This window comes from Mustela erminea, chromosome 21 (assembly GCF_009829155.1).
Source record: "Mustela erminea isolate mMusErm1 chromosome 21, mMusErm1.Pri, whole genome shotgun sequence".
In the NCBI taxonomy this organism is placed as follows: domain Eukaryota; kingdom Metazoa; phylum Chordata; class Mammalia; order Carnivora; family Mustelidae; genus Mustela; species Mustela erminea.
This window is the reverse complement of record NC_045634.1, coordinates 32,854,721-33,098,513: the sequence shown is the minus strand read 5'-3', so window position 1 is coordinate 33,098,513 and position 243,793 is coordinate 32,854,721. Positions and strand designations below refer to the sequence as shown.

Below are 243,793 nucleotides of genomic sequence, written 5' to 3'. Positions count from 1 at the left end.
ACCTACTAGGCCTCCTGACCTAAATGCTGTCAATGTAACAGCAAACAATTTAGGCAAAGTCCCTGCGTTTTTCTAGTGGAAACAATGACGGAGAGAGAAAGAGAGAAAAATGAAGAGATGTCGGGTGTGGCTGACGGTGTCGAGAGGACTGAAGCAGGCTAAGGATAAGAGAAAGTAGCCAGAAAAGAGTTGGTATTTGTGCAGTGTGACCAGGAAGGGCTCTGACAGTATTTAATCAGCGCTCTGAAGTAAGCAAAGGAGAGACACATGGACATCTGGGACAAGGGTATGTCAGATGCAGAGACCAGGACTTAGACTCGGTTTTACATTGACTCTCTAGTTATAGATTTTTTTTTAAAGATTTTATTTCTTTATCAGAGAGAGAGAGAGAGAGAGAGAAAGCACAAGCAGGGGGAGCAGTAGGTGGGAGAGAGAAGCAGGCTCCCTGCTGAGTAGGAAGCCCGATGGGGACTCCATCCCAGGACCCGGGATCATGACCTGAACTGAAGGCAGACACTTAACCGAATGAGCCACCCAGGCGCCCCCTCTACTTACAGATTTCATGCAAAGCAGATTCTTCCTGCGAGTACCTGGGAGAAGGTGCGTACCAATCAATGGCAGCAGGGAGCACAGTCATCCCCTCTGTGTGATTCTGTGGCACGGACACAGCCTGAGAAAGGACATCTATGGCATAATCACAGAGTGCTTCCTCCATGTGTCTAATATCAAAGGAGAAATTTAATGCAGAGTAGATTTCATTCCCAAATCGACTTTCAATTTGTTGTAGTTAAAAGCAGTCTCCACCAGAGGTCAGCAGAACACCAAGAATGAATTGGTGATTTTCAAAGTTACCCAGTCTTGATTCTTGACTAAGCTTCATCTCAGTGGAATTGTTACTTCTCTTTCTTTCTTTCCTGTTTTTCAAAAGCTTAATTTAAATGCCAAGTCTTTGCAAACATTTTGTTGTTTTTGTTATATAGTTAGATCTTGGTAATAAATTCTGTTTTTTATTTTTCAGTGTTCCAAGATTCATTGTTTATGCACCACACCCAGTGCTCCATGCAATACGTGCCCTCCTTAATACCCACCATCGGACTTTTTAGGGTGACTCACCACCCAGGTTGGCGTGGGCCTAGGGCAGGTGTCAGAACACAGGACATGGGACGTCCCATGCCAGAATCAGAAAAGTCCTAAGCAAAGTGGGAGTGAGCGGTCACCTACTGCAGTGACTCCTAATGTTTATGTTTAGCAAGCCCTTTTGTTCTTTTTTCTTTTTTTAATTTAGAAGTCCAGGCAACAGAGCATTCTGATTCAGAAGGCCTAGAAAGCTGAATTTTTAACAAGCTCCTTGACAGTTTGGCTATAAGAAGACCTAGGTTTTAGAAACACCAGTTTTAAGATTTTTATTTATATTCTTTGGAAAGGGGGGTATGCGATATTAGTTTAAGAATATAAACTCACTGTGATTGAGAACCATATAGTATAATGATCAAAATAGTTTTTACTAGGCAATAAGTAATTTATCTTTATTTACATTGATTTATATGTAAAAATAAGTATTTTTCCACCCATTAGAGATTAAAAACCAGTAATTTAGAACTCACACTACTGTCTAAATTATAATCATAATAGCGATGATGTATTGATTGGCTGCTATATGCTTAAAATATAATCCTGATGTGGGGCTTGATTCCAGGACTGCAGGGTAATGACCGGAGCCAAAGGCAGATGCTTAACTGACTGAGCCACCCAGGCACCCCTGTGTTTTATACTTAGAGATTAGGATACTATAGCTCAAAGATGTTGAATAAGTTTCCTGCACAAAACAACTAGAAAATGGCAACCTGGTATTTAACCATAAGTCTAGGACTAAAAAACTCATTTTCTTTTTGTTAAAATAACCATGCAGTCTCCAAATTTTAACTTTTAGGATTTTTCAGTGCGACTTCTCCAGGCATTGGTGGAAAAATGAAAGAGACCATATTTAGGGGAGTCTGGGTGGCTCAGTCAGTTCTGTGTTTGACTCTTGATTTCAGCTCACGGCCATGATCTCAGGGTCGTGGGATCAAGCCTGGTGCTCATAGGAGGGTTTGTGTGAGATTTTCTCCTTCTGCCCCTCCTCACCACTCCTCTCTAAAATAAATAAATTCTTTAAAAAATAAAAATTGAAAAAACCAAAAAGGCTATAGTTATTACTCATAAAGTGAACCTCTGAAGTACTTTTCCCTCAGAAATAATTAATGCATGTCTTAGGTATCCATTCAAGACCCCAGAAAAAAGCAGGAGTCATCTTTCTGAAATATCAGTTAGAGTTGATAGTAAATGTTTAATTTAAAAGTATTTTGTATTAAAAATATGGATATATTTTATGGCATCAAATGTGAAATTCTCATAAATTCCTAATATTGTTAGAAACTTCCAAAAAATGTTACAGTCACAGAATGCTCTCATTCACGCCCCCTCCATTTTTAGGGAAAAACTTGGAAAACACTGATATAATTGATACTCTTATTTCAAAGCTCTTTTAGGTTTGTAAACTATATTTTGTATGTATATATACAAACAAAATATATGTGTGTGTGTGTGTGTGTGTGTGTGTGTGTGTGTGTGTGTGTTTGTTTCAATGCAAAAGACATTGGTACCAGTCGGATGAAATCTAGAAGGAGAAGAGGGTCAAAGCCGGGGTCTAAGGGATGGTCAGCCCTAACAATGGCTGAAATGTTTGCACGGCAACGATGCTGAGGCATCAACCAATTATGTCAAAGCATGTCTTGAAAACTGAGAGAGGTCCATTTTGAAGGAATGGGGGGAGGAAGATGAAGAAGAAGAACCAAGGTACAAATGTACAATGTCGGCACTGATTCTATTGATGTGAGAGAACCTTCTAACTAAGGGGACAGTTGGAAAAACCTTCTTTACTCCTTATCAGCTTAGATCAGATTTGGCAAAACCGCATCCCTGCCGTGGCCAAGCCAGTACTGTAACTAGTATAGGGGGGGCGGGGCGTAAGAGGAAAGACAGGAGCAGCCGCTGGTGGAGAGGAAAGTCTACCTCCTCTGGTCCTCCGGGAGAAGGGCCCCATGCTGCCAATGCTCTGATTTGTGTAGGAAAGCTGGAACGATGGAGTTTTACAGTAAAATCTCCTGCTTCTGGCTTCCAACTAGGAGTGCATCGAGCGAGGGGGGCCATGCCCAGGGGACCCACAATGCAGTGGCAAGTGGTGGGAGAACTGGAAGACAGGCAGCGTGGCAGGGTCCGAGGTAGGACGGAATGCTCTGCAAAGATGCAGAGGAAGTGCTTGGGTTTCATTGGCTCAGCTCCAAATAGCTAAGAAGAATCACAGCTTTCAGGGTTGGACTGTAACATTGCTGGCTTGAGTAGATTTTTAGGAGTGAGCAGTCAAATGAGGCGGCTAGGGATCAAGTCTGGCCACCAAGTCGGATGCGACTTCCGTTTCCTTCAGGGCAGCCAACAGAACTCACATTTACTAAGGATGCAATAGTGCCATCTAATGGCAACTCAAAATCATCACTTAAAAATCCCTAGAAAAGTGGCTCAGTGGGTTAATAACGCCTCTGCCTTCAGCTCAGGTCATGATCCCAGGGTCCTGGGATCCAGCCCTGCATCAGGCTCTCTGCTCAGTGGGAAGCCTGCTTCTCCCTTTCTCTGCGTGCCTCTCTGCCTACTTGTGATCTGTATCAAATAAATTTTAAAAAGCTTAAAAAAAATCCCTAGAAAAGACATGGACAGACACTTCTCCTAAGAAGACATATGAATGGCTAACAGACACATGAAAAAAATGTTCAACGGCATTAGCCATCAGGGAAATGCAAATCAAACCACAATGAGATACCACCTTACACCAGTTAGAATGGCCAAAATTAACAAGACAGGAAACAACAAATGCTGGCGAGGAGGTGGAGAAAGGGGAACCCTCTTACACTGTTGGTGACTATACAAACTGTTACAGCCACTCTGGAAAACAGTATGGAGGTTCCTCAAGACATTAAAAATAGAACTGTCCTATGACCTTACAATTGCATTACTTGATATTTACCCCCAAGCTACGGATATAGTAAAAAGAAGGGGTACATATACCCCAATGTTCATAGCAGCTTATGTCCACGATAGCCAAACTGTGGAAAGAGCTGAGGTGTCCATCGACAGGTGAATGGATAAAGAAGATGTGGTCCATGTATACATTGGACTATCACTCAGCCATCAGAAAGGATGAATACCCACCAATTGCACCAACATGGGTGGAACTGGAGGGGATTATGTTAAGTGAAATAAGTCACGCAGAGAAAAACAATCATCATATGGTTTCACTCATATGTGGATCATAAGGAATAGCACAAAGGACCACAGGGGAAGGGAGGGAAAACTGAAAGTGAAGAAATCGGAGAGGGGGACAAATCATGATAGGCTCTGGACTCTGGGAACCAAACTGAGGTTATAGAAGGGAGGGGGTGAGGCGCTGGGGGGGTGGGGTAACCAGGTGATGGGCATTTAGGAGCACACATGAGGTGAGCACTGGGTGTTATATGCAACTAATGAATCATTGAACACTACATCAAAAACTGATGAGGTACTATATGCTGGCTAATTGAACATAATAAAAAAATTAAAAATTAAAAAATTAAAATTAGAAATTAAAAACATAAAAATTTAAAATTTAAAAAATCACTAGAAAAATGATGATTGTCCTGACAACGTATCACTGTTTCAGATAATGTTAGAGACCTTATTTTTAAATTCCATACCTTAATCAAACTAGGAATCAACCAGGATTTTTTTAAATTATTATTAAAAGATTAATATGTTTCCCACTATATATAACTATAACATACTCCACTTGTTCCCTCACCAAAAAATCTCAAGTATGAATCACTGTCAGTCTGACAATAAAGATTTTGGAATAGTGGTGGTGACTAAATTTTCTTTTAATGCTTTGATAGCTACTAGATGATTCTAGTTTACAGTCATACCAATGAGCATAAGCTCATAAGCTCAGTCTTAAAAATTATTTCAGCCCTCTGATGCCCTGAGATTTTCTTTGTTACCCTAGAGAAACCGCATGGGATGTTTGTTAGGAATCAATGAAGTCAATTAAAGTCTACGTATTTGTCACCTCTATGAGTATAAATGTGTGCCCAAATGTCACCAACACAAGCTGTTGAAAAGACAATAAAAATCTATACATTGACTATAGCCCATCCTCCTGGATGGCTAATTCTAACCCAATTCATTGTTTTTGAGCTGTTTTGCACTTCTTTCTAAATTGTAGGTAACTGATAGGTATCTAAGGTATGTCCTCTCTGGTAAGGATGGAACTGACTTCCTTTTCCTCCCAAAACACATTGTTGGCCTCCGTTGGAAATTCATTTCAATATTTTTTTGCACTATATAAATTTTTGATGTTCTGAATTTTCCTTTAAACTGTTTATAACATTTACCTACCTCTTTCCTTTATGAGTAAAATTCTTAAAACTGGGGAGGTGGTACATAATTCAATAACAAATTTCCCAACATTAACCATGTTTTCAAGAAGTGAAGGGGAAAGTCCTTTTGTATACTAAGAACAACTATTCTAAAGTGCTCTGGCAATTAAAGGGTTACAGACAGCTTATAAATTAATCCCTAAGGATCTTGCCTCATGACCACTAAGTTTCAACTTAAAAATGAGGCATTTTTCAGTGCACGGGTTTGAAAAGCTAAAAACAACCATCCTGTCAAGTTTTAACTTAACAAATATAAATTAAAAATTTTTAAACATTAATTCAACAAAGCAACTTATGTAAGTGGCAAATATTACACATTCACTTACTTGTTTGTTAAGCATTCAGGAAAAATTTGCTTATTTACTTTGCCCACACTTTACTTTGAGGGAAAAAAAATTCAATATTAACTTCTCTAGAAGAGGATTTGAATCGGTTGCTTTCTTATTTCTTTTTGATCTTTAAAAAAGCCAAGACTGTGATATAGCTGTGGAATCAGGATGACATAGTGAAAAGGGAGTGTGGAAAAACAATATGCAAAAAAAATGGACATACTTTTTATTAATTTAACCTGTTGTGCATTGTTTTCCTACTTAATGGAGTGTGTATTCAGAGCATTTTCTCTCTCTCTCTCTCTCTCTCTGTGTGTGTGGTTTTGGTTTGGTTTGGTTTTTAGGTTTTTTGTTTTGTTTTGTTTTTTGGCAGGATGGCTATGATTGGGAATACAGTAACACAGAAGAAATCCTCTGAGGTATAATTTTAAAATCGCTCTCCAAAAGCATAGCTAAAGGAAATTCGGCCATGAGCTGAACAAGCTTTCTGGATGCTAGATTTTTTATTATTGTTTATGATCTTAAGCATTTTTAAAACAGGTAAAAAGTTATCAAGAGCCCTTCAACCCAGTGTAACTAAAGATTAAAATTGTGGCTTAAAAATGTTGACAGTCCTCTCTAGAGTCAGAAAGCTTTGTCTTAGGGGCCAAAGTCTTCTGAGATATTTTCAGCGAATTGCTTCATCCGGGACTCCCGTTCATAGCAACATCTTGACTTGTTTTCATAGGGAAATGGTCTAACATATTTTCCAGAACCAGAAATCTGAACTTTGCTGGATTTTGCCTGGGCTTAGTCTGTCACACTGCATCAGGGCATTATATATACTTCTTTAATGCTATTTATAAAGCTTTGATAAATTTCATTAAATACATAGAGAGTAAAATACATATTACACACACACATGAATTGAGTGCCCATTTTGGGAGTTTTTAGATTTAGGGAGTCAGAGTATTTATCTCAGATAAAAATTTCCTGTACGGGGGCACCTGGGTGGCTCAGTGGGTTAAGCTTCTGCCCTTCGTTCAGGTCATGGTCCCAGGGTCCTGGGATCCAGCCTGGTCTCAGGCTCCCTGCTCAGTGGGGAGCCTGCTTCTCCCACTGCCCTCCCTTCCTTCATGCTCTATCTCTCTCAAATAAATAATTAGAACCTTTTAAAAAGTTTCCTTTATCTTCTACCAAAGAATATTTCCAATATAAGCTGAAAATATATTATTATTTAAAAGGAACATGGCAAAATGAAGGGCATAAACTCAGGTGACTATCCAAGAAAAGAATGATTTTTATTCATGTTTCTATCAACTCCCAATATTCTTTTTTTTTCTTTTAAAGATTTTATTCATTCGTTTGACAGAGAGAGAGGGAGAGAGAGAGATTAAAAGTAGGCAGAGAGGCAGGCAGAGAGAGAGGGGGAAGCAGTCTCCCTGCCAGGCAGAGAGCCGGATGTGGGGCTCGATCCCAGGACCCTGAGATCATGACCTGAGCTGAAGGCAGAGGCTTAACCTACTGAGCCACTCAGCAACTCCCCACTCCCAATATTCAATGCAAATATATGTTCAAACAGTATCTCCCATTTTCCTAAAGAAATTTATTCACATAATTTTTCTTCAGTCTGATGGGTCAACTGTATAGTACTGGGACAGTTCAATATTAACTATGGACAGTTAGCTATCTACCAAGGTCAAGTAATCATAATTGAGATAAAATTTACTCACGGTGAAGTATATCTTTGGCATAGTGGTAATAGATTCAGAGCATAGTGGGGCATTTTGCCGTGGGGTTCTCTCCCCTTGACATTCCCCAGACCTTGAGCTGAGCCGCGCACATTTTCAAGGTCATGCTAGAAAAAATGATAGATAGGAAGACAGATGGATACATAGACAGATGACTTTAGATACACCAAGAATCATCATGCATTGTTGAGTCACAGTTTTAGACATATAACGACTTGCCAGTGGGGTACTAATAATCATTTAACAACTAGCTTTCTGGGAAAAAGAAAAACAATGTGTACATAGACACATGTACATAATTTTACTTTGGGTGTGATGCATGTAACTTACACACAGCACAATATGCAATAGTCTGAATTTTATAGTCCATGTAGCCAATTGATTTTCACAGAATTCTTTCATTAATTCTCACCAAATTCTTCTCATCATAGTCAGGTTATGGTTGCAACTGAAAAATGAACACAGTGACTTACAGTTGACTTTAATGCTGATTAATATTTTTTATGCTAATGAGTAAGTCAAAAGCAAAACAATGGAGGCTTGTTCATCATTGCCCTAAGCAGCTTCTTGGCAGCACTGGATAATAGTTTTTGAATACTGGAAGCCGAGTTCCTCAATTTTTGTGCTATGTGCTGTGTAACAACTATATCCTACTTTATTGTTTTAAGATTTTATTTATTTATTTATTTGACAGAGAGAGAGAGAGAGAGAGAAAGCACAAGCAGGGGGAGTGGCAGGCAGATGGTGAGGGAGAAGCAGGCTTCCCGCTGAGCAGGGAGCCCCATGTGGGGCCGATCCCAGGACCCTGAGATCATGACCTGAGCCGAAGGCAAATGCTTAACCTACTGAGCCACCCAGGTGCCCCAATGCATCCCACTTTACAGTTGGATTGCATTGTTGATATCGTCCCCATTGCTTTCTTAAGTTTATGCCAGAGATGGGCAGAGAGCCTGTATGTCAAATCCAGCAGCCTCCTGTTCTTGTAAATAACGTTTTCTGGAGGGGCGCCTGGGTGGCTCAGTGGGTTAAGCCCTGCCTTCAGCTCAGGTCAGGATCTCAAGGTCCTAGGATCAAGCCCTGCATTAGGTTCTCTGCTCAGCAGGGAGCCTGCTTCCCCTTCTCTCTCTGCCTGCCTATCTGCCTACTTGTGATCTCTCTGTTAAATAAATAAAAATCTTTTTTTAAAAAAAATAACGTTTCCTGGAGACACGGTCACATCCATTCCTTTATGCATTATCTGACTGCTTCTGAGCTACAGCAGCAGAACTGAGTAGTTGAGATAGAGGTTGTACGACTTGCAAAGCCTTAAACATCTATTCTCTGGCTCTTTACAGGATCAGTTTTCTGACTCCCAAAATAAACCACCAGTTAGCGAGAGAACTTTCTGTGATAATCAAACTGTCTTTATCTGTGCTGCTTAATACAGCGGCCACCCAAGCACAAGTGACTACTGAGCACTTGAAATGGGGCCATGGTGACTGAGGAGCTAAGGTAAATTTCTATTGAAATTAATTTAAATTTATATAACTGTATTTTGCTGGTATACACTATGTTACATGGCGTAGGTGACCACACCCTGATTTGTAGCATTTGCTCATTTCTGGAGTATAAATACATCCCCTGGGGCCAGTTTCAAGCCACCAGTGTGATATCATTGAATGACAGGTTGAAAAGAAATACACAATATCGTACTGTATTTCTACCACACAGACCTGACATAAATAGACATAAATAATGTCAAGAGCATAGACAAAAGTAAAATATTAAGAAAAAATTAGGAACTGCTAAGTTTTGAGTATTACTTTGTTTTTGTTAAAATTTTTAAATTATAAGTTTGTATCATTTAATTTTAATAGTAGTTGTGCTTAACAACGGATGGCAAAATTCCTGAAAAATATTAGCAGTTGTCTCTCCGGAGCCAGAACAATCTGGCTTCAGCAGCCTCCTGAGGGAATGTACCCCATGCTTTACTACTATATGCAAATTAAATTGAACCGAAAAAAGATATTAAGGACTTAAGGTGAGTGAAAGAGAACGCTGAAAATGTGTGTTCGTCTGACACTCATCTGTGATAGTGGATATACAGCCAAAGGCAAGGCATTTTCAGTTGTGCAAAGAACAGTGTGTTACGGGAGAGCGGAAGCGACAGAATACGGCTTTATAACCTGGGATTTCGGATCCTTGAAAGGGCTTCAGATGAACCCTCTGAAATTGCAGGCAAATCTTACCTGAATATACAGAAAACATTTTGCTAGAAATAAGTCAACATTTCTGGGTGCTGGGGAATCATGATTTTGAGAATTTTAAAACTGAAGGGGTTAGCCTCACTGAAAAGCACACTGGAGAATTAAATTAAATATAATGAGTTGGGGCTGAAAACATAAGCCTTGTGGATTTCCAGACTGAAGCAGGTAAAAGCCAATGAGAGTTGGGTCTACCTGAGAAACTGAGTCTAGGGTGCTCCTATGAGCCTGGGGCAGAAGCCAGACTCACCACTTTGAAACTGCTTGCAATAAAGAATTTATCAATCCAAACGTGTACTGAAGGATTTGTATAAAATTCAGTACAGAGGGACAATAGGAAAAAATAGGAAAAGAAAAAGTGATAAAGATATATGCCAGGTAGATTTGACAACTCTAATGTAGGTCCACTTGAAATTTTAGAGGAGGGAGATAGGATAAACATTGAAATGAATTATAACTGAGAATTCTTCACAATTAAGATTTGGAGACATATTTGCAATGGGTATATCAAACAAAAATTAACATCCCATTGTATTTAAACAATGACAAATCAATAAGTAAAAGTTAAACAAATAAAGAAAAAATAATCAAAGGAAATGGATAATTTGTAAACAAGAAAAGATGTTCCATTTCAACAAATTTAGGAAATATATACTTAAATGATAAGAAGATGCCATTTTGTATTTACTAGATTAAAAATACTGGAAATGTAAACTTGGTGAGGATATGGGGCAGGAAAAACATTTATATACTGCTGGTTATGGCAAAAATGGGGGAGGTACACACATATCATGACCCAGCAAACCCACTTCGTGGTCTGAGAAACTCATAGACAAGCACACATACAAGGAGTTTCGCTGCATTTTGCAATACAGAAAAGTTCACGCAACTTAAACTCTCAATAGATAAATACATTGTGACCATATATTTGTACACTGAGATCCAGGTCAATCAAAATGAACAAATTATAATCACACATACCAATACATATAAAATTAAAAAAATAATGACAGGAAACAAATTAGAATGTATGTTAATCTGTTAGATTAGTTACATCTAACTAGATGCAACATAATCCATTGATAAGAGAAAAAAGGTATGATTTTACTTTATCCAGTTCATGTTTTTTTTTAAGACTTGGTACAAATATGACAGAAGCCTACCTTTTGCTAAGTACAAATGTTTATTGTAGTGTTCTCTGTATTTCCTTCTTTAAAAACTTTATAATTTAAAAATTTTAAAAGATTCAATCAATATTACTCTAGAGATAAAATCTCAAATTTTATGAAATTATTGGTTAATTAATTTTAAGACATTTTGGTATCTCATAAAGTCCAGAGTGATGTAAGATAGGTAATACATTTCATAGTAACAGAAATGTTCATTTCATATACGTTATATATATATATTTTATATATGTTATGTATATGTATATATACACACATTAATAGCAAAATTATAGAAGTATATTTTTTTAAGTAATTTTTTTTTAAGATTTTATTTATTTATCAGAGAGAGAGAGGGAGAGAGAGTGAGCACAGGCAGACAGAATGGCAGGCAGAGGCAGAGGGAGAAGCAGGCTCCCTGCTGAGCAAGGAGCCCGATGTGGGACTCGATCCCAGGACGCTGGGATCATGACCTGAGCTGAAGGCAGCTGCTTAACCAACTGAGCCACCCAGGCGTCCCTAGAAGTATATTTTTTAAAAGCCATTTCAAGTTTTAAAAGTGTGTTTGCATATAGTAAGCTTTTAAGTATTCAGTTCTCTACATCGTTAATATACAGTTGGATCAGCTTTTTTTTGTCATGCTTGTTTCTGTTCTCTTACCATTTTTACATTAAAACTGGTGTGAGGGGCTCCTGGGTGGCTCAGTCAGTTAAGTGTCTGACTCTTGATTTTGGTTCAGGTCATGATCTGAGGATTGTAGACTGAGCCCCACATCGGGCTCTACGTTCAGAATGGATTGTGTTTGAGATTCTCTCTCTCCCTTTCCTTCCGCCCCTCCCCCTGTGCTCTCTTTCTCTCTAATCATCTTTTTTAAAAATTAAAAAAAAAATAGCGTGAAAGGGCTTTTTATTAAAAAGTGAATCTAAAGCATTTTGGCTTACTTTTCTAAAAATTTAAGTGTAAAAAGTCTTTCCTGGTTGGTTTTTTATTTAGAATATCCATTAAAGGAGCACCAGGGTGGCTCAGTTGTTGAGCATCTGCTTTGGCTCAGGTCATGATCCCAGTGTCCTGGGATCAGGCCCCACATCAGGCTCTCTGGTTAGGAGGCTGCTTCTCCCTCTCCAGCTCCCTCTGCTCGTGCTCCCTCTCTCGCTGTCTCTGTCATAAATAAATAAAATCTTAAAAAAAAAAAACCACACCCACTCAGAAGACACTTGCCACATTAAATAGCACTGACTACCTTTTCAAAGCCACTGCCCTCAAAGACCACACCTCACCTTGAAAATGAATTGACCGGACTTATTAGAGTCCCCTAATTATTGTGCTTTAAATTTCATCCTGAAGAACTCTGTGTACTCTAAGTGTTAAATGAACTAAGGATTGCCCTGAAACTACCAGTCAGCCAGAATGACTGACAACTTTTTTCACTGTGTGATGAGAACATCACATTAAATATTTGTTGAATAAAGAATGAAAATCAGAGTAAAGAGATCTTTCCCTTAGGAATTAGGTTATATTGTTTCTCTGGGTTCTCGATCTAACTATATTTGTGATTGTTTAAAGTACCCTTTTATTTTATCTATTTTTTAGAAGATTTTTATTTATTTGTGACAGAGAAAGCGAGACACAGAGCAGGAACAGGTAGAGGGACAGAGGGAGAAGCAGACTCCCCACTGAGCAGGGAGCCTACAGAGGGGCTCGATCCCAGGACTCTGGGATCCTGACCTGAGCAAAAGGCAGATGCTTAACTGACTGAGCCACCCAGGAGCCCCTGAATTTCCCTTTTAAAACCAATGAACCAAGTCACATAAAAGGGAGAAGCGAACTCAGCTGGGAATCGGGGCTCATGACATCAGTTCTGCTACTAACATAGCTGTCTGGGCTTGACAACTTCTATGGCTTTCCAGGCCTCAGCACCTTCATCTTTAAACTGTGAATTCATAACCAGATACTTTTTAATGTTTCATTTACTTTCATGATTCCTAACTGGAGGGCTGGAGCAATTTTGAATAAATGAGACGTAAAAGACTTTTCTATCCAACTAAAGGGCCAAGCTAGACATTTTGTCTTGACAACTCTTTCTCTTCATGTGTATTACCGACTATTTAGCACTGTGCCCGGCAAATATCAGTGGTAAATGAAAATGTTAGTCTATTCTCCCCAAAATGTTCCTTACAATTTCCCTCTTCCTCATTCTTATTTTTGTTGTCCTAATTCAGGCCATTAGCATCTTTTTCATGAACTACTGCATTTTCTCCTAATCCACCATGCTTTTCATTTCTCTGTACCCCTTTCACCTCCAACATTTCCAGGGTATCCTTCCTCAAGCCCTGATTTTAGGGGTTAAAGTCTAACCTAAACAGGAAGTCCAATATCTTCCTCAATCTGGTTTTCTTATTTTTCCAGTTTAATCTTTTTACCAACTTCGTTCTTCCCTCCTATCTTTAGACATCCAGTCTCCCCTCCTCCAGACAAGGCAAAGAAGTTGCCTTGTTAAATCGGTCATGTGTTTCCCCCATTTTGTGCTTTGGGCCACACTGTCTCTGCTCCACATGTCTGCTCCCCTTCTCCTTCAAGTGAAACCTATTTATTTTTTCATTCCTGTTCAAATATCACTTTTTTAAAGATTTTATTTACTTATTTGAGAGAGAGAGAGAGAGCAAGCATGAACAAGGAAGAGAGGGAGAAGGACAAGCAGCCGTCCTCACACATCACCCTTATTGAAAGTGTCTCTGAATACACTGGGAGAAAATTTCTCCCTCCCTCACCTGGAATCCTCTCCTAGGACTTTTACACAACTGTATTTCAGAACCTACCTTGACTCATACTTAGTGCTGCCCTCTCTACTTTCACTGTTATGTCATGTGCTAATTTATTTATCCATCCATCCACTCATCGGTTATTAAAGATCTGCTACTCACCAAGCACGTTGTTAGAATGCAGGCGTGAGGGGCGCCTGGGTGGCTTAGTGGGTTAAGCCTCTGCCTTCAGCTCTGGTCATGATCCCAGGGTCCTGGAATGGAACCCAGCATTGGGCTCTCTGCTTGGTGGGGAGCCTGCTTCCTCCTGTCTGCTGGCTGCTCTGCCTACTTCTGATCTGTCAAATAAATAGGATACAAAAAAAAAAAAAGAATGTAGGCATGAGCTGTGAAAATGGATTCCAGTTTTCAAGCAAGTGTACTGTCTATGTGGAGAGGCAACTTTAAATAAATTTTAATCTGCAAAATAGAATATTAAGTGCTGTGGTAGGGTATGGTCTGCAGAGGATACTCTGGAAGAAAAGAGGAGAAAAATCTTATGGCACAGGTGGGTAGAGATTATGCCCAGAGAATTTCCCTGGCCGGAGGAATTAATTTATTAACAATCCAGAGTCTAACCTAGCATTAAAGCTCAGTGAATGTTCTTAAATACACTTTGTCCCGGAATGCACGAAGGCTTGTTGTCGCCAGTGTGTTTGATAAGGGCTGTGAGCAGTGAAGATACTTCAGAGATCTGAAGAAATTATGAACACAGTACCCAGCATTTCCACCGCACCAGACTTCCCCAAGGAAAATGTTCTGCACACACTGAAGGCAGGTATATTAACTGCACATAACTCCTCTAATAAAGACAAATGGTTGCCTCCAAGGGGTCCCCCCGCGAGCTGAGCCCACTCAGACAAACAGCCCCGGGCACTCATAGCGGTTCAGGGGGTGACAGCCCCAGAGCCGGGCAGCCTGGCCTCCTCGGAGGCTCGCCGCCCTCTGCGCGCCGCTCCAGGAGACGCCCCGAGTTACTGCGGGCTTGACTCCCTCTCCTCGGAAGTGCAGACGCAGGATGTGGCAACCGTCCGGTTCCGGGAACGCTGGGGGTTCGCCGCTTTCCTTCACTTTGGGCCTCCCGGTAAACTCCGCAGCAGCCCCGCCCAATGCCCGGGAACCGCGTCCTCCGCGCAGACTCCCCGTTGCTAGGTAACCAAGCTCCCGCACACACGTCTCCGCGGGTCGGGAGTCGCCACCGCCTCCCAGCCGGGCGCTCCAATCAGGGACCGGCATGTCTGTCACGTGGCCCGCGGGGGCGGGCCCAGGAGAGTCGGGCGCTAGGTCCGGCGCTAGGAGCCGCCTCCCCGCCCCACGGAACCCGCGGTCCCGCCGCCCCGCCCCCGGAGCCCGAGGCACGCCGCGGGGGAGGCTGGGGAGCGCTCGGGCCGTGCTCGCGCCGCCGCCGCGCCCGCATCAGCACCTCCCGCTGTTCGCAGCTGCGGTCGCCGCCTTTTCCAGGTAAGGGGCCGCGGGGCGCCGGGGGAAAGGGGGGCTGGCGCAGGCGTGAAGAGGGGTCTTGGAGGCGGCGTGGCGTCGCGGGAGCGGGCGTGTCACCGCGCCCGTGAGGATAGCAGAGCGCGTGCTGCACGCCCTCCCGGGCTTTGCGCACGACAGCCCGATGCGTGACTCCCCGGAGTTTTAGGGTCACGCACCTGATGATCACGAGGCACAAGCAGCAGCCAGCGTGTGTCTGGACACCTGAGCTGCCCCTGCACTGTGAACTGACCATTATTCTGATTTTTAAGGTAATTAAGTATATGCATGTCCGGAGTCCGGACTGTATGCCCGCCGGGCACCTGTGTGTAGATTTCCCACCCTCTGGGAGATGGTCTTACTAGGTTGTACCGAGAAGGCTTTGAGTGAGACGGAAGTGGGTACCAGAAAAGGACAGTATTGAAGGTGAGAGCAATAGTGTTTGGTAAATCATAAAAAATACAGTCTTTCCTGTTTTTCCACACCCTCCCAGATTTTTGTCTGCAAATATTAAAAGGAGCCAAACTTAAGATGACTTTTACTCTTTTAAAAGCAATGGATGTGAATGAAATGTAGTGACCACTTTGTGTACCACTTGTGTTTGTAACTTCTCCTGGCTGATTGACTGATGGCAGTCTTGAACGAGGGCTTGAAGAGAGAGTGACCGTTTCTGAATCTTGCACTGAGCATTTCGGGAACACCCCTGAGAGGAACGCGTTTTCCCTCCCAGGTTTTATAACCAAAGTTAGAAGTCCTTCTTGAATAGTTTAAGTAACCTCAGGTTACTTTAAAAACCTTTAGGTTTTCTCTACAGAGTAAATTCTGTAGAAAATTTAAATTTAAAGTTTAAAATTCGGTGAATTTATAAAATTCTCTTTAGGTATCCCTATCTCTCTCTCACAGATGTGTCTCCAGGAATGGTCTCATCAGTAGTGAGAGAATAATCTCCCCGTGATTATCATACAACACAACAGGTTTGGGATATTCTCACTACCCTGCTTGGGGGGAGCTGATGCTGGGCTTATGGTGATTACAACCACTATGGAAAAAGCACTTTTTTTTTTTTAAGATTTTACTTATTTATTTGACAGACGGAGATCACAAGTAGGCAGAGAGGCAGGCAGAGAGAGGGGAAAGGAGGCTCCCTGCTGAGCAGAGAGCCTGATGCGGGACTTGATCCCAGGACCCCGAGATCTTGACCTGAGCTGAACGCAGCGGCTTAACCCACTGAGCCACTCAGGCGCCCGAAAAAACACTTTTTAATGTCCTTTTGAGATTCTGTCTCACTGGCTTAAGTATGCAAGAAAATGGGCATAGTTATGTCTTATCTGTATGAAGGCAGGAATCTGAGCCAAGTGGTCTGACAGTCTTTACTGTTCTGTGATCTAAAATTAAAGTAGAAATTAAGTGACTATGAAAAATTGTCAGTTAACTCAAAATTTTGGGAAATAGTAAATACTTTACTGTATTGTTTATAGTTTGATGGCACAAATGCTAGTTTTAAGTCATCATTAAGAGCTCTTGAGATGTCTTCTCAATTGGAATAAACCAATGGTCTGTTTCAAAGGGCACACAAGGAAAGAAAAATCCTCATTCATTCATTCATTCATTCGTTCCCTCTGAACAGCCCAAAATATAATGGGCACTGTATTTATTTCTTATATGCAACATAAAAAACATGTATTTTAAGTGAGCTCCGTTAACTTTATACTAAAATGGCTCTTTGAATGTTATTATATAGATTTGATTTTTTCTCCTGTGCTAGTATTTATAAAAATATGTAAAGAACTGTGGGTATCTGTGGAGAAAAAAAATCAAGTATATTTACTCGAAAGTTTAAAAGTTCTTCATTCGTTATTACTAAATATTGGTGTGCTAAAATTTTCTGTTACTCATTCATTACATAATAATTCCATATATTAGAAAGTCACAAATTAATTTAGCTTAGGAAAAAAATGTTGTTAAATCCCCTGCCCCCAGTAGAGGGACTATGAAGGCTAGAATGTTTTTGTTATTTTCTCTAGTCTCTACCTCTAGCCCTCAGCTTGGGCACAGAGGAGCCAGTGGTGGTTTTTAAATCACTCAGAGACAATTAGGAATAGTTGTATTTTTCTTTGTTTTACCCTGGTAGTTAATAGAAGTCCAACATAAGTGATTAGGTTATCACGATCAATAACATTTGTTCAAATTCTCTAGACTACCTAATTTTTTTTTGCCTAACCTCTGAAATGAAGACCAAAATGAAATTCAAACAGTTTTGAAGGATTCACATTTCCTTCCTATATTCCAGAATTTATTGAAATCTGGTATATTCCAGAAAGGTGACAGTTTATCAGATTACTGAATCACCAGTTTACTCACCCATTCGTGGCAATGCCGTATATACAAACTTTACTACTACTGATGAAGTTCTAGAACCTAGGTGAGGTTCGGTGGGCTGAGGTCTGGAGCCGATGACCAAGAAAGAATTCTTGCTTATTGTTCATGGCAGTCAGGGCTGCCTGAGGGATGCTACACATAGGACTGAGGGGGAGCAGATGGAGAGGGGGGTACAAGGCGCCAGCTTTTGCTTTGTCCTCAGCCAGCCTCGTGCTCCCTCATCACTGCTGTATACAATCGACTAATTTTCTTTTATATTTTGTATATCTACTCTGAAATATTTGAGTGAAGTCATACAGCTTTTAGTGTGTTTTCAGGAACTGAACTTTTTTCAGGAACTGAAAATTTTTTTTAATTTTTAAATAAAATACAATGTATTATTAGCCCCAGGGGTACAGGTCTGTGAATTGTCAGGTTTACACACTTCACGGCACTCACCCTAGCACATACCCTCCCCAATGTCCTCATCCCAGCCACCCTCTCCCTCCCCCGCTTCCCCAGGCAACCCGAAGTTTGTTTTGTGAGATTAAGAGTCTCTTATGGTTTGTCTAGGAATTGAGTATTTTAATCCATAAGAATCATGTTAGGAATTTGGGAGGGGTTTCTTTATTAACTCTGATGCTTTCTTTTCTTTTGTATCAGAAACATATTAAACTAAGAATTGGTTGGCACTTTTCAACATTCAAGACTTGCTGTGTTCTGTGATGATCACATGGAGATTCTCTCACTGTTGATGAGAACTTTCCTGGAGATTATGAGAAAGAAATGAGATGTGGGGGCCCCTGGGTGGCCCAGTGGGTTAAAGCCTCTGCCTTCCGCTCAGGTCATGATCCCAGGGTTCTGGGATCGAGCCCCACATTGGGCTTCTCTGCTCAGCAAGGAGCCTGCTTCCCCGCCCCCCCAACCTCTGCCAGCCTATGGGCCTACTTGTGATCTCTGTCTGTCAAATAAATAAAATCTTTAAAAAGAAAAAAAAGAAAGAAAGAAAGAACTGAGATGTGGATGCCTGAAGAGAATTTGAGAAATTCCCCAAAGAATTTATTCTATAGAGAAATGAAACCTAAAGGAAAATCTTTTTTCTTACCTGGGGTTGCTTAAAATGTTCAAGAAGAACATGTAACTTTGGTTACAAATATTGATAGGGACATATTATAAAATGACCAGCTTTGACCAATGCCTTTGTGTATCAAGAAAATATCTCATCATGATTGATTAGAAAGATTTCAAAAGTTGTAATAGTAAAACGTGAGCTGTCACATTTGGAGAGAAGGTTCAGGTTGTTTTTACCTGACTTCAATGACTAGGAAAAACTAGATCTGTAACTGAAGAGAAATTCAAACATTTGAAATAGGCTAGACGTTGTAGAAAAGGCAGCCTGCCTTGAAGCCATAGGAGACACTTGTCATGCAGGTGTCTACTGGAGTGAGAGAATTTAAAAAACAATAATGACGGAAGTCTTGCTTTTTATTACTCTACAGGTGGGACCTGCTGTGATTTTCTAGCCTAATTACTCCTAAAACTCTGCAATTCTGCATTTTAATTACATATATATTAACAATAGATAGTAATAAAAATTTTCTACAGTAAGACCATACAGCAGATAATTTATCAGTTATTTGCTATTAATAGGGATTATTGATAATGGTCACATTCAGGAAAACTCTATGAAGAGATATAAGAAATAATTTTTCATGCTTTGGTAAGGATGTTACTACCTTCAGTCCTTAATTTAGAGATTCGAATGCTCAGCCATTGAGAACTCACAATAGAGGAGTTCAGTTGTCTTCCTTATTCTTAGGTTCATTTTCTTCCAGGTTGCTGACACAGTAGGTTGTGAGCAAGGACCAATATCCCAGGCAGCCTCATTTGCAATTATATATAATAAATTCAATTTCTTATCTTACACACAAAAACTTTCAAATTGGAAAGGAGAAAATAATTCTCATTACAGAGAGCACTCATGTTTGATGTGCTGTAGGAAAACCTGCCCTTTACTATGTAAAACACCTCCATATGGAGTCTTGAAAATTAAACAGTTGGTTAATATGAAGCAGGTAATATTTAATTAAATTTGGTCCTTTAAGATAAAACAGTACGGATGAATTTTCATCAAGAGTTAACATTTTATTTTGAAGGTAAGTATGGTAAATAGGCTTATTAGAGTCATTTCAGAATGTTTGCTGGAAGGCTCCTTAGAGACCAGTTAATCTAACACCCTTATTTTGTAGATGAGGTCACTAAACACGTAATGATATGTTGCTCAAAATGAGTCAGTGGGAAAGCTGATATAGAACTTGGGGTTCTGATATTCTGCATTATGCTGCTCCCTAAAGAAGTATAGAATATGTCACCAGCATCATTTTCTTTTTTTGGGGGGGGGGAAGGATATTTATCTATTTATTTTAGAGGGAGACAGAGAGAGCCCATGAGTGGATAGGGGAGGTGGAGGGGGCAGGGGAGAGGGAGAGAGAATCTCAAGCAGACTCTGTGCTGATGGGGGGAGCCTGCTGTGGGGCCCGATCCCACAACCCTGAGACCAAGGCCTGAGATGAAATCAAGAGTCAGTCACTCAACCCACTGTGCCACCCAGGTGCCCCATCATTTTCTCTTTCATTACATTTTTTTGAATACCTAATTCAAAACTTGGAGTAGTTAGGAATTACATCACTTTTATGTTTATTCTATATTGTTAAAATAATTACTGTACAAAGTGAACACTGTACATGTGTTTGGTTTCATCATATGGAAGGGTTACTTAAAATATTGCTTAGAAAGTGTTTTCCCACAATTTGTATCATTCATTGATTTGTTCATTAATACAAGTTAAGTTTTGCTTCAAAGTCTTATGTGATTTTCTTGGGGATTCAGTTATTTTAAAAATTCTTTATCCCAATACATCTCCGTGGTACCTTAGTGCTCTTAGCCATCACATCTCCAGTTAAATACTAAATACAGTTGAATACTAAAAATAAGAAACTTTTGGAAGTTGTAACCATCTAGATGATGGTTACTATTAGGTATCACTTTGAAGTTAGATGTTTATTTTCTAGACTTTGTGCCACTCTGGTACCAGATGCCATCTAGAGCAGTATTACTCGAAGTACCTTAGACCAGCAGCTTTCCTATGAGCTTGTTAGAAATGCAGATTCTCATATCAGGCCCTGAACTGATCAGAATCTCTAAGGGAGAGATCAGAATCTGTTTTAATAAGCCTCGAGTAATTCTTAAACAAGGTAGGGTTTGGAAAGTACTGATATAAGGTACATTATGCTGTTGGACCCCAACACCTCATGAGCTGGTAATGGCCATTGTATAATTCCACTTTTGAAACTTGGGAGCACCATGAACTGCCAAATAAATGAATTAATTCCTGAAAACATAATAGTGGGTACATTTCATAAACATCTGATAGTAGCTTTTTGGACATAATGTTTAATCTTCATTATTAACTACATTAATTCATCTTTGAGGGGAATTTTATGTTGCCTAAGAGCATAATTTTTGACAGATGGGCTATCAAGTAAATAAGCAACCTATCTGATCTGCATTTGTCCTGACTTAGCCCACGCAACCCTTCACTTATCAAACTTTAGGATTTATCTCAGGCCTTCTATCAATGTATGGATGCATACATTGAAGACATTTTTGGATTTAGTGACTTATGTGGGCTATTTCTGTTCATTTTAAAGCTTTCCAGCTTTAACACCATTGGATTTCCTTTGCTGGTTTTTCTAAATTGACTTATCAAAATAATTTTTAATACCACTTGCCAAGAATGAGAAAATGCCAGTCCAAGTAATAGTTTCTTCCAAATTGGAATCCTTATTTTCAAACAGATAAGCATAAAGGCCCACCCTTGCTTAAAAACTCATATAAAAAAGGTATGACCCACAAAAGAAACTAATAGAAGGGGGAGGGGGTCCTGGTTTACAAAATGATTCATGGCATAGCTTCTCAAGTTTTCATTCAGGAGTAATGATCCTGTTTATAAAAATAAGGCTACAGGGGCACCTGGGTAGCTCAGTGGATTAAAGCTTCTGCCTTCGGGGTCAGGTCATGGTCCCAGGGTCCTGGAATTGAGCCCCACATTGGGCTCTCTGCTCAGCCGGGAGCCTGCTTCCTCCTCTCTCTCTGCTTGCCTCTCTGCCTACTTGTGATCTCTGTCTGTGAAATAAATAAATAAAATCTTTAAAAAATAATAAAATAGGGCACCTGGGTGGCTCAGTGGGTTAAGCCGCTGCCTTCGGCTCAGGTCATGATCTCAGGGTCCTGGGATCAAGTCCCGCGTTGGGCTCTCTGCTCAGCAGAGAGCCTGCTTCCCTCTCTCTCTGTCTCTGCCTACTTGTGATCTCTGTCTGTCAAATAAATAAATAAAATCTTAAAAAAAAAAAATAAAATAAAAAAATAAGGCTACATATTTTTCCATACCCTAATATAGAAATAATCCTATATCTTTTTATGACAAGTACATACTTATATTAAAATGTTTCTGTCAAAAGAATATTTTCCTCTAACTTACTAGTTTATGGGTGAAAATTTATATGATTTCACCCCTCCTCTGCTTTTCTTTAGCTGACTCAGAATGGTCACACTGAGGTATATACATGATCCTTTTGTTCAAGAAAAGTGGATTACTTCTTCAGTCAAATTAAGAGTTATCCCCACATTGCAGCTCGAGATTCTAAAACCCTCCAACCACCTAAGAAAACTAATTCCATAATTTAAATCCACATAATTTTCATTTGGGGGGTTAAAGTGTAGGAAAGTGTAAAAATAAATGTGCAGATGGATGAAAGAGTCTGTGTAGGTGGATGATGAAATCTTTAAATCAGTGTCTTGGGCTTATAACGAGTGTGTTTTCTTGATCAAATTGAATTTGTGCTGGCGTGAGTGATCGCTCTGTGAGTCCAAACTAGCACTACCATAATGACCTTAATCTTTTCTGTTTGCTAACTAATCCAGGATTTTAACGTACGTTAATACCATGTGCTTGTTGTGACCTATTTTACCATGTAAGCTTTTAAGAACATCATGATTTGACATATGCTGGGCATGCTGACAGAAACTGCCCGGCCAAGCTCAGGAAAGGTAAATTTAGGAATGGTAGAAATTTAAGAGTTGAATCTTGGTCAGTACAAGATTCTAGAGGCAGTTTTTCAGCTAAATTATCTTTACTGTCCTTAAACTATCTAAGTAGTTCTCCAACTTTACTGTGCATATAAATCATCCAGGGGTAATGTTAAAAAGCAGATTTCCATGAAACAGCTGAACATAAGGGAAGGAAAAAAAAGAGGGAGGCAAACCATAAGAGATGCTTAGCTCTCGAGAACAAACTGAGGGTTCCTGGAGAGAGCTGGGTGGGGAATGAGCTCAGTGAGTGATGGCTGTTAAGGAGGGCAGTTGTGGTTAGCACACTGTGTTGGATGTACGTGATGAATCAGTAAATTCTCCTGAAACCAATATTGCATGATATGTTAACTAATTAGAATTTTAATAAAAACTTAAGGGAAAAAAAAAAAAGCAGGTTTCCAGGCTCTACTATAAGATTCAGATCCACTAGCTTTGGGGTATGATCCAGGAACCTGCAACTTTAGCAAGTTTCTCGGTTAATTCTGATGCAAGAGAAGTAAGACCCACACTTTGAAATGCATTGATATAAAGGTTTTTAAAAGTTTCGTTCATCTTTGTATCAGTGAGAATAGTGGTCCTGTAGAATTAACGGATGCTAGACAGAGGAAGAAGATCTCAAGTTAGTGAGCCCATGGCTTATTAAAAAACACATTTTGGGAGGCAGTTTCCAGATATTTTCTAATGAGCACATGTTGATTATATAATTACAAAAAAATTTTTTTGCATAGCTCTGAACATAGATTTAATCGAATTTTAAACACTGATTTTTTAGCAAGAAGTTTTTAGGGTTTTGTTGTTTTTTGTTAATATAATCAGTATAGTTCTATTAAGAAAATTTGCAGAATTCCGGAGATTATAAAGGTGAGTTAAACAAAACTACCTTGACTCTCCGCATCCTGATATGTCTCTGATGTTTGAATACATTTTTATATCCTTTTATTGATTTTCCTCAGTGTTTCTCAAACCGGCCACAAGCTTCGGTTTCCACCTTTGCTTTGGCTCAGCATGCTTTCCGCACTGGACACCAGATGCCTGTATATTTTGCCTTTCTCATCTCCTTCCAGTCTTTGCTTAGTGTCCCCTCAGTATCACCCATACCCCCATCTTTTAAGATTGACATGTGAGGGGTGTCTGAGTGGCTCAAGTCGGTTAAGTGTCTGCCATTAGCTTGGGTCATGTTCCCAGGGTCCTGGGATCCAGCCCCGTGTTGGACATTGGGCTCCTTACTTAATGGGGGAGTCTACTTGTCCCTCTGCCTGCTGCTCCCCCTGCTTGTGCTCTCTCTCTAACAAATACATACACACACACACACACACACAGAGTCTTTTAAAAAAATTGCCACGCCAGCTCAGTCTCCAGAACTCCTTGTCCTCTTTTCCTCCATTCTCTTCTCTGTGCCACAAATTCTCTTCTTATAGATGCCATTGCCTTGTTTGCTTAGTTCATTCTCTCTTTCCTTTCCTCAAGAAGAAGAACTGTGGAAGGGCAGGATTTTTGTGTTTTGCAGAGTGTTTTTTCATGAGTGCCTGACTGGCACATAGTTGGGGCTTAATAACTACTTGTTGAATGAATGAATGAAATTGAGAAAGGATTATTAAAATTTTAGAAAACATAAACAAGTCAAAGGAATAATAAATTTCCAGCTATGAAATAGCTAACACTTTACCCTGTGGTGTGTATTCCTTTAGTTTTTAAAATGTGTATATGTGGGGCACCTGGGTGGATCAGTGGGTTAGGCCTCTGCCTTCGGCTCAGGTCATGATCTCAGGGTCCTGGGATGGAGCCTCCCATCAGGTTCTCTGCTCAGCAGGGAGCCTGCTTCCTCCCTCTCTCTGCCTGCCTCTCTGCCTACTTGTGATCTCTGTCTGTCAAGTAAATAAATAAAATCTTTAAAAAAAAATGTGTGTATGTGTCTGTGTGTATATGTTTATACATATATATAAATTGTATGTAGATTCTTGAATATTGGGACATAACCATAACATGCCTATTAAGTTAACTTCAGAAAACTTTTTCAAATCATTGATTCATTATCACTTTTTGCATTTTTTTTTAAAAGATTTTATTTATTTATTTGACAGGCAGAGATCACAGGTAGGCAGAGACGCAGGTAGAGAGAGAGGAGGAGAAGCAGGTTCCCCGCTGAGCAGAGAACCTGATGCAGGGCTTGATCCCAGGACCCTGAGATTATAACCTGAGCCGAAGGCCAGAGGCTTAATCCACTGAGCCACCCAGGTGCCCCGATTATTTTTTAATTATAAAAATACTTCGAGTCAATTTCTCTCTAAATATCAAGAAATAAATTGTGTCTATTGATTACTTTTGTAAAATGAGAAATTTAGCGTACCTTTGTTTTCTTCTTTCCCTTAATTTCAGTACTTGGGAAAACCAGGATTTTTAAATTTTTTTTTATAACTTTTATATTATTGGTCTTCTCTTTCAATAATTCCTTTGGAATTTTTTTTCCCTTTTGAATTATTTTTTAATAACTTTTTAACCATATAACTTAGATATTCAGGTTTCTTTGCTTAATATATTTTTAAATTACATGAACTTCTATATTTGAATTGTTCTGGTTCATTTTTTCAAAAGCCTGTATTTTTTTATTCAAATGATTTTTAAAAGGAATATTACATGAGTAAATGCCTTCTAAATTCTTGTGTCTATGACAGTGTTTTTCTCTTTGTTTTCCCTTCACACATAAATTACATTTTGGTCATTTATAGAATAGTGAAGTCATCATAGTTGAATTTAACATAGTTATTGTACCTCTGATACGTGTTCAGCAGTGGTGAGAGATGACATCAGTCTGAATTCTCTGCGTTTGTACAAAACATTTTTAAGAATTCTACTTAGATACTCATAGGGTTGTAAAAAACTAAATTAATCCCTGAATTTGCCTTATACCTATGTATGGATCTTTTTGAAAAATGTATTTTGCTTGAAATAAGACTACTTTCAGGGTCCTAATCAGGATTCCTCTCTAATCAGGGTCTTTTTCAGTTCAAGTAGTGTTGTTTTGGCTACTTACTGGGTTGTTGCTTTTATTTCTGTTATTTTACTTGTGCTTGAGTCATCTCTAAACGTGTTTATAATATGTAGTTTGGGTTTTCATCTCCTGTATACTGGTATGTTTCCTTTACTCTCTAATTAAAAAAAATCTTTCTGTTGCCCATAATGTTGTTTTTTTTTTTTTAAGAATTTATTAATATGTCAGACAGAGAGAGAGGAAAGCACAAGCAGGGGGAGCAGCAGGCAGAGGGAGAAGCAGACTCCCTGCTGAGCAAGGAGCCTGGTGTGGGACTCGATCCTAGGACCCTGGGGTCATGACCTGAGCTGAAGGCAGATGCTTAGCCCACTGAGCCACCCAGGCATCACTTCCCATAATGCTTTTGAGGTTTTTTACTTGTTTTCTGAAATCACTAATACAAGTTTTGTTTTGTTTTGTTTCGAATTCTGCCTTTTAGGGCTCTTTGATGTGGATCTCTCTTCTGCTCTTGCCTTTTAGTTTCTTCACGATCGTTGTTTTGACTCTCATCCCAGAGCCTTTTTATCTTAGCTGATAGTATCCTCATTCTTTTTTTTTTTTTTTAAAGATTTTATTTATTTATTTGACAGAGAGAAACCACAAGTAGACGGAGAGGCAGGCAGAGAGAGAGGGGGAAGCAGGACCCTGCTGAGCAGAGAGCCCGATGCGGGACTTGATCCCAGGACCCTGAGATCATGACCTGAGCCGAAGGCAGCGGCTTAACCCACTGAGCCACCCAGGCGCCCCAGTATCCTCATTCTTATTCTTGAATGAGAGGATGCCCGTAAAGGAGACTCAAAAGACAATATGCAGATTGCTGCGAGCCCAGTCTCTGTCTTCTTGAACGGTGGATCAATTATATCACTATTTGATCAATATAAAAATCTCAACAAAACCAAAACTTAGGTCAATATCCTGACCTAATTGCCATCATCTAGCATGCTTTTCATTTCCTAGTGTGGTTCTTTTGTCCTGAGATGGACTTTTTTCCTCTCCACCCTGACTAAATGGATGGAGGAAATACATTAAAAAATACAAATACTTTTGTGCTTTTTCCTTCCATTTGTAATATATAATTAAAGAGTTACACTTCCCGGAGTATAATGGTACTCTCTTATGTCCAATATTTCTTTTCTAGTAGCTGGGTTTTGTGGGGGGTTTTTTGTTTGTTGTTTTTGTAGTTGCTGAGTAGGAATAGTAGAGGTCATAGATGGAGTGGAGTGCACACGAAGAAGTGCGTGAAGGGAGTGACAGGCAGCGTTCCGGCTCCCATGACACGGGATCGTCTGAGCGACGCAGATCTTGTTTCTCTGAATGGGGGACAGCTAGTGAGGCAGCAGTAGTGTTCATTTAGACATACTTTGGGGAGAAAGACGTTTTAACTTTCTAACAGTACTGTGGATGACCTACTAGGACACTAGTACCTAAGACAGAATTAGAGAACTTTGGTATATACTGGGATTTCCCCTTGGAATGTTGCGAGACGTTGTTTTGAGCACTGCTGTGAAGGCTTTTTGGTGTGTGTGTTTTCTATGATCTTATAAGAGCCAGTTAGAATTCTTTCCATTTCAGCAACAGAAAATGCCACAGGTATTGCTATTCATGTAACTAAAAGTCTAAAGTTAGGTAGCGTGCGCGTGTCATTTACTGTCCTTGTGACTCAGTCCCCCTGTCTCCTGTGCTGGCTTTTCTCACACTCTAGGTAGTAGCCTGCAGCGGTTCTAGATCGCTTCTCTTGAGAGCCCGATGGTTGCCTTGGCTTTCATTTCAGGCTCACTGTGGCTCTCATGTCGACAGAGGATGGAGTAGTGCTTACAAAAGCCCTGTTTCATGCTTAGACACAGTTAAGCTGTGTTCCTGTCACTGAACCATCACCACGGCCCAGGAAGTGGTTAGTGTAAATTGGAACCACCTGCTCGAGTTCAGACGGGGCTTCCACTTAAACCTGGACCAAAGCAGATGTTTGGGGATCGCCAGACAAAACTGCAGAGCTATTTCTGAAAGAAAGGAAGGAAGACGATGGGGAGGCAGACAACAGATGTTCACTGCCGTGTTTAAAGGGAAGTCACGAGACACTGATGGAAGCCACGAGAAATGCTGGAACACCTCTTATGCTTCTAAAACACGGAGACTTCGGGCAGACTGAGCTGTGAACAAAATAGGGCTTTGAACCTTGAAGCCTGGGAGGACAACACTCCTCAGTTGGAATTTGAAAGTATAACGAGTTTTAATTAAACTTATATTTAGCTATTTGTCTCTCTAGCTATGCTTACATTTTAATCGTTGTGGACTTTATAATATGTAGGTAATGAAATGCAGATTAATTAAGTAATGCATTAGTATCAGAAGAATAGAGCCTAGGAATGAATTATCAGTAATGTAAGTATTCTCTATGCCTGCCTGTAGCTGGTTTTCATTATTTGGTTCCTGATCTTTATTCTTTTATTGGAGGCCTAGCTACCCACATGTCCTGCACACACTCAGAGTCAGTATATCTCAGTAGAGCTTTACCCGGGGCCTGTCCCCCTCCTAACAGCCTCTGTCCTTTGGCCAGCCAGCTGAGAAACAGTCTTCCCGGGGTCCTCCCTGGCGCTCACTTCCCACAGGCTAACAGTTCAGCCTCATCCTTTGTCACCTACTTCTGTATGTTTTGCTGCCCTGTTGCCCACGAGTCTTCTACTCTGAGTGCCAGGGTAATATTTGTAAATCGGGAAATCTGATGTCATTATCACCCCGCTTAAACTGCTTCAAGGACTCCCTGTCCCGTGGAAAATAAAATCCACAGTCCTCACCCCGATCTACATGATTTTCCATCATTTTATCTTTGCCTTCTTGTCTGGCAGACAAGTCACTGTTTTCCTCAGGTACCATGATTCTTTAGGCATAGAAAAATAATTTTTGCATGAAAGTTCACATCTCTCTCGCCCCTTCTCTCTCTTTTTTTGGACAGCCTTATTAAGCACTTAAAGCAGATTTGTCTTTTCACTCCTATAAACCCTTGCTCATTCTCTATTAAAGCAGCTACTGGGGCATCTGTGTGGCGGAGTCATTAAATGTCTGCCTTTGCTCAGGTCATGATCCCCAGGGTCCTGGGATCCAGCCCCGCGTGGGGCTCCCTGCTCTGCAGGAGCCCTGTTTCTCCCTCTTCCATTCCCTCGGCTTGTGTTCCCTCTTTTGCTGTGTCTCTCTCTGTCAAATAAATAAATAAAATTTATTTTTAAAAAGAGCAGCTACTGAAAATTGTCTCATACATTGATTTGTGTCTCTCAGAAAAGAAGTAAAATGTAAATAACAGAAAACCAGTGACTTCAAGAGAGATTTAAAAAAATGTAGAACAAGTGACTGAAGATGGTGCATCACAGTGTTAGCATTGCAACATTTCTGGAGTTTTCTTGGCCTTTATGTCATGGATTCAAGATAGCTCTTGCAGCCACAGCAGCACGCCAGTGTCCAGGTCCAAAGTGGCAGAGGGAGAGGGACATCAGAGAACGCTACTTACATTTCATCCGCTGAAATTGAGTCACATGCCCACACTTAGTGCAGTGATTATCCCGGGGGATGATATTAGTACGGCTGGTTTAGACCAGCATCATTCACCTCCTAGCAATAGGAGAAGCCTGGTCCTCACCTGCACGTGAGTATTCTGGGTTTCTGTGGGTAGGGGAGGAGAGAGGAGGAAATGTTGTTGGTTAGACAACAAGCAGTCATGGGCTGTATCTGGCTCTCCTGATGCTGTAGCTTCTTGAAGCAGGGCTTTCTTGTCCCTGTTTGTTTCTTGTCATCTTTGCATCTTTCGTAACCAGCATTAGTGCCTAGTTATGATAAACACCCACTCAATATTTGCTGAAATGAATGGAATAACGTGATACAGCAGATACACATGGATAGAGTTGCTTTTCGTTGAGTATGAGGTGGTTGCCCAGAGATACATTCGGGACAGGAAAATAGGGAAACCCCAGCTCTGCCTGTTGTAGTAGGGTGGACAGTAGTGACTGAATTTTAATCATAGTACCTGCCTGTGCTGATGAAAGCCTGGGAGTTACTTCTACTTAAAGACGATTAAGAAGGTGATAAACAATGGACATTATTGATGAATTCTGCTTTCTAAAATATGACTTTGGAATGATGCAGGCTAAGAGCCTACCCAAGGTTTGTTCAAACGTAATAAAGAAATGCAAAATCATGGGGGCTTAAGCAAGATAGAAGTCTGTTTCTCTCACACAGGAAAAAGAAAAAAGGCTGGAGGTATGAAGTCCAAGAAGCTTTCAGAGGTCTAGCTCTCGTTTTCAGAGGTCTGCTGTTGTGCTGTTCCTTGAGGGGAACCCCCATCTGATGATGGAGGGTATCTCCTGGAGCTTCTGCCTTCATCATTCAGATACAGGTGGGGGCATCATTCACCCCTGCTGCAGACGGCACACCCCTGCTCTTCAGGTAGACAGTGCATACCGGGTGCATTTCACCGTCCAGAATCTGGGCAAATAGAGTTTAGTAATACACTTTCTTCTCTTTTTCAAAAAATTTTCTCTAATAGCGGTTCATCTGCATTTTATGAGATGTTTTTCCAAGGACATTTTGAATTCATTTATTTTTTGTTCTAGGTGTTATGAAATAGCAAAGGCAAAGATGACGTATATACAGAGAAATGCAGTCTTATCTAAAAATATAGATATTTTGAACAGTTGATAATAATCTTCCTGCTGTGTCCACTTTCATAAAAAGAATCACTTTCATAAAAACGGGAAATGTTTTTCTTTGAATTTTGACAGAGACCACATTTATGTATCTTAGAAATATAGTATATTTAAGAAACTGCTCAAAATAGGTTTTCTTAGAAAATCAAATTAGTATATAGCAGTTAACCTGGAATTCCATTAGGTAGTCTAAAAAAACTAAAATATTTTATTTACGATACACCGTAACATGTACTGGACATTTTAGACCTCTTAAATTGCTGTAGTGCAAGTCATTTTTTATTTTTAGACTAGATCAATTTAGAGATTCCAGTTAGGAACCTTGGTCAAACTTTCAGGATACGAGGATTCATTAAAAAGAACTTTCTGGCTGTGATAACTAGGATTCAAAGAAACCTATCATCCAGAGACAATTCTTCTCTGAATTTTTTTTAGATTATAGATTTTCGTAAGGATAAACAGAGTGTTACCATCATTCACAACCTCCACCAAGGTTAACCTCTGTCCTGACTTCTTGCAGAATAGGTGAATATTGTCTGTTTTTGTGCTTTATGTAAACGGAGTAATATGATCATAATATTATCTTTGTGTCTAGCTCATTTCAATCAGCATTGTGTTTGTGAGACTCGTCTCTACAGGTTGCCTGGAGCTGTTGTCATTTATTCTCATTATTGCAACCCCTTCCATTGTACGAACACACCAGTTATTTATCCATTCTGCTGTTACCATAGACCTGAGCCGTTTCCACTTTGGTCCTGTGATAGAGGTGCTCTGAACATTATAATACAGGTCTTTGGTGACCATAGATACCCATATTACCCATTGCTGTTGGCTAACACTTAGGAGTGAAAGGCTGGGTCATATGGTGTATATTTGTTCACAGCCTTAGAGGATCCTGCCAATGAGTTGTTCAGATTGTTTGTTTCAATTTACATTCCCAGGAGCAGCATATGAGTTTCAATTATTCCGCAGCCTTGCCAGCCTGTGCTATTGTGCATTTTAGCCCTTCTGTTGGAAATGTAGCAGTATCTCTTTGTGGTTTTAACCTGCAGTAATAATGGACAATTTTCATATGTTCATTGCCCTCTTTTTGTGATTATGAAGTTCTTTTGTCTTTTGTCCAAAGTCTTATGTTCATTTTTCTATTGGCTTGCCAGTCTTTTTTTGTTTTTGTTTTTTAGTGGTAGATGAGTTTTTTAAAAATATATGTATTGTTAATATTTTCTCCCACTCTCTGGCTAACTTTTACTTTTTTATTTTTTTAAAGATTTTATTTATTTATTTGATAGAGAGATCACAAGTAGGCAGAGAGGCAGGCAGAGAGAGAGGGGGAAGCAGGCTCCCCGCCGAGCAGAGAACCCCATGCGGGGCTTAATTATGATAGCTTTATAAGAAGTGTTGTTAGCTAATAGTGTAAACCTTCAGCCTTATTCAACACTGCCTTGACTTTTCTTGGCCATTTACATATCCATGTAAATTTTAGAATTATCTTGTTAATTTAAACAACACTCATGGAAAACAAAACATGCTGGGATTTTTTTTTTTTTTTAAGATTTTATTTATTTATTTGACAGAGATTGCAAGTAGGCAGAGAGGCTGGGGTGAGGGGTGGAGCATGGAAGCAGGCTTCCCACTGAGCAGAGCCTGATGCAGGGCTCTATCCCAGGACCCTGAGATCCTGACCTGAGCTGAAGGCAGAGGCTTAACCCACTGAGCCACTCAGGCACCCCACATGCTGGAATTTTGATTGTGACTGTATTGAATCTGTAGATTAATTTTGAGGCAATTTACATCTTTATAGTAGTAAATCTTATTATCCATTAACATGTTATGTTTTTACTCTTTTGTTTGGGATTTTTATATTTAATTTCTGAGAGAGATTGCTCTGTAATTCCCTCTCTTTTAAAATCTTTTTTAGGTTTTGGCAGTGTGTAAAAAATTAATAAGTGATTCCTTTTACTATATTCTCGAAGAGTTTGTGTAAAAAATCTTCTGTAAATATTTGCAAAAATTTGCCAGTGAAACCATCTGGGCCTGAGAGATAGTCTGTGGGAAAGTTTTAATTGTAGACTCATATTCCTGCTTCTTAGATTTTCTCATTCTTTCATCAACTTCGGTAATTTGTGTTTTTTGGAGAATTTATCCATTCATCCAAGTTTATCTATTATATTGCTGCACATGTGTTCATAATAGTCTCTTACTCTTTTTTGGTTGTCAGTATTTCCTACAGTGATATCTTTTTTTATTCCTGATATTGATATTTTTACTTACTGATATTTTTACTTTTTCTGTTTTTTTTTTCTTGATAAGTCTTTTAAAAGTTGACCTAAGGGAACCAGCATTTGTTTTAGAAGATTTTCTCGACTATATGTTTGTAAATATAAATATGCTTTCTCCTCTTTTCAGAGTTATTTCCTTTTCCTGCATTTTTAAATTTTTTCATAGCTTTTTGAGATAGTTAAATCTTTGAATTTCTCGGTAAAACTTTGAGTTACTCCTTTCCCATTTTCTGTTAGAAAAATATAATGAAGGATTTAGCCCTTCACCTCCAAGCATTGCTTTAGCTATAACACACAAATTTGTATTTGTGTGGCTTTGCTATCTAATGTTAAATATTTTCTAACTTCCATTTTTACCTCTCTGAACCAAGGATTATTTAGAAGTGCATTATTTAATTGCCAGACAGCCATGGATTATCTACTCATCTTTCTTTTATTAATCTCAGACTTCATTCCATTGTGACCAGAAAATATACTCAAAGAATCCCCATATTTAGGAGTTTGGCGAGGTTTTCCTTATGGTTCAGCACGTGGCTCATCTTTGGAAAGAATGGGGACTCTGTCATTGTTAGGTACAGTAGTCTGTATACGTCACTTGGGCCGATTTTATTGACTATGTTTGGGTCCTTCCCACTTCTACTGGATTTCCTCTTCTAGCAGATACTGAGATTTATTACTTCAAGTTTCCCATTATGATTATAGATCTGTATATTTCTCCTCCAATTCTGTCATTCTCACTTTATACGTTTGCACATCCCGTCATGCAGGAGCAGTTTCAGAACCGCCGTATCATTTAGTCAGATCCCCCTTTATTCTTCAGTAACATCCCTCTGTCTTTCTAGTAATATTTCTTGCCTTAAAATTTATTTTTTATTTATACAACTATAAGAGCTTTTATTTGGTTAATATTTTTCTAGTAAATAATTTACTGCTTTTGACTTTCAACCATCCTATAACTTGCCAGTAATGTGTGACTCCTATAAAGCGTATATGGTTGAGCTTTCTAGTGGAGATTGCCAATTTTACTTTTACTTGTAACTTTAATCCATTTCTCATTTGGTGTATAGGTGTTATAATTTGATTTACATGTACAAACTTCTGTTTTCTTCTTCACAAATTTTGTACTAATTACATTTTCCTTCGATTCACTTAATACTTCTTTTTTTTGTAGTTATACTGGAAATTCTAACATGTAACTTTAACTTTTAACCATTTAATAGAAGTGATTACTTTTACCTCTTCATGGATCCTAACTCCATTTAATCTGCTCTAACGTTTTGTGTTACTGTTTGCATATGTTAATATTACAAATATTTTAAACTTCAGAAGACATTGCAATTATTGTATAGTTAGTATCTACTTCTATTTAACGACATATTTCCTCTTTCTGATGATCTTACTTACTGCCAGCATTTTCATCTTTCTGCCTGGGACCATGTTCGTCCTGCTTGAAGAACTCCCTTTAATGTTTTTCTAGTTCCAGACTGCTGGTAATAAATTCCCTAGTTTTTGTGTGTATGAAAATACCATAATTTTTGCCTCCAGCTATATTTTCACTGGGTAGAGTAGCATTCTAGGTGTGTGGTTATTTTTTTTCCCTCCTAACTTTAAAAATGTCATTACATTATCTTTTGACTTATGTTATTTTGATTGATCTTTGACAATATTGTGACCATGTCAAAGATTTTTTTTCTTTGGCCATCGTTTTCAGCATCTTAACTGTGGTATGCCTAGATGTAGTTCTGCTTTAACTTACCTTGCTTAGGATTTGGTGATCTCTAGGAACTTGATTTTTTAAAATCGATTTTGGAAATTTCTCATTCTTTTTCTCTTTGAGTATTGGTTCTGTTATGTTTCCTCCCCCTTGGAGACTCCCATTCCATCTATGTGTAACTTTTCAGCATATCCTGTCTCTTTCTTGTTCTCTGTTTTATTCACTCTTTCTTTTCTCTATTAGTTTTGCCATGTCCTAGTTACTGATACCACTGCGTTGATACTGACTTCTGCCGTATTCAGTCTATCAATAAACTCATCCACTGAGATCTGAATTTCAGATATGGTGTCGTTTAGTCTTAGAATGTCCATTTTATTTTAATTTTGTATATATTCTCTTCTCTGATTAAAAATACTATGCTTTCATCTATTTTGTTTATAACTACACATTAAAAACACCAAGTGACCTAAGCTAAAGAGAAGTATACTATATGATTTATCACTTCATTATGAATGATTAGAATCACTAAAAGTTGGGAGTACTGTGAACAGTACTGATGTGTTCAAGGGTGAGCTTTGAGATTATTTTGAAATTTGAGTTTTCAGGTGGTTCTTTGGATGTGGTTGTTTAATGCTTTGAAGGTCTGGTGAAGCATGAAATGCTTGGGTTGGAACTCTCTGACTCTACGGATCTCTTTAGGCATGTTGGAATGTGCTTGTGGAGATCTGCTCAGGTGCACATTCCTGGTGGGATAACAGAAATTAAGGGGTGAGAGGGTGTGTCGTGGGCGTGACATTCATGGTACCACTTGGACTGTCATGGCAATCATCACATTCCCTCTTAGTATTCCTTTTGGATCGCCAAACATGCATCCTAATGTAGTCCACCTTGGTCCCCTTCAGCTTTTCAAGGTAGATCAGTTTTTCCTCATTTCTTGCTGTGAGATCATTCTTTGTGTCCATCTTCCTCATCTGCTTGTCCCTGTCACTGCTTTTGAAAATACTTTGTGGATTAAGAGGTATTAGTGCCATATCTCAAGAGAGAGACTTAAGCTAATGTGTCCTGAAATATGATGGCTGGGAATGGCAAGTGAAGCTGAAAACTCTAAGAAATAAAGTGTCCAAGTGAAATTACCAACAGAATCCAATTATAGGGTATCTGTATATGGACAAGTTCATTTTGGGTTTTTCCCCCTTTTAATTGTGTTAGTATTAGAAAACACTGCTGTGGATTTTTAGTGTGTAATTTTTAAAATTTAGATTATATACCTGACAGCAGAAATGTGCAGTTTAGTGTTTTGTACCAGCAAAATGTGCTCATTAGCATAATTAGCATAAAAGAAAGATTGTAAGCTTTCTAGAAATCCCTCTCATGGCTGCTTCCTGTCACTACTTCCTTCTGCCTGAAGAAAATTCTCTCATAACTTCTAATAGTGTAGATTAGTTTTGCTTGTGTTTAAGCTTTTTATAGATAGAATCATGCAATATGTATATTTGACTTTCATGTTTGACTTTGAATTCTTACTACATAGTTCATTTTAATTACTGTATGCCAGTGTATGACTGTATTACAATTTTTATCTCCCAGATTGGGGGAATCTGGTTCTTAGAGGAGATTTGTGTCTTTTCCTCCCCAAGCCTTTTCTGGGGCGGCCAAACTATGCTTTGTATTTATGGTGGGTGTTGAGTAGGAGACCATTTTTTTGCATCTCCTCAATCAGTGGCAGATCTGTGCTTTGTTTTGGTACAGGCTGGGAGTCTGAGACGCCTTCCTGCCCACCCCCCAGGGACAGACAGCTTTTGCTTCTTCCCTTCTCACAGAAGTACCTGGGGTCAGGAAGGAGGACTTTCTGTCTCTTCCTGGAGACAGATAAGATTTGCTTTTTCTCTTCCCCCATTGTCCCTGGCAGTGAGGGTGTTTGTTTTCTCTCTCCTAGTAGTTGAAGGATTTGTTTTGTATGAGAGGAGTCATGCACATATGTAGTGTTTCATGCCCGTCAGCTCTCTACAGCCGGTTGCTTCCTGCGTGTCTGAGCCACTGAGGGGGACCATGTCTGATTTGCCCCCAGTCTTTCTCCTAAGTACCCAGTTGAGGCCCGTGGAGAAGATCTCACAACTGAGTGCAAACCCAACTTGCATCTAGTCATTCTTAAACTGATGCTCTAGTTCACTTTGGCCTTTGGGGAATTACATTTTATCTGATTTGGTTTTCTTACCTGCTTTTGTGACAATCACATCTTTCTCCCTTGCCTTGTCGATGGTGAAACTATTAGTGTGTTCTCTCTCTTCAGAGAGGGGCCTGTTGCTCTCTGGAATTTCTTTGACTACTTTCCAGCCTGAAAATTTAATGGTATCTTACTCCAGAGAGAACATATACTTTTGATTTTAGAAAGCAGTAGGATAGGGAAGACCAACCAAATCCTGTCATTGAATTTATCTGAAGCTGAGCCTCAGTCCTTGTAAGGGACAGTCTCATTCTATTTCAGTCTTTATCTTAAAATGTAGACCCAGGTAGCTCTCACTGAAAGGACACCAATGTTACATCACTTCTTTCTTTGTCAGCATCTGAATTCCAGGTTTTTTTCCCCCTCAGGCCCCATGGAAATACTGAAGCTCTCCATAACTTTTCAGTATTTTAGCTACTACTTTCATAGGCAGATCTTATTGGGGAATAAGTAGAATTCCCTGCCCCCACCCCCCACCCTGCCACTACTGCCAAAGAAAAAGTGCCTCGGTAGACCCTTTGAACTTCTCTTGGGGTTCTTTTTTGGTTTGAGATTTTACATATTTTTATCCAGATTTTCTAGTTGTGCGTAATAGAATTAGAGAGGTGTGTATACATATGCGATATGCATGCAAGTATGTGTGTGTGTGTGTCTGTGTGTGTGTGTGTGTGTGTACATACTTTTCTGCTGTTGCTGGAAGCCAGGGTCTTGTAAGTAGCAGTCTTTTCAGTTTATAGAATCATTCTGAGGTTTCGGAGCACACCGGGTAAGCACACCAGGTAAACTTTGTGTCTGCTCTCTAACTCAGACTTCCTCTTGACATTTTTATGTAGAATTGTAATCTGGTTGGGATGGCCGGCTCCCCCAGATTGTCTGAGGTAATGCTTCTGTCATCTGCCCTTCACTGACAGATGCCTCAAGAGTATCTGTTCATAGTAAGGAGAGCAGACAGATGGTCCCCGATCACGGTCATCTTGAGGCCCTTACACGAGGCCTGTGTGCATATCCTGAGTCTTTCCAACCCCCATCCTCTCCCCTAACCTATCCTACCATGACTTTAGGCAGGGCAGATATAGGCAAATGAAAGAGAGTAATTGTGAGCAATGCCATTTATTTTATACTTCATTCTACCCTGTTGGAATAAGCAATGGTCTGTGATTATCTCACATGTTTACTTAGTTTGTTAGGAAGCTTAAACTATAATTTCTGTCTCATAAGACAGCAGAGATGGGGACTGACTAAGAGAGTGTAGGAACTGCGGATAGTACAGTAGGTAAGAGTACAGTAGGTAAGGGATGAATTCTGTACAGAAAAGATGGCTTGCAAACACAATTTCAGAGGATGAAGCCAGTATCTTGGTCTAAGATATCAGGTAAAACTGGATGGAAAAATCTAAATGTAGAATCAAAATAGACCTCACAGAGCTCAAACATTAGGATAGGCAGAACATGTCATTTTACTCTGTTTAGGATTTTAAATAGGCATGAGTAAAAGAAAACATTATCAACATAGGCAGAAGAAAGCAGAAATAAACATTTCAGGATGTGGCACAATTAGGTTCACATAAAATCACAACCAGAGAACTTACAGTACTTTCATTTTTAGACCAGGGACTACTGACATGGGTCTTGATTTTATTTTATTTATTTATTTATTTATTTATTTATTTATTATTATTTTTTAAAAATTTGACAGACAGAGATCACAAGCAGGCAGAGAGGCAGGCAGAGAGAGAGGAGGAAGCAGGCTCCCTGTCGAGCAGAGAGCCTGATGCAGGGCTCGATCCCAGGACCTTGGGATCATGACCTGAGCTGAAGGCAGAGGCTTAACCCGCTGAGCCACCCAGGTGCCCCTGCATCTTGATTTTAATCCCCATATTTATAGTAGGATGTTGATGACTGCCCGATATGACCAGCTTCTCAGAAAGAGAGCAGGCCCTACTTTACTTAAAATTGCTATATCTCCTACTTGGTCCTCACCATTCTGTCTAATTCTAAAGAATCATAAAGCACTTCTGAAAAGAGAGAGTCCTCGCAAAATGGGAACATCACATGCACATGAATGGATCATACAAAATGTGCTGATTACTTTTCTCTTATGAAAAGAAAAACTCAACTGTTTCTCAATGATTTTTAGAATTTGAAAAAGAATGTGAGATAACTCAGATTCCTTATATAAATATGTCTTGCTATATTTGATTCATTTAAAAAATCCTATCTTTTAAAACTGTTTTGCTAAGGACATAAGCATAACTCAATAAATCTTGCTTATTTCCTACAGTCAGTAGACCCCAATTTCCTCATGTAGGTAAGGAGAGAATATTGATTTCATCAACTGATCTCCCTGGAGAGTGCCTCTTGTCTTGTACTCAAGAGGTAATGTGTCAGTTTGCTATTGCCACAAATACATTTTGTTATCAACCACTCCAAAACCCAGCAAAATACAACATTAACCATTTATCATGCTCACAAGTATAATACTAGGTATATAAAATATATATACCTAGTATAAAAAATAAGTATTTTTTATAAAGTATTTTTATAAAGTATTTTTTATATAAAGTATAAAAAATATATAACAGGTTTGGCTGAGCCGAGTGGTTCTGCTTCTCACTTAGATCTGTGGCAGCTCTTCTCCTGGTGTCTCTTGTCCTTCTTGGACCAGCAGGGTAGCCCTGGAATGTTCTTGCATTGATGGCTGAGGCACAAGAGTATGAATGGAAATAAGCCCTTTAACCAGGCTTAGAACTGGAATAATCTGACTTCTGCCCACGTATCACTGAGAAAAACAAGTCACAGGGCAAGGCCAAAGGCAATAGGCGGTGGTTTATAGTCTGCCCATGACAGGGTCATGGCAAACAGATGGATACAGAGAGAGATATAAAAAAGTCAGAACTGATAATCAAACTTCAGATTCCTTGTGTGTTTGGATATGAATGCCTGCAGGAAGTTTTCTGACTATATACAATATTTACTTCATTCTCTTTATTTTCTTTAACCTGACGTGTCCCTTTGATTACTGTTTCCTTCCATCACTAGTCATAGAGGTAGCAAGAACTTTCTGACTCTGAATTAAGTTAAATTTGTGATTTTAGCAAAAATTAGTCAATTAGACCCCATGAACTAATGCCCAGATAAAAAAAATCTATGGACTAAGTGCCACTGTGACTGTCTTCTTCCTGCCTCAGTTACTGCACAGTGATCATGACATACTTCCCCTCTGAGGTCAGCTACAGGCCTTAGCTCTGCCCTCCAGACAGTCCTAACCCATCAGGCAGATGTGTGAGTTGAAAACTGTTGTTCTTACACTAAATGAACCAGATTCCATTCATTCTCAGATCCTCAAAACATCTGACTACCATCTGGAAGTATGTATCCTTATGCAAGGTAGTATTTCATCTGGGATTACATGAGATATTTTACTTTTCTTAATTCTTATAAATATGGTAAATAGTGCTCATGGAAAAATATCACAAAATAAAGCATCGAACTATTGTGTGCCCTTGGAACAGGTATTCACTTTAAATACATTGTATTTAAAATGATATAATAAATATTCTTGTGCCTGATATGATTATAAAATAATTTTACCAATTCAAGTTGGCATTTAATTTTATGCTTAAATGTCTTAAATGATTTGATTAGCCATTTCCCTATAAGGAATTGAATAGTAGTCCATTTCATTTGCTGGTGAGTATGTTGCTGTCACTTGGATACCTTTCTTTAGACCCTTTCCAGATTTCAGAAATATGTAAGTTTACTTCATGTGAACTGCCATTAGTTGGCAGACTTCTAGGGCTGTGAGTGTCAATTCACCGAACAAACATTTTGTATTTTCTATACAAAGACAAATAAGGCAAGTTTCTCTGCCTTGGGGAACTCATAGTTTGTATCTACGCAAGTAATCAGTATCTAATCCTTGCAGATATGTAAATGCAAGCAGATGAGGAATTTGGTGCATTTGAGAGTCTTCAAAGAAGGAGCATTTTTAAATTGTGTCTTAGAGGACCATAAAAGTGGCAGATCTCATTATACACAGCAAAAGGGGAAGGAGAGCTCAGGCAAAAGCATTTAGAAACTAACAGGCACAAAGTGGCGATGGTACAGAACATGTTCAGGAATAGCAGTGCAAGCAGGGGTATGAGTGAGGGAACTATTTTATTTCTTCATCCCAGACATGATGCGGGGTTTCACTAAAACATTGACATGAGAGATGGAGAGAAGGGCCTTGTGAAGAGATAGTTTAAAGATCGTTTGAGAAGACTTGGTGATGACTATAGTGGAACAGGGAGGGGAAGGTGACGGAAGAGGTGGAGATGGCCCGCTGTTACCTCAGGTCACCCTCTGAGCATAACGATAGTCACCGGAATGGGGAATGCAGGAGGAAATGAAGAGTGTTCCGAGGTGGTTGAAAGGGTCCAGAATCAGGAGTAATCAGATATAAACAAATATAACTAGAGATTATGTCAGCCCTACAACTTCCTGTGGAAGTGAGAGCCTCTTTTCAAACATTTTGACCTGAGGCTTCAAGCAGATACTGGAAACTATTTCTGGAAAAAAAGAGAGAAGAATTAGTTTGAAGAAGAGTGCCATGTTCCATCTGATGAATTTTTAGAAATAAGGCTGTTTTCAGTCAGCCATGGTGGTGCTTTCCACATCCTAGCCTAGAAGTGTACATTTGTTACACCGGAACAAATGCTATCTTAGTTTAGGGTACGAAGAATGAGACACTCAAATTACCCAAACATTTTCTTTTTCTTTTTTGTAGCCCCCCTCCCTCACTCTATCCCTTCTTTCCTTTTTTCTCCACGGAGGTGTCATGGTTTGATGTGTTTAAGGAGGGGAAGGTCAGAGCTCGCTGCTCTACGTTGGGTGAACCTTCTGAACCTTAGAGGATAATTTGAAGTCCATGTATCCTCCAGGGTACCAGGAAGTCTCTTACTTAGCGTGGCTAGTAAATAGTAGCTTCCAGCAGTGAGTAAAATGAAAAAGAAGCCAAATTCATGTGATTTTGATTCTCTGTGGAACATATTAGCCCTCTACTAAGTGATGTGGGGTCTCCAAACTTTTTGAGGCCCTTAGTTTATTAGCAATCAGCTAACCGTAAAATGATTTAACTCTCAAGTGCAGAGATGGAAGCAAACAGAAATACAGACTTGGCCTTGTCCTTGTACACCTTTAACCTAGAAGCTTTCTTCTGGTTTTATCTCCAGCTCCTAAGGTTGAAAATAGAACTACTTTCCTGCCCCCTGTTGCTTTGTGGTTTCTCTGGATTCCTTATTTGTAACTTGGTAACTTTTAGATGTAATTTGTCTATTTCTTACAACAGTTGAATCAAATATGTTTTTTTAGAATGAAAACCGAAAGCCTAATGTTTGCTAAAGCATTTGCTGGTACTATACAATGTAATGATTATTTTATTTTTCTTTCCTATTTGAGTATAGGCTTACATTTTCTGGTTTAGCATTATTTTTACAGATACTACTATTTGTAAATTATTAAAACTGTTTCAGTTGAAATGTTTGTGGGCTTCTAGCTTCATGTACTGAACAACATTTCACAAGGCAGATTTTGGTAAAGCTGTTTGGTTGAAACCCATTATTGTTACTTTAGGTGCTGACTATTCTGATGCCGACTTTCCAATTGCCTTGATTAAAGTAGAAACGTTCTATGGCTTGGATGACTTACATTTCAAATTGGTTTGAGCAAGATGATTGGTATGAAGGACTACAAAGAGTAAGATATATTTATGTTGTGATTATGATTTTCTGTGGGTTTTTCTGCTTACTGCGCATGCAGCTGTATTTCTTTATAATTTATGTTGCAGACACTTGCATTGAAATATTTTGAGGGTAAATAAAATACTTGGTAGATTCCAAAGCAGAGGTAAGAAGACAATATATAAATATAGTCATAATCGTACATTGATGAAAAGGTGGTTTTTTTTTTCTGTCCTTGTTTCATGAATTCTTAATATTTTCAGATTGCCTTCAGGCTTGAAATATAATATAGATTCTTGTTAATGAGATTAACGTATAAAAACAGCAATACTTTTAATAGTCATTTTACATAAAGAAAAACATTTAATGAAATAGAAGATGTGTATGATAATACTATATATTACATTAATATTGTAAAAGAAAGTGCAAAAATTTTCTGAAGAAAGGTGCCATGTTCTATCTGATGAATTTTTAGGCAATTAATTATGTTTCAAAAGATTTGCATTGTTACCATGGCAACTTTTATATAGTATTTTGAAAATAGCTGTTCTGATCTATTATAGCAAGAGTAGAAAACTGCTATTTAAAAGTGCATCTAATCAAAATGGATTTAGCATAAAATAATATAGTGTCGTTTTTATTATTTTCACGTTTTGAATGGAAGATTTCTTTATTATTTAAATGAAAGCACTTTGTGGATTTTTCTTTTCTTACACAGCTGGACTTTTCTTTTTATTAATGAGTGGAACCAAGAGCCAGAGTATCTTCCCGCAGCATCTCCAGCTTTCCTCCCCGTCGAGTCAGAGGGCAAACAATACCAAAGATAGGAAGCAGTGCGTTTCTCTCCTGCCTTACTTCCACGGGGTCCCTCCTCCACACGTCCATGAAAGACATTTTCTCAGTATTTTACTTCCTTTCCCCTATCTTTTTAATTGTAATTCCTCGGCAGTTTAAAGCTTCCTGCCTTTGGGCTTTTCCTAAAAAAAAAATTTTTCTCCCCAATTCTAAAACAAACTGGTAAACATCTCTGCAGCCGGTTAATAGCAAACTCCGGAGAATAATCGTCGTGTTAGGGACCCTGAAGTGTTCTCAGAGAACAGACTGAGAACCAGTGGGTAGCTTGTCATTCTGAATTTCAATCTTATCCCTCAATGATGGAAATATTCCAGCTTATGAGTTTAATAAGTCCCACTGGACCACACACACACTGCAGTGCCAGGACCCTGTGTTTCTGTTGTGTGTGTGCACTTTAAATGTAATGGTAAATGCATTTTTGATGTTGAACCAAAGGGTGTTTTTTTCAATTATAGCCCATGTATTTCTCAGTGGGAGGGCATACTAACTTGCTGAAATGCTTTTCACTAAAATTGGGTGTTCCTTTAGTGACTAAGGGTAGTTCGTAGAGATGATGGGTATTCAAAATCTTGTTTTCCATCATGACTCCAGTCTGCCCTTTAATACTACCATCGGCCTTTATAAATGAACTCCTGGCTGAGACCGATTACAGAAGCAGCTGTTACTATATATAGATACAGTTCAACCCTGAAATTACAATATTGTTGTCTTCGTGAGGTTGAGCTTCTCAAGTTTTAGTCAGTTCTTACATAGATTCAGATGAGAATGAAAGATACTATTCTAAATAATGAAAACTGGCACATGAATATGGATTTCAATTTCTTCTAAAAGTATAGCCTGTATTTTTCAGATGATGTGTATGTGCATATATGTCCCATGTAATCATCAGCATTCAGCATAGCAAATTTTTCAATAGAAATTTTTTCTCCTAATTTATTTAAAAGCAAAGTTATAACATTGAAGCATGGGATTTATAATGTCCATAGATACAACATATTTGATAATAGTACAAAGGACTGTATGGGGTGAATGAAAGTATGGTTGTGGGGTTAGTACATTTTACATGAAGTAGAGCAGTAACTCAGTGTGCCACAGATGTTGGCGAGGGTGCAGGAAAAGGGGAGCCCTCTTACACTGTTGGTGGGAATAGAGTATTCTTTTAAAGTTCACAGGAAAAGATAAGTTGGATTTTTTAGTTAAAGTTGTAATTTAGAAATGCAGTATTTGAAAAACCACATACAAGTGTGAGTTTGATCTTTAGTACAAAATTAGGATAGCATTATTTTGATATAATTAATATTTATAGCATAGGTATATATTTCTATAGATACATATGAACTTGATTTTAGCTTAGTTTTACAATTTTGCATTTGGCAGTGTTGTAACTCTAGCTGTATTTAAAAATTCATTGTGATTATTTCATATCAACATTTTCTTGCATATTCAGAAGTAAACTTTAATATTATATGAATCTAATGTAAATATACTCTTACCATTTTTTAAAAAAAGATTTTATTTATTTATTTGAGAGAGAGACAGTGAGAGAGAGCATGAGCAAGGAGAAGGTCGGAGAGAGAAGCAGACTCCCCGTGGAGCTGGGAGCCCGATGCGGGACTCGATCCCGGGACTCCGGGATCATGACCTGAGCCGAAGGCAGTTGTCCAACCAACTGAGCCACCCAGGCGTCCCTTACCATTTGTTTTTTAAAGAATTCCGTATACTTAATGTGAACAGCATCTTTACTGTAATTATAATGTATGTGTGGTGCTTTGTATGAGATTGAAACAAAAAATTGAGTTTGCAAAAAATTGTCTTTGCAAGTAGTCTGCTGCCAGGCTCCTAACACTGTCACTTATATGTGGGGTGACACAATGCTCAGACTTTTCTTCCCAAAGCTTTTGTAACTCTCCATTATTCAGTGTACGGCAGGGGCTTAGTACTTCGTCTTTAAAGTGTGCATGTTGTTTCTGGGCCAGTAAGATTATATTTTTCTGAAGCAAGAAATCCTTAGAATGGATGTGGAAATTCTTAAATCTTAAACCCAGAAGTGCAACCTATTCTAAAGTAAGGATACAAAAAAGTACATAATATTTATCTGAAATCTATAATTAACTGTTACATTCAGTTAATATATGCTTATTTACCAAATATGTGACATGTTTTTTTAGGATTTACGTTTTTAAAAAGGCATATATTTTGGAATATACCTGCAGTTGAACATTTTCCAATTTTAGTAATGCAGGATCATTAGTTATGTAACCATTCATGCTGACTACAAAAATAACAAAATGTTCCAGATGTTTCTTTTTTCTCCTTAGCAATTACAAACATCACTTAATAAAAGCTACATCATGTTACATATGATTTTAATAATACTTTTGAAAAATAATGTGGAAATTTCAAATACTGCCCATTTACTTTTTTATTTTTGTATTTTTTAAAGATTTTATTAATTTTTCCTCGAGAGAGAGAGTGAGAGCATGAACAGGGGAGAGGGACAGGGGGAGAAGCAGACTCCCCTGTGCGCAGGGGGCTCCTTGCAGGACTCAATCACAAGACCCTGGGATCATGACTTGAGCTGAAGGCAGATGCTTAATGACTGAGCTCAGGTGGCCCAGTACTGCCCTTTTAAATACCTAATTAAGATTTAGAAATGCAATAGTATTGATATATTTAATGATGTACATTTTTTTCAAATTTTATTCAAAATCATAGATCTTTACAGTAAATTGCCATTTTGTTTTATCCTGCTTATTACTTTGATGGCTGGTTTGGACAAATTATTCAACTCTGAATTTAAAAAGGAATTAAGTTGTTAGCTTGTAAGACTTGTGAAAGCTGCTTAGAAGCAAGGTCATACCAAATTATATGACAATATTGAAATTTTTATATTCTCTACACTTGGAAATTAAAAAGTAGTAAATTTAAAAAAGTAGTTAATCAAAGTATACTGATAATTAAAGTAAAAATACATTGACAAAATGGATTTTGAAGTAACTTATTTATTTTTAATACATAGCAGAGGGACTTGGAGTTTCTAGTCTGGCAGGTAAGGAGCTAAGAAGTCTTCACTCTGGCCTAAAATGATAAAAAGCTGAACAAACTGAAAAATCAACCACTCTTCTTAGATCTCTAAGAGAAGTGAGGTCATGAGGCAAATTATCACAACCTTTTAGAGCAGAGAACATTGGAATTATCAGACCAAGAATTTGAAGAAACTATGATTAATATGCTAAGGATTTTAATTTAAAAAATAGGCAACATACAAGGACAGATGGATAGTTTAAGCAGAGAGATTGAAATTCTAAGAAGAATCAAAAAGAAATGCTAGAGACCAGAAACACCAGCAAATGATGAATGCCTCTAGTGAGCTCATTAGTAGACTCGTTAGGGCTGAGGAAAGAATTTCTTAGCTTGAAGATATGACAGTAGGGATTTCCAGATCTGAAAAGAAAAGAGAAAGAGGAATGGGGAAATAAAAAGCAGAATAGAATATCCAAGAGCTGTGGGACAACTGAAAAGGTGTGTCATACACCTACTGGAAATGCCAAAACAAGAAGAAAGCAACAGAAGTGACAGTTGAAGCAGTGACTTAGGATTTCCCCAAATTAATGTCAGACAGCAAATCACAGACCCAGGAAACCCAGGAAATATGAAACATGTTAAATGCAAAAAACAAAAAACAAAACAACAAAACTATACGTAGGCAAATCATATTCACTGATTAAAAGAAGTGGGTGTAACTATGTTAAATTCAGACAGAGCAGAATTCAGACCAAGGGTAAAGAGGGATATTACATAGTGATGAAAGGGTCAGTACTCCAAAAAGACACAATAGTCCTTAATGTGTATGTGCCTTAATAGCAGAGTATTGTAATACACGAGGCAAGAATTGATAAAAGTGCAAGGAGAAATAGATGAGCACACTATTATAGTTGGAGACTTTACTGCTCTGTCAGACTGAACAGATCTGCCAGACAGAATCAGGAAGAGCGAAGCTGAACTATATAGCTTCTCCAGTCAACTATACCTGATGCACCTATAGAACCCTTCCTCCAGCAACAGCTGCTTGCACATTCTTCTCAAGCTCACATGGAACATTCACAGACCATATTTTGGGCCATAAAATCCATCTCAATGTCTTAAAAGTATAGAAATAATATAGGGTCTTCTCTCAGACATCAGCAGAATTAAACTAGAAACTGATAACAGAAATGTAACTTGAAGGTCCCCAAATACTTGGAGACTAAGCAACAGTCTTCTAAATAACACATGGATCAAAGAAAAATAGCATTTTGAACTAAATGAGATTGAAAACACGACAACATAACTTATGGGATGCAGCAAAAGCAGTGCTTAGAGGAAATTTATACTAGGAAAGAAGGAAGATCTAAATTTAATCTTCTAAGCTTCTACTTTGGAAAACTAGAAAAGGAAGAGCAAATTAAATCCTAAGTACGGAGAAGAAAAGAAATAATAAAAATTTAGATCAGAAATCAGTGAAATCAAAAATAAAAAATCAGTAGAGAAAATCAACAAAGCTAAAAGCTTTTTCTTTGAAAAGATCAATAAAATCTATAAGACTTTAGCTAGACTAAATAAGAAAGAGAGAAGGAACATAATACCAATACCAATAATGAAAGAAGGGATATTGCTATATAACCTGTGGACATTAAAAGGATGATATGGGAATGCTACATCAATTTCCTATCCCAAAATCTGGTAACCTAGATGAAATGGACCAAGTCTTAAAGATACAATTTGCCAAACTCACAGAAGAAATATGGAATCTGAATAGGCCTACATTTTAAAGAAATTGAATCAATAATAACATTTAATGATATTGTGATTTGTAAGAAATACATATTTAGTCATTCAGATGACCCCATTTCCCAAGTGTTGAGGGCCGTAAGTGTCTTTTGTTATGCTAATAAGGTGACTTTTAGAAAGCACCTGAGGAGGGGGCTGATTGCTGGTGGAGCCAGCCTATGATTAGAGGGTTATAACTTTTAGTCCTACCCCTTGACCGTAAGGTGGGAGAGGAGAGGAGTTGGATATTGAAAGATGGACAGCAGAGAGTGATTTAATCGATCATGCCTTTATAATGAAGCCTGCAGGAAAACACAAAAGGAAAGGGTGCAGAGGGCTCTCCAGTTGATGTGGTCTGAGTACAATCTCCTTGCCCCTTTCCACAGCCCTTGCCTTAATGTGTCTCTTCTATCTGACTGTTCCTGAGTTATATCCTCTTTTAATAAACAAGTAATCCAGTAAAATATTTATCTGAGTTCTTGAGCCCCTCTAGCAAATTAAAAGACTTGAACAGACCCTTCACTGAAGGTAGACGGCCTGTAAGTATATGGAAAGATGTCCGACATAGGGAATTACAGATTGAAACAATAGTAAGTTACTACTGCATCCCTATTAGAATGGCTTCTCCAAAACACTGACAACACCAAAGGCTGATGAGGATGGGAAATAGCAGGAACTCTGACTTATTTCTGGTGGGAATGCAAATGGTGCAGCCACTTTAGAAGACAGTTTGATCATTTCTTATAAAATATATTCCTACTGGGATCCAGTAATCACCTCCTTTGCCACTCCTTGTTATTTACCTAAATGAATTGAAAACTTATGTTTAAACAAAAACCTGTGCATGGATGTTTATAGCAGCTTTTTCATAACTGTTAAAACTTGAAAACAACCAAGATGTCCTTCAATAGATGAATGGATACATAAGCAGTGGTACATCTAGAAAAGGGAATATTTTTTATTGCTAAAAAGAGATGAGCTATCAGGCCATGAAAATACATAGAGGAAACTTAAATGCATATTACTAAGTTAAAGAAACCAATTTGAAAAGGTTACATACTGTATAATTACAATGATACAATATTCTGGAAAAGGCAAAACTATGGAGAGTATAACAGTATCAGTGGTTTCCAGGGGTTATTGAGAGAGGAAGAGATCAATAGGTAAACATAGAGGATTTTTAGGGCCTCGTGTCTATTTTATACATTTCAAAATGGTGGATATATGACCTTCTACATTTGTCAAAACCCATGGAATGAATAACACCAAGAGTGAACCCTAATGCAGACTGTGGACTCTGGGTGATGATGTTGGGTCAATGTAGGTTCATCATTGTAACAAATGTACTAGTCTGATGGGAGGTATTGATAGTGGGGGAGGTTGTGTGTAACTGGGGGTTAGGGAGTGAGTGGGAACTCTTAATTTCCACTCAGTTTTGCTGTGAAACTAACACTGCTCTTAAAAACAATTTATTAAGTTTTAAAAAGATTTTAAAAACAACAAAGTAAAAATTTTAAAAATGATTCCATTTTACTTGTTTGCTTAAATCTTTCTCGTATGTTTCTTTCGCAGCTATGAGCTCTAAATTTGCTTAAACATAAATCAGAAACCATTTTCACTTACACACAGACTTTACTAATAGTAATCATACACTCCAGAGATAAACTATAAAAGCCTATTCAACCCATCCTGTGGTTGAATTAATATATATTTTCAGTGAAAAGTAATGTAACATTACTAGTTAAAAAAAATACTTATATTTAAAAAATTTGTCAGGAATGCTAGTGCTTGAGGAAATGCAGGTGCTGAGGCAGGGGTGGGGGAAGGGGGCAAGAAGAGTTTTATAGTTAAGCATTCAAAGACTGAAGTACGGTTCGGTTACATGGAATTTTTCACTTCAAATAACTTTTTAGTTTATTAAAAAAAAAGATGACAATAGATTTGGGGAAGAGAGGAAAGAAGAGATCTTTTCTAGAAGGTGGAAAATGAAATAGAAAAGACACAAGAAAGTAACTTTTTAATAAATTAAGATAAATTTAATTAATAAATTAAGAGATGATGTAACTGACTAGACTAATTGCTGAGCATTAAAATAAAGGAGAAACGCAGTGTTATGGTCAGTACATGACTCCACTGATACTGAAGAGGAAGCAGATGATAAAGAGACACTGCTGTATTTTTCAATGATGGTACCAAGTATCTCTGGTTCAGAGTAGCTTGTTTTAAACAAGTACTAACCAAGTACTAACCAGGCCCGGCCCTACTTAGCTTCTGAGAGCAGACAAGATTGGGTGCGTTCAGGGTGGTATGGCTGTAAATCAAAACCTCAATGAGATACCACCTCATACCAATCAGAATGACTAACATCAACCAGTCAGGAAACGACAGGTATTGGCGAGGATGCGGAGAAAGGGGACCCCTTCTACACTGTTGGTGGGAATGCAAGCTGGTACAGCCACTCTGGAAAACAGTATGAAGTTTCCTCAAAAAGTTGAAAATAGAGCCACCCTATGACCCAGATATTGCACTACTGGTATTTACCCCAAAGATACAAATGTAATGATCCAAAGGGACACGTGCACCCAAATGTTTAGAGCAGCAATGTCCACAATAGCCAAGCTATGGAAAGAGCCCAGGTGGCCATCTACAGATGAATGGATAAAGAAGATGTGGCATATATATTCAATGGAATACTATGCAGCCATCAAAAATGAAATCTTGCCATTAGCAACAATGTGGATGGAATAAAGCGTGTTGTGCTAAGCAAAATAAGTCAATCAAAGAAAGATAATTATCATATGATTTCATAGCTCATTTGAGGAATCTGAGAAACAAGGCAAAGGATCATAGGGGAAGGGAGGGAAAAATAAGACGAAACCAGAGAGGGAGACAAACTATAAAGGGCTCTTAATCTCAGGAAACAAACTGAGGGTTGCTGGAATGGAGGGGTGTGGGAGGGCTGGGGTGTCTGGGTGATGGACCCTGGGGAGGGTCTGTGCTATGGTAAGCACTGTGAGTTGTGTAAGACTGATGAATCACTAACCTGTACCCCTAAAACAAATAATACATTATATGTTAATAAAAATAAATAAATAAATAAAAATAAACCAGGTGTGGGGCGCCTGGGTGGCTCAGTGGGTTAAGCCGCTGCCTTCGGCTCAGGTCATGATCTCAGGGTCCTGGGATCGAGTCCCGCATCGGGCTCTCTGCTCAGCAGGGAGCCTGCTTCCTTCTCTCTCTCTCTCTGCCTGCCTCTCAGTGTACTTGTAATTTCTCTCTGTCAAATAAATAAATAAAATCTTTAAAAAATAAAAAATAAAAAAAAAATAAACCAGATGGCAGGGTAGAGAGAGAAGAGGCAGGTTGAGGTGGATGGTTCCTGGGGATACATTAAATAATTAGTTACCTATTAGACTTGTGTTATAGTTCAGATTATATATATATTTATGTATTCATGTTTCATGTGTGATATTTTGCATGTTGTGTTAAAGCAATAACATTTTGCTACTAAAATAATATAAAACTTTTAAACAGTATAAACAAAGTATTGATTAAAAATTGACTTGGTATGCTAATTAGTCAGTGTGACCCAAATTTATTATATCTGCTAGGTATTTACTTAATTTTTCAAAAATATTTTAAGGTTACAATTGCTATTTATTATTTTTCTGTATTTTAATCAGATATAAATTAACAGTGAAAAATTGATAATTGCAAGGTTTAACTTTGTGGTATAAGTGAAGATTGTCTCATGTTGAGAGTCCTCATTTTTAGACCAATATTTTGACCGTATTAGAAAAGATACCAAATAATGGTCTAGATTTTGCCTTGAAAAAGGTTTTTTGGGTCAATTAATGTATTCTTGAATGCCCTTCTTTCTTTTTTTTTTTTTTTAAAGATTTTATTTATTTATTTGACAGACAGAGATTGCAAGTAGGCAGAGAGGCAGGCGGCGGGGGGGCGGGGGTGGAAGCAGGCTCCCCGCTGAGCAGAGAGCCCGACGCAGGGCTTGATCCCAGGACCCTGGGATCATGACCTGAGCTGAAGGCAGAGGCTTTAACCCACTGAGCCACCCAGGCGCCCCCTGAATGCCATTCTTGAAGTAACTACATAGGGTAATATTCAGAATATGTTTTTTGTTTTTGCTTTTGCCTTGGCGTTTCCCCTGTATCTGGGTTTTCAATAGGATCATAGACTTATAAACATCCTCACTCTTGGCTTCCTATTCTCCAGCATCCTAGAAGAACTGAGTTTACACATAGAGTCATAGAAACCCTGGAGCTGAGAGGTATGGTCGGGAAAACCTCTTTCAGAAGGTTCTTTTAGATGGAAGGAACAGAGACACGAGGTTAGATGCCTGACTCCAGCTCATGCTCTAGGCCGGCTCGGAGCTGGGTCTCCATCCCTGCTTGCTGCGTCCCAGCCGGACTGATGCTGCCTGTTTACTCCACCGTCCTCTGCTGGCCACATCAACATCTTGCAACCAGTAGTTTCCATCTTCCTTCTGTCCCATCTTCACAGTGAGCAGTATTGTTAACACAGCTTGTCTACCTGCCCTGTGTACCGCAAATACTTTGTGCAAAGACACTGAGTCACTATAAACACAGTGATGTTCCCTGGCAGAGGCCACAGTCCTCCCAATATTGTTTTACCCTTGAATTTGCTGCTTTGAATGAATTACCAGTATTTAAAAATTGGTAGCTTTTACGCAGAACTCTGGATGCTTCCATTTCTCTGGAAGTTTCATAAATCTGGCAACAGTGGAGGAGCCCTTTACGTAGAATCTGCCCCTTCTGTTTCACCGTGGTCCCCATCACTCCTCTAGGATCCCCAGTCCTCGGCCCTGTGTTCTTTGTCATTGATCATTTTCTAATCTCTTGCTTTTCACATTTGAATTACATGCCTTGATGTCTCTAGACATTTGGGGATTTCAACTCTCGTTCTCTGAAAGTATACCCTGAGATCAATAGTCCTAGTAGAAATTTTTTTTCAGGGCATAAAGATAAGGATTGATAAAGATAGCTATAAATAAGTTTTTTGAATAATGAAAATGACTGATATTTCTCCAAATTTGGTTTTCAAGGCAAACATGTCCCAGGTCAGGCAGGTGGGACTGCTGGCCGCGGGATGTCAGCCGTGGAACAAGGATGTGTGTGCTGCCGATGGAGACAGGTTTGCCTACTGCGCCACTCTGGCCATCTATATTTACCAGGTAAAATACTTCGGTTGCTTTTGGTTTCTCATTTTATTAGGTAAAATTAACATTTAATACATACTTTAAAATCCCTGTTACATAAAAGTTTTAAAAGTACTATAATGTAATTGATAATTATATTTTGTTGCTGTTTATACTCTATTGGCTTTGTAATTCAAGCTTTTAGAAAATGCCTATATCATAGTTTCAAGTTACTAAAAATCTTAATTGGCTTCATCAACCTTTATGTGCTGTTTGTCAGAAATTTCCTCAAGAATTAAAAGCTTCCAGTTTATGAGTGATGAGCAGTAGAACTTAATGCTTTTAAAATGTATCTCCATATAAATAATTGGAATTCATTTATTCATTTGTTTCAGACTTTGCTCAATAGCATTTCATATGAGAAAAAAAATCAGTTAGAGAATATGGGTTATCCATTAGAGGTCATTTTATTAAAAACCGTGCAGATATAAAATATTTTGAGATATTCTTGAGATACAAACCTTTATAATTCCTTTTTTTCATGTCTGAACTCTATCCAGACATCGCTATTCAGTTTCCAGTCTGAAGAGCCAATGGCCTTCCGAATTGCCCCAGATCGAGGTGCTATAAACATCTTAAATTCAGGACAAACTTTCTTAAACCTGGAGTCAGCATTTCTATGTGAGCAGCCAACCACTCGTCTGAACCACGGACGTGAGGGTTAGCTCTGTTTGGCTCCTGCTTCTCACTCCTGTATTTTAGGTTAACCCGGAGCCATGCTAGGGTTTGCAGCCTTCTCACCCGACTATTATCATAGTCTCTTACTATATCCTCTTCGCTTCTGCTTTGACTCCCTCTGATGGATCCTCCAGTGTAGTCGATCGTCTGTCATGCAGATCCGAAGTTTTCAGTCTTCAGCGGCTCCTCACCCCTTCTATTCACATCCAGACTTCCTGGTGTGACGCTGTTTTGCACTGTTTCCTCCTTTCACCTTGTGCCCCCCGGGCAGACTGTGCTAATTGTATTTTCTAAGGCATTTCAGACTCTTTTGCATCTTGCCTTTGCTTACACTGATTTTTCCATTTGCCTGTGTTGCCTGTTTGGAGAATGTTTTCTCATCTTTCAAATCTCAGCTCAAGTGTATAAACTATATTCCATATTCTGCCTTTTCCACTTTTGTGATAGCAAAGGACCTTATAAAATAGACTGTCTCTCTGCCTGCTTCCCTTTACCAGAATCTGTCTTCCTCACCTTTGAATTTCTCAAGTTACTCTGTGCTCTCTGGAATTTAAGATACTCATTAAATATTTTTTGAATGATACATTTTTTGTTGTTGTTTTGAAACAACAGTGCATTTCAGTGAAGAGTGAAAAAAATGATTCGTTATTCTGGAATAAAAATCTTTTTAATTACCAATACTGTAGTTTATTGAAAATTGAAGAAAAAATAGCATTACTCTATAAACTAGTTAAATAATAAAATACTGAGATTTTATATAGTCTATTATTCAAGACTATAGGAACACCAAGTAATCAACCTGAGTTTTAGTATAACATATCAGTCTAGGTAAAGTATTCCTTCAGCGAGTAAGGACAGAGAATAGATAAAGGCAGAACTTATTTTTTTTCGTGTTCACATTTGTCCAGTTTTATGATGACATTTTATGACTTGAATATTTAGGAAGATTGAGCTAAAATTATTAATATACAAAACCTATGAAGAAAATTTATGTGTTATTAAAGACTGAAACAAACTAAGAATCATCCTGATTTAAAAATTAAAACAAACTCAGGTGACAGTTCATTACAGAGTTCCCTGTAAAAACTTGTTTCAAAGTATGCAAATAGACAATTACATTTATATTAAATGGTGACATTAATATTCAACTTATGTTAATCAGTATTGTTTTAAATGTTATTGTCTAAATTGAAATGCTTTGAAAATTATGCTACATAAATATAAAATATTAAGGTTATTTTCAAAGGGAATATTTATTAACTCATACCTAGGGTCAATGTACAGTCAGAGTCTGATAGTTTGTCACACTCTGTATAATAATACTGACGTTTTATCACATCTGTCTGAACTATTAAATGATACTTGTAAATGCCATAAGAATTTTCCCTTTGACCATTGAATTGTGATGCGATAATATATTAACTACTCTAAAAATAATTTATGGTGCAGCTGAATGTAATGGTATAGACTCGTCATACTGAACTGTAAATATAATAGGAATGTATTAATAAATTAATCCCCATATGTATTTATATTGTGCTTAAGATACTACTTGGATAATTTGTATAGTAAAGCTTCTTCATGTACTTACTGTATTTATAGACTCTTCCACTGAATTTCTAACTTATGTAGCAGTTTTTCTGTTAGATACATTAGACACATTCACAGTATTTACCACAGATAAATCACTGAATGACTTAAAACTTACAAACCTATTCCTTACAAACCTATTCCTAAATGTACAGAAAATGTACTTAAATATATTTAAACAAGCCAACTTAAGATGATTGTAACTGCAAAACTCCACTTGTACTTCGTTCTTCTTAACAATATTTTCATCTGACATTGTTCAGGAATAGTTGAAGTTCAAGTAGTAAGAAATATAGAAATTATAGAAGGGAAACCTTAGGAAATAATTAGGTTGTTAGTCAAAATTTTATATGCAGAGATGTTCGCTACAGCATTATTTGTTATAGCAAAATTTCAAAGTGGCTTAAGTGGTAAACAATAGCAGATTTTTTTCTGCTCATCATCACTTATTAAGGAAATGCAAATCAAACTACAAAACTACAAGGACATCTCACCTCACACCTGCCAGAATAGCTAATCACAAGAAAAAAAATACAAACACAAAAATAAAAGCACAAGAAACAAAAGATGTTGGCAAGAATGTGGAGAGAAAGGGACCCTCATGCACAGTTGGTGGGAATGCAAACTGGTATAGCCACTGTGGACAACAGCATGGAGGTTCCTTAAAAAGTTAAAGATAGAACCACCCTATGATCCAGAAGTCACACCAGTAGGTATTTACCCAAAGAATACAAGCACACTAATTCAGAGGGCCGTATGCACCCCCATGATTGTAGCAGCATTATTTATAACACCCAAACTGTGGAAGCAGCCCAAGCGTCCACAGACTGACGAATGGACGAAGAAGTGGACGGCGTATAAATGGAATATTGCTCAGCCATAACAAAGAATGAAACTTGCCATTTGCAGCAACGTGGATGGAGCTGGAGAGTATGACGCTAAGTATAATAAGTCAATCAGAGAAAGACAAGCACCATAATGATCTCACTCCTATGTGGAAGTTAGAAAACAAAACAAGCAAAGGGAAAAAATAAGAGAGGGAGAGACAAATCAAGAAACAGACTTTTAATTATAGAGAATAAACTGATGGGGAAGGGTGGAGGGAAGGGGGAAATAGGTGCTGGAGGTTACAGAGGACGCTGGTGATGAGCCCTGCTAATGTGTGGAAGTGTCGGTCACTCTTGTGCACTGTATCAGCTGACTGGAACTAAAATAAAAATTTTAAGAAATGATTTCTTTCTTTTGATTAAATACGCTTAACACTTGAAAGCAAACCAAGGCTTGAAATGTGTTCATACCATGCATGTTATTAGGTATACTAATTTTCATGTATGTAGCTTTTTAAAATTAATGTGATTATTAATGAGAAGTGTGTTATCTAAAAAGAAGCACTGAAATGTCTTATTTATATATTTTTTTTAGTTGGATCACCGTTATAATGAATTCAAACTTCACGCAATTATGTCTGAACATAAAAAAACAATCACAGCTATCTCTTGGTGTCCACATAACCCTGATGTGTTTGCAAGTGGCAGTACCGATAATTTAGTGATCATTTGGAATGTTGCAGAACAAAAAGTCTTGGCTAAGCTCGACAATACAAAAGGTATATTTATAACTGGGTTTTATTTTACTAAATGAAATATTTTTATTTTAATAAGCAAAATATTTTATTTAAATTAGCTCAGGTTTTAAACTGAGCTTTTCAAACTTTCTAGTTTGAAACTGTTTAAACTGCTTTTCATACTTTCTAGTGCTAATTTATGTAAGAAATCTGTGGAAGAAATTTCATATCATGACTCATTGTACATATGTATAAAAACTGAAACAAAATTTCATGAAATATTTTATACTTAACACAATGATCCTTGAAAAATGATCAATACCAAATGATTTCATTAATATGTAAATATAACAAAAATTCCCAAAATAAATATAAAAATAATAACTGGTGAGATTTTCTTAATGGGACAATAAGTCTAGCCTCTTCATTACTGTATTCCAATCTGAAACATACAAGGACAGTGTTACACATGTAATCAGTGCCCTCCTGAGCTGGTTTCTTTCCTTTATTTTTAATTGGGTCAAGATAGAAAGTCCTAATTCACACAAGTAGGTCTTAGTGAATTGAATATTATGATATTCTTTCTAACTAACATCTTATCCCATGATAATGATGAAGTTATCATTTTTCTCTGTTAGATGTCACAATAATTCAATCACTTTTTAAACACCAAGGGTGTCTCAGTTATTTTATTTTATTTTATTTTATTTTTAAAAGATTTTATTTATTTATCAGAGAGAGAGAAGGGGAGAGAGCGAGCACAGGCAGACAGAATGGCAGGCAGAGGCAGAGGGAGAAGCAGGCTCCCAGCTGAGCAAGGAGCCCGATGTGGGACTCGATCCCAGGACGCTGGGATCATGACCTGAGCCGAAGGCAGCTGCTTAACCAACTGAGCCACCCAGGCGTCCCTGTCTCAGTTATTAATTATGATTTTGAGAGCTACTGCTGGACGTGTTTTCCATGTCCAGTTGTTTCTCTAACAATTACTGGTTATAGCTTTGAGACAGAAAACTGAGACTTGACCATCTCACTAATTTTATTTTGTTCAGTTTCTTTATAATCTTCTTTTCAGTGTGTAGCAACAATATTGAGAATTCATGGGCAATTGTATGGGAGGAACTCTTGCTTCCAAGATAATAATAATGCCTTTTGGAACCTTTGGATATGTTCAGCATACTTAGCATATTTCTTTTTCCTTGTCTTTTCAAATTTAGGTCATTAGGAATATTGAAAATACCAGTAAAATAAACCAGTTTTGTTATATAACTTCCATTAAAAAAATATTTGCCAAACAAGGTTAATTTTTCAGCTAGAAAAATGTGACTCTCATTCCCAAGCTCGTATAACCTGCTGCTTATTTTCATTTGCAACAACCCCTGAGCTTCAGTATTAGATAATGTGTAGTTTGCTCCAATCTCAGAGCAAAATTTTTTTTTAAAGATTTTATTTATTTATTTGAGAGAGAGACAGTGAGAGAGAGCATGAGTGAGGAGAAGGTCAGAGAGAGAAGCAGACTCCCTGTGGAGCTGGGAGCCCTATGCGGGACTTGATCCCGGAACCCTGGGATCTTGACCTGAGCCGAAGGCAGTCGTCCAACCAACTGAGCCACCCAGGCATCCCAGAGCAAAATTTTTTTAAAATCAACTCTATTCAGTGAGCCTCCATTAAAGGAACAGTTTTCCTTAAGATTTTCAATGCATCAATGAGAAAAAGCCATAATACTTTTAGTATAAGGCTTTGTGGTAGATAAAAACAGCAATTTATAGCCTCAGTCAGAAGTCTCAGTAGATTTTTCATGTTTTTTTGGTCAGTCCTGTTTCTCTACCAATCACAAATCCTACAGGTTTTTCCAGTATTGTTTTTATTGGGCAAGAGTGCATTTTCTCAATACTTTATATTCCACTTTATGTGAAAATAATTTTAATCTTTATGTGAAAAATACTCCTTGAATGCTACCTGATGTCATCGTTCTTACAAGGTTGTCACACAAAATCTGTACTTGGTTATAACTGCAGAATGACATTTCCTGAATGTTATGCATAGGTACAGCTTAGACAGTATAGTATTGTATTATCACCTCGTGTACCCACTGATTTGTCATAAAACGCTATGTGCATCACGTCTTTTCATGATGGAAGAGTTTTGTTATTCATTAGCTTGGTGCACCATAGCTTTTTTGCCACTGAGCATACAATTAAATAAGACTTTTCATTAGCTGAATCATTGAACATTATATAAAAAACTAATGATGTACTGTACCTTGGCTAATTGAATTTATATTTAAAAAGATAGCTAAGTCCTAAAATAAAAAGCTTTTCAATTGCATTTTTAGAATTATATCATTGTGGTAACAGTTTTGATCACTTTTATATATTTTTCCTTTCCTTATGCATATTCTCTTTTGTTCTGAAAATTTTCTTCACAATAAGTTCCTCATGCTATTTCTAAATATCTTAATTTGAAAATTGAAAGCTTTATTTGCAAAAAAATTATGAATATTTGGGTTATTTTCATTGTAAGTAATTCCCTTTGAAATGTCTTAGACTCTATCTTTTTTTCAGAATCTGGCTTAAGCAAAGTAGACATTTGCATTTAGTCAAACTTTAAAAAATCAATATTAGAATTTGAAACTGCCTCTATTTTTTACTTCATCATTCTGTTTTCCACAGTAATAAAAATTTTACTTAAAACAAGTATTAGTTTGTTTAAATGTAAAATGTTAAAATTATCATGAGGTTGAAAAATATCGCACTTGATAATATCCTTTCAGAAAAAAAAAAACAATACCGAAACCAATGGATAATAGTACTACCTAACCGTCTTAGACTATTTTGGGAAGAATTAAATGAGTTAATGTTTTACAGAGTTCTTAGAAGTACTTACAAATAATGAGCCATTATAGAAGTCTTTTCTGTTTTACCTATATCACATTGTTTCTAGTTCCTTCTCTACCTTGCTTTCTCTCTGGAAACACGCATTCAGAGAGCCCGTGTTCCAGAGGCGTTCTTCCAGTGTTCGATGGTGGTTTGACCCATTCAGAGTGTCTCATCCCTTATTGGGAAATTCGACTTCTGTTAATGTAGTCTAAAACCACATCAGCTTTTTATTGGCCTTATTCATGGACTTATCCATTCCTTCTGTAAATATTTATGGAGTTACCATTTTATGTCAGCCTGAACTAGGGGTTAGGCTTCTGGTTTCTGCCTCTTGGAACATTAAGAACATAAATTGAATTTACTGTCAATGAACAAATTAAAGCTGTCTTTTTTTTTATATCATTTCCTCTTCCTGGGAAATACTACTTATCCCATACATTAAACTCTACTGCTTCCTCAAAGTATAATCCAAATCCAGCTTCTTTCCAGGACAGTTGCCCAACAGTTCACAGACTTTTCTATACGTCACAATCATTTGGAAAACCTTGTTGTTGTTTTTTAAAATATTTTATTTATTTATTTGACAGAGAGCATGTGCACAAGCAGAGAGAGAAGAGGGAGAAGCAGGCTCCCCGCTGAATAGGGAGCCCGATGCAGGACTCGATCCCAGGAGCCCGGGATCATGACCTGAGCCAAAGGCAGAGGCTTAACCGACTGAGCCACCCAGGCACCCCTGGAAAACCTTGTTACAAATAGATTCCTGGGTCCTAATTCCATATGATCTGATGTGCTTATTCAGTTTGCTGATTCGGATGCATTTGTAAAGTATCTGTGTTGGGAGGTTCATAATCTCTGTCTTGAGTTAGAAATTTACCATAATACTTATTTTATATATGATTTATTTGATCACAGTAATAGAGAGGGGAATACAATTAACTTTTGTATTTCTTTTATAGCTTAAAAGGGTCTTTTACATGCATTATTATATTTCTCTTATTCATGTGGAATAGGTGTACAGCTATTTTTATTTATCTGCATTTTATAGATGAGAAGACAGATTTAAGAGGTAAAGTTACTTGAGTTCATCTAAGCAGTACTAAGATTTGAATCTAAACCCTGATAAGACATAGATTGCAGCATTAATTTTATTACTAAATCCCTATAGTTGCATTTAACTTTTCATTTATGTAATCCTTATCTTCCCAAGATATTATATTTGTATCTTATATTTAAGATCCTTTAAAACAGGAATTTTATCCCTTATTAACTTATATACCTAGAGTGCCTACAGCAAGTCTACACAAAAACTCAGTAAGAATTCATTGCTTTGATATGTAGTTTCTGAAAGAAAAAAACTCCATAAATGTCTATATATATGAAGCATATTATAATATGAGTAGTTTCAAACCCAACGGGAGTTTGGGTAGTTTCAAACCCAACAGGGGTTTTCCTTTCATTATGGAAACACCCTGCCTATGTTGCTTGTACTTGTTAGGATCGCTTTATAAGTCTGACTCCCAACTAAGAAGGTGGTAATATTTTTTCTTAATAACAAGCCTAGTCTTGTATTTTAAGTTGTTCTAGAAGTATACAGTAGGAATACTATTTAATGGTACACTCTTCTTCCTCATGTCTCTATGCATGTCTGTATTTCATTTCTCCTAGGGACGCCTGCCTCTCTCAGCTGGTGCTGGAACGCAGGTGATGCCGTGGCCTTTGTTTCCCACAGAGGCCCCCTGTTCATCTGGACCATCTCAGGCCCAGAGAGTGGAGTGACTGTGCACAAGGAAGCTCACAGCTTCTTGTCTGATGTCTGTGTATTCAGATGGCATACCCAGAAAAAGGGAAAGATTGTATTTGGTCATATTGATGGAAGCCTATCAATTTTTCAACCAGGTAAGAATTTAATTTAGTCAAGTTTCTTTTTCTTACCTTATGTAATTTCTTGTTTACGTAGCATACAGCCAAGGTTCAGAGTATTTTATTTTATTATTTTTAAGGTTCACAGTATTTTAATTTTAAAATAATAGTTCTACAAATAATATCCAGCACTAAGAATACACTTTTTTTTTTTTTAAAGATTTTATTTATTTATTTGACAGACAGAGATCACAAGTAGGTAGAGAGGCAGGCAGAGAGAAGGGGGAAACAGGCTCCGTGCCAAGCAGAGAGCCTGATGCAGGGCTCCATCCCAGGATCCCGGGGTCATGACCTGAGCCGAAGGCAGAGGCTTTAACCCACTGAGACACCTAGGTGCCCCACAAGAAGTCACTTCTATTGTAATATATTTAACTCAACTGTGTAGATTGTGCTTCGAGTTAACCCAAATACAGTCATTTGCCCCATTATTTTACTTTTTAAAGTCAATTGTTTATTTCTATACATTTACTAAGAAAATGGCCTGAATGAGTAAGGACATTCAACAGAATATGATGGCTTACTAATACAACTCAAAAATATTTTCCCATCTGCTTCTAAAATACCAATGTGATGCCCGTAGGTCCTTAGCAAAGACTTTGAACTTGAGGTAGAAAGGAACAATAAATCTTTCGATCCCCCCCATTAGCTAATTAATTAATCTAGCTGAATGAAGGGGTCTGAGAAGCTAATTTATGTTTATTTTTTCCAATTTAAACAATGATAAAATGTGTAGTGGGAAAATCTGAAAATTACCTGGATAGCTCTCCACTCAAAAGTAGTATGGTTACCCTTTGAGAAACATGTTTTTTGCCATCTGGCATTGCTGTTGGTGTATGGGACTCCGGACTCGCCAGATAGATGCATAAAAGTGCTTTTTAGGAATAAGATCGCTACTTTTAAAAAATGTGTTACATCTAATTTATCTGAAACTAAGAGAAGAAAAAAGAAATTAAAATTGAAAAGAAGAAACCCTGAAAATTTGAATAAATATTTCCTAAAGAAATCTTCCTGCTGTTAAAAAATGATATATAAAACATTGCTATTTGGGGGCCATTATCTCAAACACATTTCAAACGGGATCTGCTGTTTTACCTCTTAAAGCAAGATGACAATAAATATGCATGTCTGTCTTCACCAGCTCCCCTCTGCTCTTTGTGCATATCCTCGTGTTCCTTCTGGTCATACTAATGTAACTTGGGGAGGCTTTTATCTGTTTTCAGTTGGAGGGGGGACAGGTCTGTGCTTGTTTTTTGCTACATTTGGATTTGTTGTCTCAGACACCTCCACGCTATCTGTTCTGTCCTCTGCGTTGGGAGAAAATTCTGTTTGAGAGTTGGTCATTAGGCTCAGGGTTCAGTGACCTCATTCACAGACTTTCTCTGTTTGGATCTGGTGCACGCCACTTCTTTTCCCTCCTGGGCTCTTGATTTCCCGCGGTCTTCTTCGGTCCCAGGGAGGTAATTTAGGGACAGTCAGGATGGCCGTGTGCTGTGTGGTTCCTCCTCGTGATTGCGTTCTGGGGGTGTAACCAGATCTCAGTAGGAACTCCCCACCACTCCCCCAGTGAGCCCGTACCCAGAGACTTCATGAGGATGGCAGTACTTTGTTTTTGAGGAACCTGGTGCTGTTGAGCTCTAGAGAGGATAATGAGGAGTGTGCACGCACTTTGGCCCAAATTTCATTCTACATATTATTCACATTTTGTAACTTGTCATTTTGACCATCTCTTTTTCACTGACTTAAGGCTTTCTTTTCTTGCTTTATTATTATTAATATATCATTAGGTACTTTTTAAAATTAGGTATTTTTGAACGTATTAAGTCCTAAGACATTCTGAGACATTGTATTGTATCTCTAAGATATAAAACATTGAGACACTGTATGCTTATTCTGCAGTTGAAAGGATAGGGAGGCATAAAGACGTCCTTTGCACTTTGTGTCTCCCTTTTGTGGGTTTAAGTCAGGGTGGAATGTATAATATTTCAACATCTGACCCATGACTTCCGGAAGAGGCCATCATTTTGCCAAAACTCACCTTCAGTTATTAAATGAAGTAATTTGTGCATTTGTACCCATATCTCCCATATCATCAAGTATTATTTTTGTGGATCTACCCATGGATTCATGTGCTAGGGCTTACCCTAACAGAGTCCCACACTCTGGGTGGCTTAGATCAACAAATGCATTGTCTTGCAGTTGTAGAGCCCCAAGATAGGAGGTCAAGGTGTCAGCAAGGCAAGGCCCTGTAGAGACACCGGGGAAGCCTTCGTTCCAGGGCTCTGTCTTAGCTTCTGGTCGTCCTTAGCTTGTAGCAGCCCGGCATCAGGCTTCACATGGCGTTCTCCCTGTGTGCATGCAGTGCTGTGTCCAAATTTCTCCTCTTTAAAAGGACACAGTCACGTTGGATAATGGTTCACCCCAGTGACTCATCTCAATTTATCATCTGCAAATACCCTGTTTCCAAATAAAGTCGCATTCACAGATCCTTGGAGGTTGCGACCTCTACATCTTTTGGGGGGGGACACAAATTCAACCCATAACAACCCCATACAGAGTTGTTGACCTCATTTATTCCATAGGATGTTTAGCAGTGGATATGTACAAAACATTAGGGAAGGTATAATCTTCTGTGTATTTTCCTTTTGTGTGTACATGAGCTAATGGGTCATGAAGGAAATACTACTTTTTATTCTGATGCTCAATTCTGTATTGCGGCTTGAAGCTTTGAGACTATTAGCATTATACCGATAATTGTTACGCTTTTTATTTTTCCTAAAGAGTGGTCACCTTTACATTCTTAAGGACTTACTGGCACAACAGATTGTTCTATCTCTAATAACAAGGAAGAATTTATGTCCTCCAGCTTCTTGCAGGAGACTAAGACCTCAAGGTCTCTACTGTCGGGTCTTTATCTCTTTTGGAAGGAAAAGGAAATATTCATGGAGCTAGCTTTTATGCCTCCTCCCTTTCAGTCTGAAAACCACTTTATTCTGTATTTATGTATTGGATTTTCATGTAAAACTTCACAGTAAACAGAGTACTCTAGAGCCAAAATCATTAGAAAACTGCTCTAGCTATTTTAATTTTTTTTTTTAAGATTTTATTTATTTATTTGACAGACAGAGATTACAAGTAAGCAGAGAGGCAGGCAGAGAGAGAGGAGGAAGCAGGCTCCCTGCTGAGCAGAGAGCCTGATGTGGGGCTCGATCCCAGGACGCTGGGATCATGACCTGAGCCGAAGGCAGAGGCTTTAACCCACTGAGCCACCCAGGCGCCCATGCTCTAGCTATTTTAAATTATAGTTTTGGACAAGGCTAGGTCATCAGAATTTTTTTTTTATCTTCATAAATAGAAATGTTTTCATTGAATTGACTTTGGTGTTATTCCAAGGATGTGCATTAATCTAATTTGCATGGTTTTATTTTAGAAATGTTGATGACATATTCCCTGTGTAATAATACTGTGTTCCCTTTCTGAAAACACACAGGTTTTCTGGTCTCAGTTCTGGGAAAAGTTGTGCTTCTCCTGAACACATCTTTTATTTTTATTTTTTGGTCTTTTTATTTTATTATTATCCTATGGACGCCATGAGTTATGTAACCTTTTAAGACTTTTTCCTCTTTGCTTTGGCCACCAATTTCAAAATAAAAATTTGAACAGCTATGCGGATTATACACTACTTTATTATCTCATTTTTAAACTCCAATTTTCCCTTGTCCTGGTTTTTGTTTTTATAAGATTTTATTTATTTGACAGAGAGCACAAGCAGGGGGAGAGGCAGGCAGAGGGAGAGGAAGAAGCAGGCTTCCCACTGAGCAGGAGCCCAACATGGGGTTCGATCCCAGGACTGTGGGATCATGACCTGAGCCGAAGGCAGACCTTAACTGACTGAAGACACACATGGTTTTTGTTTTTTATACCAAAATTATGTACTTACCTTCTTATTGACTTACTCTTCTCAAATGCTTCGTCCTTATCTGACAACACAAGTTGCCTGATATTTGTATAATAAAATAGAACCTAAATAAAAATAAACAAAGTATATTAAATAATGAAAGTATTATCAGCTGTTTTAATGGCTGGCTGTAAAATTTTATAGACTTAGTTTTCTATTTTTTATAATAAAAATGTTGGTACTAGACAGAAGAGAAAACAGTGACAGTAATTTATAATCATTTTTACCAAGCACGGGCTTTCAAGCAACATGATTTAGATACCATAGCATTTGCATTGCAGATTTTCCCATGTTTGTGTTACTGTTATTTTGATTTTTTTCACATTCTGGAATATTTTTCATAAACCATTCATATTAACTGAAAATTACTTTAGAGACAGCTTTAGTATAGCTTAGGTTAATCATTTTTCTATCTCACTCTGACTTGTAATGATTATATTAATATTCATTATTTGTCAGACCAAATAGCAATTTAGCAGATGCTGATTTTGGGAAATAAGTAACAAACTTTTCTTGATGATGATTGCAAAAATTTGTTAAAGCCAAATAAAGGAAATATCACACATAGTTTCTATGGTCTTATATGCAAAAATTCTTTTTTTTTTTTTTAAAGATTTTATTTATTTTTTTGACAGACAGAGATCACAAGTAGGCAGAGAGGAGGGGGGAAGCAGGTTCCCTGCTGAGCAGAGAGATCATGACCTAAGCCAAAGGCAGAGGCTTTAACCCACTGAGCCACCCAGGTGCCCTTATATGCAAAAATTGTAAATAAAATGTGAGCGTAACATCATAAAGAATAATGTATTCTGAGAAATTTAATCCCAACACAGAAACTGTAAGGTTTTCAGTTCATTTTACAAATAGCTTATATGGCCAAGGAAATTGACTTTTTTTTCTGCTTTTATTCTCTGACATGTTGAAAAACACTATGTAATGGTGATACTGCAGAACGAGCTGTCAGTTGGGTTTTTGTTTAGTAAACACGTCTGGCCGCGTCTATAATACTCAGGGGGAGCTGGTTCTGCGAAGACCGTGGTCTCTGAACGCCGTTGGTTCGCCGCCTTTCCTCTGGGAACGGGAGGCGGCTCTCGGGAGCCCGCGTGCTGCACCAGCAGAGGCCTTTCTCTCCCCGTTGCCAGTGGTGTCTAAATTTGGAAGGAGCAAGAGGATTGTTGGATAATCCTTTGCTTCATTTAATTCCGCATGTTTTACGTCCCTGTTCTTCTGGCTGCCTCGTTCGTACTGGTTGCCAGGAGCGAGCGGTGATTATGACAGACGTGGCGATGCATGAGGCGGGGGGGACTGGAAATACTGATACGCTGCTTCTCACGGGTCCCACTAACTGCACTTAGCCCCCGAAGTGACTAACTCCCTCTCTTACAAAACTCCACGAGCTAAGTATTGTTATGTTCTCCAGTAAACAAATAAAACACTGAGCCCACAGAGTCCATGTCTTGTCCAAGAGCACAGAGCTCGTCGGTGGTGGCACAAGACTGTGCACCCAGGCAGCCGGCGGCCAAGTCTGTGGTTCTAAACACAGCACAGGGTCCCTTTTGGTAAGTAAGTCCTTCCTGTCCCCACAGGAACTGTAGTTGATGACAGGATCATGGGCATTGTCTATCTCTTCTTTTTCTTTTGGCATTTCAGTACCAAATAGAAGAAACTTTCAGGGCACCAGAGGTGGCCAGAGCAGGGCAGTTTGGTCTGACTTTCCTCTCGTGCCCTGCACTCCCGTGTCTGTTAGGACCTCTGCACACCAAGGCCAGATCTCCGTTCCCAGTACTCTCGGAGACCAGAGCTGTTAAAGAGGAAATTAATATGATCTCAGTTGTTGATTTTCTTTTGAGCATTTTGTTTAAAATCTTTTTCTTTATATTTTAATAGGTAATAAAAGTCAGAAACATGTTCTGAGACCTGAATCTCTTGAAGGGACAGATGAAGAGGACCCAGTGACAGCTGTGGAATGGGACCCACTGTCTACCGATTATCTCCTTGTGGCTAATTTGCATTTTGGAATTCGCCTGCTAGATTCAGAATCCCTTCATTGCATAACAACATTTAATTTTCCCAGTGCAGCAGCTTCTGTGCAGTGCTTGGCCTGGGTTCCCAGTGCTCCTGGGATGTTTGTAACTGGGGGTAAGTTTACCCTGTTCCCCAAAGTTTTAAATATATGTATATTCTCTAACTGAGTCAGGGAAATTATATTCTTTTTTTTTTGGTTAATTTTGTATAAAATGTATTAATATCCTAATGTTATCATTTATTATAGTAAATGCTTACTTTACTTTTATTTATACTGTATGTCGTTAACATAAAGACAAATAAATATGAAATGAAGGCTCAGTTTTCCAGGTTTCTGGTTATAAATTGGAATGTGTTCTGTATGTGCGACATGTGCCATGTGTTTGTGTTTACATTTATCGTTGTGTTGTAGGAGTATAGTCACTGAGTCTTATGGTGACTCTGTTTAATCACTGGAGGAACTGCCAGAAAGTCTCCCAAAGTAACTTCTACGTAATAGGTGGGATTTTGGGGAAGTGAGGGAGCTTTCTAATTGGTCTTTAGTATATCAGGCAGTCTTGGTTGCAGGTGAGCAAGGGAGCAGTTTACATACATTTCAAAAGACAAAATATTATTTACTGTTAGAGGTGGAGAGTTCTTTGTAGCTGGCTTTCCTAGAGCAGGTGTGTCAGTGGGGTGCTTTTTTTGCGATCAGACTCTGATGACCTTTATAGGGGAAGCTGCCAAAACAGGCAGTCTTTCACCCTAGGGAAGGATCTGGAACAGAAAAAAGCAAAATAAGCCAAACATTAAAAGGACGAATAGCATTTCATCTGTTTCTTTGGGTTAGTGTACATTATTGTTTCAAGAATGTCTGTAAACTACAAATCTTGCAAATTTAAGTTTTTGTTACTACTGTTATTCTGGGCATTTTATGTTTCAAACAAAACTAGTTAACATAATGCTTTTTTCTTGATCTGGCTAGATTCTCAAGTGGGTGTTTTGCGCATTTGGAATGTTTCAAGAACAACACCTATTGATAATTTTAAATTAAAGAAAACAGGGTTTCACTGCTTACATGTGCTTAATTCTCCTCCAAGAAAAAAATGTAAGTAAAAATATCATCAAAATTCAGTATTTTAAGATGTTGGATTTATTGCTATTGAATAAAATGATCGATATAATGATATAAACATATCACATGAATATAATAAAAAAATAAATTTACATGGTAAGTTAACCTACTGGAAATTAGATAAAAATGTGGAAAGAAAAAAGAAAATAAACAGTACCAAATACTATATGTTACTGAGAACCAGATTTTTAAAATTAGCCTTTGACAGTATGTGTACTAAAGGAATGATCAAGGCCACACGATATCTAATATTACTGATTTGAAAATATTTAGAGCCAGGTTACATTTTTAAAATGCTAATAAATGGAGATATTAAGATAATATCTTATCCTGTAAGATAAGATAAGCCTCTCCTTTTCTACTCTACGCTGGGGTAGGGCCAGAGAAGTAATATGCTGGACGCTAGCATACTGTTAATATATCCTGTATTTTTTTAAGTTACTAGTTTCTTTGTTTAGTTGTTATCATGGGATGACTGAAATATGACATATTCTCTTCTTTCATATTTTCTTTCTTATTATAAGAGTAGCCCCGATTCATTAGAGGAAAAACCAAAAATATAAAGAAGCACATACCAATCTTGTCATTATTAAGCAAATCCTTTCAGGCTACCTATTATTAGACATCTTGGTTTTTTCCTCCCAATTTTTTAAAGTAACAGAAAGTGTGGAATAAGAAAAATGATGTGAAAATGAAAAATTTTAGATGTAGACATACTCACCAAATCCTTTAAAAAAATAAATTACAGGGGCACCTGGGTGGCTCAGTGGGTTAAGCCTCTGCCTTCGGCTCAGGTCATGGTCTCAGGGTCCTGGGATCGAGCCCCGCATTGGGCTCTCTGCTCAGCGGGAGCCTGCTTCCTCCTCTCTCTCTGCCTGCCTCTCTGCCAAATAAATAAATAAAATCTTAAAAAATGATAATAATAAATAAATAAATAAATTACAGATACATAGGTACATAAAAGGTATCAACACAACCCATTCTAAAATATTAGAAGAACTGGCCACCGAACATATTAATTTTAATGAAGCTGTCAGCAATATTTTATTGAACCAAATGCCTCTTTTGTTATTAGTAGTTTATGCTAGTTTGGACCTACTGTCATTCTCAGATTCTGAGAAATGAGTATTATCCAAATGAGTGCAGCAAAGAAGACTTTATAATATTTGGACCAAAAAGAGAATTTACTGGGAAATATTTATCTATATTCCACTATATAATTAATATAGATTAGCCTGATCATTTCCAGCAGTCTCATTATTTTGAATTATGTTTGCAAGAGAATATTCATGTTCTAAGGAAAAACTTCTTGAAAGAAGACAAAAAATGAGATAAAGAACATACAGAGAGACATTTATATAATTTAAAATTGAGACATGGAAGTGAATGAACAGCGAAAATAAACCTGAGGAAGAAGAGGGAAAAATTGAGATGCAAATGTATGTCAGACAGTCGTGATTCTTAATTTGGGTGCTAAACTACAGTGAATTATAAAGAACTTCGAAAAGAATTATTTTCACTGGATTGGAAATTAGTGGAAGAGAGTTACTAGCTTTGAAATAAAAACATTCTCATGCATGTTTGTATGTGTAGAGGGGAAGTAAGTCATTAGTCAGCATTTTGAAAAAAGATTCTAATTAAAAAATAATGATGCTGCCGTTTCATTTATGGGGCGATAAGAAATCAAATAGTCACAACATGTTGTGGTTCCTCACTCAGTAATTTCCACCCATTTTGCTGCACCTGCATTTTTATACATCTCTTCAAAATAACATCCACTTTTATGTACCCATATGTATAATTTTTGGCAGTGCTGCAGAAGCACTTCTGTGGCAGAAAATGGTTCTTGCCTCATGGTTTGCTGACATAAATTCTGGATAAAAGAAAGCAGGGGCATTTTTACAAATTAGACCCTGTGGTTTCATTCCAGTTTGTGGGAAGCTGTTGGTGTAAATATTTACTTGTCTATATTTTCTTTTTTAGTTTTAGCCCAGTCTCCAACTAAAAATCATTATATGTCCTCGACAAGCGAAGCAGTTCCACAGCCGACTTTGACACAGAATCAGGCATTTTCTCTTCCCCCCGGGCATGCAGTGTGCTGTTTCTTGGATGGTGGAGTTGGACTTTATGACTTGGGAGCCAAGAAATGGGATTTCCTTAGGGACTTGGTATGTTTGTCAACTCATTCCTACTTTTATACACCACACTTATTTTGTGTTAGCGCTTGATGTTTACTTTTACTTACATGCTGTGACTGTTTACGTTATTTTCATACAGAGTTGTATGTTAGGACTTTATCTTGGTTGGCTGAAACATTTTAGAATTACATGTAGAATGAGAGATGACAAAACTAGGACAATTCTTAAAATTTTAAGCATTAAACTTCTCTCAATATTGATGTTTATTTAGCTTATTGTGATTATTCTGCATGGTTGGTAGTGTTCCCATTCTTGTGTATGCCCCGTTGGTCCTTCATATAGTATTGGAAAATTACACTGCAGTACTATATTTTGGAAGCAAAACGAAAAATAAGTATTCTTTCAGGAGGAAGGACAAGTCCATCTGTACCAGTCACTCCAAACTTTATTGTTCCTGTCTGTGAAATGAACAAGGTTGGGTTCAGTGTTTTCTGAGATTTCTAAGACTTCTAAGAATTTTGCTGTTATCAAATCAATACAATGATTCTAGGATTCTGTGAACATTTGTTCTTGTGCTCTTTAAGCCTCCATATAAAATAAGAGTACAACCTCGCTGAGGACTCGCATTTTTGACTGGTTTTGTTCTATGTATACTTAAACTCCCTCAGTAGTGCCCAGCACATAGCAAGACTTTATTCAGTTTTGTTGAATGAATTTGTGAACGAATGAAGGCATGTAATAATGTATATTGTGTTGTAATTGCGATTTGTCAAGAATCCGCTTCTTTAAATCCCCCTATTTCATAGTGCATAAAAGTGCCGCCTTCTTTTCTACAGGTCTGCACTAGTCTCATCTAGACATTTTTTTTTTTAAGATTTTTTATTTATTTATTTGACAGAGAGAGATCACAAGTAGGCAGAGAGGCAGGCAGAGAGAGAGGAGGAAGCAGGCTCCCTGCTGAGCAGAGAGCCCAATGCGGGGCTCAATCCCAGGACCCTGAGATCATGACCTGAGCCGAAGGCAGTGGCTTTACCCAGTGAGCCACCCAGGCACCCCCTCATTTAGACATTTAAAAAACTTTTTTATGTTGGTTGTTTTTCTGGGGAAAAACTTAGAAAAGGAATCTAGAGCTATAATCACCCGTGTAAAGAAATTGAGGGAAAGAAAGTAATATTGTATCTATCACTTTAGGACAAATTTAATTTTGTCCTTGAGTGAAAAAATTGAAATATGGCCAAAAAATCTTATAACACTACGTAGCTTAGTTATTTTTAAATATTCCTTTTGCAGATATCCTCTAGATTATTCCCTTTCCATGTCATTTTTTTATGTAAACTTGTTTCCAGTATGGTCAACTCTTCCTGTTCTTCAAATTACCATTTACTTTCCCAAAAATGTATGAAAAGGAAGAGAGAAAAATATAAGAATACATTTAAATCTATAAAAACTTGTATTAGCAAAGGAGAAATCATGCAATCTAAGTTCAGTAGCATTTCTGTTGACTGTGTATCTTCATGTTAAAATATTTTATTTAGAAACCTGATTTTTTTGATAGTTCTTATTAAAAGCTAAAATATTCCTTGATTATAAGTTATTTCAGTGGCTTGTTTTCACTTTAATAATGCCTGCCAGCCAGAGGACATAGTGATTTTTTTCCCTAATAATTTTCGAAGAATAAGGGTTGTTAGAAAATTTTGAACAAGACTAATTAAAAATCAAGATTATGCTGGATCCTTTTTATTTCTGCCAAAATCATGAAGTTCTTTTGGAGTATGTCATTGGTATAAAAAAGAAAAGGTTTGCATTTAAGGATCTGTAGTTTTAATTTCATCTTAGTCTTCTATCAAACTTCCAGCAGGACATGATAACTATCACTAGTTCATTGTTTTATACATTTCTAGGACAGTATCATGTATATGATAATCAGAAAAGATATGTTTTGCAATCTTTTGTTTTTTAACACCTTTGTATTTAGTTGCAGATTGGAGGCATTATGGTTGAATAAAATCTAGGTCTGTATGAAAGAGTAAAATAACAGCATAGAGAATATTCAACCACAACAGTGATTCTAATTTTGTACTTACATATATATATGTATGTATAATATATTTTGTGTAAATATTTGAAAACTGTAGTACATATGTCAACTTGATTATACACTGTTGTTTTTAATAACACGAATTTTCCTCAGTAGTTGTGACTTCTCTATGCCACGTTCCTAGGGACATGTGGAAACGATCTTTGACTGCAAATTCAAACCTGATGATCCCAATCTTCTAGCAACAGCTTCTTTTGATGGCACTATAAAAGTCTGGGACATAAACACACTAACAGCTGTGCACACCTCCCCGGGTAATGAAGGGGTTATTTACTCCCTATCATGGGCCCCAGGTAAGAAGTCAAGAATGCAGTTAAATGACTCTCCTAACTTTTGTTTTCATTTGAATTATATCCTTCTCTCAGTGCCACCTTGCTTCAAATAATTGTAGGGACAAATTAGTACCAATATATATGTTGGTTCAGTTTTTGTGGGGGTTTTGAATAAACTGCCCCGTGCAGGCACTTTGATTTCTGGACCTTTCTTTATGACATAATCATATACAAAAGCCACAGTCAATAAGGATGATCTTGACCATCTAATTTTAGCTGCATTTGTATAGCTATGCCTTTCAAGGTGTAACAGATTTTATGTGATAAAAGTTTTCCTTAAAATTTTCATATGAATCAAATACATGAAATTAAAAAAAAATAATGTATATCTTTCCCTGATAACATCTGTTTTTATTTATTTATTTTTAAGATTTTATTTATTTATTTGACAGAAATCACAAGTAGGCAGAGAGGCAGGCAGAGAGAGAGGGGGAAGCAGACTCCCTGCTGAGAAGGGAGCCTGATGCGGGGCTTGATCCCAGGACCCTGAGATCATGACCTGAGCCGAAAGGCAGAGGCTTTAACTCACTGAGTCACCCAGGCACCCGTAACATCTGTTTTTAAATATAAATGATTCTATAAAATCACATTCAATGTTGACCATGTAATTTGATAAAAATCCCACCACTGCAACATTGAAGAACTTCTGTGCCAGAATAGGGCCTTTTGTTTGATCTCAGAAAAATGCTTCCTTTATACCTTCCTGTACATAAAGGAGAGAAAAGATGTCCTTGAAACCTGACAGTTTTTTCTCCAAAACATTATTTCCCTATCTCATTTTGCACACCCAAATGAATTTTTCACTTTATAAAATATATAGAATGCTTTTCTTACTTGTCGTAGTGGTAACATATTTAAACCCACTTATAACCAGGATATAGCTTATTTTTTAGATTATCTCCTTGTGCACAGCGATTTTTAGTCTTGAATTTATGGGCTGTCAAGGGTTTTAGATGTTTTTAGGGATGCTGGGAATCTCTTGGATTTTATGCATGAAAGTTTTAGCCTATATGTGTACGTGCCTGTGTCTGTCAAAGATTATCATAGGAGTCAGATTTTCAGAAAGGTCCATGATACAAAAAAGGTTAAGAAGCTAGTGCTGTTTTATTTATCCCTTATTTCCCCCAATGAGCAGAAGATCCCAGAAGAAGGTTTTACTTCCAACTCTTACTCTGACAGTCGTTGTTTCTGTAAGCAGAATATACTTAGTGCCATCTTGGATACAAGGCCAATTGAAAAAAAAAAAGTTACTTCACTAAGAAGTGAGGCACAAAAAGAGCTAATTAGGTTTCTTACCTGCTGCCTTCTTCATAGTCATCCCCATTTGACGTTTTGTGCTTACCAACATTTATTTAAGAGGGTCTGAGAGGCTCAGTAACTTCCCCAGCTTACGTGCCTCGTGAATGATGGCGGAAGCGAGGTCTACACAGGCAGACGGGCCTGGGCTCCCGCTCAGTGCCATATATATGTATGCTTCTGCGTGCGGGGCCCTCGGCTGGTGGCACAGAGACATGGTGCTGTGGCAGCTCCTAGCTGAACAGTTCTTCCTCCACAGTGTTAGCTCAGCCTCACACCTAAAACTTAAATAGAAATTGCAACTGTCAAAACCGTCGTTCTGATTCATAACACAGAACCCGATCTTACCTAAAGCATTAGTTCACTCTCCGGAACTCAGGACTGTTGGAAAATGAAAATTCTTTACTTTTTTGAAATGTGATTACTGATGAATCACTACTTTTAGTTAAATATGGTTAAAATTTAAAAGATTTACGAAGGTCGATAGGCTTGGAAGTGAGTAGGGTTTAGAGGATTGCGTAACTTGCTGTCCTTTTTGAGTAGCAACCACAGGAGAAGAAAAAGAAGTACAAATTAATATGGAAATTTCTCAATAATTTGAGAACCCAAGAAAAGGAGAGCAGAATGAAAATACTAGAAAAATGGTATGGACTTATCTTTTTAAGGTTTTTAATCATTTATTCCAAAGTATTTCCTCCATGTCTTACTTGTAGGTAGCACAGGACAATTGTTCCCTTCTTTTAATGCAGAAAGCCTCTTTGACTGCCTTGCAAAAAACACTTATGTATCAGAACATCTGCTAAGTTAGCAGCAGTTTGATGTTCATGGATCTTTTTGTTTCTTACAAACAAAGAGCATTGTTTAGGTTTTTGATTTAAAGAATCTGGATTTTTTCATGTGTTCTGCTTACAGAAATGCTTTCCTAACCAAAAAAAACCAATTCGTTAGATGAGTGTAAAGAAAAATGTAAATACTGACTGGATAAGTGATAGTATTGAAGAATTATTGATAATTTTTGTGTTCGTGATTATGATAATTTGGTCATGTTATTGAAAGAGTCTTTTAGGGCGCCTGGGTGGCTCAGTGGGTTAAGCCGCTGCCTTCGGCTCAGGTCATGATCTCAGGGTCCTGGGATCGAGTCCCGCATCAGGCTCTCTGCTCAGCAGGGAGCCTGCTTCCTCCTCTCTCTCTCTCTCTCTGCCTGCCTCTCTGCCTACTTGTGATCTCTCTCTGTCAAATAAATAAATAAATAAATAGTCTTTTAGACATTTGTACTGAAGTATTTATTGGTGAAATGATAGACTGTCAGAGATTTGCTCCAAAGAAACCCAAGAGAGACTATAGACAAAATGAGAGTTGACCTTATTTTGATAATTGAAGCTATGTTGATAATACATTCATTATACTATTTTCTCTTTCCATACATTTGATAATTTTCATCATTAAAAACTTAGAAAAATTTGGGACGCCTGGGTGGCTCAGTCGGTTAAGCAGCTGCCTTCGGCTCAGGTCATGATCCCAGCGTCCTGGGATCGAGTCCCACATCAGGCTCCTTGCTCCGCAGGGAGCCTGCTTCTCCCTCTGACTCTGCCTGCCTCTCTGTCTGCCTGTGCTCGCTCTCGCTCGCTCTCTGTCTGACAAATAAATAAATAAAATCTTTAATAAATAAATAAATAACTTAGAAAAATTACATTGTGAATTGCAAGTCCTTTTCAAAAATTAACATTTTGGAAAGAATTACATGTGTGGCAGACATTTCATATAATGTCTAACAAATTGTTTCCTAAGGTGACTTAAATTGTATTGCTGGAGCAACTTCCCGAAATGGTGCCTTTATTTGGGATGTTAGAAAGGGCAAAATGGTGCAACGATTTAATGAGGTAAGGTGTATTTATTGGTAGCCGAATAGTATAATGTCTTATACTGCCTCATGTTTTGTAAATGCTTTTCTCTCTTAATTTAATAATTGCCAGGTTACATTATGTTCTGTCACTTGGGAAAAAAAAAATTAGAGAACATACACATGTTGAAATGAATTCTGAAACATATAGATGGGTCTAAGATAAAAGAATTCACCTATAGTTGTATTAGACATTCAAAGGAATTCTCATTTATTCTCCACAAAATTATCTGGGCAAATATTCAATAGTTGTAAGAAAAGTAAACTCGAAACAAGTTCCAAATTACAGTCTAAATTCTGTTACAATTCACTTTTCACGTAGGGAGAACCATTTAATGTCTTGAACCTGATTCTTCACCTGTAAGATGGGAAAGTTGGATTTATACAGTTTCGTGGACTTCCTTCCACCTCCCAAATTCTGTTCCTCCAGGACAAGTGCTAAGACCCACCCCCCCACTTCCTGCTGGTAGTGGCAAACATTGTACTTGACTTCTGCCTGGAATTTAATTGTCATCCTGTGTTTTACTGAGTCCCACTAATACTTGGAAACTGCCTGTGATCTCACTGTAGTATGTTAGATATGTATCAAGGGAAATAAGAAAGGATCTCTCTTTTGAAATTTCATTCATTTCAAATGATTACTGTTGGAGTTTATTGAAGATATAATCTATTTGAAAATGACTTTAAAGCTATTTATACAAAAAACTGATCTTCCTCTGAGGATCAAGCAGCTTTGATTTTCTAGGGGACACTAAAGTAACGTGGAAAATGCAGAGTATTAGGGAAACTTTACCAACTACCAGTAAGCAGTTTTGCCCCCTAAAGAGGAGGCTTTGACAAAGGCCCGTAGAGTTCCGAGCCTCCCTTTCTCTCCAGCGCAATGCTTTCAGTTCAGCAGTGCCCCGACCTGCCCTCCGCCCTCCGGTCAAGAACAGCACTGATCCCATAATAGTCATATACAAAGAAAAGAAATAAATCTGAGAAAGAAACTTTTGACCTAAATACAAAGAAGTTATCCTTGGGGTTCATTCTGTTGAACTCTTCCTACGGCATCTTGGCCTCCTGTGACCTCAGGTGTCTGCCCATCAGCACTGTGACGGCCCCACCCTGACCCCCGACCAGCATCCTAGCATGGGGGGTGGGGGTGACCCTCACTTCCTTTCATGTCTCCCCAGAATTCTGGAGCATAGTCGTGACTGATAGAAAAAGTGCTTAAATCCGGGATTAAATCTAGGATCCTAAATCTAGGATAATAAATACGGGGTGGTGCTGGCTGTAATTAACTGAGTTACACATGTCTCACAGAAGGAAATTCCAGGTCTTAGAAGCCCTAAGTTGCACTTTTCCTGGGATAAACGAAGCTGACGTGAGGCCTCCACTCCTTCAGTTCCATGAATATAGAGACTGCCTCCATTTTATGCGCATCTTTGTACAGCTACCCCCTTGATCCACACAGAGGGAGTAAACAGCAAGCTAGAGACCACTTCAGTAATGTTGCCTTAAAACTCAAGACTTTAGTCTCTCCTTAGCAGCAGCCACAACTGAACTGCTACTTAAAGTTAAAGAAAAGTTGGAAATGGATCGATGGCAACATTTATTCTCCCATGCCCTGCTGATGAATGACATTCCCATGTGTAGTATGTTCCTTGTGGTTTTACAAATCCTCATCATACTGGTTGTGACTCTATCCCTCCCCACCACCCAGTCCAAGAAAGCAGAGGAACAGGTCAATATAGAGTGGTTTGTGACAGGAAGAACCTTAAATCCTTCTTTGTTTTTATAAAACAGAAACCTTTGGGATTTAGAACAACAACCAGTAATAACAGTTGCGGTATTTCTCCCGCTGTGGTTGTGGTGGCACCGGGTTAGGAAGCGGAGAGATCCCTGCCTTCGTCTCCATGCAGGCACTTCTGGAAAAGGCATCAAGCATGGCTTTATTCTGCAGATCTCGGCTCTCTGCCAGCGTCTGCAAAACCGAAACAGAGCCTCTTAATCGATATCTTAGCAGAGGGGGTTGGTTTTTTAAGTGTGATAGCTTCCTACATTTTTAAAGTTTATGTTCCGCTTCTGCTGTTGACAGTAATACCTCTGTTAGCATCATCTAGAGTAAGTTCCTAACAGAAGAGCAATACTAGAAGAAGTAAATAAATAAGAGAAAAAAAGGGGTGAATTATTTTTTATTGATAGGTATTTTGCATTTTTTGAAGCATGGAAAAAATGGAATATTCTGCGTTGCCTGGAGTCATAAAGATTCCAAAAGAATAGCCACCTGCAGTGGGGATGGCTTCTGGTAAGTCCTTGATATGAAGTTACACTGCTTATTACAGATGCATGTGATAGTACCAGTTGTGTCCCGTTGGCACGTACATCCGGGTCGTCCGCGAGATCCCATTGTAGGCTCCGCCAGCTGTCGTCAGTACATGGGTACAAGCCCACACGGGCAGAGACCGTGTTCCATATCGGTACCAAATAAGAGTGTGGAGAGGTTTCAAATAAATAAACCAGTCATTTCTTTTGAAATGAAAATACTTCCTGAGTGGTAACTAAAATACTGTGAATACCTCAAAGAGACTTTAAGAACTTTTCACTAAGAGTCTTATTAATCCTCATCACGTTTTTGAGGGAGTGGTATTTCAGTTTCACGGATGATTCAAGAGATATCAAGTGGTCTAGACACTTGTTCGCCTTTTGTAGATGCTATTATTTATAAAAGGATGAATAGCCTTTGCAAGAAGGAATAAGGTAACGCATGTGGGAAATGCCTAACGTCTCTGACCCTCTGTTTCAGAAGCCAGTGCTTTCTTAATTCTGCTAGATCCCAGGAGAAAGTAGGTTTCCAAGGAATATATATGTAAGGGAAGAATCGCCTTTGAGCTGAACAAATGTTTTTATCCAGATGTTGCTATTGTGCGGCTGTAGGTTTTGTCATTGTTGACAGGTGGTAGTCACACGTGGCAGCAGGCAATGTAGGAGAGATGGTCTCCTGTTGGGTTTGGCAGGGCCCAGCCCAATTTTCTCGTCCTCTCTTTAATTTCAGTGAAAAAGACAGTTGTTATGGAAACCAAAGATCTTTACCAGGAAGGGGAAATTTTCCAAAAATAGGCATATTAGTGATTTTTTTGCCTTGAAAAGAACTATTTGCTAATGGATAAATACCAAAATACAATAGATGTGCTTCAGAGTTTTTGGATAACGTGATCCACAGTTAGCTTTACCACGGACTTTCAGGACATCACTGGTTTGATAAATAACCATAGGCAGTGACTAAACATTTGCAACCACTTCCCAGTAGCCTCAGAAGTTTTCATTGGCCTATCTTTTCTAAAGACTTTTAAAACTCTGTGATACATTAATTTATACAGTTCCTGCTGCTGCTGCTGCTGCTTCTTTTTCTTTTTTTTTTTTTTAATTAACTGCCCTTTGTTATGGCAATGATATAGTTGGATTTTAGAGCCTCTTTAACTTTTGCAGCTAAAATGTATTCTTTTGGGGAGAAGAGATCCTCCAAATTTCTAGTTATGTCACTCAGAACGTGCCACAACAATGTTACAGCTTGCGTGTCTTGGACTTGGTAAAATAGTACATGCAACTTGCATTATAAATGAGCTCTTTGAAATATAAATTTTGAACTGCTAAATTTTGAAGCATATGTTGGTTATATCATTGTTTCAAAATATATTTGTTAAACTATGTTTTTTCTCAACTAAAAATATTCTATAAGAAATTCTATAAAAATATTTCTATAGGAAATAGAATATAAAAATATTCTATAAGCAATATTCTAAATCAAAATTTATCACCTTCAAATTGATTTAAGTGGATTGCCATAATTAATACTGTCTGATATAAATATACTCACTCATAATTGGTGATATCATTTACTTAATATTTTTAAATGTTCCCTGTGCTTTGAAGACAAGGTCTCTATCCTAAAAAACTTACTTTTGAATTATAAAATACTGGCTTTGTTTTTGTAAGTAATGTATTCGGAATTTTTTTTTCTATTAATCTATTATACTTAATTTCAGTATTATTCGAACAATTGATGGTAAAGTGCTGCACAAATACAAACATCCAGCTGCGGTATTTGGTTGTGATTGGAGCCAGAACAACAAGTAAGAATTTCTTTTTTCCCAAGATAAATAATAACTTCTGAGATTTTAAATAAACCTGAAATTTAATGTTATTCCCACAGGTAATACTCATCACTCTCTTTAGAGTAATGATCTCGTTGTCTGGTCTTGTAATTGATTGTTTACGTTAGCTGGTGTTTAGGAAGAAGCATAAGACTAACTAATAAAAAATGGAAATTTAGTCTGAATCTGTATGTGGCTTCTACCGTGGAAGTGTATGTGACCCTTTCCCTAAACCCTTTCAGGAGTCTCACCAGTGGTGTTATTCCACCAGAACTTTCCACTGTCCTCCCCCCTGCAATGCCCTGAAACTGGATGATTTCCCGAAATTTAGAACTTGTGCATAGTTTTGAAGGGTCATCCTTCCTTACAAGCCTAGTATTTACCATGTAAACATCAAGTCAGATTTAAAAATTAATCCAAGTCAAATCCCCTCTAAAACTGATCCTTCAAGTCACTGCACTTCCAAGAATCTTGCATTTCAAACCTCTTATTCTGTATAAAGTGTACTTAAAGATTCAAACCTCCTTTAGATATTGTGAAAATAATGTGAAATTACGTTTTTCCATATTGCAAGTGGAAAATATACATATTATAATATTAAAACCTTGTTATACTTGTGTTCTGGGTTAAATCACATAAAAAATGATGGATCTGTGTATTTCTTTCAGTAAATATAGAAGAGTTTATAAACCTTATAAACCTATAAAACCTGTCAGAGGTTTTATGCAAAGTGAGCTTGTGCCCAGCCCCTCCCCCAGGACTCCCCACCTACGTGGCCTGATAATGTTCATAACAAAGCTGCCGAAGCCAAAATTCTTGGCCTCTTCTCTTATGCCTTGTCATCTGGTCCGTTTCCATTTCCAGTCGGCCAGCAAGTCCTGTGATGCGATCCATGTAAATGCTCCTTTTCCAGCCACTCCTTTCCCCTCCCCAACCCAATACTACTTGTTTGCTTTTGGACTTCCTCAAAAGCCTTCTAAATCAATTCAGAATTCACATCCTGTGTCATCGCTTCCTTGCCTCCCTGCCCCACCTTCTTGATGTCGAAGTCAAAGTATTTAACAAGGGGGTCTCAGTACACCATTTCATTGCTTACACTGACTGTAGGTGTAAAATGCAAAATCTTAGGGCGCGACAGGGGAGCCCCCGTATAATCTGGTTCCTGTGTGTTTTAATCATGCCATTGCAAGCCTGGCTCCCCCTTGTTCTTTGCATTCAGCCGCACTGGCTTTCCATTTCTTGAACTAGTCAGCTTATTTTCATACTGAAGCTTTCTCTCATGCTGTCTCCCTATATCTAGGAATCTGTTCCCCACCCATGCACACAACCCTTCTATATTGTATTTAGGGAACATCCACCTATATTCCAGCTCTCAGCATCAAACTACTTCTACAGAAAAGTGTTTCTGGACCCCCATGTTAGGTACATTTCTTCTATGATATCCTGGGAGCACTTAATAAAAGTAATTATAACAAATAAAATTAATAAAGATTAGAGCAGAAATAAATCATAGAGAGGTACCTACTTGGCTAGTTAGTAGAGCATGCAACTCTTGATCTCAGGGTTGTGAGTTCTAGCCCCATGTTGGGTATAGAGATTAATTAAAAATAAAATCTAGATAGGAAGGAAGGAAGAAAATACAAACTAAAACAAACAAACAAAAAACCACATTAAACAAACAAACAATAGAACAGATCAACGAAACCAGGAGCTGGGTTCTTTGAAAAGACCAACAAAATTGCTAAACCTCTAGCAAGACTCATTGTAAAAAAACAAACAAACAACAAAACCAAATAAAATAAATAGTGGAAGAGGAGAAATAAGAGCCAATACCACAGAAATACAGTTATAACAGAATATCATGAAAATCTATATGCCAACAAATTGGGCAACTTAGAAGAAATGAATAAATTCCAAGAAACATATGATCTACCAAAACTAAAACAGGAAAAAATAGAAAATTTGAACAGACCAATCACCATCAATGAAATTAAATCAGTAATCAAAAAGCACCCAAGAAACAAAAGTTCGGGACCAGACAGCTTCACAGGCAAATTCTACCATTTAAAAAAGAGCTAATATCTTTTGTTCCGAAACTATTCCAAAAATACAAGAGGAAGGAAAACTTCCAAAATCATTCTGTGAAGCCAGTATCACCCTGATACCCAAACCAGATAAAGCAACCAGGGGAGAAAAAAAAAAGAGAGAGAACTACACACCAGTATCTCTCATGAATATAGATGCAAAAGTCTAACAAAATATTAGCAATCTGAATCCAGCAGTATATTTAAAAAAATCATATACCGCCATCAAGTGGGATTTATTTCTAGGACGCAAACGTGGTCCAATATTTGCAAGACAATCAGCGTGATACATCACATCAATAAGAAGGATAAAAACCCTATGATCATTTCAAACGATGCAGAAAAACCTTTGACAAAGTACAATATCCATTCGTGATAACCCTCTGCAAAGTGGGCCTACAGGGAACATATCTCAACATAATAAAGTCCTCATCTGAAACCCCACAGTCACTATCCTACTCAGAAAGCATAGAGCTTTCCTCCCAAGGTCAGGAATAAGACAAGAATGTCCACTGTCACCACTCTTAGTACCATATTACTGGAATTCCTAGCTACAGCAGTCAGACAACATAATGAAGTAAAAGGCATCCATATTGGCAAGGAAGAAGTAAAACTTTCACTATATGCAGATGGTTTAGGAAACCCTAAAGACTCCAGCAGAAAACCACTAGAACTGATAAATGAATTCAGTAAAGTTGCAGAATATAAAATCAATGTACAGAAATCTGTTGCATTTCTATACACTAATAATGAAGCATCAGAAAGTGAAATTAAGAAAACAATCCCGGTTATAATTGCACCAAAACCAATTAAAACATCTAGGAATAAACTTAACCAAAGAGTGAAAGGCCTGTACTCTGAAAATGATAGAACACTGATGAAAGAAACTGAACACAAAGAAATGGAAAGACATTCCGTGCTCAGTGGGTTGGAAGAGCAAATGTTAAAATGAATAGATAATGAAGATGTGGGGAATATATGTAGAAATACACGATGGAATACTATTCAGCTGTGAGAAAGAATGGAATCTTGCCCTTTGCAACAACATGGATGGAGCTAAACAGTATAACGCTAAGCAAACTAAGTCAGAGAAAGACAAAAACCATATGATTTCACTGATCTGTGGAATATGAGAAAGAAAACAAATGAGCAAAGGAAAACAAAAAGAGAAAGAGGCAAACCAAGAAACAGACTCCTAACTGTAGAAAACAGTCTGATGGTTTCCAGAAAGGAAGTGGGTGAAGAGATGGGGGAAATAAGGGATGCATAGTGAAGAGCACACTTACCATGATGAAAAAAATCAACTATGAATTACTTGACACAGAACTATTAGCCATATGAGTTATATATATATATACATATATACACATATAATTTTAAAAACCATAATTACTTCTTTCAAAGAACCAGCTCCTACTTTCGTTGATTTGTTACACATTTCACAGCACTCACCATAGTACATACCCTCCCCATGTCCACCACCCAGCCACCCTATCCCTACCCTCCCACCCCCCAGCAACCTTCTGTTTGTTTCATGAGATTAAGGGTCTCTTATTGTTTGTCTCCCTCCCGATCCCATCTTGTTTGATTTTTTTCCCTTCCTAGCCCCCAGGACCCCCCACCCTGACTTTCAAATTCCTTATATCAGAGAGATCATATGATAAATGTCTCCCTCTGATTGACTTATTTCACTTAGGATAATACCCTCTAGTTCCACCTACGTCATTGCTAATGGCAAAATTTCATTTCTTTTTATTGCTGCATAGTATTCCATTGTATATATATACCACATCTTCTTTATCCATTCATCTGTTGATGGACATCAAGGCTCCTTCCACTGTTTGGTTATTGTGAACATTGCTGCTATAAACTTTAAGGTGCACATGTCCCTTCGGATCACTACATTAGTATCTTTAGGGTAAATACCCAGTAGTGCAATTCCTGGGTCGTAAGGTAGCTCTATTTTCAACCTTTTGAGGAACATCCATGCTGTTTTCCAGAGTAGCTGCACCAACTTGCATTCCCACCAACAGTGTAGGAGGATTCCCCTTTCTCCACATCCTCACCGACACCTGTTGTTTCTTGACTTATTAATTTTAGCCATTCTGACTGGTGTCTGGTGGTATCTCACTGTGGTTTTGATTTGTATTTCCCTGATACCTAGTGATGTTAAGTACTTTTTCATGTGTCTGTTGTCCATTTGGATGTCTTCTTTGCAGAAATGTCTGTCATGTCTTCTGCCCACTTCTTGATTGGATTATTTGTTCTTTGGGTGTTGAGTTTGATAAGTTCTTTATAGATTTTGGATACTAGCCCTTTATCTGATATGTCATTTGCAATTATCTTCTCTCATTCTGTCAGTTGTCTTTTGGTTTTGTTGACTGTTTCCTTTGCTGTGCAAAAGCTTTTGATCTTGATGAAGTCCCAATAGTTCATTTTTGCCCTTGCTTCCCTTGCCTTTGGTGGTGTGTCTAGGAAGAAGTTGCTGGGGCTGAGGTCAAAGTGGTTGCACAGACCTGTACCCCTGGGGCAAATAATACATTATATGTTAATAAAAAATAAATTAAAAACATAATTAAATTTTAGTTGGAAATTGGCTGTCTTGTCCTCTACAATATGAGCTCTGTGAGATCAGCAACTGTGTTATCTATTTTTAGCAGTATATTCTTAGAAAACACTGTGCTCCTAACCCTCACTGTGCCTAGAGCAAAGTAGATGTTTAAAAAATATTTCGTCAATAAACAAATGGATAGAATTATCTTGTGTCTGATCAATAGAACAGTTCCACATTTTTATTTCTGTTTATTGGTTAATAAGTATTTGACCAGTTGAAATAAAAATTAGACATTAATGCAATGTTTTGTTGATTAACGTTTATGCTTACTACCAAGTATACCTAATAAATTTCAGTTTTATTCTTAAAAACCTTTTTAAAATGTTCTAATAGCAGTATCCATATTTTACATTGCCCTTTCAGTGATAAGTGAAAAATACTTTGATCTTATAAAAGTTTATTCGTAAGATATTTCTGAATTTATAATTTGGATATCTTTCTGTATGTGTATTCCTTGAATGTTTATTATTTAATTTTTAAGATATTATATTCATATGTCCATATACACATAAACAAAAACATTCTCATGTATACATGTAAATATTTTTATTATGCAAAGTGTATTTTCCCACATGTAGAGACTGGCACATTTATCAGTGGGACTTAGGCAGATGTAAAACTTACAGGTTTTAGCACATTTATAGATTGGCATGCCAGTTTGCAAACTGGTGTATTTATATATATGGGCTTAAATAAATGCAAGTATAATAACCCACGTGACAAAAATCAACAGTTTGAAGTTTGCGGAAGATCATGTTAACAGTTGGGTCCAAAATGTGTAACTTCCGTATAGAGTATGGGGGCTGTTTGTATGATTGTTAATGTTCCTCAGGGAGACTGTTCGGGCATAATTTCTATGGGTCTGCCTTAGACCTCCTGACTCCCTTTGGAATAGTGTTCCAAGTATGACAGCTAGGATGTCAATAGATATGAATGGTTGCTTAGTTACTCTCATTCTCTTGAGAATAACAAACAAAGTTCACTGAAAGATCATATCCACGTATTTTACTTACAGAGAATCCCTAGTTGGAAGAGTTAAAGCATCTCAAGCTGGTGCAGCCACCAGAGACAATTGGGAAACTAGGACTGTGACTTTCTGTTATTGGTAACAAATAATATCAATATTTTCTCATGTTTTAATGTGCCATTGATGGTGTTTCAGAGACATGATAGCCACTGGCTGTGAAGATAAAAATGTTCGTGTTTATTATGTGGCCACCAGCTCTGATCAACCACTAAAAGTATTTAGTGGACATACTGCAAAAGTGTTCCATGTTAAATGGTCTCCTCTGAGCGAGGGAATTCTTTGTAGTGGTTCTGATGATGGGTATGTATTTTTGGGTTCTAATTTTTTAGTCCTTAAACTCATAAGCTTATAATCTTCTAGAAATGTATATACTTATACAGGATCCAGCTTATGGGTGGAAATGTTTTAAACATGTGCATATAACCAGGATGTATAAGCAGTTAACAATTACCTAATTGCATTTAACCATAGTAAATTAAATTTTGCCATGCTTATGCTATCATGCTCGTGATTTCTATTTCCTTACTTGTTTTGCTTATTATGGATGCTTATTTCTATCTTATTAGCAACATAGCTAACAGAAACAAAAATTTTGGAAGAATCATTTCGGAAAGCGAAAAATCTGAAACGAACAAATCTCTGTAAAATATAGAGAAGAGTTTATTTTTAGTAGTGTCCTGATAGTTAATATGGAAAACAGCTGTACTCTGTTTTCATTAAGAATAGAAAACAAGAAGATGATCATGTATTTTTAGCATGAAGAGAATTTATTTAGAAATGAGAGTGATTTAACATTTTTTCCTGGCTTTGTGAAAAAGTTACTGAAATTTTGTCTCTATTTTATATTCAAACAGGATAGGTTTTCATAGTACAGTTTGGTCCCTATTTGAATATGAGATAAATTTAGGTAAGAAAAATCTTACTTTATGCAGATAGAAATCATAGTGTACAGTAAACACAAGTGTAATATTGAATAATTGATTTTTTTCATCTTAAAACTTTGGCATCCATCCAGATTTCCTAAGCAAATCAATTGTGAGAGTCCTGTGGGTTATCACTGGAGATGTTGCTTACAGTAAGGTTATCATGTCCCAATGAATGAGTTGACTTAGAGATTGTTCGTCTCTTTTTTTTTTTTTTTTAAAGATTTTATTTATTTATTTGACAGAGAGAAATCACAAGTAGATGGAGAGGCAGACAGAGAGAGAGAGAGAGGGAAGCAGGCTCCCTGCTGAGCAGAGAGCCCGATGCGGGACTCGATCCCAGGACCCTGAGATCATGACCTGAGCCGAAGGCAGTGGCTTAACCCACTGAGCCACCCAGGCGCCCGAGATTGTTCGTCTCTTAACACAGACCTCAGTGTCTGAATGCTACTGCTACATTTTTAAAAAGTGTAATTTTCAACCATTGTCTAATAAATATTTGTGAGAAAGATAGCAATAAGATTATTTCACTTAATTATGCTAATGAAACTTAGAAGTCTTCTGTAATTGTAGTTATGGGTCCCTTTATATGGCTATATAGGTAATAAGCTATCTAGCACCTTTAAATAATGCTTACGTACAGTGGGATGTATAAAGATTTTTCTATGTTTTCAAATTTTTTTATTATTAATTGTTTTTTAACATATAATGTATTATTTGTACCCCAGGGGTACAAAATATAATTATGATGTTAGCCTGATGTTTGCCTAATCTAAATTACGTCACAAAGCAAGAGCACCTGTTCTAATGAGTGTCCCTTATGATAAATTAAAGTATTTTGATTCACCTCACTTTAACATTGGCTTACTTATAAAAACATGCTATCAACCCAAACCAATTCAGTGCTAGCATAAGGATTTAGCACAAAATTAGGTTGTGCTATGCCTAGACACAGGTACCAGGATAAGGAGAAAAAGAAGGAAGTCTTTATAGAAAGCAGAAATAAATATGCCTTAAAGAAATGAAAAATACATATGTAATGTGTCTCCTTTATAGTGTCATATAATCTTTGGAGTATTAATATTTTGGCATTGTCAGGTTGATATAAATCTGTAACTAAAAATTATTATGAATTATCCAATTATCCAATTGTTATTGGAATTTGGAGGTCTTAAATTGATTTTTGAGTTCAGATTTTTTTCAGTACCATTGTATTTTGTACAGTTGGTAGATTCAAGTAATATTATGAATACAGTTATATTTAAATTTTGTACTTCATTTTAGTGATTCCACACCAACTAACCAACTTACTTTATTGACCAAAACATGAAGGAATGATTTACTCTTTCATAAGAGCATAGAGATGAATTGATTTTTCAAATAATACCCAATGTACATGTTATATTTTTATGATTTACAAATAATGTGAGTGTTGTTAAATTATTGTACCCATATTATTAGTAATATTTTTTGGCTTTATCTGAATATTTTACTTTAAGAAAGAAATTTTTTAGGTCTATAAACTGTGAAATGGTAGATGTAGGATCATTCGTAAAGGACCAGTTAAAGTAGGGAAAAAAATATAGCCTACTTATTTGTTTATTTTCTTCTGCTATAAATAAAAGAATTATAACATACTTTGAAACTTAAAATGCTTTTTAAATTTACTGAGAAATAATTGTGCTCCTCTAAGCATGTGTCAATACTTTAGACAAATTAGAACATGTATCATAATACATGATATTCTGTTTTCAGTTCTGTTCGAATCTGGGATTATACTCAAGATGCTTGCATAAACATTCTTAGTGGCCACACTGCGCCTGTGAGGGGATTAATGTGGAATACCGAGATTCCGTATCTCCTCATATCCGGCAGCTGGGACTACACTATAAAAGTATGGGACACCCGAGAAGGAACCTGTTTGGATACTGTTTATGATCATGGTGCAGATGTATATGGTAAAGTGTTTTCATGCACTTTTAAATTTTGCTTTATTAATGAAGTTTATGATTTCTGAGAAATACAATGTTTTTAAAGAAACCTTCACTGTTTCCTTTTATAATAACCTTTTTCTTATTAAAACTGTACTTGTTCATTATTGGAATATCAGAATACACAGAAGATAATCCAAAATGTCATGAGGAGTTATTTATGTTTCCATGTGCACGCACACACATGCACACACATAATGGCTTGGATTTTTTTCCTTCCTTTACCATCACTGCAGAAGGAAATTGTAACACAGGAAATCAGTGATAAAGTAGGTGTAACTTATCTAGCCATTCCTGTATCTCTACTCTTGGATATTTAGGACAATGTTTTGCTTTTTAATGTAATAGTAAGTCTGTAAAAACAATTAATCTGGGTATAGAAATCGGAGTTCTTGTCTTTTGCATGTCATTTTCATTTATAGGCCCAAACCTTGATGGGCATAAGTAGTGAATTAAGAAGGCAAATATGGTTCCTTAGAGAAAGTCACCCCACTCTAGCCACTTGTGTCTGTAAACTTTACCTCAGTGGCCTTTCAGTTGAGGCAGAGGGGCTGAGTGTGGAAAAGAATTGTGTTTCTGGTTGTTCTAAACTGGAAGGTCCCAGTTCTCTTTCTTCTTATATTAGAACTTCCATCCATCCTCCATTGCCTCACAGATTACCGTGACGCCATTGCTGACAGTGTGCTAGCTGCTGAGCCAGCTGAAATGGATTTCAGCATTTTCACCAGGACCGTTAGCTAATCATTATTCAATTTTGTATTCATACTTATAGAATATGCTAAATAATATATTCTTGTATCATTTCAGCCAAAATAGAAATGCTGTTTCAAAACACTTCTATATAACTTCAATTCTGTAGAAGTTTTATGAGGTACACATAAATAAATAATATTTTTCAGTGTTTACTTTTTGTTAAAATGGGTTTCTTTTTCCCATCAGGTTTAACATGTCATCCCAGCCGCCCCTTCACTATGGCCTCTTGCTCCCGTGATTCTACAGTGAGACTTTGGTCATTAACACCTTTAATCACTCCTTTACTAATAAATATTCTGGCAGACAGATCTTGGGAAGAAATTATCGGGAACACCGGTATTGAAAATATGCATGTATTAGATTTTATTTTTAAATAATATCTTAAAAGCAGTCCTTTCTCACTGAATTGTCTGTTCTTTAGATCATGCTATAGAACAAGGCAGTCCTCCTCTACTGTGTGGTAAAGTGTCAAGAGATATTAAACACGAAATAGAGAAACTAACTGGTAATCCTCGAGCAAAAAAACTAAGATGGTTTTCAGAATGTTTATCAGTGAGTATTATAGGAGTTAAGCGTGAACATTTTCCCTGTAATCAGAATGAGTCATTACAACTATTGTCGTTATCACATATTTACACTTACCATCCCAACTCAGCGGTTCCTCTGAACGTAGATGGTTCAGAATAAGAAAGCAAATGGAAACCAGGAACGATAAATGAGATATATTACTATTTTGTCAGTTTTCCAACTTAGATATATGCCTGCCTCTTTTTTTTTTTTTTAAGATTTTTATTTATTTGACAGACAGATCACAAGTAGGCAGAGAGGCAGGCAGAGAGAGAGAGAGCGGAGGAGGCAGGCTCCTTGCTGAGCAGATGTGGGACTCGATCCCAGGACCCTGGGATCATGACCTGAGCTGAAGGCAGAGGCTTTAACCACTGAGCCACCCAGGAGCCCCCTGCCTCTTATTTTTAAAGATGCTAAATTCTTTGGGGTTTCGAATGCATTATTTTCTCTTTGGTTATTCTGTATCAACCTTTCAGCCTCCAGGTGGCAGTGACAATTTGTGGAATTTAGTGGCTGTGATTAGAGGACAGGACGATAGCCTGCTTCCTCAGAACTACTGTAAAGGAATAATGCATTTGAAACATCTGATTAAGTTCCGAATGGTAAGTAAAGTATGCAAGGATCATGTCCTCAAGCAGAAATTAGTTTTGCCTTTTCATTGTTGAAATACAAAAATTATTTTGAAAAATGTATAGAATTAGAGTTAGTAGACTACAGTAAGTGAACACTGAGGAGAGATAAATGTAAAAATCAGTCATGAGAGTCTGAATTATTTGAGACCAGATTGAGGCAGCCATGGTTTATAGGTTGAATCTCATGAATTTCTTCAAAGGTCGCTTAGTACTCCTTGAAATGCTTTACCTACTACCAGATGACCCTGACATACGGACCACTCTGACCTTAGTCTCAGAGGCCCAATAGACTGTATTCTGGGATAAGTTTTATTAAAACTGGCCATATTAGAGCTCCTAATGAATTTCATTACAAAATTATCAGTTACCTTATGCGTGGAGTGATAACCAGTACCAACAAACCAGTGCAGGGACCAGAAAGTGGAAATGGGTCTTATATTTGTAAGGAAATAGCATGGTTAACTTAACCATTAGAGTATGAGAACTGGGCCAGAGATGGGGATTTGAAGGTCAGATGAAAACAGTTATTTTCATAAAGGAGGACTTTCTGTAGTCACAACTCCACTAAAAGACGGCAGTATAGGAGCCAGTTACAGTGAGCCTGTCATTTTTAATTTTTATTCCAGATATTTGTGTATTTTTTTCCAGTGATTACATTATCACTCACGACCTTTTGGGCCCTGCATTTCTGTATAACCAAAACACGTGGTGAGTTTTAAGGGACCGTGGGATTTAGCCTCTCCCTGCCCACACCAGACACATCCACTTTTTTATCCCACACCCACACCAAAATATTACAGTAGGAGAGGTATCATATTTTATAGAGAAAAAGCATTGATTTTTAAAAATATTTAGTTTCCAGTGCTACATGTTTTTAAAGTACATGCTCCTGCAATGCTTTTATGATCATCTGTTATCACCAGCTCTTGATAATTAAATTTAGAAAATTTTATTTTCTTTTTAACCAGTCTGAAGCCCAAGAATTGACAACAGTCAAGATGTCTAAATTTGGTGGTGGCATTGGGGTCCCCACTAAAGAGGAAAGGCTGAAGGAAGCTGCTGACATACATTTGAGATTAGGACAAATTCAGAGATACTGTGAACTGATGGTTGAACTTGGAGAGGTAAAGTGCTAAAATCAGTGAGTTTAACAGAGTATTCTAAGTATTGGTGAAATGCTAAATATTAAGCTTCTCTTTTTCCAGATCTGTTTGCTTCTCTGCCAGTTTGATATCAAGTGTATATCCGAGAGATACTTCTCAGAGTGAGATCCCCCAGATTAACATAAGCATTACATGGGAACATGTTAGACAAGCATGTCCCACCCCAAACCTCCAGAATCAGAAACTCTGGGGATGTGGCCCAGTGATTTGTGCTTTTATGAGCCCTCCACATTATTCACATGCATGCTGAGGGTTGAGAACCACTGCCGTAGGGTAGGATCTTTGATACCCCGTAAATATCCCCATTGGCTGAGTTACACACAGTGGACTTCCCTTGCCCCTTGCTAACACTGTTTGTCATAACGAGACCCTGCTTTGGCCAGAAGAGGGTTTTCATTGAGGATTACCTAGTGAAAGATGTTTCTAAGGCACATCTTGATTGTATTGAGGACTGATTCAAAAAAACACAATTTTCAAAAAGATTAAGATGTATCTATCCTATTAAAATTCAAGAAAGTGGTTCTTTTGAAAAGTAGATGGCAAATAAAATAGAACAAAAGGGAGAAGGAGCTTCTGTTTCTTTTTTTTATTTTTATTTTTATTTTTTTAAAATTTCTTTTCAGTGTTCCAGAATTCATTGTTTATGCACCACACCCAGTGATCCATGCAACATGTGCCTTCCTTAATACCCACCATCAGGCTTACCCAACCTCCCACCTACCCTCCCGTCCAAAACCTTCAGTGTGTTTCTCAGGGTCCACAGTCTCTCATGTTTCGTCTCCCCCTCCGATTTCCCCCAACTCCCTTCTTTCCATCTCCCATGCCCTCTGTGTTATTCCTTATGCTTCACAAGTAAGTGAAACCATAAGATAATTGACTCTCTGCTTGACTTCTTTCACTCTGCATAATCTCTTCCAGTCCTGCCCATGTTGATACAAAAGTTGGGTATTTATCCTTTCTGATAGAGGCATAATACTGCATGGTATATATGAACCACATCTTCCTTATCCATTTGTCCATTGAAAGGCATCTTGGTTCTTTCCACAGTTTTGCGATTGTGGCCATTGCTGCTATGAATGTTGCGGTACATATGGCCCTTCTTTTCACTACACTGTCTTGTTAATTTTGGCCATTCTAACTGGTGTAAGGTGATGTCTCAGTGTGGTTTTGATTTGAATCTCCCTGATGGCTGGTGATGATGAACATCTTTTCATGTGTCTGTTAGCCATTTGTATGTCGTCTTTGAAGAAGTGTCTGTTCGTGTCTTCCACCCATTTTTTGACATGATTATCTGTTTTGTGTGTGTTGAGTTTGAGGAGTTCTTTATAGATCTTGGATATCAGCCCTTTGTTTGTAAGTGTCATTTGCAAATATCTTGATCCGGGTGCTGGTTACCTGAGTGTATGCAGTTTGTGAATTTTATGAAATTTTGTGAAATTTATGAAGGTTTTCATTTTTCTGCTTGGCCACTGTAGTTCAAGAACAATTCTCCCACCCTCCCAAAAAAAGAAAATGAGAATGTCACGGACTTACTTCATAGTTGATCATTTTGAAAAGTTCTAAGTTAGTTAATTTTATAATTACAAAGCATGCTATTAAGTGTACTAATAAATAATGTAAAATAAAACTAAGCAATACATTAAAATATATCAAAATTAAATTTAACTCACCTTTTTATGACCCCATCCACACACTAGAGACAAATAATGAATTACTGCTTGACCTAAGACAAAAAATGTCACTTAAAAATGCTATTGAAAAGGAGGGGGCACCTGGGTGGCTCAGTCAGTTAAGCAGTGACTCTTGATTTTTGGCTCAGGTCATGATCTCAGGGTCATGAGATCAATCCCCGGAGTCTGGCTCTGTGCTGGGTGTGGAGCCTGCTTACGATTCTCTCTCTCCCTCTTCCTCTGCCTCACCCATCCCCATTGTACTTGGGTATGTGTTCTTTCTCTCTTATTTTAAAGAAATGAAAAAAAAATTTTTTTAAGGTATTGTAAACTATGAAGTGTTTAGGAGCAATATAAAAATTTTACTTCTGGGGCACTGGGGTGGCTCAGTTGGTAGACCTCTGTCTTTGGCTTAGTGTCATGATCTCAGGTCCTAGGATCGAGCCCCGTGTCGGGCTCCCTGCTCTGCAGGAAGCTTGCTTCTCCCTCTCCCACCCGCCCTGCTTGTGTTCTGTCTCTCACTGTCTCTTTCTGTCAAATAAATGAATAAAATCTTTTCTGAAGAAATTAAGATTTGTCTTAAAAGTTACCCTTTTAACAAAGCTGTATTAGAATATCTATCAAAAGTCAAGGACAAAAAAACAAATAAATTTTGACAGATACTAATTCTTCATCTTTCTTAGTTTTATATATGGAGATAAATATATATATATATTTAAACTATATTTAATTCAAATTTAATTAGATACTTTAATAAAATACCTACTTCTGGAGCTTAAGAATTAATGTTCTTAATGATCTAAAACACTGTGCTTACAATCCTTAAAAAATGGGAGTGTCCTTGTAATTGTTCATGGTCACCTACTTCCATAGTTTCTGTTTCTCTGAGATTAATACTGTGAGGTTAGGAAAATATTCAACCTTTTCACCTACAAGACATGTTTTTATAGAAAAATCTTGATGATTTCAAAGTTAATTTAACCTATATTTTAACTTCTGTCTTCCATTTGCCTCTACTCCAACAAAGGCAAATTTTCCCTCAAAGCATATTTTCGATTACTTTTTTTTAAAAAAAGGTAATATGACTTAAATAATGTAGTATTAAAAATTACCTATTTTGTACACCCAAAACTTATATTATACTCTATGTTAAATGAAATTTAAATAAAAACTTTAAAAAAGTTTCCTATTTAAAATTTAACCTATTATTTTCAGGCTAATTACCAATTTTCTAGCCTTAGTTTAGTAGAATTCTACTGTTTAGGAGAATCTTAATTAAAATGAAACTTGGATTCATGTTTTGATATTTCAGAATACTTTCCCTTTATTTCCCTTCTAGACTTGAGTTCAGTAAAATCTATATTTCCATATAATTGTCCACTTGTCTTAACTGAACAATGATCATATTTAATAACCTCTGATTTTTAAAATATGAAGATCAGTATTATCAACTATAAAGGAAGAAGTGACAAGAAATAAAGTTTATAAATAAACAAGGAGAGAATAAAAATAGAAATAAATGTCTTATTTGTTAAGGAGAAGTGACACTAGTAAAAATTTCCGCATGTATTATTTTGAACATAGGCTATAGACTACCATAAAACAAATTACTCTGGGGTTGTGTCAGAAGATGAATTAGTATATTTTTCAAACTGTATACTTTAGTTACTACTCTTATCCTTCCCACACTTTGCCCCCTGCTCTCTAGGTTTGGGATTCCCCCTGCTAAATAATACAATTTATATATCTTACTTTATTTTAAAATGTGGTAATATTTATACTCTGTGAAATGCATCAGGTAGAATACAAAAATATTCCTGGAAATCCAAACACTCTAAAAACACTAAAAACTCATATTATAAATGTGAGTTCATTTAAAAAAAAAAAAAGTCCATTAAAAGCACAATCAGGGTACCTGGAGGGCTCAGTCAGTTAAGCCTCTGCCTTCCACTGAGGTCAGGATCCCAGAGTCCTGGGCTCCCTGCGCAGTGGGGGGTCCGCTTCTTCCTCTGCCCCTCCCCCAGCTCTCGCTCTCAAATAAATAAATACATAAAATTTAAAATAGACAACATGTTTTTGTTCTTTTTTTCTGTTCTAGTGGGACAAAGCCTTGTCCGTCGCTCCAGGGGTGTCTGTGAAATACTGGAAGAAGTTAATGCAGAGGTAAGCCGAGAGTCTGTGTCCAGATACATGTTTTGAAATATGTTAAAGTGGAAGCAGTATATAAATATGATAGTAACATTTGAGAATTTTTACTATTATGTTGTCTTTAAAAATAGCTGAATTTTATGTCTACTATACAGTGAATTAAATGAATCAGTTACAAGTCATTTTGGTGTTCTTGTATTTGACCTGACCTCTGAAAAAACAGTGGAAGGCAGATTTTCCCCTGTCAGTGGCAGAATTGACAGATCAGTAAACATACTTACTGGTGAATATATTGCTATTGAAAAATAAGTGGTAAGATTTTCTGACAGTTACCAGAAGTTCACAGAATACTTACTCTATAAATAACTTTTATAGAGTCATATAACTCAGAACTTCTCTCTGGACACTAATCCCTGCCATGTCCCCTCCATGAATATAAAGGAGGTACTGATGACAAGACTGTTGCAGAGATGTATTCATCTCTCGTGGCTGCTACAACCAAGCACCATGAACTGGTTGGCATAGAACAACAGGTGTTTAGGCTCTCACAGCCCTGGAGGCTAGAGGTCCATCGTCAGGTTGCCGGAAGGATTGGTTCCTACTGAAGGTTCTGACAAAGACTCAGTTCCATGCTTCTCCCCAGCCTGCGGGGGTTACCGGCGATCCTTGGCAGCTGCTGACTCATGGGTGCATCACTCCAACACTAGCTTTGTGTTCTCAGGGCATTATTCCCTGTGTCTCTGTCTCCCTTTCTTTGAGGATACCAGTCATTTTAGATTTTTGGTCTCCCTTAAACCGGTACAGCTCCATCTTAACTGACTACATTGGCTAAGACTGTAATTCCAAATAAATTTCCATTTGTAGATATCATGGTGTCGTACTTCAGCATATCTTTTGCGCAGACACGTTTCAATTCACAACATAAGACTGCTTTCTGTTCTATTCTATTCTATTCATTCAGTGAATGTTTATTTAGTTAGTCTTCACTTGGTGCCAGTCACTGCTGTAAGCCCGTAGAGTACTATTTAATGAGTGATTTTCTTCCTCCTGGCATTAAAAAGTTTTGATTTTTCTTTCATGGCACATGATTTAGAAGTAAATTCAACTGCATTTCACATGTACAAATAAAAATCTGTCAGAGGCTAAGCATGAAATGCAAAAGGATTAACAAACTTACCTGTCATAGGAACATAGACTGTGCGCTAGCACCGGCTTTCCCGATGGTGAGTTCATCAGCATGCTGGCTCCAGCCCTCATATTGTAGGCTCTCCTTAAGAGAGGCTCCCCCTCTTCTTAAGGCTCCCCCTCCTCTTATGTCCTAAGAATCCCCAATAATTCTCAGTTCCTGCATCCTCACTGCATAATTATGAATGTTGTTTCCTCCCATGGAAACCTTAATAAAGCCAAGTTAGCAATGATTATTTCACAAAACCATTTTGTTTCAACCTCAGCAAAAACTATTTCATTTATTTTGGGAAACCAACACCTGATATTCTCTGCTCCTTAATTCACATGTTGGCCAGAAAGTGGTCTCCCCACAACGCCCAAGTTTGTGTTGTATAAATCCAGCCGTTCAGAGAGACTGAGTGGCAATATCTCAGCCCCGGTCCCTAGGAAGGGGATATTATTCCTCTAACAAGGAAATCAGGGTCAGGTGGTTAAAAACGTAGTTGTTGGGGAGAATGCCAGAGACCCTATGAATGGAAAACTGTTAACAAAAAAAAAAAAAGTCTGCTATACCTATCTAAAAATTGGCAGTTGAAATGTAGTTTAATGCAAATGCCAGCATAAGTTAAATAGACCAGATTAGTTTTTAACGAAACTGTAAGAGTTGAATTAATTTGGTTGGTCATTGGAAAACTACCTGGGACTTAGGAAAAGAGAAACACAGACAGGATACAGAGAGACAGAGGCGGGCGTAAGGAAAGCCTTTATCATGTCCAAGATCAGGATCCTGTCTTCCCCTCATATGTCAGGAGCATTATTTTTTCTTAACTACCTTGCTTGGGGTACTCATAATATTTTCTGTATTACCAATATTTATACTTTTATATTATCTTTTTTTAATAATTTTAAACTACTTATATTTAGAAGCTCTCCATTCACGGTTGTGCTCAGTAAAACATTTAACATTCTACGGTCTGTGATGAAGTAGACACCCCGGGATTTATTAATGCAGGTGAAAGCAGATATCCCAGCTCACATACCTAGTTGGCAACTAACTTTCAGAAACATACTGCTCATTGTAATAGATAAGCTACATTCATTTAAAGACCAAAATGTTCAGTACACTTAAAAATATGAAAATATGTAGTGTTCTAAGAGAAAGCAAGTATCTGTAGTATTTATTATTCTCAGAAAACTTTTGTCTTCCATATCTGATTTGATTATAAAATTTGAGGCTTTTAGAAAAGTGATATACAAAAGGGCTTTATGAAATCTACCACATATTTTGAATATTTGGATGTTTTAGATATTTCAGAAAATCTCTGTCCAAACTAGAACCTTGAAATTAGCATATTATAAAAGAAATTGTTCTTATTTTATTAGGAGAGCGGATCAGTTAATCCAGGAAGACAAGGATGAGGTCATTCCATACTGCATTGCCATTGGTGATGTGAAAAAATTAGTCGACTTTTTTATGTCAAGAGGTCAGCTTAAAGAAGCTCTGCTTGTTGCACAGGTACAGCCGCACAGGCTCCGTTCCCTGGTGGGTGGGCGCGTGGAAGGAAGGCTGTGTTGACTGTCCGCACTTGCCATCACGTGATCCGGTCTCGTGGATGGCTTGGCCTTCGCCCACCTCCCAGCCGGCTCTGCCCACATCAGTCTCACACAATCTGAGCACATCGAGTGTAGTTTAGACCTACCAGTATCCCTGACATCGGAACTTCTGTATGCTGATGAATGTCAGGTGTGCTTGAGCAGATTTTTCTAGTAACCATGTACTTGTTGATACAAAGGGAGTTCCTGTTTTGTTTTGTTTTTTTTTTCCCAAATTCTAAGGGTATCTTCAAATTGTATAAATTACAAACATGATTTGAGTAAGTAGTTGATCCTTGAACAACACAGAGGTAAGGGGTACTGAACCTCCACCTAGTCATAAATCCACATATACCTTTGGACTCTCCCAAAACTTACCTGCTGATAGCCTCCTGTTGACCAGAATCTTACTGATAATGTAGTTGACTAACATATGTTTTGTATATATATTGCATGCTGTATTATGATGATAAAGTCAGCTAGAGGAAAGAAATGTTATTAAAAAAATCATAAGGAAGAGGAAATACATTTACAGTGATGTACTGTATTTACTGAAAAAAAATCTGCATGAAGTGGACCCATGCAGTTCAAACCCATGTTGTTCAAGGGTCAACTGTACTTTGATCAAAATAATATTCTGAAAAAAAAAATTTTGAAATTGGTCAACTAAAAGAATTAGCTAAAAATTAATGAAAGATTTCATTAAATTCTAGGCTGCTTGTGAGGGAAACATGCAGACCTTACATGTTTCTACACCGAAAGGATCTTCATCTTCCGATGATATCTACAAGGAGGACTTTAATGAGTGAGCATTTCATCCCTTGTATGGGGTCATATTTTCATGGTTGGCTTCCCTGTAGGAGGTTTTGAGAACCATGAAGTTCTTATTTCTCTGCATACAGAAGGCTTGGCAGGGTCACCTCATTTCTCACCACAGTCACACTCTGTCTCGGCTCCTCCCGTGGAGAACAGGGCAAGGTCAGGCAGAGGGACACAGCCTATGACATTTCCTTCCAGAGAAGGAAAACACATTCAGTAGAGAGATCCCAAATAAAGCACCTAAGTACTTAAATACTTAAGAACTGATCAGACCTGTTTAGGGAAGGAGGGGCTGTGAAAATACATGTGTGCTGTTTATTAATGTTCCACTGTAAAGTCAGTGTGGATAACTGTTCATTGTTCATAATCCCAAGACCCCAGAGTTAGTGTTGGGAATAAAACTTAGGCTCTTTTTAAAGAAGAAATCCATCTATATATGCTTTTAAAAGAATTGGAGATTAGAATTCCTCAGCCTTTTGACCTTTGTAAAATCTAATAATCTACTTTCCCATGCCACATCTATTGGCTCCTTTCATTGCTCTAGAAAATTGGATATTTAAACTTTAAGGACGTTTATCAAGTAAAAAAAAGAGTCATAAAATGTTAAACAAATAGTGTTGCGACCAGCGAACTCCTTCCTTGTGCTCTGCTGCTGTTCTTTGCCATTACTAAGCTCAAAAATACACCGCCTGTACTTGGTGTCACCACTAAATTTTGAAAGTTTCCGTTCACTTTTAAGCTTACTGTCCCTATAGCTGAGTTATAAATGCCTCAGTGTAGGATGGTGAATTCTGAAAGTTAAGCTTTTCTTCTGACATTTGGCAGGGTGGTTTGTCTGCCCCGCCTGCTTTCCTGATTTTTTTTTTTTTTAACAAAAATCAGACTTTATACTCTAATCAAAGATATCAAATTAAATCCGATTTGATCCTTTAATCAGCTTGTTGTTAAAGGGTCTAAGTCCATTCTGTGGTGGAATCCTTGAGTTTATGGAGAATATATGCTTTTATCTCTTCTAGACTCCTGCACAAAGTCAGTGAAGAACTAGCGGAGTGGTATTTTCGGGACGGGCGGGCCGTACTAGCCGCGTGCTGCCAGCTAGCTGTAGATAACACCGAGGTACATTTTTCACTGTGCTGTCTGTGGATGAGACGCTCTTAAGACATGGTACGGTGTTGGGGTGGAAAAAATGCAGCACCTTCTGTGTGAGATCTGACTGTGCGTGCTTTCCAAGCCTGAGCTCCCAGGCCTTATAAGCACACATGAACTCTAGAGACTATGTGATCTTTTTTTTTTTTTTCCCCAGTTTATTTATTTTTATCACAAGACACATGTTTGTAACCACCTTACTTTAAGTGTTTCATCTTATGTGAGGAGCAATAGTGTGGTAAATGGAAGAATCTGGACTGGGACTCAGCATACCTGACCTTGGAAAGCACTTACTTTTAAGTATTCTTTGGTATATTCTGTTTTTAAGGTATTTTCTATTTGACCCACTAATCTAATAAGAAGAATGTGAAGTAAAGATGGGTTCTATTTTGCGTATATCCTTAGGTATAGTGTATTGAGGGGTAATCGATAATCTTTGCACACTACTGAAAAAGCTTTTAAGAATTCACATTGTTTTGTTATAGATTGAAAGACGTGGAGGATATGGCAGAAAGACAGTTATTAATTACAAAAATAATATTAAGGTTTTTTATTTTAAAGATTTTATTATTTGAGAATGAGAGAGAGCATGAGAGGGGAGAAAGTCCAAGGGAGAAGCAGACTCCCGTGGAGCTGGGAGCCCGATACAGGGCTTGATCCTAGGACTCCAGGATCGTGACCTGAGCCGAAGGCAGTTGCTTAACCAACCCAGACACCCAGGAGCCCAATACTGAGGATTTTAAACTTAAATTCTGACCTTATAAAAATTTCCTCTCTGACCCTTTATCATGGGCTTTTCCACCTGCAAATTGCATTTGTACTTCATAGGTATATGAGATTCAATCCTTTGTAAGAATGATTGATTATATGTTAATACTGCTTTATCTACTTTATGAGCTTGGCGGGGAATGATGAGCCAATGCCACGTCTATGAAACTGAAGCAATTATTTTGTCATTGAGCAAGCGTGCTATGGCGTACCTGATCCGCGGGAATGAGCTGGAACTGGCCGTGTGTGTGGGCACCACGCTGGGGGAGGCCGCAGCCCCTGGCACCCACTACGCCCTGGAGTTGTTGGCAAGAAAATGCATGATGATTCCCACATGGTAAGAATTTCCAAATTCAAAAAAAGATTCTACAGTAAGGGGATACGTTTTTTAAATACTGTAAGTTAGTTGCATTTGGTGTGTATTGGGAGAGCACGGCATCTCCTTTTTCTAAATTACTAGCAGAGACTATGGGAGGAAACCGGGCCATGACAGCGAAGTGACAGTGGGAACTACCCTCGTTATAGAAGGAAATCTTCCGTGACCCATTCGGACTCGGGGCAGGTGCACCTCCACGATCTTTCCAGCACACAAAACATTGTGAGAACAAATGTGCCCTTCTTAAGATAATCAGGACCACACATTCCCACATTTTAAATTCTGCATATCTACACTCATTCGTGTCAGATCTTGTGTCTTAGTTTAAGGTGTGGAAAATAAAGTCACTTTTCTAATGGAGAGTAACAGGGTGTTTAGCCGGAGACTTGGAACAGGCTGTTCCCCCAGACGTGGGCAGCGCACCAAGGCATCGACTCCGGAAGGGCCCTGTCCTAGCAGTCCTCGCTCCCTGCCACAGTGCCCTGATCTCAGGGCAGGCGGTCCTTCCTCACCGAGCCGCCCGGGAAATACACGATGCTGACAGTCAGAAAACGGTTGTTGAGGAAAGGCAACTGTAGACTTTTATCTCCTCTTTCCCCAAAGTACGTGGAAACCCAAGGAGTTTCCAAATAAACTTGCTTCTCAGGTCTTGAACCTCTTCTTGCCATACGCCCCGTGCACACACGTGCCGCTTGTACGGCGGAGCTAGACAGACCCCACTGCTGGCACCTACAGAGGACAGAAATAGTAATCATAAGGATGGCCGGCTGATCCTTCTGCGCTGCTTACTGTGGGCCAAGCACCGTTTGAAGCACTTTACGTGGAATGACCCACTAGATACTTTGCAGTCGATACTGATTCGTCGCAGGTCTCCGTCACCGCTAAAGCCAAGGTTCAAGGTTACATAAACTGGCTGCAAAGTTTGCACTTAGCTACTGTCTTAGTTCAGACAGCTGCAACGAAATGTCATGGGCTGGGTGGCTTATAACAGCAGAAACATATTTCTCACAGTTCTGGAGGCTGCAAAGCCTAAAATCAAGATGCTGGCAGATCGGGTGTCTGATGAGAGCTGACTTCCTGGGTCATCATTGGCCAACTTCTTGCTGTGCTCACTTGTGGAAGGGGCCAGCTCGTTTATAAGGGCACTAATCCCATTCATGAGGGCTCAGCTCCCAGGACCTAATTACCTCCCAAAGACCCCACTTCTAAATACCATTCTATTGGGGATTAGGTTCAGCATAGGAATTCAGGGGGCAACACAGGCATCCAGGCTGTGGCAGCTGTCACGCTGTGCCACATCCTTAATCTGTGGCTAAATCAGCAGAAGAGCAGCACTTCCCATTTTCCTCTTCTTTCTGGATCTGGGGGCTTCATAGTGAATCAGGAATCTCAGGGATTTTATAATTTTTACCAAATCTTACACGTATAAGAGCTCCCTCCCCCACCATCGGCCTTAAACTTCCCACCATCCTTTGCGAGTGCCCTGTTTTCCCTGTGGGTAGCAGTCAGTGACATACTTATTGCGACTTGCCTTGGACCCATCCCAAAGCATGAGGTTTAACTCAGGCTATTTAGTCACAAAGGTGACTGACTCCAGGCTAAAAGTCATCATCTAATCTCAATAAAATGTGATTAGTTATTATTTTTTTTTTAGATGAGGGTAAAAAATAGCAAAAAAAAAAAAAGGGCAATTAAATTTAAGTGAGGTCTAAAGAATCTTTCAACTGACTATATGTCTTAGTTGCTTTTACTACAAAACAAACTTCCATTTCCTTATAACTGCCTCACGAAGTTTCCTTTATATATCCATAGAATAGACACATGCACAAGAAACTAGATTAAAGTTCAAATTCTGAACTATGTGGCACCAATCAGGTTTATTTCTAGGGGGAATCTGTAATCCTCATGGTATTCATAGAGCTCCAGAAATTTAAGTAAAAATGGATAGCTGCGTAATTTCAAGAGAATGTTCATAATTTTGTGAACCAAGTGTGCTTTGCCTCTTTTGCATTTACTGGTAAAAGTTTCCTTCTTCCTGGTTCTCGTAGCATATTATCCATGGTATTCATATTTAAAATCATTTTCTTTCTAGCTTTCCATCTGTTGGATACAGGTATTATCTTGTTTTATAAAAACATTTAATTAAAGAACTCATATCTTATTTTAGAATATTAAATTCTAAAATATTAAAGTTTTAGAATATGAACTCTCTATTAAGAAATGATCATTACCTCTTCTTGCTTCATTGTTTCACAGAATGCTAGTTCTTTCATAGAATTTATAGCATGTAAAACCTAGCTACAAAGTAATAAGAACAGTTCCTTTAGCCCAGATACAAAAATCACTCCTGATTTTATACTCAAAACTTGTGTAATAAATAAACTGTGACTTTCTATAGTACTAAATGATAGTTAATAACAATCAAGTGAAAAACGCTTGTTCTGGCAGCAAAATTTCAGATTTTAGGTTATTAGGTAGGTCTGTATTATTACAACTATATACATTTTCCCCAATTCGTGTCCTGAATTTTCAATAAACAGTAAATTACACTAAAGAGTGAATAAAATTAACTTGCATAGCTGTAAACTTCAGTGTATGTCTATATAATTCTACTGTGAGAAAGTCAGACTTAAATGTTCATAAAAGTTTGAATAGAAGTTTAGCACAGCTATTTTTTTTTTTTTAGATTTTTATTTATTTATTTGACAGACAGAGATCGCAAGTAGGCATTGAAGCAGGCAGAGGGGAGGAGGAAGCAGGCTCTCTGCTGAGCAGAGAGCGCAATGACCCTGGGATCATGACCTGAGCCGAAGGCAGAGGCTTTAACCCACTGAGCCACCCAGGTGCCCCTAGCACAGCTATTTTATGCCCTATAAAAGCAAATGGTGGGGCGCCTGGGTGGGTCAGTTGGTTGGACGACTGCTTTCAGCTCAGGTCATGATCCCGGAGTCCCGGGATCGAGTCCCGCATCGGGCTCCCAGCTCCATGGGGAGTCTGCTTCTCCCTCTGACCTTCTCCTCGCTCATGTTCTCTCTCACTGTCTCTCTCTCAAATAAATAAATAAAATCTTAAAAAAAAAAATAAATAATTTAAAAATAAAAGCAAATGGTAATTTCCCTATCCTCATGGACATAATTGAATACTGCTATTAAATGTTGGTATCAGAAAACAGAGTCATTTAAACCTTTTAGCAAGAACAGATGAATTACCCTAATTTGAGACTTGTAAAAATACCCAAAGGTTTACCTGCTCCGTGATGGTAGAGTATTTGATACACACAAGTTATGTATTCCTTTTCCAGGCTCACAGTGTTCTCAATTAAACATCTCTTAATGTTTTAAAAATGATTGATTCATATAAATGACCAGTGTACATTTGACTGAAGGCATCACAAAGAAGGTTAAGGAGGATTTTACTCTCAGAAGTCTGACCTTCAGAAATTCACATTTGAAATATTGTCTATTCTCAGGTTATGCCGAATGTGTCAAATATCAGTTTCCTGAAAAGGAATGATAACATCTCGAACCCTTAAAAAATAGTGTTTTCTCAGTTATGATGTATGGAATCAAAAACTCTTTACCTAGTGATTTTTAAGAAGATATTATACAAAATATTTTTAATGTAAAGCTGTTAAGTCCATACAACACTTTAAAGTACCTTATTTTTTAAGTGATTTATTCCATTTATTGAATCTTTAAAAAGTAAATCCAAAAATTGCATTTCTATCTTTGATTTCCACCTAAAGTGTAGGAGAGTTGCGGAATACCCCAAATTCTAAACTTAAAACATCTAGGTGTTCTATTGGTTTTAAGGAGCTGTGGTTGACAAGCATGACCAAAGCTGATGAGAATTAGCTTTGACAAAATTTGCCGTGTAATTCACTCCAAAGAACATATCTAATTCTACTTAGCTTGGTTAGAGAATTGTCCTGTAATAATAAAGTTAATTATGAATATATAAAGATTCACTTAGATTAAAAAAAAAACTACAGAAATGTCATAATCCATTTATCCTTCTTGCTCTTCGGTTTCTGTCATCCACATTTAGAAAACTACCATAATTAGGTAGGAAATTGGTGCTGTTTATATAAGTAGAAAATCGAGGGAGGCGGTAGAATTTTCTTCCTTGGAAATAGTTCTAAATGTTATTTTTAGATTTTTTTTTTTCCCTCCGTTGAAGTTTCCCCTTTTGTTGCGTGCGTAGGAATCTGGCGGCCGATCTGCTGCTGATGACTCCTGACAACGAGCTGCAGCTGGTCAAACTCTGCGCCTTCTACCCAGGCTGCACGGAAGAGCTGAACGATCTTCGTGAGAAGGTAAGGTCAGGGCAGTCCATTCCCCAGTCGGAACGCAGTGCTGTGATTTAACTAACTCTAGGTTCGGGCACATACAGATTCAGGCAGGGAAACAGACATATCCCTTTCCAACCCTTTTATAAATGGAACAAAAATGGTAACAGTACGTGACATTTCTTGAGCTTCTACTGTATGCTTGGGACAGTTTCACATGCATTTGTGTTTTACTCAATTCTTGTGATGCCCTGAAAACCCGGGGATATTGTTGCTATTCCACGAAGAAAGGGAGTTCAGAGAAGGGAAGGAACTGCCCTCAGCGGAAGGCGGAGGGTGAATGTCAGGTTCAGCCTGTCTGCCTCCGTCCGCGTCCCAAGGCCTTCCCAATCATGCCGTTCTGCATCATAAGGGACATGTAAGCTGACTTTTTAAAAATAGGCAACTTAGGATCCATAAAAGAGTTAATGAAGTATAATGAAATTCCCATGCATTACTCTAAAGTGGTTTAAAGAATTATTCCTTTATAGAATATAGGAACTTATGTGCCAAGATTTTATATAAAAACAACAAAAATACTCCATAATCTGAAGATGGTTTATGTAAAGTATAGCACATTTTTATAGTTCAGTGCTTTTAATCCATTAAAAAGGTCATGAAGTTCTGTTTTTATTGGCACTGGTAGATGGCTGTAAAGCAGTCAGGAAAAGGCAAAATATGAAATACGCACATGCTGTGCGATTTTCATTTTGAAAACAACTGTGTACATACTTACGTTATTTATAGCATATTCAAGGAGATATGTACAGTTCTTTTAAGAAAAATGTAAGATAGAGTAAAACATTTTCTTATCTTTTTTTTTTTTTTTAAAGATTTTATTTATTTATTTGACAGAGAGAGAAATCACAAGTAGGCGGAGAGTCAGGCAGAGAGAGAGAGAGAAGCAGGCTCCCTGCTGAGCAGAGAGCCCGATGCGGGGCTCGATCCCAGGACCCTGAGATCATGACCTGAGCCGAAGGCAGCGGCTTAATCCACTGAGCCACCCAGGCGCCCCAACATTTTCTTATCTTTAACTCTGAAAATAACCATGTTTTATTACACTTATATGACCCTTGATTTGTGCCCAGTGGCTGAGTGGCCTTAATCATTCAACAATGGGATACTTATTAAGTATTGTGATAGTGCAAATATACCAGGTGTGTGTGTATGTGTGTGTGTGTGAGCTCCAGTGTGAGCAGATGTGTGGAAGTGTGTGTGAGTGAGTGTGTGATACCAGGAAAGATACCTGTGAAAGGATAAGTATGCACAGTAATCAGTGGGTTGTGAGATTTGGCGTGATTTAACTTCTTTATATACTTTGTATTTTGTGAATTATTTTTTTAAATGAGCTGCGCTTGTTTTTACAAACCTGACAAATAAAAGCTATTTCCATGTCGAAATTAAAATACAGAAGTAGGAACTTTACATTTGTTGCATAGTGCCTTTTTATAAAAAGGTTTTATAGATTGTTATGAGAAAGAGAGAGCAGGAGCAGGAGGAAGGGGAGGCAAAGGTCTAGGGAGAGGGAGAAGCCGAGTCCCCGCTGACTGTAGCGCCCTATGCCAGGCTCAGTCCCAGGACCCTGAGATCAGGACCTGCCATGTAACGCACTGGGCCACGCAGACGCCCTGCCTAGTGCTTTAAGAGTAACTCACATATCTTCCGAGGTGAGAACAGCAGGTGCTAATATTGAGGCTTAGAGTGGAAAAATATTTGTCTGTGTTTACACACTGGTCATGGCATGGGCAAGATGACATTCACACAGTCTTTTCATCACACGTTCTAAAAAAATATCAGACTTTCTGGTCAGACTTCATTAATAACTCTTTAGAAAGACTAGTCAGTTTGTGTACACATGTTACTACCTCTGGACAGTTTCACAAGTAATGCTAAAAATTGTGTTCTCAAATATTTTGTTGTTTTATATAACTTAGAATTTTAAGATGGGATAGAAGTTACAGGAATGATCATCTTACTTATATTTTATTTGAGAATAAAATTTCAATAGAAATCATTTTTCCATTTCCTTTACTCTTGGAGCATGTAACAAAGTGAAGAAACTATTTTTTTTATTCAGGCATAGTACCTAGCACATAGTAGTTGTTCAGTAAAGACTGGCATTTAGTAAATGAAGATGGGGAAACAATGTGGAAATGTTATATGTATGAAAGCCCTTTTAATGGAGTTTGTTGTAATTGTTTAAGAGGGAGATTAAGGAATCTGAAATGTTCAGTTTGCCAAATTTTTATTTATTTTTTATGTTTTCATTTAACTTCCGGGTGGTTAACATGCAGTGGGGTGTCAGGTGTACAATATAGTGACTCATCACTTCCACACATCACCCGGGGCTCCTCACAGCAAGGGCGCTCCCCAGCCCCCATCACCCCCTTCACCCATCTCCCCACCCACTTTAAGTCACAGAAGTTATGAAGCTCTTGAATAAGAGCGTTAATAATAGGTTGAATAAACCATCTTAGTCACTTGAGGGGACATAGAGGGGAAGTATGAAGGGACAAGTGTGAGGAATCTCAAAGGTGAGCGGACCCATGACCTACTGTGATTAAACTGAGGCCTGGGGTGAGGTCACACAGGAAAGCCCTCTGCCCCGGGAGCACCTTCTCCGGGGTCGCCGAAGACCAGGGAGACAAAGCCTTCAACGATTTATAGGTGTTGCTTAGAAACTGACCAGCAGACCTTTAACATTTCCTCTTCGAATGTCATGAACACATCAGATTTTAATATAAAAGATAACTTTCAATTCCTGCCTACATTCTGGAAGCGGAAGAGCTTACCTAAGGAGGAGCAGGCTCTCTGTTTCAACAGGAAAAAAATTATTTGGAAAAAAAAACGGGAGTATTGCTTTGCATTTTACAGTAATGAAATCTCATAGGCTCAAAATCTCCATTTTGTGGCATTTCAGAATGTCAGAGCTAAAAACTGTGAGAGCTTGTATATGTTTTGCCTTCCTGCTTGAAATAACGTGGCTTTGTCTCAAAGGCCGAGTGAACTTAAACTCCAGAGTGTAGAGGTCGTGGAAGAGTGTACTGTTGACATTTTCTACATTTGACATAGTTTCTGGCATTGGTCAGTGTATCTTGAAATAGCAAATCTCAACTGTTTTTTCCCTGAATTATATGCATGGATACTAATTCTGATTATCACAGTTTCCTTCCACCTCTTTTATTAGGTGTTTATGGGACGAAAAGCTATTAACTCATTAGCTAATACCCTATTTACTGTTATTAGATCCTAAAGGTGTTTTCCTAAATGTATGCTCTTAATACAAATTATTTCATTTACATCTATTTTGAACAACTTTAATAAAAAAAGCATACTAGGCATATTGGAAATGTTTATTAGTTATGCTGCTGTTTTTATCCCTATAAATTTTAGTAACATCATCAAACCAATTACTTTCAGTGCAAGCTACCCACGGTAGAGGAATGTATGCAGTTAGCGGAGACAGCCCATGCAGATGGTAATATATTTGAAACTGTGAAATACTACTTGTTAAGTCAGGAACCTGAAAAAGCCCTTCCTATTGGTATTGATTTCATTAAAGGTAAGTTTCTAGTTGTTAGTATAATCTAAAATCTACTCAGTTGATCTTTTCATTAATATTGATAAGCAACCTTAAAATCAAGTACTGGCCATCCTAAATTTAAAAAGTAAAGAGGTTGGTGATTATATAGTATGGGGACTTAAAAGACAGTAAATATGGAAATACTTGTGATCCAGAAAATAAGGGGGTAGATGGGATTGACCATAAGAGAATTAATTATATAAGTTAAAAATTGGATGAACACATTTAAAACTATTACTTAGAGAATCTCGTATTTGGTTTTATTTTGCCAGAATACATCACTAGTTCAAATTGGACATTGGATACCATTTATCCTGTTCTTGACCTGCTGAGTTATATTCGTACTGAAATATTAGTCTTGCATACGTGTACTAAGTGAGTACTTTTTCTCCAAAATATATAACTGAACCTATGTGATGTTTTAAAATGGTTATATTGTTTTTAGTGTTCAGATCATGAAAAAAGATCATCTTGGACCAGTAGATGCCCTTGTAGAAAAAATTACATTTTTATTTGCTCTTCTTTTTTTCTTTTTTTTTTTAAGATTTATATATTTATTTTAGAGGGAGCGGGGAGGAGGGGGAAGAGGAAGAGAGAGAATCTCAAGCAGACTCGGGGCTGAGCTCAGAGCCCACCCTGGGGCTCAATCTCGTGACCCTGAGAGCATGACCTGAGCTGAAACCTAGAGTTGGTCTCTTAACCTACTGAGCTACCCAGGTGTGCCTTTATTTGCTATTCTCAAGAAAAAATAAAGAGATCAATTTGAAACAAATAATCTTAGTGGTCCTATTTACCAATACCTAGAGTGTGTATGTTTATATATGTGTGTGTACACATGTGCACACGCATACACACACACACCCCTAACTGGCTCACATAGGGTAATTCAGAGCTGTGGGGTAGTCTTAGTCCTCAAGTCCTCAAGAAGCTAGTGGTCATATCTATTAAATGGCAACTGTGTGCAAATCATACTAGGCTGGGGGAAAAGTGAAGGTACTAGAAAGTGAAAAACAGACAGCATCCCTGCATTCATGTATCATTTAAGGACATTGTTGTCCATAGAGTGAAGGTCCCCAGAGACTGTGTAGTTTATAATGGAGGCTTTGGGCTATTTTTGCTTTAATGGCATGTGTGGAAATGATGACGCCACAGCCTGGGAAACTTTGACAAGCTTCCCTAGCCAGAAATGGAGTGGGTATGCTCTGTCCTTTCCCAGAGTCTACAGAGTATGCCAGGAATTCCTAAATTGAGCCTAATGAGTTATTTAGAGAAAAATGGACATAAAGAAACAGTCAAGGAATAGAGAAAAGCAAGAAGGCAAGAGTTAAACCTTACATGTGGTATAGCATAAGTGTGTGAATAGGAGTTAACTTAAGAATAAAACATCTTCAAGTCTGGAAAATTTTCTAAACATATTTTGCTATGTCAGTCATCAAAATACAGAGATGCAAATACAGTGACTACATATGTGAGTAACGTTCTAGATCTCAAGTTATGGAATTAAAGATATATATCTATATGTATATATATATTCTCTTCTAGAGCTCGAAATGAATTGCTTATATTGTGTGGTTATATTGGGGCACTATTGGCTATCAGAAGACAGTACCAAAGCATCGTTCCAGCACTTTATGAATACACAAGGTAAAACCAATTTCGCTTCTGTTTCGAACTTAGGGAAATTCCTTTCACTGAGATAGTCTCTAAGTACATCCTAGAAGGCCTCCGGTACATATTGTATGCGTCCTCTGGTTCATTAGCAGGCACTTTATAATAAAGCAGTGATAAAAATCTATGAATTAGAAGTGAATTAGGATGTAATGATAGAAATTCTAATTCTAGCTTAAACACATGGGGTTTATTGGTCTTGTGTCAAGACTCTTGGGATCAGCCTCCCAGGGCTGTTAGAGCTGTGCACGAAGTCCACCCAGGACGGAATTCTTCCCTTGTTTTGACGCTGACCTCCTCGGCTCCCCTCCCCTTGCTAGAGGAACCCACCACAACAGTTCTGCATTCTAAGCAGGAAGCAGAGGAGAGTGACAAGGCAGGGACCCTAAAGCATGAGGCCATCGGACTCGGGAAGGAGAGGCTCACTTGGGTTAGATGCCTCCCTTCGGTGAGAACCGTGGAACCCTGTTTTTAGAAGAAACAGAGAAACTGGGTATTTCAGCTTTCCGATCTCTAGAGTAAGAAAAAGCAAAGAGGATTTGTGAACAGTGGGTGACTCGCTGCTTTAGAGTCGGGCCTAGCAGTCCTGCCAGACTCCTCTATTTTCTCCCCGCTTGCTGAACTTCAGCCATTGTGCCTAAAACATGTTATCCTCAGAAAGAAAATCCAGAGCGCCTTTGCAAAAAACATCCCTTCCAGTTGACTAGTTTGCTCCATGGCAGAGTAGCTAACTCCGAAAAATGCTGAGCATCTGTGGGTAAGAGCAGTTTTTCTGAGTGCCCCTCACACGGGGCCGACTTTCCCAGAGAGCTTCCTCTTCGCTCCTTTCCCTCTCCTCCTCGAAGGCCACGTATGGGACTCGGGCTGCCGCCTGGAGCAGACTGAGGGACAGTGGGGAGTGACACTGCGGGGAAACTCGGGGAAAAACCTATTTCTGTGCAGGCGGCAGACCCAAATTTGAAAGCAGTTTTTAACAATATTTAAATACCTGATGGGAGCAATAGGATGTACCGCATGGAATGAAAGTATTTGGTGAAATGTGTTCCATTTACATGTGACTTGGGTAATGAAAGTAGAGACAGGGGACATGGTCCCTTGAAATAGAATCAGAAATAAAAGGAGGGTTTTACACATGAGGCAGGAGAGACTCGGGAGAATGCATCTGAGCCTGCCAGTGTAAAACGAGAAAGTAAGAGGGCCCTCTTGGGAAGGAACTTCTTACTACGCTGCCTATGGTGTCTGCCTGGTGTCTGCCGTCTAGGCTCAGGCCCTTGCCCTCGCCCCTTGCACTGAGCCCCCAGGGCGTTTCTGGCCCTCTGCTCCCTCCCGTGCTCCGCTTCCCAGCTCAGTCCCAGCTCAGTCTCCGGGTCTCCCTCACTCTGTTTTCCCCTCAGTTTTCTCTCCGTGGAGCCCTCAACATTTCTGTGGCCGCACCCATCGCCTCCGCGGTGGTTTTCACACTCAGGCCTCACCCGCGTGGCTGGCCAGAGTCTGACCTCCGCTCCATGGGCTCGACATGAAAACCTCGTCCTCCTCAAATCTGCTGCTTCTCTGTGTTCTCTCTTTCTTTTGATTGGGTCATTCTATTTCTGCCACCCAGAATCACACGATCAGGGTTCTGATTAAGTGTTCTTCCGACTGCCATAGTTAGGGTCTGGCCTAACTCCCTCCTGCCCCAGCCCTGCGTCTGGTCGCCTGATCTCTGCACCTCTGTTCTTCTGCTCCATCCCCTTCCGGCAGCACCACCCTTCCTTCCTCGGTTCCCTCCGGACCTCCCACTGTCCGTCACAGAGCTTCCGGATCCTTAGTCTTACATTAAAGGTCTGCAGCCTTCTCTGTCCTCCGCTCTGGCCAAACTGAATTACTCGTGGCCCCGTAACGTGTGGAAGCTTTCCCTGGTGGTGTCTCCGCGTCCCTCCACTGCTTACCTTGGTTTTTCTCCTCATTCTCTGCCACTGCTTTGTTTATAGCAGATCACCCAAATGACTGCACAGATGAAGTCCTATCAAGTGCAGATTTGTAGACAGGGAAGCCAGAGTGTTTAAGGAATTCATTTTGGATCTAGCCACATTGTCAGTAAAAATTTTAAGTTCAATCATTTGGGGTTAAAGAACATGATAAGCTACTAGTCAATTTGAGATAATATTTCTACAGTGTTAGACATGCGTGTGTATGGGGGGAGAGTTTTACCTTCTTCCTCACCAGGCCTTATCATGCCCCAGCGGAAGGATTACAATTAGCCGGAATAACCAGAAAATGCACGTTACAGAATGGCTTCCTTAACCCTTACTTCCTCTCTAAGGCCTTGTGTTCTGTTTCTATCTCCCAAACAGCTTTTACTTTTAAATTTCCGCTAGTTCCTTGGAAAAGCCACTGAGTTCAAAACTTGTTAAAGAAACTAGGACTAGTTATTATTAGTTAAAGGACTAAAAATTATTTATCTAAGGCATTCTAATTAATACTAATCATGTCTCTTTTCCAGTTTTCTCTACAGAGACGTGATGGATCCCTGATGTCCCTGTTCTGCGGCTTTTTCTCACACACGTCTGTCTTTAAAGAACTGCAGTGCTCATGTCCATTCCTTCCCACCAAGTTGACATTCTTCTCTTGCTGTTCCCCCGCTTGCTTTCTTACTCCTCTAATATTCACTTTTAATTCGGACGTGAGCGGTGCCACACAGCAGCCGTGAGGGACCAGTACGCGACATGGCTTGGCTCGTCTCTCCTTTCTCCACAGTTCGTTTGTTCCTTCGTTTGTTTACCCACTTTTTGCTAGTTTTACATTTTATTTTTCAAGTTTGTATTTAAATCTCGTTAACCTTCAGTGTAATATTAGTTTCAGGTGTACCGTGTAATGATTCAGCACTTCCGTACATCACCCCGTGCTCCTCACGACCAGTGTCCCCCACCCCACCCCACCCCCGTTTCACCATCCCCCAAAGCCTCCCTTGTGGTTCGTTCGCTCATCTGCTCACTCGACCGTCATCCAGCTGGCACTTACCGGACATCTTTGACTTCAGGGCACTTAAAGACCAGGCATACGAGTAAATGCTCACACGAGCTCACACATGCACACCTTCGTGTATACACACGTATTTTTGAGCAGTCGTTGTTAAATCTGAAATTGCATTTAAAGCACATTTGCTTTTTTGATATCTTAGTCTTGGGTGCCAGATGTTAATTTCTGTTTCACATGTTTCAGTCAGCTGTTAAAGCGTCGGGCTGTGTCAGTGCCTTTAAAAATTGAGCACCTTTCGGAGGAGTTGGACGCGTGGAGAGCTTGCACACAGTCCGTCAGCCGGTGAGTGCAGCTGATGAAAAATTGGAATGCGGAGGTATTACTTAATATTATAGACAAACTTGGTGAAAATGTGGATTGACTATTAATCTTAGCCAAATAATGCATCTTGGTTTGTTCAGCGTATATTTGGTGATAGTTTACAATCCCGTTCTTTCTGTCTTGTCAAAGTCTTTCACTTCACTACAAATCAAGTCTAAGTTGCCGTCATTTCTAAAGGGGGACCAAATAATCCTTACAGACTGTTTCTGATTTAAACCTTAATAATTCTATGGTTCTACAAAAATGAAAATGTAATATCTGTTGAAAATATAGATCATCGGAAGAGTCTGCCTATACACCCCCTTCTGATTCACAAAAAATGGTTTATGCAACTTTACTAAAGAGACTAGAACAAGAACCACTCAGAGGAATTGTTGGACCAGATTACGTGACTGGATCAAACCTGCCCAGTCATTCTGATATCCACATCTCTTGTCTTACGGGATTAAAAATCCAGGTACAGCCTAATGTAAGGCATAAATTGTTCGTTTCCATTGTTTTCATGTGTTTCATTATTTTTAAAAATGTGGTCTTAAAATAAGCATAATCTGAATAAGAGGAGGTACCTATGAAGAGGACTGATGCCTTAGTGAGAAGATACACCCTTAATGCTCGACGGTTAGCTTCAGTGGACTCTCCTCCAAATACAGTCAGAGAGATGGTTGTTGTATTATTATCGTGAAAGCAATTCATGTAACAGGTGTACTGAGTGACAAATGTTTAAAAAGTACATGTAGATCATATCCTTTTTTTTTTTGTAGATCATATCCTTAAGGAAATTAAATAAAGGAGACAAAGCCAGTCAACACAGTTATAAATGATCATATCATAATAGATTAAAATTAACTTTATAGTCTCCATTTGTATTTTATAAACACAAGAAATTAAGAACTGGCATATGTATATTATTGATATACATACTCTTATATTGGCTTACTGAATTTTTCAGCAATTACAAATTATTGGGATCAATCCTGAGGGATGGCTAATCCCTAAGGAAGGTCCCTAGTGTACAATCAGAAGTAATGATGAGGAGTGACACCTCCCAGTGCCCCATTTCTAGGGCAAGTGGAGACGCCTTCATGGGCTCAGAGCCAGGCCAGGTGGAGGTGTCCACATGGAACAAGCAGCCGCGTCCACACAGACTGCAGTTGCAGCTACAGTACAGACACAAAAACACCACTTCCCAGAAAAACGTTCACATTTTACACAGTGGGTTCTTTATTTCTAATGGAATGTGACTTATTACATTTCTATTACTGATAGGCCAGGCCAGTGGGGACAGTCCAAAAAGCAGACAGGACATTTAGTTGTGTGCATGCTTTTTTATCCACTTATGTTCAGAGATAAGCAAAGCAGTAAATTCAGTAACTGATAAGAGCAAAAACATCATGCAATTTTTAGAATATATCTTCATTGCTACCCACTGCCCTCCCCGTGCCATTCCCAGTCCTTCCTTCGTACACCCGGCGCACCTTCCTCTCCACTTGTCCCCTTCAGGTTCCTTTCCTCCATTCCATCTGCAGTAGCTGAATGATCTCGCAGAGAGGCTGCCTTACCTCTCGGCACCCAGGCTTGCAGCAGGAGAGAACCTGCTCATTATCATCTAGCACTAATATAAATGGGGTGCTTCCCTCCCAGGATCTTTGTCTTGGGACAGAAATCACTGTTCTGGTTCTAACTGTGAAATGTCACTTGTCTTTGAGTAGGAAGCAGTCTACTTCACATGACGGGTTTTCCAACGTCTACACATGATTTAGTGATTTGAAGTCGTGAGAAAAAATCTGCTCACTCTAGAAAAGAATTAAGAACGTTAGTTTTTAGTCCATTTTGTGTTTTTGAAATCATGCTTTTCTTTCTGAGAGCTGGGAGAAATAGATTAAAAGGTTTTTTTGCATTCGGTTCTTTAGAACTACCCTTGACAAAGTACCTGAGGTAACTGAATCATAAATACGCTTTTACATCATAACGATTGACATGATTTTAAATTGTGTATACACAGAAGCACGTTTTTTATCTTCTGGAGAGGAGTTTCAGGGCTTCTGGCTTAAATAGTTTCCCCAGCTGTATTGATGTAGGCTATATGAGTGAAGTAGCGAAGTGTATTTAAGTCTATTTAAGCATATATACTTTTATAAAATGTTAACTTTGTTTTAGTTAATGGATTAGCAATACCTTTGTCATTGGTAGCACTACTGTCTTCAGAGAATTCTGATTATAAAACCAAATTCTATTTTGAAAGACATCCGGGCATAATATTAAGATATTTAAAAATTTTTCTCTATTTTGGAGTAGTTCAAAAAATCTGACTTTTCTCATATTTTAAAATTTTCTATTAGCATTGTCTGAATACTGCCAGTGTTTTTTCTTTTTAAGGGATTCTGTTTCTGGAATTTTGTAAGCACATTGCAAATTTATAATCCCATCTTTTCTTTCCTCAACTCTGTGTACAGGGCCCTGTATATTTCCTTGAAGATGGGAAATCCACTATCTCACTGAATGACGCTTTGATGTGGGCAAAGGTGAACCCATTCTCACCGTTAGGGACTGGAATACGACTCAACCCATTTTGACAGAAAGTTTTTCTCCTTGTTTAATTTTTTTTTTTTAAGACCTTTTGTGAGTTAGTATTACTTTAGCCTTTGTTGTCCGAGAGCCAAAGGTTGAGGGGAGGGGGGATGGTGGGGAATAAGAGTTGACTTTATAAATTAACTTCAAATAATAAAATATTTATATGATTTCACGGAAAAATAGATGTGTCCTTTATAAAATAGAATAGCCATATTAGGGAGAAAGATAATATTTAAATTATAAAAGGCTGAAGTATATAAAAGAGCATATATAAGTTTCATAAAGTTACCAAAGTTTCATAAAAGTACCAAAATATTATATTGTTGAAACATTGAAACATATTAAATAATGCAACACCCACAATAGTGCTTGACATAGAATAAGTACTTACTGAATATTGGAATGACTGAGTGTTTTGAGATATCAGAATGTAAGGTATGTATGACGGACCTTCAAGTTAACCAACACCCATACTGTCCTCCGTAAAATATATAGTAAACCAGTCGTTTCAGTTCGTATTTAGTAAGTTTCCAGTAATGAGTTTGATATGTATCAATAAATGGATACACAGTCAAAATACTTCCGAGTTTTATTATTTTTTAAAGAAAGCATTACCAAGTCTTTTGAACTGAAAGTAAATGTCCAGTTATAAAGGAATAGGTTCTATAAGCATAGTAAAAATTGAGGAGTGAAAACACAAATGCAGTTAAATCCGTATGAGAATTTACAGGTATGTATGATATTAGTTTTTATTACCATTTAATATTTACAGTAATTTCTAATTGATTTATGTTAACTCTATAACATAATTTATTTGAAAAAATTAGCTTCAAGGAAATTTCTGTAAGTACATATTAGTTGAAATTTGGGGTATATTATAAACTCAAGTTTTTTTTTAAATATTAAAAGAACAAAACTATTAAAAAAAAAAAAAGCCTGAGAAATGACTGCAAGTATTTCAGTTGCAGTAGAATTCTCACTCAGAGGTCTATGAAATTAATGCATTACTGGGAAGAACGGTACTTTGATACTCAGACTGTTTTACAGAATTTATAATATAGATGTTTTTGTCTTACTAAAGAGTGAGTTCCTATAATTAGAATAATTGCGGTTTTTATTATCTTTAAACTTGTTGCACTTAAAATAATTTAAAATTTTTCTTTAACAAGATTCTTAAAACAGAAAACAATATATATTATGTATATATCTATTGCACTGATCAGCTCTAACTGTCAAAAAGATGTTACAGGCCTAAATTCTATTTTATAAAAAAAAATTTAATGAACATTACAGAAGAGAATGTATGCAGTGCATCAAAAGTATGAAACTTTATTAAATCCTTAGTGATAGGCATAACTCAAAATTTTTTAGATGAGGCAGATTTTTCATTAGCATGTATGTAGTAAAATCTTTTCATTCATATATAGCAGTTGAACTCCCACTATAATTCTCTTTATTTTTGTTTTAAAATAGATTAAGAAGCCTATGTTTTGTGTTTTAACTGCTTTAAAAGATCCACTGACTGTAAGTTATACATATATAAATGATTGTTTCCTTCTTCATTTTAAATGAATGCAGGAAAATATTTTATGTATAAACTATGAAAAATTCATATAACTCTTTAGCACATGAAGACAATAGAGTAACCCAATTTGTGTCTAAAATCTAAATTGGATTGATTCAAGTACAAATCTGTTATTCTGACTTCTACAGTGTTCTATACCTTATTACCAATTATAACTATGAATTCCTCATAGAACTGTGTCATTTGACCATGTCAGTTTGCATCTCTTGTGCCTTAATATGAAAAACAAAGCAATTTTTTAAATTTATAAAAGGTTTTCTATTGTTAAATTTCATATGCATGAAACCCAAATAATATGAACTTATTTTACTACTAGAAGATGTCTATATTACTGATGTGTACAAATTATTTTCCAAGTTTAATTATGCTTTTATGAAAGAAGTCTCATTAGACAATGGTTTTAATAGCACTGGAAAAATATTTTGCCTATAAAAATTACCAGATGGTTAACACAGTTGCAACATCAAAATGAGTTATATCTTGTGAAAATATGATTTTCATGTCAATCAAAATTTATATATATTTATTGTCTATATTTCCATGAAATCAGCCAGAGGTGTTCAGGAACATCATCACAGTAAAGCAATGACTTTTATTTTGTTGTCCTTATAATAGGAAGATTGACACTTTTTCAGTCTTCAGACAAGAGGCATTCTGAATAGAGCAAAGCCTCACCAATTGTTTATAAAATTTAGCGTTTCTTATTTAGTGTAGCAGTCATACAGAAGATATCTTCATTGTCAACTCTTACTAAGTTTTTATTGTGCCATATCTATGAAACATTTATTCCTAAATTAACTGATGAAAGAACTTTTATGCTAAATTTAAATACCATAGGACTGTGTTTAATATGGCCTGTAGTTATCTAGATTTTTACGTATATAGGTATGAATTTCAATAAATACCGCATTAAAACCAGACATGACAGAGTTAGCTGCTAAGATGAGCAGTATTGAGTGCGTGATCAGTATTGTCCTCCAAACCAGCACCGAGAGAACACGGTTTCTCCATAAAGGCTGGGTCTGAGTCATCAGAGATGTGAAGGGCTTGAGCTACCAAGTAAGTGACTACCTTACTTGGAAGCCTAGAAAAATCACTTTGGACTGTCAGGAGGAGGATTCCCCAAGAAAAACTGACTACAATAAACCCTAAACTAATGAATACTAACAGCGTATCCAGAGCCTTCCGTTCGTGATAAGCGTTCTGTGGATTGGAAACTCCTAGAGGAGGCGCTCTAGCTCCTAGGAAAGCTCCTTGCTTCCTTCTGCCACAGATCCCTGGTGAAGCAAATGGCCTTCCTCAGATACGCCTGTAGTGTTGGCCTCTCAATACAACTCCTCTTCAGGAAGCTCTTGAAGCTGCCGCTTTGCCTATGCCTGCTACCTTCATGTTCTCACGCACTCTGAAGTGAAGACAACCTCATCTTTCCACAGCTCTCCAAAGGCCCCGCAGGAGTCCTGGGAACTTATCATAGTTAGGCCATGAGTGATTAGCTTTTTCAGGAGATTGAACATACGGTCGAGAGAAGAAAAAAGAAACTTTTTAAAATGACTGTTTATCCAAATCTAATCCTTCTCTCTGGATCTTTTCCCCTGCCAAGGTTCAGAAGACTTGTTCCTATAACCCTTATATTTTATGGGTTGAAAGTTATTCTCATAATCTTCTACTTTAGATTTGTCCCATTAGAACGCAAGATTCACAGATAAATAACCTATAGCTGGTAAGGTATGCATTTAAAGTGTACCCTTTACCTCAGATAAAACTGGATTCTAAACACGCTCCCAAGAAGTAATCCTATGTCATTGGGGCTCTCTTTACTTCCTTTTACTAAATATCACCTGCCCCAAAATGTGAAATTAAACTGGGAAGTCTCTGGAGATAGAAATTCTAATAAAGCCAAGCCTTCAGAAATGCAGAACCACTGACAAGAGTTTAGCTGGAAATTGACAGGCACGTCATGGGATTCCGCATTCGAAACACTCCTGTTGGAAGTCGCAAAGGAGACTGTTAATGAGATAGCATAAAGGCATGAATAATTCCCATTGAAGAAAAATGTCTGCATGTGAATATAAAATTACAAGAATGTATGAAATATCATTGCTCTTTCAAGATATCAGCTCTCTTTGGTTTCCTTCTACTGAAATTATGGGGAGTGGAAGCAACCAGTAGGAAATATTTAATTGACCTAGATGATTTGCTAAACACCAGAACCAAATTCCAAGTGAAGCACAATTTTCCTTTCCCACCACTCACTATCAAAAGGGACACCTATTTTTAAAAAATGTTTCAAGCCAGGCTATTTATGGGGGTAAACAAGGTTCTCTGTGGGCCAGTGTATATTAATAATCATTCAGAATAAATTTGTTTATATATGCATGTGATGTGTGAATATATATCAGCCAAAGTAGTAGCTCTTTTCATTTCTAATGAGGAAAATGTATTACAAAGTAGACTCACCATTCCTACAGGATTTATGAGAAATAACTTACTCGTCATGGTGAATTATGTTAAACTGTACCTTTAAAATTATTCTTGCTCATTCTGTGTTATTTGATTTTGTATTTTTAACAGTAACCACACGGGTGTTTAATAAATGGTTGTTGAACTGAAAAAGCATGTTCTTCAACCCAATTATGGATGAGATACCACTTTAATTTACTAATATATCCAAGACTAGGTAATTCTATCCCCTTAGTGTGGCAGGAGATGGTGGCATCGCTTCTTCAAAGCCATTAGATGGGTACTTTTCAAGCTTACTTTTCCTCGTTTCTGATAGATTTCCTGGCAGATTCAAAAGAACATCTTCCAGCTTGCTTCACACACGTTTCTTAAGTGGATTGCCACCAGCACCTGTATTTCCTGGAATATTTAAATAAACAACATTAAAATCAGTTTGTGGTTATTAGATATTTGCACAACGATCAGTGTTTCTAACACGTGACACATGCAGAATGCTGGGCAGCAGGCTGAGCGCAGGTTCGTCCAAATGCCTGGTAAACAGAATATTTAAAGCATGCGTGAGAGTAGCCGTAAATTAAAAAATCTGAATGTCACCCACTTCCAAAAGTCATGAGCCACGCCTAAAATAGCCAGGGCTGATTTGGGTGTATCTGACACCGAATATGCCTGTTATTTTTGGACATTGCTTCTGAAAGCAGCTGAGGCAACGGTGCCATGATTTTCACAGTGCCGAGGTTTGGCAGACGCACGGAGTTCATCATTGAGTTTCTGGAACTTGGCACTGAAGCCTCCAAGCTGCCCAGACTCAGTTCGAACGAGGGGAGCCAGTGACACCTAAGAAATCTGCCCCCCTCAACCCCCCACTGGTCTTATATTTGCTAGATGTGAGGTTTAGGAAAACACATGGAACAATTTAAGTGTTAAACAAAGCAAAAAAAGCAATGACCAATCTAACAATTTTCACCACCTCTCAGATCATTAGAAGCTTCTCAGATGAATGGCCTGTGGTTTCAGTGTCGTGTGCACACAATCTGCGATGGTAAAGTGGGCCCAGTTCCTGTGGTCTAGTTCTGCTTCTCCCACCGACTTTCAAATTCTGTGCGCTGACCTGAGCTTACCACCCTACTCTTTTCTGAGAAACAACTGAAAAGGAGGAGAGTGGGGAGACGGGGTAACCCACAGGAGAGGGGAATGATGGGCATGAAGACGGGCACGTGATGTGGGGAGAACTGGGTGTTCTTTGCAACTAGTGAACCACTGAACACCACTCCAAAAACCAACGATGTACTATATGCTCGCTAATTGAATTTAAATGTAAAAAAGAAACAACTGAAATGGAATCCCTTGAACGAATTTGGGAAGAAAATAAAGTTGAGCAAAACAGCTCTCATCCGTATAATTACCAAAGTCCGTTCGATTTGCTCATTACTTTCCATTCTGCCTAGATTAAGAGAATCCAGGTATCTGGAATAGGACTGAGAGACGCAAAAAGACAAAAGCCTGTTTCTTCTCATCCTGATCTGCCCTGAAAACCCCCATAGGCCCATCATCTAGTTTAAAAGGATAGAAAAAGACCACCGAAGTGAGAGGGACTCAGAAAAAGAGAGCACAGAGGATAAAATGGGGGAGAAGTTACTCATAGCGGCTCAGACATGATTCAAATTGTAAAAGCAAGAATCCACTCTACTAAGGAGTTCTGACCTGAAATAATGATAGCATTATTGTTCCAAAAAGTCCTATGTGACCTTGAAGTTTTTCTGAAAAGAGAACAGAAATGAGGAATGCTCTTTAGCAATTCAAGTCCCGGGAGACATCATTTTCTCAAATACGGACCCTTTGCATCTGTTTCTCACACTGGAAGGAAGCCCTGCTGCAACTCTGTCCTTCTGCCATTTCTCTGCAGGTCTCAAGCAAGTGGTCCTGTGCTTCCCCAGCCCCACTCAGGTCTAAGCAGCTGGAGGGGTTCCCGAGCAAGTGAACCCAAAGCGCCCCGTGCAGGCTACCCCCCCGACCCCACACCGACTGGGCCTCAGCCTGCCGGGGCTTCCACTGCAGGCCTCCCTATGGGCAGGAGGTTGAGACAGGGTGAAGGAGAGGCTGTGGGCCCAGAATCTGAGGGTGAAACTATGGATACATTTTTTTTTTTCATAGAAACATCATTAACTCACTCTGTTGGGTTCTGTCGTGCTGAGTTCCATGCCTCAAGAATGTGAGGAGTTGGAGGTTTTCAGGGCCTGGCCTAATGTCTAGAAGTTAAGTGCACCCCGAGAAACAGTAGCTCTAGTGGGCCATTAGCTAGAGAGTGACATGTGATCAAATAGAGCTTGGAAAACACTCGATTGGCACCTCCGCTCTTTAATATTTACAATGCACATTAGCATATAAAAGGCTCTGTGAAATCCTAAGTTGAAAGGAAGGAATCTGTTGACATTGCTTTTCCAGACCTTATGTAAATAAAGACCTTTTTTTTTCTCCATGAAATCCCTTAGCATGGTAGAAAGCATCCCCTGTAGCAGATGTCCCCAAATATCTTCCATCAAAGGCCTGACAGCCAGTATTTCAGACTTTTTGGTAGGTTTGTCAGATAAAAGATGGACCCTCAGGGGCGCCTGGGTGGCTCAGTGGGTTAAGGCGCTGCCTTCAGCTCAGGTCATGATCTCAGGGTCCTGGGATCGAGCCCCGCATCGGGCTCTCTGCTCAGCAGGGAGTCTGCTTCCCTCTCTCTCTCTCTCTCTCTGCCTGCCTCTCCATCTACTTGTGATTTCTCTCTGTAAAATAAATAAATAAAATCTTTAAAAAAAAAAAAAAAAGATGGACCCTCAGTTAAATCTGAATTTCAGATAAACTGAATAATTTTTAATAAATATATGTCCTCAACATGTCCCCAGAATTATTAGTTGTATTGGTTCTGTCTTTCTGTATTTGCTAAGTCTAGAAACTTCTTTGTGGGCAATGCCAGCCCGTGACTGGGCTGTGACTTGGCTCTGCTCTTGGGCGAAATGTGCTGCAGACAAGGCATAAAGAACAGGTGTGGCCAGCTTCCAATACAATGTTATTTATGGACGTGGAAATTTGAATTTTATATAATGTTCTTGTGTTAGGAAATATCACTTTTCTTTTGATATATTTTTTTCAGCCACAGAAGAATGTGAAAGCCATCCTTAACTTGCAGGCTGTGCAAAAACAGGCAGGATACTCACTTGGGCCTGTGGGCAGTGGTTGGCCATGCTGTCAATGCTTTCTGAACTACCAGGGTTTAAACAAGTGGCTTCTCATGATACAACCGCTGGGGAAATTAAGGCATGCATGTGTCCTTTGCTGCCTTGAGACGATCCGTCACCCCTGCTAGAGAACTGAGCTTTGAGCTCTGCTGATGAGCCCTGCCTGTTCCAGACTCACCTGTCTCTGAGAAATCATGGCAGAAATGATGGTGCTTAGCAGACCCCGGGGCCCTCCCATCCGTCAAAAGCATAGCAGCCTAGCAACCCTACACACAGTGGTAGACTGAAGGCCTAGACCGATGTTTTAACTACTTTTTGAAATGTAAAGGAACAAAGTAGAAACCGTCATTTAACTGGTAACAAGTTAAAAATAACAACTCACGTAAAACAGGAGCAACGCCTTCCCTTGAAATCATGGCCTTGTGCTTGCACCCAGAGACTTGGGGAGGAAGACGACTGAGAGTAAGTTCTCCCACTGTTGGTTTGACCTCAAACCATTCTAGAAAATATGAGTACAGAAACTCTTGGTTAGATATTCACTACAGCCATGGCCAAAATAAGACACCACAGTTTACAAATTGGGCAAATTCTTTAGATGCCTCTTTAATCATCGTCCTAAGAGTGGTGTGGAGAGGGAGGTTATTAGACCTTTCCCCACATTGTCCACACCTATGAGCCACAAAATAGTTGCTTTAAAGACAATATATTTGTGTTCCTATTGGCTTCTTAATAAGTTTTTTTAATAATATGTATACAGAAAAGTGGTCAAATCATGTGTTTGCAGTCTATCAAATTTTTGGAATGAATACACCTGGGGTGTATTATTAGTACAAATCCTCTGCTTATCCCTCCCATACAGCACCCTAAAAAGAGAACACTGTATTGACTTCTGTCATAACAGGTGAGATGATATTTTTATATTTCATATAACAAAATCATACAGGATTTATTTCATTTTTCAAAACTGTTTATACTATAAAAAGAGTGACTTAAAATTACTTCTGTGTTTCCTACATTTCTCATTAAATCCATAAACTATCACACTTGGGCATTAATTTCCCTGTGCTTCTAAAGATCACTTAGCCCTCCTCTGTAGCCCTCAGCCTTCACTGAGGCTTGAAGAAGAGTCTAAGGTAATTTCTACTCATCAGTCAGACCCTGTTGGTGCTCTATACAGCTCTGGTCAGTAACATTCTCAGACCTATAATTATCATAGTTAGTTACTTTGAGCTTAAAATCAGGAGTCTCAAAAATCAAGACTGGTGAGGATAGAATATTGTTCAAGAATCTGAAGGGTTGAAGTGGTCCATAGCTAAAGAGAAATTGGTCAGAGAAAGACAAGAGAGATAGAGGTTAGCTTTGCACAAAGAGGGACATTCAAAGAGAAAAGTAAATAGTTGTGTTTTGCTCTAGAAATCCCAACTAGAGCCAATGAGAAGCAAAAATGGTGAGATCGACTAAAGGTAAGCAAATGTTAGGTATAAAGAATAATTGTATCTGATTTGTCGTATTAAAAAAATAACTTGACAAATAAAATGCTGAAGAGTGGTAGGGGGCTGGCCAGGAGCCATGAGTGTCATAGTGTTTTAGGGTCCTTAGAGAAAGTAAAGATATTAATTTCAGATTAGGATAAATTTACATGTAAAAATGTTTAGGGCGGCACTAAAAAGAGTAGAAATTTAAAATTTAACAAATTAGTAGGGATCAGGTGTGGGGGGAGTCTTTAAAAAAAATTTAATCTGAAAGAAAAGACAGGTGAGACAAAAACAAGAAACAGAAAAAGAAAGCAAAGACCATGAAATAATATGATAGATGTGAATGCAAATGTACCAGTAGGCAGTTCTACTGAATTCATAACATTTAAAGTCACAGTCAATGAAATAACAAAGATCCATGCAACAGAACACTTCAAAGATGAATTGCAAGACTTGCTTTAGCAAGTGTCAGCACTTACTGTAAAGCAATAGTAACTAAGACAGTGCGGTGTTGCAGTTGCACAGGGGTAGACAAGACCAGCAAGTGCCCAGAAGCAGGCCCATATATATATAAAGAAACTGGAAACATTTGAGACATGAGGGTGTTACAAACCAGTGAGAAAAGAACAAGATTGTTCAAGAAATGATCTGCAACAGAACTTGCTCTCCATTTCATTTGCAGACAAATTCAGATCTTAAGAGACTAACCCCTTACCAGATCTATGCTTCGTAAACATTTTTTTTTTCATTTTATAGTTCCTTTTTCACTCTTGTTTTCTTTTTTATGTGGAAGCCTTTTTGATAGAATCCCATGTTTGTTTTGCTTTTGTTTCTTGTGCTTCAGATGTCATCTCCAAAAAATCATCGCCAATGCCAGTGTTAAGCAAGTTTTTTCCTGTGTACTCTTCTAGTTGTTTTATGGCTTTGGGTCTTGTGTTTAAGACCTGTTCTGGTCTTGTGCTGGGGTGTGAGGTAAGGGTCCAATCTCATTCTTCCTACAAGTGCATATCCAATTTTCTCAGCATGATTTGTTGAGATTATCTTTTCCCCATTGTGTGTTCTTGGCATCCTTATTGAAGATCAAGTGTCTGTAAATGCATGGATGTATTTCTGGACTTGCCATTTTGTTTCATTGGTCTATATGTTTTTATGTTAGTATCTTACTATTTTAATTACTATAGCTTTGTATTACAGTGTGAAATCAGGAAGTGTGATGCCTCCAGCTTTGTTCTTCTTTCTCAAATTGCTTTTGGCTTTTTGGGTTCTTTTTTGTTTCCATAGGAATTCAGGATTGTTTTTTCTATTTCTGTAAAGACTACCATTGAAATTTTGCAAGCTTGCTTTGAATCTATAGATCGATTTGGTAGTATAGACATTTTAACAAGATTAATTCTTCTAATCCATGAACATGGGATGTCTTTCCATTTATCACTCTTCTTTTATTTTCTTCATCAATGTTTTATAATTTGTAATGTATAACTATGTAAAATGTAATATCCAAAACATATAAGGACTCATAAAATTCAATAGTGGACAAAACAAATAACCCAACTAAAAACTGGGTAAAGGATCTGAGTAGACACTTCTCAAAATAAGGAATACAGGAGCACTGCCTGTCTTGGTTAGTGGAGTGTGTGACTCCCGATCTTGGGGTTATGAGTTTGAGCCCCATGTTGAGTGTAGATCGTACTTAAAAAATACATTCTTTTGGGGCACCTGGGTGGCTCAGTGGGTTAAAGCTTCTACCTTCAGCTCGGGTCATGATCCCAGGGTCCTGGGATCAAGCCCTGCATCCGGCTCTCTGCTTGGCGGGGAGCCTGCTTCACCCCCACACCCACGCTCTGCCTGCTTCTGCCTACTTGTGATCTCTGTCAAATAAATAAATAAAATCTTTTTTAAAAATACAGTCTTTTAAAAAACAAGATATACAAATGGCCAACAGATATTTAAAGAGGTACTCAACATCACTAATCATGATCAGTAATCAGGGAGATGCAGTCAAAACCACAGTAACATATCATCATACACCTGTTAGAATCACTATTATCAAAAAATACAAAATATAAAAAGTGTTGGTGAGAATTAGAAGAAAAGAGAACTCTTCTACACTGTTGGCAGAATGTAAATTTGTACAGCCATTATGGAAAATAGTATGAAGACCCAAAATTAAGAATAGAAATACTGTATGATCCAACAATACCATTTCTGGGTATATATCCAAAGGAAATGAAATCAGTATTTCAAAGAGGTATCTGTACCATGTTCATTGCAACATTATTCATAGTAGCCAAAGATATGGAAATGTCCAAAATGCATGAATGTATAAAGAAAACGCGGTATGAATGTGTATACACACACACACACACACACACACACACAAAATGGAATATTAATCAGCCTTTATGCTAAATGAAATAAGCCAAACATGGAAAAACAAATACTGCATGATTTCACTTCTAGGTGGACTCAAAAATAGAGTCATAGGAGCAGAGAGTAGAATGGTAACATCCAGGAATTGGGGGGAAGGGGACCTGGGGAGAAGCTGGTCAAAGGTATGCAAGATGGGTAAATTCTGCAGGTCTAATATACAGCATAGTGAGTACAGTTAATAGTGTATCGTGTACTTGAAATTTCCTAAAGTGTTGATCCTAAGCATACTCACCATACCAAGCAAACAAAGAAAAAAAGAAAAAAGAAAGAAACAAAGAAAAAAAGAAAAAAGAAGAAAACAAAGAAACAAAAAAAATGACAATCATGTGAGATGATGGATATGTTTGATTGAAGTGATTATACAAGTATATGTACATCAAAACATGAAGTTGTATACCTTAAATATATATACTTTCTATTTGTCAATTATAACTCAATAAAGTTGAAAAAAATCTTAAAAGTGAAAGGCTAATATAGCAACAATTTTATAGATATGTCTCCTGAGGCAAGGGAAATAAAAACAAAATAAACTATTGGGACTGCATAAAAATAAAAAGTTTCTGCACAGTGAAGGAAACAATCAATAAAACTAAAAGGCAATCTGTGGAATGGGAGAAGATATTTGCAAATGACATATGTGATAAATGGTCAGTATCCAAAAAATATAAAGAACTTATACAACCCAACACCCCCAAAAAAATCCAATTTAAAAATAGGCAGAAGACATAAACAGACATTTCTTCAAAGAAGACATTCAGATGGTCAACAGATACACAGAAAGATGCTCAACATCACCCATCATCAGGGAAATGCAAATCAAAATTACAATGAGATACCACTTCACACCTGTCAGAATCACTAAAATCAACAACACAAGAAAGAAGTGTTGGTGACCATGTGGAGAAAAAGACACCCTCAACGCCTGTCGGTGGGAATGCAAACTCATGCAGCCACTGCAGAAAACAATATGGAGCTTCCTTAAAAACAGAACCACCCAGCAATCCAGTAATCATGCTATTGTGTATTTACCAGAAGAATACAAAAACACTAATTCAAAGAGATTAATATACTTCTGTGTTTATTGCAGCATTATTTACTCTAGCTAAACTATGGAAGCAGCCCAGGTGTCCATTGATAAATGAATAAAGAAGAGGTAGTATGTGTGTGTACGTAAATAATGGAATTTTACTCAACCGTAGAAATGAATGAAATCTTGCCATTTACAACAATGTAGATGGGGCTAGAAAGTACAATGCTAAGCCAAATAAATCAGGGAAAGACAAATACCGTATGATTTTCCTCACATGTGGACTTTGAGAAACAAAACAAATGAGCAAAGGAAAAAAAGGAGCAGCAAACCAAGAAACAGACTGTTAACTCTGGAGAACAAACTCAAGGTTACCAGAGGCAGGTGGATGGGGGGATGGGCGCAGTAGGTGATGGGGATGAAGGTGTGCACTTGTGATGAGCACTGGGCGACACGTGGAGGTGTTGAATGACTATATTGTACACCTGAAACGAATACAACACTATGCTAACTTTACTGGAATTGAAAATTTAAAAAAAAGAAAAGGGAAAAGCTAAATAAACTTTAGGAAATTTAAATATAGGAGAATTTTTTTTTATAACCCCATGATGCCAACAGTATTAACCATGAAGTTTGTATTTTTCATTTCTGCCCTAACAAATTTCCATAAATTTGGTGACTTACAAACAACAGCCATTTTTATCTCAGAGTATAGAAATCTGAGAGCTCCTTTTTAGAGTCTCACCGGGCTGAAGTCAAGGTGTTGGCAGGGCGGCATTCCTTCTGGAAGCCCTGGGGATGAATCCTCTCTCATGCTCATTCGGGTTTTTGGCAGAATGTGATTCCTCTCATCTCGAGGTTCAAAGTCGCCATCTGGTTGCTGGCTGTCCCCGAGGTTGTTCTTCACTCGTTGAGGCCACGCCCCTACCTTCCTGTGGTCTCTGAATGGCCCCAGCAACAAGAGAAGGTTGAGGCCCTCTCACACTTCAGATCACTCCTATTTCCTCTTCTGCCTCATCGCTCAATTCCACTTGGAGAAAGATCTCTGCTTTTAAGTGCTCCTGGGATTAGACTGGACCCACTGAGTAACCCAGCATTAACTCCCTACTTCAAGGTCAGCAGCTTCTGCAAAGCCTCTTTTGCCCTGTCATGCTACATATTCACAGGTGCCGGGTCCTTGGGCATGAACAAGAATGGGAACCCCATTCTGCCTACTACAAAGATGGGTACAATCTAAATTAAGAAATAAACATGAATGAAATTAAGAAGAACATAAATTGTGTGCATGAACTGTTTTTTGTTTTTTTTTTTTTAACATCAAGGATATTATAAATAAAGGTGGCACAACAGTGGTCACTCTCAGAGGGAACTATGGAGAAACCAGTCAGAAGGACACCGGCAGAATGTGAAGGTATTGATAACGTGTCACGTCATAGAGCATAAAGGAGGGATACAGAAATGTTTAACCATTGTCGTCTTTAAATTGTACATACACATTATATGCATGCATATAGGACAAAAGTCACAGCAAAATTTCAATGTTTAAGAGACATACAAAAGAATATGAACATAAAATTCCACAACAGGATTAATAACCTCAATTCTTTCTCTACTTACAAATTCATGAGTGGAACCAGAAGTGAGAGCAAATCAAGGAAGAGAAACAAAAAATGACAGGCAATGGCAGATGAACAAAGTAATGGAGAACGAAATGCAGTATACCCAACTCCCAGTTAGGGTGAAGTGAAATTACTGCTCTCCTTTCCTTCCAGGGACTAGAGAGAAAATGGCTCTTCAGAAAATTGGGGTTCAAAAGAGAGGAATCCTAATGACTACAGCTACCTTATTCCTTAATGGTTTGGATGCCACGGTCACAATGAAGTCACTACATGCTGGAATCAAGGACTAAAAATTTCCAGGACTTCCGGGACACGAGTGGTGTTAGAAAAGAAAGAGAGAGAGAAAGATAAAGTTTACTTGCCATCTATTGGGATTCTGATGGCAAATGCTCTGGATGCTTTGAGAATATTTCAGTGATACCTGTGGAAGGTTGCCGAGGATTACCTCAATCTGCCTTGCCTTACCTTACCCAATCTACGCATGGAAGCTACTACAGAAAGGATAACACTGACCATATGATAAAGAGCATCTAGAGTGAATCATGGTAGTCAGGCTTTTCCTGTAGTACTTATATTCTGATGAAGTCTTAAATATTCTCATCTTCTTTAGTAACTAATTTTATAATAATAAAATTATTATTTCAAGACACTATATGAACTTATTTCCCACAAAATTTTATGTGAACATTTTCACTAACATTTTTCTTCAAAGTATTAATATACTAGGTTAAGCTATGCTTGCATTAGAAAAATTATTACATAGGGGCGCCTGGGTGGCTCAGTAGGTTAAAGCCTCTACCTTTGGCTCAGGTCATGATCTCAGGGTCCTGGGATCAGCCTGGCATTGGGTTCTCTGCTCAGCAGGGAGCCTGCTTCCCCCCTCTCTCTCTGCCTGCCTCTCTGCCTACTTGTGATCCCTGTCAAATAAATAAAATCTTAAAAAAAAAGAAAAATTACATAAACCACTCCAATGATAATAAATCATTCCACTGCTAGCATAAGGTAGCTATTTTCCCTTTAAGCCAGCGACAGCAAAAGTGGAAATGAGACAGACAACAACCAGCTTTTCTTTCATCTGTACTCAAGCATAGCTTCATTAAGTTGGGAAGAACTCAACTATCTCCAAGGAAAACTTACTTGGATTCAATTTTCTGCTCAATTTTCTTTGCAACATTTGTAAAAGCAAGAGGAACTCTACTTTAAGTTCATTGCTAAGTATGTTGGGATTGCTTATCATTTCGGATAACCTGATGTTATTTTTAATTGACTTTGAAGCTGTAGACCGAGGAACCAGGGGCAAATGCATCTGGTAACTATAGTCTGTGAAATTTACGAGGTCGTCCTGGATGCTTTTAATTCTGGAAACAAAAAATGAAGAACTGTTGACAAGCCACATTTTCGTAACAAGACTGATATCAAATTTTCATCTTAAACTGTATTGCTAGAAAAATTCCAAATGACTTACTCTCGATGTGTTAACAAGGTATAAACCTCTTGAATCAGGATTTCAGGTACTCCAGCTTTGCAATGAATTGTTCCATGGATTAGCTCTTTAGATAATTTAAATTTTTTTCTTGCCAGGAACTTTAATAGTAGAAAGAAAGTATTTTCATTATCAGAAGTTCTATGCAAATCTCCAATTACAATGAATTCACTTTAATCCCCCTTTTGTCTCTTAACTAATTTTTTTGTGTTTAACATGTTAATTATTAAAAATTATTATTCTTCAGCAAGAAAACCAATTATTCTGTTCCATTCCAATTTGAAATGAGTATGCTCAGTTTCATAAGTGACACTTGACAAACTTTAATAACATTATTTTTAATTACAGAGAGATGAGCAGCCAACTCCAACACACACCCACACCCACACATTGTAGAATCTGAGAGGTCAGGAGAACACCTTTAAAGACACAAAACTCTTAACAAAGTGCGAGTGACTGCGAACTTACCTGCTCCAACAGTGCCCAGTTATTCAACTTGACTTTCAAAGAAGTTCCATTTTCAAAGGATGACAATTTAAGGTCCCAGGGATAATATATAGTGAATATTTCTGCAATCAGGAAACCATTTGAAAAATCCCTGATCCATAAGATAGCATTAAGGAAATGAAATAAAATGTAGTTACTTAAACAGTTGTAGTATTTTATAATCAATTAACACCGATTAAATGAATATTCCATACTGATGGGAAATAACTTATAAAATTACATTTCTGGATCAGTGCTCTGGGGAAGATTTGCTATGGAATAGAGTTTTGATAAGGTTAGATACACACCAGAGGCTTTGGCGTCCTTTTTATGAACCCATACTGTTAGTCTGTATTGAATCTGCCTTTTAACAAGATCCCTAGGTGATTCCTAGGCACATTGAAAATCTCAGGCACGTCTTTATTAAGAAATATTGACATTAGTAAACCAGAGTCCTTGACTGCAAAAAATGTGATCGTCTTCCTATTTGTGGAAGTTAGTTCGCATTCCCAGAGCAGATATGAACTGCCTGTTAGGCGTGGGGTGGCTGACTGAAGGAGACAGACGCCATCCGGAGGGTAAACTGATCCCCTCGGGTGTTAGTTGATGTCCAGCGTCTCTAAAGAAAGAGGCTTGACTGTTGAAATGTTTTTGTGGACACCGAGGCGCTCTACATTAGCCTAAATCTGAACTGTGATGATTGACTGAACGGGTAAATGGGAGGATGCGTCCTGGTGTGTGGTGTAGACCCGCTCCCCAGAGCAGCGGGTGTATTTGTGCGGGTGTGCGCTGAGCCGGCAGGGGTCTGGCTCGGAAACCTAGACTGGGCGGAGCAGGCAAGCTGAGTGGGGCGGCCCCTGAGCGGCGGCGGGGCAGGAGGGGCAAGGGGGTCGTCCGTGGGTCCCCGGGATGCTCAGGCCAGTGTAGGCGGCTCGCTCCTGCACCTGTTGACGTTCCTGGGGAAGAAAGTGAGATCCAGGCCCTGCAGCCAGCGCAGAACCGACCGAGACAGGCGGGAGCTCTTCGGTGGATGAGGATAGACCAGACATTTCTTAGGCTTCCCTCGGGTGGGAGCAGCTGGCTGTAGCGAAAATGACGGTGACTTGGGCAGGGCTGCCGCCGGCTGTATCAAAAACCCTCGTCCCAGGCCGGCGGCAGCCATGTCGCTTTCTGAGTTGCTATGGCAGCACCCGCGGCGGGGCGGGGCCTGCGGGGGCGGAGCCTCAGCGAGGCCGAGGGAACTTGGGGTGGGGCGGGGCCTCGGTGCTGTTGGGCGGGGCCTGTGGGTGGGCGGGGCTTCAGTGGGGTAGGCGGGGGCCAAGGGCGATCCCCAGTTTGGGGAGCTAACGCTTGGGAATGGGGAACATGATCCCTGGCCTCATTGGGTGGATGCTTTCAATTTTGGCTGTGGTTAGACTCACTTCTAACCAACTTGGAACTACCACCCAAACCCCTTGATTGCCCTTATGAATTTACTTTTTTTAAACATTGTGGTTTCAGCCCACAAGATAGGCCTGAAAAAGACCTATTTTCAGTCAAGCATTTTGAGGAGGATGTGAAAAGCCGGTCGGTTTTTGTTCAGAAATTGTCAGTGATAGGGTATTTGCTCCAAAACGCCAAAGAAAAAGTTTTTGGAATTAAAATGAACGATGTCTAACGTTTACAGATTTAACATGCTTCCTTAGTTATGACATTCATAAAAATTACATAATATTCAAAATTATTAAAAAATAATTTGTAAGTTTTCACATTTCACAAAGATGCCCTCGTATATATGATTCTTTCTTTCAACAATTATTTGAGTCCCTAGTATGTGCCAGGCACTGACCTAGTCATCTGGGATTTATCAGTGAACAATGCATTAAAAAAATTAAAATGATTGCAGAGCCAACATCATCAGTTATAAATTAAATATTTATATAACAGATTAAAATCCTTTAAAGTTTTTGCAAAAAATAAAAAGTCACTTAATGTGGCACATAGATATGTATTATTATATTATTATTATATATTATATTATATTATATTATATATAAAAATATAATATATATTATATATAATATATTATTATTATGCAAGATAAAATATGGGTTAGATCTTGATAGTGGAGGTCTATGATATTTTGTTGAATGTTTACTCATAAACACATTTATTAATGAATCTGTATATGGTTTAAAAAAAAATAAGAAAGGAGCACCTGGGTAGCTCAGTTGGTTGAGCAACTGCCTTCGGCTCAGGTCATGATCCTGGAGTCCCAGGATGAAGTCCCACATCAGGCCCTCTGCTCATCAGGGAGCTGGCTTCTCCCTCTGCCCCTTACCCCTTTCATGCTCGCTCGCTCTCTCTCAAATAAAAATCTTTAAAAAAAAAATAAGAAAGTGTTTTCTTCTTCTTCTTTTTTTTTTTTTTTAAAGATTTTATTTATTTATTTGACAGACAGAGATCACAAGTAGGCAGAGAAGCAGGCAGAGAGAGAGGAGGAAGCAGGCTCCCTGCTGAGCAGAGAACCTGATGCGGGACTCGATCCCAGGACCCTGAGATCATGACCTGAGCCGAAGGCAGCGGCTTAACCCACTGAGCCACCCAGGTGCCCCAAGTGTTTTCTTCTTTCTCAATGAAGTTTTCCTTTAAGGTTCATTCATTCACTGAAATTTTTTTTTTTTTTTGAGGAGCCCTTCTGTGCTATGTTATGCATTAGATCTTCATGATCCAATACTGTAGCCACGAGCCGCCTGCGGCGATTTAGATATAAATTTAAATAAAATAAGATGAGTAACACTGGCTACATTTCAATTGTTTAATACCAACATGTGGCCAGTGGCTGTGTTGTAGAGTGCAGCTACCCTGTCATTGCGGGAGGTTCCATTAGACAGCTGTGTGCTGGATTATTTATAGAAGGTACACAGATATAAATATCAGTAAAAAGATCATGTACACTGGAAAGCTCTGCCACGATAAAAATATGTATCAGGGAGGAAGAAAATTGGCCTGAGGGACTCTAGGAGTCCTTTTGGAGAAAGTGACCTTTGATTTGGATCTTGTAAGGCAGTATCTTAGATTATTTATGACAGAGGTTTTGGAGGACCAGGTCTACTTTTTATTAGTGATGTGACTTCAGGCAAATTATATAACCATTTTTATTTGTAAAAGAAGAAAATAAATAGCGTGTACCTCAGAGGGTTGTGTTAAGGATTAAATGAACATGCAAAGAGCCTAGAACAAGTGTAAATTACTATTTCTAAGACAGGGAATCTGTGGGATGAGGGCGACGGGGAAGTTCCACACAGAATGATTGCTGTGCGCAAAAGCACAGATGATATCATCTGAGATTTGAGAGTCTTTCAATGAGTTTGGGGAAATAACTCATCATTCGGGTTAGAGAAAGTGCCTAGGCTTTGGCATAAATTCTAAGGCAATATTCAGGTAGTAACGGCTAAGGAGGGAGATTAGAGCCCAACTGAGCAGTGTTGCTAAGAGTCAGACCTTTCCTGTAATAAAGATGCCACTTGTTAGTCAGACACATCTCTGTTTCAGACACACCGTTCTGTATTTAGCTTGTGGGAATGCCACAGTGTGATTTCTCCTTTGCTAAAACTTTTATTAAATTGTGACAATAGGGGGAGCTAGAGAGAGGCCAGAAGGGGAAGAGAAGGCGAGAAGGGAAGGGGGATTTGCTGTTTCCCCTTCTGCGGGCCTTTCATCAGGGTGTCACCGCAGCAACAAAGCTTAACCTGGCAGTGACAGCTGGTTCCACTCTCCAACTTTTTTTTTTTTTTTTTTTTAGCTCTCCTGGAGCAGATTTCATCATACTCCCTCAGATGTTTAGCAAGCGCTGAGAAGTGACCCTCCTTCCAGAGACAGGGATTTTACTCCCGGAGGGCACTTCTGAGCTCTGGAAGAGTCGACACCAGCCCCGTAGTTACTGTCCCCTTTCAAGAGTCATTCTATGGAACTTTCCCTCCAAGTTCTAGGCTCTTATAACCCTAATTTCTTAAATCTGTTCTAGCAGTGGCAATTGCTTCCTGAATCATCTATTTCTGTTAGTTTGACTGATGTAGGAAAGACATTAGGTTTCGAAGCCGAGGGCCAAAATCTTTGGCGCAAAAAAGGTGATTTTATTAAAGCGCGGACGGGACCCGTGGGCAGAGAGGTCCTGGCAATGGGGTCATGAGGAGTGGCCCTTTAGATACTTTCAAGTTGGGAGGGGGTTATGGATAATGAAAGTCTCTAAGGAATTTTGAAAGCAAGGTTTCCAGGACCTTGAGGGGGTTAGCTATTGTTGGGGAAAGGTCATTTATTACTGTCTCATAAAACCCTCATCATGAGACCTTTCAGATGTATATTGGTGGATTATATGCTTTGGGGATGATTGCCAGCATATATCTTGGGGGATTTACAAGTAAAGGACATTTCCAAAGGAATTTTTATATGTTAAAGTAGGCTTACAGGGTCCTGGGGTAGGGGAAGGGGAGGTCAGGCTAGGCTGGCCTCTTGCCCCTAGCCAAGTGTCAACATCAAGGTAGTTGAGTCCCCAGAGGAAAGTCACTCTGCCTGTTTTGGTGACTTGTTAGTGGGCTGGAAGTAGTCAGGAAATTTAATTATTTTTCTTTTGCCTTTGTTTCCCACACCATGATGGTCCCATTTTAGTTTTTCAGTTGGTCAGCATCTGTTTAACCCTCCCTTATATTAAATTCATGTTTCATGTGCATAGTTCCAGCTGCCTTCCTGAGCGGATGCTGAGTGATACCCTGCTTCATAGGTGGGGTGATGTTTCCCTCCACCACTAGCTGACCTGCCTCTGACCAAGTCATCGGAGGAATGTGCTACTCCCTGTTCCTCAGATCCTGTCAGCGAGATATCATCAACACAACGGGCTGATGGGATGTTCCGTGGGATGTTTAGACTTCCCGAAACTCGGCTGATCTTGTGACAGAGAACAAGAGACTTAACTGAGGCAAGATCCTGAGTGTGCACTATTGCTCCTGCTAAATTAAAGCAAACTAATTTTGGTCATTCTCACAGATTATTATAGAGCGGGGAAGATCCAGGTCAGGAACAGCGTCACAGTTGCTAGGGACTGGGGCGATTTATTCCAGTAAAGACCCTTCAAATAGGAAAGCAGCTCTAATTGGTGTTCCTGCCTGAATGAAGTGTACAATAACCACAGTCCTGCAGTAAGAGCCACCCAGCTTCCGCAGGAGCCAAACAGCCATCCAAGTCAGTGGTTGTCTTTGACTTATCACCTGTCAGGAGAAACTTCAGAGAGTTTTATTTGATACAAATATTTTGTTGAATGAGAAAAACACCATTCTTAGTGCAACTGAAGAGTAGTATTTTAGCTAATGAATGGTGGGAAGAGGCAATACAAAGTAGCAGAAGGAGTTAGGTTGCCTTCCAGGCAGAGGGAACAGCATTTGCAAAGGCAGGGAGGCAAGATGAGTTCAAGGAGAAGCAAGTCTGTTTTTTTGATCTTCCTATTGTGAGTTCCCTTAGGAAGGCCCTCCGTGATCTGCCCCCTGATCACTGTCTAACACTTGCTACAATGTTCATTTCACTGCATTTCTTTAATCTCAAGTCCAATAGTTTGGTTTGGCTTGGTCTTTGCCTTTGTAGAATTTTGTCCTTGGATCTTCATGCATGTATGTGCACATATGCACATATAATAAGATTTGGATTAAAAGACCTTTGAGGTGTCTATTTCAATGTGCACTACTTTACACCTAATGCCCATTATACAATGATTTGAAAACTGGAGAGGAAAAAAATTAGAGCAATTGAATCTTATTCTCCATTACCTTCAATTAGAAAATCAAATACTAATTAGAGAGAAAAGAAAAGGTGTTTTATTCCAGAGATAATAGTCACACTTTAATATATTAACAAACAGATGATATATTTAAATGAGAACACTTCTTTGATAAGACAATCACACTCAAGCAAAGATACAAGATACTAGCACACTAAAATTTTAAGGTGTCCATTTTAATTTTTATATTTGTTATTTACTTCTTTTATTGGTACAAAATCAAAGAAAAAGGATGAATCACATTACCTTACACTCTAAGACTACCTCTAGCTCAGGGAAAATAGTAGTAGAAACCTGTTTTACTAGAAAAGCAGTCTGGATACCTAATTATATGTAATGAGGTTACTTGATAATAAAGAAATTGAAGGCACATTATTCACGAGGACATTACAAATTTGTTAGGCTGGGATATTCAGTAAAATAGACTCATATAAAACTCTCTAGCCACATAAAAGACATTTTTAAACAAACATGCTACAGCCTTCTATTTTTGAAAATCTAAACATGATTTTTAAAGAATGCAATCTTAGTGACTTTGCAGTTACATTCAAGAATAGTGTACTTCCCATGGGTCTCCAAAAGTCAGCTAAGAACTAAGAAGAAAAGAATATAGTCCCCTGGGTTATTAAAATAGTGATCAAAGTATTTTATAAAAATTTGATTAATTGATAAAACTCATTACAATATTTTCTACTTCCCACAGTTGTGAGTATCCAGATTATTTAATTTCTTAGTCCACAACAGACTCAAATCTAGTCTTACAAAGGAGGCACAAAATTTGTTTTATAATTATGTTTTCTACTGCATGGAAGTACAGTTAAAGCAGAAGACAGTAAACACAGTATTAATCCTTGCAGAGGACACTACTTCGTACCCCGATACTCCCTTGCTAATACAGTCTATGCCGAACCCTTGCTTTGTGTAAGAAGGATCGGAAACAGCACTAGAAAGGTCCATGTATGGGGTAAATTGTAAAAGGTCTCTGAGTTTGCTAAGTGGCACCCGCTCTTTCTTTTCTTTGAAAACCCCACAATTTAAGAAGATTTCGATCTGTTTGCCACAGCCTCGGACGGCCCTGATCCTGCAGCGTGACCGGAGGCCTCTTTATCAATTGGGTATGAAGTTCAATTCCTTCAGTCCAAACCCTACCAGCTAGAGACGGTTTCTGAGGCACAAGAAGGCTGGAGTGTATGTACAATGCACCGAAGAGAGACCCTCAGAGGCTACCCTGAAGAAGGAGGAGGTCTTAAGACAGCCTTAGCAGGGTTATAATGTATCAACCATCTCAGGACGAGACCGAAGGAAGCATAACCAGAGTCCCACCGATTTCTGGAATGGGGACATTGAAGGTGAAGTGACTAGTGCGACCTTTGCATGGAGGGACAATTTATCTCTTCTTCACAAGCTGATCATTGTAACGACAGGTGCATATTCAGCATAGTGGGTTTCCTGAATGATAGCCATCTTTATTTCAAAAAGGATATTAGTTGCTATTTTCTAAACCATTTGCATATTTTGCATTCATATGAAAAATACAGAGAGATAATCAATGACAGTGGAACACTTAAAAGTTAATGCATTATTTGAAGAATGGAAGCATTTTAAAATAAGTAATTTTAATAAGAGTTCACTTTTTCTTTTTCACTTAAAAAAAGGCAGAAATGGGGATTTCCTCCCCCCCCTTTCCCCTCCAAATCCAAAAGGATACATGGGAATGACTAATAACATTAGGGATGTTAAAAATGCTATAGTCCAAAATACAGTAAAAATGCATAAAACAGTAATACTCACTAGTGCACTTAAAATTTAAATTCACCTCTGTCCTGGGGCCCCCCAGTCACTTACACTCTATCGGTAACATAATTCAATATAAAATATACACTATGCAGGTGAAATAGAAATGAGTTTGAAAGTATTCAGAATTATTTCACTGCTTTATCGGTACTGTAGGAAATTCTGCAATAATGTTGGCAGCTGGAGCTGTGGGATAAGGTGCAATCTTGATCTCCCTATGTAGTTTCGGATACAGAGTCGGCAAAGTTGGCAAAGAGTGCTTGGAGTAGCTGCAAAAGACAGGAAGGTATTTGTTAATTAAAATCGAAATGGACTTGTATATGCTAAAAGATGCATGAAATAAACCATAAATAAACTACAGTGCTTTCATGCAAACTAGGGTAGTATGACCACTATACCAGGGACATTTGCAAAAGCATTTATATTGCTGTTATTTATAAGTTTTTATTATAATTGTGGTGTATGTATTTATGTATTTATTCGAGAGAGAAAGAGAGGGAGGGAGGGGCCGAGGGGGGGGAGAGAGAGAATCTCAAGCAGACTCCCCCTGGTGCAGGAGCCTGATGCAGGACTGGATCTCATGACTCTCAGATTTGACCTGAGCGTCAGATGCGTCAAATGTCAGACGCTTAACCACCTGAGCCAGCCAGGCCCCCCTCCATATGGGTTCTTTAAAACATTAACATCTTCAGGCTTATGATACTGTTGTTGCATTTCAAACCTCAGAAATAAATTCTGCTTTTCAAGGAAGATATAAATCAAAAGCCTCAAGAAGTGTTAGGCACTAAAGGGAGAAATTTTACATTATATTTTTTTCTCAAATTAGGTTTACTCGTTAAGCCAATATGAATTTTATTATAGTTTCTGAACTAGGCTTAAGAAAATCTGCTTAAGGGACGCCTGGCTCGCTCCGTTGAAAGAGCATGCAACTTTTGATCTTGGGATTGTGAGTTCAAGATTCACAGTGGATATAGAGATTACTTAAATAAATAAAACTTAAAAGAGAGATATTCTTTTAGAATAACTAAAGTCTTAGGTGTGAAAATATTTCCTGATCTGTTTCTACAACACATCATAGAAGCTGCACGCCCTTAGAAAATAGGGCATGTTTCCAAATATTTATTAGCAGACATTAAACAGAATTGCGTATTATGTATCGTTAAAACAAATGGAACCTTTTAACTTAACCAAACAAATATAGAGCTAAGGCGAGATGAAATAGAGAAAATTAAGATTATGGTGATATCGTCTTTATAGAGAGAAACTAAGTTAAAAAAAATTATCTGCTTTAAAAAAAATTATCTGCTTTCACACAAAGCATTTTAAATGTTATACTGTTATCAGCTCATATGCCAACAAAAAAGTTATTCAGTTTTGTCTATTTCAGGCAAATGTATTTTTGTGCTTTTAAATGTGCACGTATTCTTACCTTCGTGTTGAAGCAATAACCTTTCCACCAAACTGCTAGAAGTAGCTACATCTACAGGTCGCAGAAGCTCTGTGTTTTTGGCATTGATATCTGCTCCAAACTCAAGTAGTAAGTTTACAATTTCCGTGCTGTACTGCTGGGCAGCAGCGTGTAATGGAGTGTCCCAATATTTGCCTTTTTGTACATCAGCACCTACATGTAAATAAGGAATGAGGATAAATACAAACCAAAACTGTTAGACCAGTCAGGTACCTCAGCACAGGTAGGAAGGTATAACACCAGGAGGACCTCACCCCTGTATGTAATGAGTTATTTTTCTCTCTATATATATACATATACTTCCTATATACATATACAGCTATTAAATCTTACAACTTGGTACATCTGGGTAGAGAGTACACACACTTCCCTAAGATTTTTTTCTCTATGCTTGAAAGATGCCATAGTCAACAATATTTCTAAATTTTTTGAAGTCTCCAAAGTAATCCTATTAACTAGTATTATAAACAGTTAGATTCACTCATATCTGCTTTCATCATAATTGATATTTCTTAGGATTAAGAACTTAATGCTCTTCGTCTTTTCATTTATTTTGAGGCAATAGAGCTCTTTCTGTTTCCTGGAAAACTCATGAATTTAGATGTGTGAGTCATTTAGGTAAAATGAATACAGATTTTCCTGTCTTCTCACTCATAGAGTATAAATCAATAAATATACAAAAGCATTGGGCATCTTTAAGTAGAAAGGCACATTGTATTTACACGCAAAGTAAATTTTTAAAAAAATCTTGCATTAGGGCGCCTGAGTGGCTCAGTGGGTTAGGCCTCTGCCTTCGCTTCTGGTCATGGTCTCGGGGTCCTGGGATCAAGCCCCACATTGGGCTCTCTGTTCAGTGGGGAGTCTGCTTCCCCCTCTCTCTCTGCCTGCCTCTCTGCCTACTTGTGATCTCTCTCTCTGTCAAATAAATAAATAATGTTTTTATAATCGTGCATTAAAAAAAAAAACCTTACCTGTTAAATTATTTATTATTGCATAGTTATTTTTTCTTAGTCTGAGCCCTGGCACGTGGTAATCATTCAATGCATGTGCAACAAATAAATACTGTATAATGCTGGAAAGAATAATAACCTCATTTTCCAGTACATAAGCTGTTAGGACACCGAGAAATATCTATCAGTAAAAATGCATAAGTCCTTTCAACTCGGTTTTCTGAAACTATCGGTAAAACTAATGATGTTTACAAGAAGCAATACGTTTTAAGAGTCCCTTTAGGCCTTCCTGCTACTTTCAAATCTCAATAAATGTAATTGTTTTCTTATTTTTAAAAATATAAAATGTTTAGTAAAAGAATGATAGCCCATAACAAAAATCTCCACAGAGAAAGCATAAACTCTGTTGCTTATGCTAATTTTATGGGAGAACAGAGCCTGATAATCACAATCAATCCACAATTACTGTAATACCTTCTCAGTATCTTTTTTACCCAATATAAAATATTTGGTGGAAAGATTAATATTCTCAGCAAAGTAAAACAAAACAAAACAAGGCAATAAAAAACTCTTCTAGTTCTATAAATCCATGGAAGACCACAGCCAGAAAATAGCAATGTGTCACTGTTGACTAACAGAGGTCACATTTAAGAATCTTAACTAGATGTAATGGGAGTGAACTGCAGAAACTGCCTACAAGAAGCTTATAATTTCGCTAAGATAATGTGAGGAACACAGGAAGAGTTTACTAAAACTCTCTGTCAGTGTGTATCAGAGGACAAATGATTGCATAAACAGTAAAGAGTCTAGAAGTCCGTTTACTCATTTTACATGTATTTTAGGCCCCTCCCACATGACAGGCGCTGTGGTAGGGAAAGGAGGTGATGGGGGAAAGGGCGTAATCCACATCCTTAGAAGAGCTCCCATTCCTAGCGTGGGAGATGCCCCTATGGTCTCAAAAGATGAAGGCAAATTTCTCAGGAGGCTAAAGTTGAGCCTTGAGAAACTGGTGTGTTTCAAGTAAGAGGAAAAGGCCATTCAGTCCTTTTTGGTAAATGGGACAGGACAAAGTCTGAAAAAACACATGAGTTCCTATTGGTAGAAGAGAAGGTTTTCTAAGCAGTTACTATCCTTAAAATTTCTTTTGATGGATTTATTCATGCACAGATACATATTTGGCGACATTATAGTCAACCTTGAGGTTTTAAATTTTATGACCTTAATAAGTAGGGTTTTTGGACTTGTGGGGTGAAGTAGAGTTATGAAGAATGCAATTCTTTTATTGTGGGTTATATACTTACATGCAACAATGCTTAACATTTTTTTTTTTCTTTAAATGGCCTGCACACCCAGCATGGAGCCCAATGCAGGGCTTGAACTCAAGACTCTGAGATCAAGACCTGAGCTGAGATCAAGAGACAGATGCTTAACTGACTGAGCCACCCAGGCACCCCAGGAACACTTTCAGCAAGGAGATATCTTTATACAGATTATTTAGAGAAATAAATATGGACCTGAATCATTGCTCTTGAGTATGGATAGAATGGGAGATGTTTTAAAGAAAATTACCAGCATAAAGAAGCTTCCGGATGCAGTGGAACTGTTGTGACATACAAGCCACATAGAGAGGAGTTCCTAAATGAGGAATGTCTTGGTCAACGTCTATGCCCCAGGATATCAGGATTTCTAGGCATTCATGATGACCTGCCAACAGAAGGTAGAGATGAGTTTACTTTTCTTCAATATCCATCCCCTGCACCTCCCCCCACGCTGTTGCCTGCAGTGACCCATTGGAAGAAAAATGGAGCACGGCATGTTGCTAAAGGAACATTGTCCCCTTGTCGCTGACTCCGATAACTATGTTACCTTTACTGGCGGCCTCGTGGGTGGGAGAAGGCAGACAGGACTCCAGCTGGGGTTTGGCACCATATTCCAAAAGAAGTTCCGCGCAGCTAGCGCTGCCTTGTGAGCATGCGTTGAATAACGGGGTCACTCCATCTATTGTGATGGCATTTACCTGAACCAGGCCAAAGTTTGAGACTGAGACTCACAGTCCTCCGTGATGAAATGCGAGGCATTTAAAACAGGTACACGATCCAACAGAAATCATTGGGAAAACGTGTACAGTAAATACGACCAAGTATATTTAGCTCCTACCCATCAATAAGCAAAGCTCTTAAAAGCCAAGAGAGAAACAGAAATATGATGTGACAGGTACTTTTCAAGAGTGGGCATGCAGCTAGTAAATGTCATGAAAAGAAGTACATATCCAGAATCAAATACACGGAAACTAATTCAATGGTTAGGTGCCTCTCACTTAGGAAAACAGGTCCGCGAATGCTGACAAAAGTTGTGATGAGGCCGGTCATCCTGCTGGTGGCAATGTGAATTAGTGAACTTGGAAATTCTCTGAGAATCCATCTAAAGAAAATCATCCAATAGATGGGCAACTATTACAGGCATCAAGAGGTCCACTCATTGTTGTTTAGAATCACGGAAGCGGGAAATAACTTAGAGAGTGTTTATTATTATGCAGCACACTACCCATTTTTTGCAATGATTGGAAATCCTTCTTAGAGTGCACTGAAGGGACTGAAGCAATATGATTTTTATTCTGCTATTTTTGAAAACTACTAAGAAGGAAAGAAAAGCAAAGTGAGAACTTTGTTCGGTTCTCTTAGTCAGTATGGTTTGGACGGGTACTTACATTAGCTCCAGCTTCCAGTAGAGTTCTGGCGCACGCCACGTGGTCTCCGAGGCAGGCTTCGTGCAAGGGAGTGATGTGGTCTATGGTTACTGCATTTACATTATAGCCCTAAAGATGACATGAATCATATTGAAAGGTGAGCAAAAAGTTCTATGAAATCATCTATACAAATATCATTAGAGAGGGATATACAAGATCAAAGACTCTCAGGAAATCGGGTTTAAGTTCAGCAGGGGAGGCCAATTCTGATTCCATAGAGTCAAACAGTTGTCAAAACTCCTCATTATTATAACACATCCCTTTCTAAACCCGAGTGCCTTATGTATTTTAAGAGATTGAGCATGTTTTTTTAAAAATTCTCCTTCCTTAACTTTCTTTGGTCTTTATGAGTTGTTTTGATTGTTATTGTTTTTGTTTTTGTTTTTGTTTTGTTTTGTAGAACTAAAGACTATTTATAGGCTGGATCACTTGTTTTGATTGGAGCTGTAATATTAGTTATATCAGTCTAGACCAGGGGGTGGGGGGAGTACTCTAAATTGTAGTAAGCTGCTTTGTGAATTTTGTCCCTAAATAGGAGTGACAAAGGTCTATACTAGATTGAGAACTCTGATTATGAAGTCAGTTACACTTAGGTTCAAAGTCCTGTTCCATGATGCAGTAATTATTTTAATTTGGATGAATACGTTAACCTTTAGATGTTAGGGTCATTATGAGGGTTAAATGACATGATGCATGGAAAGCAATTATTGTTACAGTGTCGAGCAGATGGAAATTGTTCCACTTTATTTGCTTATCCAATCAAAACCAAGTAAACACTTTAAACATCCTTATTCTAGTTAAACTAATGATGTCAGACTAAAATAATGAAATCTTCTTAGTACATGAGACTCTTTGCTTTCTTACTATTTTTGGCAACTCATTGTCTATTGACAATCATACCAAGCACTATCTTAGGAAGATTTTTGCATCCAAATCCCCATAGCATTAAGAATTACCCTGTCTGTAACACCAGCACGGATGGGAGGAATCTTAAAGTGAAGGCAAGGAAATAACTCTGCCAGATCTTGGTCACTACCAAGTGGCAACTTTTTAGATCTTTTCAGTTTCCTTTCAAAAATTTCGAATTGTCTAGCCAGCAGTCAGACTCGGGGAGCTAATTCCTAACTGCCCCACACTGGGCTGACCAGGTGGCAGAGTCTGCAAAGGTCCAGATTCCCTTTCACGTTGGGCTTTCAGGGCAGCTTCTGACTCTTTGGCTGGCGTGTCAGTGGATATGAGATGCATGTTGAAAAATATCCTAAGACTGCTCTCCTTTCAGAGAATGGCATGACCCTTTCAGTAGGGCGTAGGGAGCTAAGGGTTATCTTTAGAAATCACTGACTTTTTTTGCGGGTGTCTTTTTGTTGTTGTTGTTTTGTTTTTATTCTCATCAAGTGGTGAGCAAACTACGGCCGCATGGTTATCATGGCCCTAAAGGAGCCTCTGGACCTACATGGTCCTTCTCTAGGTAAGAAAATGAGGGTCATCAAGATCATGACTCACTCTAGGTACAGCCTGGAGTCCAGGTGCCTTAAAGTCCCAGGGGAACACCACCTTTCCTTCCCTTTCAGCCATCTGAGAACATCCCTTTCTCCCCGATACTGGGAAGGACTAGGACAATGACTTCCAGATCTGGGTGTACATTGGAATCACGTTGGGAAATTTAAAAAATGCACAGGCCAAGCCAGAGTCCTTTCCACACTGGTAAAGCACCTCTGCTTTTCATTTTCCCCTGAAGAATCTGAGGAGGAGGGAGGTGGAAAAGCGATTGTTCTGTCCCGTCTGTGGGCAATTCCCCACCACATGTTACTGTTAATGTAAAAAAGATTGCTGAGGCTTCTGCTCTGATGATCTCTTTTTGGATATTTTATGAGTAAAACTTCCTTTGCAATTAGCAGTCCACATTGTATAAAGTGAAGCGTGTTTGAAGTGCTTAATGAACAATACGGACATCCAATTCCTTCTTGCTGAACTAGGTCTGTCAGTGAACAGGTATATTCTATGAGAAATGGGAACTATTAAGACATAAGATTATACCAAAATATTTATAAAGAAATTTCAAAGATAAATGGAAATGAATGACCTGACTGATAATAGGGGTTAAAACAAAAAAGAGAGGGGACATTTACTAGGCAGCTTTCTTATTGTCGCGTTGATTATTCTTGAAAATTAATGTTCTAGGCTCACGGGAAAGGGGCAGATTTCAAGCCATAAGTACTATTTTACCTGTGATAACAATGTTCGCAGAGCGAGAAGGCGACCTTGACTTGCTGCTTCGTGTAGTGGTGACCGATCTGCCCAGGAACCTGCCGGAAAAGAAAGAAAACAAGATCTGTGAGTCCTCTGTTCTAACCCTAGTAGATACAATCAGTTCCTGTGAAATACACTCTTCAGAGTCTGTGTTCAACGAGGTGATCAGGATACCTGTTCCACATTAGCAGGAAATCTGAGTCTTGTCTCCAGGATCCAGACGGGCAGTTTCCAAACACATTGGAATATATGCATGTTCTGGAACTGATCTATTCCAGAACTCCTGGACCTTTTGAACGATTCTCCAAAGAAGTGAAGGTTTATGCCACAAACGTACATGTTTCACTCTTTCAGGACATTTTCAGCAGGGATAGCTGCTAGAACATGCGCTCCCTACATTCCATGCCTGCCCTGCTTGTCCCCTCTTCTCTCTGCACCCCCAGACTGCCCTGCCCTTACAGCTTGCCCCAGGGTAAAAGGGGGCTACAGCAGGTTGTCAAGGGGATCGAGGAGCCCTTCCCTGAGTCCTGAACTGTGGAACAAGCTAGGAGGGCCCTAGAAAGGGGTGTCACAGGTTGGAAGGAGCAGACTGCTGTCAGCTTTGGAAATGGTCTTGAAAAGTGCCAAGGGCTCACTCAGATCTCACTGATTCTCCATGTACCAGTGGCAGTACTGATCCCTCAGCCCCATACCCTGATGAAAAAGGCACTGACCTGCCATGTCCCCCTGAGTTCCCCCTCTTTACATGCCTTTTGCAACCCTCCCATTAGAAAAATCAGTGCCTCCTATGTGGAAATCACCCCTTCCTTCTCTCCCCCAGGGCCTCTTGGCATCCAGCCACACCCATCTCTCCCACTGTAGTCTGCCTGGGAGGTTTTAGATGATACTGGGTTGGTGCACAGTAATTTTCTTGTAATTTAAACAGGATCAGCACTGTTGATTCTATCTAACAGACATGGGAGATCATGTTGGAGGTTTTTACTGTGATTAAACATGCAGACTATGCAAATCAGAAAAACATTAATTTCGAGGGGATCAATGACTGATAAACTGAAGAGCTGGCTGACTAGGGAGAAAACATTCCGGATGTGATGGGATTATGTCTGCTACTATCTGTCTTCTTATCTACTAATTCTTATCTACTAATTCTTCCTCCTATTTTGGATCCAAGAGCCGCAATAAATATAATTTTTAAAAACCATGCTAAGCAGTGATAGTGCGATTCCAATAAAGCCACTTAGCTGTTAGAAACAAATTTTATGAAAGGCATGTCCAAAGCTGCTTAAATAGGTCAGATAAATTAGTGGAAACATGGTAAGGAGTCCTACTTTAGAAACCACTTCACTGCTCCTGTGCTTTTGTACCTTTGAGAACGCCTACACAGACACCCAGGCTTCTATACTGTGGTCTTACAGAACTTTTGCCAAAACCCCGTAAAGGAAATTCCACTGAGTAAAATGTGGGTCACACACATATCACAGGATAAATGAAACGACCAAGTGAACCTGGTGGAGAGGAGAGAAGCCAACTGCCAATCATCCACCTATTTTTTTATATCCAGTGATAATATGGGATGCTTTGAAAGATACAAATCCTAAGGGCGGGACCAGACCTTCTCCTTACTGGACTAGTAGCTGGGGCCAAATAGCAATGACTATGCACGACAGCCAGGCAGGCTCGCCGAGCGCTCTCTCATTTCCTTTTCACACGCGTTCAAGTGTGTACAATGGTTGGTTCTATTCTAAAGCTGGGGAATGAGAGCCAAAGGAACGAAATCGTTAAGGAGAGTCGCACATGATCTAACTAGAGCTGGGCCTTCCAGTCATGACACTGCGCTGGTTTCCTTCCTATCCACCATGATTTCTTGCTTTTTCAAAAGGATTCGCTTATTCAAAAGCCAGACATCCAATTCTTGGAGCTGTTAACTGGAAGAAGAGCTACTGTTACTAGCTCTGGGGCATCCTTTCTTTCCAGTAGGTGATGCTCCTATTATATAGTAAAAGGAGAATTGAAGTAATGCACACCAGTAAACGTTGGTTGATAGGATCAAATTTGGTGGCAAAGCAGTAATTCTTAAGAAAGTGGAACATGATATCTCACTGAAGAAAGTGCAAAAATCACCATCATAAGTAATATTATTTGGGGGAACAACTACGTTTCGAGTTTCAGCTTCTAAGATGAAATCTAATGCTTTAAAAATCATACACATCTGTTTTATTATCAAAGTAAATAACTTGGTTGCAGAGTGAAACTCTGGAGAACTTTGGACATATTGATTTTATTGTGAATATTTAAATAAGAAAATTATAACAGTCACTTTCCAACGAGATCGCATCAGTCCAGCTTATTCAGCAGAGCAGTAGTAAATTAATAAAGTTACACTATCCAATGTTTAAATGTATGCATGTAAATAGTCATTTGTAGCATTTGTAAATGATCATGTCTTCCCTCCTGTATAATGGCTTAATAAATTTCATTACCTTCATTGATCACTAAAAGATAGATGCGGAATGACATGAGCCACTCAGGATTGCTGCTTCTTTCATTGTCACTAGCTAAATGGCAACTGACCAGAAGGTGGGATTGGGAAAATCTTAGAGAAGTGGTCTTTTGGATTTGTTTTGGGCTTATTTCTACCTGGCATGTTCATGAAAACCTTTAAGGGACAACAAAGCTAACAGAATTTGCAGCCGATGGGAGCTTGATATCCCTCTTTTCATATGAATGCATTTGCCCATCAAAATTATTATATTAAACTTCTGAACAATTTCAGCATTGCTTGCTTCACAAAAGAAAGGACAAAAAAAAAAAAAAAAAAAAGGAAAGGCTCATTTAGAAAACAGGCCACAGAAGTAATAAAATAAAGAAACAAAAGTATTTCAATGCCGTGTCCCATATGCCAAGTGCCAGTTTCCCCGCAGACTCTCCCATAGCTTCCTGTCCCACTGCCCCACAGCTTTCTGACCCACTGACATTGTCTTCATCACTAAAACTTAGGTCTAAGAAAGATGGGAAGAAAAAAGGCTGACACCTATGTGTATTTGCTATTTCTATTAATATGACCTCCAATGGCAAGACAAAGGAGTTAAATGTCACCGTAATCTGCAGGAAAGGTTCATGTGGGGGTGTCAGTGACAAACCACTGCAAATCAACAACGTTGGATGAGGAATCCGTGGGTCCATGAGTCAGGGGAAGAGGGTGTGAGAGTGCACCCCCCTGTTGTTTTCCTGGGATGAACTCAGCTCTGCACATGTGCATGGGACCCCTGCTGTCTGTCATTATTCCTTCAAGAACTAGGATAGTGGGGCGGGGGTGGGGGGGGGAGACTGATGGGAGGAGTTAATGGGGCTGGAGCCCAGCAGCTCCCCAGGGGAAAGACAGAGGGGCCAGGCAGGCCAGGATCTGCATCCCAGTTTAGGACAGTGGCTTCCCCCATGAAGTCACCTAACTTTTCCCCAAAAAATGGGCAAGCACCACCAACAACTGGACAGGATTGAGGTGGGGAGGACTGGAAATAAATGGGTGAAGTGCCTGATCCATAAACGCACAATAGATAATCACCGAGTATCTTTGCTAAACAAACTGGTAAATGAGAGAGATTTTGATATGAATCTTATGGAACCATCATTTTTCTCCAAAACTAGAGAAACTCAAGCCATGAATAGCAGCCGCTATTGACTAAAATAATTCTCACTGCTATCAGTTTAATTAAACTAAATAGAGCAGCTGAGTGACTAATAAATGCATTTAAGCCAACAATCAACATCTACTGCCATGTTTTCTTTTCCAAGTAAGCCACAGGAAATAAGTCCATCTACTGAAGGAGTGACCATGCCTGGATTCAAAGCAAAAAGCTTTTTGTTTGTTTGAACTCTGCTTACTTAACTCCCAAGCAACCCCACTTCATTGGCTTTCTTGTAATGCCGGAGAACAGTCTCTGAAATTAATCCAGGAACAGGTGAGAATCAAAGGCTACCAGATCAAATTCTAGCTCCTGTTCTGAACTAAGTCTCTACCCCGCCCTATTTCTTCCCTCCAAAATCTGACATTCGGCAATTGCAAATTTCCATTCAAATGTGTTCAATATAAAATCTCTTACCTTTCAATATGGGTATGCTTTATATTACAAAGATTTATAAGCTTTCTTGAAACCAACCAAAATTATACATATCTTCATAGATAGCAGTTCCGTAACTTTCCAGGCTTGTCAGACTTTAATGGGCTAGCTCAGATTTTTTTTAAAGGTCCAGTTTAACTCCTGAGGATAAGTTACTCACTGTGACAACTGTTTTCTACAAAACACCTGTAACTTTCCCCACGCTAATCGAATGCTTACTATGAAGGTCTCACTGAGGCTACACATGAGCTGACTTGACTATATTTAGACACAACACCCGTCCCCAGACATCTGGGATACAATTTACAGGGAGCGCGCCTGCCCCGTTCTGTAAACAACTCATTGCTAGAGTAAAAACAGCCACTCTCTTAGCTAATACCCAGTTTGGTGAAGGTCTGTACCATACCTAAATCGCCGTCTCCCCATGGCACTTCAAGCCAGCCACTGCTGAGGTAAATCCGACTCATATCTCTTTGTTTTTATCAACATTAAAAAAAAAATCGCTTGTCATGTGCTTGTTCCATTCAGCCATCTTAAGGAGCTCTGAGCTCCTTGTAACATGACCTTTCACCTCTAAAACCAAACACGGCTTGTGAAGATCTGTTTTGTTTTCCAAATTGCTTTTTCTTATGGATTCTTTCTCCTTGACAAATTGCTTATCCTAAGGTGTGGTTTTTTTTTTTTTTTTTTTTTTTTTTTTTGGCAGTATGTGCCTTGCAATAAAATCAGAGTAGTACAATTATAGCTCTGCCCATAGCTATGATGAAACCGATTTATGTTTTAGAAAGTCATTTCCTGGCTCTCCTTCTTAGTCCCAAGCACAGAAGTAGGCTGTAGACTCACTCCCGAGTGAACCTTCCAGTGGTGCAGAGGGCTCTCTGAGTTTGGGTTGCACCCACTTTCCTCAGTCGGTCCCAAAATAGGAAAGTCAGGACACTCATCTCAGACAGGCAACTGTAAGGAGAGGTGGGAAACAATGGCATCTTCACATTTGAATCAGTGCCAAATGTTAATGCATTTTACAGCTCCTTTTGCTATAAAGCATTAAACCAAAAATCTTCTTTCTAATGGCAATGGATTTACCATGAAGCCAATGAAACTCAAGTTCAGGACCCCTACATTGCATGAACACTTTCTAAGACTGTGATTTATGTTATTTTGCTTAAAGAAGATCCCCAAATGCAGATAAGCTTCAGGCTCAACATCTGGCCCATCCTTAGGCACAGGTTTGCAAAATAATTAAAAATCACCAGGCATTTACTGACCTTGACTGTGTACTTTTCTGTTTAACCACGTTTATAGAACCACACAGACCCTTGGGGACATGCTTGACAAGGAGGGAAGTAACATACTATTAAAACCAGTCCCTTCCAAGCTTGAGACTCTCCTTTCTTTCCATTCCTGTTGACTTTCTAGAAGTTTTCTCAGAAAAATCTAGTCCAGATCTGAAACCACCAGTTGTGTCCCGGGAACTTCAGGTATAAATGGTGAGTTGCATGGATATGTGACTTACTCTAACTGATCTCTTGTTCATGGTCTAGGATCCCTTCATTATGTCTTAAGAAGATAATGTCTGGCCCCAAACAGAAAAAAACAACAGGCGAGTGAAAAAAGTATCAGGGTTGATCTAAAAAAAAAAAAAAAGAAGAAGAAGACAAAATTTCCAACAAAGTGAAGACAATGGATTCTCCTACCATATCCACAAAGATCCAAAATCAAGAGAGAAATATTTTAACACCCTCTCCAGGTAACAGTGCTGCTCTTGGAAGAGACTACTCAGTCATCCCAATTAACTGTCACTGGTCCTGGCACTGTGGACAGAGCACGCTGGATGTCTTCAGATGGATCCAAGTTCAAATCCCAGCACAGATGCTGGTTGTGTGATTTAACCTCTTGAACATCAGTTTTCTCAGCCATGAAGGGAAGGATAAGTCTATGTACATCACATGGTTATAAGTGAACATGAAGTACTTAGCATAGTACCAAACACATCAGAAACATGACAACACCACAAATGAAATTCCATTTTATACAATTATTTCCCTGTACCTGCCTGTTAGCTTTTTATTACCTCTTCTAAATAGAAGTTAGAACAACTTAACTTACTTAACATTATGAGGCTTTAGCTCATCTTCTTCCTCTTGTCTATATCTCTGTAGGTGATATAAAGAGATAGGGAATGATCAAAATTTAGGGACAATGCTCTCATCCATATGGATAACTGTCCAATCTATAGCTCTTCCCTGGTCTCTCCCACAAAATTTACTGCCAATTTAAAAATTTACATTTAAATATTTTTTTGGCCTCTCTAGACATTTCTAAAACCAAATGCATCATCTTTCTCTCAAAACCAGTTATTTCTTTTTGGTTATCTTTTGCTTTAAACAGTACTATTGTTTAAAGAACTTATGGTATGGTCTTAAACCTAACCACAATAATTTTCCAGGAAACTTCATATGTGTTGACTGGTCTATGTGCTTCTTGCGAGGAGCTAGTTATTATCACCTGGGTTCTTCTCAGTCTATGTATCTTCATCATCACAAGCAGGGTCCTAGCAGCTATCTCTACTCACTCTTAGGGGGATCTCTTCTGGCCCCATGGATGGGAATATTATTCACAAGTCGATTAGCCCAACTTTGTATCTCCAGACCAGCTCTTTCCTCTAAGTTCCAGACTTGAATTTCCAGCTGGCTTTTCAATTTCTCCAGTTGGGTATTTAAATAGGCAATTCAAGTTCACATGGAAAACCAGCAAGTGCTGTGCTCTTCTTCCCTCTCCTCCCTATTCACACCTGCCGCCTCCACCCATCCAGGCGCTCCAAGTTCAAAAACCTCCATGTAATCCTTCCTTTTCATTTCTCACAGCCCACAGGCAAACTTCAGTGAGTCTTTCGCCTCTCCCATTCAAATATAATCCAGCCACTGTTGCTCCCCTTGCGCCGGCCACCCTTACCCTTCCCCCAACTGGTTGCAAAAGTCTGGGCTGACTGGTCTGTTTCCACTTGAGCCCTTCCAATAGTCTGCTGTAACAACAGGCACCAAAATGATCCTTCTTAAGTCAGAAAGAATCCAATGGCTTCCCCTCTTACCCAGAGGAAAATTCAAAGTCCTTGTTATGACCTCCAAGTGTCTCCAGGCCCCTCTCTGATCTCAGTTCTAGGTTGGACCCCTTCCATCAGCCACAGTGGCCTCTTTGCTTCTCTTCAACACACCAGATACACTTCCCTTCACTCTGCCCGCCCTGCCTTATTTCTGAGAGATGCACGTGGCTCTTTCTGACTTCTGTTCTGCCCTGGCATGTCACTGTCTTGGACATGCCCTTCCTTGACCACCTCACAGGAGAAAGTCCTTCTTGTCATCTTCTTTGTTCTCTTTACCCTGCTTTTGTGTTTTTTCTTCTGAGCACTGATGGCTGCTAGAATGTAAGATCTTGGAAATTAGAACGTGGTATATTTTGTTCATTACTGTGTCCCTAAGACCTAGTATATGGATTACATTCACGACCTGTTGAATCAATGTTCACAATCTCAGGAGCTGCAGAGACGAGCTTGCGCACTCTGCTCCTCGAGTTGTGGGTCCTCACTTTCCGCCAAGCTGCAGGCCTGCCCCATGAGTGAGTCCAAAGGGTATTTCCTTAAGGCGGTGATCTTGCCCCTCACGTCCATCCACTATGCAGTCATTTATTAAACACATGGTGATCTGCGAGGGCAATTTTCACCCTTCTAGATGCCAGAGATACACAGAGATGGATGAAGTATGGTCTGCCTCCTTTTGAGTTTGGACTGCACTGTCCCTGAAAGGTCTTCGGGTTCCCAACTCTACCCCGCCCTTCTTTAACGCTGCCACCGAATTACACTTCAAGAGCATCCAGAGCTGCTGCCAGCCCCTACAGTGCCTTTAGGAAAACGAGAAAAGGCACCCATTTCCATAGCAGCCAAGACCCATGCTGGGCACACGTGCTCAGTTTACACAACTGCAAAGGGCTGCCCCTCCCCCCCCCCAACCCCCGAAAGACTTCTGGAATCTTGTTGCTCTCCCGCCTGGAAACTTTAATGGCTCGCCATGGAGTACGGCCTAAGATGCCCATCAGAGAATAAAAGATTATTTACAATGTGATTAGACCTTCCATCCTGATGTTCTATTACTTGCCTCCACACAGCCTATGCTTTAATTAAACTGGATTGTTGTACCCATTCCCCCATTTTTTTCTTTTTTCCATATTGTCTTCCCCCTGCTCAATTTTCTTTCTTTCTTTCAAGATTTTATTTATTTATTTATTTTAGGAAGAGTGCATGTGGGCAAGTGCAGGGGGACCGGGCAGAAGGACAGAGAAGTAGACTCCCCGCTCAGCATGAGCCCCAAGCCAGGCTTGAGCTCATGAACCTGACATCATGACCTGAGCAGAAACCAAGAGTCCCTCAGTCAACGGACTGCGTCATCCAGGAGCCCCACAATTCTCCATCTTTTGTTACAGAGTCCTCTATTGGGTGGATCCGCTTCGCTGGTTTATCTGTTCTGCTCTCAGGGTTTGAGAGGTCCAGACAGCAGAAGCTGCTGGAAGATGGCTCCCCTTACCTGGAGAGTTTGACTCCGTGGGAGGAAGGTACGTTGGTAGGGTGAGGAGAAGACAGAGAAGAGAAAGAAGGACAGAGGCGGGAGGGAAGTGGGAGAGCGGAGGGGCAAAGGAATGGAGGGAGGGGGAGGCAGAGAGCAACAGAAATGGTTTTGAGGGGCACCTGGGTGGTTCAGTGGGTGCCTTTCAGCTCAGGTCATGATCCCATGGTCCTGGGATCAAACCCACATCGGGCTCTCTGCTCCGTGGGGAGCCTGCTTCCTCCTCTCTCTCTGCCTGCCTCTCTGCCTACTTGTGATCTCTCTCTGTCAAATAAATAAATAAAATCTTTAAAAAAAAAAAAGAAAGAAAGAAAAAAAAAAAAGGTTTTGAGGTTTTGAAAGCCCACCATGAAGCCCCAGCAGGAGCCTGAGTCCCAGCTTTGGCCACGCCCCAGGGAGGTGATAGGACCTAGTCCCTGCTTAGACCACGCCCCAGGGACATGATAGGACCTAAGTCCCGTGGTAGCGTGGAGGAAGAGGCGGGCTCTAGGCTCCTGCGCCCACTCAGGACAGAGCTCCGCGCGGTAGGTCTGACGTGGGGGCCGCAGACTGGCTGAACTTGTTTCAAGGCTAACTGGGCTGGGCCAGCCCGTTCCGCCGCAGGAAGGGGCTGAAGGCGGGGTAGGCTCCCCACTGCGCCAGCTTTCCGCGCTCAGCTCTGCGCAGAACTGAAGAGGGCCGAGGGCACCTTATTAAAAGGATCAAGTTCCCAGTCAGCCTGCGGGATGGGAGCTTGAGGCCGGATTTAATTCGGAAGTCAAAGGAAGCTGTGCTCTTTTGACCTCGGCACTTCAGAGATGCCTTCCGTGACCTCCTTGCAGAGCCCAGCCCGGAAGTGTTCTCCTCAGCTCGGCGGGAGCCTCCGCGGCCTTCCTGGGTGGTCAGGAACGACGCTGCCGACTTAGTCTCTGCAGAGTCTCCATCCCCGCTGCTGCTCCTGCTTCCTCAGCTGTCGTCGGGACGGTGTTCGGAAGGGCGCTGAGAGGGCGTGTGGCGCTGTCGGAAGGGCGCTGAGAGCGCGTGTGGAGCTGGAGACGGGCCCCGGCGGGCTGCGGAGGAAGGCAGATCAGGGTGCGGCGTCTGACCGTCGGTGTTTGCTGCGGCGACTCGGTAGGTTTCCGTTGCTGCCTCTGTTTTCTCATCTGTAAAGCGGAGGTGACCGGGATCTACATTTTCTAGTTGTCCTAAGGGCCAAATGGGCCAGTGTGAGAAGTGTTGGACTCCAAGTCTGTCGTTAATAGAACCCTGTCACTCCGTTGTACCGAGGTTCAGTGCTGTGGGCGGAATGGCGTCCCCGTAAAATCCCTGTGTTGAGATGCTGGTGCCCGGTGTGACAGTACTAGCAGGGGCGGCCTTGGAGAGGTTCTTAAGCCGAGAGTGGAGCCCCCGCGAGCGGGATCGGTGTCCTCGTGGTTCCCCCAGCCCCTCCCCCACGTGAGGATGCTGTGAGGAGCCGCCAGCAGTGAGCGGGAAGAGGACCCGCATGGACAACATGACCTTGCTGGCACCTTGATCTTGAACTTCCAGCCTCCAGAGCTGGGAGAAATAAATTCATATATAAGCTGCCCAGTCTGTGGTGTTTTGCTAGAGCAGCACAAAGGGACTAAGATACGATTGTTTTGTCTGCCACCAAATTCCTCTGGTAAACCCCAACACCCCGTCTCACTCTATTTGGAGGTATGGCTTTTAGGAGGTAATTAAGGTTAAGCAAGGCCATGAGGATGGGGCCCTAATCTGACAGAGTTGGTGGGCTTATAAACAGAGAGATCTGCATCAAGCAAAGGCCACGTGAGCTCAGAGCGAGAAAGTGGCCGTCTACAGGCCGGGAAGAGAGCTCTCACCAAAGCCTAGCCATGTGGCAACTTCGATCTTGGACCTGAAGCCTCCGAAACTGTGACAAAGTTAATTTCTGTTGTTTAAGCGGCCCAGCCTCTTGTATTTTGTTATGGTGGCCCAGGAAGACGAAGACAGAGATTAAGTGCTTTGCCTGAACTCAAGCCGGGAAGCAGTCTCAGTCCTTTCAAACGTTCAGGGAGATTTATCTTGTCCCATTCTCTCTTCAACCCCAGAACGCATAGTGGTCCATAATACTTAAAAATAAACTGATTAAATGATCTAAGAGTTGCCTTCTAAAAATGAAAAAAAAAATGTGGAACTGCTGTCTACATTTTCATATAATAATGTGTATATTTGAAATTGTAGCAACAATGACTGTATTTTTTTAGCCAGTTACAATAGAGGAACATTAAACAGGACGATAAATATATCATAAAACACAGAAAGCCATGATATTTTTCAAGTACAACCATTCCATTTGATTGTATATCCTTCCCAATTTTTTTCTAAATACACATTTTTTAAACAAGAAGTGGAAAGGTAAACAACGCAAAGACTGAGATCATACCGTGGTGTTTCATACATGGTCATAAAAAGGAATCCATAGATGCATTCTCTGTACACTAAGCCATGAAAAGAGTGCACCCCTTTGCCACACCATACATTTACGTTTCAGAACCCATGTTCTGGAAAGCACCCCAGTTGAAAGTTAGTATTTGCAAAACAAACAAACAAAAGAAAAAAACAAAAAAAAAACCCCAAAAAACCCACAGGTCACTCTAGTTTACTTCAGGACACCAACAGATCTGCAATGGCTGCTCTACTAACCTTGACTGGTCAGAATACCCCAGCTAGCTTTTTGTTCAGAAGAACATTCTTCTACACTTGCTCTGGTTTTCATGAGCATCTGCTTTACGCAGTTCATGTCATCGGCAATATCTGCAGGCATAGTTTCTGTCTGCCACAGCCAGGTGTCAAAGTCAAGTGCTCTAGCCGGAAGAAATGCCAGAGGCTGGATATCTAGCTACTTTTTGCTCCCCTTTGGACTTTCACAAAGATTTCCTGTGTGCCAACCGGAGAGGGGCTGGGACACTGAGCTCTATTCAGAAGCACTTGGAGCGGGTTGGGAAGGAGCTGGTGGGGGATGGGCCAGAAGTGCAGTAGGATTTTCTATTTTTAAAGGAAGACTCAGCTGCAGCCAGAAGTATTTAACTATTTGCACGGCACAGAAAGGGAAGAATGTGTAAAATTGCATTTCCTATTCGGAAGCTAAATAGACATGAACTCCTTATTTAAAATAGGAAACCTGATTTGAATTATGTACAAATCTGTCCCTTGTAAAATTGACCCTTGAAAATAGGTACAGACAGAAGGCTGCCCCCAGAGAGCTCAGCAGTGATGGGTGACTGGTGAGCCTTTCTGCTTCAGCCTCGGGAATAAATAGTGTGTGTGTGCATTAGGGTCAGCTGGTAGGTGGCTCATGTTCCTTTGGTAAGAATCTAAGTTTAGAATTGGCTTCCATGCAAAAATCACAGCCCTGTTATTTACATAGGCACAGCTCACTATTGTGATTTTTTTCTGGAGGTCATTTCTAGGCCAGAAGGCATCAGTGGTCAATTTAAGTATGATGGAAAGCATTCACCCTAAAAGGCAGGGCAATGAGAGGAAGAACCGCACATGTGCCTGGTGTTTTCAGTTGGCACGTAAAGTTGAGCAAGGCACACTGGCCATGACCTAGTGGAGAGCAGGAACTGGCCCATGGAGGTCTTCAAGGATTAACTGAGCCAGGAGTCCAGTTACGCGGTATCAACATATCCAGGTCTGTCTTGATGAAAAGTGGTCACGGATTCCATTCTCTGTCTTTACCATTTTATCACTATGTTTAGGCTCTACCTTCCATTGGTATTTACAGAAAAAAAAAATTAATGGGCTCTTGCCTTCATATAACAAACCAGGTAAGAACATATACATTTTGTGAATAAAGTTATTTCCTGTGCGTTACCCCATTCAGAGTTGCTGCCGGATTCCATCGCCAGCATTTATCTCAAAATTATCACTAATGGACACCACTATCTTTTCCTTATCTTGAATTAAGCTTTAATCCTTTAAACTAAAGGACTGGGGGCAGGCGGCTTAATGATACGTAGGAGTCCTCTTCTGTAAAATGAAGAACTTGGATAAGATTACTGTCTTCTGGCTCTGACACTGAGCTGGGGGCGTAGTCCAAGACCACAAAGGAGGCCACACCTTGCCAGAAAAACTGGACCAGCTAGCTGAGGCAGCTTGGATGGGGGGCACATTCCCAGGCCTTGAGAAAGGCTGAAGGGAATTATTTCTCTGACAGTCCCCCTCACTGGGTTGGGTACTCAGAGTATATACATCTGAGATGTCACAGATCTACCACACTGTATCTCTTAAATAGAGGCCACTCAAAAAAAAAAAAAAAAAAAAAAAGACTTAAGACGTCATTCGAAAATGGAATTCCAAAGAATACTTAATACTTCAAGAGGGTTTTTTTTTTTTTTTTTTTAAATGTAGTCCGTTGTGGGTAATAAATTTCCAGGGCAGTGGGGAGAAAAAAGCCATTGGATTTCATCATAACTACATACTTAGTTAAGTGAGATGTGTGCTGGCCTGCAGAATACATTTAAAAATTCACATAAATAATCAGGGGCACTCAGGAAATAATAATTACTTCTTTCAAAAATTTTAGGTACATCCAAAGCAAAAATAATTTTTAAAAAATGACTCCAAGAAATTGAAGGAAAATGTTACAGTTAATTTACTGGAAAAAATAAGGAAAAGAATATTAAATCTATGGAGTAGCTCAACTGTATGATTTCATTTAAAAAAATGCACAGTGAAGTGAGAGTGTTTGCGACTGAATCACTTAAATGCTGGTCATCTAGGAGTGTATAAATATGGACCCACTACGAAATATCTAGATATATAGAAGAATCTAGCATCTTTCCTCGTGTCAGTGCAGAAGTGGATTTGGGAAGCAGCAGGATATCACTGAGCCCTGTGAGGAGGCAGAAGTTTTAAAGCAAACCAGCAGTAGATAAAATACTCCAGGAAATAATTAAAATTATATTCCGTAGAAGATAACAGACTCCAAAATATTATATCTCAGGAAAAAACGTCTGAAATATGGTGTAGATTAGAGATGACATACTATTACTGCCCACAAGGGCTAAAATAAAATTTTACGCCTTTTAGGCAGGATATGGGAAATGAAACGGGGCCATTCTATTCCCATTTTAACCAACGCTAATGTGTCTGAAAACTCGGGGACCTGAGTTTGGGCTGGTTGCCAGTCCTCCGTGAGAGAGCACTGTGAAGACTGGAATAGTTTCAAAGGATGACGCTGGAAACCGTCAATGAGCTAAAGGCACTTCTAGAGGAGAGGAATCTTAATACTTCAGAAATTTCAAAATGGAAAGTTGAAATCTAAGAGGGATTATGATAGAAATCTGTAATGATGCCACACACTGTAAGGAGTGAGTACACATTTTTAAGAAATTCTGAAAAAGCTACAGAGTTGGATTAACTTCTGACAGTTTTAAGATTACAAGTGGGACACTAATACACACTTCTGTTTGTTTTGTTTTGTTGTTTACACAAGCAGTCACAAAGTTCAGGAGCTCATTGCTTCCAAAAGGCAGCGTTGAGCCCCCACCCAGATCTTCAGAAACAGATCAAGATGAAGGGACTCCAGCTGGAATCCTGGTTGGCAGTTTCCCCCACATATGACAGTGGAATACTCTAAACTCATACAGTCTCCAGCACCCAGTTCAACATTACCAACTCACAACTTGTCTTGTTTCATCTTCAAGCCACCCGCAGCCCTCCCAACCCCAGTCCTGGGATTATTTTGAAGCAGACCTCATTATATGATATGACCCATAAATAGTTTACTATCTACCTCTAAAAAGATGAGGACTCTATCTAGTCATAACTATAGTATCCTAATCACACAAAAAACAGTAATTCCATATGTCATCAAACACACGTTGATTAATTTTTATTTTCCGAAGAGCAACCCAGTTCATAAACTGCCTTCTAGAATAATAACTACATGGACCATGTTTAAATTCTTTATCTTAGAGTAAAAGTCTGCGATCTCTCCATTTTCTAAAATTTTTTTTAAAAAATGTTATATTCCCATCCTTTAAAAAAAAATGTATCTTTTCTCTAAAGTACAGATGACTCACTAAATGCAAGATAAAAACTTCGCCTTAAATCATTACAAGATATGTTAGATTCCCTTGTACCTGCTAGTGCCAAATTTCCACCCTTGCACAGTCGCATCTGGAACGGGCCATCGTTCAGTTCCGGGAGGCCGCCTTGCTGTGGGTGTCTCTACCAGGCCACACGCACATGGAGCTCATAACCGTCATCCCTGAGCCCCCCTCTTGTTCCATTTTATTTTTTATTCTATTTTATGTAAACATGGGTACCTAAATCTGTTAGCCTAGGGATGGGGAGTGAGGGCAGAGGAGGTCTGAGGGCAGGCCTGACCTTGGGGGAAAGCATAGTGATTGTTCTCTAACAGTGAACCTTTGTCCAAGGGTCATTCACTTCTCTAAAGGTTGCTGGGAAACCTACAGTGACATCTTGTGGTCCCTGATTGCTCCTCTCTTAGTTGGTACTGAGTGGTTAGGAAAGGTCACAGGGATCTGAAAAAATCACAATTCGAGAACATAGGTCAGGAGCCTCATAAAACCACACATATCATAATAATGCCTAACCACGGTGAAGGATACTTTAGAAGCCGGTGTGGGCAGGGCTTTAAGAATAAATGTTAGGTAAGGAGGCTCTTTCAATATCACCAACTTGTTTGGGGATGATTTTTTAAAAGTAGAAGCATAACGTAAAATCCAGTTAAATGGAGTTTGAAGTAACAAAATTATATGCTTGCATAAAGCATATTTTTTATGGTAGATCTTGAAACAGAACGCTAAGGGGTTCTATTAAAGAAAATGTACTTGTCCTCAATGTCTAGGGCACTTCACTGTTGAAGAAAATGTACTTGTCCTTAATGTCTAGGACACAGTAAGTCCTTGTTAGCTGTCATGTAAGGGTGATTTCTACCATACTCACCTGTTTGTTAATATTGAGAGTTAAAGTCTTCTCAAAATGCTTAAAATATCTTTTTCAACATTGTAATATAGAAGATATCTCTGAATTTGGTATTTTTTTTAAATACACCAAAAGACGTAAATGGTTTTTCAGAAAGACACAAATAATGCCCATATATAGCACAAAAATAATAAAATACAATTTAAATTCAAAATCTCTAAGTGCTTAAACCATGAGAGACCAACATAAATGCTAACGACTAAAGTATGTTAATTTCTAGTTGTGTAATGATCAAGTAAGTATGAAATTTCATTTATTCATGCATTCATTCACCCATTCACTCCATATTTTTTAGATGTCTACTGGGTACTATGCCCTGGGTACACAGAGATGAAAAGACAGTTGCTGTGACTTGAACCTTGCGCTCTAGACTGGCATTTCAGAATTGGCATGGACCTCCATCACTGTCTAAGAAACATCTGTACATCTGAGAATCAATCTTAGACTCATGGTAGACTTGGAAATACCCAGAGTCAGGTTGCCGTGATGCTCCTTAACTGTTAGAACTGTCCACAAAATAATTCTCATTTACATTTCATAAACTATAAGTGGCAAGTAGCAATTCTCCATAAAGAAGACACGATTTTATCGTAGACAGTGTATTTCCATTGTTAAGATTTTTATGAAGCCCAAAACAATTTTGTGAAAAAGTGGCCAAAAAATATGGGTTTTTTTTGTTGTTGTTGTTTTGTTTTGCTGTTGCTGTTATTCTTAACCTGATATCTTGGAAAGCATTTGGCTAGCGTGCAGATTGTGAGATGAATGGAGAGATACCACAATGCCATTATGAAAGGAAAAACAAGGAAAATCTAACCAAAGATATCAATTCTCATTTTGAAAACGGATCTCAACACTTCTCCAGGCTTCTGCTAAACGTAGGTTTAGAACAAAGTATATACTGCCTTAAAAAAAATTCCTAATGTTATGTTTTAGCCACAAAACTATATAGGACGAAAAGATTTAAAACTCTCAATGATGTAACTATTTTTTTTTATCAACTCCATATGCATCAGCAGTGCACCTACCCTTGATTTAACAAATCTCAGGAGATCTGCTTTCTTTTTTTAAAACTTTTTTTTTTTTTTTTAGAGAGAGTGAGCCACCATGCGAATGGGGTGGAGGAGGAGGGGCAGTGGGAGAGAGAATTTTAAGCAGAGTCTTCACTGAGCACAGAGCCAGGCATGGGGCTCGATCTCACAACGCTGAGATCGTGACCTGAGCCAAAACCAAGAATCAGACACTTAACCAACAGAGCTTCCCGGTGCCCTTGTTAATCCGTGTTCTAATAGAGCTATTCATTCTGACTTAGTATAGTAGTTAGGAGCCTCAACACTGCCCTCAAATGACCAAAGCTGGGTCCATATCCCACGCCAGGCAAATACTAAATTTGTTACCTGGAGAAAGTTACTTCATTTCTTTATGCCTCGATTTCCTTATCTGGAAAGTGGGATAACAATCCTATCTCACAGAATTTCTGTATGAATTAATAGAGAAATCAGAATTGTGCCTGGTACACGGTTAGCCCTTAATGATAATTTTATGACCTTATTCTCGGATGTAAATATATCATTCATGCTTGCTTCATCAAATTTTGTCTTTCTATGTAGTAGTAAAGTTAAAAAAGCAAATTCAAAACTCACAACACTCAAGCATTTCAGTTACTGGTAAGCCCCACAAATATTTCTGGTTCTTTGGTTGCTCAGTGACTGTGGTGTATAGAAAACCATTCTTGGTGTACTAGATATAACTTTGCTACTTTGTCAGCAAAACGAAAACAACCAACCAAACAAAAATAGCTCACAAAAATTAAGCAACAGAAAACACAGACTAAAATAGCTGTGGACCCAAAACTCTGTCCTACATCATTGGTGAGTCCCCTGGTTGCCAGGAAAGAAATACAATTGATATACAATTGACCATTCATTTTCATGTGAAAACAACAAAAAAATAGAAAATACTTAAAATATTAGATATGAGAAAATTCTTAAAAGAGGGAGGAAGCACAAATTTTGAAATAATGGGGAAGCAGCAATATTCGAGAAGCACAGAAATCTCTTGACTATCCATATCAACAGTCCCTAGGTTCCAGGAGGGTTTTGCCAATGGTGAAGAAGCCAGATGATCTGGACGATCCCCAAGTATAGGTTTGTTGGGTTGAATTTTCCTTAAGTGTTTTCCTTGATAAATGTCGGCTTAGCAGGCAAAAAACTGATGACAATTCCTAAATGTGCAGTAATGCACTCTAATAGCCTATGCTGAAAATCCTTTAAATGTTGATGTGGAAGTTGGCATAAGCCAATCCATTTCTTCACCACCCATTTTCTTCCCAAATTTCCTTTGATTATATCCACATTCATTCATTTCTAATTCTTAGTCAAAGGTGTAGACCAAGCTGCTGTATATTCCTTACTGTAATGCATACTAAATGTTTGCCCTATATCCACTCTGGCCACTGTCTAATTTGTTCTCTCTTGATTAAGTGACACGTGTCAGATTTGCTTCAAAATAATCCCAAGGTAACTGGCAGGTTTGACTGTGTGCTTCTACGAAAGCAAGCTTGTGTCTCATAATAGAGTGTTATCTTTCCGTTCAATTGATGGGCCGGGATGTTATTTAAAAGGAACCTTATCATAAGAGAGTTCTCAGAAACCCGATTCTTCATGCTAGATTTGCTTTGCTGATACTTCCTTTAAGATTCTTGCAGCTTTGTTCATGAGTGAGATTGGCTTCCTATAATTTGCCTGTCTTGTACTGACTTGTTCGATTTTGAGTAATGTACCAGTTAAACTTTGATCACTCTGAGTGTTATAGAATGAGGAGTTTTTCATACCAAATAGACCCTCTCCAATTGCTGGTTAAGGAATCTGTGTGGGGCTGCTGTCTTTGTCGGCTGCTGTCTTTGTTAGCGTAGGCTGGCTGGCTGGCAGTGGGCATCAGAGACGAAGGCGAAGTCAGGGACAGCAGAGACTTCTCATAGCTCCGAGGAAAACCGGGAACAGAGTTTGTCTGTCCCCACCTCCAGCCTCAGCAATGTGGGTGGCCCGAGGAGAAGCTGGCACCCTTGACCACAGAAGGCACACACACCTGGCCTGGGACTCTGAGATATGAAAGTGGGCAATCTGGAGGGAGTGGAATGAGCCACGGATCCACGTGGCCAGATGACCAGGGTCACGTGCGAGCCAACAGCAGTGCCTACACCGGCCTTAACTGTAAAACTAGCTCCTTTTTCTGCCACCCAAATGTTACACAAAGTTCTCCTCCAGCCAGTCCCAACCTGGAACGGCACTAGAAAGGGAATTCTGGGCCACAGAATTCTGGCATACCTGAGTTGACATGGTACAAAGCCACTACAGGGAACAGCTACGAACTCCATGAAATGAGTTGGGGACGAGTCCTTTGCTTTTTCTGCTGTCATGGCTCTACCTTATAATACTTGGTAGAGGCTTCTGGTAAAACCTTCTGCTCTTGGATTTTTTTTGTGGGGGGGAGTTTTAAAACTTGTGATTTTATCTCTATTAGTGATTTTAGGATTAGTTAGGTTCTTTATTTCTTCAAAAACAGCTTTGACAAGTTTTTTTGTTTTTTTTTTTTTTTTTTTTAGGAAATTGTCTTTCACCCAGATAGTCCCAGTTACTGGCATTAAGTTGTTAAATAAAACCACTTATTTTTAAAAATATCACTAACACCTGCTTTATGTTTTTATTTTTTTTAAGATTATTTATTTATTTATTTGACAGACAGGGATCAGAAGTAGGCAGAGAGGCAGGCAGAGAGAGAGAGAAAGAGGAAGGGAAGCAGGCTCCCTGCCGAGCAGAGAGCCTGATGGCGGGGCTCCATCCCAGGACCGTGAGATCATGACTGGAGCCGAAGGCAGAGGCTTAACCCACTGAGCCACCCAGGTGCCCCATATGCTCTCTTTTGAATTCCAACCATTGTTTATTTGCACCCATTTTGACATAGGTGTACCAATCTCATTAGTCTCTCAACAGATCACCTTTCAGCTTTGTTTATAATTTGTTTATAAGTCACTTTATTAATTTCTGCTTGCGGCTCTCTTACTTTTTTAATTCAATGTGTGAAAGTTGACAGTTTTGTTCTTTTTATAATTTTGATTTCTAAACCCCTGAGTTCCTTAAAGACATCTTCTTAATTTCCAAACATGGGAGTTTTCTTCCAGTTACATTTTGTTAAATGATTTCTACATTAATTTTATGGAGAGTCATAGATATGATCCATATCAGAGGCCCCAAATGATGGTTTGTGGGCCAAATCTGGCCTACAATCAGTTTGGGTAAATACAATTTTATTGGGGTGGAGCCAAAACCATTCATTTACATATCATCTGCTTCTATGTTAAACTTGCAGTTCTGAGACTGTATGATGCACAAAGACTAGAATATTTGCTCTCTTATCCTTGACAGAAAAGTCTGCCAACCTGTGACCTATATAATACTAATCATTTGAACTTTTACAGAGACATGCTTTATGGCCCCATGTATACTCAATTTTTTAACTCAACTGAACTCACATTTTCAAAATGTACATGAAATGATGTGGATGGAGAGTTCCAAATCCAGATTAGATCTACATTTTCAATTTTTAAAAAAGATTTTATTTATTTGACAGAGAGAGATCACAAGTAGGCAGGGAGAGATGGGGAAGCAGGCTCCCCACCGAGCAGAAAGCCCAATGCAAGTCTCAATACCAGGACCCTGGGATCATGACCTGATCCAAAGGCAGACGCTTAATGACTGAGCCACTCAGGCGTCCCTTTCTTTCTCCTTTTAAGTCAATATTTCAAGTTTATATCTTAAAGCAATTTTATTGGGTGAATACATAGAATTGTTATAGCTTCTAAGTAAATTCATCTTTTATCATCATATAGTAGCATCTAGTCATGTTTTTTGCCTACATCATATTAATATGGTGAGATATTTTCAGGGAGTATTTCAGTGGGGCCTGTCTCGATACTTTGATTTTCAACTTTTCTGAATCCTTATGTTTTAGATGGGTCATTTAAAAAATATATATTGCTGGGTACTACCCCCCAAATCTGGAAATTGTTATCTTTAACCTAGAGAACTCAAGCTATTTACTTAAAATCATTATTTAGGTTTGCCTGGGTGATTCAGGTCATTGGGTCATGATCCCAGGGTCCTGGGATTGAGTCCCACATTGGACTCCCTACTCAGTGGGAATCTGTTTTTTCCTGTGCCTGTGCTCCCCTTGCTTGTGCTCTGTCTCTCTCTGACAAATAAATAAAATCTTAAAAAAAATGAACTTATTATTTAAATTACTGATATATTTAGCTATTTGTATGATATTTAGATTAATTTTTCCCATATTAGTTTCATACTTTGTATTTTCCGCACTGTTTCTATGTTCTTTTTCTTTAGTTATTTTGATTTGCTTAATTTTATAATTCCATTTTCCCCTATTCACCTCTGAAAGTTATATACTGTATTTTTTTTAACCCTGTGCCTGATATTTTGCTCAGACTCAGACACTAAGGAGAGCTAGGGCGCCTGGCAGGCTCAGTTGGTTAAGGGTCTGCCTGCCTCTGGCTCAGGTCATGATCCCAGGGTCCAGGGATAGAGCATCTCAGGCTCTCTGCTCAGCAGGGGGTCGCTTCTCCCTCTGCCCCTCCCCCAACTTGTGCAGGAGCTTGCATGAGCGCATGCTCTCTCTCTCTCTCTCTCTCAAAAATAAATAAAGAATAAAATCTTCAAACAGGAAAGAGAGCTAGAATAAAGTTATACCCATAATCGTGTCTGCAGAAGTGACATCTTTCAAGTATAAGTCTGGCGTGGCCCACGTCCCCTACACTGAAGCACAAATTCATTGTTATATGGAGCATCACTTGTAAACCACACTGACACCCATAGCTACTTACATCTATATCACAAAATACCAAAGTTAATACCAAAGTTAAATATTTATTGCCTGCCAATTATGACTCTGAATTATTATATATGATTTGAATCTGGAAGCTCTGTTCATAAATAAGACGTTACATCCAGTGCAGAGAAAAAAATAGTTCTCTAAAACTGGCCAGCTCAGCTACATCTCCATTGTGTCTTGCTACCATGTGAAAACAGCCAAACTGAATAGAAACTTGAGTTTAAACGACCCATGCCTCACATCAACCACCACACTCCTTGTAATTTGTGCTCTGAACCTGACTTTTCAAGAGTTTGCAGATTACCTGAATCATTCCTCAGTTCATTACCAGGAAGCATCGAGGCACATTACAGAAACTGTGCAAACATAGTAAAACACAGAAAAATCCCGAAGATGACCTTGGTACAAAATTAATAATGGTTGTTTAAACCTTTTACAGACACTTTGATGAAGACAATTGGTGGACCAGGATATAACAGGAGAAAGAAGAACAATATTGTTTGATCAGATTTTTCGGAGACAAGGTTTTTGAAAGCTGAAAAAAAAAATTCATGGTGAAAAAGAAGAACTTTCCAGAGCATCTCTCAGGAATGTGCATTCCATGTGTCGAAGAGGTAAGGAATGGACTGTTTGAGAGACTGGGTAGTTTAAATTAGTATCATGGCACCAGACACAACCACAGAATGCCAGAGCGGGCTCCCCATGCCGCCGTGTATCACCAAAGAAGCGAGTATTGGCACTGTGGACTGTCTTCCAGATAATTAAGCTAAAATATGAACTACAGCACTGATGATATGAGGAGTGCTAAAAAGAAAAAAAATGCATTTGCAGAAGTAAGTGTTCCTTCAGTAAATAGAATGCCCAGATGTCTGCCCAGTTGAAGGTGCAGGAGTTATTTATTTTTTTTTTTTAAAAGATTTTGTTTATTTGAGAGAGAGAAAGTGAGAGAGAGAGCATGAGAAGGGAAGAGGTCAGAGGGAGAAGCAGACTCCCCATGGAGCTGGGAGCCTGATGCAGGTCTTGATCCTAGTACTCTGGGATCATGACCTGAGCCAAAGGCAGTCGCTTAACCAACTGAGCCACCCAGGCACCCAGATACTGGAGTTAGTAAAAACAAAACAAAACTCAGCTACCATAACAGGAATAATAAGGAACTTCCTTAAAAATGGTAAAAGTTATTAACAATACCAAATAAACAAAAGCCTTCAAAAAACATTATACTTAATGCAGAATGTTGAAAGCTTTCCCTCTGCATTGAAAAATAAAAAATGGACACTAATTATCACCACTCCATGGAATATTACACTGAAGGTTTTAATCCATTGAATAACTGAGGAAGAAGAAATAAATAATGGTATGAAACTTGGAAAGGAAGAAACAAACTGGCGTTATTCATGGATAATATGATTTTCTATCTTAAAAAAAACCGTAGAACCTACAGATTCTTATTAGAATTAATGAGAGTTTGGCAGGTTTGCTGGGTATTAAATTAATATATGAAAATTAACTATATTTCTCTATGCCTACAACATAGAGATAGAAAATGAAATGATTTAACCAGATAGTTTTTATAGTAGCCTAAAACAATTTAACACCTAGGAATGAATTCAACAAAAATGTATAAGACCTCCTCAAAAGATAATAATAAAATCTTACTGAGAGATATTAAAGAAAACCTTTATAAATGGGAAAATATATCATGTTTATTCATTGGAAGGCAAGCACTGCAAAGATGTGAATTTTCCCTTTAATAAATGATTGATAGGTTAAATGAACTACAACAGAAAACCCAATAGGTATTTTGTGAACCATAGAAGTGGCTTCTAAAATTTGGAATTTCAAATTACTAAGCACAGCCAAAGCCACTGAGAAAATAGAACGAAGTGGGAAGGGTTGCTCTACTGAGTATCAAGATACTTGAAAGCTGCTGAAACCAACATAGTGTGGTTTAGGTCTGGAGAGATGTACCCAGTAAGAAAGCCCATAAACAGACCTTGGTATGAACAGACACTATTCTTAGGCAGAGAGCTTACCATAGTGACTATGATTTATACAATGTATGACCGACTTTCCATTAAATGGGGTGAATATAATTGGCTACCCACTTAGGAAGAAATGGGCTTATACCATTCAAAAACTCAATTGCAAGTGGATAGTTTGAAAGGAAAGCTTTAAGAAGAGAATGCAGAAAAACACTTTGATTATGTTGAAATACAGCAGGAATTTTCAAAATAAATGACACAAAAAGTATTAACCAAAATAGAAAAGATTTATACATTTGACTGTCTTTTTTTATAAAGATTGATTTATTTATTTGAGGGAGAGAGCGAGTGAGCATGTGTGTGGGGGAGTAGGGAAGAGGCAGAGGAAGAAGGAGAGAAGCCTCAAGTAGATTCCACCCTGAGCACGGAGCCAGATGCAAGGTTCAATCCCATGACCCCAGATGAGAATAAGAGTCCAATGCTTAATCAGTTGTGCCATCCAGGCACCCCTAAATTTGACTATTTTTAAATAAAGTAAACAAACAAAAACAAACAAACAAACAAAAAAAACAAAAACAAAACCCATGAAAAGTGAAAAGCCAAGCCACAAAGGATATTTGGAAGTAATATTCTTTTTTCAGTCTCCATTTAATTGTAGACTATATAGGCAACTTCTAAAATCAATGAAAAATAGGGCAGAAAACCCATTAGAAGGGAAGGCAAAATATTTGGAAGGCACCTCAAAAAATTGGAAGGTATAGATGGCCAATAAACATGAAAATAGCATTATTAGGGAAGTGAAAATGAAACCACAAGGTATCTCCACATGCCCACCAGATTAGCAAAAATTAAGAATACTGACAACACCCCATATTAGCGATAATGGGAAGCACCATGAATTCTCATACACTGTGGATCTCACTATAGATAAAATCATATTGGAAAATAGAGTAACACCAACTAAAAAAACCAAAGATACACATGCTGTATGACCTGGCAGTTCCACTTCTGGAGCTGGACTAAATTACTTGTACTAGGTGTTTCTATCAGTGTGATTCATAATTACCCCAAATTTGGAATTTACAGCACTGAACATGAATGAACTCCAGGTACACATGGATAAATCTTTCTATCACGTTGTTCACTGAGAAAAGGAAATCAGGAAAGAATATTGAGAGAATGGGTCAATTGACATAAAGTTTAAAAGCAGGCTAAACCAAAGGGTCAACTACTTGAGGTATAGTCAGGGGGATGAAACCTATACAGGCAAGAAAAAGATAACTGTAAAAGGAATCACCCTCTCTCTGGAGACAGGGAGAGGCTGTTATGGTTGGAAAGAGTGCACAGTGGAGAGGAAGAGAGAATACTCCACAGAGCACTTCTCGGGGAGGAAAGTTACCAACCATGTGCCTCCAGTGACCTTGGGTGACCCCTGGTGTGAATATATGGAAATGTGTCTCCAGGACTGCAGGGGCTGTCCTGAAATCATTGTCCTTACCTATTATTTGGTGACTCGAGCCAGTTCTGAGCAGCACAGTTGAGTTACAGTCTCCACGTTCTGCCATAGAGCCGGTGAGGTCATGGGTGGGATAAATTCACGAAAGGAACTCAGGTTCTGTGCTAAAAGCATCTCTGGTCAAAAAGGATCCACCAACAGTTAAAATAACATGGAAGAATCATGGTGCTTCAGAGCGAAGAGTGGACTTAGATGCCATCTGCTTCAGTGATTTACGTATGGTTGCAGAGAGCCCTGGGAGTTCAGCCGAGCTGCCTTGGAGCGTGCCAGCTAGCGTGGGGCTCTGCCTTCAAACAGAGTGGTTGCCACTCTTATCAACCTCACAAATTGAGCTTCCAGATCATTAAAAAAAAAGTCAACAGCTTAAAAAAAAAAAAGGTTCAGAACCCACTGATCTTGTCTAACGTCTTCATTTTGCAGATAAAGAAACTGAAGTTGCTAGAGGGTGGGTGGCATCCCCAGAGTCACCCAGAGTGTTACCAGCAAAGCAAGACTGGAACAAGATTGTCAGTTCCTGACCTGTTCGGTTTCCAATGTACCCTATTGCTACTTAACACCACCGGCAGACAAATCTAAACCAGTGAACATAAAATAAGGAAGGCAAGGGACACCTGGGTGGCTCAGTTGGCTGGGTTTCCAACTCTTCATTTTGGCTCTGGTTGTGATCTTGGGGTCATGGGATCGAGCCCCGCATGGGGCTCCATGCTCAGTGTGGAGTCTGCTTGAGATTCTTTCTCCCTCTGCTCCTCCCCACCCCCCCCGTCCCATTCTCTCTCTAAGTAAATAAAATCTTAAAAAAAAAATAAGGAAGGCAAAAAACAGATTTTAACAACTTATAGTACCTACGTCATAAGCTTTTTTGTTAGGGTGAAATGAGTTTATGATCATACATGTTTAGAATGGTCCCTGGCGCACAGCTAAGAACTAGGTAGGTGTTCGGTATCTTATTCTCATAAAACGACACTTTCCACCTCCTGCCTTCTCTTCACCCACTTGGTTGTGGTGTTCTATCTCTACCAGCTGCCTGCTTGAAATTTAAACGAGGTCCACAAATCCCTACAAGGGATGAAATCAGCAACCTGTGTTCTCTGGTCTGAGCACAACAGCTGCCGGGAAGAAGATCTGATACACGATGCTACAACAAGGGCTTAGTGTAAGAATGATTTTACACATACCTCCTCTCTTCCCCATAGTTCTAGCCACAAATAGTTGTGTCCCTGGGAACCATATGCTCATGGAAGGTTGAGGCCCTGACGGCAGCTAAGGTGTTTTCTGTTGATCCTGACCAGAAGGGTGTACTGACCTTTGTTTCTGCCACATTGAAGGTACTCACAGAATTGGGTCTCAGAGCAGAAAGGAGAGGAAGTCTGGAGACCCGGGTGCGCTGGCTTCTGCTGCAGCTTGCCAAGCCACGGCGGCGCCACGTACGTACACCGTCGTGGGCCCGCTCCGGGGTCCTGGGGGCAGGCTATCCTTGCACAACTGTCCCCAGACGGGAGTCCTACCCGCTGCTGTGGGTGGCTACTACTCTTTCTTGCCTGTGTGTTACCTTTAACTACAGAAGATTCTGGACATGGACACAAACCAAATTCCCCTCTGTGATCCTTTCGCCACCCGTGTATGAAGAAGCCAGTTGTGTGCATAGGCAAAAGCAAGATTTTTTTTTTTAAAGATTTACATTTTATTTGGAAGAGAGAATAGGTATAGATGGAGAGTAAAAGGGAGAAGCAGACCCCCCTCTGAACTCAGAGCCCAGTGGAGGGCTTGATTCCAAGACCTTGAGATCGTGACCTGAGCTGAAGGCAGATTTTTATATATATAATATATATTATACTATATATAATATAAATTTTAAATATAAATATATATATTTTTTTATTTTTTAAATCGTGATTTTGCCAGGGCACCTGGGTGGCTCACCCGGTGTGTGTGTGTGTGTGTGTGTGTATAAAAATCATTCCTACCACTTTGCTATCTAAAACAGATACTAAAGATTTTGGGGCACAGGCTCGAAGGGTGAAGAGCTGAAGTCCAGAGGTATTGTTTACAGCAGGTAGTCATTCTGAGTTTTCTATCAGCCAAACCCCTTCTTGTAACAGCTTCTAGCACTTGACAATTTTCTGACTTGCTTTAGAGGAAGAAGAGCAGTCTCCTCTAAAGAGTTCTATATATGGCATGTGGGGTGTGTTCTGTATGCTGTATACACTTTGAAGGGCCATGATGAGCATTCAGCTTAAGGTGAACAAAGAACGAACATTTAGTGATATTTGAAGTTTGGCTCAGAAAGTCTAACATTTTAAGAATAAAAATGTATTCACTTAAAATGAGAAATCAAAAAGCAGACAAGTAGCATCCCTCACCAAAAGGCAAAACCTTTGAGTTTATATGAGTTGAATAAGATACTGGAAAACATTAACAGCCATTAACGGATTCCAGTCAACAAGAGGTATGATGGGGTTGTTTTATTTGAGGAAGCGGGGTCATGCCAGTCCATGAGGTTAAAAGGAATCAGGGAAAAGGGATTAAAAAGTCTGATTAAAAAGGTGGAGCGGAGGGCATTAATATAGATTTGACTTCTGGACAGTATTGATTTTCTGTCTTCATTTTCCTTTAAGAATTAACTCCCTGAGCCTCTCCATGAACGTTCACTCTGTCTATGTGTGGGTCCACACTGCTGGGCGAGGCATGAGCAGGATAGGAGAAGTGCTGTGTTGAAAGTGGTGATAAAATCCGTGGGCTTAAGTTTGAATCCCTTTCTTTTCCCTTTTTTCCTCCTTCCTTTGTTTCTAACCTCCTTGATTATTTGGTAGGTCTCTGTGCTAGGTGAGCTCTGAGGATGAGGCAAAGCCCTGCGTTCACGCATGCGTGGGGCACCGGGAGGTGGGGGTTGTGGGTGTGGTGGGGAGGGGGCGTGGCGGGGGCTGGGAGCAGCCCAGAAAATGCAAAGGGATTCTGTGTCTGACTGGGATTATTGCAAAGTCCGCGAAAGATGGACTGCAGCCCGAAAAAGAGCTGGCCCTGGAAGAAGGACACTGCTAGCTTCATAATGTGAACTAAAAAAACACATCCCACAAATGGTCAGGTTGAGTGATGTCAGAAGCAACGCCAGAATACCTGGACTCCTGTTTCGACTTTCCTCTAAGGAGATCGGTAACCTTGAGCAAGTTGCGCTACATTTGAAATTGTTTCCTTCTTTGTAAAAGAAGCATTAATACCTTTGACTTTGTAGGGAACAATTATGAGGATGAAAAGGGATAGAATGTATGGAAAGACTTTGTGAATTACACGAGAAATATGACATACTGCCCTCAGAAAGTGTGAGGTGGGTCTTGTAGTGTCATAGCTAGGGATAGAAGAGGTCCAGAGACATGCTGAGCACCCCTATTAAGTCCAATTATAGGGAATTTGGAAAACAAATTCACTTTTTTCCTTTTCTCATCTTCTCCTCCTACAGTATTAACCACATAATATTTACTAGGAAATCATCTCAATTTCAGAAAATGTAAGATATGAAAATTTTATATTTAGAAAAATAGTTTATTTCCCAAGGGACTCTTTTTTTAAAAAAAAAACATATAATGTATTATTTGCGTCAGGGGTACAGTCTGTGAATCATCAGTCTTACACAATTCACAGCACTCACCACAATACATACCTTCCCAATGTCCATCCCCCAACCAACCCTATCTCTCCCTTCCCCCCACCCCCAGCAACCCCAAAGGGACTCTTTTACATGACACATTTACATGGGATGACAAAAATAAAAATCCAGTAATTTCCTAAAACTGTCCTGCACACAACTTTTAAGCAAAGCTCTGCTTGTACTCCAGTATAGTACATTTGATGGATGTTTTACCAAGTTTTAAACATAGCTTTAAAAGCACCGAGGATGAAGCCTTTGGGAACAATAACGTTTCTGCTGGAATATTAAAATTCTGATATTACAACATGGAGCTGATTCCTATCATCTCCTAAAACAAATGGCCAGTATTGCATCAGCTTCATTGTTCCTCAGTGGCCCAAGGCAGACCAGGCTAGCTTGAGCTACCTCAGGAAAATGTGGGAGTTGCTGTGTTACTCCCCAGTTAGTGAAGTTGTGGTTAGACTTTCCATTGTGAGAAAGTGCTTTGTCCGTTATCATATTCCTACCTCGGACCTTGCAGCTAACAGCCTGAGTATTCCCATGGCTTGGATCGTCACCTTGTTCCCCGGTGGTAACATACGTAGCATGGAAGCTCTTGGGGGGATATTTTGCCAACTTGTGCACAGGGCCCCAGACCATTTAAAATGGTCTGAAGTTATTCAGTGATCCTATGAAATAATCCTGCATTTTTATTTCCAGATCAAATCTGCTTTTTTTTTTTTAAGGCTTTTCTCCTTTCTCATAAGAAAAAATTTTTTTTCGTAAGATAGGTCCAGTGAAAAATTATGTTTTGCTTGCTTCCTGGAGAGACCAGCTGGCGGAGAGAAACAGAGAAAATAAAGGAAAAAAGCCAACTCCCTGCCTTGTGCTGACTCAGCCCTTCACTGCTCCTGTTGTTAGGACTGGGTTTTGTCTTCCCTTTTCAGCTGCCAGGGATGAAGAGGAGAGAAAATAAAAGGGCAAGAAGGCTTGGCAGAGGAAGTTAATATCCGGTGCTTTGGTATTTTGGAGATGAAGCGGTGTCAGCTCTTTGTAAGGTACTCACCGCGGAAGAGTGAAGAGAAATTTGCTCCTGTATTAGTAACGTGCCATTACGCTGTCATGGTAATGCCTTTCCAGAAAAAACTGGTTATACTACAGTATAACCTGACTAGGTATTTGGCCCTGAAAAACATTCCCTTCCAAAGGATTTCTGCCCGAAGGGTTCTTTGACAGAATAAGATGGTAGAAGAAATACCTGCAAGTAATTTTAAAACTGTCAGCTCTGAACTCGCCTTTAGGTCCTGGCCACACACCAGGCCAGTCCTCTGCCTTGCTCTGCTCCAGTTCCATGTGATAGCTCGGAAACACTCAACCTTTCTGAACTTCACTTGGTTACTCTTAAATAAACACATAAAGAGGGCCAAACACTTAAGTTCTGAAACCTCCCCGAATCGCTAACATGATGCGGAGAAGAAAACTTAGTTGCTTAGTGAAAATGTCCTAGCATCATCCTGTGCTTACAGCAGCTCTAGCAAACACAGTGTATGATAATTGCACCGTCCTTTTTTATCCATGTTTCTCTGAGTACTCAATCGTAGGCAGTTTAGTACTGTTTTTGAAGAAATTTAAAGCATAATATAAAGAGCTCACTTTTATGGAGTAACTGTATTCCAAGGCACTGTGACAAATGGTAATTTGTCTATCAAATTGACTTGACAAAAGTAATTAAAATCTATCTCCTAGAAACTTTATAATAGCCCCCTGAAATAAATATCGTTATCTCCATTTTAATAATGAAGAAACTGAGGGCTGCAGACTTCAGACAATTTTCCTAGGATCTCACAGCTGGAAGGTGCTAGAAACATGACAGAATAATTTATGCATGCCTAAATCACTGGCATCTGCAACGTGACTTGAAACTCTATTTTCCCCTAGATTAAGGTATTTTATACATTCCGAAAGTATTTGCTGAGTTCCTCCAATTTCCAAGGCATTATTTTTCTTCGTGCCATTGGCAGCTATTTCAAGGTCCCAGTGACTTTTTGCTTAGTAAATTATAATTTCCTTCTGGAGAAGGAAATTATAATTTACTAAGCAAAAAGTAGTTTTCCCCTGCAGCTTTCCCCTGCAAACTGGTTACAATTCGGTCTCCAAGTATTTGGCAAGAATCCTTTTTGCCTCTTGAGCCTTATGTTAATTACAAACTTATTTTTCCCTTCATTCTAGTTAAATCCTTTGTCTTTCAAACACCTTATTTTTTTTTTAATAAATAAAATATTTGTTATAATGCTATAGAACCGGGTTTGTGGTCGAATTTGTATGCTACTTAAAATTAACCTTTAGGGGCACCTGGGTGGCTCAGTGGGTTAAAGCCTCTGCCTTTGGCTCAGGTCATGATCCCAGGGTCCTGGGATCGAGCCCCGCATCGGGCTCTCTGCTCGGCAAGGAGCCTGCTTCCTCCTCTCTCTGCCTGCCTCTCTGCCTACTTGTTATCTCTGTCTGTCAAATAAATAAATAAAATCTTTTAAAAAAATTAACCTTTAAATGGTTATCAAAATATCATTGAATCAAGCTTTCATAAATAAAATTCTTTTTAAAACTATTACGACCTCCAGAGGGCCCTAAAGATTGAGTTTATTTAAGCAGATTCCCCTTGCACATTTTGGAAGGTCATGCCAATTAGGTGCTCAAGTATTGTTCCAGGACTTAATATCACTGTGTAGGAGGTAGTCCCTCCAATCCAAATCACTCTTGTTCTGTTGCTTTCTTGGGCTAACGGTGCGTAAGCCATAAAACTTGGCAGCTAAACTAGATTTTCCTAGATGAGCAGCTTCGTCATAGCTACAGGGAATGGAGAGAGCGATGTGTACATTTTTGTTTCGCTTCCTTTCTTTTACTTCTTGGAGAGTCACTGTGAAGAAATAGCCATTCCTTCCCAGACTCAATAGATCTGTGATTCTGTGCATTTCAGCTCTGAAGAAACTAGCACTTTCTCCTTTTCCTATTTACCCATTCTGGGTGGTGGCTCGAGAGGGAAAGAAGACACCAGGCTTCCAAATTCAGAAATGCATTTGGTGCATCAGTTCACACTAAACCTTACCTACTCCTTGTGCTTGATGGATTATAGGAATCCTCGTTTCTCTAGTGAATGAGGTCGTTTGGAAAACAGAAGGAGCTCATAAATCTCCTCAGTGGTTAATCAAAGATGTGTTTGGTACTTCAGAGGGCTTCTGTCCCCCAGAGTCACAGCCTACCCAACTCCATCAGCTCCTGAGGAACTCTGCAGCATTATGAGGGCGAAGAGCCGATTTCAACAGACAGGCCTTAAAGTTCATTGTATCACGGTCTGTTTCCATTTAAATCAAGCCACACACTTGATGACTGAGAGGAGCCAGTGTTTCTATTTAAGAACGTGAATGGCCTTTTGGTTTTATGTTCCAGTTTGCTTGTCCCCTGTCCATAGTTTACGGCACTAAGCCTTCTGGAAAGAGTGTATGTATTTCTGAATGTTTCTATTTTGCTCTTTAGGTGATGGTGGCATGGAAATTTTAGTTGCCCTCATGGAGACAGAATGGCCTCGTGCCATAGTCTCGCACATTCCTGACGGGCCCAAAATGCTTACTGTTGTTCCCATCCCTAGGAGAGAATGTTGAAAGGCTGTTCCTGTTGTGACTCATTTTATAAGGGGGTTGGTTCTGTAAAGATGCACGTAACTTGCATCATATTTTCAACACACTGAGAGCATTTGTGTTTAAACACCATTTCATCCTTTTCTTTAAAGAAAAATTTCTCGGAAAGTCCAACTTCTGGAACTTCACCACAGTAGAGCTATCCTGTTTAGAAAAGAGGAAGGGGCCCACGGGAACCTTGTCCCTGCATGCCACCCTAGCCTCTCAATCCCACGGGCTTTTCTAGAAAACTCCTAAATCTACTTAGAAGGCAGATTTTTAAAAACCCGTGCCACAGTAACCAATGGAGAATTATAAGACTAAGAAATGAAATTATAAGGAAAAAATCATTCTAATATATGGTCTCCCCCAATTTAATTTCCCAGAGTGGACTTGTTTAAACACAGGCCACTTGGAATTGCTAACAATTTAACAATTTATGTGGCTCTCCTTCCCTGATCTGATATCCTTTGGGCATTTGGAGTCTAAAGAGCCAATGGTCTCCTTTGTAGTACCGCTGAGAGAAGCCTGGAAAGAAGGAATGATTTGTTCTTCCTGCAGCTGGTAGAGAAGAAATGCCAAAAGGTCTACAGAGTCCTTAAGCAAACTATTCTTTCATTTTTTTTTTCTTTTCTTTCTTTGCTCCTTTCTTTCTTCTTCTTCCTTTTTTTTTTTTTTTTTTTTTAAGGATTTGAGGGTGGTTTCAAAGCAAGAGGTGTTCGAAATACTCCACCGCTTTCCGTGACATGGTTTGTCTGTTACTGGGGGCACACTTGACTCTCTTCTGCTCCGGTTGGGAAATGAGCCGAGCGGGCTGAGATCACTGCAGCAGTCCACACAATGCCATCGAGGCACTCTGAGGACTTGAGCTGTTGAGCCCACGTCGAGGGGGTGTTTTGTCTTCTCTGAGATGCAGCTCATGAAATATGTGTACTTCACGTGTCCTGACCTATTACCTCATCACACCAGAGAGTCTGCAAAACACCCCCATGGTAGTTATTTCCAGCATTACGTAGTGGTTCCTTTTGTGTAGCCTGAATCTAGTGAAGGCAGCAGAAAGCTCTTAATAGAACAATTTCCTTTTGGATGTGTGATTGAGAAGATGTGTATTTATTTTTCACGTTGGCACCGACAATCCAGCTATCCTTATCTAATATTTATACATCAGTCTTTGCTCCCCAACGATCCAAGCTTGTTCAGTTCGACATTCTAAACTTCCTCTTTGCCCTTATATTCAGTTTGCTTTCACCTCTGCTTGTACATAACGAGATAACTTCTGCCTCGGAAATTTTATCTCAAGCCCCACCTTCTTGATGAAGCTCCAGATACTCTCAATGGCCTTCTTTAGAAAACAGTCATTACAGAACTTAACTGTTTTCATTTAGCACCGTATGAATTTCTGCTTGCTTGCTGTTCGGCTGTTTCACATGGGCACAGTTCAGCCCCACTTAAGCACACTTGCTTTGGCTCAAAAGGAGAGTCATGTAGTACCTGTGATAATATACAGATCTCTCCATATGTAAACCCACACATACACACACATATGCATTCATCTGTCTGCATGTAGCACATAACATTGAACCAGGAATAGAATAGGTGTCCAAGTACTGAGCTGAATTAAATTCAGAATTGTATCAGTTATATCAATTAATGCGAAAACTCTTATTTCAATAAATTACCATTGTCTAAAAGATACAGGAAATTGAAAAGCAGAAGGTCCAGACTTAGTTTTCACTTTTTAACTATTCTTATTATCTTAAAACTATAGAATTGATTATAACAGTGCCTCCTAGCAATATATGCAAAATCTGTTTTTGAAATTTTTTCCCAAAATACCTGTTATCCTACAAATACCATAGTGGATAAGTAATTAATATGCTTTATTTTTTTCCTAAAAATACATTCTTTTAAAATAAAACTCTGAGCTTTTACATAAAAACTTAGGCAGAAGAAATGTGAGTCAGAAATAATAATAATAATAATAGAGATGAAAAAGCGAATGGGACAGTGAAAGTGGAGAATTGGGAAGGTTTTGAGCATTATGAAGAAGGAGACATGCACGATTACAGGAGAGAATATGCATATTGCCAGTAAAACTTATTTTTCACGACATGTCCTGGGCAGATCTATTCTTATCCCTATACTCTCACCTCTGTGCTCACAGCATATTTAGCCTTGTAAAATGGCACTTTGCATGTTTTTAAACTACTCAGTTATCTGTCTCCCACTAGATGATATACACCTTTAGGAAAGGGATTATGGTTCGTTTGTGTATTTTTTCCTTAATGCCCAGCATAGAGCCTGTGACATATAATACACACAAGTCAACAGTTTAAGTAATAAAGGAGCAAATAATGGAATGACATAAGGAAAGGAGAGAGAGACAAAAGGCATGAGAAGACTATTCCCAGGAAAACTGACCCCTCACAAGTTATCAGTATCCCAAGTTCTTTAATTCTAAAAAGTCATTCATTTCTCCAAATATAGAGGAAGAGGAAAGATATTAATGTTAGAAATGTGACAGTCTTCTGTGAACTTGGAACTTTGTTCCCACATTCCATCTTTAATTCACAGGATTATAATGGTCTCTTCCAAAAAAAGTGCTCTGACATTTCCAGAAAAATAGAGCTTGGGCAAAATGAAAATAGCTTAAAATTTTTTTTTGGTAACATTTTCCATTATAATGTCCTGCCTTTTGTCATAGAAGAACAGTCCTATTGGCTCAAGTTATTCTTAGAGAGAGATCCACCTAAGTATGGAAAATGTGTCCAAAGCTCTCACATTGTCAAGGTATTTTTATACCTTTATATAATGAACACTGTGAAAGAAGTCATCCTACAGATTTGCCTCTTGCAGTTTTTCACTGCTGAGATTCTGAGACACGTTCCTAACATAACTAACCCCAACACAGTCAACACCAGGCATCAAAAACTACATGGCTCCTCGGTACAGGCAAACATGATCACTGCCGCTGTGGTTGACATCTGATGCAAAGCTAAATTCCTAAAGCTGTTTTCAAACCGGAGATGGGCTTTTTTGATGGAGAAAACCATGAATGACATTATATAAAATTCTAACTGCTTTTCCCATCCAGTTTACCCTATTCTCCAAAATGGCCAGCACATTGGCCATTGAGCTTGTGGTAGCAGGTTTACACTGTAGCCTATTTTCAAATGTCAACAAGAGACACGTCAAAAAACAAAACAAAACAAAAACATGCTTAATGGTAACCCCCAAACCAAATTTATGAAATCACAAAGACAGAGTCTCTCAGATGATTGCACATGCATTCTGTAATTCTATATAAAGTCCCAACTGTGAAAGGAGTGCCTGAAGAGTTCTGGATGTCACAAGGATTGTGACATTATGAGAGACATTGTGACATGTCTCTCACAGAGAGACATTACTTTGATGAATTTTCCACAGTGTCAAATCTGGTCTGTGGTCTTGGAGACTCAGAAACCCGATCTGTCAGCAAAGCTGGAACAAATTCACACGTCAGAGGTGGACTTACAACTCGGAGAACACAGAACACTACCGAAGAGTGATAACAAGATGTAAATACATTAATTTACAAGAAGCTTAAATGTCACACGGACTCCCCCGCTCCTGGGGGCCAGCCAGCTCGTTCCCTTTCTGGGGACAGGGCCACAGGAAATGCCAAATCCTAAACAGAAGGTTAGTTGGTGATGAAAAAGTGGAACAAAAGGAAGACAGAAATAAGTCAAATGTGAGACTAGAATGCAGATCCTAGTTTTATTACCTTCCGAGTTACCCCGATGTTTCACACTGGGGGAAGGCAAGTCTGAAGACTCACGGAGCAGCGAAGGGTCCAGCCCCCTCTGTGGCCTGGGTGGACGCTGAGGGCTCACCTGCGCCTGCATGGCTGATCAGTCCCTCTGCTGATAGACCTATTTTTCTTCTTGGTTTGTCCACATCTAACTCTGGGAGACAAGAAGCTCCCCTAAAGTAACATCTGCTCTCTGCCAATGCCATTTAAAGGTATCATCAGATTCATTCTTTCTTCTTTTCATTTTGTTTTTTAAGATTTTATTTATTTGAAAGAGAGAGCACGAGCAGGGGTGTAGAGGCAGAGGAGAAACAGGCTCCCCTCTGAGCAGAGACCCAGACGTGGGCCTCAGTCCCAGGACCCCAGGATCACAACATGACCCAAAGGCAGGTGCTTAACCAACTGAGCCACCCAGGCGCCCAGGACAACATTATTACTCTTAACAGAAGAGAATTGGTGCCTCTTGACGTGTCCTTGGGGCATTAGTAGTTCGTGACTTCGTCTCAGCTCTTAGAATGATTTCATAAAATCTATGTAACCCCCCACCCCAGATCTTTATCATCTGTCTATACTGTTTGATACCACAGCTGAAGACACTTTTCAGCTCCTGTTAGCCTCCCTGTTAGTCTCAAAGTATAGTGCTAGCTTTAAAAATAGACTAGTGCTCTGATATTTTAAAGATTGTAAGCAGGATGTTTAACAGCAAGGACTACAGGAAGCAGGTACAGAGAAAAGTCGTGATAAATTGTGTGATGGCAGAGTTGATAAAAGTCTTCCGTTTCAAACACGAAGAGGCAGATTTTTAAGTTTTACTGGCCTTTCAAGAAGATCAAGCAGGAAATAATCTTAAACTACTTTAGTCGCCATTTAACTTCCAGCAGCCTTGGGTAACCACACCTTGGTCTCAAGTCTGACTAGAAAGTACTTGAAGAAAAAAACAAAAAACCCTTCCCTGTGTTGCTCCAGTAGGATGAGCTCATTTGCAATAGCATCTAGTAAGAGAGGGTTTCTTTTACTTCATACCAAAGTACTATGACATGGGGAGGACATCCAGAATGTTGTCAACAGGGTCCTCTCTGGTTTGAGAGACATGAAAATACACACATCGTCTCCTATATCATGGAATTTGGCAACTCCTCGTCAGAAATGTTGGGGAACAATCTGGCTAAGTCTTAAAAGTAGGAATGAGAAGCCTAATTCAAAGTGGAATGAAGGTGATAATCTTTCCTAGGAAGGAGGAAATTGCTAGGTTAAACAAAGATAATTAAGCCTGATTGGTTAATTATACAAATACAAACAAAATAAAAATAGTTTCGTTGTAGTAAATAAAAGGAAGAGCTATGTCAAAATGAAAAAATAATTTCTTAGGCAAAGAAGAATTAACTCTTAGAGGTAGGAGATCAAGAATGAGTTTGTAAAAAAACACAAAACAAAACAAAACAAAAATCGGTTTGTTAGGTACCTGATTGTTCTCCTAATATTACAATAAAATTGGAGCCAAGTTATGCTTGCATTGAATAAAAATTATATATTCTATTTAATCTATAGATTAATACAAGATGTGAGAAAGAAAAATTTTATTAAATTGATATAATACTAACACAACACAAAAAAATTTTTAAGAACCTATGTTCCCAATTTATATTTCTAGGAAAAGTATTTTTCCATTAGTAAGTATTGATTTTTTTCTTTTCTTTTTGGGACATCCTAGAGTTCTAATATATCTTAACAAACATAGACTCATGAAGCTAAATGAACATGGGAGCCATTTCATATATTCCTGTGGCTTCCAGTGAAAGTGCACTGAGATCAGATTCAACAGAGGACAATTGTCTTTTGTTACTTATGAATATGTACAAAAAGGAGCTTCTGCAGCTTTCTCAAATATGCTTGCCATAGGGTGCCTGGGTGGCTCAGTTAAGTGTCTGCCTTCAGCTCAGGTCATGATCATGGGGTCCTAGGATTGAGTCCCACGTCAGGCTCCCTGCTCTGCAGGGAATCTGCTTCTTTGGCCCTCTCACTGGTTCTCTCAATCTCTCTCTCTCTCAAATAAATAAAATCTTAAAAAGTAAATAGATAAAATGCTTGCCACTCCACAAAACATGTAGATTTTTAGCAAATATTTCATGTTTTTATGTATGGCAGTTCTCATAATAGGTAGACAAGAAATTTGACGATGAAATAATGAATAAATCTCATCACCTTATGATCAATTTCAAATTATATCTAGAAATATTGGGGTTTTTTTTAATTTGTTTTACAATCAAGTTTCCTGTGTTTGCTGTTTCTGAAACAAAATATTCTACTTACAACTATAGTGTGTGCCACGTTTGAATAGTGACGGCCATTCTAAAGCAGGGTGTGAAGTAAAGGATTACATATTGCCTGTTTCCTGTAGACCCTTTCTTGAGAGTTTCATACTGGCATTTAGATTTTCCTCGCTTTGAATGAGTACATAAATTCCTCACTTTGCATAAGAACTCTCTTCCTCCAGGGGCAAAAAATGGACTTACTATCCACCTCACATACCAAAAAAGATTTTCTACCTTCATTCAGCTTTCCAAAAAAGATTTTCTGCCTTCATTCAGCTTTGCATGTACCTTAACCTAGATTCTAAAATGAATTATTCCACAAACCAAAAAGGCAGAAGAATAGATTCTAACAAGGCAAGCTTTCCAGTCTAAATGCTCTTTTAAAAAAATTATGTTCTCTAATTCCATGATAGTATATTTTGACTCTGAAATTTGAAGTTATTTTAGAAGCATTTGGGCTCATACTCGTTTGCTGATGTTCAAACCAGCAATTAATCCAAAGGCTGTAAGAAATTAAAGTGTTACCTTAAAGGTCACTGTAACAGTTGTTTTTATTGTACAGAATACCAGTCCAATAGAATATAAATGATTTTATAACCTTTTTTTTTTTTTTGATTTTATAACCTTTAAAGTCTGTGGTTAACATGACTGTTTCTCATTTGCTGTCATACTTCAATTTCTTCTAAGAAACATGGATTGATGTACCTTGCTGCCCACATCAAGTGTGTTCATTGATGTTCCTATTCTATTATAGTCAACTTTTTACAAGTTGAGCAAAGCAATGACAATTCCATCCAGGAGAACTCATGACATAAATCTCAGTATTCGACACGCCGTGTTTTATTTTTTAATCCTGGCCAAATAAAAGGTGTGAAAAACAAGTACAACCTTCAGATATTCTCATTAATAATAATTGTTTTACATATGACGAAAGAGCCAGTTTGAGAATCATAAAAGTCTAGGTCCATGTTAAAGGACAGCTGAAGTGCAGTCAGTAATGGAAGCCTCTAAAATTATAGCTTGGCCAATGCAATGTTTAAAGTTTTAAAATACTTTTCTCCATGGGAGGTTTCCACTACTCTATTTTGCAATGATACCTTGGATTTCATTAACCCAGACCTTTACCCAGCAAGATGACTTTCTTTTTTATGAAGCCGTGAAATTTACAAATGTTTTTCTAAGGGAACGTTCGGGGCATATTCACTTGGAAGCAGCCCGTAGAGAAAACATGCGATGTTTTCGTGGGCTGTGGCTGGAGCAGTAGTCAGACGCCACGTGAAGCAAGAGAGCATTACCATAAACATACCTTGTCCTTGGGTTACTCCATAAAATTCAGCTGCTATCCTGGCTGCTTCCTTGCGGTTGCCTTTCACGATGTAGAAGTGACTGAGGATGGCAAGGCTGATTTTCACAAAAAGCTTGAAACAGAAGAGTGAAAGGATCGTGAAGTAGACATTAGATAACTGTTGAGCAAACGGCCGGCTTTCTTCTAACACCGACATTGCTGCACCAGAGCGTGCGGGTGTCTCCGCTCTGAGCCAAGTCTCAGATGTGCCTGGCTCTCCTTTGGGAGGCTCCTGAACAGCTGGTCCTGAGGGGGGAAAATGTCAGCTGGTCATGATGCCCTGAGCTCAGAATATTTATACCGTCCATAAAAGTTCTCCGCAGACTGCCATTGGTCTGACGATGTTCCCTGGAAGCAGCTGCAACACGTGCTCGGCTGCCAAGGCTCCTGACTTTCCATTCTCAATAGAAAATGACACCCCCCCCCGCCCCGCCTCTCTGCTCCGAATTTCAAGACCCAGATATTGAGAGTCATAAACAAATGATTTCCTCTCTCGGCTTCTAATTATCACAAATACTTTGAAGACTGTCTATGGGGTTCCAGTTGTTAATGTCAATGATTTTCATAACGTTGGGTAAAATTCAGTCCATCACTTCAAGCCTTTAAAGTGGCCTATTTGTAGACCGTGAGCTAAATCATCAAATAGTCCATGACTGGATAATCTTAATGACTAACTCATGAATTAGCAAATTACGTTGCTTTTACTGTTATCAGGGCAAAAAAATTTTTCTTCTAAATGGATAGCTGGGACAGCCACAGAATAATAATTTTAGACTGTTCATTCCTCTTGTGAACACTTTTTAAGCGCTCACCAGGTGTCAGATATTTTGCCAGGTGATGGTGAGACAAAGAATGTGGTGTCCCTGCCACAAGGAACCAGAGTCTAGAGGAGGAAACAGATACCAGATACATCCAGGTGAGGACAGTACCATGGGAGCACAGAGAGGAAGGGCTTGATCCTCACTGGAAGGAGTCAGAAAAGACATCCAGGAAGAGGTGGCATATTCAGAGAATTATCAGATAAGCAGGAATGTTTTATGTAATCTGTCCAAAACCAAGCAAAACAATATACTTTTTAGGCCCGAAGCCTTTAACCCTAATTTGGTTTAATTTGTGAATGAATGTGTTTATGAGGACATCCTTAGGCAAGCAATGTGCATATATTCATTTATATTTAGGCAAGTTATAGATTTTTTATTTTTTATTTAAATTCAATTAATCAACATAGAATACATCATTATTTTCAGATGTAGTGTTCAATAATTCATCAGTTGCATATAACATCCAGTGCTCATTACATTAAGTGCCCTGCTTAATGCCCATCACCCAGTTACCCCATCCCCCCACACACCCCCCACGCACCCCCACAGTAACCCTCAGTCTGTTTCCTATAGTAAGAGTCTATTCTGATTTTTCCCCACTCTGATGACTTCCCGTTCAGTTTTCCCTCCCTTCCCCTATGATCCTCTGCTGTTTCTTATATTCCACATATGGGTGAAATCATATGATAATTGTCTTTCTCTGATTGACCTATTTCACTCAGCATGATACCCTCTAGTTCCATCCATGTTGATGTAAGTAGTGAGTATTAATCTTTTCCGATGGCTGAGTATGTATATACCACGTCTTCTTTATCCATTTATCTGTCAGTGGACATCTCAGCTCTTTCCATAGTTTGGCTTTTGTGGACATTGGGGTGCACATACTCCTTCAGATCACTACATTTGTATCTTTTGTATCCTAGTAGTGTAATTGCTGGTTTGCCCGGTAGCTCTATTTTTAACATCTTAGGAACCTCCCTACTGTTTTCCAGAGTGGCTGTACCAGCTTAGGCAAGCTATATTTTTAAGAGAGAAATAAAGCAAATTGTTAAGAAGAATAATTTATAAAGACAATATTTTGGCACTTAAGCCAAAATCAAATGCCAAGACAAAAAATGGCATATTATAGAGGGAGTTTATTCATACGGTTTTATGACCAGGTTTGGGGTCTGTTGTGTATGGCTTCCCAATCCTTCTGACAAGCTCCAAAATAATAAATATTAACCTAGACTTCGGAAAGTAGAGGTGGCTCAATATGATAAAAGAGCACATCGATGGTGGGACACACCGGTATATCCGCCCTGGTATATGTTTTTTATGCTGTTCGTCTTAGCTGAGTGGAGCGATTTACATGAAACATTACTAAGACAGAGGGGACATTGATGTAAAAGAAATGTGTTCAATGAAGCAGGTTTTTTCCTTCCCCAGTGAGTCAGTGGCTCCCGGAAAAATAAATGAGGTCAATATATTAGAAAGAAACTGCCGAGCTCTCTATGAAAATGGCCAGTGGGATGGTTTTCACAGTCAGAACTAGACCTTGTGAGTGGCCAGTACTCGGACTGGGCATGTGCACTCCGGGAATCCATGACAGTGAACCTCGAGGTACAGAAGGGAAAGGAACGAGCCGTTCCTCTCTCTCCCCAGTAGTGAGACTGTGTCCGTGAAGTACTGACAGGACAGTCCCCTTGCAGTTAGTCTTCCCTCTGGCACCGGCGCTCAGGCCGGAGCCCCCACTGGCATAGCCCGACCTCCAACAGCTGCGCCATCACAATGCTCTGAGTCACTGGCCTGACTTCCACGTCAGCGCTTTAGAATCAGAAGTAAAACCCGCCCGAGTGTGCGGCTAGGGTTTCACTCCTTCACTCCAGTAAGTGCTATTATAAATAATTCCCTCCACATCAGCTAATCAGGGCCTGGATACTTTCAGGTTGAGGAATACATTTATTTCCATAAGGCTGCGATCACTGGGGCACCAGTTTAAAGTCCTGTGGTTTTACCAGGAGAAAATCACCCCTGCCCAATATTTGGCTTTGATGTCAACATGCCAGGTTTTATTTGTAGGAGTTCCTTGATCTCTACCTCTGTTTTCTGTGTTGGTAGATCTCCTCCCTTGGCAATGTTCACCATCTCCAGTCACAGTGAAAATTAAGGCTAAATAAAATAACTCAAAGTAAGTGAAATCATCGAATAGAAACTAGATGTATTTTTCACATTACAGACCCTTGTAAATAACACCAGAAGTAACTTGAGTAATATTTAAAAGACACATGAAAAGTATTGTGAGCCTGTTTTCCCCGGCATTAGCATTTTCTTAAAAAATAAAATATCGATGAGTAACTTAAGTGATTTATTGAGATGATGTGGTAGGTAGCCAGTCCATCCTGTTTTAATCTTGTGAGTTTCAGTCAATCAACCAATCAGCTCAAAATTGAGCTCAACGATTGTGCTTCTAGAATGGATGATACAAGAGACCTTAAAAACACAGGAAGAAATGATTTATTGAGAGTCCAGTTATGCTACATGTTTTATGTTCATCTCATTTACTCTCTTATTCCCTCTCAGCATGACTATTATTGTTATTTACGTTTTAAAGATGAAGAATGTTGGCTTTAGAGGGCTTTGGTGACCTGAACACATTCCTTATGAGGAACAGCACTGTTTGGACATAGATCCGACTCCAGATAAATCCATGCTCAAGTCACCACTCGTATTTTCTGTTTTGAAGCCTTTCCAGTCTGAATGAGCAAATGCGATTTATGCAAACAGACACGGAGACCAAGCCACACAGATTCACACAGACAGTGAAGCTGTATTTTCCCAGGAGCCCGAATTAGTACCTGAACTGCTGGGGCAGGGTGCACGTGTTCTGATGATTAAAGGAGACAGGATCATGTGTGAGCTCAACACAGGGGAATAAAGGGAAACGGGAGTGTGTCATGACTGAGCTAATACTTGGGGATTATTCACAGCAAGGAGTAGGCGGCAGGCTCCCACAAAAACACCAGAGAAGCAGCGCAGAGCAGTGCTAAGGAGGAGGGTAGTGGAGAGTGAGTCCATCAGAAATCCTGAGTGTTCAAAACAGGGTCAAATGACTGAGTAGGAATGAAAAGGATGAGGACTGCAGAAAGGATGTTAGGTCGAGCCAGAGTGGGTCACGGGGACTTTCAACTCCGATTTTAATACGTTGATGGGCTAGGAACGGGGATGTCAGTGTTGAGGTATAATCCTTAAAGCAACTTCCAAAGGGAAAAATGCTCCTTAGCTTCCTCTTGTTGTCGCCTTTCTCGGTACCGGTTCTATTCCTCTCTACCACCCAGGTGTCTGAGGAGAGACCTCTCCATGGCCAGTCCCTGGAGCCCCCAGCCTGTCGCCTGTCCAGTCTCTTGCTCCACCCCATTTAGCATCCAGGGAATCACACACACACACACACACACACACACACACACACATATTTTTTGGCGTGTTTCAGAGACTTACTTTCATGTCATGCAGAAGTTGAGCATGATAATGACTTTCACATGTGGTCAGATTACCCTTTATTTTTTTTTAAGATTTTATTTATTTATTTGACAGAGCGAGAGAGAGATTACAAGTAGACAGAGAGGCAGGCAGAGAGGGGAAAGCAGGCTCCATGCCGAGCAGAGAGCCCAACACGGGGCTCTATCCCAGGACCCTGAGAGCATGACCCGAGCTGAAGGCAGAGGCTCAACCACCTGAGCCACCCAGGTGCCCCCGAATCACCCTTTAAAGTCTCATAGTACAATCTCATTTCCAGAGATTATGGGACTAACCACTGCTGAATTAGCTCCAGGACTGATGCAAGTTATTAGACTGAAAATGTCAATGGGACATAAAAAGAAAAAGCCTCTTTCTAGTGCTTTCCAGTTGATAAACTTTAGCATAAATATTTCTACATAGAGAAAGTACAGACATCTCATTGAAGATCATTTTCTTAAAAAGAAAAATTCTGTTCCCTTATTTTTGGGTAGAAAGCTGAAGGCTCTAATGGACTTTTTTATTCCTAAGATTCCAAAAAACAACTACAGGGATAATTTCAAATAGCACATTTGCTAATGGTCAGTGTAATGGCAGGCATCTTCCTAGCCTTGGACCAGGGATTTTGAAGAGGATTTGTACACCATAAATGCAAACTGAAAAAAGCCTTTTGTTCATAAATCTGATGGCTGATAAAAATGTAAGGGGAGGGGCGCCTGGGTGGCTCAATGGATTAAAGACTCTGCCTTCGGCCCCAGTCACGATCCCAGGGTCCTGGGCTCAAGCCCCGCATCGGGCTCTTTGCTCAGCGGCGAGCCTGCTTCCCTTTCTCTCTCTGTCTGCCTCTCTGCTTACTTGTGATTTTTCTGCCAAATAAATAAATAAATAAAATCTTAAAAAAAAATGTAAGGGGAAAAATTATGCAAGTCGTTATTGGTGACATAATAGCTCGCTGCTGTGCTTAAAACACCATCAAAAATAGCACCTTTTCTCATTTTGTGAAATCTCGTGAAAATAAGGACAAATGAAGCCTTTTGATGTTTAGAATACACTGGAGTCTTACAGGTTCAGAATACATAGGAACTTGAAATCAACACAGAAATGTTTACACTTTATGTTGAAATCCTTAAGGGGAAGTGGTAACTGAATTTAGCTTTATCCCCAATCAGTAGATTCTGTGGATTCTATTTAATTGGTTTACCTTCACTTACTGAAAGCCATACTGGGGAAAATAGATGCTTCACTAAGGCCACCCAGAGCACACTGGTGTAACTTCTTACAGAGACCTTGACGTTGCCATGTAATGTTTCTGTCATTGGTAGCTACGGTATTCACAGCAGCACTATCAGTACTGATGACTCTGGCTCCTACTGATATCTTTAATTATCGATGAAGGGTAAGTTCTCATAGACCTCATGGTCATCATAATAATGATTATCCTGTTAGTTGGGAATAGTTCGGTTGAGATCTATTATATTCTGTTTGATTGTACTACGAGGAAGTAAATGCTTGCTTTCAGTATAGCCACACTTCCAGTATAACAGAACAAAAGAGTAATTTCTGCTAGTTTATGATAATCCACAAAAAACCCCTATGTTATTCATTAGGTTATCATTGACTTAGATTTTGCTGGGACCTTCAGGGGAGATCAGAACAGCCTCTATCCTGAAGACTGAGTCATTTACATGTTGTATATGCGGTCACCTCTCCCCAGAGGCTGCCTGAGGTGAAACAAATTGTCATGTACGTGTGGCCCACGAAAACTTCCCCTAAAGCTGGTGTCTCTACATATGGAAAGTTTGAAAAAGAGATGTTATCTTCAAATTAATATACACTTATTGGTACCTACTATGTGCCAAGATTTTTTTTTTTTTTTAAACCTGGCATTTCTTTAGAGGATCAGTCCTTGCACTTGATACCCCGGGTCTAGGAAAAAACAACTGACCAAACTAAGCCAGTGAAAGGTATTTCGGGGACTTCTGGAATTTGGGGAGAGATGCTCTAACCCAGCAAGAGAAGTCAAGATAGCAAGATCTAAGCCTTAAGATGCTAAGAGCTGTCCTGTCAGGAAGGAAATGGCCTGTGTAGGAATTAAACCAGTGCAAAGGAGAGCAGAGTCAAGATTTGGAGAGGTAGCATCGCGGCACCTTCATTTGAATATATAGCTGGGTCCAGGTACATCAGAACCCGCTGAATCTGACAGTAATATGGAATAATAAATGGGTTGTCATTAATTAAACCAATAAGCATTGAGGTTTTTCTCACTTTTAGAGAAAAAGTCCTAATACATTTCTGTTTTCTGGAGTCACTATAAAGGTTGATGAGAGGGGTGCCTGAGTGGCTCAGTGAGCTAAGCGTGCGACTCTTGGTGAGTTTGGGCTCGGGTCACGATCGTTAGGTCATGCGATGGAGCCCTGGATCTGGCTCCCTGCTTAGTGGGGAGTCTGCTTTTCTCTCTCTCTCTCAAATACATAAATCTGAAAACAAAACAAAATAATGAAGTGTAGGTATTATTATTATTATTTGTGCAACAAATAAAGACACAGAAACTTAAGCTAGGTAATTTGTACAAGATGATCACTCTTGAAGTGGAAGTGCTGGGATTCCCACACTAGTTCTTCTTGATGCAGTTCTGCTCATGTCATTGTTCACCGGTTACAGCTGAAACGTTCCTGGCTCGCTGTCTTCCATTCTGTCACACCCTCTGGTTTACAGCACACGTTCCTGCCATGTTGGGGTTATAAATCATCTTTGGCTACATACTTGTGTATTTTTCACTGAGTTAAAGCTAATGGACCCTACCCACATCTTTGACATTAAGATTGTGTTCTAACCATCTCATTTTAACAAAGCACCTGTTTTCAAGACTGGTTAAAAAGAAGCCTTTCCCTATGGCATCCTTCTGAAGGTCCAAAGGGTAAGGGCACGTTAGAAATGAAATGAGGCACCAGTGCTGTTTCAGCCACTTCCAGGATGTCAATTTCATCAGATTTTTAATATACACACTTGTAGAAATTAATAATTATCATTTCTTCAAAGATGTAAAACATATCAGTTTCCCTGGGATGTGGTCAGTTGGCTAATACAACTGGAGTTTGTGAAAGGTCTGTTTAGGGTCCTGAGATTACAGTTTCTTTGAGAACATAGGTACTGTTATATAATCTTTTTTCAAATCTGTTTTTTTGCCTTCAGTTATGAGTCCCATTATAAAAGCATCTGCTTCACATGTTGTGGAGTTTAAATGCGATAATGCATAACACTTTGTGCTGCGTGAAAAGAGCTACAAATATTATCTGTATCATCATAATTTCTATTATTTTAAGTTATTTAAATTAGAATTCATTGCATCACAGGCACTAAAATGTTGTGTACTTGTTTAACTAAACATCCAACTTCCAGTAGTTCTATACTCTCAGCCAACAATTGTTGTGTCCTCATGCAAAAGAAATCTATCAAACTCCCATCGGTGTGAGAAAATGTGCCCATTTCCACTACCGGTATTCATAACCAATGTTAGATACAAAATAAATGATATCGTTTTGTTTCAAGATATGAAGGACAACTATGACTTCCTAGGAAATTGATTCATCACAAATGTTTTGTAATTTTTTTTTTAAGGATTTAGTTATTTGACAGATAGAGATCACAAGTAGGCAGAGAGGCAGGCAGAAAGAGAGGGGGAAGCAGGCTCCCTGCTGAGCAGAGAGCCTGATGCGGGGCTCCATCCCAGGTCCCCGAGACCATGACCTGAGCTGATGGCAGAGGCTTAACCCACTGAGCCACCCAGGTGCCCCTTGTAATTCTTTATGTATTTTCCCAGGTCCATGACAAAGACACTCTGGAGTTTTGGATACATGGGAGGGGTGGGGAGGGGGAAGCAGGTATTGGAGTCTTAGAAATAAAGCTGATCTAGTATTGGGATCCATGGTTCCTGGGTTAAGAAACTAAAGTACTGAAAAGGTAAAAATCTTCCCTGAAGAGGTAATGGATGGCAATGATAATAAGAAGGGTAATAATGGCAAAATATATTTTGTCATATATTCCTATCACCCTAAACTGGCCCGTGAACCAACTAAGGTTGTACAAGAAGGGGAGCAGAGACAGTGGGAGCCGTATGGCCATCTGAGAGCCTGGACGTGTGGTCTGATGGGCATCTGCCAGCTGACATTGTGTGTGTCCCAGCATAAACTGGGTAAGGCAGTGAGGAGCACTGGGAGACGTTTTTAGAAGACCCAGTTGCTCTAGTTATGAGCTATCAAATTTGGGGAAGATCCTTAACCCTCTGAGCCTGGTCTCTTACCTGTAAAGCAGGGTCATAGATCTATAACAGACTTCTAAAGGTATATGAAAATTTTAATTTCGTTTTAAAGGCGACACCTCAACTTATGAGCCTCTGATTTCATGGCCCTTTCTGAAGTAATAAACGAGCTCGCCCTCCAGTAACAATTAAGCTACAGTTAGTTCACCACTGCTAAATGTCAGCAATGTCCTTCCCTGCTTTGCAAGTCAGGAAAGGGCTCCTTCATTCAACGTCCACCTCATGGGCACACACAGTGCACCAGGCTCTGCCGGGCGCCGGGATACGATGCTAAACGAGGGAGATCAGGTCCTTGCTCTCACACGCTAAAGCCACCCTCAGCTGACTCAGTCTGGGCTTGGAACAGATGAACCATCCAGCTTTTAACAATAGATTTTCTCGAAATTATGCAAGTTCTTTTACTCTTTTCTTTGTCAGTGCCCAGAATGTAAAATCATCGAAAAGTCAAGAGAACCCTTCATTCAACCACCAACCTCAGTGATGAAGTTTAGAATATAAGTGAGGTTCGGTGGGGTGAGGTCTGGAGCCCATGACCAAGAAGGAATTCTTGAGACGTCTTTGGTGCAAAATGGTGGTTTATTAAAGCATAGGGACAGGACGGGGGGGGCGGAAAGAGCTGCTGCACTGAGGTTGTGAGGAGTGGCTGATTATATACTATGGGGTTGGGGAGGTAAGGAAAAAGGGAGGTTTTAGAAGATCTCTCATATGCTAAAGAGGACTTACAAGATACCGGATACCAGAGGTCTTGCCCTTGTCAAGGTTTCTCCCTCTAGCAAGTCATTAAGATCAAGATAGTTGGGAGATTCCTGGAAGAGTGTCACACACATCCCACCCAGGAGTGTAGGGGAGGCTGTGGTTTGCAGAGCATCTCCTTGTGCTTTGTCCTCAGCCATCCTTCTGTTCCCTCATCATCAGCATTAGCTCAGCATTTTTTTTTTTCCTTCCTTGTCTTTCTCACGCCTCATTTTTTTCCCTAATAAGTACATTCAGGCTTCATTTTCCATAGGAACTGCCTTCAGAGCTTGGCGCGTGGAGCTTTCCACCTACCGTACTTTGGCGAGCTCCCCCACCTGGCCATGGACTGTAATGTCACCGAAGGCAGGAGTGGGTTCTGTAAATATTTTACAAAGATAAACCAGGATAAATATGCTTAACACTGAGGTCCATGAAACCAAGGTAAGATTTTTCTTTATACGTATCTAGCACTCACTAAAAAATAGGGAGCACAAAAAGGTGGATTAATATGAACGAAAACCAGCACAGACAACAAATGACAGACCCATAGATATTTGGAGAGTGAAGTTTTCTAGAAACGTAGTATGTGTCAAGTATCATATTAAGCTAATAAGAGATGGAAGCCAAACTTCAAATTCTCAGCAAGAAACTGGGATAGTTAAAAAGGATATCACATATTTAAGAGCAGTCTATCTATCTATCTATCTGTCTGTCTTGGGAACTAAAAAACAGAACAACTAAAATTGCTAACTCAATGGATGGGTATACCAGATTAGCAATAACCAAGAGAAAGTTTGTATGTCTGAAGATAAGTCAGAACAAATCATCCAGGATGAAAGAGGCAGAAGAAAGAGGAGGAGGAAGAGATTTAGAAAATCTAACATATATTTAATCAAGGTGTTAGGGAGGTGAAAGGTAAGAAGGAAAATTTTGAAAGATAATGGCTGAGAATATCCACAAACTAATAAAAGATATCAATATGCAAATTCAAGAAGCTCATTGACTCTCAAGGAGGCTAATTAAAAAAAAAAAAATCCTCCCCATCAAGAACTATGAAGGATCTGAGATACTATTCTACTTGCAGTGTATTAAGTTAGCTTGCCATAGTTTCTTGGCTGCTTACAGAAGACGGGAGCCTTCTGGGTCACAGACTTTCTTTCCGGTCAGAGGACTTTATTATTCCTGGCATAGAGAGTAGTAAGAATTGAGTGTTTGCATCAATTCCTCTTGCCTCCAAGGCCCTCAGGGCCAACATGGAGGGGCCCACGGTATGCTGCACACACAGTGGATTTGTGTCACAGCTGAGGAACTCGAAGCTTTAGCAGTCCAGATCTTTCATAATGATCAGTAAGCCAGCCTCAACTTTGCCCTGGAGGGAGACCATTATCATTTTACAAACTTGCTCTCTGCTCTAGAGAAAGACATTGATCTCTTGCCCAAGGCTATCGACTCCGTAGACATTCTTGAAAGGATAGTCTAGGGGAAAAAGGCAGCAGGTGTCTCTACTTAGAAGAAGAGCACAGGTTCAAGAGACACCTGGAGAACTGTGAGCCAACATCTTCACTTTTAATTTCCGTACCATCTTGGCTTCTGGCTGATTTTCCCGTGAGTCCGTCACTCTTGTCAGCCCCTGCGATAAATCTGAAGACGCAACAGAAGCTTTGACGGAGGCTGGGATGGGGCCACATCCATTCAATTTGTCTCATACAACATGCACATGAGGCTACTTACAAGACTCCAAGCAGCAGGATGAGGAAAATCTTATCACACTGATGTCAACAATTCCACCGGAGTCCTGGACCCAACCAGCTGAACAACTCCCATAAACCGTTAGTTCCTGCCTTCTTGTGCCAAGGTAGTTTTATCAATCACTTTAGCTAAAGGGAGGGACAAATTTTGAACCATGTTTTCTCAATGCAGTACTCTCCCTGTAGGGGTAATTATCCCCAGAGTATGCATAAATAATGAGTCATGTATTTCTCTGGGGAGCAACTCCAAGTGATCAAGGGCAGCCCCATTTTGGAGAGATCTCTGCAGCCATCTTGTTACCCAAAACTGGATTTGCCTCTTGGTGTCAGACCAAAAGATAGAACCACGCCAGAGTAGGAAAAGGAAGGGTTTTAGTTGCCATACGTAAATGAGAACACTGGGAGTATTTCCCAAAGCAGTGTTTTCTTAAACAAAAAACTAGAGAAATTTTAAGCTAAGGGTGCATGCAATATTCATGAAGGGACTTGCATAATGGGGACTTCAGAAAGGAATTGGGGCAAAAATCATCTTAGGGTGCCAGAGTCCAGGTCTTAGTTGATCGAAGTCAGGAAGATCAGCAAGGGTCAGTGTCTTCAATTCTCTGGTTCCAGTTGGTTTGCTGTTTGAGTGCTCAAAGGCATTTAAATGCTGCAAAGAAAACTCAAGAATGGAATATGCGTCAGGTCAGTTGTTGCTTTTGAAACAGCAGTGGGAAGTTTACCACTGATTAATTGTTCTGTTATGATTAGGGTCTCTCCCGCCTTAAGTGGCTGTTTGTTCTTACATTCTTTTGTTCCCTTAAAATGATTAACTGCTGAAGTATATTCCTCTGCAATTTCAGCATATCCAGGAAGTTCTGTAAGAAATGTGCTCTCGGCAAGCAATGCTGGTCAGGCACACATCTCAAGGTAGCTGAGGCCTGAAATGAGCTTTCATCAGTGGAGAGAGCTATGTCTCCTCTTTCTGTTTCTGGGGACCCCTAACTCATTCTGCTCTCAACCCGAGGACTACATAATCTACTGGTGGTGTTTTCTAGATCACTCCTTAAGTGCAACCCACTTTGGTTTTAGGATGGAGGCAAGTTAATATCTGGCTTCTACACAAGGGGGACCACCCCAAGGTTGCTCATGGTGGCTTTGGAAAGGAAGCATGTCTATAATTGTTGGGACTCCCCAAGTGATCCCTACATTACTTGGGGTCAGGGGGACACAGGGCGCTGGTGCCTCAAAACATGGCCTCCCAATGGCTGGCAAATCTTAGGGTTCCAGTGTAGTTTGCTAATTAAATCTAGTTCTTTTCTTTTCTGTTCTTTTCTTTTTTTTTTTTTTTTTGAGAGACTGCCTAAGGATAGTGAAACCTGTCCAGTTGATCCCTACCACAACTGCTAGCATTCACCCACCCCAGAGAAAACTGAGTGAGGGCTCCAGGAGTGGGGATACGAAGACATTGGAGGTACTGACGGGGGTATAGGAGCTGAAGCCATGGGGCACCTGGGTGGCTCAGTGGGTTAAGCCGCGGCCTTCGGCTCAGGTCATGGTCTCAGGGTCCTGGGATCGAGTCCTGCATTGGGCTCTCTGCTCAGCGGGGAGCCTGCTTCCCTCTCTCTCTCTCTCTGCCTGCCTCTCTGCCTACTTGTGATCTCTCTCAGTCAAATAAATAAATAAAATCTTTAAAAAAAAGAAAAGGAGCTGAAGCCATCCCTTACTATTTCCAGTAGACTCCCCAATAGGGATGACTCCCCAACAGGGATGATGATCAAATTTTGCTGAGAACCACGTGGCTGGGCCAGATCCAGCCACACATCAAGCTGAGAGTGCCTTCAACAGTTTGGGAAAGCGGTGAGACGCCATTTTTATTTGTGAGGAACGCTCTGCGGGCAGATCTGGAGGGCAAAGACCCTCCCTCCCCACACCTCCCAGGGTCTTAGGGGCTCTCTGTTCATTAGGGACCCCTCTCCACAACCACAGAATGGTCTGGCTCCACTCCAACAACTGAAATTTTACCTTCTCTTCGGTGTTCCTCTACTCACCCTCAGACTTTTAATCCAGAAGGGTCAGACGCAATAGGACAGGGAATTTTTATAAGGCACAGGGACCTGTTCCATCTCCAAGTTTAGCCTCTGTGGTCCTCTAGTGGGGACGTGGTAAGCAGATTCCCCAACCAGTCATCATTCTCGTGATCTAGAGTCATGCCACCCCAACAAAGGAAATGTATCCAGGTGGCTCAAGAAGGATTGTTTGAATATCCAACGGCCCACATTCAGCTGGGCTGCCTCAGCTGGGCTGCCTTCTGACAGGAGTCCTAACCAGGCTTGTGGCTATGAAGGGGAAAGGAAGATGCATTATGTCTAGGAATGATCAGGGTAGAATTCCCAACTTTCAAACTGTGTCTATATAACTGCCCACTGTTTTTATTCTGATTATCAGCCAGGAAGCCACAGCGGAGGATGCTCTGGTTCTGGAGATAGCCATGTTCGGTCATCCCTCTGCTTTATTTGGGTGTGTGGGTCAGGAAGAAGCGTGAAAGGTAAGATCAGAATTTCTTGCTTTGTTTATTCTTGAGGAAGCCGTTCCAACAGGGTCAGACACCGGTGGATGGTAGGGAGCACAGAAGCTTCATCAAATACTTTGTCCATCTTTGTTAAGTCGTTTTTGTGAGAAAAAGCACACCACCGAGAGGCTGACTGAAAACAATCCGGAAAGCCAAACACATGGCGTGGAGTAGTTTCGAGAGCCACAGTGGTTAGCTGATTGGACTGGAAAAACAGGAAAGGTCATAAACAGAAGGCAGTTATCTGCAGCGAGGCACTGCTGATAACCCTAGGAGAGGGTCAAAGTCCCTAAGTAGTCAGTGTGCCAGGAGGAGGGGGGCAGGGCCATGCAGCCTCCCCGACTGGGGGACAGATGAGTCAGCCTCAGGCGGAGTCACAAGTCTGAGGCAGGGTTAGCGCTGCAAAAAAAACAGAATCTTGCATTTTTGCCTGGTCTGTTTTGTCCATGTGTTGTCATGACCCGTGCCATGAACGATGCTTGGAAGCTGGGCGTGTGGATTCAGTCAGCAGCGTCAGCAGGTCTCATCAGAACGAGCTCTTACCATGCGCGTCCACATGAGTGGCCCAGATGGTTCATTTAGTGGCACAATTTGATTCGGTAGTGTGTGGCCTCGAAGAGGAGCATCAGATTCCGCCAGTACGTAGTTTTCCAAGTGGCTGACCAAATAGGTAGGCCATTGACAATGGCCCAAGAGTCCGTAAAATTCTAATGAGGCTCATTAAGGGGAGTATTGGCCAGAGCTAAGAGAATAGGATTGAATTACCCCAGGGAGTGGAGAGACCACATCTGTTCTCAGGTCTGTGCTGTGGGCACTAAGGTTAAACAGCTACCATGGCCCTGTGGATGCCATCTGGTTTCCGCTTATCCAAGCTGTCAGTTCAGTTCAGTCTTTAAGTTCTTTATGAAACGAACTGCAGCTGTCCACACGTGTGATCTCATAGACAGAATGCTGATGTAATGATCTCCACCCTCAAGAAAGGACCTATAATTTGATTTATAGAAAGCTCATAGAAAGGCAAAATTGACCATTATTTTTAGGGATACAGACTTAGGCCCTGAGAGTATAATGAAGAATAGCTAGGAGGTATTTACCAGGCAAGAAGCACTCTCTGGGTGCAGGATAGGCACATGGCATGGAGGCAATGTCCTGTTCCTTGAATCTGGGTTACCACTTCATAATCACTGGTTAAGATAGACATTTGTTTTGTGCAACCTCAATATACTGTTGAATTTTATAAGTTTTAAAAAGGGAATAAACGGTTAGCATGTTGACGTAAAGGACTTGGAGTCCAAAATTACACTCATTTGCTCTTGTGACTTACCAGTTTGAAGTTAAAAAAAAAGAAGAAAAGAAAAGAAAAACCAACTCAAGCTAAATTAAGATCCAAACATGATTTTACTAATTTCTCATTCTGCTCAGCCTAGTCAGAGGAGTCGTCAGGAATTGGGTACAGTTAGAGTTCCCGCAACATCCCCATCCAGATCCTCACTTGGAATACTTTCAGGGCATCAAAAGTCCTTTCAGCTCAATGCCAGCTCTCTGACGTTTCTAACATATCAAAAAAGGTCAAAGACATAGCAGGGCCTGTAAGATTATCAACAGTTCTAGCCCCATACGCAACAAATGCAGAAAACAAACAAGTTCCCTGCTCCTGGCAATTATCCCAGGAAAAATGACATTTCTAGAACCCAGTGTTACTGTTCCAGAAGCCGTGGCAGGAGCTCAGTTGTATTTGAGCATCAGAGAGTAGACCAAAAAAAAAAAAAAAATCGGGTTTTATCTTCACCAGATTGCTTATCAAAAGATAGAGATTGTACAGCATCCACAACTGTGAACTTCAAGAGAAGGAATTTCTCAGCAAGAGTTTAATTAGGCTACTATGAACTTAGGAACTTCTGGAAGGAAAAGCCCACCTATACATACTATCTTCTCTCTCAGGGAGGGATATCTGTGACACCACCGTCTTTCTGCAAAGATTTGAAATTGGCAGTGAGGACAGTTTCGGTCACCAGGTCCTATTTGGGGGCACTTTTCTTCCCATCTAGTAAAACATATAATGTCGGTTTCCCTGGGAGCCTCACATTTCCGGAGGTTAGGGTGCAGTGTGTGAGCTCTCTGTGGTAGTTGGGGCTCTGTGATATCTTGTTGGCAGATATTTTCAGTCTTGTGCCTTGGAGGCCGCTGCCACTGTCTTTTCCTGTGGGATTGCTACCGTTTAAGAAACATGTATCTCAGAGAAGGTGTTAATCAAATTCTCTACATTTGTTCCAAACTGGAAAATCACCCTCAATAAACTCCTAAAATAAAGGCTGCTTTTGGGATTTTTAATGCCTGTTCCCTGAGAGGCCTTGAGAGGTCTGTATACATTTCTCCAGAAACTTGGGGCACCTGGGTGGCTCAGGTGGTTAAGCATCTGACTCTAAGTTTCAACTCAGCTCGTGATCTCCTGGATCGTGCAATGGAGCCCCACGTCAGCTCTGTGCTCAGTGGGGAGTCTGCTTGAGATTCTCTCTCTCCCTCTCCCCCTGCCCCATCACACACTCTCTAAGTCTTTTTAAAAAACTGCTTCAGATACTCTTTCCTCCATTTTGATTTCTCCCATTTTACTTTGAAGTTTATCTATTGATTCTTTGAGTATTTTTACATTTGACCCCATGGATAAGTCACATGAATTCAATATTGTTGTACTGCAGTCCAGCTTGCACTTAAATGTAGAATTTGGGGCATCCCTGGAGAAAAGGGAATCCTCTTACACTGTGGGAAGGAATGCAAACTGGTGCAGCCACTCTGGAAAACAGTGTGGAGGGTCCTCAACAAGTTGAAAATGGAACTACCCCATGGTCCAGCCATTGTGCCTCTAGGAATTTACCCAAAGGATAGGAGAGTACAGATTTGAAGGGATACAAGCACCCCAGTATTTATAGCAGGGTATCTACAATAATCACTTTATGGAAAGAGCACAAATATTCATTATCTGGTGAATGAATAAAGAAGATGTGGTACACACACACACACACACACACACACACACACACACAGAGGAACATTACTGAGCCATAAAAAAGAATGAAATCCTGCCATTTGCAATGATGTGGATGGAGTTAGTGAGTGTTCCGCTAAGTGAAGTCAGTCAGTCAGGGAAAGACAAGTACCATATGATTCACTCATATGGGGAATTCAAGAAACAAATGAACAGAAGGAGGGAAAAGAGAAGGAAACCAAAAAACAGACTCTTAACTGTAGAGAACAAACTTACGGTCACCCGAGGGAGGTGGGATGGGGGAAGTAGATGATGGGGAAGAAGGCCGGCACCTGTCGTGATGAGCACCGGGTCTTTATGTAAGTGTTGCTTCACGAAGTTCTGTACCTGCACCAAATATTACACTGCATGTTAACTAATGGGATTTAAATAAAAACTTGGAAAAGGAAAAAAATCAGGACATCCCAGTTTTCATTCTAGAACCTTACTAGTGCTTTGCGGGAGCAAAGCAGTCAGTTATCCTGCATTCTAGAATGATTGCTACATTTTGCCTTCCTTGATTTAAAACGTCTCTATGCAGCAAGATGTATTTTCCTCCTTGCAGCTCTTGTTACACCGGCATCCCCTGAGGCCCCACACTCTACAGATGTCCCTCCACTGTGCACGGTAGCAACCCCTACCCTGAGTTTGTACTTTTGTCACTGCCCCAGGGCCTTTGCTTCACAAAGGTGCTGTCCAAGTGCTGCCTACTTAGAGCCTTGCACTCTTGCAATTCTCCCTCTGTTAGGATCAGGCACTCGTCCATGGATGGAATATAGGGGCCATAATCTGCAGGTACCGGGATAACAGCCCCACAGCCAGTTTAACTTAGGTCAGAGCAATAAAAGCTGACCACCCCACCATAGATGTCCAGCCAGTTTAATAAAAGCTGCACTGGTCCATCAAGCCAGGCTGCAGTATGCTCTTTGTGTGCCCGAGGCACTTCTCTGCTTCAGGGACTCCTAAGAAAATAAGAAAAAACATATTTTAAAATATCAAAATTTGTATTTTATGACTGCATTTGTATAAAGACAACTATAAGGTGGATATATCTATTCATTTTGTTCAGGTTTTAAAAGAAATGAAAACATTTTGGGGGGCCCCTAAAAGAATCCTGGCTTTAGGCGTATGTCTATGGTGTCTGTGGGGTAAATTGACCCTGACTACAGGTGCGCCGTCCACACGTGAAAGCTGAAACCCCAAGCCGAGTCTTTGATGACTCCATGTTAGATTTTTTTCCTTATAACTTATTTCTCTGCAATTCTGGCCAATGTAACCAATGTTGAAATCCTGAGGGGGTTCATAATGAACACCTTTATCCTTCCCAAGGGAAGAAGACGAATAGCAATGAAGATAGGGTCAAAATATTACTGTGGTTATCAGTAAAGCCTGGGTTGCAGAATACTGTCCATTTGACTCTTGTATTTACTGTAAGAACTGGGGACATTTAGCTACCCACTTGCTGGCAATTCGGGACTGAAGCGGACTCTTCCATGAGGCAGGGAAGAGCTTGCTCCTGGAGGAACAGCAGAGAATGCCTCCTTCTGGTTAGACGTTAGCCCTAAAAGGTAGAACATAGAACCGAGGTGAGCATGTCCAGGTTCTTCTTCCCACAGTTGACGATCAGATTAGTCACTCAGTGTAGGGATGGAAAAGAGGGGACAGTCTATAAAGCATTGGGTGGGGGGGGGGATCACTTAAGTCCCTACACCTAGGATAAAGCATCAGGGGACACATTCCCCCCCCAAGAGCCATTGCCAAATGTTAAGAATATTTAGTAGGAGTCCTCAAAGGATTGGCAGAATAGGAGAAAACTTATGCAGAAAAAAGCAAAGAAGCAAAAGCTTTATGTGTCTCAATAAACCAGTAATAGTTCTTAAAATGGTTATGCCTAAGTCCTCTGAAATAAAGGTAGTTAAAAATACTTGAGGCATTTTGTTTTTCAGTAATCACTGGAAAACAGTGACGAATACTACGGTTCTATGCAGTCATGGAACCTGTGCTCTTGTATCTTGGAACAAAAGTCATTCGCTAGTTCAGACACTAAAAAAAAATTATGCCCAAATTTTGATCCATAATTTCCTAAGAGTAAACAAAAAATAAATGTTATTTGAAAAAAGGTAAGAAGAGTAGCCTTTGAGTTCTTGAGACAACCATGATTAATTAAAAAAATTATACTGATTGGCGATGAGTCGTAAAGACTATCATCTGTTGCTGACCCATTTTTCTCTTCCACATCTGTGTGTAGATATAAAAATACATCCTCATAAATTGACAGCAGAGAATTACCATAATCAGGTCACCGCCAAACAGGGAGCGACTTTATTTAATAGTTTAATTGTACTGAGTACTAATTAATTAATTAAATACCCCATAACATTCCATTTTAGAAACAGTTTTGTATATAAAGTCTTGAGGCTTCTTCCTTCCTCAGTTTTATCTCATGATAATCCACTCTGATAATACAGTGATTAACTGATAGTTAATGTCCAGCTGGGCCAAGATGCATTTAGTTTTAGTGGAGTGTTGATTTGTTTCATAGATAAATGTCTGGTGACATTTGCTAATCAGATTTATGTTATAGGCCTTTTATAACTGTGTGAGGTGACCTTGTAAGGTAATTATCATTTAAATTTCCTTCAACCAGATACGCTGTCCAGTAACCACACACCTATGTATCAAGCTCTGTTTTTAATCATTTCTTTCATCTTTCTCAATCTTGTCGTTGAACAACTCATTAATAGGGATAGTTCCATCATTAATTTAGTTATTGTTGTTGTGATTAATGAAAACAATATTGTGCATTTCTAGTAAGACAGTCACTGTAATAATTCTTACATGTGTAATAATTACTTTAAAGTTGCTTTGATACATTATTAGTGTTAATTATTGCTACAGTGTTCCAGAAATACATGTCCTACAGTTTTCAGTACACATGTTAACACACACACACACACACACACACACACACACACACACGGAGTTGGTGGATGATCACTTGGAAAAGAGCCTTGCCACAAATTCCTTAAACTCAATGGAGGCAAATGAAGAAATAATGCCACAAACTGTATATTCTAGCAATCCAAATGCTAAAAATCATTGTTCCAATCTAGCTCTGAGACAAAATTAGGCATTTGTGGAGTAATTTTGCAAATGTATTACAAAAGCAGGTTTTATTTTCCCTTTTGGAATGATTCTCAGCTATCAGTGGATTTTCTCAAGTTCCTATTTATGTCCATAAATAAAAGGCTTATACCTCAGTGACGGGTTATGCCAAGTAGGCTCACTTTTGCCACACGTTGGCTTCTCCTTAATAATTTTATGTAATGCTCCCGGAGGTGTCCTTCATAATGTGACCTTCCAGAGATAAAAATGTACTTTCATCACACAAGGCAAAACTGCTGCAAATGTATTAGATGCTATAGACATTTTCTTGTGGACATTGTCTCCTTACCCTGTAAGACCACAGCTGAGTTGGAGTGCATCCCATTCAGGGGATGAATGAGTGGTTCAGGTTCATCACTGAACCTGAACATGTGACTTGCTTTGATCAGTAATAGGTGAGCACATGTATGTCACTTCCAGGAAGAAGCCTGTGGGGTCTGCGCACAGTTCACCTCGTTCCCTCTTTTTTGCCTCAGCAAATAACAGAAGCAAGAAAATAAGCCTCGTGTAGCCTGGGACCTTGAATGAAGACAGTACAGAATGGAGCCTCCCACCTCGCCAGCAGGGAAAAGAAGAGGGAGCATTAAAAATCCTTTGCATTTTTAAGTCACTTTAAGTTTTAAAATTGTTACCACAGCATTTAGCCTGTCTGACTGACACAATTAGGTCAGTCTGAGCTAGGCGATCATGAAGCTTGCCTAATGCGAAAATGTGCTGAAGACTTCATTCATTCATTCATTCATTCAATAAAGATTTATTAAGCGTCTGCTGTGTGCCAGGAAAGGTTACATATTAGCAAGACCAGTGTGAGCAAAATGGGTTTTGCTTTTGTCATGGAGCTTACATTCTTGTGGAGAAACCAAAGAAAAACAATTTAAAAGACAGAGACAGTGATGTGAGCAATGTGGGAAATAAAGGCAGCATCGCGACTAAACAGAACAGTGGTATCCACAATTAGGGAAGCAAGGGGACCACGTTTTAGAGAAAGTGATAGAATCAGAGAGCTGAAGAACGAGAGAGCTGGCCACGTGGAGAGAGTTCTAGGCCCAGGAGAGAAGGATTTTGGCTTCCCAGGACTTGTGTGGGGCTGAGATGACACTAATGGGCTGGGTTGGGGACAGTCAGGGCCATGGCTAGTGGACGCTGACATGTGCTGCCCAGATCCCCCCTCCGAAGAGAAGCATCTCCCGCTGCAACGGCTGCCTGCGGGCTGCCCTCAGCAGTTAGTCGTCCTGAGAATCGCCCGTGAACCTCCCGACTCAACCTCCTGCGACGGTCTGGCTCAGAGACTTCTTGAGGCCCCCAAACTGCGACATCGCAGCAAGTACATAGGATTTTACTCTAAATTCCACGAAAGTGCTAGCCTGAAAAGTAAAAAGGCCAGTTGTTTTACCAGCAAAAGATGGGTTAGTCGTGAATAAAAGCGCTGCAGCCTGGGGCAAACAAGCCGTGCTCAGACCATGGGCAAGAGGGAGGAACCAAGGAAAGGGAGGCCTTTCTAGGAAGAAAACGGGGAAGCCGGAAGGATGTAATGAACCAAAAGACCACGGGAGTGAACGCGGAGCTCGAGGAGTGGTGGCTTCTCCCTGGTGGAGCTGTTGCCAGGTCAGGAGTTTGAGGACAGCACCTCTCCCTCCGGCTGAAAGTGGACTAATACGCACGTGCAAGATCAAGTCTGTGTAAGGTGAAGTTCATCTCGTCCTGTTGGGTCTGCAATGGACGTGGAGTGACAGGGCGTGAGATCGCCCCTGCCGAGACCTCCCGACTCCATGTTAGGGAGGCTTCCCAAGGCTGATTTTCACACAAGCGATTGGAAGCCTTTAATAAAAGCAAGGGAGGATGATGCTGGCCGGTGTGTGTGGACTCAGGGAGGGCAAGCGTAGAGTCGGAGGGCAGGAAGGAAGCTAATATAGACTAGGTGAGGCGGGGATGCTCCGAATGAGGGTAATGGAAGTAAAAATTGAGAGAAGGGCACGAACGCCATATACAGTGAAGGGCACATTTGCGAGAACTTGGTGATTAATTGGATAATGAGGGAACGGAAAGCCTTGAAGAGTAATACCAAAGAGATGGCGTAACAAAAGTTTGGATGTGCAGTACCACAAAATTGGGGCACCAGAGTTCAACACTGCTTTGTGAAGCATGGATACAACTGTGTTTAGAAACAAAACGGAAAAAGTCCTGAGAAAAGACTTCAGTGTTAAAAATCTTGTGAGATATTTGGGCTTCATTTTAGAAAATTAACCCCATAGAAATATGTAATCAGTGTACATTTAAAAACATGTCCACAGCTTATGATTTCCCTATTCTAGTTCTGTATATCACATGGCATTTGCTTAATAAATTATTGGCAATTAGTTGCCATCTGTCACTTTGAAACTAAGCTGAGCTTAAATACTGTAAAGCAAATTACCAAAACGTGAGAAAACATGGTTCATGTTCATTATAATGTACTGGGATAGGTTCAGAAGTCAATAATGGCTTGATACTCCAGGAACAAAAAGACTTGTACTGATAAGTCTCATGCTGCAAAATGACGTTTTAAAATAGGAATTACATGAAGCCAGCATTTGTGAATGACTAGAATAAAAGAAAGTGAAAATTAAATAGCACAGAAAGAACTGTTGAGGGAGCAGCTACCTTACCTGACCTCAGACCCGTGCTGCTTCTATGGTGATCTAGAAGGTACCACTGCCGTCAAGACCACCCAAACTCCTCTGATTATGGTGTGATTTGTTGTAGGCCATTATCAGCCATTATCAGTGACACGGCTTCACTCACCCTGGATCTCAGGGACAGCCCTGCCTGCAAGTATGGAGGTCGGTTCCCTGTTTTTTCCTGTCATCAATCAAATCAGAGGTTCATCAAGCTCTATCTGATTGGTGAAGTCTAAGTCACATGTTGTTGGTACCCTGGCGACAAGCAGTGCTGGGAAAGGTAGTTTCTTGGGTCCTGCACTGGGGAGGCAAAATGCACAGTGTGGACGACTATCCCCGTATGGAGAGAGCACTGACAAAAATTTGGGTAGACACGAATGACAGATGTCCGCCCTCTTAACCTAACAAAAGCTTCACTCAAGATTAAGCTATATTGATTCCATCATCAATGTACTCAGTTTTTTACTGGGTAGTAAATACCACCACAGTAATGAAAAAAAAAAATTTTAGGAACCAAAGAATTGCAGATACTTGATTTAGAATGTTCCTTGTGAAAAATGATTATTTGAGAATCTGCACCGGTATCTTCAGTAATGTGTCAGCTGTTAACCTGCCTCTGACAAAGTCACATATTAGAAAATTATTTTCTCTCAATAAAAGTATAATTGATCATTCGAACTCACAAGAGTGGGTCTCTATGCATGAGATGTATTTATAGTGTGTCAGATCTAAATATGACTGATAGTCTAATGAAATGCTTCTCTTCTAATTCTGCTGGTCTTCAAATAATTTACTTCTAGACCAGTCAGGCACAGTGAGGAATCTTTGCATGGGACATGTCAGGGTACCAGCCTTAGTAGCAAGCTCAGTATGCTGGTGCTATCAGAATCTTCTACTTTCTTTGCTTTTAGAGTTCTCTGTGCAAATGAATTTGCAGAAGTAGCCTGACTGGCATCAGTCTCTCTTGTATCTTCCAAAGCAATTTTTAGGAAATGATCTACTACGTACAGTTTTTGGTAGGAGGCTCAATGTGAATCCTTTCCACAGTAATGGGGAATTTGCCTGCTATTTTCAGCTCTCTTGCTAACAGCTTCTCTACCTTGTTACCAAACTTTATTGTTTTACATAGTAATAAAACAGATAATGAACAAGTCTTCATTAAAGCAAGTCTTCTACAGAGACAAAATCCCTCTGGCAAAACAACAATCAGGTATTAAAAAAACACAATAGAAATATCAAACCAGTGTTTCATAGCCTATAAAACAGACTCCTACTCTTAACGTGGTTGGCTTAACCAAAAAATTATGATGTTTTGTTTTGACCAGTCTAATAATATACAGTTATATTTAAGAATAATAATTCTGTTAGCTTCATTTATATAGAGAGACATATTGCATTTGGATATCTATTATGCATTTTATATATTAATATATATGTATTATAACATGTTATAACTATGTTATGACTAGTTATATACATATAAAAAATAGTTTCCAAATAATTTTAAAAACATATTATCATATTTAATTCCCATAATGCATTGACTGAACAAAAGCATTATGTGGGCTGAATGTAGACTACAAATAAAAATGACAATTTAGCTATTCCTATATTACATAATCTAAAAAGTTCCCTTCAAACATTTGCTGTCATTAAATATTTTGATTTTACTTTGGCAACTATGACAGGCACTAAGAGGTATTTCTCATTTTGAGATCTAAACTAAAAATAGCTCTACTGAAAATAGTAGTGGTTAGTCCACATCTGAAAATGCATTATGAAAGTGAGCAGGAAAATGACTCATAAAATGGTAAACGTTTGAAGCAGCCAAAAACTATTATAAAATACTGATAATGGCATACAACAAATTAGAGAATAAGCATTTATCCCCACTACCTCTTACTCACTCCAGATTATTTTTTCTGGATCCCAAATAAATATTCCATACAGATATTCTATAATACAATGTTGATGAACATGCTTTGACCATGCCTATTTTTCAGTGTGCCACAAGGCCAAGTGCTTAATCTGTAGAGAGGTTTAAATGCATTTGTCCAACTCTAGATGTAAACTCCAGCAATTTTAGTGTTTAAGGCAGTGCATTGGTTTTCATGAAAGACTCTACCTGTAAACTTTAATTAAGGATTGGGTTCAAATTACTTTCCATAAAATTCTTAGAAAATTCAAGAAACTCGGGAGTTACGACTAACTATGATGGGATATCACCTAACTACTCACATCGGTGTTCCTGAGCTTTAACTGTTAATAAAGCAAGAACCCTTGCAACAAGTCTGACTTGAGGGAGAAATCTGTAGGGTATCATCTGCAGAGATTTGATTCCACGGGGCCTGAGAAATGATATTAAACCAATATCTCGGTTGATTCTTTTGTAACCAATTGGTGAAACCACATTTGGGAACCATTGTTCTAGAATATCTTGGCTCTGATATTGTACATTGGAAGGCACAAGATTATTTGGAGTGAATCTGTAATATAGTTAATGGAGAATTAAAATAGCATTTAACTACATTATAAGTAGTTACTATTTAAAACCCCGAGGTGATGAATAAGATGAATATAGTTTATAATAAAATAGCGAGATGGCATATATCATAATTGTGTCAGATGTATCAAAGTCACAGATACAAAGTTAGGCCCTTTTTCTTTTCTGGATCTACAGATCAGGCCAATAATCATGACTTATCACTGCTTGTGTTGGATTATTCTTTCAAATAATACTTACCATGACTTGTGTCAAAGATACCCTTTTCTTCCCAGTTAATTTTGTATATAATATTGCCCTCCTCTACTTTGGTCGCAATAAAGCAATTAACTCATATCCTAAGTTTCTGTTTTCTTATAGACAGTATAAATAGCAATGTTAAATTTTACATATGAGAATCATTGATTTGGATAAATAATGACTCATTAAAGTCCATTTAGTACATGATTGTCCTGGTCGCTAAGAGCTTGGATATAAAGGTCCATTTGAAGAGGAGGGCAGGGATAAAATGACAGAGTTTAGTCCTAAGAAAAAAGAATCCCACCTAATAGCCACAATAGTAGCAGATAACATTTATTGAGAACTAGAATATACATTTAGGATATAAAGAAATTCCTATATTTCTCTATATCCTAAAATATATTGAAATATAGGATATTAAACTTTATTCCAAGTGCTTTTCAAACAGTATCTCATTTGTTATTCATAATACCCCTCATGATGAGCTGAATTATATCTCTCCCTAAATTCATATGTTGAGACCCTAACCCCCAATGGACTGTATTTGAAGATAGGGCCTGTAGGGAGGTAATAAAGATTAGGGGAGGTCAGAAGGGTGGGGGGAGCTTAATCTGGTAAGAATGGTGTCCTTACAAGAAGAGGAAGAGACATTTTTTCTCTCTCAATCTCTCTCTCCATACAGGGAAAGGCCATGGGACTTGCACACAGCAAGATGATAGCCATCTACGTGCCAGGAAGAGAGGCCTTCCCAGAAACCAACCTTGACCGCACATTGATCTTGGACTTAAAGCCTCCAGCACTGTGAGAAAATAGATTTCTGCTGTTTGAGTCACCTAGTCTATACCCATATCATACTTTGTGATGGCAGCTCTAGAGGACTAATACAGCCCCTACTAATAGTAGTAATAGCTCCATTTTATAAGTAACTATATATATCTAGGAAAGAGGCCTAGGAAATGTATAATAACCTGCCTAAGGTCAAAAAGCAGACAGAAGAAGAATTTTCCACAGACTTTCTGGCTACAAGGCCAGTCAAAGTAAGCTAGAAAAGATTTGAAAAGAAGTACCATAAGCAGGAATATTTATTTACTATTATTTTTAAATTGAAGTATAATTGTCATTCAATATCCTGTTAGTTTCAGGTGTACATTATAGTGATTAGATATTTTCATATATTCCCAAATGGTCCCCATGATAAATGTAGTTACCATCTGTTGCCACACAAAATGATTACAACATTATTGATTATATTCCCTACACTGTGCTTACATCTCCATGACTTACTTACACTTTCCTGTGTCTATGGGCATGTTTCTGCTTTGTTTTTTTTGCTTATCGTTATGATTTTTTTAGATTCCACACATAAGTGAAATCTTACAGAATCTGTCTTTCTCCGTCTTAACTTTTGTAACTCAGCATAATACCCTCTAGTCCATCCTCATCACAAAGGACAAAATTTCATTCTTTTTTATTGCTGAGTAATGTTGTGTTGTCATACGTATGTATGTGTATCACATCTTCTTTATGATTTCATCCACTGAGTGTACTGAGGTTGCTTCCATCTCTTGGCTACTGCAAATAATGCTAAAACAAACAATGGAATGCACACTCAGAATTGGTGTTTTTGTTCCTTTGGATAAATACCCATAACTCGAATTGCTAGATTGTATGGTAGTTCCATTTTGAGAAGAAAGAATATTTAAACCATAGGAATATAGTTTTCAACAACATAGTGAGATTCCTTATGCAGTAATTGTACTGCTGGATTAGAAATCTAGCTTTGAGAGAAGAATCTTGTAGGGAACGTCATGTGGCTCAGAAAGAGGCAGGACTGGGCTTTGATCAGTTCTTTGAGGCTAGTTGACCTTGCAGCCAATGCAGGAAGAATTTTCTAGCTTGACCTAGGGGAACAAACAAGGGAGTAGCTAGAAGATAAAATTTGAAACAACTATAAAAGCCTGATACTTTTACTAAAACAGAATGAGGATGAAGACTGCATCCCACTGTATTTAGAATAAAGCCCAAATTCCTTAACATAGGCTCTATTTTTAGCATACTCTTGGAATTTATTATCCAAATCAGGACATTTTTGAAAGTTAAAGGAAATACCATTACAATTTTTCCAGTACAACATGGTTAAACCAGAACAGTCCTGGGCAAACATGGATATAGCTTTGCCATAAGGGTCTACGTAATCTAACTCCTGCCCGGACTGACATCATTTTCCCCCTTCATTTATTGAACTGACTTCCTTTCAGTTCTGTGAACACATCCACATCCAAGCAGATTCTTGGTCAGAGGCTGAACACACACTTTCATTCTGTCTTACTGAGCCCTTCCCTCTTTACCTGGTTAACAAATCATCCTCAGTAGTGGTCACTGTTGGTCAGTCACACTCAGCAAAATCCCTCCCTTCCTCCTTCCTAACCACTCCATGATTTCATCCAGCCCTCCTGCATGCGATCTTTGCAACTTGGGAAGTCTTAACCACATCCTTAGTCCAGGCAAGAGCAGTGGCCGGAATCAGTCCGTTGGCATATGGCGGTCTTTGGTCTGGCCAGTGACTTAGGGAGAGTGCATTTGCTGGGAGGTATAGGGAGCAGAACATGCCCCCAGCTAGTGCTTTGAACAACACACAAATGGGTTTCTCCTTGTCTGGAAGAAGTTAGAGGACAGAGCACGGCCATAGGTGCCAAGCACTTAGGACACTTACTGCTTCATCATCTTCAATATGTGGGGGCAGAAGCTCAGCCATCGCGTTCACATTCAAGCCGCAGGAAGGAAGAAGGGACAAGGAAAGGCACACTCCCTCCCAGTGAGAACCGATCCCAGAAGTTACACAAATTACTTTCATTTACATTCCATCGCTAAAACCTAGTCTCAAGGCCATATGTAGCTATGAGAAAACGTGAGAAATGTAATCTTTATTCCCGGTGGCTGTGTGCCCTGCTCGAAATTGAGGATAAGGGATGTTGGTGGAAAACCAGCAGCCTTTCTACCAACATGGCTCAATTAGCCTAAAGAGCTGAAGAGAAGTCCTTAGTCTATAAGCTTGTTTCGCTCATGCCGGATGTGAATAAAAGGCAAGTAATCCCTGTGAAGAGTGAGAAAAATAAATTTCTATTGTTTGAGACATGACATAAAAAGACCCAAGCTTAAAAGGAAGCAGAGAACTACAGCAGAGCAGAAAGGAGAACCCAAGCTCCTGACGACCCAGACGGGCCACTGAATTCAGCCATCGTGAACCTGAGCCTCCACGTCCTCTAGGTGAGAGGAGGGACGTCTTTACTGTGTCCACCATTTTGGTTCTCGGCTTTTCTTGCAGTTGAAAGCATCTTGAGAGAATTCCCCACGGGCCTTCCTAAGCACGCCATCTCCTTTACGGTCTCTCTCAGCAACCTCTTCTTTGCCTTCACAGCCCTTACTACAATTTTCGATCGTGTATTTGTTGTTCAAAGTCTGTCCGCCCCGGCCGGGCTATAAGCCCTGAGCTTTGGAACCAGAGCTGTTTTGCCCATTATTGCATCCCTAGGAAATGAAAAGGCTCACGCAATGCTAGGCACACAGTAGGCTTATAAATACACGTATCGTTAAAAACTAAGCCTTGCTCGTTAAAAGAGATCACTATCCCCCCCCCCCCCCCCCCCCCGCCCAACGAAGAGATCAGTTCTAAAGGCAGAGTCGGGACCACGTAAAGTGCTGCAGAAGGACAGCATGGGGGATCCTTCTCAGGTTTTTGTCATGAACTGTTTAGTACTTCGGCAACATCCCACTGCCGCTTTACAGCTTTGGCATGACCTCAGATGCCAATACCGAGCCACTTAGAGCTCCAGCCTTGTCTGGAGAGTGTGATGGCAGAGCTGGGAGTGGCGGCTTCCCAGGCTGTGCAGGGGCTTTCGCTGGAGCGTCACGGGAGCCCTCAGTGCTTAATGGGGCCAGAGGGTTCCACCCGTCTCTGCTGCCACATTGCAATGGAAGCAGCGTCTGCAGGCGCCCGAGATGGATGTCGTCTCTGCAGATGGCAGCGCTATTCATATTGAGCTTTTAGATACGAGGCTTCCCCCCGGAGGGAGTGAATCTGGATGAGTGCTCTATTTTCTACTCTTCACCTTCTCCCAGACCTTCTGTCATTCTTCTACCTCAGGTAATAGCCAATAAATTAAACAATTAATAGGTTTCTATTTGCAGGTCATCTCCAAAGTAGCTCACAGCCCACTCTGGAACGTAGGTCTAACATCTTCTTTCTGTCTTGTACACTCCCTTCTTCCCAACACCTGTGGCATTCATTGTTGATCAGGCTTTAACTCGATGCTCTGTTCTATCGAAATGGGATTGTTACATGAAAGCTTGGGGAGGAAGGATTAACTACGACACTGAAAGCAAGTATTCTTGACTTCCAAAACGTATGTTTAGATAAAACTGACTTTTTGCAGTGCCGATATGAACAAGCTACCTTTTATTGAGTGCTTACATGATTCAGGTGTTACAATAGTTTATATAATGCAGGCAGCAAAATGTGTTTAATCAATGGGAAAAGACCTGTACTATAGGCTGGTCTATGTTCTGCAGAATGCGTGGTTGGAATAATTCAATAATAGGATATTATTTTAATTTGAAAATTTTCAAAAGTATCTTTTGCATTAAGATAGTACCTGCCGTATGATTATAGAGTAAATTAAATAATATATGTACAAATAAATTGAAAAGAAGCTTCAAACATTTGATAAAGTCCACAGAATAATTGAGTTAAAAACAGCTCATTTTTTATTTGTATGAGTTATGTTTGAAATTTGTAATTATCCTCCCATAAAAAAAGTTTTGAGATTTGATTCAGGGACTCACATAATCATGGATATTTTATTTTAAAACAGAAAATCAAAATAGGCATTTAATGTCAGCCCTCCTGTTCCCCATATCTTCTCCTCCTGGTCCTGTTTCCAAGTTTCTTATGGCAATAACAGATGATCCTTCCACCACCCCAACCTCCCGCCCTATAACCTACAGTTTCAATTCTGTAGCTGTTTACTCAGTCCTGACCATGGGAAGAAAGCTTATCAACGGTATCAATACCTCTGTGCTCTGGAATGCAGTATCGTTTATCAAAGTTCCTTAACTGGGATCTGGGACCCAGCTGTGGCAGCTTTGCTCCATAAGCCTCCTTAGTGATTTTCTGAGCCATGCTTACCCTCAAATTATAACATTCCCTTTCCATTCTCATCCTTATCTTAGATAGGATTGAGAATCTGCCATAGTCTCTACCTCTAAGTTCAACCTGATTATTCAGTTTAGTACCTGGGAGTCTTACCCTGAATACCCATGAGCATTCTATATTCTCATGGACACCTTGTTTAAATACCACTTACCTGCCCAATGCCTGAGTACTACCTCTATTGTAAGTTTGCCAACAGGGGGTTCTTCTCTTACAAGCAGAAAATCAAGCCTAAATGAGTGCATGTAATATGTCAAGATTATGTGGCCAGAAAACCCAACTTCAGTGAAAAGATTTACCAAGAATTCTCTCTGAAAGAATTAAACTCAGTGGTCAAGGTATGTTCCCAGATATCCATCATGCATATGTTTTATTCCAGCAACTCTCCCCAAACTTTTAAAAAGCTTTAAAAAGATGTTACACACAATAACTTTTACTTTAAAACCATCCATTGTAGTTTTATAATTCTAGAAAGAATTAAAAGTTTACTTCAAGCTCTTGAACCAAAGGAAGGTACAAGTGTCATGTATGTCCGTCTCTGTATCCACATCTGTATTCAAAGGCTCAATGAAAGCACCAAGTGAAGAAACATAATTTGTGGGTTGGCTCAAGGTTTGCTCTTCTTTATCTTGTTTAAGAGAAGAAGGAAGACATGATGTAGTCACTGCTTTCTTCTAGGGATCTTTGTGTCAAGAATCAGTTGGTGTTCCAAGGAATCACTTGGGATCTTTCCAATGAAGTTGTCAGAAAAATTACCTATTGTTAACTGTGGTAACTTAGAGTGAAATGTGTCTTAAACAAATGAGCAATGCAAAAGCAGAAAGACACCCTAAGAGTGAACATGCAACTTACATCTCGTATGCTGATTGTTGCTTATGTCACCACTGTCCTGGGAATGCCATTGGAGCACTGGGTGGCAAAATCAGGGTACATGGCAAGACCATTTTCTCAGCATCTGTTAACAGATCTTAGGCCAGGTCACATGTCCTTTGCTTCCCCATCTGCTCTAGAACACCCTACACTTATGACTAACTCCTAAAATGTGACACATGATTAAAGCACAGAAGCAGAATTTGTGCTTCGAGAATTTCAGTTGTAGTCGTATATTCTCATCACTTGAATGGCACTATTTACTTCCTTCTGATGTAAGGATGCACAGAAGTGTAATAGAGTAAAAAATTTAAACATATACCAGAATTCAGGAGTTGAAATCTAGTATATTCTCCTGAAACATTTTTTCCCGTACAGAATAGACCTTTCAAAGTAAGAATATAAAGAATTCAGGTATTTTCTTATTCCTTTTTTGTAAGTTACTAAGATGAAATAATAGAGTCCCATATGGGTTCTTAACCTTTCAGATATCTTCAGTAGTTAAAATTCTCAGAAAAAAAGCAATTTTTGGTTTTACTCAGAGTTCGCTAACCTTCTCTGTTATAAATTGATTTTAAGTTCTTCTCAGCTCACATATATAAATGAGGAGCACGAAAGTAGTAATAAATCAACACAAAAAATATACTTGACTGAGATAACGGATTTTGCCTGATTTCTGCCCCCTAGAGGGAGGTCACATGAGCAGATGAAGACACTGAATGGCTCAATGATTAAGAACAAGTAGTGAAAACATCTTCTCATCCTGTGCAGTGGACGTGTGTAAAAGCAGAAAACTGGTAAGATCAAGCGTAAGTAGAAACTCAAGGTCAAGACGTGTCCGTGTGAGTTAAGAGCACATATAGGACCTGCCACAGGCACCGGGAAACTGAAAGGAGAAGAGAATCTGAAAACCAGGTACAATAAATGCAAAGCATGATAGGTCAAAATGTTTAAGCAGTACACCATCTTGAACAAAACACAGAGCACAATCATAAGACTTAGCATAAAAAAAGTTACTGCTCTTACTATTCCTCATAGAGAATAGAATGGGCTAAATTTTCTTAGATTTTGGTAGAAATCCTTAAGGCCATTTTTATATTAAAATTTATGAAACGGGAGATAGTCCTTGTGTTAGGGTTCCCCAAGAACCCTTCAGGTTGGTGATTTGCTGTGTAAAGACTCACAGGACTTAGAATACAGTCACACCCACAGCCAAGGTTTATTGCAGTAAAAGGATTACAAAGTGAAATCAGTAAAGGGAAAATGTGCACAGGAAGAAGTCTGGAGGAAACCAGGGAAGCTTCAAAGACTTCTCTCCCGCTGGAATCGCAGTGCATGTGCTTAATTCCTAGGAAGCATTAGATTCAGTGCCAAGGGTTTGCACTTGGGAAGGGTTGTATAGACCCCGTCTGCCATTCCAAACTTCCAGAAGGAAAGCAGGTGTTTGGCATAAACCACATTGTTTCAATTAACAGTTTCGGTGCAGGGAGTCACTTTAATCATTTAGGAAAAGTTTTATATCAGTGCAGGGAACTGTTTACTGCCAATTTCCTAGGGCCTGGGGGCGACAGTGAACACCGTGCTGTCGTGGGCAAACTGGCTCTTTGCCTTCTTGCTGAGCGCTGAGTGTGAAAGTGGAACTCGTCTTCGGCTGCTTCATCAGCCCTGCCTTCAGAGGCAGGATGCCGAAGGGCAAATCTTGCAAGCAGGTACCTCTAAGGATAGAAGTCTCAGACCTGTTATGTTAACCCTTCTACACAGTTCCCTTAACTATTTTCCCCTTTTATTTCCATTCCAGAAACAGCTGGCTCTGTTTGCCAGTGGGTATCTAGAAACATTTCTAGAATAAGGGTTATTTAGTGCTCGCTTCGGCAGCACATATACTAGAATAAGGGTTATTCAAATGAGTTAAGGAAGGAAATAAACCTCACCAGGCATGGCCTGAATTTTCAGATCTTACTTATCCTAGAGCTTCAGTGGTCTGAATGTATTATAATAGGGTAATTCCCCAAAGCCAACCTTGAGGCTGATTACTCAGGTGGGACTAGCATGCCCAGGATGTATGTGGGTTCTCCAGTGACCAGATGTTTACCATGGCCATGTACAAGATATAGTTTCAACCATGCATCTCTGAGTGAATTGGAGGAGGCCAGAAAGAGCAAGGATAATTAGGTTCTTCAACTAAGAAAATGCCAAAAGCTTCACTAACATTCTCTCACTTTCCTAGAAGCATAGGGTCTAGGTGATGTGAGCAGAGAAGTTGGACATTAACTGCCTAAACCATTAGAAGAATCCCAGCAAATTTGGATGTCTTTGATTGTCTAGGGAACATGGAAGGGCCCCCTTGATCTTCATTTTCCTTGGGAGAGTGTGGTATAGATCCTCAGGAACCAATGGTCCCTGGTATAATTTCTGATAACCCTCAAGGATGGTCAGTGGACTAGTCTGGCATGTCATGAGGAGCAGGCAGCAGTCACCAAATGAGCTACCTTTTCATGCAGGCAAATAGTCAAGTACACAGGAGGACCAAAGGCATTGGACTGAATGGCCAGATTCAAAAACTAAGTCTGAAGACAGGAGGGCCCAGGGAATAAAGAACCAGAGTGCAAAGCCAAGACGTGAGGCCATCATGTGTTGATGGCTTGCTAATTTAAAACTTCTCTACATTGTGCTGTATAGCAATTCCATAGCAATTATCTCCTTTGATCCTAAAAACCCAGTGAAACCATTCTTTTAGTTATTAGAAATGCCCCATTAAATGCAAATATTCAAATTTGGTAGCATCAATTTTAAAATAGGTTTAGTCTGTAGTTGGAAGGCGAAGCATTAGTAGGAACTGGACTAAGGCTGGACGTGGAAAGTAAAGGAAAGGCAAACTGGTTTTGGGGACCTGGAAGGCCTTTCTCCCTGCCCCATACCCTCCAAAAAACTGTTCCAACTTTGACCAGATTTGACAAAGGGAAAGAGTTATGTGAAGTGCTGCTTCCATATGCGACGCCTCAGAATACATTCCAAACTACCTGGCCTTGCTGCCGGATTTAAGTGCAAATTAATAAGACAGTAGCGCTGAAGAAGCCTCGGGGCTGACCACCATGCTGAAGGACCAAGAAACCGGGGTAGGCGAGCCTGGGGGGCCGGAGGAGAGGAAGCTAGGGCAGGGGGCGGGCCTTCCGCGGAGAAACCCCACCCCTCCTTGCTCGTCGCTGATTGGTGGCGGCGATAGGCCGGGAGGGTGGGTGTGTCCGGGGAGGCGGGTGCGCGCGCGCTCGCCGGCGTTGGAGGACCGGAAAGGAGGCGGGGCCGTGGCGGCGCGCGCTCCCGGGACGCGCGCGGCGCAGGCGGCGCGGATCGCAGGGAGCCGGTCCGGGGCCGGAGCGGGGTCCCTGGTGTGCGTGCGGAACGGGGCTCCCGGGAGACGGTCGCGATGAACACGGTGCTGTCGCGGGCGAACTCGCTGTTCGCCTTCTCGCTGAGCGTGATGGCGGCGCTCACCTTCGGCTGCTTCATCACCACTGCCTTCAAAGACAGGAGCGTCCCGGTGCGGCTGCACGTCTCGCGGATCATGCTGTGAGTGCGGCGGAGGCCCGGCCGGCGGGGCGGGGCGCCTGGACCGGGCCGGGGTGGGCGCCGAGGCCGGGCCGCCGCGGGCAGGGCGTCCGCGCCGCCCCGGGGGACCCCTCCCCCCGCCCCGCCGCTCCTCCGCGGCCGGCGCCCTCGAGGACGGACGCCCCGGTGGACGTCGCGGCTTCCCGGCTTCCCCTCGAACTCCCACCCCTCCGCCGCGAATTCCCGGGCTTGCTCTTAAATTTTAATTTTGAGTGTTCCTCAGGCCGGTGCCTCCGCTTCCTTCCTGTTCCTCACTTCCCCCGCCCGCGCCGGCCAATGAGGGAGCAACACAACAGCGGAGCCGCGCCGCCGCCCGCCCGCCGGCTCCCGGGCCGGCTCCCCGCTCCCCGCTCCCGGCTCCGCTCCCCGGCCCCGCGCCTCCGGCTCCGCGCCCCCGCTCCCCGGTCCGCTCCCCGCTCCCCGGCCCCGCGCCCCCGCGCCCCGCTCCCCGCTCCTCGCCGGCCGCCGCGCCTCGGCGCTGCCCTCTCAGACCGGACTCGGCCCCGCGTGCGGGCCTTCCGCGGTTCTCGCCCGGCCGCCTTCGCGGGGCTGTGGGGGGCTGCCTCCCTCGGGGGCTCTGCCTTCGTGGGGGCGCTGCCTCCTTCCGGGCGGCGCGGACTCGCAGCCGCTTTGAAGTTGGCGGGAGAGTGAGCGACAGCCCCGCTCTCGGGTCCGCGCCGCGGCCGGTTGAAGATCCGCGGGCTGAAGACCTCTGCGAAAATGCCCCAAATGGGATTTATTTCAGAATGACGTTGTCATTTCCATATGCCGGCTTTATGTCGCCTCGGTCATTTGTGTTCGCCGGCACGTTTTTTGATACGTAGGTGTTTTTTTTTTTTTTCCTTTTTCTTTCCCCCCCCCCCCACCCCGTTCTCAGATCTTCTCTGTTCCATCTCGCATCAGGTTCACTCGTTCTTCAGCCGTAGTTTTCTAGACGTCTTAGTCGGAGTCTCCGACGAGCCAGTCATCGAAGAGCTCCTCTGCTGTGCAATGCCGCTTCCAGATGCCACCCCCGCCCTGCACACCTTTCCCCCTCCTGCTGCTTGCGGGATACCGGGTTTTAGGTTCAAGTAGACGCCGGCACTTTTTGCTGTTGTTAATCTTGAGCAAGTTTCTTATCGTCCTGGGCCTTAATTTCCTTTTAAGAATAGAAATAATACCCAAGTCGTAGGCTTGTTGTGAGGATTATTTGACATAATTACGAAAAATTCACTGTTGGGCCTCCCAGACACACAGGAAGCACTCGGTAAATACAGCAGCACTTACCATTCGTCTTCATTTTCCCGCACCCCTGTGACCTTCCGCCACCAGACTCACTGACAGCAGGTGTTCACACTCCCTTGGAGCAGTTTTCACACTCTGCCCCCTATTTTGCTGGGGATTCTCTTTTAAGGTTTATGCTGTAGCTACAGACCTAATTTTTATACAGGATTAAAAGTTTTATCCTCTTTTCCCACTTGTAAGTTTCTCTGATTTTTTACTTCTTGCTGTTCCACCTGTGCCTCCAAGCTCCTGTGTTTCACTTTAGGGAACTGAGTGAATTGTATGTGCTGTTATGTTTGAAGAATGGTAAAACTTTTGTCTTTATTTTTAGAAAAAATGTAGAAGACTTCACTGGACCTAGAGAAAGAAGTGATCTGGGATTCATTACATTTGATATAACTGCTGATATCCTTTAAGAAAATATTTTATTGCCTTCTCTGTACTGGTATAATGATATACGTTTTGTTTAGTGATTTGGGGGGAGGTACAGTAGTCTCACTATCCCCTGAATCAGTCAGACTTTAGAAGTTTCTATAGGTGTATTTCCATTAGTAAAATAGTTTTAATATCTCCTCATTCACACTTGAGAAAATTTATTTATGGATTCTTCAGTTATTATTTTGTGAACAGATTTTAAAACTTTTCACAGAAACGTTAAACAGATTGAAAGCTTGAAGAGAGTTTGAATATTTCAGAAAGAAAAAAATAGAATCAGGTCGATTGGATTATAGAAAGAGAACTGTTAGCAGTGCTCAGCCTTCTTAGATTGATTATTTTATGTACAATACCAAGTAATATATCCATATTTCATGATAGCAGAGAGAAACATATGTTAAAAAAGTTAATTGTCATCTGTTAAGGTTTAGAAGTTCAATATCAGTATGGTTATTTGCAAACCATATTAGAATTTTGCCGTTATGGTTTTTTTAATAAGTACTTTTATAATGAGAGTCAAGAGAAATCTTAACGTTTATAAGAGTTACTTTAAAATGGGAATGATTTAATCTTTTTCTTTTGAATTTCCACCATTTGATAACTGTCCATTTTGGCCAATGTAATCTTTTATGGTCTTAGATTAATATGTTGGCAGCATTGTTCTCTGCCATCTCGTCTGATCACACCTACCTTTTTAAGACCTCAGGATTAAAATTGGCTATGGTGATTGCACTGTCCGGACTTCTGTAAAGCCACTGTCTCAACAGTCGGAGCAGATGACGAACCCGGGGAGTTTACCTGATAGGGCTCTTGACTGCCATGGAATTACTTTAACTTGATTTTTTAGAAATAAAGTGTTGGGTTTAGAAGTAGACTAGAAATTAGTTCTCTAGGCACTTTGTGAGGAGATAGTGTAACTGTCAGAAGAGGCCTATGGGAAACTTGGTATATCAGCTTTTAAGTTTTTGTGTCATTTTAAAACAGTCTGGTAAGAGGGAGTTTGGATCTCTTCCGTAAAGTAACTTTATCTGGAGAATTACAGTGAAATTTCCTGACATCTCAATTATTGTACTTACATATTCTCAATCTCATCATTTGTAGTTTTTCTTAATGCTGCTGCTAAGACTTGAAATTGGGCCTTTTTTTTGTAAAGAGCTATTCTTAGACTTCAGTTCTAAAAGCAGAGTATAATGACCATGTTGCTGTCAGTATGTATAAAGGCGTGTAATAAAATGACTTAGCCATTTACATATGATACTTAATAAAATCCAGACACTTAATTCATTTCATTTTGCAGTAACACCGGTCTTGTAATTAATCATTGTGAATATTTTTTTGCACTCTGGTAAGCTGAGGAAATCGGATTGACGTTCAGCTGCATATTCTTACCAAAGCACTTTGTGGACTGAGACATTTTGATCTCCGTTGGCATGGGCTCAAAAGCAACATGAACATTTATTATATTTCGTTTAATTACATGAGCTGATTCATGTTTGTCTGTCAGTAAATTTAAACTATGATGATTGGTTATACTTTAGAACTTCCATGGAATTGAATATGCATCAAAGATTAAATCTTCTTTGTTTTAGACTTGGCTAATGTTACAGAAAGCTAAATTTTGTATTGTTCTGTTACTTTCTTATTAAATCATGGTTAGAGGCACAGGGGAATGATGCTAATAATCTCACTGACACATTTTTTTTATTTTGAAATGAGATTTTATAATCTATTTGTCTTTTTTGTGTTTTTATTAAACTAGTGTCTCAGTATGTTTCTGAGCCACCTCTCTTTTTTCTATTTTAGTATTAGTATTGCTGTGGATAATTAAGAATAAGATTGATTTAGAAGTTGTTTGCTGCTTTATGATTTTTATATTCCTTAATTTGTTTACATCTAGAGAATATATTTGATTGGAATGTTAAGCAATTGTTTCTTTATTTATCAGCAGAATATTCAACTAAAAATAATGTAAGTATATATATATATATAGAGAGAGAGATGTATTTTAATAATCCTTAAAATCTCATTCTTTATGAAAGGATATAAATCTTACATATTCAAAATATCTGACATGAGTCGTTCAGTAAAAATCCTAAGCCTCTGGAGAGGTGACTACTAAGAAAACATCCCTTGGTTGGTAGCCTTTTATTTTTTCTGTTACTATAGCTGTCTAGTATTCTTGTCCCCAGAATGCGGTGCATGCAGGGTAATCTGTAGGTATATAAGGAACATCATTAAGAGCTACTATTTTTTCCCTTACAGAGTTAGGAGGACTTGCCAGTTGTTCAGTTCATTAACTTTTCACTTGATGTTAAGATGGAGTGGCAACTGCCAAGCTCCTGATCTGTACTGGAAATGAGAACTCTAGCTATATGTTTTTTGTTTAAAAATAAAAGGGAAAGAAGCCAAACTGTATGAGTACTTGCAATATGGACTGACGTTCATATGCTCAGCCCCGTGGTCAGACGGTCGCATGTCTCCGACAGCATGCAGGTTCTCCGGGGGAAGAGGAGGAATTCTGCAGGGCAGAATGGTTGACTGTTCTGCATGCAATTTATTTGTTCAAGTTCAGCGGTTTATAAAGTTGTACAGTATAATCCAGTTCAGTGGGTGATGTTACATAGTTTTAAATAAATCTCACAAAATGGAAAAACGGCTTAAAAACATTCCTGCAGAGAAGTTACACACTGAAAATAACACAAATGGTTCAACCACATGTAAGCAGCAGGAACACAGCAGAGCTGATGTGTGGGTTCCTCTTTGGAGGTGTTCGGCCACATTAATGGATTAGAAAAAGAGAGAACCTAGAGAGATCTAATACAAACTTGTCTGAGAAACATTGGTCAAGAATATTATTAGAAATGCAAATTTATGTTCATTATCAGTGGTGATATATCGTCTAATGGCAATAGTGATGTGTACTATATGCAGAATTTGTAAATAAATGCTTATTTTGGGTTTGTGCTCAAAATAATTTGTGATCAAATCTTTCGGTACCATTTCCAGTGATAAGCTCAGAAAGGCTGTTGTTGAATTAGGAGTGTACTAAGAAATGGGGAAGTGGAGTTGCGGTGCGAGTATCGAATTTTTTAAGATGAAGTATTCTTTTCATAGCTTTGGAGAAAAGATGGCAAGATGCTTGAATCAACAAAATCTGTGACCTGTGTTTACAACTCTCATTATCCATATATGTAATAAAAAACTAGAAAGATAACACTTTTTTAAATCCTATCAGGTTATTTTAAAATCTGCCTAAATATTTGTATTTTTGTTTTGATGTGAGCTGTTCTAATCATCTTACTAAGCCGTATAGCTATAATTAACATATCCATCTGTTGAGAAATATTTTCCTTTGCTTTGGAATTATATGGGATTCACCAGTTTCAGGATTTAAAAGTAGTCTTTTTAATCATAAACTAGAGCTTATCAGAAGTTTTGTCATTAAAAGCTACTAAACTATTAGAATAAAACACTTAAAATTATTAATTTGTGATTGAAATTTATTGGTTCAGTCTGATTTAGAGCTTTTGTTGCAGATGAGAGGAAGGACTGAATTTTTTTTTTTTTTTTTTAGATTTTATTTATTTATTTGATAGAGAGAGCAAGAGACACAAGCAGGGAGAGCAGCAGAGAGAGAGGGAGAGGGAGAAGCAGGCTCCCCACTGAGCAGGGAGCCTGATGCGGGGCTCAATCCCAGCACTCTGGGATCATGACCTGAGCTGAAGGCAGTTGCTTAATCAACTGAGCCACCCAGGCACCCCAGAAGGACTGAGATTTTTATATAGGATGTTGCTAAAACAGAAATCCCTGAAAGTGTTAAGTGAATGATTGTGATAAATGAATTAAAATATGATGGTGAAATCCATGGAATTACAATATGCTTCTATGTTGTTTTCACTCTCATATTTGTTATCAGCGTAGTCTAGAGGTGATTTGTAGTTAGAGATGAGTCTACTTCTGTATTTTATTGGAACTATGTTCACTTTCAAGGGATGAAAAATTAACTTTATCTGCTGATTGGCTTGATCAGTTAACTGGAATTTTTAGTACTTCAATTCATTTTACATTCATTTTGATTGAGCATGTCTTTTATGCCAAATATTTTGTTAGGCCCTAGGATTACTGGATTGTGTAGGTTTTGAACCCTGCCCTTGAGAGTCAACAAAATGTTAGAACATATAGAAAAAGCTATTCTGAAGGTAAGAGTAATGACTGTATACACACATATCATTCTATAGCTCTTAACAGATTATTTGAATTAATATGTTACCTTCTTGGTGACAGGTATATCTAAATTATATTCATAATTCTGGTTTACCTCAGTATGACTAGTAAGTTAATACAACTGGGAACTTGACAGATCGTTGCTTTGGTGAAGGAATAAATGTGCATTAAAAAGTCATTTCACTTTGGCATATCTTAGATTATATATTCTTCAGGCTTGATGTTTCTGTTTTATGCTAGAAAAAGGCTTTGTGGTGAAGATTTGAACCTTCTTAGAAATAATGTCCACATTTCTTTTCAGCGAATGTAGTCACCACACGCTGAGCAACTGACCTTCCAGGCTAAATAGTAATGGATGATAGCTTACTAAGAACAGATTTCTTGGGTTTAATAGCGGTCACAGATGTGTTTTCTCTGCACTTTATGCCCCTCATTTTCCAAACAGAACTTGGTTTTGATGTGTCAGAATAGCGGATTAAAAGAATTGATTTCTAGAACATTCGATAATAAAACAATGATGTGTCTATGATTAATGTAAAGGAAAAATACTTAGAAGACTTCATTTCTTTAGTGGTTCCTTGGTAATGTTAAGACCTTGGAGATACATAGATATTCCTGACCTAATCTGGCAGCAGAGACGTGTGTGAGGAGCATGGTGGAGCAGGAGTAGCTGTCTCAGTTTCCCGGCACTTCAGAGTCCATACTGGGCTGGAAGGTCTCAGAAATTTTACAGGGAAAAGTGATTTAGGAGTATGCTTGCTTGCTTTCTGATGATTCTAATCCCTCTGTTTCTCCAAGGGCTCCACTCTGGAGTGCACATGAGTCTAAATAAAACCTTCGAGTAAGCTTTGAGGGCCCTAAGTAATACAGTTGTTTTTGCAAAAGCAGTGATTTGCTTTAGGGAAATTTTTTGTCCCAGAAAAGTTCAACTTCTTGTATCTATCCACTTGTTATTTTGTTATGCTCTAGGATTTTAGCAATTCCCTGAAAACGTGTATTCATTAATGTAAATTAAAGTATTTGCATAGCACTGCTTTTAATTTGAAGTGACAGAGTTGTAAGTTCTGATGAGTTATCTAATTAATTTTCATTTTAATGTAGGCTCTGAACCAAGTTGTCCTTTGGGACAAGATTGTTCTGCGAGGTGATAATCCAAAGCTGCTGTTGAAAGATATGAAAACAAAATATTTTTTCTTTGACGATGGAAATGGCCTCAAGTGAGCAGTTCTTTGTCATTCTTTTTTTTTTTTTTTTAAGGTTTTATTTATTTATTTGACAGAGATTACAAGTAGACAGAGAGGCAGGCAGAGAGAGAGGGAAGCAGGCTATGCGGGGCTTGATCCCAGGACCCTGGGATCATGACCTGAGCCAAAGGCAGAGGCTTTAGCCCACTGAGCCACCCAGATGCCCTGGTTCTTTGTCATTCTTTACATGTAATTAAATATGTGGGGGAGAGAATTATATAATGTACTTTTGTTTTTAAGAAAGTGGTTAGAGGGTAAAAAGGGGAAAGTTGAGAGAAAATAAATACAGATCTGATCTGGAAAATTGGGTAGAAACACTGCCACAGACACGGGTCTAAGATGAGCTCTGAGTTCTTGTGCGGTAAGTGAAATGGCTCAGTCGTACTGAGAAAGGCGCTTAGCTGTTTCTGCTGTGACCTTGGCAGGGGGCCCTTCAAGAGGAGGTAGTGTGTGTATCCAGGATTGACACTGAGGGTTCCAGCTGTGCTTAACTTCTCTGAACCCCCTTTCCTTTGATGCACAGGGAAAGAATTAGAATAACTGAGATTTTGGGTCATTTCAGCTCATCAGCTCTGTGAGTAAACACTGGAAAGGAATTTAGGGGAGAGCTGTTGTAACCAGACCTCAGGTTTTGCAGATGAAAAATTGGAGCCATGAATGATGATTTGTTCACAGTCTAGACAAGGAGAGAATTCGATTTCAAATCATCGCCTTCTGATATCTAGCTCAAATCTCTTTCTATATTCTCGCTCTGTTTTACTTAATTAAGCTTTTTGACCCATAGCTCTAATAACTGGCACTCACAATAAGTGAGTGAGTTTAGTTAGGTCATTATGGGATGCCTGCAGATACAATGCTGGTTTTCCAGCGTCGTTCCTGCATTTCAAAGACTTGAGAGGACTTCTGTTGGTAGATTAGGATTCCGGCTACAAATAGCTGGTTTTGAAGTATTTGAACCCCAGTGCTTGAGTTGAATGTTTTTTGTTCAACTAAAAATGTTTCTGCTGACATCTAATAAACATGTTTATTCTGTCTTTTTATAGGGGAAACAGGAATGTCACTTTAACCCTCTCTTGGAACGTTGTACCAAATGCTGGAATTCTACCTCTTGTGACAGGATCAGGTCACGTATCTGTCCCATTTCCAGATACATATGAAATAACGAAGAGTTATTAAATTATTCTGAATTTGAAACAACATATTTTTATACTTAATGAGTCATATCTTGTTTTTCTCTTCCCTTGCATCTTCATTTGGTTGTTCCTTTTCTTTTTTTACGGGGGGTGGTTTAAGAACTAACATCAAAGGCGTAGTTGAAGGGGAAAGGTTAATGTGCTACTTAATTTTACAAGCAAAACACACACAAAAAAGGCCACCAGAATATTATAAAAATATGAAAACAAGACAACTACACAATAAAGATTTGTAAAAAATTTATGTTTGAGGTATTCCCTGTATGTCCATGGTTCCTTACGGAATATACAGTGAGCATGAAGGGTAGTTAAGACTTTTAGGTGCCTGTGGAGTTAGAAGAACTGTATTTTATGCCTCGCATTCATGCAGGTTCACATTGGATGTGATGCAGAAGTGGACATTCTCTTTTTAGGGTGTGTTGCATTGCCAGAAAAATTAAAATGGTTATTTGTAAGACACCTGGTTTACAAAATAGCCAGAAGTGATGGAGTTGTATTCCGTTTGTCTCTGGAATGCCCCATATGCTTGTTTTCCTTACAGGTGACTAGCAACTTTCTCCACTTAAAGACTAAATACCTCTTTATATGCTGTAAATCATTCTAACTCATTTTAAAGTCTCTTAAGTCAACCAAATATGTGTGTCTCAGTGCTTTCTCTAAAAATGTTCCTTTGTATTATATCTTTGTGTGAATTTTTAGCATTGCCATTGAAAGTTGAAAATGTTTGCATGGTTTACCTTCTGAGTTATGTTTGTTCTTGTGAGCATGCCTAGTGCCATGAGTGGTAGTTATTTAAAAGTTTCTAGGTCCACATTTTAATAATTATTGGGGTAATAATATTTGTTGGTGCGCTTTTCCACTTAGAAGCACTCTCCTGTATTTTTACTGTGTGTTATCCTCGATGATCTAACGAGGTAAGTAGTACAGATGTTAGCTCTTTGCAGATGAAGAAACTGAAACCCGGAAGTTTATTGAATCGCTTTGAGGATTCATACCTAGCAAGGAAGATAGTTAAAACTTCAGTCATTCTGTAAGCGTATCCTTTCTCCTGTAGCTCAGAGTATAGACCAATCAAAATTCACTTACAATTTTCATTATGTTTTATGTTACCCTGGACACCCTCAAGCTGCCAACAACTTATGTAGAGATAATACCTCATTTCATTCTCTGCATAAATTAATATTACATATGTTAAAAGTAGAAGAATCCAGATGTATGTAGAAATGATTTAGAAATTAAATGCAGAATAATACATGGTTGAATATATGATCATATTGAATGTGATTTTTTCCTACCCTGAGCAAATAAACATGCTCAAGGAAGCAACTACAAATCAATTACCCTTAAAAGCAAGACCAAACACTGTAGTTACACTATCAGCAGTAACCAAAAAGGGCTAATGTTTCCTAAGAATGGGTTTCAATTAACAGTTGTTGTATTTACCTCATCGGAAATACATCATTTAATTAACGGTGGTTTTTACAGCTGTTGTATGTAAGAGCATGTGTTCCTGTCAAAAGTCAAAGCTGTTGTATCATGAATACCAGACTGGGTTTGGCTCCCAGCTTTTTCATTAAAATGTTCAGGGTCTCGGTTTCTTTATCTAAAATGACAGAGTTGGACTCACTAACTTAAATAGTGGTTCTTTTATATACCACACAAGTCTATAAAATTTGTGCTATCTGTTCAGCAGAGAGATTGAACAGAAAGCATCTTAGTAACGTGAAGGCAAGAAGATGACCGGGAAGACTAACCCATAACTGTTCTGTGCTGATCGGACTATATTTCTGTTAGATTTTTATGCCCAGAACATTTAACCTCCTAGGTACAAATAAAACACATGGAAATGTAGTCTCTGTAGATGTCAAAGTTGAAAAATTGGGTGCGCGCATTCAGGAAGGCGTGCGCAAGAACGCAGGAGCCCCGGCTGGGAGCAGGCGCTGGCTTAGTCCCTCTTCCCTCGGTGGTGAGCAGATCATGGGTTTGCTAGAGGTCAATGTTGACCTTTACTTGAGTTAAAGTGTACCTGACAAGCCACCCACTTTCTTGGAGTTGGGTGAGGAAGACGAGTAGAAAGGTGCAACTAGCCCAATGATTAAACCATTTCTTGTTTTTGCTCAACTTGGAGAAAGTGCTAGGACAGGAATGCTCCAGCATGGGAATAAGAAGCCTCTGTCTCAGGAACTCATTGTTGGGTGCGCGGCCTTGTCTGTTGACTATGATCCTGCGTGAAAGCAGATGGCTTTGTGCTAGGTTTGAGAAGCGCACCACCTACCTTCAGTGCCCGTGTTTCCAGAAGTCTTGTGGTCTCCACACAGGCCCAAGGCTTCAAACTTTCAGAACCCTAAGTCTTATTTGAAATGTCTGAGCCCAGACATTTCCAGGATACTGGGGAAGGAAAAGAGTTGCAAGATACTTAATCTAAAATACTTGGGGTTAGAAGTGAGCTCATCTGTTTATGCTCACAGACTCCTTTTCTCTAGCAGGTTAACCTAGACATGCAGCTCTGACCGTGTTTTATATTTTCCTGATTGATGAGGTTTGGTTTCTTTATGCTTCAAGGAAAATAGTAGAAAACTTCAGAAGTTCCTAAGGGTGTAATAGGAAAGTGGGTTAATTTGAATTTCCTTTTTTGGAATTGTTTTCCAGTTCTTTGGTGGGTCTGGCCGGCCTCGTATTAGCACTTAAGAGATGGGCTTTGAGGTTATAGTGAACATTTTTTTTCACTATTCTATCTAAAGCTTAGCGATCTAAAGCTTTGGATCCTTGAGGTATATGTTAGTGGAGGTGCTATTTTATAATATCTTGAATTTGACCCGAAATGGGTGAAGGGAAATACCGTAAGCCATGAACTTTGGTAGTAAATAGCACCTGTTCCTTTCAGAAGCTTTCCGTTCAGCAGAGAGCCCGTGTGCATTATCTGTGACTGCCAGTGGTTTAACAAGATGGGTTCCCAAAGTTATGGTGTGTTTTGATGCAATTTGGGAAATTGTTTACTTCACAAATAACAGATTCATAAAAAATTTCATGAAAATACTGAAGAGATGTTTGAGGATTTTCTTAATTGCAATAAACAGACTTTTTTCTAATGAAAATGAATTTTGTTTAGTAGTGAAAGTACGCATTTTAAAAGACTTCCAGATTTCTGCTTTTTATGTGAAGCCGCTGAACGAAAAGAAAATGGATGAAACCAAGTCTAAGAAACTTCACTTTTTGTCTTTTTCTTTTCTTTCCTTTTTTTTTTTTTTTTCTTTTGGTGGGCTGGGGGTGGGGGGAGGTAATTTACATCTAAAATATCTTCTCCAGACACTGTATGCTCCTCTGCTAGACTGTAAGCTCTTTGAGGGCAGTCTTGTTGGGTTTATCTTTGTATCTTCCCAGCGCCTAGCGTAGTGCCCTGCACGTCATAGGCGCCCAATAAATACTGATGATGAATGAAGTCCTTGTCTTTATAATGTGGCCAAATCACGGGGGTTGCTTTCCAGTTGACACTCTTCTTCCTTTGTGGGTGCCGGCATTTTCTCTCTTGAGCTCCTGGTGACGTTCGATCTGACTCTTCTTTCCTTTGGGGCCCACCTAGACTGCTCAGTTGTGGCAAATGCTGCCTTTGTTTCTTTGACCCAGCTTTTGATTATAAGAGAGCCAAGGGATAGTGCCTGGAGGAGGAGATTAACATGGAAAGTGCTTTACTTTTATACAAGAAAACCACCACATAGACCTGACTTTGAACAACGTCAAGGTGCATGTGCGGCTCATGAGGCAATGGGTCAGAAGCTCCCTCTTTGCTGAGCTACCAGCTTGGGTACGTGGGCTGGCTTGGCTGGCTCCTCACATCTGGCTCAAGGGGCTTGCACAGAACGTAGGAGGTTGTAGGAATTGCAGTTTTCCTTTTTAGATCAAAAGAGAGAGGAGTTTTTAACAAGATCTAGAACGTTTCCCAGAAAACTCAAGACAACCAAAACAGTAGAAATACTCTTTCAAGAGTGGGGAATCAGCTGAGTTTAGAGGGTACTTTTATTGTTGTTGTTTTTTAACATAAGGATAGGTTATCTGGGATGAGGAAAGTTAAGCTAGATTTTGCTTTTGCTCGTTTTCTCCAAACCTGGGCAACCCTGTGTCAGAACTTTACTCTTAGGCATTTTCCCTTCGACTCTTTCATCATCTACTCTCCAGGTGTAGGTTGAAGCAAGACTTCAGGGCTCGTTAAACTTTGCCTGATTAACAGGTTACCCTTGCAGAAGGAAAATGTATCACTGGAATAGGTGTGCCCTGCGCTGGCTGAAAAGACCTCAAGCTTCAAGTAGTTTCTCAGCTGGGCGCTTCCTTCCCACTTGACAGCAAAGAGGCATTTCCCCTTTGGAATATGTGTCATCGATACACACCCCACTGGTGCATCTCTTGAGTATAGTTGGAAACAGGTATTCGGGAGTAGAAAAGTAAAGGTTCTGGTCAGCACCGGATAACTGCGACAAAAAAGGCTCTGCTCCTAAATGCCACCATGTCTGTGTCCTTGGCCCTACTCCCACGGAGGCTCAGAAGGGCTGTAACCTACCTGGGAAAGGTGAATACGAAGGGCTGGAAGGAATCTGATGGGATCTGGAGGAGGAGGATTCTGAGCTGCTCTAAGGGGACCAGAGCAAGGTGATTTGGGCTTCGAGGGAACTAGATTCCATTAGAAGAGGCCCCAAGTTGTGTGGGTTTGAGCAGCTTAGGGCTTGTCCCATTGCTGCAGTCTTCCCTGCTGCTTTCCAGACTCCCTTAATTGTCGGGGCGCCCGGATGGCTCAGTCTGTTAAGCAGCTGCCTTTGGCTCAGGTCATGATCCCAGGGTCTTGGGATGGAGCCCTGCATTGGGTTTCTTGCTTAGCGGGGAGCCTGTTTCTCCCTCTCCCACTGCCTCCTTCTTCCTCTGTGCCTGCTCTGGCTCCAAATAATATCTTTAAAAAAAAGAAAAAAAAAAAAAGACTCCCTTACTATTGTACTATGTATGCAGAGACAAGCAGAGACTATACTACTGTGGGAATCCTGTTCACCTGCATTTAAAGTTTCACAAGTGCAGTTACGTTGGAAGAGGCTGATGGCAACCTAATTGTCACTCTCAGCCCAGCACTGGAGAGCTTGAGTACTCTGTGTTAATTAAAATGACACAAGCTGTTGTAATAGCTAAACTCCAAAATTTGAGTAGCTCAAGCAAATAAGTTCCTTTCTTGCTTTTGCAAGGAGCCATGATGGTGTCCAGGCAGCTTTCCTCATGCTGTGACTGAAGGACCCAGGGACGTCCCATCCTAGGATGACCTCCCAGGGCTCACATCCCTTCAACCTGGCTGATCAGGACCAAGGAAAAGTGGAGGAATCTTACCTGCTTAATTAGCTTGGCCCAAAAGTGTCACCGAGTCAGATTCCAGGGGTGAGAACTAATTGCAGAACTGTGAAGAGATGCAAGGAGTGTTGGGGAAGGATAGTGTTCTCTTAGGTGCCCACTTTCCAGAAACCACCGTGAGATGAGCAAGGAGCATAAGGCTTTCTTGCAGAGCTAGTCTGTCACATTTTACTTATGCTCCCATCGATTCTTTTGAACACCATCTATATATCTATATCTATAAATTTTTATTTTTATTTTTTAATATTTTTAATATATATTTTTACTTATTTTTTATATTTATTTTTTTGGGGGGGTCTTACCTATAGTGTCTAGGCATTCAGGATTTTCTGAAGGTGAGCATATTAGGATTTGAGAGTCAGGTGTTTAAAGCAACTTCTCAGGCGTTAGAGTTACCTGACAAACCTAGTATTCCCTCCTTAGAGTAGTTTTTATTTTCTAAGTTTCAGTAAAGGGGTACTCAGTTGCTATTGATTTTCTTGTTTTTTTTTTTACGCTCAGATATGCAAAAGACCTCAGTGAATGCTGCTGAAAGCTCTTGCCCTACTTTGATCTAGTGTTGTCCCTGCGTTTGGACCTGGAAGAGATACCTGGGAGTCAGACTGTTGAGTACTGGTAATTATAAACAGTTGAGAGCCTCAGACGGCTGGGATGCCTTCGCTTCCATATGAGGAGTGTACGCAGAATGTGTGTCAGGGAAAGCACACCAGCAGATAACGCACGCGCCGCGCAGCCACCACTGACTCCCTTGCTGACCCTCCTGCTCGCCACGCAGGTTCCTGTTGCCCAATCAATGCACTTCTTTATACCTCTCCCTGGATTATTTCCCCAAATCCTCCCCAGTCCCTTTATCTTTCCCCTACATAATCTCATCGGCTCCCTGATACATACAAGTGTACGTACACATCAGTTTCACGATGCGGAGAGCTATGTTTATTTTGTTTTATCCCTAGCTCTACACAGGGAACATTTAAAACATATTGAATGAATTAATGAAAACCAAGAAAATGAGTGTGATGAGTAACTTTTAGTTCCATTTGCTTAGACTGGTATCTCAGTAATATCGCTTGATGATAATGCTTAATATTAAGTAATGTTAAATAGGGATTGGGAGAATTTTTTTAAATTTAAATTTAAATTAATTTAACATTAGATTTAATTTAATGTTAAATAGGGATTGGGAGAATATCTTGCTGTTCTGATGTTTGTAGTTGGGGAAAAGGAACACAGAAAAGTGCACGAAATATTTGTAGTAGTTCATTGAAAAATCACACAGCACACGCCTCTGTAACCAATACCCCAAGCCTCCCTCCCCTCTCTCTTCTGGATCACAACTTCCTCCCTCTCCACTGCCTTCACTTTTGCCTCCTTTTCTCGCTTTACTTGGAAGTCTTGAGCACCCGCGTTGCATCATGTTAGTTTTGCAGTCATGACCAGTAGCAACATCTCAGCGGCTACAAAACAAACCTGTGTATCTTGAATTTATAAGGTTTTATGGTTTGGCTTAGGATCTACTCCTCACGTCTCTTCATTCCAGAATCCAAATTGGAAAGGACCGTTCCCTTTGAAATAGCACAGAGCTGGAGAACAGGAAGAAATTCTTGACACCCCTTACCGCCTCTGGTTGAATGTGACAAGCTCCATGTCTGCTCTTTTAATTGGCTCAAGCATGTCATATGACAAAGTCTTTGACCCAAACTCAAAAGGGCGGAAATGTGAATTCAATAATAAAATAGTGCAAGTCTCATGCATTTCACAATCCTCTTGTGGGGAAGGGGGAGGGAATTCTTGGGAGTAATGACATAACTTCTCAAACATCTCTAAGCAATATAATTTAGCTTCGGTTACGAACATAAGTGAATCTGACCATAGGAGTTTTTTGAGTCTTGCTGCTTTCGTTCAACAGTAAATTGAGAGATTCATTAGTGTTTTTGTGGGAAGCTGTAGTCTTTGTGTTTTCGTTGTGGAGTAATAATTGTAATATAGTAATGCATAACAATCCATAGTCTGCAAAATTTCTTCACCTATTTTCCAATGATGGACCGTTACACAGGGAGCCTGGTAGCTACATCTGTGTTTCTCTAGAAACAAGATTTTCAAACATTTTTGCTTGCATAGGATATGGAAAATGTGAATATTATTAGAATCTAAAATTTTTCATCTTGTTAAAAGAGTAGAAAGAATAATTTTTGGCATAATGTAAATATTAACATCTTAAAGTATAAGCTGTTGTATTACTTCAAGAAATGTATCTAAATGTATCAAATGGAATAGAAATACCATAATGACTGATAGTCACAACCATTTATTTAATGAACACATCCTTCCTTAAGGTTAAAAACTTTATTTTTTTTTAAAGATTTCATTTATTTATTTGACAGACAGAGATCACAAGTAGGCAGAGAGAGGGAGGTGGGGGGAAGCAGGCTCCCCAGTGAGCAGAGAGCCTGATGTGGGGCTCGATCCCAGCACCCTGAGATCATGACCTGAGCCGAAGGCAAAGGCTTTAACCCACTGAGCCACCCAGGCGCCCCTATTCTTTTTTCTTCTTAAAATCATATTTACATTCTTTTTCCCTAATAGGATTTATCCTAATGGGTACTAGTATAGATAGTTCTATTTTCTAAAGTCTTTTTTTTTTTTTAAAGATTTTATTTATTTATTTGATAGAGACATAGCACAAGTAGGCAGATCAGCAGGCAGAGGGAGAAGGAGAAGCAGACCCCCTGATGTGCAGGGAGCCCTATGCGGGGCTTGATCCCAGGACCCTGGGATCATGACCTGAGCCAGAGGCAGCTGCTCAACTGACTGAGCCACCCAGGTGCCCCATTTTCAAAAGTCTTTTATTGGTAACGCTACTACACATCTTTGCTGTCAAAATGTGTATATAAAATCTTACAGAAAACCTCGGCTACTGCATGGCTATGTAATAGAAAGAGTTGCCAACTTTGAATTCAGAAGTATCTGGGTTAGGATTCCAGTTCAGTCACTTTCCAGCTGTGTGAACCTGGGTTAGTGAGACTCACTTTCCTAGGGGAGTCACCTGCCCACACCTCCTGTCTGAGATGGACCAAGTTGTATGTGCTTGGCATTGACTGAACTCCCCATTAGTACGCTCCCAGCAGCTCTGTGAGGGAGATGCTATTATCATTCCCATTTTAAGGACAAGAAAACCCAGATCGATTTGCCCGAAGTCATGAGGGTATTTAGTGGTAAAGCCAATATCCAAGCCCTGGTCTCTTCTCCTCCCTCAGGCGGTGCGGTCTCCTCAGAAACATGGGGATGACCATCACTTTCTCTCAGAACTGCTGTGAGAGATAAGCATGTGTGGGAAAAGGACCCTCTAGCATTCTTGCAACATGGCAGGTTTTTATTATTTCTATGAAGTGTTGGGCATGTGTGGGGTGGGGGCTGGGTGGGGAGTTGAGGCAACAGAGCTGAACAGTTCAGAGTTTAAAGTGTCTCAGCAAAGACATGTCCCCCCCCTTACTTATAATTATAGAACAAGTTAGGTAGTTACTTACTTCCCGTGATGCAAAGTGGTAAGTCTACTCCAGTTTTCTCTAGTAAAAATGGAAAAAGGCCAATTTCTTAGCTCAGTCAGATAGATTAACTTATTAATGACCGTGACAAGTATAGGAAAATCTGTCCTCATTTTACCCAAGTGAAATAAAAAGGACGAGGAAAAGAATCAAGTAATAAAAGCTTGGCTGAAAGTTGGTGTGCAAGACAAAATGCACCAGCCGATGAAAGAGAGGGTTTTCTTCTGGCCATTGTAATTGGGAGAACATTCATTTCCGCAGAAGAATATCTCAAAAGGAAGAAGGCTTACAGTTTTAGAGAGGGGAACATGGAAGTCATGAAGAAGGGCGGAAACCTTTAGTTCCTGGAATGTGTGTGTTTGGGGGGGGTGTGATCCCACAGTGTAGCTGCTTCCCAAAACTTAAAACGTCATGAGATTTCTTAACCACTGCTTCCTTCTGGGAGCAGTTCAGAAAAAGCTCAACACTGTCCTTGGTATTTGGAGAGCGCAGAAGACTGCAGAATCATCCGACAGCACCATGGGTCCTTACCCAGAAAGTGACATGACACAGTAGAAACGTAATCAGGGGACTAAGAGACGAGGAGCACGAAACACAGCTCTATCACAGGATTTATAACTTTCAACTTAAAAATTGATAGTTCACAAACCATCAGCTCTTTGCACTTGATTGTATCACAGCAATAAATTCAATTAAACCAGTATTTACTGAACACCTTTTCCGTCAAGTTGTAAATATTTATGTAAGTCGGTGTATCACATTATTATTTCCCTCTTCTGGTCATTTGTCTGCTTAAAGTCCTCAATAACCTTTCTGATAATGAAATATTCCTACAACACTAGAACAGGTCATAAAAGCTTCCCCACTGCTCTTCCTTACTAATTAGAAAGTCAGTAACCCAGCCACCCTATCCCTCCCCTCCGAGCCCCCAGAAGCCCTCAGTTTGCTTCCTGAGATTAAGAGTCTTATGGTTTGTCTCCTTCCAGATCCCATCTTGTTTCATTTTTTTCCTTCCCTTCCCTCCATGAACCCCCACCCTGCCTCTTACAGACACTGGGGAGGGTGTGTGCTATGATGAGTGCTGTGGATTGGGTAACACTGAAGATTCACAGACCTGTACCCCTGGGGTATATAATACATTATATGTTAATAAAATTAACAACAACAAGAACAAGTCATAGGTTTATGGGAAAGAAATCTTTAGGAAGGAATTTTGTGTGTAGTCAGGACTGGCTAAGATTAAATTTAAGTAAATGAGGTTTTTTTTTTTTTTTTTTTTTTTTAAAGATCTTATTTATTTGACAGAGAAAGAGAGATCACAAGTAGGCAGAGAGGCAGGGGGAAGTAGGCTCTCCCCTGAGCAGAGAGCCTGTTGCAGGGCTCGATCCCAGGACCCTGAGATCATGACCTGAGCCGAAGGCAGAGGATTAACCCACTGAGCCACCCAGGCACCCCAGTAAATGAGTTTTAATATGAAAAGTAAGCTGGGGCAAAATAAGAGTTCGGCTTCTTTCTGTTAAAAGAACAAAGTTTTCTTGGGCTATTGGTCTGCTCGTAGTAAGAGATTGTAAGATCTTTCTTTACTTTAAAGTTGTCTGCCTATGAAAAAAAAAAGTCGGTAGTGGAGCACTTGGCCATCTTAAGCTACTGACTCTTGATTTCTGCTCAGGTCATGATCTCAGGGTCGTGTGATGGAGCCAGGTATGGGCTGAGTGCTGGGCATGGAGCCTGCTTAAGATTCTCTCTCTCTCTCCCTCTCTGCCCCTCCCCTGCTCTCTAAAGAAAAAGAAGAAAATCAGTAGTCTCCCCTTATCCAGGGTTACTGTGATCTGCTGGGTAACCTCGTTCCTGAAGCAGAGGCTCCTCCTCACGCGGCAGCATCAGAATGTCAGCAGCCGGCGGGTGCTTTGTCACAGCGCTGATGTCATAATGCTGACATCATAACACTAAGGTCACAACGCTGACATCACTCCCCCTCAGCGCCTCAGGTAGGTGTTTTATCTCACAAGAGGGGTGAGTACGGTAAAATAAGACCCTGTAAGCGAGGGAGAGAGAGCACATTCACGTTTATTATGGTAGAGTGTAATTGTTCTGTTATGATTAGATACTGTTAGTCTCTCACTGGGCCCAAGTGACAAATTACACTTCATCGTTCACATATATCGGGAAAAACAGTATATACAGGGCTGAGGGCTAGCACAAAGGTCCCACGTACAGTGTCTTTGCCCAGTTTCGCCTCATGGTGACATGGTACACAGCTGTCAGTAGAAGAACTACAGGCCCAGCGAGCTTTACAGAGTTTAATAGAGAAAGAGACGGATCGAGTGCATTGTTCTTTCAATACCCATTTAGAGACATGGCAGGGGAGAATAATTTTCTATATAAGTGACGTATTTTTTTATTCAATGTAAGCTGTAAAGTCACTGGACAGCAAAGTAATTTTCACCAATAGTTTCCCATTTCTTGATTGTAAGTATTTCTTTACAATAAAATGTTTTAGGGCCAAATTATTAATTCAGGGCACTGTGCTCTGTGCAGACAGTACACCTCGATGGCCTGGCATTTCATTTCGCCTTCAAGAAGTGGACATTCCCCACCAGGCGCAGCTATGTTCTGGTGAAAAGCTGTGGAAAACTCCAATAGTTGGGATTGTCTTTTTCGCAAATGCGCGGCTACTGCAGATTACTGGAGCTCTGGCGCTCTCTGGTGGTGGTGATGGGGAAAGCAAGTTAGAGCTTAACATTTCTGGGTACCAGCATTTATGGCTGGCGAAGGCTCCCAATTGACAACACCGAGGAGCGTCAAGAAAAATTACCCGTGAGAATGTGCACTTGTCAGTTCCTTTAGTCTTCCCTCACATAAAAATTGCTAACATCTTTGAGGGTGTGGAGGCCAGGGAAAGCAACATCTAATCTCATAAACTGAGAGTAGGCTCAAAAGCCAGTGTCATAGAAAAAAAAAATTACAGCTCTTTGAGAGATGCTAACAGAAATAAATGTTTCATCACAGATGTGTGCATCGTGCCAACAAATCCCCTCTCACTGCAAGTAATTTTAAAACATCACCAAGG

The 243,793-nt window shown here is 39.5% G+C and overlaps 4 protein-coding genes and 2 long non-coding RNA genes across 12 annotated transcripts in view; 3 read left to right on the top strand and 3 right to left on the bottom strand.

Annotated features, from left to right (window-relative positions):
• Positions 1–506: 506 nt before the first annotated feature.
• LOC116581633 lies at positions 507–13,938 on the bottom strand. 2 transcript variants are annotated; one of them, XR_004282141.1, is made up of 3 exons: positions 13,891–13,938; positions 7,543–7,667; positions 507–914 (listed from the first exon to the last, which is right to left on the bottom strand). It is a non-coding gene; the product is annotated as an uncharacterized LOC116581633 (long non-coding RNA). The 2 variants fall into 2 exon arrangements; XR_004282142.1 differs by having other exon boundaries at positions 507–719.
• Positions 13,939–15,111: 1,173 nt separating this feature from the next.
• Positions 15,112–122,838, top strand: WDR17 (WD repeat domain 17). 2 transcript variants are annotated; one of them, XM_032329118.1, is made up of 33 exons: positions 15,112–15,228; positions 16,147–16,217; positions 29,051–29,414; positions 42,301–42,423; positions 53,155–53,283; positions 56,998–57,181; positions 61,681–61,911; positions 67,775–68,026; positions 68,877–68,999; positions 71,010–71,194; positions 73,387–73,555; positions 76,679–76,770; positions 78,998–79,080; positions 80,819–80,905; positions 86,787–86,951; positions 89,330–89,532; positions 90,505–90,654; positions 90,740–90,870; positions 91,362–91,487; positions 92,486–92,641; positions 96,449–96,513; positions 99,049–99,181; positions 99,972–100,063; positions 101,094–101,193; positions 102,189–102,328; positions 104,460–104,480; positions 106,571–106,682; positions 110,115–110,256; positions 110,550–110,652; positions 111,820–111,921; positions 115,147–115,245; positions 115,558–115,741; positions 117,738–122,838. In XM_032329118.1, exons 4-33 carry the CDS (start codon positions 42,358–42,360, stop codon positions 117,855–117,857), a joined length of 3,945 nt encoding a protein of 1,314 aa, XP_032185009.1. In that variant the 5' UTR covers positions 15,112–15,228; positions 16,147–16,217; positions 29,051–29,414; positions 42,301–42,357; the 3' UTR covers positions 117,858–122,838. The 2 variants fall into 2 exon arrangements, with proteins under 2 accessions (XP_032185009.1, XP_032185010.1); XM_032329119.1 differs by lacking the exon at positions 104,460–104,480.
• On the bottom strand, positions 122,194–134,830 carry SPATA4 (spermatogenesis associated 4). Its single transcript, XM_032329120.1, is given in 7 exon segments — positions 122,194–122,264; positions 122,267–122,299; positions 125,504–125,620; positions 132,810–133,030; positions 133,138–133,256; positions 133,624–133,753; positions 134,586–134,830. Coding segments are annotated over 7 exon segments (909 nt in total). The 5' UTR covers positions 134,804–134,830.
• A 4,635-nt stretch (positions 134,831–139,465) lies between these two features.
• ASB5 (ankyrin repeat and SOCS box containing 5) lies at positions 139,466–188,776 on the bottom strand. Of its 5 annotated transcripts, XM_032328952.1 has the most exons (8): positions 163,497–163,739; positions 154,880–154,926; positions 148,632–148,711; positions 146,367–146,474; positions 145,526–145,676; positions 145,229–145,363; positions 142,671–142,862; positions 139,466–141,510 (listed from the first exon to the last, which is right to left on the bottom strand). In XM_032328952.1, the coding sequence occupies exons 2-8, from the start codon at positions 154,884–154,886 to the stop codon at positions 141,383–141,385; spliced, it is 801 nt and encodes a 266-aa protein (XP_032184843.1). In that variant the 5' UTR covers positions 154,887–154,926; positions 163,497–163,739; the 3' UTR covers positions 139,466–141,382. The 5 variants fall into 5 exon arrangements, with proteins under 5 accessions (XP_032184843.1, XP_032184839.1, XP_032184842.1 ...); XM_032328948.1 differs by lacking the exons at positions 154,880–154,926; positions 163,497–163,739 and adding an exon at positions 188,465–188,776; XM_032328951.1 differs by lacking the exon at positions 154,880–154,926.
• Positions 188,777–223,125: 34,349 nt separating this feature from the next.
• Positions 223,126–233,653, top strand: SPCS3 (signal peptidase complex subunit 3). The gene is made up of 5 exons (XM_032328953.1): positions 223,126–223,404; positions 225,038–225,111; positions 227,033–227,109; positions 230,467–230,582; positions 231,653–233,653. The coding sequence occupies exons 1-5, from the start codon at positions 223,262–223,264 to the stop codon at positions 231,783–231,785; spliced, it is 543 nt and encodes a 180-aa protein (XP_032184844.1). The 5' UTR covers positions 223,126–223,261; the 3' UTR covers positions 231,786–233,653.
• Positions 233,654–242,469: 8,816 nt separating this feature from the next.
• The window catches only part of LOC116581950, an 11,722-nt gene continuing 10,398 nt past the window's right edge, over positions 242,470–243,793 (top strand). The window contains exons 1-2 of the long non-coding RNA XR_004282312.1: positions 242,470–242,711; positions 243,733–243,770. This is a non-coding gene — a long non-coding RNA (uncharacterized LOC116581950). The remainder of the gene's footprint in view (positions 242,712–243,732; positions 243,771–243,793) is intronic.

Bases quoted from the DNA above. Each gene is read 5' to 3' on its own strand.
- ASB5 (XM_032328948.1), bottom strand. From the start codon at position 188,660: ATGTCGGTGTTAGAAGAAAGCCGGCCGTTTGCTCAACAGTTATCTAAT. The intron at 146,475-148,631 runs GTAAAATAGTAC...TGTCATCTTTAG, and splicing joins TGCGAACATTGTTATCACAG to GGCTATAATGTAAATGCAGT. The intron at 145,677-146,366 runs GTAAGTACCCGT...GGCCTGGTTCAG, and splicing joins TACTGGAAGCTGGAGCTAAT to GTAAATGCCATCACAATAGA.
- SPCS3 (XM_032328953.1), top strand. From the start codon at position 223,262: ATGAACACGGTGCTGTCGCGGGCGAACTCGCTGTTCGCCTTCTCGCTG. The intron at 223,405-225,037 runs GTGAGTGCGGCG...CTTTATTTTTAG, and splicing joins CACGTCTCGCGGATCATGCT to AAAAAATGTAGAAGACTTCA. The intron at 230,583-231,652 runs GTGAGCAGTTCT...GTCTTTTTATAG, and splicing joins GACGATGGAAATGGCCTCAA to GGGAAACAGGAATGTCACTT.
- WDR17 (XM_032329118.1), top strand. From the start codon at position 42,358: ATGGCTTGGATGACTTACATTTCAAATTGGTTTGAGCAAGATGATTGG. The intron at 104,481-106,570 runs GTATTATCTTGT...TTGCGTGCGTAG, and splicing joins TTTCCATCTGTTGGATACAG to GAATCTGGCGGCCGATCTGC. The intron at 111,922-115,146 runs GTAAAACCAATT...CACATGTTTCAG, and splicing joins GCACTTTATGAATACACAAG to TCAGCTGTTAAAGCGTCGGG.